Raw genomic sequence first — 288,358 nt, 5'->3', positions numbered from 1 at the left:
GGGAGGGGCTCGTGATTTAAGCCTATTTAAGGGACACCCCTTACCTGGCTCCATACCGTTTGAGGTCAACGTTGAATGACCCTCCCACCACACCATATTATAACATTATTTTCCTTTTTCTTCTTTTCCTTGGTAAACCCTCTTCTTTCTCAGGCCTACCTCATCGTCTGTTCCGGCACACCACAACCGACTTGCCATTTTATACCATCCTACGTTCATTATGGTATTTTACGCTGTACTATCATGAGCCCCTAACACAAATATAAATATATATATATATATGATAGAAAAAAACCATTAGCAGCACCACCCAAAACAGAGTATAAAGGAAAAGACGGGTGCAATGTCCAAGTATGGTAACTGGTGCTTATAAAAAGCAAGAAAATCGGACTGCACTCCAAACGGTTCTTCAGTAAAACAATGTGTTTTTATTCACCCATGTGGTGGCAAAGAGTGACGTTTCGGCTCGTACATGAGCCTTTATATATATATATTAAATTTAAAAAAAATTAAAAGTTGTTGTATGGTTTATATGTTTTGGGACAGGTTCTCGCAAATAACTGGTGAATAGAGGCCGGGTCCCTCCTTAAGAAACTCTCCACGGAAGTTCCTGTTTCCTGTCCTGGATAGAGAATGTCTCTCAAGGGTGCTGTCATGGGCTCATGGAAAAGTGATTACCGGTGAGTGTAATCTTATATTTCCCTTATGCCCATGACAGCACCCTTGAGAGAAGACTAGAATAGGAGTAGTCTAGGGAGGGATTACAGCCTGCAAAACTTTCCTACCAAAGGAAAGCTGATCTCTGAAGTCTAGATCTAGCTTGTAATGGCGGAAGAAGGTACAAGGGGATTTCTAAGTAGCGGCCCTACAGATCTGCTCTAGGGAAGCTTCAGCTCTTTCTGCCCAGGAAGTGGAAATAGACCTGGTTGAATGTGCCCCAAATCCCAAGGGACAAGGTACCCCTGCCGAGGAATAGGCCAAGGAAATAGCTGCGACAATCCATCTAGTGTTCTGGAAGTGACTCTATCACCCTTGTTTCTTCCAGCATACTGCACAAAAAGCCTAGAGGATCTCCACCAGGGCTCAGTCCTCTCTAGATATTTCATGAGGCATCTTCTGACACCCAGAGAGTGTAATTTCCTTTCTTTTTCATTCTTCGGAGCTTGGCATAATGAAGGAAGGACAATATCCTGAGATCTATGAAAAAATGAAACTACTTTGGGGAGAAAAGAAGGGTCCGGCTTGATTACTCTGTCCTCCAGGATCTTAGTATAGGGAGCTAAGGTGGAAAAAGCTGAAATTTCACTTACACATCTGGCCAAGGTAATAGCCATCATGAAAGCAGTCTTAAAGGAAAGTAATTTAATTGGCACATCTTGTATAGGTTCAAATGGAGGTTCCATCATCCTGGACAATACTAAGTTGAGGTCCCATGGAGGGGCGGATATTCTGATTGGTCTGGTACGACTGACAGCTTTAAAAAAAATCTAGGGAAAAGTCTAAATACGCACTAAGCTGAAATCTGTACCTTAAGTGTACTAATTCTCAGTCTTTTGTCTAGGCCTTTCTGAAGGAAATCTAGGATTATTGGCATAGGAGGGGGACCTAAAGGGTTTATTGGGACCGCAGAAAAAGATAAGAAGTTCTTCCAAATTCTTAGGTATATAGAAGAAGTGACATCTTTCCTACATGACAGGAGGGTATTAATCACATCACTGGAAAGGCCTTTCTTCTCTAGTATAGCCCTCTCAGATACCATGCTGCTAGGTGTAGATTGGTTACCTCTGGATGGTGAAGCGTTCCTTGATACAGCAGGTCTTGTCTGTGCCTGCAGGATCCATGGATCTGATATCGATAGTTTGCGTAGCCAGGTGAACCATGACCTTCTGGGCCAAAACGGGGCGATCAGAATTAGTCTCGTGTTGTCTCAGCTTCTGCAGAACCCTTGGAATTAGTCTTATGGGTGGAAAGAAGATCGTCCGGCCAAGGTAGAGAAAAGGCATCTATGCCAGTTGGAGAATCTTCTGGATTTAGGGAGAAAAAGAGATTACATTTCCGGTTCTGTGAACAAATCTACTAAAGGATTGCCCCAGAGGTGGACTATCTGCTTGAACACTGTCTGATTTAGACACCATTCTCCCTGATCTTGATGATTTCTGCTTAAAAAAATCTGCTTTTTTGCTTTCTGAACCTTTCAAATGCTTTTATGAAGGAGACTGAGGGAATGATTATGGAAAATATTCTTTCTGCCAGAGACATAAGATCCTTTGACCTTGTTCCGCCTTGTCTGTTCAAATAAGACACTACTGTGGTGTTGTCTGAAAAGATCTTTACTATCTTTCCCTTTAATTTTGGAAGCAAGGCTATTAGAGCGAGGAGTACTGCCCTTAATTCTCTTACATTCTGTGAACTCCTTTCTTCTAAAGGGGACCACCTTCCCTGAACCACGTCTTCTTGACAGTATGCCCCCCCCAACCTGTCGGACTTGCATCGGTGGTGATTTGAAATCTGCTCTTGCATACTCCAGGAGAGACCCTGAGACAGGTTTACTGGGTCCAACCACCACTGCATGGACTGAACGGCCGGGGATGGAAGGTGAAGAGGGGCATTCAAAGGGGATAGAGTCCGCTGCCATTCTCTCAGAATCTGCCATTGAAGCTTCCAAGAATGCAGCAAGGCCCATTTGACTGCAGGTATTGTAGATGTCATCCTGCCCAATACCGCCATCCCCTCTCTGATGGTTCTGTGTTTTGATGAAATCAAAGATTGTATTTCTTTCTGAATTTTGAGGATCTTGTTCTGAGGAAGAAAGCAGCATTGTTTCACGGAGTCTAGAATTAGGCCCAAAAATTAACAGCTCTTTGATGGGATTAGATTTGATTTCTCCCAATTTATCCTCCACCCCAACTCCCCCAATATCCTGATTATTTCTGAGAGGTGGGAGGACACTACCAGTATATGGTCCAGGTAGGGTATCGTCAGGATATCCTTTTCTCTCACGTGAGCCATCAGCTCTGCCATTAGCTTTAGTGAAAAGTCTGGGAGCTTGGGATACACCGAATGGGAACTCTCTGTATTGAAAGTGGTGGGTTTGCCCGTCCATGGATACTGCTACCCTTAGAAACCTCTGGGAGTCTGCATAGATTGGGACGTATTAGCTTGCTAATCATAGCTTGCTGCTATTTCAAGTGCTGCTTGTATAAGTGCATTGGAGATATTCAGGAGATACTCAGGAGGTAATCTGGAGGTGAATACAATCTAAGCAAGTAAGATTTGTTTGTTTAAAATCTTTCCCCTCTTTACAATGGCAGACCTGGTTCTGTGCAGGAATTGTTGTGCTTTTATTTCAGGTTCCACTCTTCAAAGGTTTGGATACTGTCTGATCTGTAGACAGCTCTCCATAATGCAGCAGGAAATTACCTTTTTGAAATATGAGATTTTTAAATTAACCACTAAACAAACTCAGGTTGAGAACATTGCAATGCCACTGCCACAGAGGCCCCCTAGAAATGGAAGATGGGTTACTGTAGGTTCTGGTAGACTGAGAGTTGTGGATAGAAGGCATGTCCCACAGTCTGTGGCTCTCCATAATTCATTTGCAGCACTTTCAGAGTGCAAGAGCAACATGGAGGATGGCTCAAGCACAGTGGGTGAGAAACAATCATCTCCCATGCCTAAAGTATGTAAGACTGCAGCCAAAGACAAAAAGGAGAAGGTGAGGATTGATAGTAAGCAGCTGTTGGTGGGCGATTCCATCATAAGAGGTGTGAAGTTTGAAGAGAATGGTGTTGTGAGATGTCTCCCTGGTGCTACCGCTAGCAGGGATAGACGACGGATCCTAAATATTGTTAGGCAAGCAAAGCAGGAAAGGGAAGTGGATGTTATTCTCCATCTTGGGACAAACAATCTGGCTTGTAATGAGGTTTCAAAGGTGAAGGAAGCTTTTCACACACTTGGAAATGATATACGGGAGGTTGCATCAACTGTTTCATTCTCTGCAGTTTTGCCTGTGCAGAACCTTCAGCATGACAGGAAGATGCGCATTAAGGAATTCAATGTATGGCTTGGTGAATGGTGTCTGAACCAAGGGTTTGGCTTTGTGTCTCATGTTAGCTCTTGTTGGAATGGAAAAGAACTGTACAAGAAAGATGGTTTGCATCTTTCTCTCAAGGGAACGAATGTCCTCAGTGAACAGTTCCAAGTATTTGCTAAGCAGCATTTAAACTAGGAAAGGGGGGCAAAAGAGTGATAATCCAGCAGTCCGACTGCCCCCCGGAACAATGCCAGAAGAGGCCAGTAGCACAAAGGTTAAGAAATGACAAGCTTAGAGTCTTGTCTACAAATGCTCGCAGTCTAGGGAATAAGATCAATGAACTTGAGGCTATAATGGCATCTGAGAATATAGATGTAGTGGCTGTTACTGAGACGTGGTTCAAGGGGAGTAATGACTGGGATATAACAATACCAGGGTTCTCTATACAGGAAAGACCGAGAAGGCAAGAAGGGGGAGGGGTGACCCTGTATGTGAAAGATAGCATAAAATCTAATTTGATACAAGTTAGCGAGAACAATTTAGAGTCAGTTTGGGTTACCTTGCAGCTTGATAATCATAAGGTAACTCGTGTAGGTGTGATATATAGACCACCTAGCCAAGTCAAAGAATTAGATGATCTACTAGTTGAGGAAATAGCTAAAATGACATTGAAGGGGGAAGTTATCATTATGGGAGACTTCAATCTTCCAGATGTAAACTGGAAAACCAAAATAGCTAGTTCTGCTGATAGGAGTACAGATATTCTAAATTCCCTACTGGGATTCTCTCTACAGCAAGTAGTGGAGGAGCCAACCCGGAAGGAGGCCATTTTAGATTTAGTATTCACAAATGGGAATTTGGTATCTGATATTACTGTAGGGGAAAGCTTGGGATCTGGTGATCACCAGTCAGTGTGGTTTACTATAAGTACAGTGACTGAGTCACACCACACAAAAACAAAAGTTTTAGATTTTAGAAAAACTGACTTTTCTAAAATTAGATTAGTGGTATACGAGTCCCTATCAGACTGGAACAGTTTCATTGGAGTCCATGAGAAATGGGACTACTTAAAAGTCTCTTTCCTTTTTTGCTTTTACTGACAAGCCTAATGCAATTTTCTGTTGCCTTCAATAGTGCATTGAAGGCAACAGAAAATTGCATTAGGCTTGTCAGTAAAAGCAAAAAAAGGAAGAGACCACTGTGGTACTCAGCAGAAGTGGCCAAAATCATTAAAAACAAAAAGATAGCATTTAGGAATTATAAAAAAAAAAAAAAGAGGATGACAGACAAATTTATAAGATTAGGCAGAGAGAGGCCAAACAAGTTATAAGAGCTTCTAAAGCACAGGCAGAAGAGAAATTAGCTCAGTCAGGAAAAAAAGGCGATAAGGCATTCTTCAGATACATAAATGAAAAAAGGAAACTAAAACAAGGAATTACCAAATTAAAAACTAAAGAAGGAAGGTATATGGAAGAAGATAAAGAACTAGCTGACTGCCTCAATGAATACTTCTGTTCAGTTTTTACAAAGGAAAATGAAGGAGAAGGACCTAAGTTAGGAAAGAAGACTAATGAATCTTTTGACGCATGTGTCTTTACAGAGGAAGAGGTTCTAAGTCAACTGTCTAAAATTAATACAAATAAGTCACAGGGCCTGATGGGATACACCCAAAGCTATTAAAAGAGCTCAGTGGTGAACTAGCAAAACCATTAACAGATTTATTTAACCAATCACTGGCAACAGGAGTCGTCCCAGAATATTGGAAATTAGCAAATGTTGTGCCCATTCACAAGAAAGGTAGTAGGGAGGAATCGGGCAACTATAGGCCAGTAAGCCTGACATCAATAGTGGGGAAATTAATGGAAACCATACTTAAGGAGAGGATTGTGGACCATCTAAAATCCCATGGATTGAAAGATGAAAAACAGCATGGGTTTACTTCAGGGAGATCATGTCAAACTAATCTTATAGATTTTTTTGATTGGGTGACTAAAATAATAGATGGAGGAGGTGCAGTAGACATCGCTTATCTAGACTTTAGTAAGGCTTTTGATACTGTCCCACATAGAAGGCTTATCAATAAAGTGCAGTCATTGGGCTTGGACTCCAATATTGTTGAATTGATTAGGCAGTGGCTGAGGGACAGGCAACAGAGGGTTGTAGTCAATGGAGTATATTCAGACCAAGGTCTTGTTACCAGTTGGGTACCTCAGGGATCTGTTCTGGGACCCATATTGTTTAATATCTTTATCAGCGAAATTGCAGAAGGCCTCAATGGTAAGGTGTGTCTTTCTGCTGATGATACAAAGATTTGTAACAGGGTTGATGTTCCTGGAGGAATACACCAAATGGAAAAGGACTTAGGAAAACTAGAGGAATGGTCAAAAATCTGGCAACTAAAATTGAATGTTAAGTGCAAGATAATGCACCTGGGACGTAAAAACACAAGAGCAGAATATAAAATCAGTGATACAGTCCTAACCTTAGTATCTGAGGAAAGGGATTATTATTTCAGAAGACTTAAAGGTAGGCAGACAATGTCACAGAGCAGCAGGAAATGCTAGCAGAATGCTTGGGTGTATAGCAAGAGGAATTACCAGTAGAAAGAGGGAGGTGCTCATGCCGCTCTACAGAGCACTAGTGAGACCTCATTTGGAGTATTGTGCTCAGTACTGGAGACCATATCTCCAGAAGGATATTGATACTTTGGAGAGAGTTCAGAGAAGAGCTACTAAACTGGTACATGGATTGCAGGATAAAACTTACCAGGAAAGATTAAAGGACCTTAACATGTATAGCTTGGAAGAAAGACGAGACAGAGGGGATATGATAGAAACTTTTAAATACATAAAGGGAATCAACAAGGTAAAAGAGGAAAGAATATTTAAAAGAAGAAAAACTGGTACAAGAGGACATAGTTTTAAATTAGAGGGGCAAAGGTTTAAAAGTAATATCAGGAAGTATTACTTTACTGAGAGAGTAGTGGATGCATGGAATAGCCTTCCTGCAGAAGTGGCAGCTGCAAATACAGTGGAGGAGTTTAAGCATGCATGGGATAGGCATAAGGCCATCCTTCATACAGACGTGGACAAAATTGTTGGTACCCTTTGGTCAATGAAAGAAAAAGTCACAATGGTCACAGAAATAACTTTAATCTGACAAAAGTAATAATAAATAAAAATTCTATAAATGTTAACCAATGAAAGTCAGACATTGTTTTTCAACCATGCTTCAACAGAATTATGTAAAAAAATAAACTCATGAAACAGGCATGGACAAAAATGATGGTACCCCTAGAAAACACAGAACATAATGTGACCAAAGGGACATGTTAATTCAAGGTGTGTCCACTAATTAGCATCACAGGTGTCTACAACCTTGTAATCAGCCATTGGGCCTATATATATGGCTCCAGGTAATCACTGTGTTGTTTGGTGATATGGTGTGTACCACACTCGACATGGACCAGAGGAAGCAAAGGAAAGAGCTGTCTCAAGAGATCAGAAAGAAAATTATAGACAAGCATGTTAAAGGTAAAGGCTATAAGACCATCTCCAAGCAACTAGATGTTCCTGTGAGTACAGTTGCACATATTATTCATAAGTTTAAGATCCATGGGACTGTAGCCAACCTCCCTGGACGTGGCCGCAGGAGGAAAATTGATGACAAATCTAAGAGACGGATAATCCGAATGGTAACAAAAGAGCCTAGAAAGACTTCTAAAGAGATTCAAGGTGAACTTCATGCTCAAGGAACATCAGTGTCAGATCGCACCATCCGTCGTTGTTTGAGCCAAAGTGGACTACATGGGAGACGACCAAGGAGGACACCATTGTTGAAAACGAATCATAAAAAAGCAAGACTGGAATATGCCAAACTACATGTTGACAAGCCACAAAGCTTCTGGGAGAATGTCCTGTGGACAGATGAGACAAAAATCGAAGTTTTTGCCAAGGCACATCAGCTGTATGTTCACAGACGAAAAAATGAAGCATATCAAGAAAAGAACACTGTCCCTACTGTGAAACATGGAGGAGGCTCTGTTATGTTCTGGGGCTGCTTTGCTGCGTCTGGCACAGGGTGTCTTGAATCTGTGCAGGGTACAATGAAATCTCAAGACTATCAAGGAATTCTAGAGAGAAATGTACTAGCCAGTGTCAGAAAGCTTGGTCTCAGTCGCAGGTCATGGGTCTTGCAACAGGACAATGACCCAAAACACACCGCTAAAAACACCCAAGAATGGCTAAGAGGAAAAAATTGGACTATTCTAAAGTGGCCTTCTATGAGCCCTGACCTCAATCCTATTGAGCATCTTTGGAAGGAGCTGAAACATGCAGTCTGGAAAAGGCACCCTTCAAACCGGACACAACTGGAGCAGTTTGCTCATGAGGAGTGGGCCAAAATACCTGCTGAGAGGTGCAGATGTCTCATTGACAGTTACAGGAAGCGTTTGATTGCAGTGATTGCCTCAAAAGGTTGCGCAACAAAATATTAAGTTAGGGGTACCATCATTTTTGTCCATGCCTGTTTCATGAGTTTATTTTTTTACATAATTCTGTTGAAGCATGGTTGAAAAACAATGTCTGACTTTCATTGGTTAACATTTATAGAATTTTAATTTATTATTACTTTTGTCAGATTAAAGTTATTTCTGTGACCATTGTGACTTTTTCTTTCATTGACCAAAGGGTACCAACAATTTTGTCCACGTCTGTATAAGATAGGGCCAGGGGCTATCCATAGTATTTAGTATATTGGGCAGACTAGATGGGCCAAATGGTTCTTATCTGCCGACACATTCTATGTTTCTATGATAATATGCGTCTTTTATGTCTAGGGTTGACATTACGCATTGCGGAAACAACTGATTTATTGCTGACTGTGTTGATTTCCATCTTGAATTTCTTGTACTTCAGGAATTGGTTTAGGTATTTCAGGTTTATTATCATTCTAAAAGTCCCATCCGGTTTAGGAACCAGAAAAAGGGAAGAATAAAATCCCCTCCCTCTCTCTGACTCCGGAACCTCTATTAATACTTTTTTCTCTAGGAAGATAAGCAACTCCTGTTTTAAGGCGTGTTTTTTATAGATTTCTGATCCAGGTTTGTAACTATCATCCTGTCCGGTGGGAGAGAGGCGAACTCTAGCCAGAAGCCGTCTCTTATGACGCCCAGGATCCAAGGACTTGCAGAGATCTTCTCCCAAGCCTGAAGGTAAAGAGACAACCTTCCTCCCACCGGAATGGAACCGTCATTGCTGACTGTTTTTAGAACGGCTACTGGACTGCGAGCTGAAAAGGAAACCTTTTTCTTTCCTAGCTTTATTTCTCCAGAATTTCTGCCTTTTATCTTTGATATAATCCCTCTTGTTTTTACGAAAAAACTGACGCTTTTTCGCCGGTTTGGAGGATGGAAAGCCTTTTTTGTCGCCTGCGGCTTTTTCTAATAAATCGTCCAAAACTGATCCAAATAAGAAATCCCCCTGGCAGGGAATGGCGCATAGTTTATTTTTGGATCCTGTATCTCCTGACCACCCCTTCAACCATATAGCCCTTCTAGCAGAATTAGCTAAGGCCGCGGACCTAGCACTCATCTTCAAGGCATCTGCAGAGGCATCTGATATAAAGTCGACAGCCTTCATGATGGTAGGGAAAACCTCTAGTAACTGTTCTCTTGGGGTTTTGTTTTCTATGTGGGATTCCAGGTCCTGTAACCATAACTTAAGAGATCTTGCTGTGGAAGTAGCTGCAATGTTAGGTTTAAATGCCTGAGTAGAGGCTTCCCAGGCGTTCTTGGTAATTAGATTCCAGCTCACCCGCCTTGTCTTGCAAGGTGCACGGATATAAAGGATGAAGCCTTGTTATAATAGGTTGAAAGGAAGGAAATCCGGCACTCAAAATTGATGAAGTCGTTGGTTCCTTTATTTGGTCATGCGATATATCAGGTACAGAATGATTTATAACCAGTGATGCCCTTGTCAGTCTACGCGTTTCAAACGACAAGGTTCTTATTCATGACTGAGGAGTGTTCTAGAGTTACCACTTATGTAAGAAAAAATGAAAAGGAGAAACCTCCTCCTCTGGCCACTCCCCTGGAAGTGGGGGTGATTTCAAATCATTACTAGTGGTAGCAGACTGAAAACTTCCAGGTCCTAATTTAACCCCATACAATAAAATTTTATTTATTTGACTGTTATAGTAAAAATCCAGATAAAAAAAAAAAATTGCTTGTGTGTAATAAAAAAAATGTATATATGGACTAGCAGGCAGAATCCTAGCCATTCCGTTTATCTGAGCATCATAAGAAAAGACCTCTATATGCCCAATAAAATAATGAAGAAATTCCAAAAAGAGAAACAAAAAGAACCATATGCATTACACAGCTTCATGTATATTTTGATTTACATGGTTAAAAACCTGCTTGGTCTGCCTAGCCGTCCATATACACAAGTTTTTTTTTTTTTTAAACCAAGTAATGGCAGAAATTTGGCAATATAGAGACACTATTTCAATTAGCTGGAGATCTTAAATTAACAGAGATCTCCTTCCTTCCCTCCTCATCCTCTCCCTATTTTAAATAAGAATGGTAACTGTATAAACATGTACAATCCTAAGCATGTAATATGCAATAAGAAGCTTCATGATAATGTGTTTAGTACACATGCATTATTTATTTTCTAACATTAAGTCCTGCCGGGCTTCTGGTCTTCAGGCGTAAGATCCAGTAAGCCTCTCTGCACACAATGCGTTTTTTCAGGTCTCCACCCCGAACATGTGATTGTATTTTTTCAATGCCGAAGGCAGTGAAAAAACTCAAGCTTCTCGCGTGCTTTGAAATAAAGTGTTTGGCTGCACTTGAGATGTTGGTATAGTTGGGATTAGTAATGTAATTCATGTGTTCCATTAATCTAGTTTTTAGCTTTCTTGTAGTATTCCCTACGTAGAGTAGATCACATTCTTTACATTTTACAACATATATGATGCCTACTGTGTTGCAATTAATGTAGGACTTTATCATAAATTGTGGAATGGTCACTATCATTAAATATTTTTGTGGGGGGTTACATAGTAGCAGGTTCTGCAGGGACTATATCCACATCTACTGGAGCCTGTATATTTAAGCCATGTATTTTGCTCTTTCTTAGATGTGGATGTGAATAAGGAAGGTGACAAAGAGGTCGCCACGGTTGGTGATCTTCTGGCGACCACCCTGTAAGCCTCCTTCCAACAATTTGTAGAGAGGCGTCTATCTTAGGAGGCCTATCCCAGAAAGAACATTCCCCCTCGTCAAAAGGATATTTCCTTTTAACATTTTTTGGAACAAATAACTTTTGGTCTGGTCTTTTCCATTCCTTTTGAATTAGGGATCCTTATGTTTTTATTTATAGGAAAAACCCTAGACTTTTTATGACCCAGGTCACCAAACATAATCTGCTGGATTGTTTTTGGCTCCTTGGGTTCGTCCACCTTCATTGTAGCCCTAATGGCTTTAAGCAGGGAGTCCGTGTCCTCATGAGAAAATTGTGGATTACTCACTGATTCCCCTTCTGAAGAAGAATCTGAAGTACCGCAGATCTCGCCCTGCTCCGCTTTAGCCCCAGAAGAATCTGAGAAGCAACTAGAATGAGCCTGCTTGCCTGTGGGGACGATGGAAGAAATTTCCTAAATTCCTTCATAGAATCCGCGATTTCGGATTTTACCATGTTCTTAATATTTTGCATAAATGATGGGGACTCCTCTTCCAGTATATTATTAATGCAGTGCTGGCAAAGCAATTTTGGCCAGGAGGGGGTTAACTTTTTCCTACAGGTTGAACATTCCTTCCCCCGTGTTTTAGCAGTCGCCTTCCTAGGGCTCTTTTTAGGATTCAAAAAAATAAACAGAATGGACCCCCTTAAAATAAGGAAACTGTAAGGATAATAGTTAGTATTAACCCCCTTACCCCACCAGGAATACCGATCTCGTATCGAGGTTGTCCTGTTCACCAGTGCGCTGACCACTATCCTCTTCCATAGTATAGTGTAGAGATGGAGGGTCTTCCATAAACTAGGTCTGTAAATATCCTTGCTGGCTGGCTGGCACCCTCCCACCTGTGCACTGACAGGGTAAAAATACCCCAGGTAAGGTCCCCTGGAGAAATCCACCTGCAGCCTCTATTCTCACTTCCGGAACGCCATGCTTTCCAAATACTGGAAGTGGTCGAGCGTCACTTCCGGTCCGCGCCAACCATCGTGAGAACAAGAACCCTGCTCCGCCCCCTGCCTCTGAAATGGCACAAGGGAAGCGGCCTGCGGAAGAAGAGACCCCGGACCTCCTGAACACTGCCAGGAGGTGACAGCGGTACCTCCCGGTACCACCGGCCTGCCTTTGGATGTCCACTCTGCTTCAGCCAGGACCGGGAAGGGCGGAATCCAGACTTTAGGCAGCTCCCAGTGGAGACTTGCGCCATACCAGGTAACCCTATGTTTCAAACAAACACCGGTGGGGCCCTGCAACCTTGTAGCTCTCCACAGAAGTGTCCTATCCATAGGACAGAAACTGGTGGATAGAGGCCGGGTCCCTCCTTAAAAAGCTCTCCACGGAAGTTCCTGTTTCCTGTCCTGGATAGAGACTGACTCTCAAGGGTGCTGTCATGGGCATAAGGGAAAATGTTTGTAGGGCATTTTACAACTTCCTATTGCCTAGCACAGGGGTCAGCAACCTCCGGCACTTCAGGTGTTGTGAAACTACATCTCCCATCATGCACACTTGCTTGGCTGCTCTCTAAACTCCCACACAAGTGGAAAGAGCATGCTGGGAGTTGTAGTTTCACAACAGCTGGAGTGCCGAAGATTGCTGATCCCTGGCCTAGCATGTAACATTTGGCTGCTGTGGGTTTTTGCGCAAAAGAAACAAAAGTACAAAACTTTATTTTATTTTTTTATTAAAAGATGTAGTGTAAAACCACCCTGATGGGGATATCGTGTAGCAACAAAGATTTCTTCTTCAGCCAGAGTTTAATAGTCTGGTAACGGCAGTGTTATCTTCTTCACAAAGTCTTCATACTTCACCATTCCATCAGGTCCTACCTCAACATCTCGAAAGAGATCATCCACTGAAAACAGAAAAGTGTTGTAGTCTGTGAGCTCCTTTTAGAGAAAATATACAGTGTTCTGCATTGTCTACTTTTAATGTGGTCATACACTTTGGTCTTTTGTCAGCTGAACCCACAGTGTATGGGGAGCTCGTGACTCTCCCCTAACATGATGTTGGGGATTGGGTCGGAGACAAGGATCGGGAGATAAGCCAACACCAGAGGTGTCTGGCAGTGGCTTCCTCAGCTCTCCCCATAGAATACACGTTCGGCCCACTGGCGGATCCGGGGGGGGGAAGCGCTCATCTCCATAGTCATCTGTATCACCGTCTACAGGACAGCAATACAAATGCCTGTGCTGCGGCAGGGGAGGGAGAGGAGGTGTCCCTTCCCCTTCCTCTGATAGGCTGCCGGCCTAGTGCCTGCAGCCTATCAGAGGCCGGCGCAGGCGGCACGATAACGTCATCGCGCTGCCTGAGCCGTACAGCACGGGACACAGGCCGGAAGAGGTCTGCATCGCATCGCTGACATGGAGGTAAGTATAGTGGACTTTTTTTTTTTATATATATGTACAATAGTTTTACTGGCACATTAGGGGAGGGCCTCTTGTTACTGGCACATGATGGGGGGGGGGTGCTCTTGTTACTGACATGATTGGGGACATCTATGGGGGCACATTTTACTGGCACATTATTGGGGGCACTTCTTACTGGCACATTATTGGTGGGCACTATAGGGGCATCTACTGAGGCCACAAAGAAGGGGTATTTTATATGGGGGGCTCTGTACAGTAGCATTTTATACTGGGACACATTATGGTGGGTACTATGGGGAAGGGGGGAGAGGAGCACTATAGGGTCATCTATGGGGGGCACTAAGAAGGGGTATTTTATACTTGCAAATTATGAGGGACACTGAGGGAATCTACTGGGGCACTATATATGGGGCATTTTATACTGGTACATTATGGGGGCACTATATAGAGGTATTTTATACTGGCACATTATGGGGGCACTATGGGGACATTAGCGCAACTGGGGGAATTACAAGGGGGTATTTTTTGCACTGTCTATTATAAGGAGAATTATTACTATTGGGGGGGGGGGGCATTATGGTGAGCCCCTAGTAGCAGCACCAGACTCTCCCTGCTTTGCTATCCCTCGGCCCCTTCTCCAAATCCTTATTATGAAATCTTTCTCATTAGGATAAAACACAACATTAGCTCCGCCGAGCCCCCCAGCCAAAGTGTTGAAGTGGCGTCCGAGATCCCCAAGGGGCCAAGCAAAGTAACTGTAAGTTTTCATGTGAAATATGTTTGTTATACACATATAGCCTACACTGTGCCAGACAATATACAGTATACCGCTACACTGTGTAGTCTTGTGGCGGCGGACAGAAAATAATCTGGAAGTGCCCCTCCCGAGACCAAGCTCTCGATCCGCCACTGGTTCGGCCAAACGAAACGTGTGTATGGGGAAGTCAGAAGAGATCACTGTCAGACAAATAATTGTTTGGCTGACAACTATTGAATGGGTATGAGTGCCTTTAGACTTTTCGGGCCTGTGAATATGCAAATACAATAGTAACACTAGGCATCTCACACAACGTAGACTTGTTTCTATTATCTCTATTAGTCTTGCCTTCTTCAGGTGTTAACTTTTCTCCTATTCTGGTTAGTTTAGCCTTGAGCTCGTCCAGAGGGATCACTCCTTTCTTTTGCCTGTCTGTCATCAGCATGGCCACAAGGATCTCATTCTCTGGGTCTTCCTGCTTCTGCTGACGGTACATAATGGTCAAGAAGGTTGAAAAATCCAATTCTCCATCTTTACCTGCAGAGTAGAGACAAGTGTTACTAACGGCGGGCCCCTATCTCAGATACAACACTTATCAGGCGACCACAGATAATGGGGGCCTCTTCTGTTTACGCTGCTCAATTGAGCGGACAATTGTTTACCTGACAATTGGCAGCACCTTTAACAAGCAGATCATCGCTAACGAGCGATCCTACGAATGCTTCTTAGGGCTCATTCACACGAACGTTTTTTGCGTTCCGTATATGGAACCATTCATTTCAATGGTTCCGCAAAAAAAAAGGAATGCATTCCGTTTCCGTATTTCCGTTTTGTTGAAAGATAGAACATGTCCTATTACTGCCCGCAAATCAAGTTCCGTGGCTCCATTCAAGTCATGGGGTCCGCAAAAAAAAACGGGACACATACGGAATTTACTCCATATGTCTTCCATATCCATTCAGTTTTTGCGGAACCATCTATTGAAAATGTTATGCCCAGCCCAATTTTTTCTTTGTAATTACTGTATATGCCATACAGAAAAACAGAACCGGAAACACTACTGGAAAAAAAAAACGGATCTAGGAAAAACGCCCCGCAAAACACTGAAAAACACATACGGATGTGTGAACGAGCCCTTAAAGGGAACCTGTCACCGGGATTTTGTGTATAGAGCTGAGGACATGGGTTGCTAGATGGCCGCTAGCACATCCGCAATACCTAGTCCCCATAGCTCTGTGTGCTTTTATTGTGTAAAAAAAACAATTTGATACATATGCAAATTAACCTGAGATGAGTCCTGTATGTGAGATGAGTCAGGGACAGGACTCATCTCAGGTTAATTTGCATATGTATCAAATCAGGTTTTTTTACACAATAAAAGCACACAGAGCTATGGGGACTGGATATTGCAGATGTGCTAGCGGCCATCTAGCAACCCATGTCCTCAGCTCTATACACAAAATCCAGGCGACGGGTTCCCTTTAAGGGCCCTTTACACAGGCTAAGAATCCACCAGATAATTCCTAACTAGCATTCATAGGAACTCTCATTACCGATTATCTGGCAGTATAAAGGTTCCGTCAAGGAGGAGGGGAAGGGGCCTGACATCTAGGACCCCCACTGATCACAAGACTGAAGGCTGTGGGGACCCCCAAAATGGAGTAGCAGGTTAGGTACAGCACTCTGGAAGAAAGCAGCTATGCGTTTCTAATTGTGTACAACCCCTTTTAAGAGGAGCGCTATGAATAAAACTGATCGACTCTTACACCTAGTGCAAGGCCTGAAGTGGCAGCATGCGACTTCTCTGTTTGGTGTGCATTGTGTCCTAGGCATCGGTTTCACAGAGTATCAGTTCTGTGCAGTTTAATGACAGGTTTTACATGGCGCTAAAACTGTCCTTGTAACATTGTAAAAACAGAGCAACACAAGTAGGCAGGGCCAGCAATACCATAGTGCAGCACAAACTACCACCCCAGCAGAACCGAAGACCACAGTGCAGCACAAACTACTGCCGCTCTCCTGCTGCAGTATTCAACTGTGTCACTGTCCTGAGCACGGCCATACAGTTGAAATCAGGAGGGCCGCTGGACAGGTACATACCTAATGCTCCTAGAATTGTTCAGGAATGAATAATGATGACTTATCCTCAAGAGAGGTCATAATTATCACTAGGGAAGAGCGAATCGACTTCGGATAAAACTTTGTTTCAGTACTGTACGGCGCACTTGAATTTATTGGCTCTCATGAGCTGAAGTTATCACTTCACAAAGTCTCGTGAGACTTTGTGTAATAACTTCATAAATTGATTTCTACTGTAAAAAAAAACATTTCCCAAACTCAGGTTCGGCTCCAAGTGGTACCTTGGAACCAAACCCGAGTTCGGGAAATGTTTTTTTACAGTAGAAATCAATTTATAAAGTTATTATATTCACTCATCCCTAATTATCACATCGGCAGGGGTCTGAGTCCCCCCGACACTCAGCTGTTTCAGGTAGCCACCACGCTCACCTGAGCTCTGGTGAGCGATGCAGGCTCCTGGTAGCCTTCCAAACACAGCACTGTACATTGGATAGCGGCTGTGCTTGGTATTGCAGCTCAGCCCCATTGACTTGATATCACATGGCCTAGGAAGAGGCTGTGGCACTCAATGAGGGCCAGTCTCTTCTAACAGCTGATCGGTGGTAGCCCTGGGTGTCAGACTCCACTGATCTGATATTGATGACATGGCAAGCGGCTATGAGGAGGGCTCATGTGGCCCCTCTGAAATTTCCCTGTAGGGTCTATGGCCAGTCCACACCTGACTCAATGTATACATGAATCAAATAATATAGTTCTATGATTTTTCCTGGAAATTTTTTACTAATTCATACCAATTTTATGCACTTGGAGGTGACAGGCAACTTCTACAGGGGTAGGACAAGCGCCCAAGCAACGCATGACAGTCAGAAGGTCTGGAGCAGGAATCTTGCCCTTTCCCTTTTTATCATATAGAGTAAAACATTCCTTGAACTCTGTGAGAAAATGAGAAATGACAATATAATACAACCTGCGAAACAAAAGGTTACATTTATAGTTTTCACAGTGGAGTCATACAGGACATAATGAAAGGAAAGCAGAAATCAACATAAGTTCTGCTTAGTGCTCGTTTCTGCCCCTATCCAGTCACAGCGATTACCCTAAGGATTATTTATCCATCACGATGACCCCACTCATGCAGAAGATCGGGGCTGGGATGACGGCTAGGTGCTACCCATAATGGGGGGTGGTTGGCTTAATCACGGGTGCATTTGCGGCCGCTCAGCCTCATAGGACTCTAAGCCTGAAGCTTATGAAGCAGTAGAATGGCACAAGTGGTCATGATGACATCACTGTGACCTCCTGCATAGGGACTTGTGTGATCACATCATTGCCCAACAGTAGTGATGTCATGAGGACCATCTGCAATGGGACACGGCAACACGGGCCACAGCTCAGGCAGGGGAGCGGGAGTGAGGTTTATTTTTTTACAGTAAAAATCACCGCTACCAAGGGGAGGAACATCGTATATACAAGGCACTACAGAGAGGGGCACCAACGAGGGGGAGCATTATATATACCTAGCACTAAAGACGGGGATACATCTACTGGGAGCACCAAGGGGGAGAGCATTGTGCGTGTGTATATATATATATATATACAGTATATATTAGCGCTACAGAGTGGGGCACCGAGGGGGAGCATTATATATACACCTAGCACTAAAGATGGGGGTCTACTGGGAGCACCAAGGGGGAGAGCATTGTGCGTGTTTATATATATATATATATATATATATATATACAGTATATATTAGCGCTACAGAGTGGGGCACCGAGGGGGAGCATTATATATACACCTAGCACTAAAGACGGGGGAATCATCTACTGGGAGCACCAAGGGGGAGAGCATTGTGTGTGTGTGTGTGTGTGTGTGTATGTATATATATATATATATATATAGCGCTACAGAGTGGGGCACCAAGGAGAAGTAGCATTATATATATCTGGCACTAAAGAGGGGGCATCATCTACCTGGGGGCATCATTAATACACCTGGCACTACAGAGGGGGGCATTATATATATATATATATATATATATATATATGTATATACTAGAACTACAGGGGATGAGGTCGGAGGAGCATTATAGATATAAATATATATATTGGAACTACAATGGGGCAGTATAATATAGGGCACATTAAAGGGGAGTTATAACTGCAGAGGGGCAGTAGAAGTACACAGGCATTGCAAGAAGGGTTTTGTAAATACTTGGGGCACTAGGTTTATACAGTCCTACTCAAAAAATGTTTTGTCTCACTCCCATTTCTTCTTGTTGCATGTTGAAGCTCTACTTGAAACCTTGTTAAGATCCAGCCATGCTAAATATGATTTTTTTTTTTGCCATTTTTCAAGTGGTCTTAAACTTTTGATCAGGACTGTATCATTAATACTGGAGGTACTATAGGGGCATTATTATTATTATTAAGCACAATATGTAGGCATTGCTACTAATGAAGGCAGTCTGGGAGCACTATTACTATGGGGGGGGGGGGGGACGACGACTATCTATGCCACTGTTATTTCTGACAGTATAGTGTTTGTGGGCACGGGGGAGAACAATGGGCACAGTATTGGGAGGAGCCATAGGATCACACAGTGGTCTGTATACATTTGGTGGACGATCTTGGGCCTATATAAATGGGTCTTAGGTGAAAATCTGTAACTGTCCCCCATCTAACATATGCCACATAGTTATACTGGTGTTGTTTTATGTGGCAGAGGGGGCTGCACACCCCTAACCCCAAAGACGTCTGCCTGTGATGTTCTGAACCAAATGGAGAAGAAAATGGAAGTGAAGAAATCAAATCTGTGGAGACGTCACCTGTAAGTCCTTGACTTTTTTCAAATGTGTTTTAATATGTTTATTAGGAAGAAAGGCTACTTTAAATAGATTTTTTTGGGGGTGCGCAATTTGCTTGTTCCACCTAGGGCACCAAAATAAATTGTTGTTGAGGTAACCATGAGCTAGGATCTCTTTCCAAGGGTTCCACAGCAAACTCACTGCTTGACACCAGGCTACATCGACTCTTGAGGTAAGTCTGGATGTGATATTATATGTCCAACACCAATTCTGCTAAGAATCCATGACGATCTTCCGGGTCCGGCGCTGGTATGGAGTGACACGCAGGAGATAAGCTCCGTGCACCTCCGCAGCTTTTCCAGTCTCCTCAGACTGCCGCAAGGCTCACTTTCTTCGCACAGTGTGGGGAACCGATCCGGAATTGGTATACACTGCAGATGGAGAGGTATCTGCTTAGGAGCGGGAAGACCATGGGGGAAGGAGAGGACGCGGGCCCCGAGCCCAGCACACCTAACAAGATGGCGACAGAAACACTCATCGCGTCAGAGGAGCAGCCGGTGAGATCGCCAGAAAAAAATGCTACACTCCTCCTAAGAGGACTTATTTAATACAAATGCCCTCTCACCCCAAGACCTAAAAAAGCTAGCCCTGGAAGTGGCAAGTCATTTGGCCCCTGACCTTAAAGCCTCGCTATCAACAAATTTAGTGCAGACGGCACTAAACGACGTGCAGGAATCTTTCAACTTGCAGAAACACAGGCTAGATGAGCTAGAGCAGCGCACAACATGTGCAGAAGAAGATATCGACAGCACCAAATCATCTATTTCTGCGCTGAAACGCACAATTGGAGAACTCACTGAAAAAATTGATCTGGAGAACCGCTCCAGGCGCAGCAATGTGCACATGGTGGGGCTGCCAGAGGAAAAAAGGGCCCTGAACTGCGACACATTTGTGAATCAGAGCTGCCCAGAGCTCTGGGTTTATCTTTCCCACGCAGAGTGGAACGAGTACACAGATTGGGGCCGCTCAAAGGGGGAGAGGAGGGCCAACCAGAACATATGCCTAAGACGGGACAAGTAATTATGAAGTTCTTAGACTTCACAGATAAGGAAGAAATTATGCGGGCGTTCCGGGCTCGGAAAGAAGTGCTCACCTTTCAGGGATCCATGGTTATATTGTTCAATGATTACTCAGCAGCCGTAACGAAGAAAAGGAGGGCATTTAGTGATGTCTGCACTTCTCTCTTTCGTCGCAATATCAGTTTCCAACTGCTCTATCCCGCATTGCTTCGGGCCCAATGTGCTGATGGATCTTATAAAACTTTCAACTCTTCTAAGGAGGCCGAAGCCTTCTTTGCTCAAGGCCCCTATATCCGGGACAGTGAGGAAGCTGCATCGACGACCACTGGGGGATCCAGAATGTCACAAAGACCCCCAAATGCTACTACATCATCACAAGGGCAGCAGGACAAAGACACCTCCAAGACGCCGGCAAAAGAACAACAGAGACTGCGTCGCTGAGTACTTATGTTCCTATATGTCTTGGGACTTCTACCTGAAGGGTAATATGTTTAGTGGTTCCACCCCTGGAGGACCATTGTTTTTCTCTCTCTTAGGTCTTTTTATACCAATTTAGAGGAGGTAGCGGAGTGCCGTTAGGTACCAGAAAAACGTGAAGTTCATAATGCAGAAAATGCTGAATTTTGGTTTAATTAACCCGATTTATAACACCAGTTTTACAGGGTCCTGGTTTTGTAGTCCCCTGATACATGTTATATGGTTATTATATTTTATTGCTGTCTATGTGGGGTACGCGATCAAGGGTTCATTGTATGTGGATATCATATCATGCTTAATTTAATAACTTGGAATGTTAAAGGCCTACGTTCCCCGCAGAAGCGCATGATGATTCTACGTCATCTGAAGCGCTTAGGCGCTAATATAGCGCTTTTGCAGGAAACCCATCTAGAAGGGACAGATTTTCATAGAATGGCTAAATTGTGGGTAGGTGAGGTGTATGGGTCCTCTGCTGTTCAGGGGAAGGCGGGAGTCCTTACTTTGATACATAAGAACCTATCACAGAGGACCCAGGCCCTCTTTAATGATGATGCGGGAAGAATATCTGCTTTTACATTATCTTGTTCTGGGGGAGATATGGCTACATATAACATTTATGCCCCTAATGTATCCCAGGGCCCCTTTTACGCTCAGCTGAGCGCTAGGATACTGCAAGACCCCATAGGGGACAAACTTTTGGGTGGAGACTTAAATGCGGTGGTGAGAAGGTTAGAGGACCGACAGAGGGTGACACGAACAGGGCAGACGGATAAACCGGACGCAGAAATAGTGAGTCATTTTCTTTCAGACTCCGGCATGTTAGATTCCTGGAGGGTTCTTCATCCTGACGAACGACATTTTACACACTACTCGCATGTACATGACTCATGGTCACGTATTGACTACTGGCTATTGAGCCCCCATTTATTACACAGGGTACAAGATGTTTCTATAGGTGACTTGGTGCTATCCGACCACTCCCCGGTGGTGCTGACTATGACCGACTCCATCCCACATGGCACAGATTTTTTGTGGAAATTCCTGTCTTTCATGGCAAAAGATGACTCCTTTGTGGAACTGGTAAAAGGTTGGTGGCTAGAATACAGCTCTTTGAAACAGGAACATGCCTCAGATCTCCAGCTTTTCTGGGAGGCAGGTAAAGCGGTCATGAGGGGTCGACTGAAAAAGCATTCAATAACCTTCATTGGGAGTGGCTGGAGCGGGTGCTAGACAGAATGGGTTTCTGGGGACCCTTTTGAACATATCTCGAGAAATTATATGACAAACCTCAAGCTCGAATTGGCAAACCTGGAAATCTGTCTGCCCCCTTTGAGCTTCATAGAGGCACCAGACAGGGGTGTCCTTTGTCCCCCCCCCCTCCTGTTCAATATAGCGGTGGAACCCCTGGTACGTTACCTTAATAGACAAGGGCAGTTTACTGGTATCCGAGTGGGACTTAAAGGCAATATTCTTTGCGGATGATATCCTACTTTTCGTAGGGAAACCCACTGAGAAATTTCAGATATTAGACAAAAACTCATGTACCTCGGCTGGGGAAACAACTCTGAAAATCAAGGGTCGCACTTATGTGGCATACCAGTAGCTAGACACACTATCAAGTATCTAGGAATCAAACTAGGACACACGGCAGATTCATTGTATAGACTAAATAATACCCCTTTGTTCCATAAAATCTCGCAGGAACTACAAAGGTGGCAGGGTCTCCCTTTATCCAGGGGCGGACTGGGCCGGGGGGCAGGGGGGCAATTGCCCCCCGGACCTCCCTGGCTTGCTGTCCCGGCCGGCCGGCCGGGCCGGAATAAACAGCCACTTTATGCCAGGGAGACGGGGAGCAGGGGAGGCGTGTTGCCGGCAGCCTATCAGACAGGCCGCCGGACCGGCGCAGGCGGCGCGATGACGTCATCGCGCCACCTGCGCCGGTCCTGCGGCCTAACTGAGCCGCTGCGCTGCCATAAAGTGATTGCATCTGTGCTGGCTGGAGGCGGGACCGGAGTATTCCAGAGAAGCAGGGAGGTAAGTATAAGTCTGACTGACATTTTTTCTTTTTTTTTCTTTATTTCTGTCCCTATCTGGCTACTACTGGGCTGGCACTTTATGAGGGGGGTGGGGGGCAGGGGGGCACAATCTGGCTAGTGGCTACTCCTGGCACATTATAGGGGGGCCCCCCCTAATCTGGCTACTGGGCTGGCACTTTATGAGGGGGGGCAGGGGGGCACAATCTGGCTAGTGGCTACTCCTGGCACATTATAGGCCCCCCCCTAATCTGGCTACTACTGGGCTGGCACTTTATGAGGGGGGTGGGGGGCAGGGGGGCACAATCTGGCTAGTGGCTACTCCTGGCACATTATAGGGGCCCCCCCCCTATCTGGCTACTGGGCTGGCACTTTATGAGGGGGGTGGGGGGCCGGGGGGCACAATCTGGCTAGTGGCTACTGGTACATTATGGCACATTATGGGGGACCTATGGCTACTGGCACATTATGGGGGACCTATGGCTACTGGCAGATTATAGGGGGGGGCTATGGCTACTGGCAGATTATAGGGGGGGCTATGGCTACTGGCAGATTATAGGGGGGGCTATGGCTACTGGCAGATTATAGGGGGGCCTATGGCTACTGGCAGATTATAGGGGGGCCTATGGCTACTGGCACATTATGGGGAACCTATGGCTACTGGCACATTATGGGGAACCTATGGCTACTGGCACATTATGGGGAACCTATGGCTACTGGCACATTATGGGGGACCTATGGCTACTGGCAGATTATAGGGGGGGCTATGGCTACTGGCAGATTATAGGGGGGGCTATGGCTACTGGCAGATTATAGGGGGGCTATGGCTACTGGCAGATTATAGGGGGGCCTATGGCTACTGGCAGATTATAGGGGGGCACTATCTGGCTACTGGCACATTATATGGTGGGCTATGGCTACTGGCACATTATAGGGGGGCCTATGGCTACTGGCACATTATAGGGGGCCTATGGCTACTGGCACATTATAGGGGGGCACTATCTGGCTACTGGCACATTATAGGGGGGCACTATCTGGCTACTGGCACATTATAGTGCTGGGCCTATGGCTACTGGCACATTATAGGGGGGCCTATAGCTACTGGCACATTATAGGGGGGCTATTGGCTACTGGCACATTATAGGGGGCACTATGGGGACATTAGCTCAATTGGGGACATTACAAGGGGGTATTTTTTGCACTATTATAAGGAGAATTATTTCTACTGGGGGGGGGGGGCATTATGGTGGGCTTTATTACTCCCCCATGGTCTGAGTCCCCTAGTAGCAGCACCATCCTCTCTCTGCTCTGCTATCCCTCTGCCTCTTCTCCAAATCCTTATTATGAAATTTTTCTCATTAGGATAAAACACATCAGCTCCGCCGAACCCCCGGCCAAAGTGTGGAGGTGTCTGAGATCCCCAAGGGTCAAGCCAAGTAATTGTAAGTTTTCATATGAAATATGTTTGTTATACACATATAGCCTACACTGTGTCCCACAATATACAGTTTCTCCTGCAAAAGTCATCAAGTGTCATGGCGGGGGGGACACAGAGCAGCGCCTAGCGGGGAGGAGAGAATACACGGATGCAACACTGTATCAGCCAGAAAATGACACTTTCGGCATTATACCAAAAATTCCATTTTCGGCTGATATGTTTCGGCGACCGATATATCGGAGCATTCCTAGTTTATTTTGTTTTCCTGTGTTGGAATTTACATGGCTGACGAAAGTGGCAAGGGGAAATGGGAAAGCAGGAGGGGGGCTCAGTGGGCCTCTGGGTGTTACTTGCCCCCTGGGCCAAAAGTTGCCAGTCAGCCCCTGCCTTTATCCCTTTTAGGGAGAGTACATTTAATCAAAATGATCAGTTTTTCCAAACTTTTATACCCGATGCAAACGCTGCCTCTATAAATTAAACATACTGATATCACCACGCTTCACAGCGAAATGGCCCACTTCTCGTGGAAAGGTAGACGCCCTCGGATAGGAATCAGAAAGCTCATGGCACTTAAAATCAAAGGTGGCATGAATTTGCCGGATGTTAGGTTATACAACCTATCTGGCTTATTTAGACATATAATAGATTGGGTAAGGGAGACCAGCCATTGATCTGACTTTGACTTGGAGAAAACCCTGGTGGCACCTTTTGCTCCTTGTACCCTGTTACATACAAGTATCAGGGACAGAAAAGAAAAAAGAGGGGGTTAATCACCTGACTTCTCTGAAAGAGGATCAGGAAACTTAACTCGCAGGGCGCCAATAGGTATGGATACGACAAACTTTTACTAGAACTATAAAAAAAATGTTAAAACATAAGGTAGTAAAATACAATGACCACCAGAATCTAAGTGATTTAGAATCTATGCAATTTAAAAAGAAGGCTGCCGACGGGATATAACTAGCTAGGAAAGTGTACCTAGACAAGAATAGGCAGTTTGAGGAAAAAGATTTTTATCCCATAGGGAGGCGCCACTCTTCCGTTAGTAGTCAGCAGAAATTGTATATTTATAAAAATTCTTTATAAATGGTGATATTCATAGCATGATTTTATCAGACTATAGATAAAATATATTGTAAATATTTAGCCAGTAGTATGTAAACCAAATCTATAATATAAAACTTGGTTTATACTCACTTCACCCAGGAGGAGAGATGGGGGATAAACTCAAAACACCCCCAAACCCTTCCTCCTGCGCCTGGCTCGCTTCTAGAAAGTCAGGAAATAAACGGCAGTCCTTCAACTGGAACTTCTTGTTAATTCCTTTTATTGAGTAGTCAGGGTGGGGTGAGGAGAAGGCTCAACGCGTTTCGGGGATATATAAGTCCCCTTCATCAGGAGCATGTCTAATGGTGAACAAACTAGCTTATTTAAATCAAATGTGGCGCAAAAAAAAAAAAAAGGTTTGGCGCCACATTTGATTTAAATAAGCTAGTTTGTTCACCATTAGACATGCTCCTGATGAAGGGGACTTATATATCCCCGAAACGCGTTGAGCCTTCTCCTCACCCCACCCTGACTACTCAATAAAAGGAATTAACAAGAAGTTCCAGTTGAAGGACTGCCGTTTATTCTCTTCATCTTCAGGCACACTTTGGTCGCCTGGAAGGCTATCAGGAAACTCTTTCGCCTTAGTCAGAGAATGTCCAAATATCTGTCTTTATGAGAAACAATAAACTATTCAGAGTGGAGAGATAAGGGGATACTGACAGCAGCACATCTGATGCACCAAACGGACAACAGATGGCTAACACGCCAAGAAATCACAGACACATATGGGTTAAACCCCTTTCAAAGCGTACAATATGCGAAGGTCCACCATTTCCTTTCCAGTTGTTTGTTGAACCCTTCAGAGGAGACCAGACAGAATGCTTTCGATAAAATAGTGCGCAGAGGAACAGGACCGCAGTCAATCTCCTTTTTGTACTCCCAAGTTAGGGAGGTTCTGGGAGATGGGCTACCTAAACAGACTTTCAAGACCTGGGCTAGATTGTTAGAGGATCAGGAGGTGGAAGAGAAAATATTGAAAGGTTGGTGGGCAATGAGAAACCACATCATAAATGAGAATTGGAGGGACACGCATTTTAGGATCATGCACAATGCCATTTATGCTTTTAATCTTCCCCCAACAATAAATAAACCTGACAGATTGACACACTGCCCGAAATGTCAGATGCAAAGGTCCGACTTATTTCATGGGCTGTGGACCTGCCCGAAATCTGCAGAATTATGGGGACAGGTTGTAACTCTCGTTGAGGATGTCTAGAAATTAGACATACCTCTTACGCCCATAACTTATCTCTTCCACTTTTGGGAGACGGAGGGGAATGGTGGCCAGTTGGAACAGGAATTACCAGTCCTATTCCATGCAATATGTCTGGTAACTAAGAGGTTACCAGACATTCGTTACAACCCTCATGCCCCACCAAGGATAATATACTTAGAAGGGAGGAACAGAAAGTGGGGAAATTTGTTAAAAAATGGCGTGGCTTTTTAACGCATATTTTCTCTGATGGGAAAATAGAAAACATAATGAGGCCTTTTACTTTGACGAAATGGTATCTAATGGAGCAATTAAAAGGTTCCTTAGGCAGACTACAACAGGGACCTTAAAGAGTTTTCTTGTCCTTAACGGGAGCCTTATGACATATTTGGAGTATTATGTAGAACATACCCTTATCGACGGTCAGGGTTTTAAAACCTAGGGTTTTTGAAGGTGATGTATCCCGTGGAGACAGTTCTGTTTCTGTTGTGTTTTATGTTTTTTGACAAAAAAAAGGGGGGAAACAGAAGGCAAAAGATCACTCTCACGAATTCGAGTACTAAGGAGGCTGTAACTGTACATTTTGAGAAATGTGAAAAAGTGACAATAGTGTAATTTTCAACTATGTTGGTAAATGTGAACTTATTGTCAACATGTATGCCTGTACTTAATAGGTATGCCTGTACTTAATAGGTATGCCTGTACTTTCCCGTAATAAAAATGTTTTAAAAAATAAATATAAAGAATCCATGACAATTTTACAGCAAAATCTGCGTGCGTCGGGATTTTGCTGTGAGTTCACCGTGGATTCTACCCCTATACATTGAAGGGACACAGAACCAGCATGCTGCCACTTCTGGATTTCCTCTTATTTTGTGACATAACAGTTCTGACTACAATAAACATGCAAGAATTGCACTTAGTAGTTTTCTTCTTAGTACATTAAAGGGGTCGTCTAATCTACAGATATTGATGGCCTATTCTAAGGATAGGTAATCAATATCAGATTGTGGGGGTCTGCCGGCTCCAGAAACTAGACAGTGTATGGAACTGGAAGCAGACAGCTTTATACTTTATGTAGTGAGTAGTGCATCTTAGCTACCATTTAAAGGAAATGTGTCACCAAAACTTTTATCTGCCATTTAAAACCAAACAAATACTTTTTTCTAATCTGTTTTTATTTTCTGATTGTAGATTTTTTTAAATGTATTTTATCTCCTGAACATGATTCTTAACATCAGCAGTACGGCAGCCCCATGGGCCATAGTGACAATGGTCACTAACTTCTATGGGAGAGTTTTCTAGGCATGCCCTGTGACCTGTGCAGAGGTCATTGTACAAGGGAAGACTAGATAAGCTCTGACAATCCCCTATTGTGAATGGTGGATCCTGTCTTATCTGTACACAGAGGTGATATCATTACAGGCAGGATTAGAATGAGTTAAATGCAGTGTTCTCTATAGACCAACAAGTTGCGCCAATTATTAGATAGTGACCAGAGCAAAAACTGCAGGATTTTTGGTTTTAGTTTAAATATAAAAAGTTGAAAATTAAAAATAACAATTAAAAATTATTTAAAAATATATTAAACATAAAAAGTGATGTAAAGAGTAGGTTATTTTCTGATAACACATTCCCTTTAAGTGAATGGGCGTTAAGCTGCAGTACATCAGTTTCTGAAACTACATAGTGTACAGAACCTTCTGCTTCCATGTGAGACCACCACCGATCTGATATGGATGACCAATCCTTTCAGAGGACATTTTGTATTCCAGTGAAAGGGGCTGAGCTGCAATATCAGTCACACCCTAAGGACAAGTGTGCCGTTTCTGAAATATAGCAGCCATATTTTTCTAATCAAAAGAACCCCTTTAAATGTATAAACTGTATAGTGTAAGCTCACATTCTCCCAGTGGTGGCTGAAGCCAGCCGAATTGCATAATTTAATAATATATCAATACAGAAATTTAGAGGTATGTACCAGAAAAATGGAGTTACTACCACTATAAAGATATAAGAACTTAGGTACTGTACTTTCAACAAACTTTGCATAAATCAATAGTCTAGGTGAACTTAAGAACATTTGTAATGTATCTGATTAGAGAAAGATTTCCCCACTTATCAGCCACTTCCTTGTCTGCCTACAGAACTGATTATTCATTATTAATGCACAGCTAAAACCAATCTTGAGAGGCAAGGCCAACTATCAGCTCACTGAGGCATGCTACACATACAAGTCTATAGAGAGCTGCTGGAGGAAGACAGAGCCACATATACACTGCTGTGAACGGATCCGATTATGTACATGGCCGGTGGCTGCGAGGAGGGCTCAGGCAGCCTCTCCTTAAGTTTTCTATCTCACTCCAGTACTGGACTCACAGCTACACTTCTCAATACTGTATTGTATAATGTCATCCATGCTGCTTCTTCTGAGATAGTGCTACAGAGAGATGGTGGAGCAGGATCTCCTTTTCTCTATGTGCTGTGTATGGAAGACATCATAGCAACCAGTATAGCCATTAGCTCTGGGAAAGTTAACAAGTCAGCAGGATACAAGTCATATAATGCCAAATATAGTGTAAGGCTCTTTTTACGCTGCGTTCGCAGGTTCGGTCCAAGGTTTCTATTGGGAGGATTTCCTGGTGGAAAACCTTGGATGCAACTGAGTGGCATTCATCACCCATAGGCGCCCACGTTTATAAAAAATGTGTACTGGGCGGTATAGAAAAGTGCAACCTGCTGTACTATTTCATGTAGTCCAAACACAGAAATCTTAACCAAGACCAAAAAAATACACTTTTTTTTTTTTTTTTACTCCATTGGTGTAATGGGTACCTATGGGTCCATTTAAGGGTACATTCACACAGGTGCGCACTGCATCATGCTGCAGACCCATTGACTTCAGTGGGTTTGTGGTCCACATGTTGCAGTGAAGTATAGGAAATGTCCTATCTTTTGCAATGTAGCAGCACGGAAGCGTGAATGCCTCCTAAGGGTAAAGAGAATATCTCACAACTGGACCATTGTTGTAACAGAAAGTAAATTATAAAAGTAACTGGTTTTTCATGCTGAATCATATTCAAATATTTAATCTTGGCACAACCCCATTAGTTTCTGTAGACCAGTCCTCCCAGGCTCCCCAAAAACTTACTTTGGATGTCATCTTGAGACAGGAACTTTGTCTGCAGAAAATACAATATCAGTTACCTAACAGTACGATAATGGCAGCAACACATGCAAACATGTAGAAAATAAAAATGATGAGGTCCAGAGGAATACAGCTAAAAAGGTCATCAGGCTTAGAAGAATAATTGTGGTCATCTACCCTCAATGAACTGGGAACGGATGTACAGGTGTGCCGTCTGATAATAACCTACCATCTCTGGTCTCTGTGCTGTTCCTGCTTCCTGCTGTGTGCAAGATGTTAAAGTCCACAAAGGAAGAAGAACGTCCGGCCGCAGTAATGCTATTGTCATAGAGACCAGGGGTCAGATTCCAGCATGATCCACCAGGTAACAGGTCCTATTACCCTCATAAAACAGCTGTCACACAAGACTCCAATTCCCATGAAGTATTTATGGCGTGTACGCAGAATGCGGCCTCTTGGACAATTCCCATACTTTTGTCTTACAGAGCATAAAATGTGTATCAAGCAAATTAACTCTTTATTTTCTGCATGTGCATATAACTCTAACGTTGCCCCAAGGACATCATGTCCTCACATTACCTCTGCTGGCTCAGTAAGCTTGGGTAAGTGTAAGGAATATGTCTTTTTATGCCTGCCTCTGATGATTCTCTCAGGGGATATAGGTCCATTTGTATAGAGCAAGCCATTTTCATCCTTCATTAGAAATACGCCCGGAAACCAATGTTAATATGCATTTTTAAAAGCATTCAAAATAAACATATTAACATTAGGCTGGTTCCTTATTTGGAGGGTCCTAATTATGGAGGTAAGCTGCTAATGCAGCATGTTCTACCATATGTATTGGTACCATATTTGACTATAGAAGTGAATACAGCCTACAAATACTTGCGTCTTAGGCCTCATGCACACGACCGTGGTGTGTTTTGCAGTCCGCAAATCGTGGATCCGCAAAACACGGATGGCGTCCGTGCGCAAATTGCGGGACGGCACGGACAGCCTTTACTATAAATGCCTATTCTTGTCCGCAAAGCGTGGACAAGAATAGGACATGTTGGGGGTTTTTTTCGGCGGGGCCACGGAACGGAGCAACGGATGCGGAGAGCACACGGGGTGCTGCCCCATTGAAATGGCGGCTCAGATGTGGACCAAAACGAAGGCCTTATTATGTCCTTTCAACGCATTAAGAGTCAAGCTAGTGTTTGCTACAGCTACATCTGCTTGTCAGAAGCAGCAGGACAGCCAGCTATGCACTTACTCTACATTAACAACATTTTTAATGAAGACTACTTAGAAAGTTTTTAAAATGGGTTCTCGCATCTATGGCATCTTGCAACGGTATGCCATATACGGTGCATTCGGAAAGTTTTCAGACCCTTTCCCTTTTTTCACATTTTGTTATGTTCCCCATCATTCTGCACCCCATTATGACAAATGAAAACAGAGCTAGAAGGAGCTACAGGTCCTTCTCAAAAAATTAGCATATTGTGATAAAGTTCATTATTTTCTGTAATGTACTGATAAACATTAGACTTTCATATATTTTAGATTCATTACACACCAACGGAAGTAGTTCAAGCCTTTTATTGTTTTAATATTGATGATTTTGGCATACAGCTCATGAAAACCCAAATTTCCTATCTCAAAAAAATTAGCATATTTCATCCGACCAATAAAAGAAAAGTGTTTTTAATACAAAAGAAGTCAACCTTCAAATAATTATGTTCAGTTATGCACTCAATACTTAGTCGGGAATCCTTTTGCAGAAATGACTGCTTTAATGCGGCGTGGCATGGAGGCAATCAGCCTGTGGCACTGCTGAGGTGTTATGGAGGCCCAGGATGCTTCGATAGCGGCCTTAAGCTCATCCAGAGTGTTGGGTCTTGCATCTCTCAACTTTCTCTTCCCAATATCCAACAGATTCTCTATGGGGTTCAGGTCAGGAGAGTTGGCAGGCCAATTGAGCACAGTAATACCATGGTCAGTAAACCATTTACCAGTGGTTTTGGCACTGTGAGCAGGTGCCAGGTCGTGCTGAAAAATGAAATCTTCATCTCTATAAAGCTTTTCAGCAGATGGAAGCATGAAGTGCTCCAAAATCTCCTGATAGCTAGCTGCATTGACCCTGCCCTTGATAAAACACAGTGGACCAACACCAGCAGCTGACATGGCACCCCAGACCGTCACTGACTGTGGGTACTTGACACTGGACTTCAGGCATTTTGGCATTTCCCTCTCCCCAGTCTTCCTCCAGACTCTGGCACCTTGATTTCCGAATGACATGCAACAGTCCAGTGCTGCTTCTCTGTAGCCCAGGTCAGGCGCTTCTGCCGCTGTTTCTGGGGAATGCGGCACCTGTAGCCCATTTCCTGCACACGCCTGTACACGGTGGCTCTGGATGTTTCTACTCCAGACTCAGTCCACTGCTTCCTCAGGTCCCCAAGGTCTGGAATCGGTCCTTCTCCACAATCTTCCTCAGGGTCCGGTCACCTCTTCTCGTTGTGCAGCGTTTTCTGCCACACATTTTCCTTCCCACAGACTTCCCACTGAGGTGCCTTGATACAGCACTCTGGGAACAGCCTATTCGTTCAGAAATTTCTTTCTGTGTCTTACCCTCTTGCTTGAGGGTGTCAATGATGGCCTTCTGGACAGCAGTCAGGTCGGCAGTCTTACCCATGATTGCGGTTTTGAGTAATGAACCAGGCTGGGAGTTTTTAAAAGCCTCAGGAATCTTTTGCAGGTGTTTAGAGTTAATTAGTTGATTCAGATGATTAGGTTAATAGCTTGTTTAGAGAACCTTTTCATGATATGCTAATTTTTTTAGATAGGAATTTGGGGTTTTCATGAGCTGTATTAATCATCAATATTAAAACAATAAAAGGCTTGAACTACTTCAGTTGGTGTGTAATGAATCTAAAATATATGAAAGTCTAATGTTTATCAGTACATTACAGAAAATAATGAACTTTATCACAATATGCTAATTTTTTTAGAAGGTAGAAGGACCTGTATATATTAAATGATGATTTATATCACCAGACTTTTTAATTTAGGTATATGGAGTGGAAATGGTGATTTATAATTAAAATTTAACTTTTATTGGTTATATATAGAATAGGGTCCCTATGTGTTTAATTTAGATATAGAGAAAGTGATGATAACAATCAGGATACACGAATAAAGAAAGAGGTGTACAGCCGCACCTTACCTATGGAGTGGTTGGTGTTCGGCAGCACCTAAAGTAACCGGTAGTCCCACCGTATATGGGTTAAGGTCCTCTGGTTACTGTTGATGTTCGAATAGCGATTGATAAGCTACAAAATAATGCAATTAGGGCTGGGCGGGGATATTGGTGCATAAGAGGTACCTAGACAGCCCTGAATTATGGGTACTATCACGGCCCTTACGTCCTAACCACGGAGCACCCGTTCTAATAAGAACGACCCCGTCCGGAACCTTGCCCTTTTTGCTACTTGGCCCTATTGTGCCCTAGTGTAGCTAATCCCTACATGCATGTTTCGTAAAACTGGGAATCCCTGTGGTTATGCTTGAAGATGTCCGACTATTAGATAGTCTATCCGATACTAACATCCAGGATGAGGGTAAAGGACCGTTCACCTCCCTAAGGGCAAAAAGCAAAAAAATGCCCCCGGTAGGAGACATCTCATGTCTGGATGTGTTCCTGCAACTAGTCACCACAGACTTGGGTGAACTAGCAGCATCCGGACCATCCAGCAATCTCTCAAGTAGAGAACAGAAAATCATGTCAAATTTAAAAAAAGATGAGACAGTTACGATTAAACCCTCAGATAAAGGGGGTAACATCGTCATTATGGATACGGGGGACTACTGTAAGATGTGTCTACAGTTGTTGAAAGACAAAAAAAACTATGGCATTCTCACCTGCAACCCAACAAATACTTTCTTGACAGAGCTACGTACCATCCTAATAGAGGCCAAACTGAATAAAATCATCTCAGAGGCCGAATTCGATTTCCTGTTCCCCATTTCCTGTTTCCACTCCATATACCTAAATTAAAAAGTCTGGTGATATAAATCATCATTTAATATATAGCTCCTTCTAGCTCTAATTAATCCTCCTCGTGGCATGGCAGGGTTTCTGGCGGGAGGTTTGGACACGGAGGCATGGCTTGCAGAGGCCAAGGAAGTATTTTCAGATAGAACATATACTCAAAAAATTTTACACCATCATACAAATCGGCCTTTAAGGAATTAAACAAATTATATCGTGAACACATCTCAAGCTGGTGGGAGGTACAAAGTCTGGACAACTATATTATACATGGAATTGTCCCAAGAGGCCTAAGAATCCCCATGGTCCCAGTACCCAAACAAAGGAGCGCAGGATTTAACGGCAGATGGGAAGAACTAGCGACATCCAGCTCTCTGAAATTCATGGCATTACTGCTCGAGGAAGAAAAAATCCAATTGGAAAACCTTAGTGAGAAACTAAAAGCACAAATAGAAATCACAAAAACGTTTGCCCAAGACCCGGAATTTAACAACGCAGAAAAATTACTGCAAACATCGGTAGAAAAATTCCAATTCTTCCTACGAGACAGAAAACATCGACAATTCAATCACGATCTGTCAGAATTTAAAGAAAACAAGGCATATTGCGTACTTAGTGAAAAACCGACAGCGAGAGAAGTAGCGTCAGATCTATCTGCTACAGAAACGGACATTTCAGACAGTGATCGGGAACAACCCAATAGAAATAAAACCAGAAACTCCTATAGAAGAGGAAGAGGTAGGGGCAATAGGGGAAGAGGCCAATCTGGTGGGGTCCCACCGAATTTTTTAGATCAAAGCATCCCCTACCCGTTGAGAACTCGCTCCAAACAACGGGAGCCACAGGGCCCGAAGTAATTAATCTGTCAAAAAGGCCGCTATCATCTCTCGAAATGGCGGTATTAAGTAAGGGACTCTCATTTGTGCCGACACAGCGCTTTAATGAGTTCTCATGGGTAAAAGACTTAAATTTATTTATCCGGAAACTCAGATGGCATAAATGTTTTAAAACAGGCGACAAACGCCAATGCCGGGAACTGGGAATCCCTGTGGATATGCTTGAAGATGTCCGACTATTAGATAACATCCAGGATGAGGGTAAAGGACCGTTCACCTCTCTAAGGGCAAAAAGCAAAAAAATGCCCCCGGTAGGAGACATCTCATGTCTGGATGTGTTCCTGCAACTAGTCACCACAGACTTGGGTGAACTAGCAGCATCCGGACCATCCAGCAATCTCTCAAGTAGAGAACAGAAAATTTAAAAAAAGATGAGACAGTTACGATTAAACCCTCAGATAAAGGGGGTAACATCGTCATTATGGATACGGGGGACTACTGTAAGATGTGTCTACAGTTGTTGAAAGACAAAAAAACTATGGCATCCTCACCTGCAACCCAACAAATACTTTCTTGACAGAGCTACGTACCATCCTAATAGAGGCCAAACTGAATAAAATCATCTCAGAGGTCGAATTCGATTTCCTGTTCCCCAATTTCCCAGTGACAGCAACGTTTTATAGTCTCCCCAAAATACACAAAGGGACAAACCCCCTGAAAGGACGACCTATAGTCTCAGGGATAGGGAGTATATGCCAAAATCTAGGCAAATATATTGATCAGATACTCCTACCCTTTGTTACAGCGCTGCCCTCCTACACACGGGACAGTATGGACCTCCTCAAAAGAATAGAGGGGGTTACACTGGAAAAACAATCGATCTTAGCCAGTATAGATGTGGAGGCTCTGTACTCATCGATACCCCATGAGGCAGGACTTAGAGCAGTGGAATACTATCTTAGCATGAGGGGTCAACAGTTTGGGGAGCACAATCGTTTTGTCCTGAGACTCCTTGAATTCATCCTGACACACAATGTTTTTCTGTTTGAAGGTCGGTGGTACCACCAGCTCAGGGGCACCGCGATGGGATGCTCCTGTGCACCATCGTATGCAAATCTGCTCCTGGGCTGGTGGGAGACCAATAATGTCTTCAGTGAAGGGATGTCGTCATGGACCGGGCCCATTGCATTATGGGTCAGGTACATTGACGACATATTCATTATTTGGAACGCATCCGTACCAACCTTCACAACGTTTGTGGGCAAACTTAATGAAAATATGCTGGGTCTACACTTCACCTACGAAGACAAATAAAAATACATTACCATTTCTGGATATACTAATCCAGAGAAGTGCCTCTGATGAAGTGGCAACGACTATATTTAGGAAACCCACGGCAACAAATTCAGTCTTACATTGGAGCAGTAGTCACCCTCTACCCCTCAAGAGGGGCATACCACGAGGGCAATATCTACACCTAAGATGGAACTGCTCCGAAAAAACTGAATTTGTCAAACAGGCAAAGATTTTGAGGGATAGATTCCTCTCAAGGGGTTATCCCGACTCAGTATTGAGGTCGGCATACCAACAGGCACTAGCGGCATCCCGTACCGAATTACTGGTTCCCAAAACCAAACCTCCTGATACTAGACAGAAGATCAGAGTAATAGGTACTTTTGATGAGGCAGCCAGTGATGTCAGAAACATCTTTCAGAAACACTGGCCCATCCTAATGATGGACCCAGATATCAAGGAGAGGATCTTTGACTATCCCCAGATCACTTTTAGGAGGGGTAACAGCCTCAAAGACATTTTGGTACACAGCCATCACAGTCCAACTGTTAAAGGTACTTGGCTGGATCGCAGACCACTAGGGTGTTTCAGGTGTAGTGGCTGCATAGCTTGCAATACGGTACAAACAGGCAAAGAGTTTGTCAGCATCAATCTACAAAGGTCTTTTAAGATCAATGACTTCATAAATTGCCGCACTAAGGGAGTCATCTACAGAATTACCTGTGAATGCCCATTGGAATACATCGGCAAGACAAAGCGTGAATTACGCAGACGTATTGTCGAACATCTGGGGGACATTAACAACAAAAGAGATACAGCCGTATCACGCCATGTACATGAACACCATCATGGAGACCCCCGGAGTATTAAAGCTATGGGCATCGAGGTAGTCGCCCCCCCATTGAGGGGAGGAGACTGGGATCGCATGCTTTTACAACACGAAGCACGATGGATCCATACTCTACGCACCGCAGCCCCTAAAGGGCTAAATGAGCAACTTTGCTTTGGATGCTTTATATGACAGCCATTGGATAAGTTTATAACACAAGAAGGGGAATGCACCCCCATATATTAATCTGAGAAGCTCATTTAAATCCCAAATACACGCTACTAAAAACAAACATATTATATGTAGGACAAACCATACTAATAATTATGCTAATTTAACCCCCAAATACATACTATTAAAAAGTTAAAGATCATCCGTAGGACATGCTGATGTAACCCCGGCAATATGTACATATCTACTAGGTGACAGAAGATCAGGTCATCTGGTATATTTATTGTGCCAAAAAATATTTTATTGTATGCAGTCCTTTTATGTATATACTCCGTTTTGAGATCAAAAACCATCTCCTTAAAAATCAACAAGGATATTAATGACTGTTGTGGATCCTGGATAGGATCTTCTTCCTAATTGCAGGAAATGTTAAAATAGGTACTGCTGCTCCTGCATACGTGTCTGAACAAAACCGACCAGAATATCTTTATTTTTACCATACTGCATCAAATGCCACCTTTAAATACACTGCATTTGCTATAGACGGTGTTATTACAATGGTTGCCTCATAATGTCCCGGTTACCAGGCAACCCACAAAACACTGGCCGTAGGAATGTATCTGTCTCGGGCCGATGACGTAATTCCAGGCCAGGAGGAATGACGTACCTCTTCCTGAACATGCTGGTATGTGTGCTCTTCACTTCCAGCATAGACAGCGCATGCGTGGCGGCGTCGGAAAGGTCCGCTGACGTCACCGCGCTGCGCTCCAAGCCTCTATCTGAGAGGACACTAGTTGTATAACGTACATTGTCAGCGCATGCGTGAGCACGTCAAATGCATCACGATGTCATCACGCTGCGCTCCAAGCCTCCTTCTGAGGCGAAACGATGTTCAAATAGAAGCGCCCGGCGTCCGGCAAGTAGGCTACATCACGGCCTCAGGAGACACCGCGGCGGTTCATGAGAAGGACGTGACCATCTATAGGCTATCCTTTCAACATTGCCTCGATATCATGAAGCGAGCACGGCGCCCAGATACATAAGTGGAGCCTGGATAAGAGGCTACCCTAAGGTATCAATTGTGTCAATCATTGCCAAGTACAACTGTGTTGATTATTATATCAAAACCGACACTATATGCTTGTATACTGTATTGCCCCTTTATGTGTGCCTATATGCCCCTGATGAGTTTTTTACGAAACATGCATGTAGGGATTAGCTACACTAGGGCACAATAGGGCCAAGTAGCAATAAGGGCCGGGTTCTTATTAGAACGGGTGCTCCGTGGTTAGGACGTAAGGGCCGTGATAGTACCCATAATTCAGGGCTGTCTAGGTACCTCTTATGCACCAATATCCCCGCCCAGCCCTAATTGCATTATTTTGTAGCTTATCAATCGCTATTCGAACATCAACAGTAACCAGAGGACCTTAACCCATATACGGTGGGACTACCGGTTACTTTAGGTGCTGTCGAACACCAACCACTCCATAGGTAAGGTGTGGCTGTACACCTCTTTCTTTATTCGTGTATCCTGAGTGTTATCATCACTTTCTCTATATCTAAATTAAACACATAGGGACCCTATTCTATATATAACCAATAAAAGTTAAATTTTAATTATAAATCACCATTTCCACTCCATATACCCAAATGAAAACAGAATATTAGAAATCTGTTGATTTATTGAAAAGGAAAAACTAAACATTGACAAGTACTATTACTCAGGATTTAGTTGATGCACCTTTGGCAACGATTATGGCCTCCAGTCTTCTTGGGTATGATGCCACAAGATTTACACACCAGGATTTAGAAACATAGAATGTGTCGGCAGATAAGAACCATTTGGCCCATCTAGTCTGCCCAATATACTGAATACTATGGATAGCCCCTGGCCCTATCTTATATGAAGGATGGCCTTATGCCGATCCCATGCATGCTTAAACTCCTTCCCTGTATTTGCCAGGCTATGAGCTGTACGCTGCGATTGGCCAGCACTGCAGCAAGGGACACGCCTCCTACAAAAAATCAGTCAGAGGGAGCGCAGACACCGGAGCCTATACCGGGCGAACGGAGCGGCGCCCAGGCATACTAGTAAGTGCAGGGGGACCCCAGGGCGCCGCTCTGCCTACTGATCTAGTTAGTTTTTAGTTTGTACAGTAGTGAAAGGTCCTCTTTAAGTATGGTTACCATTAATTTCCCAATATTGATGTCAGGCTTACTGGCCTATAGTTGCCCGATTCCTCCCTACTACCTTTCTGGTGAATGGGCACAACATTTGCTAATTTCCAATCTTTTGGGACGACGCCTGTTACCAGTGATTGGTTAAATAAATCTGTTAATGGTTTTGCTAGTTCACCGCTAAACTATTTTAATAGCTCTGGGTGTATTAATTTTAGACAGCTGACTTAGAACCTCTTCCGCTGTAAAGACACATGCATCAAAAGATTCATTAGTCTTCTTTCCTAACTGAGGTCCTTTTCCTTCATTTTCCTTTGTAAAAACTGAACAGAAGTATTCATTGAGGCAGTCAGCTAGTTCTTTATCTTCTTCCATATACCTTACTTCTTTTGTTTTTAATTTGGTAACTCCTTGTTTTAGTTTCCTTTTTTTTATTTATATATCTGAAGAATGCCTTATCGCCTTTTTTCACTGACTGAGCCAATTTCTCTTCTGCCTGTCCTTTAGAAGCTCTTATAACTTCTATAATTACTAAATGTTATCTTTTAGTTTTTAATGATTTTGGCCACTTCTGCTGAGTACCACAGTGGTCTCTTCCTTTTTTTTTTGCTTTTACTGACAAGCCTAATGCAATAATCTGTTGCCTTTAGAAGAGCCACTTTTAAGTAGTCCCCTTTCTCCTGGACTCAATTGAAACTGTTCCAATCTGATAGGGACTCGTATACCACTAATATAATTTTAGAAAAGTAAGTTTTTCTAAAATCTAAAACTTTTGTTCTTGTGTGGTGTGACTCAGTCACTGTACTTATAGTAAACCGCATTGACTGGTGATCACTAGATCCCAAGCTTTCCCCTACAGTAATATCAGATAGCAAATTCCCATTTGTAAATACTAACTCTAAAATGGCCTCCTTCCGGGTTGGCTCCTGAACTACTTTCTCTAGAGATAATCCCAGTAGGGAATTTAGAATATCTGTACTCTTGGCAGAACTAGCTATTTTGGTTTTCCAGTTTACATCAGGAAGATTAAGATCTTCCATAATAACTTCCCCTTTCAATGTCATTTTAGCTATTTTCTCAACTAGTAGTTTATCTAATTCATTGACTTGGCCAGGTGGTCTATATATCACACCTACACGAGTTAACTTATGATTATCAAGCTGCAACGTAACCCAAACTGACTCTAAATTGGTCTCGGACACCTCTCCCCCTTTCTTGCCTCTGTCTTTCCTATATAGAGAGAACTCCCTATAACACTTGTTATATCCCAGTCATTACTCCCATTGAACCATGTCTCAGCAACAGCCACTAAATCTATATTCTCAGCTGCCATTATAGACTCAAGTTAATTGATCTTATTCCCTAAACTGCGAGCATTTGTAGACAAGACTCTGAGCTGTTCATTTCTTAACCTATATGCTACTGGCATTGTTCCGGGGGGCAGCCAGACTGCTGGATTATCACTCTTTTGCTCCCCTTTCCTAGTTTAAATGCTCCCTAGCAAATACTGTGAGCTTGTTACCTTGAGAGAAAGATGCAAACCATCTTTCTTGTACAGTTCTTTTCCATTCCAATGAGAGCTAACATCAGACACAAAGCCAAACCCTTGGTTCAGACACCATTCACCAAACCATACATTGAATTCCTTAATGCGCATCTGCCTGTCATGCTGAAGGTTATGCACAGGCAAAACTGCAGAGAATGAAACAGTCGATGCACCCTCCCATATATTATTACCAAGTGTGTGAAAAGCTTCCTTCACCTTTGAAACCTCATTGCAAGCCAGATCATTTGTCCCAAGATGGACAATAACATCCACCTCCCTTTCCTGCTTTGCTTGCCTAACAATATTAAGGATACGTTGTCTGTCCCTGCTAGTGGTAGCACCAGGGAGACCTCTCACAAAACCAATTTACTCAAACGTCACACCTCTTATGATAGAATCGCCCACCAACAGCTGCTTACTATCAGTCCTCACCTTATCCTTTTTTGTCTTTGGCTGCAGTCTTGCATACTTTAGGCATGGAAGATGATTGTTCCTCACCCACTGTGCCTGAGCCATCCTCCATGTTGCTCTTGCGCTCTGAAAGTGCTGCAAATGAATTATGGAGAGCCACAGACTGTGGGACATGTCTTCTATCGACAACTCTCAGTCTACCAGAACCTGCAGTAACCCATCTTCCATTTCTAGGGGGCCTCTGTAGCAGTGGCATTGCAACGTTCCCAGACTAAGTTTAATTTACAAATCGCAGATTTAAAAAAAAAAAGCTATTTCCTGATGCATTATGGAGAGCTGTATACAGATCAGACAGCATCCAAACCTCCGAACCTGAAATAAAAGCACAATTCCTGCACAGAACTAGGTCTGCCATTTTGAAGAGGGGAAAGATTTTAAACAAACAAATCTTACTTTTTTAGATTGTATCCACCTCCAGATTACCTCCTGAATATCTCCAATGCACGTAGAAATGCTGCACTTTGAGAATGATGCGAGCTATAATTAGGCAAGCTAATACTATGTTTCTATATACACACACACTCCGACAAAAGCTCCTCCCCAACAACCAATTTGACACCTTAATCACCCTATGCTCATTTGCAATCAGACAAAAGCAAGAAAAATGTCTAACAAATTCCTTACCTGTTCTGAAGCAGAGTGTCTGAGTAGCCACCAAAAACACAGCTGAAGTTCTGCTACAGTGTAAAAGCTCTGTTAGTCTCCTGAATATCTAAATGCACTTATAAATGCTGCGCTTTGAGAATGATGCAAGCTATAATTTTGAGGATTTTCTTCCATTTTTTTCTCTGGAAATCCTTTCCAGCTCTGTCAGGTTGGATGGGGACCTTTGGTAGACAGCCATTTTAAGGTTCCACCAGAGATGTTCAATTGGGTTCAGGTCAGGGCTCTGGCTGGGCCCTCAAAGACGTTCTCAGAGTTGTCTCTAAACTGCTCCTGTATTGTCTTGGCTGTGTGCTTAAGGTCATTGTCACTTAAAAAAAACCTCACAGGATGATGCTGTCAACACCATGCTTCACTATATGGATGATATTGGGCCTGGTTTCCTCCAGACTCTTAGAACTGAGACCAAAAAGTTCAATCTTGGTTTCATCAGACCAAATAATTTTGTTTCTCACAGTTTGAGAGACTGAGGAAAGGTTTCTTTCTGGCCACTCTGATGTTTCACCTTCTGGAAGTTTCTCCCTTCAACATACAGGATCTTAGGAGCTCAGCCACAGAGACCATTGGGTTCTTTGTCACCTCTCTTACCAAGGCCCTTCGGTTTTGATTACTTAGTTTGGTGGGGCGGTCCGATATAGGAGGAGTCCTGGTTCTTCCAAACTTCTTCCATTTAAGAGTTATGAAGGCCACTGTGATCTTGGGAACTGTCAGTGCAGCAGAATTTTTTTTGTATTCTTCTCCAGACCTGTGCCTCCACACAATCTTGTCTCTGAGCTCTACAGGCAGTTCTTTCCTCCTCATAACTTTGTTTTTGCTATGACATGCATTGTCAGCTGTGAGACCTTATATAGACAGTGCTGTGTCTTTTCAAATCATGTCCAATCAACTGAATTTACCATGGGTAAATGATCAAGAGAAATGGGAGGCTCCTAGACTTAAAGGGGTTATCCCACTTTGCGTTTTTAAAAACTTACCTGCTGCCACCGCGCGTTCACTTCCTGGATTCTGGCTGGGGGCGGGCTTCATCTTGATTGAAGTCTTCTCCCGGCCGTGCCGCGCGCTGGACTGAACGCGCATGCCGCCGCGCATGCGCAATGGTGACTTATTTCTGCCCAGTATAGTACAGAGCCGGCATGTGTGTTCGCGGCTCTGTACTATTCTGGCCGGGAAGAAGTCACCGTCGCGCATGCGCAGCAGCGTGCACGTTCAGAACAGCAAGCGGCCCGGCCGGGAGAAAAGAAGGAGTCTTCTGGGCAAGCGCGACCGGGATTTTGGAGAAGAGCGGTGGTCGTAACCAGGGGAGACCGAGTCACAACAATAAGGTAAGTGGGGATGAATTTTATCCTAATCGGTGGGAATTTGTTAATAAAGTATATTTACAAAAATGATTACTGTCAAATCATTAACAGATTTAACAGTGATCATTATGATGGGATAACCCCTTTAAATGTCAAGTGTCATTTACAAAAGGGTCTAAATACATATATCCATGTTTAGTTTTTCCCTTTTTACTAAATTTCCAAACATTTCTAAACTTATGTTTTCACTTTTTATTAAGGGGCGAAAAAGTGATTTTAATTTTTATTTTAACATAAGGCCTTAACAAAATTTAAAAAATAGAAAGTGAAATGGTGTGAAGACTTTCTGAATGTTTTGTATGTCTAACAGGTGCAGGTCCCAGAAAATGACCCTGAAGGCATGTATGTAGAGTTGTGAAAATACCTGAGAAGTCTCATAGTGGTAAATGGAGTGATGCTCTCCCTTCACTTTGGGATCCTGTAGTGGTGAATAGAGAGATGCCTTACTTCCAGGGCTTGCTCTCCTTTCACTACTATGGGACTTCTGAAAATAGCTGAGCTGGCTGTCCCAGTCCCATAGCAGTGAATGGAGAGGATGCAGTGCATTTGGGGTGTACCCTGGTCTTTTCAGGGGCCCCATTCTGGAGACAGATGTGGTTTCCAACTCTGGGTCCGGCTCCTCTCAAACATTTATGCCATATATGTCCCAGGGAATGTGCCTTTAATTTCACAACTTGGAGGCAAATAAACAATAAAATAAGTTTAGTGTAAATGTGTCCACAGTCTAACTTATTGCCCCCATATAATGATTGATTTCTGTGGATGACACTTTGGCATGTTTTCCAGCTTTGTGCACTTTAAATTTCTGCTGGGTCATGTGCCATTTGCGGACATATCACCGCTGAGGCCAGTCACTGACTGAAGTGGCGTTCGTGACCCCGTCCAGTTGGAAGATTATAGGACTGGGACTGAAAGACCGCAAAAGGGACCTACAGAGCCTGAACTAGTGTTGGGCGATATAAAAAATATTCAGACGATAACAATATATATTGCGATAAATACCCATTTAAACGAAAAAAAAAAAAAAAAACACAAGGAGACCTTATACTGTACGGGGCAGCCAAAAAGAGACGTTATACTGTACGGGGCAGCCACAAGGAGACGTTATACTGTACGGGGCAGCCACAAGGAGACGTTATACTGTACGGGGCAGCCACAAGGAGACGTTATACTGTACGGGGCAGCCACAAGGAGACGTTATACTGTACGGGGCAGCCACAAGGAGATGTTATACTGAATAGGGCCAACCACAAGGAGACGTTATACTGTATGGGGCAGCCACAAGGAGACGTTATACTGTACGGGGCAGCCACAAGGAGACGTTATACTGTACGGGGCAGCCACAAGGAGACGTTATACTGTACGGGGCAGCCACAAGGAGACGTTATACTGTACGGGGCAGCCACAAGGAGACGTTATACTGTACGGGGCAGCCACAAGGAGACGTTATACTGTACGGGGCAGCCACAAGGAGACGTTATACTGTATGGGGGCAGCCACAAGGAGACATTGTTTTCTAGGACAGGACAGGTCATCAATATCTGATTGGTGGGGTCCAACTCCTGGGACCCCTTCTGATCAACTGTTTGTGGGGGCTGTGGTCTGTGACAACATGACCTCTGTCCCATTCAAGTGAATGGGATTGAACTGCAATACCAAGCACAGCCGCTATATAATTTATGATGCTGTGATTCTTATACTATGGAAGAGGTGACAGTGCCTGTCCAAATGTTGTGACCTCTTCAAACAGCTGATCAGTGGGGATGCTGGGAGTCTGCCCAGCACTGATCAGATATTGATGATCTTATCCTAGGGATAGGTCATCAATATGCAAGTCCTGGAAAACCACTTTTAATACCACAGAGAATACCTCCTGGTCTTATTCTTAATTTAGTAACAATCAGTTGTAATAAACTACAAGCAGAAATTGAGGTTATGTCTATCATGTGGTTGAAAAAAAAACTCCACAGTTCTCCTAACTTCCTTTAGCCACATTCGTATGTCTAAAAATGGCAGCCTGCAGCATTAAAAAGTAACTAAACTTTTATACAAGTTGCTTTTAAACTCTTGTAAATAGCCCCAAGATAAAGTATACTACAAAAATTATTATTGAATTACAGTCATGTGAAAAAATTAGGACACCCTTTGAAAGCATGTGGTTTTTTGTAACATTTTTAATAAAAGGTTATTTCATCTCCGTTTCAACAATACAGAGAGATTAAAGTAATCCGACTAAACAAAGAAAACTGAAGAAAAGTCTTTTCAAGATCTTCTGTAAATGTCATTCTACAAAAATGCCTATTCTAACTGAGGAAAAAGATAGGACACCCTTGCCCCTAATAGCGAGTGTTACCTCCTTTGGCTGAAATAACTGCAGTGAGACGGTTCTTGTAGCCATCTACCAGTCTTCGACATCGGTCTGAGGAAATTTTACCCCACTCCTCAATGCAGAACTTTTTCAGCTGTGAGATGTTTGAGGGGTTTCTTGCACGTACAGCCCTTTTCAAGTCACCCCACAGCATCTCAATGGGATTCAAATCTGGACTTTGACTTGGCCATTCCAGGACTCTCCATTTCTTCTTTTTCAGCCAATCTTTGGTTGATTTACTAGTATGTTTTGGGTCATTGTCATGTTGCATGGTCCAGTTCCGCTTCAGCTTTAATTTTCTAACTGATGGTCTCACATGTTCTTCAAGCACCTTCTGATACACAGTAGAATTCATCGTGGATTCTATGATGGTGAGCTGACCAGGTCCTGCTGCAGCAAAGCAGCCCCAAACCATGACACTTCCACCTCCATGCTTCACAGTTGGTATGAGGTTCTTTTCTTGGAATGCTGTGTTTGGTTTACGCCAAACATGTCCTCTGCTGTTGTGTCCAAATAATTCAATTTTGGACTCATCTGTCCAAAGAACATTATTCCAGAAGTCCTGGTCTTTGTCAACTTTATCTCTGGCAAATGTCAGTCTGGCCTCGATGTTTCTCTTGGAAAGCAAAGGTTTCCTCCTTGCACACCTCCCATGCAAGTTAAACTTGTACAGTCTCTTTCTGATTGTAGAGGCATGTACTTCTACATCAACAGTAGCCAGAGCCTGCTGTAGTTCTCGAGATGACACTTTAGGGTTTTTGGAGACCTCTTTTAGCATCTTGCGGTCTGCTCTTGGGGTGAACTTGCTGGGGCGACCAGTCCTGGGCATGTTGGCAGTTGTTTTGAAAGCCCTCCACTTGTAGACTATCTTCCGGACAGTGGAATGGCTGATTTCAAAATCTTTTGAGATCTTTTTAAATCCCTTCCCAGACTCATAGGCTGCTACAATCTTTTTTCTGAAGTCCTCTGACAGCTCTTTTGCTCTCACCATGGTGCTCACTCTCACTTCAACAGTCAGGAGCACACCAAACTAAATGTCTGAGGTTTAAATAGGGCAAGCCTCATTCAACATGCAGAGTAACGATCTACTAATTATGTGCACCTGGTGTGATATACCTGTGTGAGATCTGAGCCAATTTAAGAGGGAATACATGTGAGGGTGTCCTATCTTTTTCCTCAGTTAGAATAGGCATTTTTGTAGAATGACATTTACAGAAGATCTTGAAAAGACTTTTCTTCAGTTTTCTTTGTTTAGTTGGATTACTTTAATCTCTCTGTATTGTTGAAACGGAGATGAAATAACCTTTTATTAAAAATGTTACAAAAAACCACATGCTTTCAAAGGGTGTCCTAATTTTTTCACATGACTGTATGTTGCTTTGCAACTTAAAAAGGTACCCAAAGTTCATGACAGTACTGCTTCTTACAATTATCATTCCCATAGAGCGCTGGCTTATCAACTCTGCACGGTGTATGGACCTCTGCTGTGGAGAACTTTGCACAGGAGGGAGCACAGATCGCTGTCCTGCCTGCGCTCCCCCAAAGCTAATTCTGGCACAGCACATCGGTACCCTGCGCCCTGCCAGATTTCCGCTGATCGGAGGCTGTGCAGGTGGTCTTCTTAGCTCAAGGCTCTCTTACCGATGTGGTGTGCCAGAATTAGCTTGGGGGGAGCTCATGCAGAACAGCGATCTGTGCTCCCTCCTGTGTAGTGTTCTCCACATCAGCAGAAATCCGTACAGCTCTGACAAGCCAATGCTGTACAGGAATGATGATTTTAAGAAGCACTACTATCATGAACTTTGGGTACACTTTTAAATTTTACGCAAAACAGCATAATTCATTAAAGTATATTACAAATATTATTTTGGCGCTATTTAGAAGAGTTTAAAAGCAACATGTATTAAAGTTTAGTTACTCGTAGGCCTCATGCACACGGCCGTGTTCCGCGGCCGAGAGCGGACCGTGGAAACCCGGCCGGGATTCCTCCTGACAGCATGAGCGCACGGCGTCATTGGTTGCTATGACGCCGTGCGCTTCATGCAGCCGCTGCTGTACAGTAATACACTATACTAGTGTATTACTATACAGCAGTGGCTGCATGAAGCGCACGGCGTCATAGCAACCAATGACGCCGTGCGCTCATGCTGTCAGGAGGAATCCCGGCCGGGTTTCCACGGTCCTCTCTCGGCGGCGGAACGCGGCAGTGTGCATGAGGCCTTAGTCTTTAGAACTAACTTGGACTTAACAGTGATGGCCACTCAGTGCCTTGCCTGAAATCAATGGGGCTCGTAAAGTATTAGTATGGAATGAAAATCAATTTGAAATAGTATTAGGCCTCATGCACACGACCGTTGTTTGGGTCCGCATCCGAGCCGCCGTTTTGGTGGCTCGGATGCTGACCCATTCACTTCAATGGGGCTGCAAAAGATGCGGACAGCGGACAAGAATAGGCATTTATATTGCCGGCGCCAGTTCTGTTCCGCAAATTGCGGAAGGCAACACGGGCGGCTTCAGTTTTTTTGCGGATCCGCGGACCGCAAAAAAACGGCACGGCAGTGTGCATATATATACAGTACAGACCAAAAGTTTGGACACACCTTCTCATTCAAAGAGTTTTCTTTATTTTCATGACTATGAAAATTGTAGATTCACACTGAAGGCATCAAAACTATGAATTAACACATGTGGAATTATATATGTCATATTCTAGGTTCTTCAAAGTAGCCACTTTTTGCTTTGATTACTGCTTTGCACACTCTTGGCATTCTCTTGATGAGCTTCAAGAGGTAGTCACCTCAAATGGTTTTCACTTCACAGGTGTGCCCTGTCAAGTGGGATTTCTTGCCTTATAAATGGGGTTGGGACCATCAGTTGCGTTGTGGGGTTGTGGACCATCATTTATTTTTCAACAGGACAATGACCCCAAACACACCTCCAGGCTGTGTAAGGGCTATTTGACCATGAAGGAGAGTGATGGGGTGCTGCGCCAGATGACCTGGCCTCCACAGTCACCGGACCTGAACCCAATCGAGATGGTTTGGGGTGAGCTGGACCGCAAAGTGAAGGCAAAAGGGCCAACAAGTGCTAAGCATCTCTGGGAACTCCTTCAAGACTGTTGGAAGACCATTTCAGGTGACTACCTCTTGAAGCTCATCAAGAGAATGCCAAGAGTGTGCAAAGCAGTAATCAAAGCAAAAGGTGGCTACTTTGAAGAACCTAGAATATGACATATTTTCAGTTGTTTCACACTTTTTTGTTATGTATATAATTCCACGTGTTAATTCATAGTTTTGACGCCTTCAGTGTGAATCTACAATTTTCATAGTCATGAAAATAAAGAAAACTGTTTGAATGAGAAGATGTGTCCAAACTTTTGGTCTGTACTGTGTATATATATATAATATTATTCATTTTCTTTTTTATACTTTACTTTTCTCTGGTACCACTCCCTGCTGTTTATCCTTCTAGCCCTCCTGTTGGTGGTAGACTAACCTGATCAGTAGCTTGCTCACTCTCTTCCTCCCCTCAGTGCTGGCATAGTGATCTCATAGTGAAGCATGTGATGATGCCCAGACACCCATCATTCATTCTAAATTCATAGAAATATATAGCTATATCTCTCTCTTTAGGACACACGGAGAAGGAAATTGTCTGAGTATTACATACATGTGCATCTGTGGGACTATTTCCTGTGTAGGGGTTAACAAGAGCTAACTGCAACATCCTGGGAGATTCGGGTGCTTGACTGTCTCATGTGAGCTGCTGCCCTCCCACAGAAAGGGAAGTAAGATCTCCAGATGAGTAAAAAAAATAAAATAATTGGTTACCACACAACCAAAGACTCATAATGAAAGTAATACTTCACAATAAAAAGAAAACATAACTTTTATTCTAAAATACCCAACCACATAATAGCAGACATTTCGGAGCTCTCTTATTGCACAATCTACCGTCATGTCAAATGGGTAACAATTCCTCGCTCTGCAGCATATCGCAACTGATTGTCTGAATTTAAAATCCAAATCTACTGGACCAGGGCAGATTGCAGTCTAATATAGGAGTGACATATCTTGCCCTGCGAAGGGTATTTTGCTCTATACCACCATTCTTGTAAAAGTCTAGTACTGTATTAGAGAACACAGTGGCTGAATAAAGCAGTTGCCATATACTAAAATAGAATTATTCTGCATTAAAAACAGCCAAGTCTACTGTGGTAAGAAGAAAATCCCACTCTATTCAGGAAACATAGGGTAAAGTGATGGAAGTCTATGGCAAGTTCCATTCCTACAAGTGACTACAAAAGGAAGAGCAGATTTCAGTTCCTTGCCAGCTCCAACCTCAGTGCAAGCTGTTGACGTGCAGCGTATAGAAGGCCCAGGGCTCGGGAATGTATATTACTCCAGGGTATTTCTTGCGCAGAATTTTGTCGTTCCATAGCCATACGATCCAGACTGCTATGAGGAAGAGTGTGACGGAAAATGAGAGTAGTAGGAAAAGGCCATTACTGTCCAGACGCAGCCCTTTACGTTTCTGGTGCAAGATGAGAGCAAGCATTGCAAAGAAAGTGAATATGAAGATGATAAATATTTGACCCTCAGTCACCAGGTACCTGCAAGAAAGGGTGACGTGTAAGACAACAGCTCGTTTTCTTCAGATTTATTTCACTGCTCAATGGTAGATCTCTTGGTGTGAACAACTGTCAGCATACTCCAACATATCAGAAAATGCTACTGGTGGGAGTTTGGGTCTTAGACTTACTTCTTCCATGGATTATATACTTGTTCCACTAGTCAACCATGATTTCATTTGGTGTAGATCCACCATCTCCACAAAATAGGAAAGACATTAACCCTTTCAGGGCCCTGCCATATTTCACCTTAAGGACCAGGCTGCTTTTTGGAAGTTTGATGTGTCACTTTATGTGGTAATAACTTCGGAACGCTTTTACTTATTTAAGCCATTCTGAGACAGTTTTATCGTGACACATTGTACTTCATGACAGTGGTAAATTTCAGTCAATATTTTTTATTTTATTAATTTTTTATCCCAAATTTACAAAACTATTTACAAATTCGCAACTTTCCAAATTTCTATTTCTCTGCTTTTTAAACAGAAATTGATATAGAATTTAAATAATACTGGCTGGGGAGTAATAACTTTTTAAATCAGAAATTGAGACTCCTGATTCCATTTATGGTTGAATGTTGTATACTGAGGGATCTCTCTAAGGTAAATTGCCATAAGTATAGGAAGATTATTTTGAACAGAATATTGTTCTTAGCTTGATTAGTCGAGTTTGGTTCTCACGCGATGTTCCCAATTTGAATACTTGGATAAATCTGGTTAATAGGGTTAAAAATTATGAGAATGTCCTATAGAGGCAAAAAAAATTGTCAGGAGAAGTGGACTAAGATATGGGAGGCTTGGAAGCCTTAATCCTTCTCGTCTCCAATTGTATGTTTCTACTATTTTTGGTTTGAGTGGGATCATGGAGGGTCTTTTGAGACTCATCGCAAGGGTAGGGTGGGTTGGGAAATGGGTGATTATGGGGAATTGAAAATAATAATAACTCAATATTGTAATTTTGAATAAAAAATATGGTTTGTATGGGGTTTTTTTTACCAATAAAAAAATAAAATAAAGAGATACCTCATAAAATAGTTATTACTTTACATTTCCCATATGTCAACTTTATGTTTGGATCAATTTGTCATTTTGTGAATGCAATTTTATTTTTCGGGGATGTTAGAAGCAAATCTTGAAATTTTACGGAAAATTTCCAAAACACATTTTTTAAGGACTGAAGCCACTTTGTAAGGCTTACATAATAGAAACCACCCATAAATGGCCCCATTTTAGAAACTACACCCCTTCTTAAGGTATTCAAAATGATTTTTACAAACTTTTTTAACCCTTTAGATGCTCCACAAGGATGTGGAGTGGCTTATGTAGTGGCTATTTTTTTTCAGGATGAGATAAAGGTTTGATTGGTACTATTTTAAGGTGCGTATGGCTTTTTGATCGCTTGGTATTACACTTTCTGTGATGTTGTCGTGCCTTTTCATAGGTAAATACATTGATATCCAATTCATTTTTAGTCAAGATGGATGTTCATTACCTTTAAGAGCCATGCTCCACTATAGTTACAATTTTGTATGTCTTGAGAAGGCCAAAGTAAGGTCACACGAAGGTTTCTACTTTTTAGTGTTATTCTTCTCATGAATGTACCAGTCTGAGAAGAGGCCTTCTTATCTACTGATAAATTTATGACGGGAGTTAAAGATGAGCTCTATGCAGCTGGTGATAATTACCTATACAATTAGGCATTTATCAATGAAGCAAATATATAGTATTCATGTATTCATTTAATGAGCCTGAGTCCTTAGCATGAGACAATCAGTAGGACATATAATATATATTATACTGTTATATGTTATGAAGACAACATGTATCCAGTATATTATATATATTTCTCATTAGGAGAATCTTTGTCTCTAAAAGAGTGTCTGTGAAGATGTGTGTTTTGTAACAATTATTCACTTCTTTGGTATGAGAGGAGGTACTGATATCTCTGAGAAAACAAAGACAGTAAAGTTATTTACGATGTACAAATAAACAATGGAAGAAACACTCAGAGAGACGCCTAGAGGTCTGTCTCTAATTGCTACAAGTGTCAAATCTAATCCCTATAGCCTTGAATTAAAGCTTTTAAGGTCAAAATGTATATTATACCTTTATTCAGACTTACAGAAGTTAACCCTTTATACTATGATGCAAATAGCTTACACAGCAGTGCCACCTAGGTATGAGTAGGTGACATTACAACAGTAGCAAAAGTGCATTCTGGGTAAGGTTATGATGTCATTTCTTATCAATGATCACACCCATCCGACAATGATTGGAAAGCTCCAAATTAGGAAGGTGTGTCTAACTGATAAGTTTGTGATCATAAACCATACACAGGGGGGAGAAAAGGACAGAAAAAGACATGAGAAAGAGAAGAGAGACACACACAAGAAAGAGAGGAAAGAGAAGTAAAGCTGTCTAGAGGGGTCTATCAAGATGGAAGCCATGGTGAGATGTGCTATGATGGACCACCCAGCTTTCCTAGGAGCAGAAGTGAGATTCCTACTAGAACTTGGTAAGAGACACAGAAAATGATATTTCATCTTATTAAGACTAATTTGATAGTGTGGGTGAAATTATACCATCTAGATTGGCGAATAAATACATAATTAAATTAATTGATCATCTCCATATTGAGATGTAGTTTTAGGATATTGTGAGACTTCATTCTACCTGCAGAAGAATCAAGACTCATAATCTAGCAGAGCATTAAATAATTGCTTATATATATATATATATATATATTGATAGAACATTCTTCGCCAAGCTAAGTGATGGTTTCCCACAGGAAAGACTTATTTCAAGTCCTTTCCAATTAAGATATGGTCTAGCAAAGATCATATATCCCTGTCATTTGTCTTAATAGTCTTACCAAAGTTATATATGAAAAAATAGTCCAGGATGGGGCGGAAGGATACAGTTATCTCTTCTAAGTTATATCCTTGAATGGATTTGCCCATGCCTGAAGTCATGTGATGTGTAGTTGGTTAGAGGGGGGAAGAATGTATTTAGCATTCCATATTGATGTCTAGGATTAGACATGCCCATCCTGATATCATGAGGTTTTCTCTGAACAAAAGTAATGTATATACGTTTAACTTATGTTCCTACTTTGATATCCTAACCTAATAATAGCTTGGTTATAATGTGACAAGTTATTTCCACTCACATGTATTGTTAAGCTTGTAATGTTTTATATTAACGCTATATATATTCATTTGCATGTATCATTGTGTTTATCTACTTATATATGTTTATAATCTTATAACCAATAAATCTGCATATTTTTATAAACCTGTGTATTATTGTATAATGCAGAACTACATGTTTTATCATTAACGTCATCTCACGTCAAAAAGAACTTATTTATCTGAGGAAATAGTCGGCCTCAGATGTGAATTGTATCGATTTGGTTGTCTACAATTCACCAGGTCATGATTTTAAGAATTTATGAAAATTTTTATAAATTTAATTTTTTTATGATTAATAATTTTTATGACCATAATTAATAATTCTTAATTGAATTATTACAACCCGACAATGTAAGGTGACAAAAAATGGCTTTTTGACACAATTTTTTGTGGGATGAGATGACTGTTTGATTGGTACTATTTTGGGGGCATACGCCTTTTTGATCGCTTGGTGTTGCACTTTTTGTGATGTAAGGTGACAAAAAAAATTGTTGTTTTAGCACAGTTTTTTTTTTTTCTACAGCGTTCAGATGAGGGGGTAGATCATGTGATATTTTTATAGAGCCGGTCGTTACGGTCGCGGCAATACCCAATATGTCTGTTTTTCGTTGTTTTTTTTTACAATTTTGGGCAAAGGGCTTTTTTTATTTTTAACTTTTTTATTTTTGTCCCACTCTGGGACTTCAACCTCTGGAGTCTGATCCCCTCTGCAATGCATTACAATACATCCTGTATTGTAATGCATTGCCTGTCAGCTTTAATGCTGACAGCCTGCCTGTGAGACCCAGCCTAAGGGGCTGGATCTCACAGGCTTCTGTAGAAGGCAAGCCCTGATGCCTATGGAAGGCTGCCTTCTCTGCCATCGGGTACCCATCACTGCAGCACGGGGACCCAACGGAGATGTGGAGGGCACCCATACCCTACGCAAACCCTCTGCATGCTGCGGTCAGCTTTGACCGTCGTATACAAGGGGTTAATACGCCGGCATCAGTGTTTTCATAGATGCCGGCATATGCAGCAGGGGCCTGGCTGTCAGTGACTGCCGGGTCTCTGCCGCTGATTGGGTGGGCGCAGCGCATGTACGGCACTGGTCCTTAAGTCACGTCCACCAGCACCATACATGTACGGCGAAGGTCCTCAATGGGTTTGAGGTTTTCTGAGAGTTTAATACTGAGGACCTATTCTTAAGACAGGTCATCAGTATCTGATTGATGGGGATCCGAAACACCCGCTGCCAGGTGTTTGAGGAAGCTGTGGCGCTCACCTCCTTGCGGTTCCATCCATTGGTATTGCAGTGGAGGCCAATTCCCTTGAATAGGATTGAACTGCGCCTTTGCCAAGTGAACGATGAACGAGACATCACTGGCTCTAAGAAGAGGCTGCAGCGAGCAATTTGCGGCCCCCAATGCATGGGCCCCATCCGTGCGGCAGCCGTGACAGATCCAGACCCATTCAACTTCAATGGGTCCGTGATCTGTCCGCACCGTAAAAAAATAGAACAAGTTCTATTTTTTTTGTGGTGCGGAGGCACAGTGAGAAAACCCAAGGAAGCACTCTATAGTGCTTCTGTGTGCTTTCAATCCGTGCCTCCGTTCCGCACCTCCCGGATTGCAGACCTATTCAAGTGCACACGGCTATTGCTCGTGTATTGCGGACCCGCCACGGCAGGGATAGGGCCATGTGTGTGAGGCCTAAATATGCATTCCAAAGCCAACATTCTCTCTCATACATTTTGAACCCTGTGTGTAGTGATAGCAGGGGGTTTTTCTCGCAGCAAATGTAAGTACTTAATCCTGAGGATACTGGAAAGGCCAAAGCCAAAATTCTTCCTATCCACTCCTAGTATTTTGGAAAACCCGGTTTGGTAACAAGACCATATAATAATCAAAATATAGTCAATAATAATAATAATAATAATAATAATCTATTCATTTCCAATGTATCCAAACTCAGGATCCAGAACATTGTCATGAGAAGCGCTTTAGACTAATCACCCCCCCTTAAGGGCCCGTTAACTCTGTCAATCCCAGTTATTCCTAAACTATCAACAGCTCCAAGGTGGACCTCAAATGGTGGGACGAAATGGCCCATTTTGTTTGTGTTTCACTGGGCTGATGACATATTCTGAGTGTGTTTTTGGGTTGTGCAACCAAGTATTGAAGTTGACAGACCATATATTACATGGGTAGTATTACAGTTTATAAACGGTCTAACATGATATGTGTAATTCACATGTATACAGCTAGCTCCATACATATATAGCATGCCCTATTAAATCATTTAGATGCTACTCATCGCTGCGCCACCCACAAAATTAAAGAAGATAAGCTTTTTGAATTCTGAATTTGGAAACATGGACACCTAATGAACGGAATCTTAGAACAAATCTTATGCATCTTTATTCTTGTATTGTTTTATTATTATTTAAACAGATGAGGGGAGTTTTGGCTCTGGCCTTTCTGGTATCTTTGGGTTACACAGTCACTGCTTTTTCACACGACTGCATACATCAATAGCACAGGTGGATATAAGAAACTTTGTAATATGTTTTGACAGAGAAAAAAAGGTTCCAGTTATCTGTTGCCTCTGCCCCTTTCTAAAACTAACTTTCTCTCTGAAATTTGTGATAAATCCAGGGGTCGAGTCGAGGGGGAACGCGTGGGAATGGCGTTCCTGCACTTTTTTCATGGCAGGAACGCCGTTCTCTTTCATCATGGTCTGTGTGCAGGGCAGGCAGTGTACGGCGGCGGCAGGCACTGAGATGAGCGCTTCCATTGTGGAAATGAAGCGCTCATCTCCATGGTGATCTGTTTCTGTTTATATCGCTGTCCTCAGGAGAGAAATACAAACAGAAGGCTGCGGAGGAGCAGGGCAGGGGGAGGTGTGTCCCTTTCCTGTTCCTCTGATAGGCTGCTGGCACTACTAGGCCGGCAGCCTATCAGAGGCCGGCGTAGGCGGCGCGATGACGTCATCGCGCCGCCGGCCTGAGCCGTACAGCGCTGGAGTCAGGACACAGGCTGGAAGAGGCCTGCATCGCTCCAAAGAGGTAAGTATAAGTGTTCATTTTTTTATTTTTTTAACTATATTATACTGGCACATGATTGGGGAATTTGGGGGGGCCCTGGTATTATACTGGGCTAGCACATGATTGGGGAATTTGGGGGGGCCCTGGTATTATACTGGGCTGGCACATGATTGGGGAATTTGGGGGGGCCCTGGAATTACTGGCACAGATGGGGGGGGGGGGGTCTGGTATTACTGCCATATGATTGGGGGGTCTGTCTGGTATTACTGGCACATGATTAGGGGGTCTGTCTGGTATTACTGGCACATGATTGGGGGGTCTGTCTGGTATTACTGGCACATGATTGGGGGGGGGGGCCTGGTATAGTGGCACATGATTGGGGGGTCTGGTCTGGTATTACAATACTGCCACATGATTGGGTGGGTCTGGTATTACTGCCACATGATTGGGGGGGGGGGGTCTGGTATTATACTGGCACATGATTGGCGGGGTCTGGTATTATACTGGCACATGATTGGGGGGGGGTCTGGTATTATACTGGCACATGATTGGGGGGTTCTGGTATTATACTGGCACATGATTGGGGGGGTCTGGTATTATACTGGCACATGATTGGGGGGGGGTCTGGTATTATACTGGCACATGATTGGGGGGTCTGGTATTATACTGGCACATGATTGGGGGGTCTGGTATTATACTGGCACATGATTGGGGGGTCTGGTATTATACTGGCACATGATTGGGGAATTTGGGGGGTCTGGTATTACTGGCACATGATTGGGGGGGGTCTGGTATTACTGGCACATGATGCAGTGAATCTTGGGTGAGTTCCCACACTTTTTTTCCCAGGACTTGACCCCTGGATAAATCCATCTTGCTAAAACCAAGTGGACTGCCAGCTTAATGAAGGATCAGATTACATCATCTCAGAGGTCTATGGAGAGGAGCAATTACTAGCACAGAAGCAAGCATGATTCCACAGCTAATAGTAAGTGTTATATCTCCATTCACATCTTTGCTGCTCAGTACTTCTCTATGTCCTATAAGGTGCCTCTGTGCTTCCGAGTGAGTAAGGCTACATGATACAATGGATCGCCAAAAAAAGGATGCCATACGGACATCATCAGTTTTTTTTGCGGATCCACAATTTGCGGACCGCAAAACACATATGGTCGTGTGCATCTAGCCTAAGGCCACATGCACACAACCGTGGTGTGTTTTGCGGTCCGCAAAACACGGATGGCGTCTGTGCGCGTTCCACAATTTGCAGAACGGCAAAGCGCAGACAAAAATAGAGGACATGTTATATTTTTTTTGCGGGGCTGCGGAACGGAGCAACGGATGCGGACAGCACACGGAGTGCTGTCCGCATCTTTTGCGGCCCCATTGAAGTGAATGGGTCCGCATCCAAGCCGCCAAAACAACGGCCGTGTGCATAAGGCCTAAGAGAGAGATAGGAAGCAGAACGTCCTGTCTCAATTTGTACTTAATGGGCAGATAGCATTACAGAATGGGTCCGCATCCAAGCCGCCAAAACAACGGCCGTGTGCATAAGGCCTAAGAGAGAGATAGGAAGCAGAACGTCCTGTCTCAATTTGTACTTAATGGGCAGATAGCATTACAGCCAGTCTTCACCCACCAGCTGAGAGACAACAGCAGAGAAAAATGCTAAACAAATGCCTGATATAAGTCATAAAATGATTAGTGTTATTACTCATGTATACACATGTGGCAGCTTATTCTGAAAAGTCATATGAAATTACAGGTACACTTTAAGTACTCACATTTGCTGTGTAAAAACTGCTATGATAAGAACCTGTGACGGGTCTGAAATGTGTAAGCAAGGATCTTGGTTTTGGGATGCACATTTTAAAGGGCATCTGTCAGCAGATCTGTCCCTATGACACTGGCTGACCTGTTACATGTGCGCTTGGCAGCTGAAGACATGTGTTGGTCCCATGTTCATATGTTCCTACATTGCTGAGAAACTGCGCTGCCATTACACCTAGAGGCTCTGCTCTCTCTGCAACTTCCGCACTTTAATCGAAAGGGCCAGGCAGTGAAAACCTCATCACGCCACGCCCTGTCATTCAAAGTTGGGATGGCACTGTGGTTGCAGAGAGAGCAGAGCCTCTAGGTGTAACGGTAACACCCTCATTGCTCCTAGAGGCTCATTTGCATATATTAAAACACAATTTTTATCAGCAATGCGGGCACATATGAACATGGGACCAACACAGATGTCTTCATCTGCCAAGTGCAAATGTAACAGGTCAGCCAGTGTCATAGGGACAGATCTGCTGACAGATGCCCTTTAATGTTTCAAGGATTGTAATGTACTTGCCAGTAATAGAGGCTACTTGGGAGCAGCAATGACCAGGCGGATAAAGGCATCTCACTTTCCCGCTTCAGAGTTGTAAAGCAACCAGAGAAGTAGATGAACAAGATGAGAAAAAATGGAATGTACCTGAGAAAATAATAATAAAAAATATATATATATATATATTAGAATGACGTTTATACACTTTTAGAAGGTGAAGGTTCTGAGCACAATTGTGATATAAGGGAAGCCAACCCTGCTGTAAAATATTCATTTTGCCATAAATGTCGTAGCATCAATGCATGTACATTAAGGCTACATTCACACAAATGTATTTTGTTTCCGTGTCCGTTCCGTTTTGCGGATTGGATGAAGATCCATTCATTTCAATAGGTCCACATCCGTAATGTCCATTCCGTAGCCCCGCAAAAAAATATAGAGCACATCCTATTCTTGTCCGTTCTGCGGACAAGGAAAGGCATTGTTACAATGGATCTGCAAAAAAATCGGATGCTACATCGATGTCATCCGTATTTTTAGCAGACCGCAAAATACATACGGTCGTGTGAATGTAGCCTAGAAGTGAAATTTTACAAAAGTAGTGTCATTTTAGCACAGCAGGGAAAAATGGTGAGCATGGCTCCAAGTGGAGCTAAGAGATTTTAAGTTTACTACAAAAATATAAGATGAATTATCTGGTTTCCTTCATTTAAAGGGGGGTATATGAGTAGAAAACCATGTCTGATTCCTTCTAGTAAATGGGGCTGAGGTGTAATACCAGACACAATCCGTGGAATAGCAGGGTATGGTTTCTAGAATAAAACAGCCATGTTTTTCTCTTGTATAACTTTGTTAAAGCAGTTTTCTGCCAATCAACTGTGCAGCGGCCTCCTCACAGCTTACCAAGCACAGCGCCGTCCACTGTATAGCGGCTGTCATTTGATATTGCAGCTCAGCCCCACTCATTTGAATGGGGCCTTGTGACCGATGAACGTGACATGACTGACCTAGGGTAAGTTGTGGGGGCGCTGCAGTCTCTTCAGGCAGCTGAGGGTGGGGGTGCTGGGAGTCTGACCCCACCGAAGAGAGACTTATGACCTATCCCTAGAATAAATCATCAGTATTAGGGCTCATGCCGTAGCCATTTTTGCGGTACACAAATTGCAGATCCGTGAAACACATACCAGCCGTGTGCACTCTGCATGTTGTGTAACGGAACGTCCTGGACTCTATAGAACAGTCCTATCCTTGTCCGTAAGGCTACTTTCCCACTAGTGTTTTCAATTCCGGTATTGAGATCAGTCATAGGATCTCAATACTGGATGAATACTGGAGACTAAACTGAACTGAGTGAAACGGAATGCTCCAAAATGCATTCTGTTCGGTTGCGCTCCCATTGTGGACAGAATACCGCTGCAAGCAGCGTTTTCTGTCCGCGATATGGTGCGGAGCAAGACGGATCCGTCCTGATCCGCATTTCGCGGACCGCACATCGCCGGCACTATAATAGAAAATGCCTTTTCTTGTCTGCAGTTAAGGACAAGAATAGGACATATTTTATTTTTGGGGGGGAACGGAAGTGCAGATCTGGACAACACATAGCATCTGTTCCGGCCCCATTGAAAATGAACAGGCCCCCAAAATCCAGAACGGATCCGGAAAAAAAATGTGGATGTGTAAATGGACCCTTAGCCCAAGATAAACAGGAGATATCACTGTTAGAAATCGAGACGGGAATAATCACAGGTAAAACCTGCTTTTATGTTCACTTTCAGCTGAATTCACTGCATCCTGATTTCTAACAGTAATATCTTCCCCTGTACTAAAGATAATGGCTGGTATTCTGGTATTGTTTGAAATCTTAGAATGCCAGCTTCCAAACCAGAGATATAGGCAGCTAAAGTAGCCCCCCCCCCCCTCCCCTTAGGCTGAAGGAGGATGAGGGAGCAGTTGCAGAGCTGACAGCCTGCAGGAGGAAAGAAAAATAGTAAAAAATAAATTGAAATGCGGCATTATCATCATTGTGGTGATCCACATAATAAAATTATGTTATTTTTACCACACAGTGAACACTGTAAAAAAATTCCACAAAATAATGTTAAAATTGCATTTTTTTATCCCCCCCCCCCTAAAAATAAAAGAATACAATTTTATTTACAACACTATATATACCTCAAAATAGTTCCTAAGAATAACTACAACTAATCCTGCAAAATAAAAAATTTAGAAGAAAAAATTTAAAAGTTATGACTGCTAAAACACAAAGGGGGAAAATATTATTGGTCTTTGAGTCTAAAATTAATTATATCACTAAGGGGTTAAAAAAATCCAATCGTGTCCCCCGAGTTGTGCGCCAACAAGATTTACTGCAGACACACATTAAAAATCTACAATAAAAAAAGTGACATTTTTGGGAGGGTTTTTCCAATTTTAATGTGACTGTTAGGAGGTTAAAGAGCATTTGTCGCCAGATGAATACCTTTCAAATAGGGGTGATCTTCAAATTGCAGAAGGTGGGAAATTACCTCTGCTATTTAAAACTGTGGGCATGTGAGCTTCTCTCAGCACTTCTTATTGACCCGCTCATATGGGTGTCTATATGGGCTGCACACTAGGAAAATAATGACATTCAAAGTCCTCTGCTACATATATGAATGAGTTCTGCAGCTGCTCTGTATTCCCCAACGAACATACACCGTCTTGGGAACATGGCACATGCTATGGTGTAAAAACATACTGGTCTGCCACTTGCCGGTAAGAGTACTTTCACACTAGCGTTTTTCTTTTCCGGCATAGAGTTCCGTCCTAGGGGCTCTATACCGGAAAAGAACTGATCAAGCATATCCCCATGCATTCTGAATGGAGAGTAATCCGTTCAAGGTGCATCAGGATGTCTTCAGTTCAGTCGTTTTGACTGATCACGCAAAAGAGAAAACCGTAGCATGCTACGGTTTTGTCTCCGGCCAAAATAACTGAAGACTTGCCTGAATGCCGGATCCGTCCTTGCGGCCTGCGCATGCGCAGACCGGTAAAAATGTGAAAAAAATATACAAGACGGATCCGTCTGTCCGCATGACAAGCGAAGAGACGGATCTGTCCTTGCAATGCATTTGTGAGACGGATCCGTATCCGGATCAGTCTCACAAATGCTTTCAGTCAGCGGCAGATCGGCGGATCCGGCGGCCAGTTCCTACGACGGAACTGCCCGCCGGATCACACTGCCGCAAGTGTGAAAGTAGCCTAAGCCAGTATTAATAAAGGAGCTCTAGTATATTTAGTGACACGAACATTATTTAAATTCTTACCACATGGAATGACCCAAGTACTCATCATAGTAGTACAACAACTCAAAGGAGTCGACCTGTAACAGGAAAGAAGCAAGTATGAGGCAAGACGCACTAAAGACAATAGACTAAAGCAAAGGCTGACGGGCCTGATCCCATTATGTAATGAATGCATCCCAGACATCAAGTGGGCGATACCTACAGTGAGCTTAAAATGGCTAAAGGGGCTGTGCCAAGTCTTAAAGTTATCCCCTAGCCATAGGAGGCTCGGTGCACATACATCCGGTGCGTCCGGACAGTTTTATTTTTGTGGAACTGGACACAACTGATATGTGTGTATGAGCACTTGTCGGGCGACTAGACTGACCGCAACGGACAGAAGAGAAAAAAAAGCATGCATCATTTTTCTGTCTGGTTCTATTTTACACCTGGCATCACAAAGTACAGGAAACTACAGGATTAGTTCCATCTTTGCCTCTGGCATTTTCTGCACCACGCCCAAGGGAAATTAAACTGGATCACCAGATGTAAAGAGGACCTAAATGATCAGTGGAAGTCCGACTGCCTTCCCTGTCAAGGTGGAGTGACAGGTTGAGCATGCGCCCTGATGCTCTATTTATTCTTGGCATAACCCCTTAGGTTAGAATAGTGGGCGAAGAATATAAGCACTGCAAATCATACTTATTGATGCCAGGTAAAATAGCCGCCAAAAGTTATTTTTTGGAGAATTAATAGTAAGGGCGAATACAAGAGACTTTGTAATATATGTCATCAAAGACACATACTTTCTTCGCCTCTTATCGCGCTCCTCTCCTGCTCCCCCTCCTCTTCACTAACACTCAATTCACTGCTCAGATTAGTCTTCACTAGACAGGCTGCCTGCTCACTGAAGGATCAAATTACATAGAAGTCTATACAGCGGAAGAAGGGAGGGGCTACTCGAGATAGGCAGAGGGACAGACGGAGACTTAGAGACTGCTGCTGATTTATATTCATTCGCTGTCTCAATTACTTAACAATTGGATTTACATCTAAACTGTGCAGTACTGCTGTATAATGTCTTCTACTCCAGCTGCTACTTCTGAGGGTGTGCTACAGAGAGGTAGGAAGCAGGATCCCCTGTTGCTCCATGTATTGTGTGTGGGCAGACATGATCCCAGCTAGTCTACACCCACCAGCGCAGGATTATTATTATTTTTTTTTTTTATTAGAGTGTTATTCCTCACATATACCGACATGGCAGCTTATTCTGAGATACTACCTGAAGCGACAGTTCCATTTTAAAGGTTATGTACACCTTTAGGGGCAATTCTTTATTATTGCATTTTACTCATTTTGAGCCAAAATTTATATTTTTTAACTGATCTTTATTAAAAATATGGTTTCTATTTTTCTGTACAGAGCTGACATGCTCTTGTAGCAGCGTTTGGATTTTCTGTCTTTTCCATCAGTCCAGGAGAAGACGGGCTCCTTATCTCTGCTCTCTGACATTATAAACACTCATTAGAGCTCAGTTCTTATCTCACTGATAAGAATGAGGCTTAAATAAGTGTTTATGACCTCTTAGTAGTTTAGAGATGAGGTTTATTAGATGACTAGCACAAAGTAAAAGTAACAGTCACACAGCTAGAAAAATAGTTAACCCTTTGTGACAGGACAGCTCAATATTTTTAAAAAAGGCCAATTGAAAAAAATATTTTATCCAAAAATGCAATCAAAAAAAATTGCCTTTAAGTGTTTCGTCACCTCCCATATGAGTGCTGCGAAATCCCACTCCCATTTTACCCCCACTACCTTCTCACCAGGGTGGGGGGCTGTAGATTCTGCATAATTGGGTTGTCCCGCACAGACAGGTGAAGCTGGTATCCGCTGAAGATCAATCTGTGATTGACAGAGTCTCCCACCAGGTGGATACTTGCCCCCATGACAAACGTCATAATGCTGATGTATACCACAGAGTTAGGGAGGGTCTTCGGAGATCTTTCTATCAACTGGAAAAGACACAAGAAAAGCTGGAGTATTATATTTCATTTCAAGTCCCTCAAGATATTCTTCAATCTCACCTACCACTGAATCATGTGATATGAAAGCGGTTTTCCAGGATTAGAATACCGATGACCTATCCTCAGGGTATGACATCAATGTCTGATCTGTGGGGGTCCGACACCCGTCACAGCCACCGACCAGCTGTTTGGAGAGGCACTGCAGCCTCCTCACAACATACCAAGAACAGCACCATACATTGTATAGTGGATGTGCTTGGTACTGCAGCCCAGGTCCATTCACTTGAATGGGACTGGGTTGCACATAGGCCATGTGACCGTCGAATGTGATGTCACTGGCCTAAGAGGAGGCCGCAGTGCTCATGATGTGAAGAGTCCCTTCAAACAGCTGATCGGCGGGGGTCCTGAGGATAGGTCACCATTATGTTCTGTAACCCCAGATGCGCAATATGGACACCTTCTGTGTACAATACGCATTTTTCTCACTCCCATTACTAGAAATGACTATTCTTGTCCGCAATACAGACATGTTCTATTATTTGTGGAACAGACACAACGATGCAGACAGCACACGGATGACATCCATGTGCCGCCTGGTTTTTTTTTGTTTGTATTTTGGGTGTCGGCCCCCCGCTGATCTGATACTGATGACCTATCCTGAGGACAGGTCATCAATATTAAAATCCCGGAAGACCGCTTTAAGAGAAAGCTGTATTCTGAGGACGCCTGAATTCCCCACTGCCCTTTTTGTTACTTTTCGTGTAGTGATTTAGGGTACTTTCACACTAGCGTTAGAAGAATCTGGCAGGCAGTTCCGTTGCTGGAACTGCCTGCCGGATCCGGAAATCCGTATGCAAACGGATATCATCCATTTCCGGATCCAGATCCGTCTGGCAAATGCATTGAAATACTGGATCTGTCTCTCCGGTATAATCCGGGAAAAACGGATCCAATATTTATTTATTTTTCACATTTTTAAAGGTCTGCACATTCAATGCGGCAATTTTAATGAACACTTGATACCAGATCCGACATTAATACATTTCAATGGCCTTTCAGACACAGGCTAAATCCGTGACGTTGAAATGCACTATGGTCCCGCTGTTTCAGCAACTTCTCACAACCGGTTCCTTGAGCGGTCTGATAGCCTCTACCTACAGGAACTTGGATGTGAAATCACTGAAACAGGAGGTTTTAGCAGTCAAATCTAAATGGGAGAAGGAGGTCGGGCCAATCTCAGAAGTCGCTTTTAGCGCTCACTCCGCAGCTGTCAGTTTGTGAGGGGCAGCGTATGTCCCAGCTGTTTTTAATACACCGGGTGTATAGGACTCCAGAGTTTCTATGCCGGATAGGTGTTCGGGAAGATGCGGATTGTCCTAGATGTGGCAGGGGCCCTGCATCCTTGTTACATATGTTCTGGGATTGTGCGGAGCTCCGGAACTTTTGGTCCGCCGTTCTGACCCTAATAAAAGACGCATATAATATTGCGGTTCCGCCTGGACCGAGAGCATGTGTGGTCGGGATATTAGACATCAGAAATCGTCATCACCGTCTGGGAGTACAGCGTCTGCTATTTCAAGCTAGGAAACTAATATGGGCTAACTGGGAGAAATATAGGATACAGTGCCCGGTTTAGCCTCTCCTCGCAGTTGGACTAGTGGGTAGGTAGAGACACTGCTCTTGTGTAGGTGTGCTTTTTATCTCCTCTATCCTATTTAGCTCTGGACGTATGCCGTATGACGGTGTGTAGTGCTACGTAGGTCAAGTGTGAAGAGGTCTGCTAAACAGATAGGAGGAGTACACCAATGGCTATGCCTTTGATATGTTAATAGGACGACCAATTTTGGAGTTCGGATCCACTCCATCGCTCGGGTAGTGCGCTTTAGTTGGGTAGGGAGGGAGGGTCCTATGTTTATACATTATTAGATGGGAGATGCGGTTCTGTACCAGGTATACTCTGTAACTAGATTACGTGATTTTATCTACTTCTTGCACCATGGTTGATGTTACTTGGGATACTCATGAAAGTAACTATTTGTCTGATCCTGTAATGCTATGGTATTTTTGTCATCAACAGTTGCATGTATATTGTGCAGACTCTTTTCCTTTGTATTTTGGGGATTTTCTGAAAAATCTAATAAAAATTATCCGATAAAAAAAAAAAAATACATTTCAATGGAAATTAATGCCGGATCCGGCAAATGTTTAACAAAATTTTTGCCGGAGAAAATACCGCAGCATGCTGCAGTATTTTTCCACTCAGAATGCATTAGCATAAAACTGATGTGTTTTTTTTTTTTTTTTTACAGTATTGAGCCCCTATGACGGAACTCAATACTGGAAAACTTTAACGCTAGTCTGAAAGTAGCCTTATGTATATTTCATGTATTTCTCTTTCTACATTTAATGTGGCTGCAAGGATGGCGCGTCACCATTTAATATTTCGCCTTTCCCTCTAGTCCTGAGTATGATTAATCCAATTTCACCTTCAGCAGCAACAGCGGAGTTATAATGTTATAAGCCATATGGAAATAGTCGCCTGCACTGGGTTTATTCAATGGGAACCAATCCAAGGGAAGGATTATCTGCAGAGAGAACAGAAAAACGTGACTTCGCAAATAAATCACTTGATCTCTGGTTGCAAAGAAAGGATCCATCTGGGGGGGAAAAAAAAAAAAAAGTGAAACACCAAGCATTTCCTATAATTTGTGATCACTAAGCTTAACCTACATATGGCTAGCAGCAGATGTCATATGGTACAATGCATCAAAGTAAAAAAACAACTAGATAACCTGAAATACACCAAAAGGTTATAAGTAAGTATCAAGAGACAGGGCAAGTTGTCTTCAGACATCGTGCAAAGTGTCAGGCCCCTACCGGACACCTATGTGACCTAGGTCCGTAGTGAGGCCAAGGGATCACTTGGTCTCTCTCCTTTTAAAGGGAAGGTGTCATCAAAAATGACCCATTGTTTAAATCACATTTTTATGTTAAACATTATTTTTTAGAATTGTTGGTAATTTTTTTTTTCTATGTCACTAAAATCATGCAGTTTTCAAACTGGTCACTAGTCCTAAAATATATAAATACTTTCTGTTCTCGGACATCGGCCACAATGGACAGGAGCCGACTCACTGACTTCTTTAGGAGAGTGTTCTAGATATGCACTGATTATGGCTGCACCAGTAGACTGTATTGATTACTATTTGAATTTTGATACCCGTATGGTGTCCGCCTCTAAAGCGGAATGGAGTCGGAACGGAGGCAAACTGATGCATTCTGAGCGGATCCTTTTCTGTTCAGAATGCGTTAGGGCAAAACAGATCCGTTTTGGACCGCTTGTGAGAGCCCTGAACGGATCTCGGAAACGGAAACCAAAACGCCAGTGTGAAAGTAGCCTTACTCACTTGGTAGTCCGAGTTGTTTCCCCTACAGTAATTCCTGGTTCTGGTCACTTTATCTAATATTGGATGCACTTTACTGGCCAAGTGGCGTCTCTATCCCAGTACTCATCCGCAGGGTTTTACATATGTGTTTATTGTCATTGTTACATTGTGTTTCAATAAAGTGACGTTTTGTTATATTACATGTGTGGTCTATGTGATTTGGTAGAGAGGCTTTTATGTGTCCACACATGAGTGATAGGGTTATGCTCCTTTTTTGGTTTTCTAGTTTCAGTAACTAATTACATTTACAATGTCATGACAATTCAGGAGCATTTATTCTTATGACTATGTTGTGCTGTTCCTGTATTATTCCTGTAAGAAGTTTACAAATAAACTCCCATCAGTCGGCAGTTAAGGTACAGCTGGGTGTTACCAGTAGCACTGTCTAATCAGTGCTGCTGGTATCCAACTGTGCTGGAACGCACCCTCAACTGGTAACACCAATCTGTACCTATACGGCAAGATGCTGGTAATTCAGTCATGACTTCTAGTAGGAGTAATAGAGGAATGGCACAACATAAAAATAGATGCTCCAGAATTGTCATTATATGATGAATGCAAGTAGTTACTAAAACAGACATGGCAGGACAGGTGACAGCTCCTCTGTAAACAATAGGACGTTTTCGGATGACACATCCGTTAAGGACATCTTTGACAAGCCGTGTTTTAACTAACATCTGGCTGATGACAGGTGCCCTTTAAATTAATTAGCACCATTGAGGTATCATGCACCGATTGACCCCTTACCCCGAGCCTCATGTTACCGTACAGGATAATGTGACATAGCAGCAGACCTGTCGCAGCTCAAGCTCCCTACTGATGTCCCCTTTCAATTGTAACGTCTTAACACAGGTAAGAGCGTGTCTTCACCTAATTCCTCATACCGCTCTATGTCCGTCCTTGAACTTAGGACAACTGGCGACGAGATCAATTGCACCTGATACGTACTGGTAGAAAACAGAGCAAAAATACTGCGGCTGCAACATTGCAGGGGGTTTTTACGCCAGAAAGTGCCCAAAAAAGAAACACCATAAAAATCGTGTTTTTTACAAGCCATTTTTTGGATGATGTTTTATTTGCATTTTTTTTTCTAAATAGAAGTTTGTGGAGAGAAAAAAGCTACAACCAGAGCATGCAGCAATTTAAAAAAAATGACAGAAAATTGTCTTAAATTAACAATACACAATACTCAGTGTTTGTAGGGCATTTTATGATTTCCTACAGGCTAGCATGTAACACCTGGCCGCAGTGTATTTTTGGGGAAAAAAGTAGCGTGAAACTTCTCAAAAGGTGTTGTCCAGGCCCTTACAAACACCCTTTAGGGAACTCAGAGATAATAGGGGGAGGCCGTTTTAAACCCTAATCTATTACCCAAACAAAAGAGCCACTGAAGATTGTTCCTTGCTCTGGAGGACCAAACAATCAGATCTGTGTAATGCTTCACTTCTCCTGTGGGGGCGCTGTGCAGTGACTGAACACTTCTGCAGAGTTGCTCCATACATTCCAGGGGATCCTTTCTAACAAAAAGGGAATTCCAAAGCTTAGAACTTGTTTAAATGGGCAAATTAAAGAGTTACTCTAGGCTATTTAAAAACCCATGCTATCCTGTAACCATTGGAAGGAAGATTTTTTAGTTGGTACCTACCTGTCCATCGCTATGTTGCCGCCGTCTCCGCTGCACTCATGCAAACTGTGGGCTCTTCCGCCTGGGCCCGGACCGGAAATTTTCCGCTGCTTCCTGTTCAGCTATATAATAGTAAATGCAATTTAACAGGAACAGAAGGGCACACGTCAGGTCTGGACCTAGGTGGAAGAGACCGCAGCCTGTGTAAGTGCAGAGGAGACCGCAGCATCAGTGGAGCGAGGGACAACTAAAAAACCTTCCTTTCATCGGTTTCAAAAAAGACCGGGGAACTAAAGCAAGGGACAAGTAGAAATGGGAATTTTATGCGATTGCGATTAGGGCCCTAAAAATTGCGATAACGATATGCGATGCAATATTTTAAGGGAATTGTGCTAGAGGTCTATTTGCTTGGAATTTCCCATATGAGCCGCTGACGCGGCTGGGTATGACATAGTTATGGGGGATCTGTGGATGGCGCTGTGTTGTGGGGATCTGTGAATGGCGCTGTGTTGTGGGGGATCTGTTAATGGCGCTGTGTTGTGGGGGATCTGTGAATGGCGCTGTGTTGTGGGGGATCTGTGAATGGCGCTGTGTTGTGGGGGATCTGTGAATGGCGCTGTGTTGTGGGGGATCTGTGAATGGCGCTGTGTTGTGGGGGATCTGTGGATGGCGCTGTGTTGTGGGGGATCTGTGGAGGGCGCTGTGTTGTGGGGGATCTGTGGAGGGCGCTGTGTTGTGGGGGATCTGTGGAGGGCGCTGTGTTGTGGGGGATCTGTGGAGGGCGCTGTGTTGTGGGGGATCTGTGGAGGGCGCTGTGTTGTGGGGGATCTGTGGATGGCGCTGTGTTGTGGGGGATCTGTGGAGGGCGCTGTGTTGTGGGGGATCTGTGGAGGGCGCTGTGTTGTGGGGGATCTGTGGAGGGCGCTGTGTTGTGGGGGATCTGTGGAGGGCGCTGTGTTGTGGGGGATCTGTGGAGGGCGCTGTGTTGTGGGGGATCTGTGGAGGGCGCTGTGTTGTGGGGGATCTGTGGAGGGCGCTGTGTTGTGGGGGATCTGTGGAGGGCGCTGTGTTGTGGGGGATCTGTGGAGGGCGCTGTGTTGTGGGGGATCTGTGGAGGGCGCCGTGTTGTGGGGGATCTGTGGAGGGCGCCGTGTTGTGGGGGATCTGTGGAGGGCGCCGTGTTGTGGGGGATCTGTGGAGGGCGCCGTGTTGTGGGGGATCTGTGGATGGCGCCGTGTTGTGGGGGATCTGTGGATGGCGCCGTGTTGTGGGGGATCTGTGGATGGCGCCGTGTTGTGGGGGATCTGTGGATGGCGCCGTGTTGTGGGGGATCTGTGGATGGCGCCGTGATGTGGGGGATCTGTGGATGGCGCCGTGTTGTGGGGGATCTGTGGATGGCGCCGTGTTGTGGGGGATCTGTGGATGGCGCCGTGTTGTGGGGGATCTGTGGATGGCGCTGTGTTGTGGGGGATATGTGGAGGGCGCTGTTATGGGGGATCTGTGGAGGGCGCTGTTATGTGGGGGATCTGTGGAGGGCGCTGTTATGTGGGGGATCTGTGGAGGGCGCTGTTATGGGGGATCTGTGGAGGACAGTGTTATGGGGGATCTGTGGAGGACAGTGTTATGGGGGATCTGTGGAGGACAGTGTTATGGGGGACCTGTGGATGGCACTGTTATGGGGTGGATCTGTTGATTACGCTGTTATAGGAGATGTGTGCTATGACACATAGGGCCATGAGGGGGGCCAGCATAAGACATATAGCATCTTATGCTGGTCCCCCTCATGGCCCTATGTGTCCCCTCATGTGTCCTAAACCGCGCACATAACTGCCTTTGCGTGTAAAGTATTTTACTAGTGTGTGTGTGAAACAATCTCTCTCCTATTGATAACAGGTCCGGCCTCTGTACTCACTGTCACGATGAATGCACTGCAGCGAGCGGCAGCGAGCTGGCCGGCCGGCGCGTGACTGACATCACTTAGTAACGCTCCTCCCACTTCAGGAAGCAGGAGCGTTACTAAGTGACGTCACGCGCCGGCCGGCCAGCTCGCTGCCGTTCGCTGCAGTGCATTCATCGTGACAGTGAGTACAGAGGCCGGACCTGTTATCAATAGGAGAGAGATTGTTTCACACACACACACACACACACACTAGTAAAATACTTTACACGCAAAGGCAGTTATGTGCGCGGGGCCCCTTTATATATAATCGCGGCATTTTCGGGTCGGAAAAATATCGCATTTGCCGATTCGATTATTTTTTCGATTTATCGTGCAGCCCTAATTACAACCAATCAGATTCTACCTCTCATTTTTCAGGGGTCAGTTGGAAATAACTGGGGCATCCTGATTGGTTGCTGCAATGGAGGTTTCATTTTTTCCTTGCACTAATATTCATAAATCTTCCCCTTCAGTTATCCATCACACCTAGAATATAGGGAAAAAAGGGATGCAAATGAGCTCTTAAAAGCTTTGCCTCGAATGCCACCAGATGTAAGGCAGCTATCCTGTAAGTCAATGGTCGACCCTTTAAATAGGCCTTGAGACATGACTCTGATATTAAATAAGCCAGCGCCTCTACTGCAGACAGCTGTTTCGGAGTGATTGCCCCTCATCAGTGCAGAGCAGAGAGTACTGGCTGAACTGGGCGAGAGGCCTAATTCAGGATTTGGGGGGTACTATGTTGGGGAGAGAGCACCTAATCAGCTTGTTAAGAGCTCATTTGCATCCCTTTCTTCCTATAATTCCAGATGAGCATGTATGGCCTATAAATCTTCTCACGCCGACTAAGGCGCTCTCTCCCCAAGGAGAGATGGTACCCCCCAAATCCTGACCTGGCCTCTCACCCAATTAAGCCAGTACTCTCTGTTCTGAGTACGGGATATCACCCCGAAACAGGTGCCTGCAGATGAGATGCTGGCTTATTTAATATCAGAGTCATTTGTCTAGGCCTATTTAAAGGGTCTACCATTGACTTATAGGATAGCTGCCTTATATCTGGTGGCATCAGAGGCAGAGCTTGTTAAGAGCTCATCTCTTTCTTCCCAGAATTCCAGAGGAGCATGTATAGCCTATAAGTCTCCTCACTCCGACTGACACGCTCTCCCCAAGGAGAAATAGTACCCCCCAAACCCAGAATATAATTTTCATTCCAAAGTTGCATATTTGCCAACAGTTCCAATTTTGCCTGGACAATCCTGTGAACTGGACAGTTGTGTTTATACAGACACTAGCCTAGTTGTTGAAGTTCCGTGCCGACGCCTTGGTTGGCAGCCCAGGTGAAACCCGGAGCACAGACTTGGCGTACCCTCGGCTTCGGCTGAGAGTTGCCTGTTTTGTCTCGGTCCCTTGCAGGAGCCTTCTTATGGAGAGGGCCTGCGATGGACCATAACCTTGTGCACGTTTTTGTGTGGCATGCTGCACGATTTGCACAGGTGTAGAAAGAACACTCCTCTGGCTTAAAAAAAAAAAAAAAAGTTGTATTTATACATACCCTGCCCAAAAGTAGGAATACAGGGGGCTTTCCCAGTCCCCTCCGCTCTCTGTGTTTTTATTGTGTCAAAAAAACGATTTGATAGATATTCAAATTAACCTGAGATGATTCCAGCGTGAAGGAGCCCAGCAGCGCCCCGCATCCTCCAAATCTCCTCCTTGCTCCCCGACATCACAAAGCTAGAGCGCCGTAAACTTGCGATGCGCGAGCTAGCGCATGCGCAGTGTCGGCATAGTGTTCCTTCCCTGTGCTGGCATCGGCCCCAGGGAACGAACTGTGCATGCGCTAGCTCGCGCATCGCAAGATTACGGCGCTCTAGCTTTGTGACGTCGGGGAGCAAGGAGGAGATTTGGAGGATGCGGCGCGGTGCTGGGCTCCTTCACGCTGGAATCATCTCAGGTTAATTTGAATATCTATCAAATTGTTGTTGTTTTTTTACACAATAAAAACAGAGCTATGGGGACTGGATATTGCAGACGTGCTAGCGGCGATCTAGCAGCTCATGTGCTCAGCTCCATTCCCAAAATCCAGATGACAGGTTCCCTTTAAGTTCCAACCCCAGCCTGTTGTACCCATGGAAAAACTCATACTCACCTGCACCCCACACTGGTCTTCTGGTCCCCACCTGTAAACTTCCGGATGGATGGGGTCACGTGCACGGCTGTAGCCAATGACTGGCCACAGTGGTGACGAGCCCAGCATTATGCTACTTGGGGACACATCACTGCTGAGGCCAGTCATTGGCTGCAGCGGTGCACGTGATCCAGTCTGCCCGGTACTTTACAGACAGGGACCAGAAGGCCAGTGATGGCAGTGCCGGAGAGTAGGTGGGTATGGCTTTCTCCATAATATCTGAAAGGCTTGTATAGATTATTCATTCACAGGCAAAGAATCACATTCTTCGGCAGAACTATGGAGGTAAGTTACTTCCTATGGAGAGCTCTCCCTACCCCAGAACACGAGGCTTACGGACATTACACACACTCACCATGACAATCGGACGTCCAAAGTCCAGAAGCCAGTTCTGCAAGGTGAAATAGAACCACAGGTCCAGGTGAAAGCGGTTATTTCTTGATTCGTCATTGGGCTGAGCTGCGCCAAATCTGAGGAACCATTCAAAATACTGCTTGTTAAAATCAACGAGATGAAGCTTCTCTGTGATAACAGTAATAATGGGGTACTCAAGGCTCTCTGCTATTCCCACCTTCCATCCATTATTCTCTACACACAATCTTGTGATGGACAGATGCAAGGACTGTTTCGGGGGGGGGGGGGGGGGGGAGACACATTTATTGCTGCAAAGTTTCTCATAAATCCACTGTAAAATCCAGAAAGAACTGAATTTAAAATCCACGAGTAGAAATGTCTATAAATCTAGAGCATGTGTGAACATACCCTTAGAGCTATGCATCTGGGTGAGCATTACCTGACAAGGACTCCTGCTCCCTATGTAAGGGCAGCATAGTATAGGGACAGGTGCGCTCTCCAAAGGTGCAGACTGCCAAAGGATGCGTGTGCGCCTTGTCATAAATGAAGGCCTCCTCCAGCTGCACACGGGATATCAAGATCAATGTAGAAAACATGGAACCCAGAAACTATGGACCACATTTAAACTCACTGACAAAAACAATTGGCGGATATCTACGGAAATCAGCACGCATTTTCTTTTTTCCTCAGGCAGATATGTAACTGATTACAGGTGTGGTCTGACTAGACGCTGGGTCTTGCCACAAGTGGGCATAAAAGGGTTTCCCCTGCTGCCCTTTAAATAGGCTCTCAGAGGCTACTTTTGGATAGTGTACCTCTTGGTGAAGGATCATTGACTGCTAGGCATGCCTCTACTCTTTAAGAGAGGGTGCACTGCAGCATTGGACTGAGAAGCAGGATGCTCGTTTTGACAAATTACCCACCACCCACAGTTGGCACCTTCATTACAAACCCAGTCTCTGCCCGGACCATTTCCAGGTGCTTAGTAGAAGTAAGTTTGGTGTCATGGTGCCCATTATGTGTCCTGCCACTGACAGTCAGCCACGGTCGCTTCAGTTGCACTGGTGTCATGAATGAAAAACCTGGACTGCCATGGACTGGAAAAATAGCGTAAAATAAGCCCCAGTTTATGCCATCTATAGGATTAGTAAATCTCCCCCTATGTGTCCAAATGAGTTCATAGATTACATCCCATTATAGTCTATGGGCATTCTCTTTGTCATTTCATAGAAACCAATGATAATCCCACTTAATCTCAATTTTAATAATCCCACTGAACTTGAAGAGTAAGCCTGCTAAAGATTTACTTGATATGTTAAATGGTTCAGACATAAAGTCACATTTTACTACCCATTATAGTCTATGGGCATTCCATTATGTCATTCACCTTTGCTTTCATTAGAAAACAGTTATAATCCAAAGTAATTTTCATTTTACAATCTGCTACTCTACCCAGGGAACACTTGCGGTAAAGGTTAATGTCCTACATAGCACAGATTTACCTGCAACTGAGCTCATATTTTACTTTCCATTATAGTCTATGGGCATTCCTTTGTGTCATTCATCCTAGTCATTCTGCAGAAAACAGTGATAATTCCACTTAATCTGAATATTAAATAATCCCGCTGAATTTGGAGAGTAAGCCTGCTAAATAATTATTAGATATGTCAAATGGTTTTGTCTCTAATTCAAATATTACATTTCCATTATTCTCTATGGGCACTCCACTCTGGTCCATTATTCTCTATGGGCATTCCAATCGGGTCCATTATTCTCTATGGGCACTCCACTCTGGTCCATTATTCTCTATGGGCACTCCACTCTGGTCCATTATTCTCTATGGGCACTCCACTCTGGTCCATTATTCTCTCATTCCACTCTGGTCCATTATTCTCTATGGGCATTCCACTCGGGTCCATTATTCTCTATGGGCATTCCACTCGGGTCCATTATTCTCTATGGGCATTCCACTCGGGTCCATTATTCTCTATGGGCATTCCACTCTGGTCCATCATTCTCTATGGCCACTCCACTCTGGTCCATCATTCTCTATGGGCATTCCACTCTGGTCCATTATTCTCTATGGGCATTCCACTTTCCTGGTAAAGTCTATGGGCATTCCATTCTGTCATTCCTCTTAGTATGCCCCGATGGTATCCATAGTCACGGCGGGGCACTATAGCCTAGGGATGCCCACACACATTACCGCCACCCAGTGTCAATCATTCTGATGGTATGGAAGTTTTATGGAAACCCATCTGATGGACCACCATGTGCACACCACTGGGCAGTGAGGGGGACCCATGGGCAATCGGGTGCATCAGGTCTGCTCCATATGAAGTCATGTAAGTCACGGACATGTACCCGTGGAGGAGCAGAGAATAGTGAGAAAAGTTCCCTCAGATCCCACGGTAAGTGTAGGCCGGGCAGTGTGCACGGTGCTGTACCTGGCTGGGGATCCCGCAGACTGGAGCTGTCGCCGGCGCACCGAGCTCTGCATCCCGAAGCCGCGCTGGTCTCCTGTGTGAACAGCTACAGCCCCGGCTGAGCCACGGGACCCCAGCGCAGCAGCCAATCAGCGCGCACCTGGGGGGCGGGGCCACGCGAGAGAAGAGCGACTGCTAGAACCACAATCATGTGACTCGGGGTTCTGGTTACCCTGGTTACAGAGCGGAGTTGTGGCCCAGGTAATTACGGTAATGCGAGAGCCGGTACCATGGCTCCCAGGGGGGCAGAACCGAGCAGCCGTTTCGGCCCGTCTGCCCGCCCCGCGCCCTGTAAACACACCCTTCTGCTCAGGTTTCAGTGTTTGTACCCGGAACTCCAGTGACGTCCGCGTCTGTTTTCTGCAGGGCAGACCGGAAGTGAGCTCCCGCGGACTTCCTGCTGCTGCTTCCCCGGGATGGCCCTGGAGGGGCTGTCAGTGTATGTGTATAAGGCGGCGGCTGAGGGGCGCGTGCTGACGCTGGCGGCTCTGCTGCTCAACCGAACGGAATCGGAGGTCCGGAGCCTGCTCAGCTCGGTCACCCAGCATGGCGGACAGCGCTCGACTCCTCTTATTATCGCTGCTCGCAACGGGCACAGCAAGGTGGTGCGCCTCCTGCTCGAGCACTACGGGGTGGACACCCAGCAGACTGGCACCGTGCGCTTTGACGGGTGAGGATGTGATGAGGGGAGCAGGGGGCAGCTCAGTCCCGAGGTGGAGGTCACACCTGAGGGACATGCAGGCTGCTTAGAGTGTGACAGCAGTATAGAGCAGGGAGGCTGGGCGACTAGTTCTGCTGGACCTGGTCAAAATAGTTGCATACCATAGAAGTCAATGGCTGTCGTGAAGGGGGTGAGACCCTCACTGATCAGATATTAATGACCTATTCTGAGAACAGATCATCAATATCAGTAACCTGGAAACCCCCCTTTAACCCATGTGCTGAAAATCTTAAAGGGGATTTTCAGGAGCCTCGAACCCTTAGGGCTTATCCAGGAAAAGATATTTGTGACTTAGGGCCTCATGCACACGACCGTTGTTCTGGTCCGCATCCGAGCTGCAGTTTAGGCGGCTCGGGTGCGGACCCAGTCACTACAATGGAGTTGCAAAAGATGCGGACAGCACTGCGTGTGAGCTGTCAGCATCCGTTGCTCCGTTCCGTGGGCCGCAAAAAAATAGAACATCTCCTATTCTTGTCCGTTTTGCGGACAAGAATAGGCATTTCTACAATGGGCCGCCCGTTCCGTTCTGCAGATCGCGGAAGGCACACGGGCGGCTTCCGTGTTTTGCGCACCGCAAAAAACGGAACGGTCGTGTGCATGAGGCCTTATCCTCGGGATTGGTCATCAGTATCAGATCTGCGAGGGTGCGACACCTGAGACCCCCGCCGATTAGCTGCAGCCTCTTCCTAGACCAGTGACATCACTGTACATCGGTCACATGGCCTCGTTCTAGCTCAGCTCCATTCAAGTCAATGGGGCTGAGCTGCAATACCAAGCACTGCCACTAGGCTTGAGTGAACCGACCTTCGGATCATAGATCTGAAGTTGATTCGTTCAAATACTTTGATCTATGATCCGAAGGTCGGTTTGCTCAAACCTGACTGCCGCTATACAATGTACGGCGCTGTCACCAGAGCTTCGGTGAGCAAAGGGCTCCCTGAAACAGCTGATCGGCGGGGATCCCACTAATGTGATGATGATGACCTATCCTCAGGATAAAGGTTACACCGCACAGTGTTACAGCCGACAGTCAGCTGCTCTTTCACTGAAGGAGACCGCTGCATTTACATGTGTCAATTCAATATCAGGTCGGCAGGGGTCCGACACCCCGGACCGATCGGCTGTTAGAGGAGGCCGGCACTCCCTGATCTCTGCCTCCTAGGTCATGTGACATCACTGCTATGCTATGTACGACTTTGTCCTTGGAGTGCTGCCGGATGTCGGCTGCGCTCGCCAGAGCTCTGGTGAGCACAGGGCTCCCTGTAACAGCTAATCGGCGGGGGTGCTAGGACTCGGATCCCCACTAATATGATAATGATAGACTATCCTGGGTAAACCCTTTAACAGTGAAGCTGGTGCAGGGCTCATCTGAACCAAGCGCACCCTTTAGTCATTTGAGTTGGACCACCAGAGAGAGACTGTAATGCAGTTCCAGATGTCCAGCTAGCTGCTGTGTGACCGGTCTACTTCAATAGAAGTCTGTGCATCTCTAGATGATTTGCATTATCATTTTATGTCTTGAAATGGGACTCGATATCCTCCTCTTCCCTTCGGAGTCCTGTTACACGACATTATTGAGGTGAACATTGACAGTCATGGTATTCGGAATACAAGAAAGTTGTGCCATGCCTCTTGGCGCTTCATGGAAGAAGTAGTTGTAGCCATGTACGTGGAGATGTATAAGTTTCTCACCACCCAAAAAGGCCATCTTCATTGTATCCTGACTTCTAAAGCCCCCATTGAAGACCTCATAGAGGGGGATGATGTCAAATAGATGTAGGTGGTTATGATGCTCATTTCTGTTATTTCTTCTCCGTTCTCCAGATATGTGATCGATGGAGCGACCGCCCTGTGGTGTGCAGCTGGTGCCGGACATTATGAAGTGGTGAAGCTGCTCGTCGGCCACGGAGCCAATGTGAATCATACAACTGTAACCAATTCCACTCCACTAAGGGCGGCCTGCTTTGATGGGAGACTTGACATTGTCCGCTTCCTTGTGGAGAATAATGCGAACATTGGTATTGCCAACAAGTACGACAACACGTGCCTAATGATTGCTGCTTATAAGGGCCATACGGATGTCGTTCGTTACCTCCTGGGGCAGCGTGCTGATCCAAATGCCAGGGCTCATTGTGGAGCTACAGCTTTGCACTTTGCCGCTGAAGCTGGACACTTAGATATTGTGCGCGAACTGGTTACGTGGAAAGCTGCGATGGTTGTCAATGGTCACGGGATGACCCCATTAAAAGTAGCAGCTGAGAGTTGCAAGGCGGAGGTGGTGGAACTGCTTCTTGCGCACTCGGATGTTGATCTCCAAAGTAGGGTAGAAGCGCTAGAGTTGTTAGGCGCATCCTTTGCCAATGATCGTGAAAATTACAATATTACCAAGACTTATCAGTACTTGTACCTGGCCATGCTGGAACGCTTCAGAGATCCCGACAACATCCTTCACAAGGAGGTCCTTCCCCCAATTTCAGCCTATGGCATGAGAACTGAATGTCGCACTCCGCGCGAGCTGGATGCTATTCGCCATGATACAGACGCATTACACATGGAGGGCTTGATTGTGCGGGAAAGGATTCTTGGGTCTGATAATATTGATGTGTCACATCCGATAATCTACCGAGGTGCCGTGTACGCAGACAACATGGAGTTTGAGCAGTGCATTAAGCTTTGGTTACATGCGCTGCAGCTACGGCAAAAGGGAAACCGAAACACGCACAAAGACCTGTTGAGGTTTGCTCAGGTATTCTCACAAATGATCCATCTGAATGAGCCGGTGAAGGCACACGACGTGGAGAATGTCTTGCGATGCAGTGTCTTGGAGATCGAACGTGGTATGACTCGGGTTCAGAATCCACAAGAGCCTGATGCTCATTCTGCACTGGAAAACCATGAATGCAATCTGTACACTTTTCTCTACCTCGTCTGCATCTCCACCAAGACCCAGTGCTCAGAAGAGGAGCAGTCGCGCGTCAACAAACAGATCTATCGGTTGGTGCACCTAGACCCTCGCACCCGGGAAGGTTGCAGCCTCTTACATTTAGCAGTTGACTCTAGCACTCCGGTAGATGATTTCCACACTAATGACGTTTGCAGCTTCCCCAGTGCCTCTGTAGCCAAATTGCTTATAGACTGTGGTGCGAATGTCAACGCTACGGACAATGTAGGCAACACCCCGCTTCATCTGATTGTCCAATACAACCGTCCCATAAGTGACTTTCTTACGTTGCACTCCATCATTATCAGCTTGGTGGAGGCCGGTGCTCATACAGATATGACAAACAAAGAAAAGAAGACCCCGCTGGACCGGAGCACTACTGGGGTGTCTGAGATCCTTCTAAAAACACAGATGAAGCTGAGCTTGAAGTGCCTGGCTGCCCGGGCCGTGCGTCTACACAACATTAAATACCAGAACCAGATCCCACGAACACTTGAGGAGTTTGTAGAGTTTCACTAAATGCCTGGGTAGCCTAAGCCCATTTAATATGCATGTCACTGTGTCCAGGATGGGGTCCACACCATTCCCGAAGATCCATTTGCCTAATCTGACAGAGCAAGGGGCTGATCCAGTGCCAAGTCCCCTCATGTGTGTTGGTCTTCCGACATTGTACAGAAATTTAACTTGGGGGGGGGGGGGGGGGGGGAAATGAAACATTTGGAACGGGCATGTCATATTTCAGGGGACTTCTGTCCTCGCTAGATAGAGGACCCGAGATAAGGTGCTGAATTAAGTGTGTTGAGATCCTGTCTGGACAGGACATCTCATGGGGGACCAGAGCCCCCACTTTCTTTTTAATTCCATACAATGAGGCTTTGCACAATTTTACGTTGAATAGAGTAGTGAATAATTTCATGAACCGAGCAGCAGCTTTTTAATTTTGCTTTAAAAGATGTTAATGCCTTATGGGGGAGTACATTGTGACTCTTCGTGTCTCCTGGGTCTTCACATCTTGTGTGACAGATTATGTGAGGCTTTTGAGAAATGTAACATCATTGAATGTGTGCCATTTTCCAGTACTGGACGTATTCCAGGTAGCCATATGTTGAATCGATTTTTTTGCTGGCTTTTTATATGGTCAGTGTCTGGATTCTCACCTTTTCTGTCTGAAATAAAATCTCAGGCTGGTTCCTAAAAACTTGTATCTGATGTTAATCTGGAGTCTGTCATCCTCCAGCCATGTCTTGTATACAGGTGAATCAAGGCATCAGAAATCATTAAAGGTCTTCTCAGTTTGGGAAATCCTAAAGGCCCTGGCTGATGGCTCTGTGTGCAGTACTTCCACCCACTGCCTGATGGTCAGCCATGCTGTCATGAGGTGGTCACTTTCTCTTGCTGGGTAGTGAGTACACATAGGCACAGATTTACTAATGTGTCTGCACCTACAATCTATATAAATTTTTTATTTTTTTTTGGCACAGCTAGAATTTCTTAAATTTTTATGACTCTCGAAAAGAGAGGAGCCTACGAGGTCATGTGTTGAATCTCAATTCTGGAGTAAAATTCAGTCTTGGACTGTGCCATTTTATAGCTGGTATAGAGTCAAAGAAAAGTGTCTATCCCTGCCCCAGATTCATCATCCAGCCTGAGCCCCTGGGATATATCTGGTGCAGATCTAGACGGCCTCCGTCTACAGGATTAGTAAATCTGCCCAATAGTATCTAGGAGATGACCAGTGGCAGTCATTACCACCACGCAAATCACGTGGTTTCATGGGGGCCCCGTGACCGGTTCTCTGACGGGGGTCACACAGTGCCGTAACCTTGCTGTGGACAGGCAGGGAACTACCAACAGGCACCGTGATTCTCGGCTGTCATGTGACAGGACAGGCAGCCAGGAATCAATGTTCCTGACGGTGGTCTCTTTAACTGGCTGGGGGGGACCACTGTGTCGGTGCAGCACATGACTCTGTGCGCAAAGGCCTGGGAGCGGCGAAACTGTTCAATGCTGTGTGTCGGCCACTCTCAGGCCTCTTTACACGCTGCAGCCCACCAGTCAAAACGCGTGGAGTGGAAGTGTCCTGGAGGGGCGGTTAGGTGCAGGGGTTCTTGTGACGTGAGTGTCTGTGGGCTGAGACTGCGCTACAGAAAGTGCAGTGTGGATTCTGAATATGAATGGGGCAATACAATAGTGATCTGCTAGTGGTATGACGTCACATGGCCTCGCGCTACATTGGGGTACTTTAACACTAGCGTTATTCTTTTCCGGCATTGACTTCCGTCCTAGGGGCTCAATACCTGAAAAGAACTGATCAGTTTTATCCTAATGCTTCTCAAAGGAGAGCAATCAGTTCAGGATGCATCAGTTCAGTCACTGTATGGTTTTTGGACTGAGAAAATACCGCAGTATGTTGTGGTTTTATCTCCGACCAAAATTCCGGAATGCCGATGCCTGATCCAGCATTTTTTCACATTGAAATGCATTAATCCAGCGTGTTCCGGCAAAACGGATCAGTTTTTGTGGTCTGCGCATGCTCAGAAAGCAAAAAATGTGAAAAAAATAAATAAATGCCGGATCTGTTTTTCCGGATGACACCGAAGAGAGGGATCCGGCATTTGTCAGACGGATCAGGATTCTGATCCGTCTGACAAATGCTATCAGTTTGCATACGTTTTGGCAGAATCCTCTACCGCCAGTGTGAAAGTACCCTAAGTCATAATATGTGATGTAATGCTGATAAAACTGACTGTGATGTAATAGCCTGTTATTAGTAATATATGTCATGTTAGGGTATTAACCCACAGACAGCATTATATCATGGATTATTAATAGGATATAATGGCGTACAAATTATGTTTTTGATTAGGGCCCCTGGAGATAACTACTGTCTTCTGACTTGTCATGAGGCTCATCTCTAACAAGTGCCGTGACCGCTGTGGAGAGATGGGGGTACAAGTTGAGACGAGATTCCCCCTGAAATGAGGTCCATTACTTTCAGTTTCTTGTAAAACTTTCTTCTTTTTGGGATTAGATATGAGTTTTGGGGGGGAGGGGGCGAGACAAAGCTGTGACTGCCAAGAACTGCAGACATCTACCATAGATATTGTTTGTAGTGCACCTCAAGCAGTAAAGTCCGGTGCATATGATTCAAGTCTCCTTGTCTTACCAGCAGTAGCACAGTAGTGTTTTCTCCCCTGATCTTAAAGGACATCTGTCAGCAGATTTGTCCCTATGACACTGGCTGACCTGTTACATGTGCACTTGGCAGCTGGAGACATCTGTGTTGGTCCCATAACCATATGTCCCACCATTGCTGAGAAAAATGAAGTATATGCAAATGAGCTCTAGGAGCAACGGGGGCGTTACCATTACACCTAGAGGGTCTGCTTTCTCTACAACTGCTGCGCCCTCTGTAGTTGCAGTGAAAACTACTAGACAGAAGAGGAAGACGGCACTAAAGGGGTTGTCCTGGGAGATAACTACCTTTTCACAGGAGTCCACCGCCTGACTTCGCTATAGAAGGGATCATACTTGCCTGCTTCCTGACGCCTCCAGTGTGTCCATCTTCTGGGACATGATCTGCTGGCTTCAGCGGTGATGTGTCCCCTGTGGACACTAGTCATAGGCTGCAGCGGAGCAGATGATCTTGTCGGAGAGGAAGTAAACAAGCCACGGACCTGAAGATGGACACATGGAGCCAGCGGCCAGGACCGGAGCTGTGTATAGCAAGGGAGGTGGGAAGCTTTCCATAGCGGAGGCTGCAGGCACCTGTGAGAAGTTATTCCCAGACAACTCCTCCATGACAGCACTGAATATAGCGCCTCCACTTTTTACCTTTCTTTTCTTTCCATTTAGACTTGCACATGATTCTCTGCATTTCCAGGACACACATTTATAGTTTTTTTTTTTTTTTAACTTTTTCTGGGGACAAATTCCTAGATTTCTTACAGTTACTAATTGTATAAAACCTCCTGCAGACGTCCGTGGAGCACGGTCCGTGAGATACTGGACTGGCATTGCAGGAGCACATAGGGCTATAGCAACCAATGACGCCGTGCACTCCTGCAATGCCAGTCCGGTATCTCACGGACTGTGTTCCACGGACGTCTGCAGGAGGATTAACAGTGTTCTCCAGTTATTACCTTTTATAGGGCATTAAATAGGCACTTACAGGAATTTAGAAAATGTCAGGAATTTCAGAACTTGTTTTCCAATAAATATGGTTTAAGTTCTAAGTAGCCGATTACTGACATGATGGTGAGAAAAAGCCGATGTTACCATTTTACTACAGGAAATTTGCCATTTATGAAGCCGTCGGAGTGAGAACCTTTGGCTGACCCCACAGAGGAGACCAGTGTGCTGTGTCTGGGGCTTTTGTATGTTCTTACTTCACTCTATTGTGTGGTCACCACAATGTGGTTGTATTGTTTTATGTGTAGCGCTGTGTGGATGTTAGTACTGTGCTGACGTTGTTTGTACTGTACATCCATAGAGTCGCACGCCTGTGCCGGACATGTTATACGGACGGAGCAGTTCTAAGCTTCAGGGTGATATTACATCTCACAAGCAGCGGTGGGAGATCTGTGTGGCAACTTTAGTTTTTTAACCCACTGTGAGTGATATTTAAAAAACGAATCCCTAAAAATTGTATCTGCCCGTTACAACCAGATAGCGACACATCTCCTTTTTTACATTTTTTTCTAATCATTTTTTTCTTTTTACAGATTTTTAATTTTTTTATTCTATTTACTGAATGATTATGGGGGCGGCAATCTTCCCTGAGCTGTTCTTAAAGGGTTTCTATCATCAAAAAACTAGCATCAAGCTGGCTGACATTGGCGATGTGCTAATGTCAGCTGAACACAACTGTATTACTTGCACCTCCCTGCGTGCCTTGCTCCTGCTCCTAGAGGCTCCGTTCTCTCACCGCTTGACACTCCCTGGTAAACCTGATTGACATCCTTAGTCTCCACCAGCCCCACAAATCCCGCGCCTGCGTTGTCCCTTTTAGTATTCGGCGCAGTGAGTGAAGGCCATTCGCCGAATGGTCTCCTCCAGCCTCGGAACACTAAACTGGACGGCGTGGGGCTGGAGGAGACCAAGGATGTCAATCAAGTTTACTAGGGCGTGTCAAGTGGTGAGAGAACGGAGCCTCTAGGAGCAGGACCAATGCCCCCCCTGCTCCTAGAGGCTAATTTACATATTATAAAAGTAATTATTTTGCAAATAACGGCGGCACGCAGGGAGGTGTAAGTAATACAGTTGTGTTCATCGCTAATGTCAGCCAGCTTGATACAGAGTTTTTTTATATAGAAACCCTTTAACAGCATTTACGAAGCATTAAAAAATTGCTTTACGGCAGCCCCATGGGCCACAGACACAATGGTCAGCAGGGGACTTCAGACTTCTATGGGAGAGTTTTCTAGACATGTTCTGTGACCTGTGCAGAGGTCATTGTACAAGGGAAGAATAGATAAGATGTGATAATCGCCTATTGTGAATGGTGGATCCTGTCTTATCTATACACAGAGGTGACCTCATTACAGGCAGGATTAGAATGACAGATAAGCAGATAACTGCAATAAAGAGATCTGTGCAGACCAGAAGTGGGGCCAATTAGTCTTAGCGCCAGCGAGAAAACTGCAGGATTTTAAACCTCAGTTTTTTCCTGTCCTATCAGAGGAAGTCAGTCTCAGGATGTGCTGTCCTGGAGATGTATATTTATTTTATATATTTTTATTTATTTGTTACATGAAAAATAAAAAAAGTGATTTAAACGATAGGTCATTTTCTGATGACTCATCTTGCCTTTAGGGCTCATGCTCATAGCCATTGCTTGGTCGTTCCGTGCATTGGGAATCGCAATTTGCGGTCCCCAATGCATGGGAAACATCTGTGCTGATTCCGCAGACGGATCCAGACCCATTCAACTTGAATAGGTCCGTGGTCCGTCCGCGCCACAAAAAAGTAGTAAATGGGTCTGCATTCGTAATGCAGGGTGGACATGGCCGTTTCCTGCTGTTTGCGGGCTGCAATACGGGCACAGCCGGGCAACGGTCATGTGTATGAGTCATTACTTAAAGGGCTTTTCTGGGTTCTGCATATTGATGACCCAGGACTGGTGGAGATCCTTTACCCATTGGAGTGAATGAGGCAACGCTGTATTTCTAGCATAGGAAATACCTTACTGATTGTCACCATGGAAATGTGATTGTTGTCCTGACTTATTGTCTGAATAGGTTGTATTATTGTCGCCTTCTATCCGATCATTTAAAGAAACGCCATTATTTCCCCCGTTACATTCATTACATTGTAGCCTTTGATTTCTTTTTAGGTATTTTGTGCACAACTCAATCACATAAGATTAATCATTTACAAAAAAAAACCTCTGCGACTTTGCCGTACTTCATGTGATTAATCTCAAAAGATTAATCCTTCCAACTCTCGTCCTAAAAAGGGACATCCTCTTCTACTTATACCAGGATTTACTGCACTGATTGACCGGAATTAGTGACTTAAGTAACCATGATTGCCAGTCATGCATACAATAATAGAACTGGTAAATGACAAAAAAAAATTGCCTGAAATTTGCCATTGGCAAGTAAATAAAAGATGAAAAGAGATTGAGATTCCTCAGTGGTTGAACTTTTAATGGCTAACTCAGGGAATTCTGTATGGATTTCACTTTGCATTGCATTTTTTTCCTGCAGCACGTGAATGAGTGTTTTTCAGACTCCATGTATATGCATAAGGGTTGTCACTATATCAAAATTTTGATTTCAATACCATAAAAAAGTATTGCGATACTCAATACCATTTGATACTACGTGAAAAAAATAAAACGCAAAAAAATCTGTGTGCATTCCACATTTTATTATGGGATGTCCGGCCCATAATAGAGCAGTCCTATCTTATTTTTTGGGGGGGACAAGGTGACAAAAAAAAATGGTGAATCGCACGTTTGTTTTTCACCGTATAGGAGATTTTTATTTATTTTTTTGGCGATATGTAATGTTTATTTATATTTTTTAGATGTAAAATTGGGAAAGGGCGTGATTTAAACTTAATATTTTGTATTTTTGTTTTAAACTTTTTCTTTATTTTTATTTAATAACTATTTCCCCCCTTAGGGGCTAGAACCTGGGATCTTTTCATCCCTTGTCCTATTCACCCTGATAGAGCTCTATTACCCTAAGTTCACACCTGAGCGTTTTACAGCGCGTTCCTACGCGCTGTAAAACGCTCAACAAGGAGAAACCAATGCTTCCCTATGGGAATGGTTCTCACCTGGGCGTTTTACAGCGCGTACGATCGCGCTGTAAAACGCCCGACGCTCAAACAAGTTCTTGAGCTTTTTTGGGGGCGTTTTGTCGCGCGTTCCCGTACTTAGATATTCGGGAACGCGCGACAATGTGTGTTCGCCTGTCTCTGTATGTGCGATTCTAAACGCTGGTTCAATCGCGCATACAGAGCGCTCCTTTCAGGTGTGAACCCAGGGTTTGGGTGAATAGGACTTCACACTCTCCCTGCTGCGCTGAGCTCTGTGCACACAGCAGCAGGGAGGTTACCATGGCTTCAGTAGTGTCCTGGCTGCCATGGTAACCGATCGGAGACCCGCAATTACACTGCTGGGGCTCCGATCACAACTGCCACTGCACCACCAATGAAGATAACTAACCCATTAATTCAAATATAGGCGGCAGAATCACATACCTGACACCCGACCTCTATGACGAGGAGTCGCGATCCAGTCAATTAAACCCTCAGGTGTGGCACCTGAGGGGTTAATTGCCACGGATCTCAGCACCCTGTCATAGAGGTCAGGTGTGTGATTCTGCCGCTGACACCCGCTGCCTATATTTGAATTAATGGGTTATCTTCATTGGTGGCACAGTGGTCACAGCCCCTCTTCTCACTGGTGACAGCAGGGAGGGAGAGACTGCCTTCTTCTCCACTGTGCTGCTGAGAACATGGTGTACGCTGAGAGGAGCCTGCGCCATGTTCTCTGATACTACTGTGCAGTAGCGCAGTCTAGTATCGTTAAATAAATGAATGGCAAATCCAGGTATCGTATTGATTCAGGTACAAAGGTATCGATTGGGTATCAATAATTTGATACTCGGTGCAACCCTAATGTGCGTTGTGTTGTACTTTGCAGGATGTCACCCGCTATTCCCTACAAAATCTGCTGTTATAGAGTATATCCGGCACAGACGTTGTAGTGTAGTGGATGTTGCTGGTTACTGAAGTACTGCTCCCATTCATTTAAATGGAAGCATATGTAACGTATTAATGAATTTTATCTTTCTTTATGGAATATCAAGTGGATTTATGAATCAAGGAACTGTTTAATCCACTTTAGTCAGTGGAATACAGGTGTGGAATTGGCGGCTGTTGGTGCTGCGGTGTATGAGGACCACGTTTTCTATTTTTTGGATAGCATCACTTCAGCTTCCAGCTCCACCCACTACACAGTGGACAGAACTGTGGGTTTTCTGCCCTGAGCCACCCTGAAACAGCTGATCGGTCAGGGGGTGGGGTGTTTAACCCCTGCCAATCAGATATTGACTGCCTAGTCTATGGATAATCCATACCCTTTAAATTTGCTTCTCATTCCATGTTGGGCTACTTTTACATATTCGAGTTCCTTTCCAGTTTTGAGATCTGGCAGAGGATCTCAAAACCAGAGGAAAATGCTTCAGTTTGATTTTAATACAACCGTCTGAATCCATTCCGTTCGGATGTGGTTGTATTAAATGGGTTGTCTCACTTCAGCAAATGGCATTTATCATTTATCATGCCAAAACCAAGAAACAATACTCTGTCCTCCTTCTCCTTGACCTGTCCTCTGCCTTCGACACTGTTGACCACTCCCTTCTGTTGCAAACTCTCTCATGTCTTGGCATCACTGACCTGGCCCTCTCCTGGATCACGTCATGCCTCACAGACCGGACTTTTAGCGTCTCCCACTCTAGCACCACCTCCTCGTCTCATTCCCTCTCTGTTGGTGTTCTGCAAGGCTCTGTCCTAGGACCCCCGCTCTTCTCTATCTACACTTGTGGCCTGGGACAGCTCATAGAGTCCCATGGCTTTCAGTATCACTTCTACGCTGACAACACACAAATCTACCTGGTCCAGACATTACCACCTTACTATCAAGAATCCCACAATGTCTATCTTCTATATCATCCTTCTTCGCCTCTTGCTTTCTAAAACTTAACATGGATAAGACAGAATTCATAATCTTTCCCCCATCTTGTTCAACCCTCCCCAACAGACCTATCTATCATGATCAATGGCTGCACACTCTCCCCAGTCAACAAAGCCTGCTGCCTTGGAGTGACCTTGGATTCTGCCCTTTCCTTCCGACCGCACATCCAAGCCCTTTCCACACCTTCCGCCTCCAACTCAAAAACATCTCCCACATCCGCGCTTTCCTTAACTTTGAATCTGCAAAAATGCTCGTACATGCCCTCATTATCTCCCGCTTAGACTACTGCAACATTCTCCTCCGTGGCCTTCCATCTAGCACTCTCGCACCCCTCCAATCTATCCTCAACTCTGCTGCCCGACTAATCCACCTCTCACCCCATTACTCCTCTGCCTCTCCCCTCTGCCAATCCCTTCACTGGCTCCCCATTGCCCAACGAATTCACTTCAAAGTACTAACAAATACATACAAGGCCGTCCATAACCTGTCCCCTCCCTACATCTCTGAGCTACTTTCCCGATACATCCCCACACGCACTCTCCGATCCTCACAAGACCTCCTTCTCTCCTCTCCTCTCCTCTTATCACCTCTTCCCACAATCGACTCCAAGATTTCTCCCGTGCATCCCCCATACTCTGGAACTCGCTACTCCAGCATATCAGACTCTCACCTACAGTGAGATCCTTCAAAAGAAACCTGAAAACCCACCTCTTCAGACAAGCCTACAACCAGTGACCCTGCTGCCTCTATACCGCCATCACCAACTTCACCCGCACCTACTGTGTCCTTCTCCCATACCATGTAGACTGTAAGCCCTCACGGGCAGGGCCCTCTCTCCTTCTGTACCAGTTTGTAACTCATCTTGTTTATGATTAGTGCAATTGTCTGTATTATGTATGTACCCTATATCCCTTTTCATATGTAAAGTGATATGGAATGAATGGAGCTTTAATAATAAATAATAATGTAGAGAAAGTTACTACAAGCCACTTACTAATGTATTGTGATTGTCCATACTGCTTCCTTTGCTGGCTGGATTAATTTTTCCATCCCATTATACACTGCTTGTATCCATTGTTACGACCACCCTGCAATCCATCAGTGTGGCCGTGCTTGCATACTATAAAAAAAAAAAAGCACCAGCCTGTGTGCTCTCCCATGGTCCCGGCCACCAGAGAGGTCGACATTATTTCTTAGGGCTCATGTACACAACAGTATTGCTTTTTCAGTGTTTTGCGGTCCGTTTTTACAGATCCGTTCAGTTTTTTTGTTTCCGTTCCGTTTTTCCTTTCTGTTTTTCCGTATGCCGTATACAGTAATTACATAGAAAAAATTGGGCTGGGCATGACATTTTCAATAGATGGTTCAGCAAAAACGGAACTGATACGGAAGACATACGGATGCATTTTTTTTTTTTTTTGCCGACCCATTGACCCATTTGCGGACAAGAATAGGACATGTTCTATCTTTCAGCGGAACGGAAATACTGAAACGAAATGCACACGGAGACACTTTAGTATTTTTTGCTGAACCATTGAAATGAATGGTTCAGTATATGTTCCGCATACTGAACTCAAAAAAACGTCCAGTATACTGAACGCAAAATACTGTCGTGTGCATGAGCCCTTATAGTGTGCAAGCACGACCGCCACTGATGGATTATATTAACTTTCTCTACATAATAAATGCCATTTGAAGTGACAAACCCCTTTTTAAATCGAAAGTGAACACTAAGTCAATAGGCGACGGAGCTTTTTTTTTTTTCCTGTTTGAAAAAAACTGATCCGGTACTATTGACTTACATTGTTTTTAGTGCCATAACCGGACACACACACCTGCAGTTTGCAACGGTTTAGCGTCCGGTCACAAAACGCAACAAACTGGAACAGAAAGCATTCTGGTGCACTTTGTTCCAGTTTGCTCAGTTTTGTCCCCATTGATGAATGGGGACAAAATTGAAGAGCTTTCCTCTTGAGATCCTTTACCGCAGGGATGCCCAACCTGCGGCCTTCCAGCTGTTGCAAAACTACAACTCTCAGCATGCCCAGACCACCTACAGCAGGGCATGGTGGGAGTTGTAGTTTTACAACAGCTGGAGGGCTGCAGGTTGGGCATTCTTTCTTTACCAGATCTCAAAACCAGAAAGCAAATTGCATATGTGAAAGTAGCCTTAGGCCTCATGCACACAAACGTTTGTTTCCGTGTCCATTCCGTTTTTGTTTTTTTTGTGGATAGGATGCGGACCCATTGATTACAATGGGTTCGCAAAAAATGCGGATAGCATACTGTGTGCTGTCCGCATCAGTATGTCCGTTTCATTAGCCCCGCAAAAAAAAAATAGAACATGTCCTATTCTTGTCCGTTTTAGGCATTGTTACAATGGATCCGCAAAAATTTGCGGACCGCAAAACGCATACGGTCAGGTGCATGTAGCCTTAGGCAGAAGGTTACACAGTTAAGAGTTTTCCCCTTCACCTTGCAACGTTCCAACTTTTCCTTTAGGTATCAAGGACTAGAAGGTCCCTGGTTATGAAAAGGTTTGCGTTCTGCGCAGCCCCTAGCTTCAGGTGAGGTATTTTCCAGTATGCAGTCATTCTCACCTTTGTACAGAGTGCTAGCCATGTCCTCACTGAATAGTCATGGTGCTAAGCAAAAGGGCCTCCCCCTAGGGCTGGAGTGGTTCCTGCAAGCTATGGATGTTACCGCAATGTCATTAGTCTTAAGGGGCAAAAACATGGCAAGAGTTCTTCAGCATTTAACCTCTTAAAGAGGTTATCCGATATCTAAAATATCCCCCCAACGCCCTGGATCTTTGTATACATTATACTTGCCTTCACCCCGGCACCCTCATCGCTCTGGATCCCCGCACGGCCGCTGCTGCATCTCCCCGTCGCTCGGATTAAAACATCCGGCGATGGGGACGAGCCCCCTTGAGGCTGGTCACCATCGCAGCCTGCTATTGACTGCTCCCCTGTTGCCGGATGTTTTGATCCGAGCGACGGGGAGATGCGGCGGCCGTGCAGGGATCCAGAGTGACGCAGGTAATTTCTTTAAAAATCTTACTTTTATAATATGCTAATTACTTAATTACCAGCAACTTGGGCGGTTACTTGCTGGTAGCTCCCGCATCCTCGGACTATAAACACTCCCCCTCCTCCACTTGATAGACAGGGCCAGCGAGCGCTCTCCTCCTCCGGTCCTCATTCGGCTCAGGCGCTCTGAGAAGGACGCTTACTTGCCTGCTCCTTCCTCGTCAGCCTACACCCGGAAAAGGAGGAGAGCGCTCGGTGGCCCTGTCTATCAAGTGGAGGAGGGGGCGTGTTTATAGTCCGAGGATGCGGCGGCTACCAGCAAGTAACCGCCCAAGTTGCTGGTAATTAAGTAATTGGCATATTATAAAAGTAAGATTTTTAAAGAAATTACAGCACAGAGAGAGGTAAGAGTGATATATAATATATATATGGACTCAGCTGACATTAGCAAATAGCTAATGTCCGATACTGAAAATTGCTAAATGGGGGGTGACAGAAGCCCTTTAAGCAGCTGTAAAGTTTGTTTTACATTTTTAATTTTTATTTTTATTGGCGTGACTGTTTAAAGCCTAGTTTTGTGGGGGGGGTTTTGTGGTGTGTGAGTACTTTTTTTTTTTTTTTGCATCGGAAATAAAGAAAAGCAATTTTTAATATCTTGTTTTTACTGTGCGGATTTAACACTAAACTTGTTAGGTGAGTTATAAAGGTTATTTTGGTTGTGTGGATACCTAATAAGCGTAGTTCTTTTGCTTTTATGTCATGTGCGTGCAATAAAATGTATTTCTGGAAAATCTACATTTTTTTTTTTTTCTTTTTAAGCTTTTTTTTTTTTAATTACAGTTCTATTACATTTTTTTAATCCCATTAAGGAATTCCTGTCTTATAAATTATTTTATGCTTATACAGTGTTTGCGTACTTCTGTATGCTAATACACAGGCTGTGATTAGAACAATACTATTGGGGTACCTGCTTACTATGTGGACCGCTAACCACATGGACAGGCCATGTGCACTCCGCATTGAATTGTTCTGATAGATGGTGTCTAAAAATGAATGCAAACTAAAACTTGGTGCATTTTGTTTTTCAAGTAAAAATCTATTTTTCTATTTTTATTTTTTTTCCATGTAAAGGGTGTCCATAGCCTTCAATAGGCATTTACAATAGGATAGAGATGCTATGGAAAGCCATGATAATTTTTTTATATATACTCTAGAAAGTACATTGTCTGGTCACATACTCTGCATTATGTAGCTTCTCTACCAAGTTCAGTGCATTATTGGAGCTCGGCAAGGCGGAGATGTGGGCAGACATGCTATAAATGTGACTTGTAAACTATATACATAGTTACATATGCAAACGTGCAGGTAATTCCAAATGTAATAGAGAATAAAGGCATACACTGCTTTTGATATTTTAAATAGTATTTAATATTCATTTTTAAATAGCACAACATACAAAAGAACATGTGTCGTACCGCGTTCCGCATCGCCAGAACAGGTAAGCAGCAGTCATAGAAAGAGCGGCCTGATTGTCCATGCTTCATGTAGTGGCTCCACTGTATTACAACACTGACATCAGAGACTGAGACACCGGACAGCGCTCTGTCCCACTCTTCATCATGCGTTCAAGGACTGGTGACTGTCCCGTATGTCCTGCCTGGTCACAATCATGCGCCATGAAGGGGGGTTTGCAGATAACCTACAGCGACTGAGGGTAGGTGCAATCATTTTACAGGGACGGTTGGCTTTTCTGTTCTTAAAGGGAACCTGTCAAGTTGTACAGGCAGCATGCTATAGCCAAAGAAAAAACTTGTGGTCCAGCTTCCCATAAAAATTTGCAGCTTTATTAATAACAATAAAAAACTGTTATCCAAACACGAATCGCATACAAGATCCGCGATGTCTACATGTTTCGGACTCCACAATCTCGGTCTCATGACATGCAGGCAGCATGCTATAGAGCAGGAAGACCTGAGCTCATGATATATAGTTTAGTGGTTAAAGCATAATGTGCATTATTATTTTTTTTTAATTAATTTTTTTAGATCTCTGCTCCTTCTATACTCGGGAGTCCAGTGGGCGGTCCTACTGATTGACAACTCTCTCTGTGTGCAGGCTAGGCTGTAAATCACTAGATCTCTTCCCACAGAACTATATAGCAGTCTGTTTGGCTTCTGCTCTATAATATGCTGCCTACAGATTAGACACCATGGTTCCCTTTAAGGCTACTTTCACACCTGCGTTTAGGTGCGGATCCGTCTGGTATCTGCACAGACGGATCCGCACCTATAATGTAAACGCTTAGATCCGTTCAGAACGGATCCGTTTGCATTACCATGAACAAAAAAAAAATATTTTTTTTGTTCATGATAATGCAAACGGATCCGTTTTGACTTGAAAAGTCAATGGGGGACGGATCCGTTTGAAAATTGAGCCATATTGTGTCAACTTAAACGGATCCGTCCCCATTGATTTACATTGTAAATCTGGACGGATCTGTTTGCCTCCGCACGGCTAGGCGGACACCCAAACGCTGCAAGCAGCGTTCAGGTGTCCGCCAGTGGAGCGGAGGACAAACGGTGCCAGACTGATGCATTCTGAGCGGATCCGCATCCACTCAGAATGCATTAGGGCTGGACGGATCCGTTCGGGGCCGCTTGTGAGAGCCTTCAAACGGAAACTCACAAGCGGAGCCCCGAACGCTAGTGTGAAAGTAGCCTAAGGCGACCTGCACATGGGTTGGAGTTGTCAGACATAATTTCTACTTTTCTGTACCAGAATCCGCAAGGGTTTCTCCGATCTCGCCCCATCTGCATTGCAAAGAGTGAAATCCACGCACAAAATTTGCACACGCAACTCGCGCTGTGGATTTCAGAATATTATTCACTTTGCTGGTACTGTATTATGCTGCGGCTTTCCACACAAAAATCCATGCAAAATGAATACACGTAATCAACAACGTGCAGGTATCCTAAAGGGGTCCCCCCCCCCCCTCCCTTTTTAGATTTTGAAGACCTACCGTGCAGTAGTCGTGCTGGCGTACTGCAACTCGGCTCCCATTAAATGATGGCCTAATAATGCTGAACTAGCGGGTCCAATTACAGTCACTAAAAGGCCTATCAGTTGTACCCAGTTGTGGAAAACTTGTATTCAATTAGTAAAAAAGCAAAAAAATAAAATTTGGAGCATTTTTAGTTGCAGAATCCGCATGGAGATTCCACAACACATTACAGTACAATGTAAGAGAATGAGGTTTTAACAAACCCACTTATATGGTAAATTACCCACGACGAGTTCTAGACTTGGATCTGTGGATTTTGAAATGCGTGGTAAATGATGCTGAAATGCCGCTGATATTTATCCATTGGTGTCGATTTCTAGGGTGGTTGGACAGCATAGTACTGCACTGTGTATATGTGATGTGTGAACCTGGCCTTAGCGATTCAGCCGAATTGAGGGAGGAGACCTAAAGGGGGATTTAGACTCCAAGATCATCGGGAAGGAAGGTTCTTGTGAATGCTCGATCCTGACAAATCACCCGATGAAGGAGCAAAACTCTCGTTCATCCCATGAAATGATCATTGGTGCGGGCACCTATGTTATTGTTTCTGGGCAGCAGATCGTGCCCAGAAACAATGCAGCTGTATGAGGATGAGCGGTCGCAATAAGTGATCACTGCATGTTAATGCAGAGCTTCTCCACTGAACGAGCAGCCGACTGTTGGGAAGGAACGCCTCGTTCCTGACGATCTGTGCTCATCTGCCAGTGTAAATCCCCTATAACTTCCCAGCAGCCCTGAAGAAGCAAATGATTCCTCTTTCTAAGGTCTTATGCACAGGATCGTGTAATAATCCGGTACAACCTTACAGAGCTGCAATGTGATACCCATAGAACTCTATGTGGCCGCACTGTACTCTAAGGGGCCATACAAAGGCACATGGAGTACCTGTGGCTTCTCAGTACGGCGTTAGGACTCTTAATTGGAATTTAGGGGATGCAGTCATGCCCACTTATCAGCTTAAAGGGAACCTGTCATCAACTTTATGCTGACCTCACTGAGGGTAGTATAAAATAGTGACAGAAATGCTGATGTCAGCGGTGTGTCAGTCATGAGCTAAAAGTAAGTGGTTGCTGAGAACCAGGGTCATAATCATTGCAGCCCAGGCCTGGAGAGAGTCAAATCTACCTGAGAAGAGTCATGTTTATTCATGATCTCCTGCTCTCTCACCCATCTGCTGATGACTGGCAGTTCTCTCCTAGAGAGAAAGAGAGAAAACTAGGTAGAAGACTGTCAGCCATCAGCAGGTGGAATTCATGAATAACCAGGACTCTTCTCAGGTAGACTTGACTCTTTCCAGGCCTGGGCTGCAGTGATTATGACCCTGGTTCTCGGCAACCACTTACTATTAGCTCATGACTGACACACCGCTGAAATCAGCATTTCTGTCAGTACTTTATACTGCCCTCAGTGAGGTCAGCATAAAGTTGATGACTGGTTCCCTTTTAAAAAACATAATTTTGATGTCCTGTGCTAAAAATCTAAATGTTATGCCAAGTTCTTATTTTACCGGGACAAATTGTAACCGTGTATCAGACAATATGGTTTGACACGACTGGTCACTGTGCTGCGGGGGGTTGTTTTTGGTGAAAAGGGAATTTTTTTTTTTACTCTCTTTGCACTTAAAGTTTTGTAAAAATTCAGTAAACCTTATTTGTAGGGATGAGCGAATTTCATATTTTGAAGTTCGTGTTGTGGTATTTACTGAATTGCACTATGGATTTCGTTACCACGGACCATAACGCAATTCCATGACGGAATGCCTTTGAGGCAGTCCGTTATTCATTGCGTCATAATAGAAGTCTATGGGCTGCAAAACGGATCCGTCCCATTTCTGTTATGCTGGAGTCCTCTTCTGCATAACGTAAACCGGACGAATCCGTTTTGCAGCCCATAGACTTCTATTATGACAGAATGAATAACGGACTGCCTCAAAGGCATTCCGTCATGGAATTGCGTTATGGTCCATGGTAACGAAATCCATAGCGCAATTCAGTAAATACCACAACACGAACTTCAAAATATGAAATTTGCTCATTCCTAATTATTTGAAAAAAAATATCTAAATGTTACAAAATAACCAGTTTTTTCAATAATAACCAACATAATATTACCACCTGCTCAACACTACTGAAAAAAACTTTTAAAATTGACTCTATCATTTAATGCAAAATGGTGAATAAAAAGGTCAACGAATTAACCTATTCAATTGCTGTAATTGCTGAATATATGATGCAAGTAGTAGAAACTTGGGGAAAATCAAGTCTAAAATATAAAAAATGCAGACAAAATATCAGTTTATAGAGCTTAAAGGGAACCTGTCATCGGGATTTTGTGTATAGAGCTGAGGACATGGGTTGCTAGATGGCCGCTAGCACATCCGCAATACCCAGTCCCCATAGCTCTGTGTGCTTTTATGGTGTAAAAAAACCGATTTGATACATATGCAAATTGAAATAAAAGAGTCATATCTTACTTGTGTGACCAGAGTAGAGTCATATTTTCAAGCTCTGACTCATCTCAGGTTAATTTGCATTTGTATCAAATCGTTTTTTATACGCAATAAAAGCACACAGAGCTATGGGGACTGGGTATTGCGGATGAGCTAGTGGCCATCTAGCAACCCATGTCCTCGGCTCTAGACCCAAAATCCAGGTGACAGGTTCCCTTTAAAAAATATCCGAAAATAGATCCTTAATTTTCTAACCTGTAACCAGGAAGGCTTGTATTCTATGGAGAAGGGACTCTAATTTCTATCATTTATAGTAAGTGATGCATACTGTATGTGCTCCAGCTCTGAGGTTGGGAATGTTCTCCTCAGCCAGTTTAATATTTCTGACAAATGTACCAAGGAAGGTGATCAGTGCACGATTGTAAACTAAGGCCGGGCTCAGATGAGCCCATACTATGGCCACAAGTCCTGGCCAGTCTGTGGGTCTAAAGAACTAATAGAATCCTATGGGTCTAATGTATATTGCTGATAGTTTACATCATTAGCCTCTTAGTTGGACCAGGATTCAAAGCTATGATGTGGATGCAAAAAAAGTACCTATTTTAAAGGTTTTTTTCAGTTTGCATCAATATACTTTACAATAATTAATGTGGGCAGCTGTGATTTTGTAATGTATTTCTTTTACTTTTATTTTTCCTATATTCCGTTCTGGGCTGTGGTCACATGATCATGTCCATGCAGCTCCTTCTTGTTTTCTGTGATGTCCATAGGCGTGTCAAAGCAGGGGCAGTGATAGGGGAGTGTCTATGTAACTAGCTGATGGGAGGAGCTATAAACTAGCTGGGTAATAGGGGAGTGTCTATGTAACTAGCTGGTGGGAGATGCTATAAACTAGCAGGATGTTAGGGGCAGTGATAGGGGAGTGTCTATGGAACTAGCTGATGGGAGGAGCTATAAACTAGCTGGGTAATAGGGGAGTGTCTATGTAACTAGCTGATGGGAGGAGCTATAAACTAGCTGGGTAATAGGGGAGTGTCTATGTAACTAGCTGATAGGAGGAGCTATAAACTAGCTGGGTAATAGGGGAGTGTCTATGTAACTAGCTGGTGGGAGATGCTATAAACTAGCAGGATGTTAGGGGCAGTGATAGGGGAGTGTCTAACTAGCTCAGTGGGAGAAGCTATAAAATGGGTGGGAGGAGCTATAAAATAGCTGGGTGTTAGGGGAAGTGATAGGGGAGTGTCTATCTAGCTCAGTGGGAGAAGCTATAAAATTGGGTGGGAGGAGCTATAAAATAGCTGGGTGTTAAGGGCAGTGATAGGGGAGTGTCTATGTAACTGGTGGGAGGAGCTATAAACTAGCTGGGTGTTAGGGGTGTGTATGTAACTGGTGGGAGGAGCAATACACTAGCTGGGTGTTAAGGGCAGTGATAGGGGTGTGTCTATGTAACTAGCTGGTGGGAGGGAGGAGCTATAAACTAGCTGGGTGTTAGGGGCAGTGATAGCGGAGTGTCTATGTAACTAGCTGGTGGGAGGAGCTATAAACTAGCTGGGTGGTGTTAGGGGCAGTGCTGACCCTATGGCAGAGAAAGGAGAAGTGCATCATGGGTTTGGTTGGATACAGCAACAGGAAGTGCTACATACAGGATGGAAACAAACCAGAGGGATTTGGTACATGGTAATAAAAAGGTCAGGGGAAATTAATTTAAAAAAAATGTACGATGTACATGAACGCTTATCTGTTAATTACCATAGTAATCCTGGAAAACCCCTTTAAGCTTGTCTGAAACCAAGCTTAAACACTATTTCTCAAGAAGATTAATCTCAAAATTGACAATTTACGGTAAATTCACACGCAACAGATTTACGCAAAACATTTCTATGACTGTTCTGTTCATCTGAATTGGGCTTGCAGAAATTAATGTGCTGTCTGCAGAAAAAATCGCATTCTGATGAATGGAGCTGATTTTTTTGTTGCAGAAATTTCTGCAGCAAGTTTCTCCGTCTCTGTTCCCTGGCCACCCTTTACTTAGTGGTCTTTTAATAGCAATAGAAAAAAAACTAGAAAATGGGAGTAATAATAGTAATACCAGAGATAGAGTATGATGAGAGACTTCCAGGGAAGCAGGCAGTGGTCTCTACCTTTTTGGTAGTGACTGGTAGGTTTATCCCTGAGCAGAACCTGTCAGAGTTTGCAAGTTCAGTCTTTGGCTGTTCCTTAAATTTCAGGTCAGTAAAGAAATAAATAGAGGCCAAAAAGGACGCAGGAGCTCTTACACACTACTCCCAGAGGCAGTAATTGGTGGTAATATTCAAGTTACCATCTCGTCTTCAGCCCTGTGCAAGTTGGCCTTTCTGAGATAATTGCAACTGTCCATTTGTTTTCAGTCCTCAGAGTTGCAGCCAGCTTCTCCCTCTGGCCCCCTTGGGTTGGTATATATATATCTATTTATTGGCAGAGGCAAAGGGCCAAGAGTTTCTTGGTCTGGTGTTGCAGCCTCACTGAAAATCTTTATCGTCTTCCTCTCTCTCATGGTGACTACGTTTAAAAAATCCCAGCTGAACAGGAAAAATAAGCATGTTATTCATGACCATATCCACTCCCTTCCAAAAGATAATTGCAAATCCTGTATAGACTAGGATTATATAATAACTTCTGTAGTGCCGTAGCCAAAACTGCACTAGGTGGGGACTGGGGAGAGCAGGACACAGAGAGCTTTTACTGTATCAGGAGTAGTGTGAATATGAACTTTTTTGCCACCAGATTATTTTTCCTGCAAGTGCCCTGAAAAAGAAGCTTCACTGTGAAGTGCTGTCTACATTGAGCTCATTCACAGCCCCTCATCTCTGCTCCGGGTGACAGCTGTAGCATCCAACCAGGAGACCACTACAGATGTCCCTTAGAGCAGAGGCTGGGAAGCTGCCCAATGCAGAGAACATTTCACAATGAAGCCCCACATTTGCAGGAGTAGAATCTGACAGAATAAAATTTCATATTCGCAAGAGTCCTGATGATGAAAGCTTCTTCTTCTAGGTATTTAAACTGCTGTCCTCATCTCCTACCTATTACTGTCAACAGTTTGGCATGATTAAAACTGCTGACAGACTTCCTTAATGTAGCCTAATGAAGATAATCTAGTCTGATTTCTCTAATGATGGATGATACAGTGTATCACCACAGCACATCCGTTGGTGAAATAGTGGATCTTTATTCACCCAATCGACGTTTCAGTCCGCTTACTGGGAGCTTTCTTGAGAAAGGTCCCAGTAGGTCCCAGTAAGCGGACTGAAACGTCGCTTGGGTGAATAAAGATCCACTATTTCACCAACGGATGGTATTGCACACCTTGGTCAGGTGTTTTCATCACTGGCACCCGATCCTTTATTACCAGGAGTGCTGACCTGAATTTTCGTATATATATATATATATATATATATATATATACAGTACAGACCAAAATTTTAGACACACCTTCTCATTCAAAGAGTTTTCTTTATTTTCATGACTATGAAAATTGTAGATTCACAGTGAAGGCATCAAAACTATGAATTAACACATGTGAAATTATATACATAACAAAAAAGTGTGAAACAACTGAAAATATGTCATATTCTAGGTTCTTCAAAGTAGCCACCTTTTGCTTTGATTACTGCTTTGCACACTCTTGGCATTCTCTTGATGAGCTTCAAGAGGTAGTCACCTGAAATGGTTTTCACTTCACAGGTGTGCCCTGTCGGGTTTAATAAGTGCGATTTCTTGCCTTATAAATGGGGTTGGGACCATCAGTTGCGTTGTGGAGAAGTCAGGTGGATACACAGCTGATAGTCCTACTGAATAGACTGTTAGAATTTGTATTATGGCAAGAAAAAAGCAGCTAAGTAAAGAAAAACGAGTGGCCATCATTACTTTAAGAAATGAAGGTCAGTCAGTCCGAAAAATTGGGAAAACTTTTAAAGTGTCCCCAAGTGCAGTCACAAAAACCATCAAGCGCTACAAAGAAACTGGCTCACATGCGGACCGCCCCAGGAAAGGAAGACCAAGAGTCACCTCTGCTGCGGAGGATAAGTTCATCCGAGTCACCAGCCTCAGAAATCGCAGGTTAACAGCAGCTCAGATTAGAGACCAGGTCAATGCCACACAGAGTTCTAGCAGCAGACATATCTCTAGAACAACTGTTAAGAGGAGACTGTGTGAATCAGGCCTTCATGGTAGAATATTTGCTAGGAAACCACTGCTAAGGACAGGCAACAAGCAGAAGAGACTTGTTTGGGCTAAAGAACACAAGGAATGGACATTAGACCAGTGGAAATCTGTGCTTTGGTCTGATGAGTCCAAATTTGAGATCTTTGGTTCCAACCACCGTGTCTTTTGTGCGATGCAGAAAAGGTGAACGGATGGACTCTACATGCCTGGTTCCCACCGTGAAGCATGGAGAAGGAGGTGTGATGGTGTGGGGGTGCTTTGCTGGTGACACTGTTGGGGATTTATTCAAAATTGAAGGCATGCTGAACCAGCATGGCTACCACAGCATCTTGCAGCGGCATGCTATTCCATCCGGTTTGCGTTTAGTTGGACCATCATTTATTTTTCAACAGGACAATGACCCCAAACACACCTCCAGGCTGTGTAGGGGCTATTTGACCATGAAGGAGAGTGATGGGGTGCTGCGCCAGATGACCTGGCCTCCACAGTCACTGGACCTGAACCCAATCGAGATGGTTTGGAGTGAGCTGGACCGCAGAGTGAAGGCAAAAGGGCCAACAAGTGCTAAGCATCTCTGGGAACTCCTTCAAGACTGTTGGAAGAACATTTCAGGTGACTACCTCTTGAAGCTTATCAAGAGAATGCCAAGAGTGTGCAAAGCAGTAATCAAAGCAAAAGGTGGCTACTTTGAAGAACCTAGAATATGACATATTTTCAGTTGTTTCACACTTTTTTGTTATGTATATAATTCCACATGTGTTAATTCATAGTTTTGATGCCTTCAGTGTGAATCTACAATTATCATAGTCATGAAAATAAAGAAAACTCTTTGAATATAAAGGTGTGTCCAAACTTTTGGTCTGTACTGTGTGTGTGTATATATATATATATATATATATATATACACACACATACACATCCACCCATTTCATGCTCCGAAACCCAATGGAGAAACCACTAGTGTTGATATACAGGGGCTCAAGTAGTATTCATCTTCATTGGATCATGCAGACTTTATGAAGTTTGAAAAGAGTTGCCCGGGATTAGAAAAATATGGCTGCCTTCTTCCAGAAATAATATCCATGGTTTAAGTCTGATATTGCACCTTGTTGGCAATGTTGCCACTCTTTTTGATGTAGTGATATAATTATCATTTTTTTCTGCATCTTATTATATATGAAAACCAAATATTCCCTTACGTCCTACCAGCAGCACAGATGGGGTTAACTATCCCCCTTGGACTGGTAGGACCGGCGAAATTTTAATGAGCCCAAGCACCAATAATAAAGATTTACACCCCTACAAAAGGAGGGGACACCCCCCAGCCCACAGTTTTTTTTCTGTCCTCCAGACAGGTGGACTGGCGGTTCCCCCTCCTGGGGGGGGGGGAGGGGGGGATTTATGTATATACATGGATACAATAAGATTCATGTATTGTTGAAATTCAGGATCGAAGATCAAGATCCTCCTGGGGGCGGGATCTCTGCCCATGGGGCGGAGCTCCGCCTATTTAAAGAGCCACTTTGCTCTCAGTCTTCCGAGAGCTAGCTTCCAACACGCTTGTTGTAAGCTAGCTCTCGGAGCCCATTAGTACTCTGTACTTTGACTGTCTGGTTCCATTACGTTTTTTTTTCTTTTTTCTGCTGCGCTACTTCGGTGGGCCTCTGCTTACGCCTTTTTCTTTGCTGTTTGTCAGCTTGTCAGAATTTACTAATTCTTTGTTCTTTGCAGCCAATGGCTTCACCTATGGACCTGGAGACCCATAAATCGGTCTCAAAGAGGAAGCACCTGGCCTGCTTTGACTGCAGCGCGCTTCTGGACGACAATTGTCCCTACTCAAGATGAGAGGGTTGCCGTAGATCCCAATCGGCCACAGAACTCACCATGCAAGAGATGCACGCGTGGGTCAAGGGATATGTGGACGAATCCATCAAAGGCGTGGCTAACCTGCTGGATGAGAGGCTTCCTGCTCCTACTCGGGCTACAATGGATACCTCCGCGCCCGTTGAGAGGCCCGCTGCGATTTCCTTGGTCTCTTCCTCTTCAGATGAAGAGGAGTTAACATCATGTTTTTTTCCCCCCAGAAAAAACACAGAAATTGTTAAAGTCCATTAGGTCGGGGGACCATGATGTTGACCCTGGGGAGTCCTCCGATCCCGCCGGTCGGGCACAGCGTGTCTTTTAAGGCGGATGAGACCATTCTTTCCGTTATGCGGATGGAATGGAAGAAGCCGGAGAAGGGTCCGGTCTTGACTTAGAAATTCAGGATCATGTTTCCCATGGCAAGCTCCTTGGTGGAATCGTGCGGTTCCATTCCCAAGGTGGACATGGCTATCACCAAATTGTCCAGACGCACTCTGGTCCCAGCGGACGATGGGTCTAGTCTGCAAGACCCCCTTGATAGGAGGGCAGAGTGCATATTAAGAAGAGGTTGCTGAAGCTTGCTGATTTTATAAGTGCATTGGAGATATTCAGGAGGTAATCTGGAGGTGGATACAATCTAAACAAGTAAGATTTGTTTGTTTAAAATCTTAATCTTTCCCCTCTTTAAAATGGCAGACCTGGTTCTGTGCAGGAATTGCTTTTATTTCAGGTTCCACTCTTTGGAGGTTTGGATGCTGTCTGATCTGTAGACAGCTCTCCAAAATTTAGCAGGAAATTGCATTTTTGAAATATGAGATTTGTAAATTAACCGTTAAACTCAGGCTGAGAACCTTGCAATTCCACTGCCACAAAGGTCTCCTAGAAATGGAAGATGGGTTACTGCAGGTTCTGGTAGACTGAGAGTTGTGGATAGAAGACATGTCCCACAGTCTGTGGCTCTCCAAAATTCATTTGCAGCACTTTCAGAGTGCAAGAGCAACATGGAGGATGGCTCAAGCACAGTGGGTGAAGAACAATCATCTCCCATGCCTAAAGTATGCAAGACGGCAGCCAAAGACAAAAAGGAGAAGGTGAGGACTGATAGTAATCAGCTGTTGGTGGGCGATTCCATCATAAGAGGTGTGAAGTTTGAGGAAAATGGTGTTGTGAGATGTCTCCCTGGTGCTACCGCTAGCAGGGATAGACGACGGATCCTAAATATTGTTAGGCAAGCAAAGCAGGAAAGGGAGGTGGGTGTTATTGTCCATCTTGGGACAAATGATCTGGCTTGCAATGAGGTTTCAAAGGTGAAAGAAGCTTTTCACACGCCTGGAAAGGATATACGGGAGGTTGCATCAACCGTTTCAGTCTCTGCAGTTTTGCCTGTGCATAACCTTCAGCATGACAGGAAGATGCGCATTAAGGAATTCAATGTATGGCTTGGTGAATGGTGGCTTTGTGTCTCATGTTAGCTCTCGTTGGAATGGAAAAGAACTGTACAAGAAAGATGGTTTGCATCTTTCTCTCAAGGGAATGAATGTCCTCAGTAAACAGTTCCAAGTATTTGCTACGGAGCATTTAAACTAGGAAAGAGGGGCAAAAGAGTGATAATCCAGCAGTCCAACTGCCCCCCGGAACAATGCCAGAAGATGCCAGTAGCAAAAAGGTTAAGAAATGACAAGCTCAGATTCTTGTCTACAAATGGTTGCAGTTTAGGGAATAAGATCAATGAACTTGAGTCTATAATGGCATCTGAGAATATAGATTTAGTGGCTGTTACTGAGACGTGGTTCAATAGGAGTAATGACTGGGATATAACAATACCAGGGTTCTCTCTATACAGGAAAGACAGAAGGCAAGAAGGGGGGAGGGGTGGCCCTGTATGTGAAAGATAGCATAAAATCTAATTTGATACAAGTTAGCGAGATCGATTTAGAGTCAGTTTGGGTTACCTTGCAGCTTGATAATCATAAGGTAACTTGTGTAGGTGTGATATATAGACCACCTAGCCAAGTCAAAGAATTAGATGATCTACTAGTTGAGGAAATGGCTAAAATGACATTGAAGGGGGAAGTTATCATTATGGGAGACTTCAATCTTCCTGATGTAAACTGGAAAACCAAAATGGCTAGTTCTGCCAGGAGTACAGATATTCTAAATTCCCTACTGGGATTATCTCTTCAGCAAGTAGTTGAGGAGCCAACCCGGAAGGAGGCCACTTTAGATTTAGTATTCACAAATGGGAATTTGGTATCTGATATTACTGTAGGGGAAAGCTTGGGATCTAGTGATCACCAGTCAGTGTGGTTTACTATAAGTACAGTGACAGTCACACCACACCAAAACTAAAGTTTTAGAAAAACTGACTTTTTCTAAAATTAGATTAGCGGTATACGGTTCTCTATCAGATTGGAACAGTTTCAATGGAGTCCAGGAGAAATTAGGACTACTTAAAAGTGGCACTATTGAAGGCAACTGAAAATTGCATTAGGCTTGTCAGTAAAAGGAAGAGACCACTATGGTACTCGGCATAAGTGGCCAAAATCATTAAAAAACAAGATAGCATTTAGTAATGATAAAAAATAACAAAACGAGGATGACAGGCAAATTTATAAGATTAGGCAGAGAGAGGCCAAACAAGTTATAAGAGCTTCTAAAGCACAGGCAGAAGAGAAATTGGCTCAGTCAGTGAAAAAAGGCGATAAGACATTCTTCAGATATATCTAAATGAAAAAAGAAAACTAAAACAAGGAATTACCAAATTAAAAACAAAATAAGGAAGGTATATGGAAGAAGAACTAGCTGACTGCCTCAATGAATACTACTGTTCAGTTTTTACAAAGGAAAATGAAGGAAAAGGACCTCAGGAAAGAAGACTAATGAATCTTTTGATGCATGGCTTTACAGAGGAAGAGGTTCTAAGTCAGCTGTCTAAAATTAATACAAATAAGTCACAGGGGCCTGATGGGATACACTCAAAGCTATTAAAAGAGCTCAGAGGTGAACTAGCAAAACCATTACCAGATTTATTTAACCAATCACTGGCAACAGGAGTCGTCCCAGAAGATTGGAAATTAGCAAATGTTGTGCCCATTCACAAGAAAGGTAGTAGGGAGGAATCGGGCAACTATAGGCCAGTAAGCCTGACATCAATAATGGGGAAATTAATGGAAACCATACTTAAGGAGAGGATTGTGGAAAATCTAAAATCACATGGATTGAAAGATGAAAAACAGCATGGGTTTACTTCAGGGAGATCGTGTCAAATTAATCTTATTGATTTTTTTTGATTGGGTGACTAAAATAATAGATGGCGGAGGTGCAGTAGACATCGCTTATCTAGACTTTAGTAAGGCTTTTGATACTGTCCCACATAGAAGGCTTATCAATAAATTGCAGTCTTTGTGCGTGGACTCCTATATTGTTGAATGGATTAGGCAGTGGCTGAGGGACAGACAACAGAGGGTTGTAGTCAATGGAGTATATTCAGACCATAGTCTTGTTACCAGTGGGGTACCTCAGGGATCTGTTCTGGGACCCATATTGTTTAATATCTTTATCAGCGAAATTGCAAAAGGCCTCGATGGTAAGGTGTGTCTTTTTGCTGATGACACAAAGATTTGTAACAGGGTTGATGTTCCTGGAGGGATACACCAAATGGAAAAGTATTTAGGAAAACTAGAGGAATGGTCAAAAATCTGGCAACTAAAATTTTATGTTGATAAGTGCAAGATAATGCACCTGGGGCGTAAAAACCGAAGAGCAGAATATAAAATCAGTGATACAGTCCTAACCTCAGTATCTGAGGAAAGGGATTTAGGAGTCATTATTTCAGAGGACTTAAAGGTAGGGAGATAATGTCATAGAGCAGCAGGAAATGCTAGCAGAATGCTTGGGTGTATAGGGTGAGGCATTACCAGTAGAAAGAGGGAGGTGCTCATGCCGCTCTACAGAGCACTAGTGAGACCTCATTTGGAGTATTGTGCTCAGTACTGGAGACCATATCTCCGGAAGGATATTGATACTTTTGGAGAGAGTTCAGAGAAGAGCTACTAAACTAGTACATGGATTGCAGGACAAAACTTACCAGGAAAGATTAAAAGACCTTAACATGTATAGCTTGGAAGAAAGACGAGACAGAGGGGATATGATAGAAACATTTAAATACATAAAGGGAATCAACAAGGTAAAAGAGGAGAGAATATTTAAAAGAAGAAAAACTGCTACAAAGGACATAGTTTTAAATTAGAGGGGCAAAGGTTTAAAAGTAATATCAGGAAGTATTACTTTACTGAGAGAGTAGTGGATGCATGGAATAGCCTTCCTGCAGAAGTGGTAGCTGCAAATACAGTGGAGGAGTTTAAGCATGCATGGGATAAGCATAAGGCCATCCTTCATATAAGATAGGGCCAGGGGCTATTCATAGTATTCAGTATATTGGGCAGAATAGATGGGCCAAATGGTTCTTATCTGCCGACACTTTCTAGGTTACTCGGCAGCTGCAGCCTCCGCGTCTACTGCTATTGCGGCCACGGAAGTTTCGTCCTTCCTACGTTCCCGCCTAAATCAAATTCAGGCGGACGTTGATTAGAGGATTTCTCGGGACGACATCCTGGCCGTATTCAACACCGTCAACCTAGCGACTGACATTCTGTGTGACACTGCACAATTACAGCTGAAGTTCGCAGCCAAGTCCATGGCCCTGGTCTCTGCAGCCCGCAGGCCCTTATGGCTTAAACCATGGGTCGTGGATAACGCATCAAAGTACAACCTGTGCAGTCTCCCCATTGAGCCGGACCGCTTGTTCGGCTCAGAGTTAGACAGAATCATGGAGGGCCTCTCTGATAAGAAGGGGAAGAGTCTTCCCCAGCAGCCCTTTCGGGCACGGGGCAGACAAGATCGTGGCGGTAGATCTGGCCAACAAGCTAGAGCCCGTAGAGACTGGGGGGAGCAGCGAAGAAATTCGAAGCGCCCTCGCAGAGGAGCTAGGGAGGCTAGGCCCTCCTGACTATGGGCCTCCCGGAGGCTCTTGGTTAACCCCCGCTACTCCTGCCATCCTTCCGGAAGATTTTCAAATACCTTGTGCCTGTCGGGGGCGTCTCGTCCATTTCAAGGAAGTCTGGGACCAGGAAATTCCGGACCCTTGGGTCCTAAAAGTCATATCCAAGGGCTACCTAATAAATCTCAAATCTCCTCCCCCAGGCAGATTTATCATCAATCAGCGCTTACTGCCTGCCAAACAGGCGATTCTGGAGGCCTACATCCAGGACTACATCCTCAAGGGCGCTCTGGAGGAGGCTCTGGCAGGAGAGCGGGGCTTAGGGATCTATTCTACGTTTTTTCTAGTTCCCCAAAAAACTGGAGATCTGCGGATGATTATCGATTTTGAGACTTTTCAATCGATTTTATAAGGAAAGCAAAGTTTTGTATGGAAACTATCAGGTCAGTGATCCACGTTCTCAACCCCGGGAGATGTGATGGCTACCCTGGACCTCAAGGATGTGTATCTTCACATCCCCATCCATCCTGCTTCCCGGAGGTATCTCTTGATCGCGGTCCAGGACTCGGGGGTCCCCAGGCACCTTCAGTTCGTCGCCTTACCCTTCGGGATTTCCTCTGCTCCTATCACCTTCATCAAGGTGGTGGTTTCGGTGGTGGCAGCTTTGAGGCTTCAAGGGCTGACCATAATTCCTTACCTGGACGATTGGCTCCTAAAAGCCTCTTCGGTTCCAGTCCTTTACCCGCCATCTTCATATAGCTATCTCCTTTCTGCTCCGCTTAGGGTGGATCATCAACTGGCAGAAGTCGAATGTGAGCCCGTCAACTTCGGTAACCTATCTAGGCCTCATAGTCGACTCCGTTGGGATATCCCTCCAGTTGACTCCAGAAAGAAGAGCTCGGATTCTGGACCTGGCAAGGTTCCTATCTGTTCCTCGTCGAGTTCCCATTCAAACTCTCATGAAGATGTTGGGGCTCATGTCAGCGGCTGCGGATGCAGTCCCTTGGGCTTTGTGGCACCTTTGGCCCTCTACAATAGGAGGTCCTTGCCAAATGGGATGGCAGCCCCGCCGGGCTAAATTACCTGTGTTCCCTGTCTTGTCAGACTCGAAACTCCCTGTGAGGGTGGCTCCATCTCCCGGGGGGGGGGGGGGGGGGAGTCTATAACCCAGCCATCCTGGGTCATATTGACAACGGATGCGTCCCAAGTAGGCTTGGGCGCTCACCTAGACGATTCCCCAGTCCAGGGGACTTGGTCTCCTCAGGAGTGGCTACTTTCTTCCAATCTCTGCGAGATTCGAGCCATCCGGCTAGCCCTCCTTCACTTCGCCCCCCGAATCCGGGGCTTGGCGGTGAAGGTACAGTCAGACAACATGACTGCGGTCCTGTACATCAACAAGCAGGGAGACACAAGATCTCTACCCCTCCTTTCGGAGATCGGGGTAATTCTTTGGTGGGCAGAGTCGAACCTTTCCCACCTGTCTGCCACCCACATCCGAGACATCCGAGGTTCCTGCAATATAATCGCGGATCGCCTGAGTCGCGGTCTGCTGACGTTGGAATGGTCCCTGCATCCGGAGATAGTCAGGCAGATAGTCCTCAGGTGGGGTTTGCCAGAGGTAGATCTCATGGCAACAAGGTTCAACGCCAAGGTGGAGAGGTTCTGCTCCCTTTACAGGGAGGACAACCCCCTGGCGATAGATGCTCTGCCGATACCGTGGAGGTGCAGGCTGGCTTACATCTTCCCTCAGATTTTCATCTATACCCTCGGTATCATGGAAAACAGTCAGGATCAGGCCTCGGTGATAACCATCATACCGTTTTGGCCCAAGAGATCCTGGTTGACCCAGCTCATTCAGATGAGTCAGGGACATTATTGGAGGCTCCCCCCACAGCAGACTCTGGTGTTATGGGACACTCATCTCTGCCCAGATCTGCACAGGTTTAACCTGACAGCCTGGAGGTTGATCAGTCCCTTCCCAGAATAGAAGGGCTTTCAGAGTCGGTCCTGAGAACATTGTCGCATTCAAGAGCAGAATCTACCAAGAAAGCCTACTCCAGGATCATGAGAATCTTCTCGTCGTGGTGTGCTTCGAACCAGGTGGCGTTTGCAGATCCGCCCCTCTCTGCGATATTTCAATTCCTACAGTATGGCCTTGACAGAGGCTTTGCTCCATCTACGGTACTTTGAAGGTCCAAATTTCTGCCATCTCTGCCTGTCTCAACAGACCCTATTCTCGGGACCCGCTCATCAAACGCTTCCTTAAAGGAGCCGAAAGATTGAAGCCTACAGTACTGAGGCCCATTCCTCAGTGGGACTTATCAGTCGTGCTCAGTGGGCTAGCATCTCCCCCTTTTGAGCCTTTGGAGGAGGTAGACTTGAAATTTGTGACGCTGAAGTTGGTCTTCTTACTGGCGGTAACCTCGGCCAAGAGAGTCTCGGAGCTTCAAGCTTTCTCGGCCTTAGAACCCTATACCATCTTTCTTCAAGACTGGGTTCTCCTGAGGTTACTTCCATATTTCAGGCCTAAGGTTCCATCATTTCAGAACATTAACCAGGTGATTTTCTTTGCCAGTCTTATTCTCTCCTTCTACCTCCTCCAGGGATCCTGTCAAACATTCTTTGGATATCTCGAGATGTCTCCAGATCTATATGGATAGATCCAGGGAGTTCAGGATAGATGAGAACCTCTTTATCCTGTTTGCCGGTAAGTCTAAAGGCCGCAAGGCGTCCAAGGCTTCGATTAGTCGCTGGATTAAGGAGGCCATCAGAGAATCTTTCGTTTCCCAGTCTTTGGATCCTCCAGAGTTTGTGAAGGCCCATTCCACAAGCGCCATCTCTACTTCCTTTGCAAAAAGAAGTCTCCTTCCTCTGGACATGATTTGTAAAGCTGCCTCCTGGAGCTCTGAATCCACTTTCATCTCCCACTACAGACTAGACGCCAGGGTAGCAGAGTTTTTGGCCTTTGGGCAGGCTATTCTTAGCTCTGCCAGGCATGAAGGCCCTCCCTAGGGGTTTCTTCTTGCTATCTCCCCATCTGTGCTGCTGGTAGGACGTAAGGGAATCGTTAATTTCTAATAATTTGTTTTACCTTAGTCCTAACAGCAGCACACAAATATCCCACCCTAGTAAGTTATTCTTGCTATAGACACAGTGGGCTGGGGGGTGTCCCCTCCTTTTGTAGGGGTGTAAATCTTTATTATTGGTGCTTGGGCTCATTAAAATTCCTCCGGCCCTACCAGTCCACGGTAGTTAACCCCATCTGTGCTGCTGTTAGGACTAAGAGAAAACAAATTATCGTTAGAAATTAATGAAAGATTGCTAAAAAAATAAAAAAAAGTCTGGTATTGCAGCTCATCCGGAGGACAGTTGTGGCACTGTTTTTTGAAGACTGCAGCCATGTTTTTCCAATCCAGGACAAGCCTTTCATTTTATCTCTGGTTAGTATACCTACGGTTAGGGAACATAGGTGGCAAAAACCCAGTCACCTACAGTCCAAATGGATGTATTGTGCAGGTAAAGTTAATGCACCACCTGCAAATAGCGTGGCCCTGCATGTGAGCAGGGTTTCAACCAACCTAAGATGCCTTAACGCGTGTAAATACCCTAAGGGGTTTTTCACACGAGCATGTGCAGTGCGGAAATTACACATAGCGATCCTCCGTTCTGGACACTACTTGTCTTGCAGGAGCGCATGGCATTATACTGATTTATAATTGGGGATCAGTGAACTTGCATTTTTCAAGTTTGGGTTCGGTGTTTGGGTATTTGTGCAATTCCGTTATGGATTCTGTTATCACAGAATTTAACGGAATGCTATAACATAATGCACCGTGGAAGCGCATTCCGTTTTGCATTCCATCATAATGAAAGTCAATGGGCAGCATAACGGAAATCGGACTGCTCCGTTATGCTGCCCATTGACTTCTATTATGACTGAATGCCTCCTAAAGGCTTCCGTGGTGCATTCAGTTATATTCCATGATAAACAGAATCCATAACGTAATTTCACAAATACCCGAACACCGAACTCGAACTTGAAAAATGCAAGTTCGTTCATCCCTATTTATAATGCTATGTGCCTCTGCATGACCTTACTCCTGCAAAATCATAGTGACAGCTTTAAGTTACTATAATTCTGTAGCAATGAGGTCATGCAGAGGCACATAGCATTATAAATCAGTATAATGCCCTGCGTTCTTGCATGACTAGCAGTGTCCATAACTGAGGATCATGCTCACACACAGAGCGTGATTTTCGGACTGCACACACTCGTCTGAAACAGACCTAAGACATATATGTATTAATAAAGTGACCAATCCAAGAGTGATAAAAAGATCTCTGTTCAATGTGGTCTTATTATACCTGTGTAAAGTGCTTTTGAACTACAGTAAATTTCTGTTCGTACAGACAATGGCAATACATTCTCCATGGTTTTCATCAGCATTAAATTGATAAGACCCTAAATAAGCCAGTCTTTCATTACCTCCAAGGAGCAAATAATTCATATACATAATATAAAGAACAATAAACACAATTTTTATATAGTGTTTTTGCTGTACATACTGTAGCTGTAACCATAAAGTAAAGGTAAAGCCTAAACTTAATGTTGGGTGACAGGCCAGCTTCAGCACAATGCTTACCTTCCATAGAGCCAGGACTAAGAGAGCCAGCAGCAGGAGCCCACCTATTGTACTGCTGATTATAACCCATATTGGAACCTCCCACTCCTCCCTCTTGGAAATGTCAAAAGTGATCTAAAAATAAATAAAATGGCACGGTACAGGCCATGTTACTTGATAAGAAAATGTAAAAACTGTACAATAAAAAAAGCACACAAGTCAATAAATGTATACTGAAGTTTTTTCCAGTTGGAGGCAGTAGAATCCTATATGAAGAGTTCTTCAGTCTCAATTGATTATATTGTTTCTTGTGCTGTGTGGTTTAACTAAGTATACTGGAGATTTAGATGCATTCTGCAGATTTATACAAGATATAAATTTCATCAGTTAGTTAGTTTTTCAGTAAAAACATTAGACAGAGCTGGTTTTCAACCAACCGCGGATGTCACAACCCTAATGTTTTTTTTATAGGATCTGAAACTCGGCATACTTCCATGTTCTGCTTCATACATACCTTCACAAACCCTAATCACACCCTATCCACAGGACCTGTACCTCTCTCCAGAACTTGGCCTGGTGTCACGCCCTCGAGAATGGAGAGGTAGTGACGCATGCACTGCTCTCTCCATTTACTTCTATGGAAATTTTGTAAATAGATAAGCCGTACTTCAGATACTAAACCGTTCTCGAGATAGGTGTGATTCCCAGAGGCCCACATCTGAGGAATGTTTATGGCATAACCTGTGGATATGCCAGAAATGTCCAGATAGGAATACCCTTTTAAAAGGTACTTTAATGGGAATGATTTTTCTTGCTGCACAAGGTATGGTCAAAGGGTTTAATCACTAATGAGAGTGACCAACAACCTCCTTTAGCTGGAATCTATTGTTTTACTTTTATACATACAAGTACAACATCTCCAGAGGACCACCGGCTTGCCAAACTGGATTTCCTGTGACACATTTTAGGGATACTGATCATCTTTCTTTGTAAAGACTACCCACCTTGAAGACAACTTTTCAATGTGACTTGTCTCAAAAAGGTTTCACTGTGTAATGATTGTCATTAACTATTGTATTTTATGGCCAGTGCATTAAACATTATTATTCTGACTATAGCCAGCTTTCGTACTAGTTACTTAGTGGCATCATAACGTAAACTTTACCCATAAGACTGATAACAGCAGTATGAAGTAAAAAATTATCACCTGGCGGCTGGGTTCCTCCTCTCGAAAAATAAAAGGACTGTGGAATTTTCGTTGTAAGGAAGCAAAACTAACCAGACTAACAGAGCGGAAATTCATCTGCAAAAGAAATTCTAAAAACATTCAGAATATGCATTTTCTATTGCTACTATCATTTATACAGTATATGTAATCATATTCCAACACAGGGGTGGGCTAGGAACTTAAAGTGGCTATGAAAAAAAACCTAAAAGTCTCCCTATGTTGTAGGCGGGCTCAAATTGACTGAAGAAGAGCCAACACAAGTAGGCAGGGATAACAATAAAAGCAGGAGGGGCAGCAATACCATAGTACAGCACAAGATACCGCCCCTGAGGAACCAAATACCACAGTGCAGCCCAAAATGCTGCCTCAGTAAAAATCAAATATCACAGTGCAGCACATAATACTGCCGCCCTTACTGCAGTATTCAACTGTATCACCATCCAGAGATAACGGATTTAGGAAGGCATCTGCAGCCACTGGTCAGGTACATAAGTGTTGTGTAGCCAGCAGTGGCCATGAGTAGGGCTTGGGCAGCCCCCTGGGCATGGTCCCAAGGGAAATTTCCCTGTAGGGTCAATGGTCAGTTCGCTTTTGTTCCAGCGCTATCCTGTTGTATCTCTTATTACTTCTCCCCATTCCACCACTAGCATTAGGTTCTTACCACTTTGAAAGATCTTCTCCACAGATATCCATACAGAGTCAGTGTTCCCTCCTGATTAGAAGCAAGACTCATAGTGCACTCAATGGTCACCACATCTGAGTTCGTGTGATTCTGAAAAAGACAGAAACTCGCCAGTCATGCCTGATGATGGTAACGTGTGTAATGTGATGTCAGACTCATCTACTTCTTCATCTAGATCTTCTGCTGCACAGGTATGTAGGTGTCGTGTTGGATTGGAGTAATGTGGGTTCACCAGAGAAGCTAAGTTGGAGCTCACTCTTCTGCTGTCTAATCATGCCTCAATCCACTTGTCTGTTGTCATGAACCCATTTGCAGCTAGGCCCCATTATTATGTTTGACCCTGGTCCTCTGGTAGGCCCCTACAACTGTGAGTTTTCTCTGGTCCAAGTGTCTTCCAAGTGTTCCTGTTTTGGCAAAATTGTGCCTACATTTGATCAAAATCCCTCTGTATCTCATATTTTTGGAATCTTTGGACAATTAACCATAAATGTTCTGCTGCCTTCCAAAATGTTAGAAAATTTGTTAATGAATTGTTTAATAAAGCTGATGATGGATTACAGCTATATACGGGAGGACTATAAAGAGGCGCATGGAGTCCCAGAGGCTATGTACTGCAAGGTATGGGCCTGATTCTTTATGGTGCTATATTACACAGATATTCTGTTCTAAAAGCAACGCTTTAAAGTAGCTCTCCCACAAAAAAAAGTATTCTCTGACCTGTTAGAAAGGTCCATGATGTAACGTAGTGAAGGTAATCTTCTTACCAGTGACTGTATTTGTGAGTTATAACCTTCCTTCTGGTCCTCAGCTGTGTCATGTGACCAGAACTCTGATCTCCAATTGACACAGGACAGAAAGTCGGTTACTTCTCTATTCATTCCTATGAGACTGACATTGAGGGCTCGCTTAGTAATAAATAGAGAAACTGGCTTCCTGTCCACACATAAGGAGCTGCGTTATTTGGAAAGTGTTGGTCACATGACACAGCTGAGGATCAGGAGGGAGGGGATAACTCACAAATAGTCACTGGTAAGAAGATTGCATTTACTACAGTTTATATCTAGTACCTTTCTAACAGATCAAAGAATAAAAAGAATTGTGGGAGTGCTTTTTCAAAGAGCAAAAAGCCTTATTAATACAGCATTGAAATGACATGCCATTTTATGTGCTTAGGGTGTTCTGTACAGAGGATATCCATTTGAAAAAATGACAATTTGGGGAATGTTCGTTTATAAATATTAAAGGGGTTGTCCATTATATTTATTTTGATGGCTTGTCCTCAGGATAAGCCATTAATTTCAGATCACTGGGGGACTGATAGACTACACCCCCGCCGATCAGCTGTTCCAGAATAGTTCTGGTGCCGAAACTCACAGCTCTGTTCATTGTTTAGTAGACTGAGCAGGTTTCTGCAACATTCACTTCAATGAGGGCAGTGCTGTAGGTACCAGCTCCGTCCACTACACAATAGACAGAATTGTGCAGTTACGGTGCTACCCCCGAACAACTGATCGGAGGGAGTGAGGGTTGTACTGTAGGTCCACCGATGATATGATATTAATAGCCTATCCTGAGGATAGGCCATCAATATAAAAATACTGGACAACCCCTTTAAAATAAAATGTATACTATCCAATATAGCTTTTTTTGTTGTGGTCAACTGTATAGGAAACTGAAGTATACTGCGTTTTCCTATGCAGTTAAGAAACACTTATCCTGCTGTATACCAGGTCGACGGCGAATGGAAGCCTATGGATACATTTCAGCTACGGTATGTGACAGAAGCTTTCCTGTTGCATATGCAGAACGCAAAAAAAAATAAACTGAACAACATAACTGCTTTGTAGACATTACCAGCTGTGGGATGTGAGTAAGGTCCTCCTCAGAAGGCTTCTTTCGGTAATCTGTACTATTACCCCAGACATTGCATGTTTCATTCCCCTATGGCAAAAAAACACCATGCTGTAGAATTTACAGACAATTCGTATGTGATGTCATGACTATTAAGAAGCTCTGCCATACCTGGTCGCTGACTAGCTCTTGTAAAAGAAGCAAACGGTTACCAACACGAGTAGCAACTGGGACCATGATTCTAATGGTGACATCATCGGGAAAAAAGCCCAAATTTTGGATCTACAATACAACGCACTTGAGTTTAGAGTTCTGTTTTTTTTTTAAGGAGTATGGTCATCAATGGTACTAAACTGAATCTACATCTCAACTTCAGTCACTTTGTAAATCCATATTTTGTACGAATTCTGGTGGATATTAACTTTAAAGTGACCCTCTGAGAGAAAAGATAGAAATGCAGCTTTTCTCCAGAGGTAAGGCCCACCCCACAGTGGAGGTGTCTGCACATGCTAAAAGTTATTTCCTGTACAGGATCCCAGGCAGCTGATGGCGACATCGATGCACCCATGGTGAAGGCTCCTATTGTTCTCTAGACCAGTAGGGACCAAATTGGTATAACTATTCAAGAAAAAAAAAAGCTGCATTTTTAGCTTTTTCCAGGGGGCCACTTTAAGGATCCAAGCATTAAATGCACCCAATGGGTCCGATCAGACAACCCTAAAACATAATTTAAAGGGGTTTTCCCCATCAAAAATATTTTTCTGGCATAAAAAAAAGTCTCAGACCCTGTGTTTGCGACTTTTTAAATGCAACTTTTTTAGGTGGCATTTCTACACCGCCCTCACCACTTTCCCAGAAAAGGGGCGTGATGAGGGAGGGGGCTGGGGCATCAGGCTCCGCACATTTATCTTCATTTATGCCAGTTGTGTTGTTTGTTGTCAGAGCTGCCATAGATTTCTGTTTGGGCACACGGATTGCCGAATATGGGCCTAAAATATGATGAGGCCTGTGTCTCTTCATAAATTAGTCTCCCATTGTTTGTAGTTAAATCCAACCCATTATTCTAAACCGTTTTATATTAACACTTATTAAAACTTAAGCTCGTATCCCAAGATATTCCAGAAATAATGTTAGAATAGCGCCACCTGCTGTTTCTACTGAACAGTCTTTCTTTGTCCACCTCACCATGTACAGTAACACTGTCTCACTCTCTTCTCTCTTGCTCAGAATTTGTATTCTAAATGCAGAAGCAGCAAGCTCACCCTATCAGGGATCCCTCCATCTACCCAAAGGAGCAAGACTGAGCATGTACGTCCACCGTGGCACATTTACTGAAGTGGACACCGAAAGGCTGTTCATTAGAAACAGCAGGTGGCGCTATTATGACGTTTACAGTAAGTGTAAAAATGTTCATGATGATGGACTGGATTTGACAATAAAATAATATGTTTCATGAGACAACCCCTTTTTTATTTTACCTTTTAATTTTCTACGAATGCTGTTGATAAATTGAGCAAAGTAGCTGATCTCAGCTCCTTTTATTCCAGTAACTTGCCTTAAAGGTGCAGTTGAATGGAGGTCCAATTGCATTGTATCGGTCAGCTGACCCTTGAGAGGTGATCTCATACTGGTCCAGGCTGGAATATCTGTGATAGAAGAAAAACTATGAGATCTGTGTAATGACAACCAAAGAGGTTGTCCAGGATTAGAAAAACATGGCAGCTGTCTTCCAGGAACAGCACCACACCTGTCCACAGGTTGTGTCTGGTATTGCAGCTCAGCTCCATTTAAATTAATAGGGCTGAGCTGCAATACCCCACACAACCTATGAACAGGCGTGGTGCTATTTTTGGAAGACATGTTTTTTTAATTCTGTACCATCCCTTTAAATGAACGCTCCTAAGCAAGTGATGGGAGGCAGTGAGAGAGGAACGGGGATTGTTTCCATTATTCTGTTTCCTGAATAGATTTTCATTATAAACATATGTCACAATAAAAGAGTCATTCTCTCACAAAAGGGATTCTGTATCAACTGACTATAAAGAAGCTCCGCAGCGCCCACACATGTCCCAGTCTGAAATGTGCGCAAGCAATGACAGTCTTAATATGACAAGTGTGTGACACAGCCAGCCACCTCACACAGAATGCTCCTCCTGGCTCCCGACTAAAGCGCCTATCACTTCTGCACAGGGCACATTCCAAGTGTTTTTTGGGGTCACCCAAAGGTTGTGGAATTTTTGTGTCTCTACATAATAACTGGGAACAAAATGAGTTGAAATCGGCACCGAGATCAAGTGACACATAAGTCTGGAGCATTGTCCTATGTCTGTGTATGAAGCTGCGGTGGCGACAACACACGAGGTGGTGGTGTCGAAAATGTCACCAAGTCTTGTATAATGAGATAATTACTTTACCGTTACATCTCAAGTATCAAAACTATCTCACACAAAAAGTTTTCTTCTTGTACCTATATTTAATTTTTAAAACTGCACTGACTGCGATCAGTGACTCTGATGATTCTGTCACCAGAAAACCTCTATCAAGGCCTATCTGCCACAATTGTGGCGTAAAAAGTCACACATTATGGCGCACGGCATGTGTGCACTTTAATTTGCGACTTTTTGAACTTCTCAGTACTTTTCAGAAGTGCCGAGAAAAGAGGGCATAGCTTCGTGCCGCTGCGACATTTACTATAACTTTCAGCGGATAGCTGGCGTAGACTTCAATTTCGGGCGTTCAGCAGGGCAGAGATGCACCTGATTTGTTAAGAGGCTTCTGCCTCTTCGGCCCAGCGCAGTGAGATCCGCCAGTCTTGATATATCTCCCCGGAATGACTTGTAGGGCTAGCTCATCTCAATGTAATGATTCACTTTTACTTAGCTATCAATTGCTTCATTCTGGAGAAAAAGTACTTTTAAGGCCTCATGCACACAACAGTATTTTTTTCACGGTTCGCAAAACGGGGTTCCGTTGTTCCGTGTCCGTTTTTTCTTCCGTGTGTCTTCCTTGATTTTTGGAGGATCACCAGACCAGAAAAGTGAAAAAAAAATCTAAGTCAAAGTTTGCCTTGAAAATGATAGGAAAAAAATGGACACGGATCACGGACACGGATGATAATCTTGTGTGCCTCCGTGTTTTTTCAGTAACCCATTGACTTGAATGGGTCGGCGAACCGTTGTCCGTCAAAAAAATAGGACAGGTCTTATTTTTTGGATGGACAGGAAACACGAATCACGGACGCGGATGACAAACGGTGCATTTTCTGAGTTTTCAACGGACCCATTGAAAGTCAATGGGTCTGCAGAAAATCACGGAAAACGGAACAACGGATACGGATGCACATAACGGTCGTATGCATGAGGTCTAATCCATATGCAAACGGGAAGTTTAGTGCAGGCCCAAGCCACTCTGTGCACTCTCCTCCTCCTTCCTCTGACAGCTCGTCCCTCTTCTTCCTGATTGACAGGGTCAGGTTCCTGCATAGTCATCAAACCTGGCCCTGTCAATTAAGGAGACAGAGGGGGTTAGCAGATACACAGAGTAGCTTGGGCCCACCCTTGGTGGTACTTTGAGGGACAATACTGGATGGCACTGTAGGGGACATTACTACGGGGAACAGCTTTAATAGTATAAGAGGCATTACTGGAGTCACCCGGAGGTTTTAATAGTGTGGTACTTTATGGGCATCACTGGAAGCAATGACATTTTAATACTGGTGCATTCCTGGGGGGCATTACTGGAGTAGTGTTGAGAGCGAATATTCGAATTACGAATTTTAATCGCAAATATTGGCTTTTCGAGAATTCGCAAATATTTCGAATATAGTGCTATATACTGTTTTTTTTTTTTTTTTTGAATATTCTTCATTTTTTTCATCTGAACATATAATTTCTCCCTGCTTCTTGCTTGTGGGCCAAGTCATTGACCCACAAGCAACTTAAGCAGGGAGGAATCATGACTTCAGATGGAGAAAATGACGCGTATTCTAAAAAACGTATATATATAGCACTATATCGAATATACTGCTATATATTCGTTTTTTTTTTATATTTGTCATTTTTCATCATCCATCTGAAGTGAACAGTACACATGATTCCTCCCTGCTCAGGGTGTCTGGTTCCCCAAAAAACTGTTCTTATCTGTCCGGGCTCCGTAGGATTTCAGCCCGCTCCAGTCAGTGCCGTTGCCATGCGCATGGAGTGTCCCCATCACCATGGGAACACCTTGGGTGTACTGTTCACTTCAGATGGATGATGAAAAATGACGAATATTCTAAAAACAATATATTAAATATATTGCTATATATTAGTTTTTTTCGAATATTCGCAAATATATGACAAATATTCTACAAAATGTTTGTCAAATAGCGCGAATTCGAATATAGCCCCTGCCGCTCATCACTATACTGGAGGGACTGGGGTCATTTTAATACTGGGGCACTATAAGAAAACCCACGCAAACACGGGGAGAACATACAAACTCCATGCAGATGTTGTCCTTGGTCAGATTGAAACCTAGGACTCCAGCGCTGCAAGGCACCAGTGCTAACCACTGAGCCACCGTGCTGCCCATTATTATTGCTGAGGCCACTATATAGGCATCATTATTAATGGAGGCATTTTAGGGGACATTATTACTACTGGGGGCACTATTTTTACAGCAATATAGTATTTGGGGGAATTAGGGAGCACAGCTGGAACAGTTTTGGTTGCAGGGTGACACTGCAGTGGCATTAGGATGATGAATTTTAGTTGAGAAGATGGATAGGAAGATGAAAAAGTGAGGAATCTAAGGCCTCATTAAATGTCCGTGTCCATGATGAAATCAGTGATAAAATGTTCAGCGATTCATCTGTAAGGCTACTTTCACACTTGCGGCAGGACGGATCCGACAGGCTGTTCACCATGTCGGATCCGTCCTGCGGCTATTTCGCCGTGCCCGCGGACCGCCGCTCTGTCCCCATTGACTATAATGGGGACGGAGCTCCGGTGCAGCGCGGCGGTGCACGGAGAAAGCCGTCGGACTAAAAAGCCTGACATGCAGTAATTTTAGTCCGGCGGGCTTTCTCCGTGCTGCGCCGGAGCTCCGCCCCCGTCCCCATTATAGTCAATGGGGACGGAGCGGCGGTCCGCGGGCACGGCGAAATAGCCGCAGGACGGATCCGACATGGTGAACAGCCTGTCGGATCCGTCCTGCCGCAAGTGTGAAAGTAGCCTAAAGATTTCTGTGAAGAATCTGTGTTTGGTCCATGAGTCCTTTTTCTGCTCTCCGTGTCTCATCTGTGTCCACGGACACTGCACAGCTGAAAATTTATTTGCAGAATATCTCCTCTTAGGCCTCATGCACACGACAGTTTTTTTTCACGGTCCGCAAAAACGGGGTCCGTGGGTCCGTGATCTGTGACCGGTTTTTCGTCCGTGGGTCTTCCTTGATTTTTGGAGGATCCACGGACATGAAAAAAAAGTCGTTTTGGTGTCCGCCTGGCCGTGCGGAGCCAAACAGATCCGTCCTGAATTACAATGCAAGTCAATGGGGATGGATCCGTTTGATGTTGACACAATATGGTGCCATTTCAAACGGATCCGTCCCCATTGACTTTCAATGTAAAGTCTGGAGTTCTTTTATACCATCGGATTGGAGTTTTCTCCAATCCGATGGTATATTTTAACTTGAAGCGTCCCCATCACCATGGGAACGCCTCTATGTTAGGCTAGTTTCACACTAGCGTTCGTCGGTCCGCTCGTGAGCTCCGTTTGAAGGAGCTCACGAGCGGACCCGAACGCCTCCGTCCAGCCCTGATGCAGTCTGAATGGAGCGGATCCGCTCAGACTGCATCAGTCTGGCGGCGTTCAGCCTCCGCTCCGCTCGCCTCCGCACGGACAGGCGGACAGCTGAAAGCTGCTTGCAGCGTTCAGCTGTCCGCCTGGCCGTGCGGAGGCTAGCGGATCCGTTCAGACTTACAATGTAAGTCAATGGGAACGGATCCGCTTGAAGATGTCACCCTATGGCTCAATCTTCAAGCGGATCCGTCCCCCATTGACTTTACATTGAAAGTCTGAACGGATCTGCTCAGGCTGCTTTCACACTTAGAATTTTTTCTAAGTTATTAATGCAGACGGATCCGTACTGAACGGAGCCTCCGTCTGCATTAATATGATCGGATCCGTTCAGAACGGATCCGATCGAACGCTAGTGTGAAAGTAGCCTTAGAATATACTGTCGGATATGAGCTACTTCGTGAACCTCAGATCCGACAGTATATTCTAACACAGAGGCGTTCCCATGGTGATGGGGACGCTTCAGGTTAGAATACACTACAAACTTTGTACAAGACTGCCCCCTGCTGCCTGGCAGCACCCGATCTCTTACAGGGGGATATGATAGCACAATTAACCCCTTCAGGTGTGGCACCTAAAGGGGTTAATTGTACTATCATATTCCCCTGTAAGAGATCAGGGCTGCCAGGCAGCAGGGGGCAGACCCCCCCCCCCTCCCCAGTTTGAATATCGTTGGTGGCACAGTGTGCGCCCCCCATCGGGCCCCCCCTTCCTCCCTCTAATGTTAGAAATCGTTGGTGGCACAGTGTGCGCCCACCATCGCCCCCCCCTCCCTCCCTCTATTGTAATAAATCGTTGGTGGCACAGTGTGCGCCCACCATCGCCCCCCCTCCCTCTATAGCAGTAACAACATTGGTGGCAGTGAGCGGCCTCCCATTCCCCCCCCCCATCATTGGTGGCAGCGGAGTTCCGATCGGAGTCCCAGTTTAATCGCTGGGGCTCCGATCGGTAACCATGGCAACCAGGACGCTACTGCAGTCCTGGTTGCCATGGTTACTTAGCAATAGTACAACAGTAGAAGATTCATACTTACCTGCTTGCTGCTGCGATGTCTGTGTCCGGCCGGGAGCTCCTCCTACTGGTAAGTGAAAGGTCTGTGCGGCGCATTGCTAAAGAACTGTCACTTACCAGTAGGAGGAGCTCCCGGCCGTTCACAGACATCGCAGCAGCAAGCAGGTAAGTATGAATCTTCTACTGTTGTACTATTGCTAAGTAACCATGGCAACCAGGGCTGCAGTAGCTTCCTGGTTGCCATGGTTACCGATCGGAGCCCCAGCGATTAAACTGGGACTCCGATCGGAACTCCGCTGCCACCAATGATGGGGGGGGGGGAATGGGAGGCCGCACCAATGTTGTTACTGCTATAGAGGGAGGGGGGGCCGATGGTGGTTGGCACACTGTGCCACCAACGATTTATTACAATAGAGGGAGGGAGGGGGGCGATGGTGGGGGCACACTGTGCCACCAACGATTTATTACAATAGAGGGAGGGAGGGGGGGCGATGGTGGGCGCACACTGTGCCACCAACGATTTCTAACATTAGAGGGAGGAAGGGGGGGCCCGATGGTGGGCGCACACTGTGCCACCGGAACGATATTCAAACTGGGGAGGGGGGGGGGGGGTCTGCCCCCTGCTGCCTGGCAGCCCTGATCTCTTACAGGGGAATATGATAGTACAATTAACCCCTTTAGGTGCCGCACCTGTACAAATTTTGCAGTGTATTCTAACTAGAAGCGTCCCCATCACCATGGGAACGCTTCTGTGTTAGAATATACTGTCGGATATGAGTTTTCACGAAGTGAAAACTTAGATCAGAAAAAGCTTTTATGCAGACGGATCTTCGGATCCGTCTGTATGAAAGCAACCTACGGCCACGGATCACGGACACGGATGCCAATCTTGTGTGCATCAGTGTTCTTTCACGGACCCATTGACTTGAATAGGTCCGTGAACCGTTGTCCGTCAAAAAAATAGGACAGGTCCTATTTTTTTGACGGACAGGATACACGGATCACGGCCTCGGCTGCAAAACGGTGCATTTTCCGATTTTTCCACGGACCCATTGAAAGTCAATGGGTCCGCGAAAAAAACGGAAAACGGCACAACGGCCACGGATGCACACAATGGTCGTGTGCATGAGGCCGAAGGCCTCATGCACACAACAGTTTTTTTTCACGGTCCGCAAAAACGGGGTCTGTGGGTCCGTGATCCATGACCGTTTTTTCGTCCGTGGGTCTTCCTTGATTTTTGGAGGATCCACGGACATGAAAAAAAAGTCGTTTTGGCGTCCGCCTGGCCGTGCGGAGCCAAACGGATCCGTCCTGAATTACAATGCAAGTCAATGGGGACGGATCCGTTTGACGTTGACACAATATGGTGCAATTGCAAACGGATCCGTCCCCATTGACTTTCAATGTAAAGTCAGGAGTCCCTTTACTTTCACACTTGTGTTCATAATGCAGACGGTGGCTCCGTTCAGAGCGGATCCGTCTGCATTATATTGGTAAAAAATATCTAAAGTGTGAAAATAGCCTCAGACGGATCCATGGGGACGGATTACATTGAAAGTCAATGGGGGACGGATCCGTTTGAAAATTGAGCCACAGTGTGTCATCTTCAAACGGATCCGTCCCCATTGACTTACATTATAAGTCTGGACGGATCCGCTTGCCTCCGCACGGCCAGGCGGACACCCGAACATAACTTGAAGCGTCCCCATCACCATGGGAACGCCTCTACGTTAGAATATACTGTCGGATATGAGCTACATTGTGAAACTCATTTCCGACAGTATATTCTAACACAGAGGCGTTCCCATGGTGATGGGGACGCTTCAGGTTAGAATACACTGAAAAACTGTGTACATGACTGCCCCCTGCTGCCTGGCAGCACCCGATCTCTTACAGGGGGCCGTGATCAGCACAATTAACTCCTCAGGTGCCGCACCTGAAGGGGTTAATTGTACTATCATATCCCCCTATAAGAGATCAGGGCTGCCAGGCAGCAGGGGGCAGACCCCCCCCCCCTCCTCCCCAGTTTGAATATCGTTGGTGGCACAGTGTGCGCCCACCATCGCACCCCCCCCTTCCTCCCTCTATAGTTAAAAATCGTTGGTGGCACAGTGTGCGCCCACCATCGCCCCCCCCTTCCTCCCTCTATAGTTAAAAATCGTTGGTGGCACAGTGTGCGCCCACCATCGGCCCCCCTCTCCCTATAGTAGTAACAACCATTGGTGGCAGTATGCGGCCTCCCATCTCCTCCCCCCCCCCCCCCCCCCCGATCATTGGTGGCAGCGGAGTTCCGATCGGAGTCCCAGTTTAATCGCTGGGGCTCCGATCGGTAACCATGGCAACCAGGAAGCTACTGCATCCCTGGTTGCCATGGTTACTTAGCAATAGTACAATTGTAGAAGATTCATACTTACCTGCTTGCTGCTGCGATGTCTGTGACCGGCCGGGAGCTCCACCTACTGGTAAGTGACAGGTCTGTGCGGCGCATTGCTAAAGAACTGTCACTTACCAGTAGGAGGAGCTCCCGGCCGGTCACAGACATCGCAGCAGCAAGCAGGTAAGTATGAATCTTCTACTGTGGGGGGGTGGGGGGAATGGGAGGCCGCACACTGCCACCAATGGTTGTTACTACTATAGAGAGAGGGGGGCCGATGGTGGGCGCACACTGTGCCACCAACGATTTTTAACTATAGAGGGAGGAAGGGGGGGGGCGATGGTGGGCGCACACTGTGCCACCACCGATTTTTAACTATAGAGGGAGGACGGGGGGGGCGATGGTGGGCGCACACTGTGCCACCAACGATTTATTACAATAGAGGGAGGGAAGGGGGGGCGATGGTGGGCGCACACTGTGCCACCAACGATATTCAAACTGGGGAGGGGGGGGGGTCTGCCCCCTGCTGCCTGGCAGCCCTGATCTCTTACAGGGGAATATGATAGTACAATTAACCCCTTTAGGTGCCGCACCTGAAGGGGTTAATTGTGCTATCATATCCCCCTGTAAGAGATCGGGTGGTGCCAGGCAGCAGGGGGCAGTCTTGTTCAAAGTTTGCAGTGTATTCTAACTAGAAGCGTCCCCATCACCATGGGAACGCTTCTGTGTTAGAATATACTGTCGGAAATGAGTTTTCACGAAGTGAAAACTTAGATCAGAAAAAGCTTTTATGCAGACGGATCTTCGGATCCGTCTGTATGAAAGCAACCTACGGCCACGGATCACGGACACGGATGCCAATCTTGTGTGCATCCGTGTTCTTTCACGGACCCATTGACTTGAATGGGTCCGTGAACCGTTGTCCATCAAAAAAATAGGACAGGTCGTATTTTTTTGACGGACAGGATACACGGATCACGGCCTCGGCTGCAAAACTGGTGCATTTTCCGATTTTTCCACGGACCCATTGAAAGTCAATGGGTCCGCGAAAAAAAACGGAAAACGGCACAACGGCCACGGATGCACACAACGGTCATGTGCATGAGGCCTAAAATGAATAGTTACGTGGAGAAAACAGACAGCACAATCTGTGAATCACTGACTTATGATGGAGGCCTAAGATGTCTGTGTGGAAAATTCTGCAGAGAAAATATCTGGCTGAAAGGATTTGTCATGGTAGTGTGGGCTAAACGGAGAAGATGAGGAAAGAGCACGTCTAATAACTTGGTGCCCCAGTACATCAGACTCTCCCCCAACATCCATTCCAAACCTTCAAAAAGTAACCTGAAAACCCACCTCTTCAGGAAAGCCCACCACCTGTAATAAGCATACTGCCACCACACAGCCAGATCAGCAGCCTTTACCCTCACCTACCGTGTTCTTCCTCCATTGCCTTGTAGATTGTAAGCTCTTGTGAGCAGGGTCCTCTCCCCCTCTGTACCAGTCTGTTATCAGTTTCTTGTTTCTTGTATTTGTATTTTTATATTATGTATGTGTAACCCCCTTTTGATGTACAGCGCCATGGAATTAGTGACACTTTCAAATAATAATAATAAGTATTATAATAATAATAGCAATAATTAGAGGCTTTCCTACAGAAACAGTGTCACAGCTGTGCATGGGTTGCATTACGGTTAGCAGTTAGCAATATAAAGATAGATAGATAGATAGGTTAATCACTTTAATGGAAGGCTTTTTGGAGTCACGTATGGAATGTATAACTGAACATCAGAAATACCTAGTAAACAGGAGATCGGATTCATACTTCAATTTAAAGTCCAATAAAACTTCATTGTCAGAAATTGTACCTTCCAGTTCTTCACTGTCGCTGTAGAAACAAATAGCATTCTGTAATAAGATAATGTAATAGCATAGCGGGGAGTGTAATATGTCCTGGAAATAATATATGAGTGAGATATATAACCACAGAACTCACATAGCATACAAGTGTATTACAGACATAGTACTCACATAGCACTCACATAGCGTACAGGTGTATTACAGACATAGTACTAACATAGTGTACAGGTGTATTACAGACATAGTACTCACATAGCATACAGGTGTATTACAGACATAGTACTCACATGGCATACAGGTGTATTACAGACATAGTACTCACATAGCGTACAGGTGTATTACAGACATAGTACTCACATAGCGTACAGGTGTATTACAGACATAGTACTAACATAGCGTACAGGTGTATTACAGACATAGTACTAACATAGCGTACAGGTGTATTACAGACATAGTACTAACATAGCGTACAGGTGTATTACAGACATGGTGCTCTCATAGTGTACAGGCGTATTACAGACATGGTGCTCACATAGCGTACCGGTGTATTACAGACATAGTGCTCACATAGCGTACAGGTGTATTACAGACATAGTGCTCACATGGCGTACAGGTGTATTACAGGCATAGTGCTCCCATGGCGTACAGGTGTATTACAGACATAGTGCTCACATGGCGTACAGGTGTATTACAGACATAGTGCTCACATGGCGTACAGGTGTATTACAGACATAGTGCTCACATGGCATACAGGTGTATTGCAGACATGGTACTCACATAGCGTACAGGTGTATTACAGACATAGTGCTCACATGGCGTACAGGTGTATTACAGACATAGTGCTCACATGGCATACAGGTGTATTGCAGACATGGTACTCACATAGTGTACAGGTGTATTACAGACATGGTGCTCACATAGCGTACAGGTGTATTACAGACATAGTGCTCACATGGCGTACAGGTGTATTACAGACATAGTGCTCACATGGCGTACAGGTGTATTGCAGACATAGTGCTCACATGGCGTACCGGTGTATTACAGACATGGTGCTCTCATAGTGTACAGGTGTATTACAGACATGGTACTCACATAGCGTACAGGTGTATTACAGACATAGTGCTCACATAGCGTACAGGTGTATTACTGACATAGTACTCACATAGCGTACAGGTGTATTACTGACATAGTACTCACATAGCGTACAGGTGTATTACTGACATAGTACAATTATATAGGGTACTGATAACTCGGATCACTTGTGATAGTCAAGTTACTGAATAGTAAACTAATCACTTTTTATAATATACTGAGTTTTATAGGAAAAAGATGCCGTTTTATATTGTGTAGCCCTCATTTTTTATGTTTAAAAATACTCTATTTCTTTTAGTAAGGGACCTTCTAATTGGCAGATTATCAAATATTCAGGATTATCATGCATCAGATGAGCCTGATTTGCTCTATGCTCAGACCTTTGCTTTTGGGCTGGGGAGATTCTGGAGTATTTTGATGACTACTAGTTTTGAGCGAACTTGTGTTTTCAAGTTCGGCGTACAAGGTTCGGGTTATCTAACAATTACTTTATGGATTCCGCTACCACTGACCATAACTTATGGTCTGTGGTAGCGGAATCCATAACGGAATTCTTAGATAACCCAAACCTTGTACGCCGAACTTGAAAACACAAGTTTGCTCATCCCTAATGACTACTAGATGGTGATTTATAGAACTCGTTTTAATTGCCCTGCGTGTTCCACACATACTAAATATGATTCTAATGTATTATAATATTTTGACAACTTCTTCATTTTCATTAAACCTATATGTGTAGTTCTCAGTTGAGGGTGCTGACCGGCCACCCTAGTACTACTTTAGGAGGGTCCACTGACTTTCTGTAGCTTCTCTTCTGGCTCCATTCTTTAGTGCCCCATTCTTGCTCTCTTCATATGTCCCCTCAATGTGCCTCCAACTATTCCTACCCCTAAGCACATCCTCCTTGTCCTAGACCATTTTAAAGACTATAGACATCACAAAACGTACCTGCTTGCTACAAGGTGTATTTGCAGAGATGGAAGAAAAACATATTTGCTGAATTCAAAGTCCAGCCGGAAGGCCACCTGTTAGGAATATATACCCTGGGATCAGTAACACATATTGACAGCCCACCTCACACATTCCATGCACCTCTTGAGCTAGAACTTAGTTCTTCTGAACGATCTTTGTTTTATTTCCCCAAATGAACAAAGCTTTTTAGAAGAGATTTGTGCAGTCCTTTAACATAGCTGACTAATGAAGGGGCTAGGCAAAGGATTCCATTTGATGCTACTTGCCTCAGGAGAATCATAGTCTTTAGGGAATATAATGATTTCTCCCATTCTAAGAGGTTGTCTCTTCATTGAAAGCCAAAAATATAATTGAAGTTGACCCCAGACCAACTGGGGGTCTTCATCTTCAGTAACCACCAATGATCAGCTGGTATAACCAGTGGAAACTGAAGTGGTCACTGCATGAGGAATGTAGCATTGTGCTCATCTAAATTATTGACCGACCATATGATACAGGAGCAAGTCCATCACATAGAGAGATGGTTATGGTGAGTCTCTTTGATTTCCACATGCCCCAATAAGACATGGAAAATGGTTTGTTTCATTAAAAAACAACCCTTTAAAGGGGTTGTCCCCTCTTGGACATTGGGGACATATTGCTAGGATATGCCTCCAATGTCTGATAGGTTTGGGGCCCACCTCTGGAACCCACACCTATCCTTAGAACGGAACCCGCAAAGTGACAGATGGGCACAACACACATGCACTGCTGCCTTCCATTCATTTCTATGGGAGTAGCAAAATTTTCGAAAGTCCCATAGAAATGAACCGGAGGCGCACGACGCAAACGTGGCCGTGACTCCAGTCACTTCTATGGGGCTTATGGAAATAGCTGAGCCAGCGCTCAATTATTTTTTATCAGACCCACAGAAATGAATGGAGGGCTTCAGCGCATGTACAGTGCACCCTCCAGCTCTTTGCAGGTTCCAAGAGGTGGTACCCACACCTATCAGACGTTGTGGGCACCCAATGTCCAAGATGTGACAACCACTATAAGCAAAATAAATATAGCCATTTCATGTGAAATCTTGTGGACCATGAAAATTGAATATTTTTGGATTTTCTATAGTCTTTTTTTAAAAAAAAATAGAGCTCCCCATACAATGGTTCAGTTGTCAATATCCATGTGTATGGGAGCCGTTAGCTAAACTCATTCCAGAACTGAACTTTAGAATAGGGAACTGTCCGGAACTGACTATAGTTATGTCTAGAGTGAGGAGATAATAAAGAACCAAAGTTCTTCAAAAACAGCTACTATAAGCAGCCTTCTCTATCTTTTCTCCATGCATCCCATAATCTGAAATTATAAAACTAAGAGTGAACTGAGCAATTCCCTGGACCACCCAAATCCACAGGCTTGGCATTCACACGACTGTAAGTGTTTTGCGGTCCGCGAATTGCATATCCGCAAAGCACAGATACCGGCTGTGTGCATTCCGCAATTTGCAGACCGCACATGGCCAGCGCTATATAGAGAATGCCTAAGTTTGTCTGCGGTTGCGGACAAGAATAGGACATGCTCTATCTTTTTTTGCGGGGCCACGGAATGGGACAACGGATGCGGACAGCACACGGTGTGCTGTCCTCATCTTTTGTGGCCCCATTGAAATGAATGGGTCCGCACCTGTTCCACAAATTTGCAGAACGGATGTGGATCTATTTATACGGTCGTGTGAATGCACCCTAACGAGCTGCCCTCATTATCTGCAGGTACATATTCATCTTCGGTCAACTGTGTTCGTCTCACCATGTGAGAACTGTAACTGTTCTGCAGAAATTGAAGGATGGAGTTTGTGCTAAACATGTTAAATATCTAAAATGTCTTATTCTTCAAACTAAAAAGATAGATTTTCATTATAATAGTACCTAAACTGTGCTCAGAGTGACAATTTAGAACAGTAAGGCTGCTTTCACAGAGTCAGTGTTTGGTCAGTGTTTGATCAGTGATTTCCATCAGTGATTGTGAGACAAAACCACGCTACATAGAGTTTGTGGAGGCTACACAAAGATAAGGTAAAATTAAAAAACTAGCACCTGTTATATGTTTTTGACACGCACCTGGTTTTGTCTCACAATCACTGATGAAAATCACTGAACAAACACTGACCAAATGCTGACTGTGTGAAAGCGGCCTAAGTATAACATGCCAATCTAGATCAGTCATTCCAGACAACGACAATTCTATACCTACCTTGGCCTTGGCTCTGAAAAACGGGAAACTAACATTGCAGATCTTGCTATTAGGCATATGTTCACTATTTTTGCATTCAATCTTAATGTCTGATTCTTCCTGCGGAAAAAAAAGACACAAAAGTGAATTTACAGTCATTATGATGAGGGACGCCCTGTGTGACCATATAGCATATGGTCATACACTCTACAAAAAATTGTCCATATAAGCACTGTCAGGATCATGACTTAAGCGCCTTTCACACGGGCGAGAATTCCACGCAGGTGTAATGCGTGAGGTGAATGCATTGCACCCGCACTGAATCCTGACCCATTCACTTCAATGGGGCTGTTCAGATCAGCGGTGATTTTCACGCATCACTTGTGCGTTGCGTGAAAATCTCAGCATGTTCTATATTCTGCGTTTTTCACGCAAAGCAGGCCCCATAGAAATCAATGGGGCTGCGTGAATATCGCAAGCATCCGCAAGCAAGTGCGGATGCAGTGCGATTTTCACGCATGGTTGCTAGGAGATGATGTAAGTAAATTGATATAAGTGCATTTAATGTATTATTTTCCCTTATAACATGGTTATAAGGGAAAATAATAGCATTCTGAATACAGAATGCTCACTAAAATGTGGCTTGAGGGGTTTAAAAAAATAAATAAAAATTAACTCACCTCATCCTCTTGTTCGCGCAGCCGACATGTCTTCTTTCTTCTTCTTTCAGGACCTGCAAAAGGACCTTTGATGATGTAATCGCGATAACCACATGGTGAGCTTGGTGACGTCAACGCAGGTCCTTCTGAATGAAGATAGAAGATCCTTCTATCTTCATTCAGCAGGACCTGTGCTGACGTCACCACGCTCACCAAGTGGTGAACGCGATTACGTCATCAAAGGTCCTTTTGCAGGTCCTGAAAGAAGAAGAAAGAAGACATGCCGGCTGCGCGAACAAGAGGATGAGGTGAGTTAATTTTTATTTATTTTTTTAAACCCCTCAAGCCACATTTTAGTGAGCATTCTGTATTCAGAATGCTATTATCTTCCCTTATAACCATGTTATAAGGGAAAATAATACATTAAATTGACTTATATCAATCTATAGAACACCTAACCCAAACCTGAACTTCAGTGAAGAAGTCTGGGTACCACATTCAGTTTTTTATCACGCACATGCAAAACGCATTGCACCCGCGTGATAAAAACTGAACATCGGAACGCAATCGCAGTCAAAACTGAATGCCCGTGTGAAAGGGGCCTTAGAGTCAAGATTGAAGCTGGCAGGGTCACGCTAGGCCTTCCTCTGTCAGCATTCTGTCATCCAAATCTAAGCAATTTTAGTTGCCACCACTCGTCCTATCAGGCTGACGAGACACCTTGCATTAGACAACACACAAGTACACTCTTAGCCTCGCTATGCTCTCCAGCATTTCCAGGGTCAGTACCCCAATATTGGGAAGAAAGGGAGGCAAATGAGCTTTTAACAAGCTCTGCCTCTAATGCCACCAGATGTAAGGCAGCTATACTGTAAGTCAATGTTCAGGACAACTTTAAATAGGCCTTGAGACATGACTCGGATATTAAATAAGCCAGCACCTCATCTGTAGACTGCTGTTTCGGGGTGATTGCCCTCATCAGTGCAGTGCAGAGAGTACTGGCTGAACAGGGTGAGAGGCCAAGTCAGTATTGGGGCGGTACTCTTCTTGACTTATAGGATAGCTGCCTTACATCTGGTGGCATTAGAGGCAGAGTTTTTAAGAGCTAATTTGCATCCTTTTTTTCCCATAATTCCAGAGGAACATGTATGGCGGATAGGTCTCCTCATGCCGACTAAGGCGCTCTCTCCCCAAGGAGAAATAGTACCCCCCAAATACACCAATATTGGTAACGCTTCTCCTAAGGTCATCGCTTCATTAGAACACAAGAAGGACACACTGTGTTTTTGGCCCATGGTGGCTTATCTCTAAATGTTGTTAACAACAGCTAAGGGAAGATGGCCGCCCCCAAAATAAAGTTTAGGAAATTAAATAATCTACAATCAGAATACAAAACAGATTAGGAAAAAGTATATGTGTCGCTAACAGATTTTAACTTGCAGAATAAATTATAGGTGACACATTTCCTTTAATATGAACCTTCCTGTCTTCTGCAAGCATTATCTCACAGCTTGTCAATTATCTATGGGTCTGTTAATAAAATCCACCACCTATAAGAGAATCTATAAAAATGTCAGTATGCGTTCACCTTGGTGATCAGACTGGCAAACTGGAGGTTCCGAGAGTAGGAAATGTTGAGTACAGTGCTATATGCATTCTCCCCTCGGTTTTCTAAGGTGACTTCCAGGGCCACTCGCCTTCTATTTCCTTCAATGATGAAGACAGAGTTGTCGAAAGAACGAGAAAAAAAGGTGCAGTCTGAAGGAGATCTTCTGAGAGAGCGCTGGCAGAACTCCCTGAGCATGAAAAATAGAAATGTCAGAAATACAACAAGCTGATAAACTCCAAAAGACCATAATCTGGACTACTCACCGAGATCAGCATGACCTTTCATATAGCTTAGCATTACCACAATTCCAAAATAAGCTTGACATTATTACTCTGCTGTACAGTCTGTCTTCCGTTAATTATTTAAGTGGAACAGAATATGCCTATTTACGGTTTTCCAGTCTCTTAATATTTAGAAAATGTAATTCTTGGAAAAGAACGGGCGTCCTGAGCTACATTACACATTGAGTGTTTGTAAGAAAGCTAGCATTTGGTGAGATGTAGATAAATCAGATTTGCCAGATTATGTTCTAGGTGCCTATAAACATGGATGTCATATCAGGAAACTGGCCCAGACTCTATGGACTCAAAACAAGCCCTATAAATGTCTGTTCAAAAGGGCATCATACTAGGATATAATACATAAAATATAGAATTGTATTGCATGAAGAGGTGTAATCTATAGTGTGGTCTCCAACATGTGGTCCAGATCTTACTAAAATTCTCAGCATGCCCTAGGAACCAAGCTATTATGATATGTTCAGAGTTAGTTTTGCAGCAGCTGGACCACAGGTTGGAGAGTATTGACCTAGATCTTGCAAAGAGGTATCTCTCAAGTTAGAGAACCATCTCACCAGCCCCACCTCTTGGAAGTGACTCCCTTTATGGCTCCAGTTTCCAACAAGCCTTGGTATTTGACAAAGGAATATAGCCAATCCAGATGTCTGCAATGCCTTAAATGTGGCTTAGGCAGGGTGTTGAATCTCCTTAAAGAGATTAGTCCTGTATAGAGACTTACTGTAAGTGCTCCATGGAAAACAAATATGCTAAGAGGTATCTCCCAAGAAAGAAAACCATCTCACCACCAGTGCCACCTCTTGGAAGTGGCTCCCTATGAGTCAAAATCTGGCTTTCCAACAAGCTTTGAGAATTGACAAGGGAATATAGCCAAGCAAGGTATTCATCCATAGACAGTACAGAGTAAGATTCTGGCTGGGTGCAATGCCTTAAATGTGACTTAGGCAGGGTGCTGAATCTCCTTAACCTCTTTTTTGGAAATTTGACATTTGTCACTTTATGTGGTAATAACTTTGGAACGCTTTTACTTACCCAAACCATTCTGAGATTGTTTTCTCGTGACACATTGTACTTCATGATAGTGGTAAATTTCAGCCAATTTTTTTCATTTTTATTTAAAAAAATCCCAAATTTACCAAGAAATTGGAAAAATTCGCAACTTTCCAAATTTCAATGCTGCTTTTAAAACAGATAGTGATACCTCATATAATAGTTATTACTTTACATTTCCCATATGTCTACTTTATGTTTGGATCATTTTGTGAATGACATTAAATTTTTGGGGGGATGTTAGAAGGCTTCGAAGTTTAGAAGCATTTTTCTTTAGCAAAAAATTTCTAAAACCCACTTTTTTAAGGACCAGTTCAGGTCTGAAGTCACTTTGTAAGTCTTACATATTAGAAACCACCCATAAATGACCCCTCAAGGTATTCAAAACTGATTTTACAAACTTTGTTAACCCTTTAGGTGTTTCTCAAGAATAAAAGGAAAATGTAGATAAAATTTCATAATTTCTGCCAAAAAATAACTTTTTGGGCAGTTTTTCCATTTTAATCCATTTTCCCCGGTAACAAAGCAAGGGTTAACAGCCAAAAAAAAACTCAATATTTATTACCCTGATGCTGTAGTTTACATAAACTGTTGTATGGGCACATGCCGGGGTGCAGAAGGAAAGGAGCGCCATATGTTTTTTGATAGGCAGATTTGACTAGGATAATTTTAAGTTGCCATGTCACATTTGAAGACCCCCCTGATGCACCCCTAGAGCAGAACCCTAGAGCAGAAACTCCAAAAAAGTGACCCCATTTTGGAAACTACGGGACAGGGTGGCAGTTTTGTTGGTACTATTTTAGGGTACATATGATTTTTGGTTGCTCTACAGGTCCTTCTAAAATAATTTGCATATTGTGTTAAAGTTTATTATTTTCTGTAATGTACTGATAAACATTAGACTTTCATATATTTTAGATTCATTACACACCAACTGAAGTAGTTCAAGCCTTTTATTGTTTTAATATTGATGATTTTGGCATACAGCTCATGAAAACCTAAATTTCCTATCTCAAAAAATTTGCATATTTCATCTGACCAATAAAAGAAAAGTGTTTTTAATACAAAAAAATTCAACCTTCAAATAATTATGTTCAGTTATGCACTCAATACTTGGTCGGGAATCCTTTTGCAGAAATGACTGCTTCAATGCGGCATGGCATGGAGGCAATCAGCCTGTGGCACTGCTGAGGTGTTATGGAGGCCCAGGATGCTTTGATAGCGGCCTAAAGCTCATCCAGAGTGTTGGGTCTTGCGTCTCTCAACTTTCTCTTCCCAATATCCCACAGATTCTCTATGGGGTTCAGGTCAGGAGAGTTGGCAGGCCAATTGAGCATAGTAATACCATGGTCAGTAAATCATTTACCAGTGGTTTTGGCACTGTGAGCAGGTGCCAGGTCGTGCTGAAAAATGAAATCTTCATCTCCATAAAGCTTTTCAGCAGATGGAAGCATGAAGTGCTCCAAAATCTCCTGATAGCTAGCTGCATTGACCCTGCCTTTGATAAAACACAGTGGACCAACACCAGCAGCTGACATGGCACCCCAGACCATCACTGACTGTGGGTACTTGACACTGGACTTCAGGCATTTTGGCATTTCCCTCTCCCCAGTCTTCCTCCAGACTCTGGCACCTTGATTTCCGAATGACGGGCAAAATTTGCTTTCATCCGAAAAAAGTACTTTGGACCACTGAGCAACAGTCCAGTGCTGCTTCTCTGTAGCCCAGGTCAGGCGCTTCTGCCGCTGTTTCTGGTTCAAAAGGGGCTTGACCTGGGGAATGCGGCACCTGTAGCCCATTTCCTGCACACGCCGGTACACGGTGGCTCTGGATGTTTCTACTCCAGACTCAGTCCACTGCTTCCGCAGGTCCCCCAAGGTCTGGAATCGGTCCTTCTCCACAATCTTCCTCAGGGTCCGGTCACCTCTTCTCGTTGTGCAGCGTTTTCTGCCACACTTTTTACTTCCCACAGACTTCCCACTGAGGTGCCTTGATACAGCACTCTGGGAACAGCCTATTCGTTCAGAAATTTCTTTCTGTGTCTTACCCTCTTGCTTGAGGGTGTCAATGATGGCCTTCTGGACAGCAGTCAGGTCGGCAGTCTTACCCATGATTGCGGTTTTGAGTAATGAACCAGGCTGGGAGTTTTTAAAAGCCTCAGGAATCTTTTGCAGGTGTTTCGAGTTAATTAGTTGATTCAGATGATTAGGTTAATAGCTTGTTTAGAGAACCTTTTCATTATATGCTAATTTTTTTAGATAGGAATTTTGGGTTTTCATGAGCTGTATGTCACGGCCACGGTTATGGCCGTGACTCCTTGGGAGCCGCATACAGTTGCCCGCGGTTTGGGTTGTTGTTTCAACCGCAGCTTGAGGCATGATGTTGTTTGCCTCAAGTGCGGTTGCCGCGGACAACAGTGATGTGTGCGGTTCCCTTGGAGTTGTGTGCGTGTGTGTATGCACTTTTGTATGTCTGGTGTGCACTGTGTTTTATGTTTGCTGCGCACGGACATTTTCCTTTCACTGTGGCTGCCCGTGGCAACGTTTGGTATGATGTACATGTGGTGGCAGTGTCCCGGCCTTCGGGCTGACTCCCAGGACATGAGTGCCACCCATGTCGTTGCCTGCGGCAACAGCCACAGTGTGTGTTAGTGAGTTGGACACTTTCCCTTTAATGTGTGTTTCCCTTCTCTGGTGCTGGAAGGGTTAACTCCCTTCCCAGTGTGTGTGTGTCACTGGGTGTGTCCGACTGTGGGGTGTGGCTTCTTGGCCTATAAAGCCTCACTGTTTTCCCAGGTCTGGAGGTTGCTTCAGCCATGCTTTGCTGGAGCAGCCTCCTGTATTTTCTACCTGCCAGTGAGAGCCACCTCTGTGGTCATAACCATTATGTCACGTTTAAGTTTATGTCTAGTTATGTGTGAAGTCTATTTGATGTTTCCTTGTGATTTTGTGCAGCTATGGATCTGGGTCCCTGTATGTGGATGCGTTGTGATCTTCCCCTTGCCAGCACAGGGATCCAGTCAGCAAGGCGGTGGCAGGTAGGTGGAACTCCTTGTTCACCTGCCATATCCATAGAGCTGTTTATGTTCCCCCTTTTCCAGCAGCTTGGCCATTGAGACTCCTGCTCCTCCGTGCCTAGGAGGAGTAGGTTGTCTTACCCTGACTCCTAGCTAGGGACCGGACAGGGGGTAAGTCAGGGCTCCTAGGTTCCTGCGCATGGGTCCTCCTACCTTTAAGGTCGGCCCATGCAGATAGGAGTTAGGGTCAGGTTAGGGACGCTGTAGGAGATGACCTGCTCCCTATCCTGTTGTCCTGGCCGAGCAGCCATAACATCATCTGGCATCACACGGCTGAGGGTTTCCCCCATCCTCAGCCGTAACACTGTATGCCAAAATCATCAATATTAAAACAATAAAAGGCTTGAACTACTTCAGTTGTGTGTAATGAATCTAAAATATATGAAAGTCTAATGTTTATCAGTACATTACAGAAAATAATGAACTTTATCACAATATGCTAATTTTTTGAGAAGGACCTGTATATTGCACTTTTTGTGAGGCAGGGTAACAAAATAGCTGTTTTGGCACCGTTTTAATTTTTTGTTTTTTTACAATGTTCATCTGACAGGTTAGATCATGTGCTATTTTTATAGAGCTGGTTTATTTGGACGCGACATTTTTGAAAAAATTATTTTTTAGTGTCTCCATATTCTGAGAGCCATTGTTTTTTTATTATGTAGGGGCTTATATTTTATGTAGGGGCTAATTTTTTTCGGGATGGGATGACTGTTTAATTGGTACTATTTTGGGGTGGGTATGACTTTTTGATAGCTTGGTATTACTTTTTTGTGTCTTTTTGACACCGTTTTTTTTTTCACTTTTAACACAATAAAAGCATTTTTGAAACAAAACAAAAAAAATAATGTTTTAGTGTCTCCATATTCTGAGAGCCATAGTTATTTTTAATTTTTTGGGCGACTGTCATAGGTAGGGTCTAATTTTTTGCAGGATGATGGTTTGATTGGTACTATTTTAGGGTGCGTATGACTTTTTGATCACTTTTTGTGATGTAAGCTGACAAAAAATTTTTTAGCATAGTTTTTATTTAATTTTTCTACGGCGTTCAGGTTAGGGAGTGAATCATTTGATATTTTTATAGAACCAGTCGTTACGGACAAGACAATGCCCCATATGTCTGTTTTTCTTTTCTTTTTTCTATTTTTCTTTACAGTTTTATGTGTTTTATTTTGGGAAAGGGGCTTTTACTTGAAACTTTATTTTTTTTATTATGATTTCCTTTCTTTTTACTTTTTTTTTTTTTGTCCCACTCTGGGAATTCAACTTCTGGGGTCTGATCCCCTCTGCAATGCAATACAATACATCCTGTATTGTAATGCATTGACTGTCAGCTTGTATGCTGACAGCCTGCCTGTGAGACCCAGCCTATGGGAATGGATCTCATAGGCTTCCTTAGAAAGCACAGCCTTGATGCCTATGGAAGGCATCAGGCTGCCTTCTCTGCCATCGGGTCCCCATCACTGCAGCGCTGTCACCTGATGGAGATAGTCTCCGCAAACCCTCTGCATGCTGCGGTCAGCTTTGACCGCGGCATACAAGGGGTTAATACGCTGGCATCTGTGTTTTCACTGATGCCGGCGTATGCAGCAGGGGCCCGACTGTCAGTGACTGCCGGGTCCGTGCTGCTGATCGGGCGGGCACAGCTCCTGCACCTGCCCGATCAACTCCTGCACTTGCCCGATCAGCTGGTCTTTATGTCACGTCCACCAGCGCCGTACATGTACTGTGGGGGTCCTTAAGGGGTTAAAGAGACCAATCCTGTATGGAGACTTTTTAGCAAAGATCCATGGGAAATGAATATTCAAAGGGATATCTCCCGAGAAAGATAACCATACAGCTGTCTACAGATGGATATCTGGCTTGACTATATTCTTTTGTCAATTCCTAAGGTTTGTTGGAAAATCGGATTTTGGCTAATAGGGAGCGATTTCTAAGAGGTGGCGCTAGTGATATACCTCTTTCCATATTCATCAGCATCCTGAGTCAGCATCCTGCCTAAGGGTAATTTCACACTTGCGTTGTTCGATTCCGGCAGGCAGTTCCGTCGTCTGAACTGCCTGCCGGATCCGGAAAGCCGTATGCAAACAGATAGCATTTGTAGACGGATCCGGATGCGGATCCATCTCACAAATGCATTGCAATACCGGATCCGTCTCTCGGGTGTCATCTGGAAAAACGGATCCGGTATATATTTTTTTTTTACATTTTTAAAGGTCTGGGAAATCGGATCCGTTTTTCCAGAACACTTGGTGCCGGATCCAGCATTAATGCATTTCAATGGAAAAATAATGCCGGAACCGGAATTCCGGCAAGTGTTCCGGAATTTTGGATGGAGAAAATACCACAGCATGCTGCCGTATTTTCTCCGGCCAAATACCGTAAGAGGGACTGAACTGATGCATCCTGATGCATACTGAACGGATTGCTCTCCATTTAGAATGCATTAGGATAAAACTGATCCGTTTTTTTCCCGGTATTGAGCTCCTAGGACGGAACTCAATGCCGGAAAAGATTAACGCTAGTGTGAAAGTACCCTAAGCCGCATTTAATGCATTTCACCCACCAACCAGAATTCTACTCCACATTGATGAGAGGAAGCACCCCAAATCCGCTGTCTATGCATGGATATTTGGCTTGGCTATATTCCTTTGTCGGGGGTAGAAAATGCCCCATTATTGTACTGCTGGTAAGGGGGTAACCAGAGATATCAGAGAGAATAGTTTTACATAGATACACTTGTTCTTTTGGCTTACTGGCCCTTTAATATCCGCCTGCTTCGCCACCGGTGAGACCTGTTGTGAAATAGTCCCTCTCCAGACAGACGGGTCATGTAACAGTATACTTTAAACAGTTGAGCGTGCGCTACTGTGTCTTTTTGTTAGCGTGCAGAAGAACTGATGGAAACATTTACATTACAGAAACATGTGTTCTCAATAAACCTCCACCTCATTGTGCGCATAACTGAAACAATATGGATTAGAAGATTCGTGGAAGAAAAGGGAATTTCATTTTGTGTTATTAAAGCATATAGATATCCGTAGAAGTGCACTTTCTAAGTCGCTATTTTGGGTGCACCACATCATCTGAAAAAGTGACCTCTGTGTGCCATGTCCGCTGACTTCACAAAACCTGAAATACCATGAAACAGTGTGACTGCTCCTCCTTAATCATAGGTGTCTATGAGACGTCTGGTTTAATAAAAGGGTTGTCCAGTCTCATGATTTTGCAACACTATAGACCACGGATCAGCAACCTCCGGCACGCCAGCTTTTCAGAAACTACAACTCCCAGAATGCTTCATTTACTTCTTTGGGAGTTAAGAGAACAGCCAAACATGCTTGAATGCTGGGAGTTGTAGTTTCACAGCAGCTGGAGTGCCGAAGCGTGCCGATCCCTGCTCTAGACTAACCAAAAGCAGTGCTATGAGTATATATTATATCATGGCATACTTATTCAAGCAAGGCTAAACTTATAAGGCAATTTTGCCTCTGGAAAACCAATAACTGAACCTTTTTTTTTTCCAGAGGACATTTATGAAAAATATGCTTTTTCCATCTGCACTGGAAATACACTGGTGTAATCCTAGACATTCTGTCTAGACCTTCACCAGATTTATCGCACCGGCTCAGGCTGGATGATATATGTGGTGCACGGAGATCCAATAGACAAACTTGTCTAACTTTATACCAACTATTGTTTCACGCCACAACTGTGATGCATTGTTGCATCTTAGGGCACTCCCCATTTCCCGCTAGGCAATGTCCGGTTTCTGTTAAGTCGTGCCCACTTGGCGATCTAGGTGGATTTTTTCTAAAGCTAGATGTGCACAACTGAGCCTATTGGCATCAAATGTTGCCACAATTTGCCTCGACATGTAGGGGCACTCAAGTTAACATGGGCCAATGAGCTGTGTGCCATTATATTCAGCAAAGTTATGGTTACTATAGATATGGCTGCGGGTGAGAGGTTGACTGCGGACAGTGACCAGGAATAACAAACCTGAAGACCCAAAGAAATCATATTCATCAAGGACACGTCCGTGGGGTTGGCAGACTCTCACCGGATGGTGGACATCAGGGGAAACTGAGAGTATGGCCACATGTGCAGGATGTTTGATGCGAAAACCGGGAGTGGATCCTTAAAAGGGAAGTTTTATCTGTTTCTAATATTTTCTCTCCTTTTAAGATCCATTTTTTGATTTTGGTTTCAAAAACTGCATCAGGAAACCTGACTTTTAAAGGCAAGTTCATTGAGGAATCAATTATTTTAATAAATTAAGGCTGAAGAGTATTTGTTCACACTTCATTTGGTGGTAAAAGGTGAATTGCGTTATCGATTCCGTTATAACGCAATTCTATGACGGAATGCATAAACGGGAAACGGGACGGATCCGTTTTGCAGCCCATAGACTTCTATTATGACGGAATGAATAACGGAATGCCTCTAAAGGAATTCCGTTATGCATTCCGTCATAGAATTGCGTTATGGTCCGTGGTAACGGAATCCATAACGCAATTCACCTTTTACCACCAAACGAAGCGTGAATGAATTTCAAAATATGAAATTCGCTCATCTCTACTGAAGAGCTATGCAGGTGTTCTTATATTTAACTGTTGTAGCCAAGACTAAAGCGCAGCCATTTGACATTTGCCCCAAAAAATTTCACAGTTCTCCAGTTTTTATCGAAATATCAATAATTTCAGATATATCAAGTTTATACATAAATTTTCTAAAATAGCTCCTCAGTATAAAGCCTGTGCTCAAATCTGTCAAAAGGTGGTCAGTGATGCCTCTGTAAAGATGTACATGAAGGATCCGTGTGCGGTCCGTGTGTCATCCGTGTTTCACTGACATTGTGCAGCTGAAAATGATTTTCAAAATATCTCTCCCTAGTGATCCGTGAAACACTGATGACTTTGAGTTGCATTTGTGGTTTTCACAGACCCGTAGACTATAATGGACGTGATGGATCCGTGAACACCTGATAAAATAGAGCGTGCTAAAAACACGGATATGTGAATACACACATTAAAATGAATGGGTACGTGTGCTGTCCGTGGAGAACATGTACAGTACATGTCCATGGAACGTGTGAATGAGGATTAAGGCAGAGGATCCTTTTTTAGACTAATACACTAATGGTAGGTATATACATGTACAAGGCATAAAAAAGCAGTATCAGAAGAATCAACCCTACAAACCAGGCATTATGCTGGGTAGAGTAGATCCTGCTAAGTAAAAGGATATCTTTTTTTTTAAATCCAGATCTATTGGACCATTAGGAGAAATTAATCGTTCAATGTTTATTCACATGAGGGCTTTAGTGCACTGAGGGGTAGGCCTCCGACCCTTGGTGCACCTTAGCTTCTCCGCTGTGCAGCAATGGCCACTACCACCTCTCCTTGATTATCAGGACCTGACATCATCAACATCCCCTTGCCTGTCCATGTAATATTGGGCCTTCTCTGTACATTATCGGTGTTGTGGCACATGCGCAGTAGTCATCTGTGCTGCCGGACAAGCGATCTTTTTTCTTAAGCATTAAAAGATTAATTTCTCCTTAATGGTGCAATAGATGTGCATAAAACAGGCATGCTTTTACTCAGCAGGATCAACCCTACCAGGCCTTGTGTCTTGTTTAATAGGCTTGATAGTATGAACTTTGTATATGGTGACTGATACATAAGTGTTACACTCACAGTGCAGTCGGGATATCGTGTTTCACATCCAAGGCGAGATCGGGTATGCAGCGCTCGTCCTGATTACACCCATTCCAAAAAGGAACCTGAACCAGCAGAAAAGTTACAATCACACAAGATGTCATGTATAATGCAAAAGAGGAGCTGCAATACAAGAAACCTGCCCAACCCCACACCCTGACAATATTACCGCTCTTCTGGGTGATTGACTGTGAGTATCTACAACAATCTATAAATGGTAGGCAATGGCGAGCTGCTCAATAGGTAACTAAACAAGATGGCCTCATCAGAAATGCATCCTCGGCATCACACAAGAGATTTCCTATAAGCAGAAGTTAGGGGATATTCACACAACGGATTTTGAAAATGCACAGAAAATATCAGTGTGGTTTTTGGTGCTTTTTCTTTCAGCTTCCCATTTTTCCGGCAATTACCGTAAAGGAACGCTTCTCTCCCGACAGTAGCCTGAAAAATCGGGCTGTATAATACAGCCTTAGGTTTCATGCACACGACCGTATGTATTTTGCGGTCCGCAAAAAAATACGGATGACGTCCGTGTGCATTCCTACAAAGATTCAGCTGAAGATCTTATTAAACAGCATTCAGGACCATAATTTCTGACAGTCAGAGCAGAGAGGAGGAAGAGGCAGCTCTTCAGCTCAGAGTTGTGAAGTAACTTGTCCTCCTGTGTGATTAGGACAGGTTTTGTGTGTACTAATAGGACAGCGGCCATTTTAATTCTCCTAATGATTTCTCCCAAGACAAAACAAGCCATTATAACAAATTAAAGTTGTTTGGGAATATATTTATAACAAAGTAATATTTACACTGAACGAAAATATAAACGCAACACTTTTGGTTTTGCTCCCATTTTCCATGAGCGGAACTCAAAGATCTGAAACATTTTCTACATACACAAAAGACCAATTACTTTCAAATATTGTTCACAAATCTGTCTACATCTGTGTTAGTGAGCACTTCTCCTTTGCCGAGATAATCCATCCCACCTCACAGGTGTGGCATATCAAGGCGCTGATTAGACAGCATGAATATTGCACAGGTGTGCCTTAGACTGCCCACAATAAAAGGCCACTCTGAAATGTGCACAGTTTTGCCTTACTGGGGGGTGGGGTCAGAAAACCAGTCAATATCTGGTGTGGCCACCATTTGCCTCATGCAGTGCAACACATCTCCGTCGCATAGAGTTGATCAGGTTGTTGATTGTGGCCTGTGGAATGTTGGTCCACTCCTCTTCAATAGCTGTGCCAAGTTGCAGAATATTAGCAGGAACTGGAACACGCTGTCATATACGGCGATCCAGAGCATCCCAAACATGCTCAATAGGTGACATGTCCGGTGAGTATGCTGGCCATGCAAGAACTGGGATGTTTTCAGCTTCCAGGAATGGTGTACAGATCCTTGCAATATGGAGCCGTGCATTATCATGCTGCAACACGAGGTGATGGTCGTAAATGAATGGCACAACAATAGGCCTCAGGATCTCGTCACGGTATCTCTGTGCATTTAAAATGCACCTGTGTTCGCTGCCCATAACATATGCCTGCCCATACCATAACCCCACCACCACCATGGGCCACTCGATCCACAATGTTGACGTCAGCAAACCGCTCACCCACAGGATGCCACACGCGCTGTCTGCCATCTGCCCTGAACAGTGAAAACCTGGACTCATCCGTGAACAGAACGCCTCGCCAACGTGCCAGACGCCATCGAATGTGAGTATGTGAGTATTTTGCCCACTCAAGTTGGTTACGACGACGAACTGCAGTCAGGTCCAGACCCTGATAAAGATGACGAGCATGAAGATGAGCTTCCCTGAGACGGTTTCTGACAGTTTGTGCATAAATTCTTTGGTTATGCAAACCGATTGTTGCTGCAGCTGTCCGGGTGGCTGGTCTCAGGCGATCATGGAGGTGAACATGCTGGATGTGGAGGTCCTGGGCTGGTGCGGTTACACATGGTCTGCGGTTGTGAGGCCGGTTGGATGTGCTGCCAAATTCTCTGAAAAGCCTTTGGAGATGGCTTATGGTAGAGAAATGAACATTCATTGCATGGGCAACAGTTCTGGTAGACATTCCTGCAGTCAGCATGCCAATTGCACGCTCCCTCAAACATTGCGACATTGTGGCATTGTGCTGTGTGATCAAACTGCAAATTTCAGAGTGGCTTTTATTGTGGGCAGTCTAAGGCACACCTGTGCAATATGTATGCTGTCTAATCAGCACCTTGATATGCCACACCTGTGAGGTGGGATGGATTATCTCGGCAAAGGAGAAGTAATGTGAACAATATTTGAGAGTAATGGGTCTTTTGTGTATGTAGAACATGCTTCAGATCTTTGAGTTCAGCTCATGCAAAGTGGGAGCAAAACCAAAAGTGTTGCGTTTATATTTTTGTTCAGTGTAAGTATTTTAATTTTCATAATTCCCGGAGAACCCCTTTAAAGGGCCTATATACGCTCCTGGCAGGGACATACCATTCTTTACGAAACAAATAACACTGCTTGCCCTCAGAACTGCCCCTCGTCAGGTCTTAGCTTCTGGGGTTTTCTTTTACTTTTCTTTTACTATTACTAGAATTAGGGCTAATTCAGATGGCCGTATGCTGTCCGCAAAAATGCGGATCAGTTTTTTTGCGGATTAGCTGCTGTCCCATTCATTTCTATGGGGCCCTTTTTTTACATTGCATGGATCAGCAAAAAAAAGAAACATGTCCTATACTTGTCAGTGAAAATCAGGACATGGCCCTATTGAAGTCTTTGGATCAGCAAAAAAACGGAATGCAATCCGATTTTTTTGCAGACATGCTGAACTGTCCGCAACAAAAAGGATCCGCATTTTTGCGGACAGCATACGGCCGTCTGAATGAGCCCTTAAAGGGACACTGACAGGCCCAATAACCATAATTAGCTGTACATATGCATGCACAGGTCTTCTAATGTGCATTAAAAACATATAAGTATCCCCCCTGTCCACATTATGAATACAGTAAACTCACGTTTTATAACCTGAACTAATCGCTGTTCTTTCTGCCCAAGGGGCGGGGTTTCAGCTTCTCTTGCGCCCAGCCAGCATCAGCCCAACCGCCGCTTTTGAAGCGCCGCCCAGCTCATCAATATTCACTTAGCTGGGCGGCTTCTGCTGTCCCCGACCTTCCGAGATCCGGCGCATGCCCAATAGAAAGCTATGGGTGCCGGGCGCACCCATAGCTTTCTTTTGGGCATGCGCCGGATCTCGGAAGGTCGGGGACAGCAGAAACCGCCCAGCGAAGTGAATATTGATGAGCTGGGCGGCGCTTCAAAGCGGAGGTTGGGCTGATGCTGGCTGGGCGCAAGTGGAGCTGAAACCCCGCCCCTTGGGCAGAAAGAACAGCGATTAGTTCAGGTTATAAAACGTGAGTTTACTGTATTCATAATGTGGACAGGGGGGATACTTATATGTTTTTAATGCACATTAGAAGACCTGTGCATGCATATGTACAGCTAATTATGGTTATTGGGCCTGTCAGTGTCCCTTTAAAGTTACATTTTACTTATAACCATATGTTCTACTTAACAGTGAATAATTAATTGAGCTAACGAGGGAAACAAATTACTTATAGATCAGTTAAGCATACCTTAGCGCTCCCTGCCTATTCTGCTCCAATGCTTCATGGTCGCCCACCAGTCACTACTTTCCGGAGCCTCTTGACACACAGCTGCTCAGTCAGTCATTGGTCACAGCAGGTCATTTCTTAAGCAGAGATCGTCAGGGGCACCACAAAGCATCAGAACGGGATCGGTAGGGAAAGTATATGGAACCACACAACACAACAGTGTGTTTGGAATATTAGAGGAAACATATAAAATGCAATGGATCTACAGATGTACCTATGTAATGTAATATTATGCATGACTTTGATGCTAGTTTGCCTTGTAGAACTAGAAATTGATTATTGATCGTGGGTATTATTACCCAATGGTTGTCATTACTTTGTCACAGCTGTTGACTGGCGACCTTCCCACTTATACCAAGCACAATGCTAATTTTTTGCAGGATTGTTTTCTATTATTCCTACTCAAGAGTGGAAATATTAACCAACATTAGGCAACAATCTAATAAATAGTAGAAAATTGAATTTGGAAAATAAAATATAATATGTTGCAGACATTGAGGTTTGTATTGAATTCATTTTCCTACAATATGAGTAATATGTGGGGGGGTGTCATGGTCGATTATATAGAAATGTTCTCCCATGAAGACACTTTCCCAGAATTCTCATACAGACATGTATCCTGAAGACTCTGAAGGTTTGTTTGGTAAATCTCATATATCATAGTTTTATATCAACTCTCTAACATTTGCATTACTAAAATAGTTCCCTTTAAGAGCAGTACCAATGTGGGAAGTGACAGTATGGGGAAACTGATTTCCCATTACTGCTCTTTGCATCACTGTCGAGATAAATGCTGCTTTTCTTTTTTACAGATAATCTTTGTAATGGTTCTCTTGACAGAATATAGGTGGCATCACATCTATTTGGCTCACACTGCATGCAGTTTTGGAAGACAAAACCAGGAGTGAATAAAACAAAAAAGAAAAAGAGAAGTCATAGTTTTCCTTTATACTTTCTCTCCTTTTATGATTTTGGCTTCCAAAACTGCATCGGGAACCTGACCATGTGGCCATATCCTTAGTCCATGACGTCTCCGACCCTTACCGGCACCAAATCAGCCCCAAACCATTACATTTTCTTCATCATGCCTAACAGAAGACAACATGCATTACTGCAGGACCTCATTTGCTGTGTATCTTGTACATATACCTTTCCTTCTTTGGTTTGAACCAAAGGCATATCGCTAGGTGTCCATTTGTTTCTATGGGGCTTCTGAAAATGTCTGAGCCTGCTTGCTCGACTAAATGAATAGAGAGTGGTGCACTCTTCTCCACTTTCTAGAGATAGGAACCCGCACCTGTCTGATGTTGGTGACATATCCTAGTGATATGACACCAATGTTTCAGATGTGACAACCCCTTTAATTATCTGATTGTTTGCCATGACTGAAATGTACATTACATTTGGCATACCTTTTTTTTCCCAATTGGCAGGCATACCTTTTTAAGGTACAGTACAGACCAAAAGTTTGGACACACCTTCTCATTCAAAGAGTTTTCTTTATTTTTATGACTATGAAGGCATCAAAACTATGAATTAACACATGTGGAATTATATACATAGCAAACAAGTGTGAAACAACTGAAAATATATCATATTCTAGGTTCTTCAAAGTAGCCACCTTTTGCCTTGATTACTGCTTTGCACACTCTTGGCATTCTCTTGATGAGCTTTAAGAGGTAGTCACCTGAAATGGTCTTCCAACAGTCTTGAAGAAGTTCCCAGAGATGCTTAGCACTTGTTGGCCCTTTTGCCTTCACTCTGCGGTCCAGCTCACCCCAAACCATCTCAATTGGGTTCAGGTCCGTTGACTGTGGAGGCAAGGTCATCTGGCGCAGCACCCCATCACTCTCCTTCATGGTCAAATAGCCCTTACTTTCAAAGTTTTCCCAATTTTTCAGCTGACTGACTGACCTTCATTTCTTAAAGTAATGATGGCCACTCATTTTTCTTTACTTAGCTGCTTTTTTCTTGCCATAATACAAATTCTAACAGTCTATTCAGTAGGACTATCAGCTGTGTATCCACCTGACTTCTCCACAACGCAACTGATGGTCCCAACCCCATTTATAAGGCAAGAAATCCCACTTATTAAACCTGACAGGGCACACCTGTGAAGTGAAAACCATTTCAGGTGACTACCTCTTGAAGCTCATCAAGAGAATGCCAAGAGTGTGCAAAGCAGTAATCAAAGCAAAAGGTGGCTACTTTGAAGAACCTAGAATATGACATATTTTCAGTTGTTTCACATTTGTTTGTTATGTATATAATTCCACATGTGTTAATTCATAGTTTTGATGCCTTCAGTGTGAATCTACAATTTTCATAGTCATGAAAATAAAGAAAACTCTTTGAATGAGAAGGTGTGTCCAAACTTTTGGTCTGTACTGTATATGTTTTTATACAAGGTAAAGTCAGACGTATTCAAATGTAAGGCGTTACATTCAGATTGAAGGTTAGATAATCAAAAATATATTCACTTCCAAAAAAAGAATATAGGGTTCCATCAAAACAATGCCAATTGTATAGAATCTTTTCTGAAGGATACTTTGTAAAAAGTATATAAAGTAACTGGCATACAGTTGCACCCCTCTTAAAAAAAAGGATATAAGGATATATTTCAAAACTCGCCTAAGACTCGTCCATTCATACTGCTCTATTGTAATAATCCGCTGTCCCATGCCTATGTTTTTGTAAAGGCATCATCCTGTTTGGATCCAGTTTTCCTTTTTTTCCTAAGACAGTAGTGGACATCTTTGTAGGACATCTTCAGTCACTTGTCAATATGATGCATAGAACAGTCTGCTCTGAACTTCAGCAGTTCACTACAAGTTTTGTATGGCCACTTGGCCATTCTTGGACCCATAACTGAACCTTAGAAATGCCAGTGCTCTACAAACCTTGAGACCAAAGGAAAAGTTTGCTTGCTTTATTGAGAACTCCCCTCATCATCTGAAATGTGTGTGCACCCCTTACCATGTTGATTTTCTAATTGAAAATACCTTGACACCGATTCTCCAGCTGTAATTTTTTAGCGCCCTGTTACTGCTTATTTGCTGAGTTCATCCTAGTGGAAAAAAATGACCTGATGCCAAAACGTTTGCATATGCCAAATTGTTTCATTTTTTTCCACTAGGTATTTCAGTACATTCCTTTTTTAACTCTTCCGTTGATTTTTATAACATACCGACACTTTGAGAGACGTTGGCCAACCCTCATCCAGTATGGGTCCCTGGTCTGGAAATGCCAGCTCATACTCCAAGGAAAAAGTAATAGGCTTCACATAGTCTGCAGTATCCTGCAGGGAAAAGGGTCAGAGATCAAAATAAGACATGGATTATTATGTAGAAATGTCTTCAAAGTTAGTGAAAAGAGTCCTGCAAAAATGAGTAAAGGGGTGGATTGACTAGGTCTGGGCCACCTCTCTACAAGGAAACCATGGTCTGACCCTATTGTATGTACATCCTTGGTCTGATAAAACTTTTGGTTTGTCTTGTTCCTGAGGAAACTATTTTCTCCATCAAAAAAGGGATATTTTTTTTTTACTGTCCGCCTATCTATACATTTACATGCCTTTCCAGAAAGAAATTGTATATCTAGTTACCAATTCGCTTTTTATGGGGTACTGATCCAAGCATTTCATTATTCACATATATAAAAAGATTTTTTTTTCAGTACAATACAGGCAAACTGTTAACTAAGCTCACAGGAAACTTGTTTTTTGTCTTATTCTGGATCAACACAATGAAAATTTACAATTTCAAGACTGGAATTGTTAGACTTTTCCTGTATCAGTGTATTGTCAGACAGACCTGGGGGAAGACCAGCTGACAATCTAATGTGTTTGGGTAGCTCTAGACTTTTCTCTGACAGGTGATGTTGGGGAAGAGTAGTGGATGAATTAAATTTTTTCACCCGATCCTTTCTCTCCCAGGAGACGTATCTTTCAGTAGCGTTCTCCTCTCTCCCAATTAATAATACATACATGCTCGGCTGTGCCAATCATGTACGTGAGAGCCAAGAGAGACAGCTGTTGGCTGAACGAGGGTTCGGCCAACAGTTATTGAAGGTGTATGGACAACTTTACTTTACCAATAATTTTCATGAGGAAGCTACTGAGATTCAGAGCTGGCTTAAAGGGAATCTGTCACCAGTTGTATGGTGTCCTAACTAAGGGCAACATAAACCAGTGACAAATATTCTTAGCAAAATACTGGGTCATTTTCTTTAATTGACCCATTCGCTTTGCCAAAATCTTGTGCTAAACAGCTCCAGCGCATGCCAAACGAGTCCCCATATTCATGAGCTCCTGGCTCTCCCTGCCACCTTCTGCTGACTCATATGGAAGAAACTGTTAGAGCCTGTTGGGCGGGGAGAGCTTTGTGCTCATGAATATGAGGACTCATTGGCATGCACTGGAGCTGTTAGAAACTGGTGACAGGTCAGTGGGAGGTGCATGCCTCCAACTCTGGACTCCAACTATCTCAGCCACGTATAGTAGAGTGGACCTCTCCACTGAAGTATATGGCAGCTATGGAGGCAGCTGCACCAGATTAGGATTACTGATTAACATCAGGGACCATGGGTGTTGGAGGACCTATTACACTATACATCTTTATTTTCCATTGACTGAATTCTTCCTCATACCATTATGCTATATAGTTTCTCCCTTCAAGTTTGACATGTACTTTTATGCATACAGTGATCAATGATTCAAGTCTTATAGGCAGAAAATAGTCTAGTGCTATTCTCTTTGACGTCAACATTGTTCTTTGGTTCTTGATTTTCTGGGGTCAATGTCTCCCTCCTGAGGCCGAAAATGGGAAAAAACATAGCTGTAGATTTCTATAGATCTCAATGAAAAGTGACTTTCTGACCAGAGCAACCTGCAATGATGCCAAACCCAATGCTGCAGCAAATTCAGAAGTTCACACCCACCAGAACATGGAAATTGAGCTGCTGGCACTGGCTGTGTCCACTTGTGGCTCTGATGGTTTTAATGAAGTGCTTGTCTCCTCCAATGTCATCAATCACAGCACGAGGGGTATATCTCCTCTCATCAATGGTCACATTGTACTTTATGGCTGGGGTTACATACAGAACGTTAGTCGTCTACCCAGTATTAGAAGTCATACAAACACACTTTAATCACATAATAATATAAGTATAATAATAACTGAATATGGACATTGCATTACTGCATTCAGTTCCACAAGAAATACTTGATTTGGATGTGTGTATGATGTTCTTCCAACCTACCATCTACCATGTGGAGGTATGGATTCAGTCAGGCATGCACAGTGAGGTGTATGGGATGGGGAGGATATCTCACAGTGATTGACTGCCCTGGAGAGTTATCTACATACTATCCAAACATGGGAAAGATCTACACATTTCAATTCAAAGTTTCAAAAATATTTCCTATAAATATGAAGAAAAACAACTACTAACCAACACTCTGCCCTTGGAACTGTGGAGCTTTGAAGACCGGGGAGAAGCAGACAAATGCTGACATACATGTTGCCTCCCGTCCATTCCTGCGACATTCTTTGGTAAAAATGTTGATCTTAGGTGGCTCAAACCTGATGGTTGTGTTGATTTGGATAACGCTGCGAGTCCTTAAACCAGAAAATTGAAATTACAAAAGGGAAATGGATTTAATAATAGCTTAGATTACAGTATGGCTTGTAGCATTGTAGTCTCCAGTTCACTTACCAGAGTAGTACTGCATTTCCCATGGAACCTACTGCCAGGTCCACCAGTCCATCCTCATTCATGTCCATCTCACAGTGAATATTACAGCCAAAATATTCAAGTTTGGAAGACAGGTCTGCTGCAGCAATGCGCTAGATTGGAGGAACATAGCAAATGTGAAAAAAGCAATCGTGTTACACAAAACTTACCTTAAAGTCAATTGAGTAAAAGTTGTACACGACTTGTGACCTGTAACAAAAAATCCATCATGTCTGGATTTTTTTTTAAACTGCCGCGTTGCAGTCACCGCATGTTGTGTGTCGCATTGCGACACCATCGACAATAGTAATTTCAAATCTCTTGCTACTTTCATGTCGTGCAAGACACGTCGCCATGTAGCCAAACACAAATGATGACATTATCATGAGACATTAATTATGAATTTAAAGAGCACCTGCCCTCAAGATCAACCCTATAAAACAAGGCATACTGCCTGGTAAGATTGAGTCTGCAGATTAAAATGTCTTGTGAAAATCGGTTCCAGCAATCCAAAAATAAAAATACTTTAATTCTTATGCAAGTAAGGGCTTAAATGCACTGGGGATGGAGGCCTAGTCCCTTGGGGCACTGGAACTTCTCAGCTGCAGGGGGCCCAATCCTACCAGGCAGTATGTTTGATTTAATAGGATTGATCCTACAGACGTGCTCTTCAAGGAATTTTTCACTCATGAGTATTTCCAAGTAGACAGCAGAAGACATCACAAATTTGTAAAGTATTCCTAAATGAGCTTGCTAAGAATACACAAATACCTCATACTGGGAAATGGTGGACATTTATTGGGCTAAAATTTCAACAATTTTGCGGTAGCATTTTGGAAAATGGAGGTAAATTTGTAGGTCTAGGGCACATCCAGTAACTCAGTCTTTTATTGTACCTAGATTACAATAGACTCCTATTACCGTATGTTGCACAAACTGGGGCTGAAGGATTCACAGATGGGTTCTAGGGCCTAGAAAATGTGGTGGAATTAGAACACCTGTTGTGGAACTGTAATAAATTGCAGTGATATTGGTGTACAGTAATCTAGATATGCTTTTATGTGGCATGGACAGCCATAGAGATGAGCGAATTTCATGTTATGAAATTTGTTCACACTTAGTTTGGTGGTAATAGGTGAATTGCGTCATGGATTCCGTTACCACGGACATAACACAATTCTATGACGAAATCCATAACTGAATGCCTTTAGAAGCATTCCATCATTCATTTCATTATAATAGAAGTCTATGGCCTGCAAAACGAATCCGTCCCATTTCCATTATACAATAGAGGACTCCCCTGCATAACGGAAACGGGACGGATCCGTTTTGCAGCCCACAGACTTCTATTATGGCGGAATGAATAACGGAATGCCTCTAAAGGCATTCCGTTATGCATTCCGTCATAGAATTGTCATAACGCAATTCTGCTTTTACCACTAAACGAAGAGTGAACGAATTTCAAAATATGAAATGCGCTCATCTCTAGACAGCCCAAAGACAACCAAAAGACTGACATATGGCACATCAGGCTTAATCAGTACACCTCTGGCACATTCCCTAGTCTAGTAGATCATGTCAGTAAAGTTGGATAAAGCTGCACCTCTAATAAAACTGTCCTGTATCTTTTTGTTCTCACCTGTTTGTATTTTTTCAAAATATTCCTCTTAAATCCATGATATATGTAGATTGCACCTTTGTGATCATCTTCAAGAGGAGCTCCAACCACCACATCATTGAATGAGTCCTGGTTAAGATCTGGCACAGCACTTATGGCATATCCAAAACGTGCGTTCTGTGAGTTGTCAAAGACCCGAAGCATACCATCTGGAACAAACCGCTTCTGTAGCAAGAGCAGAAATCAGACACTTGAATGTGCTACTATGTGAAATGCCATGGAAGAACTATTCAGTAAGTAACCCAGAGCTGAAAGGAGGCCCAGAGCATTTCTTTGCAACTTTAATGGTGCTATTGACAGGGGTGTAACTATAGCCATAGCACTTGATATAATGGGGCCCAGAGGTTGTGTGTGTATCGGGGGAGTTTAGTCAGTTGCAAGAACATTGTATCTTTTTGTGGGAAATAACAATATGGTGGCTTTTTTCTGTAATGTGAATTTTCTGATATAAGGTGCTATTATAAATACCTTTAATTATTACTACTTAGGCCTCATGCACACGACCGTTGTTTGGGTCCGCATCCGTCCCGCCATTTTGACGGCTCAGATGCGGATCCATTCACTTCAATGGGGCCGCAAAAGATGCGGACAGCACTCCATGGCTCCGTTCCGCGGCCCCGCTAAAAAAATATAACATGTCCTATTCTTGTCCCCGCTTTGCGGACAAGAATAGGCATTTATATTGCCGGCGCCCGTTCCGCAAATTGTGGAAGGTAACACGGGCGGCTTCCGTTTTTTTCGGATCCACGGTTTGTGGACCACAAAAAACGGAAAGGTCGTGTGCATGAGGCCTTATGCTGCTATTTTAAATTTCTTACACTAGGTGGTAGAGGCCCCGCTTATTTTACTATGGGGCCCTATGAATTATAGTTACACCCCTGGTTATTGCATAATATGAACTGAGACAGCTGTGTTTCCAGTTGAACTATGTGCATCCTATATATTCTGTTTCAGTGTTTCTTTTTTTGTATTTTGTCAAAACTGAAATGCAACATGTGCTGCTTATTAGTGCAGGTAAAGAAAACTAAGAAATGGCATAAATGTATGCTGTGGTTGCCCCAGAAAACACAATATAATGCACTCACTACTTTATCATATTATTGCACCAACAATTAGAAGGTAAAAAGGGATCCATCATCTAAAACGGCTTTCGCCAACAGTGACCTAAAGTGGTTGGCCCATCTCGCACTTTGGTGGAATATCGCTAGGATATTCGCTAGGACCTTTGGGATCTGCACCTATGTCTAGAACGGTGCCCCTAAAGTGAACAAGAGGGCACTGCACAGCGCAACCACCCTCCATTCTCTTCTGTGGGAGTTTTTTGCTTTGGAGGTCCCATTCTAAAGATAGGTGTGACCTGCACCTTTAGGATATATGGTTGTCTTCTGCTGTATCTTTAGGGCCCAGTACTGTGTCCAAACCTGGAGGATCTTCTAGTCCTCTGGTGGGCCAGTCCGACTTTGTCTAGTCCAACTACACTCATTGCCAAAAAAAGCACTAAGAAGGAGTTATTGGAATGGAATAAACCTTCATGTGTGTGAATGTAATGATGATATACGTAAGTGATCACAATATTGAAAGGAGACTCTAGGACCCTGTTGGGCCAGCTCTAGACCAGATAGAAGATGAGATACAGTTGTACATGGAAGCATACAGGTTCTGTATAGTATCCTGTGGCACATTTACCCACAGATGTTGCAGGTGGACCTGTAGATCCAGCACAGTGTATTGCTACACAGCAAAGGCAGGATTGAAGTGCTCAGCCCAAGGTCTCTATATTTCAACCAGACATTCTCAACATCACTGCAAAACTGTAAATAAAGGTTGCAGTGGCTGGCTGGCAATGGCAGGACACACAACGGGCTCAGCCTGTGACATCAAATTTCTGCTATGCACTTGGAAATTATCCAGGCAAAGACAGACGTGTGTAATGAAGGTGCCACCTGTGTCTGGATGGTAGACAACAAAACGTTTGTCATATAGACATTTCGAAAGTTTAGATCGGTTAGAGGCTAAGTATTCAGACTAGTGATGAGCGAATTTATGAAAAGTTTACCCAAAAATTCGCTTTGTGACGAATTACTTAGTCACGAAGTGCATTTTTTCAAAAGTAGCGGGTGCAATGACACGGAACTGCGATAGCGCCGCCCCCCGTCATTGTACATAAATCACTGAGGGCAACTTCCTAAAACTTAACTTTTAATCTACATACAATTAAAATACAAAAGATAAATGTAGTCCAAACTGGACCATGATAACTATAGTACAAAAAGCTGTCAAATGCAATGGACGGTTAACAAAAAATGAGGACAATAAAATAGATCTGGGACAGAGAATCAAGATATAATACGTCTGTCCCTGGTCATGCCCTTACAAATACTGCTCAGCCCAGAGATGCACCTTAAAGGTAGCAGCACTCTGTCCACATACCTGGGCTAACCTGTCCTTATACAGCCCTATCACTTTCTGACACAACATGCAATGTCCCAACGCGTTTCCCCTTCTAGATAATCAAAGGTTCATCAGGGGACCAACGGTATCAGTATGGTAATAGGATGCCATATGTAGAGATAAATAAATCATAAATTACTGGAGCGCCCTGATCAGCATACATCTGTGACGAGGTGAAGGACATAAGCCTCTGAGATAGAGCACTTTTAACAGTGTATAAACACTAAAATATACTTGATATGAATCCAATACAGATTAAATGGTATAGTATCACTGTATTAAGAAAGATAACAACTTAGCTGATTCAGGTAGATTTAGGAATACATCCAGTTCTCTCACAGATGCAGGATGCACAGCTGGGGGGCTCCAGGGGGCCAAGAAAAACTGCTCAATTTTGCCAGAGACATGGGCTCTCATTTAAATGATAAAGTACTGGGCGGGCTCCTACTCGATTGGTCAGCTCATTCCTCAACTGCGCCCCTCACAGTCCCATGACCAGAGCTAACCACCATTATTGGGTGGCAGCATAAAATATCCTTATATTCAGTGATTCCCCCGTCATTGTACCCCTCAGATGCTGCGTTCATACATGAGTGTGAAATTAACATTAACAAAAAAATTAAATCAAACTTACCGCCTCCATTTGCTCGCGACGGGCCGGCTGCCGCCATCTTGCTTGAAGATCTGGAGTGAAATCTCACGTGGTGCGAGATAACGTCATCAAGCCGGACGGCATGGTGAAGTCATACATCACCACTCATGGGATTTTGACCGAGATCTTCAATCGAGATGGCGGCTGGCGGCCCGTCGCAAGCAAATGGATGAGGTAAGTATGACATTTTTAGTTTTTTACACAACTTCAGGTTGAATCGATGCGCTAACACGAAGCACAAGGAAATTCGGCTTCGAGGCAAATTGAATTTATCCTGAAATTCGGATCGAATTCCACTTCGTAGGATTGGATTTGCTCATCTCTAATTGAGACCTTATCCCTAGAACAAGGGGAGAGAAGCATGTGCATAGTGCTCTCTCCTTGTTGCAGATGATGGGCTCGTCTCGATTCTGTCCTCAGCAGCGAGAAGAGAGAGTGCGATATGGGTACTTCTCTCCTCTTGTTCTAGGGATTGGTGGGGATCTCAGTGCTCTCTCTCTGACATATCAAAAGTTTTGTGATAAGTTAGTGACCCTTTAAGATTGCTTTTATTTCATGTTATACCTTTGTGTTGTCCAGGATTTTTATATTGATCGTCCATCCTCAGCATAGACCATCAATATATGACTGGCACAGGTTTTGACACCCCACCCCCTGCCAATCAGCTGTTCCCAAGTAGCTCTGGCTCCAGAAGGGAATTGAATTGAATGAAGGCAGATCTGCAGTAATCAGCTCTGTCCACTACACAGTTGGTACCAGAGTATTTCGGGAACAGCTGACCATTGAAGGTGGACGTGTCAGACCCCTGCCAATCAGACATTGATCATAACCATAAAAATCTTTAACAATCCATTGAATGTTTCCTGTTGAAATATACATTTGCTCTGCATACTAGTCAAAGGACTAAACATCATACAATTCAACTCAAAGACCAGAGCACTCATGGACGCCAGATGACATCATGTAGAGTTCACAAAAATGTCTCCTTGTCCTTCTAAGAGCATGAGAAATATGTACATGGAGAAGGTCCAGGAAGTGGGGACATAAGCCCTGTCTGGTTCAAAGCAGATCTGTCAACAATTTATACAAATCATATAGATTAATTAATAAAAAACTGTTGGAAATACAATATTTTTTTTTTGTACATGCAATTGTAGGGAGCAATGCTTCTTTTTCTTCTGATTTTATAACACCCATGGTTGAAACTGTTGTGCAGTTTTGACAATCTATTTCTAACAGTTCAGCTATTGGTGGGCTTGTGGCTGTGAGGTGGAGGATTACGAGGTGGATTAAGTCACAATTATTAATGAGTACAATATGAACAGCTGCTTGGAAGTATATTTTCTTGGCAGTTAATAAAAAAGCTATACAGGAAGCTGCTCATAAGAGGTGTTTGTCCAGTTAGCTTATGTATATGACCTTTAAGCTGGCCATACACATTATACTTTGGTCGGCAGAACCTGCTAAGGACGGCGGGTTTGGCCAACACACTAATGAGTGTGGGACGCTCCTGACTCTCCTTTCCTAGGGGAGACTAGGATTGGGGGAAATGAACATTTTTGCCCAATCCTTTTGTTGTCCCAGGATATAAGCCACCACCTGAAGTGCCTGGCATAGGTTTTCTCCACTTTCCACATAGCATACAAAGACACAAACGTGTAGATGGAAGAGATAGCTGTCGGTCGAACAACTGCTCGGCCAGACAGCTATTGAATGTGTATGGCCAGTTTTAAGGCCCCTTTACATGGGACGACAGAGCAGCAGATGGTTGGGAAGGAAGGGTTCCTTCCTGACAATCTGCTGCTTGCTAGTGGAGGAGACCTGTCCATTTACATGCAGTGATCTCCTCCAGAGTATTGGGAGGTCATCGCTCTTCCCCATACTGACTCGTTGTTTGCCAGCATCAAATCATGATTACACTGCACAATCTGCTACCAGCAAACGATTTTTGTGTGTGCACAAAAGATCGAAACGCTTGTACATCGGATAATTGGCTGTACATTCACACCGCCAGATAATCGCTGACGAGTGTTCCTATGAACTCTGGATAGAGATTGTCTTTGCGATTCTCAGCCCATGTAAAGGACCCTTTACCCTAAGTTCACACCTGAGCGTTTTACAGCGCGTTCAAACGCGCTGTAAAACGCTCAACGCGTGAAAACCAATGCTTCCCTATGGCCCTGGTTCACACTTGAGCGTTTTACAGCGCGTTTGAACGCGCTGTAAAACGCCCGACGCATAAACAAGTTCTTGAGCTTTTTTTGGGGCGTTTGTCGCGCGTTTTGGCCCATAGACTCATTGGACAACACTGCAGTCAATCACACAAACGCGCGTTAAACGCGCGTTTACTATTTAAAAAAATGCGCATAAAAACGCGCGACAAATACGCGCGTAAAACGCGCGTCTCAGAAACGCTCAGGTGTGAACCCAGGGTTAGAGTACAGTCTCTATCCAAAAACTTCCCAATGTCAAATAAGAAGGAAGTGGACTGTCACCATTACAGTAAGTCACCATTAAGTGGCTAATGGATCTAAATAGCTTTTCCCAGAAACCCCCATGATCACTAAAATGGTGCAAGGGGGGTATGGGTGTTGCCTGTACTTCTTTACTTCTTGACCATGGTGTAGAGGAGTTTGAATGGAGGAGCGGTCAGACATGTGTCCTGCCAATCCATTGGAAGTCTATGGGACTGGCGGACACAGCCAAACACAGCAATTAGTTGTCATAACTATTGGAATTTTTTTTTTTTATCCTGCAGCGGTCACTGTAGTATACAATACTGCTCATTCCAGGGGACGACAAGGTGACCATGTAATAGATGGTCACTTTAAAGACCTGCTTTTTGCAGCAGTTCGATTGCTCTGGTTCATAAAGCGGAGTCCAGAGCACCGGACCCCACTCTATGACAGGGATGCACAACTTGTGGCCCTCCAGCTGTTGCAACACTACAACTCTTAGCATTCTTATACAGCCTACAGCTATTAGGGCTTTCTGGGAGTTGTAGTTTTGCAACAGCTGGAGGGCCGCAGGTTGAGCCTCTCTGCTCTATGACATCCATAATGGAAAATTGTTGTCCAGACACTTACTTCTCTCATGACGTATACAGACACACGACCACGCTCCCGTCCATCACTGAAGAACATTGGTGCTCCAACCAAAAGGACATCAGTTACTCCATCGCCATCCACGTCTACAGAGCCAATTTCACTGCCAAAATATGATCCAATCTACCAAGGACAGAAGAAAATCATAAAAAGTCATAATCATCCATTGTACTATGGTAGAAAAGAAATGGGGATGTCAGAACACAATGTACCAGTCCCCCGATTACAGGTCTGTTATCATGTCATGAGATTACCTGATCCCCTACGAGAGACTGGTGGATGATGAGATTGTTGTCCATTCCCTGCATGCTGAAGATGATGACTTTTCCTGTGTGGTTGAACCGTGGGGCTCCAGCAACATACAATCTGGCTCGCTGTGGTGTCATAACAGATGTCACCGTGTAACCTGCCCAAGATAGAGATTATGATCAACCTAAGAAATATCAGGCACTGACGACATAGTGAGACCTACAGTATATAATAATCGAGCGACTAGCGGTTCCCAAATCTAAAATTGTATGGTATTAAATGAGATCAATAAGGCTATCAGAGAAAGTAAATGGATTCTATGGTCTATAAACCAGGGGGAGATTTATAAAATATGGTGTAAAGGAAAACCGGCTTAGTTGCCCAAAGCAACCAATCAGATTCCACCTTTCATTTTACAAAGAAAATCTGAAAAATGAAATCTGATTGGTCGCTATGGGCAACTAAGCCAGTTTTCCTTTACACCAGTTCTGATAAATCTACGCAACATTTAACATTTGTGCTGTTTACTTGTTTTAAAAAGGTTGGCTGCTTAGTCGAAATTTCAAGGGTTGGAGGTGTATAGAGAGCGAGTTTATAATTCGGCACACACCAGCCCATTCAGCTTAGCCCAAGTTTACACCACATTTTGTCAATACATCAGGTGTACAGGTGAAACTCGAAAAATCTGAATATCGTGCAAAGTTCATTTATTTCAGTAATGCAACTTAAAAGGTGAAACTAATATATGATAGACTCCTTACATGCAAAGCGAGCTATGCCAAGCCTTTATTTGTTGTAATTTGGATGATTATGGCTTACAGCTTATGAAACCCCAAAGTCACAATCTCAGGTCCCCTTTGCTCAGGGGGTATGGATTAATTAGCTGACTAGAGTGTGACACTTTGAGCCTAGAATATTGAACCTTTTCACAAAATTCTAATTTTAAGTTGCATTAATGCAATTCCTTTTAATTTGCATTACTGAAATAAATGGACTTTTGCACAATATTCTAATTTTTCGAGTTTCACCTATATATATATATATTTTTTTTTTATGCCAAAAACCTACCCAGATCTATCTATCTAATATCTATCTATCTATCTATCTATCTATCTATCTATCTATCTATCTATTCTACATAGCTATCTATATATTCTACATATCTAATTATCTATCTATCTATCTATCTATTCTACATAGCTATCTATATATTCTACATATCTAATTATCTATCTATCTATCTATCTAACCCAAAACCCACTGATTTATCGCAAAGTGCCAACACAATGTAACCTGAATACTACAGTCCAATACAGTATATCTTCCATGTACTTTATTATTTAGCTATAATAGCCTACATTCAGTGCGCTGCCTGTGCTGTTCATAGTGCGCCCTGCGCTGATGAATGGCAGGAAAGGTCTAAGGCGTACCAATATGCACATTTTTCCAGGGCGTGGTGCCCACAGAGAGGGCCCGGAGTGCCACCTCTGGCACCCATGCCACAGGTTTGCCACCACTGATCTAGGTGTTACCAGTTGGTGGTGTGTCCATGCACAGTCCGATACTGGCAACACTGATGGTGAATGCAAATAGTTACTAAGGCCCCATGCACAATGCCATTTTGTGGCATGCAAATCACAGATTCGCAAAATCTGGATGCAGCCCATGCAGACCCATTGGCTTCAATGGGTACATGGTTTGCATTTTTTGTGGAACAGACATACAGATGCAGAAAGCACACGGATGATCCATGTGCTTTGCACATCTAAATGTCCATTACACAAGAAGATAGAAGATGTCCTATACTTGCCTGCAAAATGCAGACCACGGACCCATTGAAGTCAATGGGCCCGCAAAAAATGCAGATGCATGGACAAAATCTGTAATTTGCGGACTGCAAAATACATACAGTCGTGTGCATGAGGCCTAAAACAGACATGTCATGAGGGGTGACAGCATTTCCTGACAATAAAAGTCAATAACAGGATAGGACTGCAGAGGTATACAGTTGCATATGTTTTCAACCCTGTGCACAGAGATGAGCCTTACTTGAGAAGATTATATATAGATCCAGTGGCGCACCTACAGGGGGGGTCCAGCGGGTCTGGACCCCCCCTAGACAACCAGTCATAAAAATTTTTTTTAATCCTTCAGGGCCGCACCGCCGATCACCACAGGCGGCGCGGCCCTGGATGTAATTGCGGCTGCAGTGGTGGTGGGGCGGGGGGGCAGTAGGAGATGAGCGCTTCCATTGTGCAAGCGCTCATCTCCATATCTGTGCTGCGGCAGGGGAGGGAGAGGTGTGTCCCTCCCCTGTTCTTCTGATAGGCCGCAGGCACTAATGCCTGCAGCCTATCAGAGGCCGGCTCTGGCGGCGCGATGACATCATCATCGCGCCGCCTGAGCCGGGCAGCACACAGCAGGGACACGGGCCGGAAGAGGCTGCATCGCATCGCTGTTGGTAAGTATCGGTGTATTTATTTATTTATTTATTTTTTTTGAGGGGGGGGGGAGCTGGCACTATGGGGGCACTAAAGGGGAGAACTGCACTATGGGGGCACTAAAGGGGAGAACTGCACTATGGGGGCACTAAAGGGGAGAACTGCACTATGGGGGCACTAAAGGGGAGAACTGCACTATGGGGGCACTAAAGGGGAGAACTGCACTATGGGGGCACTAAAGGGGAGAACTGCACTATGGGGGCACTAAAGGGGAGAACTGCACTATGGGAGCACTAAAGGGGAGAACTGCACTATGGGGGCACTAAAGGGGAGAACGGCACTACGGGGGCACTAAAGGGGCACTAAAGGAGAGAACGGCACTATGGGGGCACTAAAGGGGAGAACGGCACTATGGGGGCACTAAAGGGGAGAACGGCACTATGGGGGCACTAAAGGGGAGAACGGCACTATGGGGGGCAGTAAAGGGGAGAATGGCACTATGGGGGCATTAAAGGGGAGAACGGCACTATAGGGGGCAGTATAAGGGAGAACGGCACTATCGGGGGCAGTAAACGGGAGAACGGCACTATGGGGGGCAGTAAAGGGGAGAACGGCACTATGGGGGGCAGTAAAGGGGAGAATGGCACTATGGGGGGCAGTAAAGGGGAGAACGGCACTATGGGGGGCAGTAAAGGGGAGAACGGCACTATGGGGGCATTATTTGGGGGGCACCATGGGGGAGAGGAGCACTATGGGGGCTCTAAAGGGGCTTTTTTTTTTACACATTATGGGGGGCACTATAGGGGAGAACGGCACTATGGGGCATCTGGTGGCACTATAGGGGCATTATTTGGGGCACTAAGGGGAAGTGGGGGCTCTAAAGGGGCCTTTATTCTTATTGGCACATTATGGGAGCATTATTGCATCTGGTGGCACTAAGGGGGCATTTTTTTACTGGCACATTATGGTGAGCACTATTGGGGCATATGGTGGCACTTAGAAGGGGCATTTTTTACTGGCATATTATGGGCGACACTATGGGGAAGGGGAGAGGAGCACTATGAGGGCATTTACTGGGGCACTATATAGGGGTATTTTATACTGGCATACATTATGGGGACATTAGCTCAACAGCGGGTACTAGGCGGGGGTACAATAATTTTTGGGGGACATTATCTTTATACTAGTAGTGTCTGGGCGCAGTTATTTTTCTAGAGCACTGTGTGCCAATAATTGTTGAAGGGGGCACTATCTGTGTGGTAGCAGTATTTCCAGGGGGACTGTTTCTGCAGTATAGTATTGGGGGCACAGTGGGCACAGTATTGGGGCACTATCTGTGTGGTAGCAGTATTTCCAGGGGGACTGTTTCTGCAGTATAGTATTGGGGGCACAGTGGGCACAGTATTGGGGCACTATCTGTGTGGTAGCAGTATTTCCAGGGGGACTGTTTCTGCAGTATAGTATTGGGGGCACAGCGGGCACAGTATTGGGGCACTATCTGTGTGGTAGCAGTATTTCCAGGGGGACTGTTTCTGCAGTATAGTATTGGGGGCACAGCGGGCACAGTATTGGGGCACTATCTGTGTGGTAGCAGTATTTCCAGGAGGACTGTTTCTGCAGTATAGTATTGGGGGCACAGCGGGCACAGTATTGGGGCACTATCTGTGTGGCAGCAGTATTTCCAGGGGGACTGTTTCTGCAGTATAGTATTGGGGGCACAGCGGGCACAGTATTGGGGGTGGCAGGAAAGGGTGTTCAGAAGATGTGAAGATGATGGAAATGTGGGAAACTAATGTCTGTTTGTTAATCTCTGCAGAGATGGGAGATGGCTTAAAAATCATCATGGCGGTCTGGTCTGAATGGAGAAGACGAGGAAAGAGAACGTCTACAACAGACATCACTGGATGTAAGAGGTATGGGGCGTTATGTAGATGCGCTGGCTCCTCCTCCTGCCATTTGCAGAAGGAGGATTCAGAGCTGGGTGAGGACAGCCAAAGGGGGCAGCAGGCAGATGGTGGGGGGAACCACAGGCCTTGAGCAGGATCTGGGGAAGGAGGAGAGCGGAGGAGCTTCCTGGCTGCAGACTGCTTTCTATTGTATGATGTGAAGCAGGCAGTGCAGCCAGGACAGACCCCCCCTCTCCGTATGATGTGTAGAGACAGGCCGCAACTATAGAATGTCAGCTGTACAGTGTTTGTTGGGAGTGGCCTATTATATGTAGGAGGGGCTTTCAATAATGGGCAGCCCAAAAAATGTGTTATTGTTATTTTCCTGCAGAGCTTTTAGAATAGCCAAGTAAAAGAATCAGCGCAACACGCTACACCCCCGTCCCTGCCGTTTTAAATATAAAGGGGGCTTTGAAAAATTGAATTAGCACAGCACACTACACATGCCACATTTTTTTGCCTTTCGGACCCCCCTAGACAAAATTCCTGGGTGCTCCCCTGTATAGATCTAGGTACATGTCTCATCCATGACGTATGCTATATGGCCTGGTCTATAGCATGATCTTTGAGGATACATTTCTGTAAGAAGTCTAATGCAATATGCTTTAAAATTTCTCAGTTATTTAAATGATTCTGTGAAATTGCTGAGTCAAAACCACTAGAAGTGAGAAGAGTTAACATTAAAGGTGAGGAATACTTTGAAGATTCTGCCCGGGCAGAGGACTTTTGTTTTTTGCAAAGCTTGGTTTGAGACTACTGGCTCGGTGCCTTCCATAACATTATTGTACAAGCCTGAGGTATGGGGGTAAAACAATACTAATGCAGGAGCAGCTCTCACACATTCCCCCTGCAGCAAATGTGGTGGTGAGCAACTCCAGGCAGGAGGCCAGACGTCTTTTCCACAGGACCCAAAGCAATAAGATCCATCCTGGACATTGCGGATATAAAACACTTATATTTCCCCCTCAATTTTTCCAAGTGATGTTCCAAGACATAGATCAAAATTCAGTGCGGGGAATTAACTCGTGAGGCCCATAATCCTCTGTTTTTAACATGGGGTAATTTACTGATAGGCGAAATCCCGCCATAAAAGTTAACTGTTTCAGCCAAATATTATTAGGAAGCATTTAGAATTAATGATCTATATCTCCTAGAAGTGTCTTACAACAAATAGATACATAGTTCATGTGAAGGTATAGACTGTGCCCATCAGATGAGATGTAAGGGGTCGCTAAAAAATCAGAGAGAAATTGGGGAAAAATGTGTTTTGAGCCAATAGAGGTTTTAAGGGATCTAGGCAAGTAAAGCTGAAGATTAATTTTCTATATTAGCAGAATTCACCTTGAGGCATTTAAGTTTGTAAACTCCATTATGGGTAACTATGACTTGCCAAGATTGAATACATTTGATATTATACGCCTCATTGGTTTCTAATTGTATAAGCAGACAGGTTTGTCCAGGTCTATATGCTGCCAGGTGACACATTTGGCTGGAGCCGATAACTTATTATATTCAAAATGAAAAATGTAAGACCTGCTGTAAAAAGGCCAACCGTCTCAGCTCATTTAGTGAACATTATCACAATCAGATGACTATGAGGTAGCTTTCAATCCCTCAGTAAACTCGAGTCCTACTGTAGATCAGTAACCTCCAACCTATGCCCAAACTACAATTCCTATCTGGGAGAAGGTGTCCTTCTTGGTTAAGCAAAGACCTCCAATTTCCTCAACCCAATATCTTCAGAAATGAGAGGCTTTCCAGCATTACACACAGACCAGGCAACCAAGAAATGCTCCCTTTTCCAAGCGCTGTTTTTAGCATTTGAGCAAAATGTGGACGAGCGGTCCCACTCCCCACCTGCTCTTGGCAGGCTTCATAGCAATGGCTTCTTGGAGGCCATCTAATATAAAAGCAGCCAGAGACAAATGAGAGGGCCCATGTGTAAAACATCATATACTACTTTTTCATTTTCTAATTTGGTCATAAAGAAGTGTAGTAAGCAAAGTTTAAAAAAATTACCATGATATAATTCCTTCTTTTTTTTTAACATCTAACCTAGTTGGACAACACAACGAGTGTTCAGAATACAGAGAAAAGTTATCTATGGTCACAATCTGTTGACTTTCTATCTACCAGGATTACCAAGATAAGCTCCATGGTTCTTTAGCTCATCAGGAAACTCTTTGAGGTAAGATTCTCTTCGAGGTATCACCTTCCCACTACTGGTCTCTTTCAGAACAGCCCCATTCCAGTCATATGCACCAACAGCTCCAAGCAAAATCCCATCCTAGAAAGAAAGTGCATGCCACAAATTTGTCACATATAAATAACTGGTGAATGCAAGTCTTACATTTGATATGCGCAGAACACTGGTCCACAAAGTTGTACATGAGCATAGAATTGTACATGAGTCCCGTCCATCACAAAATGATTGTTGGCTATGGTAATTCCCTTTTTCTTAGATGGCTCCAAGTTATGTTAACCTGCTCATAGGTTTTCTCACTGTTGGGATCCTAGTGATCAGCTGTAATTTGCAGGAGAACCTAAAAGCAATTTTCCTGCAGTGCCACCACAGCTCAAATGAAGCATTACATGGTGTCTATTGAAAGAAATGGATTGTCTATATAAGACATAGACATGCTGTATCCTCCAGTGAGACCTTCTCTGTAGCTGCTGTTCACTTTGGCAAATTGATGGAGGTTCTCTTCTCTCTCAATCCACACATCTCTAATAAGTTATTTAAAATGGTTCTTCTGGCATTTTAGGTAATCAGTCCTTTGTACTATCCTGTGGAACAAAGATTATTTAGTTTGTACTTACCTGTCCCTCACTCCGGCAATCCAGTTGGGTGCCTATTCTCTTCCTGTTCAGCTGCATTTACTATTATGCAGCTGAACAGTAAGAAAAGGGCACACATCTGCTCAGGACCCAGAGGGAAGAGCCTGCAGCCCATGTGAGTGCAGTGGAGGATAGTACAAAGGACTGATTACCTAAAATGTATCGGAAAGCCCCTTTAAAAATGTGTTTTCTAAAGGAGACAACTCCTTTAACTCATCATTATGAAGATCACTACATCAGTGGTGGTGTTTATCCCAATGTATAGCAGATTCTAACATCACGTGGAAGATAATTTTGCCATTTTACAAAGTTTTTTAATCCCTTACATATAATTTATACTGTGACACAGTGAGGGGAAAGGTCTGGGAAATAAGATATTTTCCTCCCAGCGTGTGCTTCTGGGCTGATTTGCAGCCAGGTGGGGTCAAATACCGGACTGGATTTTAATTGCCTGTCCGGATTTTTGGCAGCACCTGGCAGTCCTTAAATAGGCAGCTGGGCTCAGCAGCAGGATCTTTGTGTTGGGATCTGAGGCTTGGTGCCAGGTTGGAGGGCTGAGACCTATGGGCTGAGGAAACAGGCCCACTAAAGCCTGCCATGGACTTCTGGAGGCAGAACTGACATCAAGGTGACTTGTCTTATATGAACTTTCCAATTCGTGTGAAGTAACACCAAGACTGCAAAGTAACGCAATGTTTTGTGCATTTGCCTCAAGTGTGAATAAACACTAAAGTTTTGCGTTAAGAACTTGTCTTTTGCCTCTGTACTGCATCCGCTTACCCTATCGACCAGAGCGAAACCCTACAATACAATAATTTCTATTCCAAACCACAAAGAAGCCAAGAAAGGGAGAACATTTCTACAGAAATAGGGAACATTTAATTCATCCACTTATGAAATGGATTTGTGGCTTGAGGACTTGGACCTTACGTTCAGGTTATTATGAGGTCATTTTGTGAGGCCCAGGCCTGAGTAAAGGGCTGACTGTGTCTGAGATATCACTCAACCAGCATTTAGGAAAGGTAAGCTTATATAGTTATATAAGAAGCATTTTTCAACAGTGAACGTCAACTTTGTATTGTCTATCCCATAGTTAATTGTATCAATTTCTCATGGTTTTAAAGATCTTTTCTTGCTTTTGCGCCCAAATTGCGCAACAATTCTGGCATAGATTTCTGTCTCAAAGGAAGCCAACCAAAAGTTGGTATAGAGTGAGAGAAAAGTGTCTAGTGCTGTGATGGCTAACCTCCGGCACTCCAGCTGTGGCAAAACTACAACTGCCAAGATGTATACACTTGCTTCGCTGTTCTCAGAACTCCATAGAAATGAATGGAGCATGCTGGGAGTCATAGTTTCACCACAGCTGGAGTGCCAGAGGTTAGCCATAAACCTAGCACTAGGATGTCATAAACCTAGCACTAGGTTTATGACATCTGCAGGATCAGTAAATCTGGGCTAATTGTTGCATCTAGGCATATTTGACATGAATGATTTATGATTTCATTGCTTTGAAACAACCACCTAATCAATAGTTAATAGGTTTTTATCTTCATATTTGGAATATGATTTGACTGATATGGGGCACTCTTCTTATTTTCAATATTTTCCATTTCCTCTCTGTATATAACCTTACAAACCTCTATACTCACCTCCACTACATGCAAGGAAAACCCAGCCTGGGACATTTCAAGCCCAAACGATGTCTCATTTTTATTGGTTCCTGCAATTAAAATATAATTATAACTTGAGGAACTGAAACATTTCTGTAAATTCTTGCAAATGAAGTGTGGCAAAAGATGTGTTTAAAATGGATACAGATTTAAAATATAATTTAATATAACTATAGTTAGAGAAATGTAAAGCGATATGATTAGAAAAACAGATAATGATATAAGAGAACATTTAGGGGAACATTTCAGATTTTAAATACATTAAAATATTTTTCAATTTTAAAATTTCTACCCCAATGGTCCTTATTTGACTACTCCAGCTCAACAATGTACACTGCTATCACATCATCGTGGTTCTTTATCTTGGCAGGGCACTCTAGAGCACCTACTTCCTACATTCCAACGTCTCCACATCCAGAACAATCCTTCTCTCTTCTTCTCAAATATACTGATCTACATAGATCATACATGAAACAAAATATCCTATTTTCCATTGACCCCCAAATACTCTTTTCCTGCCCTACAGATATAAATGCCCAAATTATCCTACACAAGACTTAGTTTGTGCCGGCGAAGTACATCCTGTATCTTTGAACTACTAACAGCTCATAATAGCCACCTTGACCTTTTGGATCTATTTCATCGACATTAAAGAGTAACATCGTTTGTAAGGCTGAAAAAGACATATGTCCATCCAGTTCAGCCTGCAAAGTTGACCCACATGAAGGCAAAAACCCAGATAAGGTGAAAGACAATTTTCCTCATCTTAGGGAAAAATTCTTTCTGATTCCAAATGTGAATAACTCCCTGGATCAAAGACCATCTCTAGAAATCTAGTACTTATAACTTTGAATATTTTTGCACTCAGGACTAGTTGTACATCATGATGAGTTAGAACTTAGGCTACTTTCACACTAGCGTTCATGGGTCCGTTCGTGAGCTCCGTTTGAAGGAGCTCACGAGCGGACCCAAACGCCTCCGTCCAGCCCTGATGCAGTCTGAATGGAGCGGATCCGCTCAGACTGCATCAGTCTGGCGGCGTTCAGCCTCCGCTCCGCTCGCCTCCGCACGGACAGGCGGACAGCTGAACGCTGCTTGCAGCGTTCAGCTGTCCGCCTGGCCGTGCGGAGGCGAGCGGATCCGTTCAGACTTACAATGTAAGTCAATGGGAACGGATCCGCTTGAAGATGTCACCCTATGGCTCAATCTTCAAGCGGATCCGTCCTCCATTGACTTTACATTGAAAGTCTGAACGGATCCGCTCAGGCTGCTTTCACACTTAGAATTTTTTCTAAGTTATTAATGCAGACGGATCCGTACTGAACGGAGCCTCCGTCTGCATTAATATGATCGGATCCGTTCAGAACGGATCCGATCAAGCGCAAGTGTGAAAGTAGCCTTAGTGGGCTTATTGCATATGTACATAATAATATTTGTGTAATACATGCATTGTACAGAAAAGAACTGAAAATTACTCGTCAGGGAAATCCGTGCAGATAAATATACCTCCTTCTAGATTGAATATTCTTTCACCGAGTGCATCCACAATGTCCTTCAGAGCAGCTTCATCTGTCACTTTAAAGAAATGTTTGTCATCAGGATCACTGGCAATGAACTTGATCTCATTGAGAAAAGCTTCAGGATTAATCTTTCTCCTATTATAATAGCCCAAAACCTGAGAATAAAGAAAAGCATATTATACTCTGTCCACTGTACTAGTATTGGATTGAATGGTGATCAGCACCATTCAAGTAAAAGAGTTTTATCCACAATACCAGAGGCTGACCATGGAAAAGAGTCGTTCTGTTTCATACAACCCTTTTAAGATAAGGTTCCATAAGTAGAGACATCTACTTACTGCCACTGCATAACGTGTTATGTTGTCTCTTTCGCTTCTCTCTATTACTCTCTTCAGATCTGGGCTGTCGTGAGACTCTCCATCTGTAATAACGATCATCACTTTCTTGGCTCCCTTTCGCCCACCATGCTGGAAAGCTTCAGTACTATGCAAGATCAGAAGTATCAATGCTTATTCTCATACATTTCTGAGACATACATAGAGGTTCAGAACTGAAGATGAAATGCATATCATTACTCCATATACACAAGTCCATATATCCTCACCAGGCTTTCTCAATCCCCAAAGCAGTTCGAGTCTCTTCTCCTCCCCTTTGCTCAATACGTTTAGCAGCATCCACTACCTCATTCACTGAGCGAAAGTCTTTTAAGAAAAATTCATGGACCACCTTCTCTCCGTACTGCAGCACTCCAACCTATCACACAACACAAGAAAGTATTAGGGTAGGTTCACACTTGCATCAAACAGATCGGGCAGGCTGCTCCGGGGGAGAACAGCCTGCTGGAGCTCACCGGGTCCAACGTAGCCGGATACTACGGTTCACCACCGGACCTCATTGGCTATAATGGGATCTGGTTAGGATCCGGCCACATTCTAGCATGAATGCTGGGTTATGGTGAACAAAAACTATTGTATGCAATGTTTTTTTCCCCCGCCACATTCTCCGCCGGATCTTATTATAGTCAATTAGGCTAGGCTGGATCCGTTGGGGAACTGGCCACTTTCTGGCATAATGTTTTGGCAAGAGAAAAAGCATTGCATGCAATAGTTTTTATCTGGTCAAAACCCAGCACTCATGCCAAAAAGTGGCTGGATCCCTGCCGGACCCGATTATAGTCAACGGCAGTATCCGGGTAAGTCAGACACAGTGAGCTCTGGCACTATCCGACTAGGCTGGATCCGGTGAGCTCAAGCTGTTCTTTGCTGAGACATCCTACCAGATCAGTTTAAAGTAAGTGTGAACCTACCCTTAGGCTTAATGCAGCTTTGATACATTAGAGGATTTCCCTTTTAACATTTATACCTGTATCTGCCCAGGAGCGATGTAGAATTTCTGTAGGATGCTGATGAGGAAGCCTTGCACTTCTTCCCAAGGGTAGATGCTGTTGGATCCATCCAGAACAATGACAATATCCATGAAAGTTGGACATTCTAATGAAAGAGAGTGTGCTAGTAAGTTTTGTAGCTCCATGGCATCTGTACTACAGTTATTTAAAATGTTGAGTTAAGAACTAGCCACTAGCCAGGTATATTGTACCGTGCTAAGAGCAGATCAATGAGCCTTCACCTCTCTAAAGGATGTATCCACCTCACATGTGATAAAACAAATCATATTTATGGTAGGAAAATTAGCACTGCTTATAATAAAGAGTATTTCTCATGTATTTCATGTTTATTAACTGCATATATAGCTGGCCATACATGTTAGATTATGTCAGCGATCACTCTGATCAGTCAACCATCTAATGTGTATGGGACCCCCTGACTTGGATATGAACATGCCTGATCAGATAAGCAGCTGCAATAGCTCATTCATTCTCTCATTCACAACACGTACAGTTGCAAGAAAATGTATGTGAACCCTTTGGAATGATATGGATTTCTGCACAAATTGGTCATAAAATGTGATCTGATCTTCATCTAAGTCATAACAATAGACAATCACAGTCTGCTTAAACTAATAACACACAAAGAATTAAATGTTACCATGCTTTTATTGAACACACCATGTAAACATTCACAGTGCAGGTGGAAAAAGTATGTGAACCCCTAGACTAATGACATATCCAAGAGCTAATTGGAGTGCAAGCTGGAAAGGGTTATATAAGTATTTCCAAAAGCCTTGCTGTTCATCAGTCCACAGTAAGACAAATTGTCTATAAATGGAGAAAGTTCAGCACTGCTGCTACTCTCCCTAGAAGTGGCCGTCCTGTAAAAATGACTGCAAGAGCACAGCGCAGACTGCTAAATGAGGTGAAGAAGAATCCTAGAGTGTCAGCTAAAGACTTACAAAAGTCTCTGGCATATGCTAACACCCTGTTAGCGAATCTATGATATGAAAAACACTAAACAAAAATGGATTTCATGGGAGGACACCACAGAGGAAGCCACTGCTGTCCAAAAAAAACATTGCTGCACGTTTACAGTTTGCACAAGAGCACCTGGATATTCCACAGCAGTACTGGCAAAATATTCTGTGGACAGATAAAACAAAAGTTGAGTTGTTTAGAAGAAACACACAACACTATGTGTGGAGAAAAAGAGGCACAGCACACCAACATCAAAACCTCATCCCAACTGTGAAGTATGGTGGGGGGGCATCATGGTTTGGGGCTGCTTTGCTGAGTCAGAGCCTGGACGGACTGCTATCATCAAAGGAAAAATGAATTCCCAAGTTTATCAAGACATTTTGCAGGAGAACTTAAGGCCATCTGTCCACCAGCTGAAGCTCAACAGAAGATGGGTGTTGCAACAGGACAACGACCCAAAGCATAGACGTAAATCAACAACAGAATAGCTTAAACAGAAGAAAATACGCCTTCTGGAGTGGCCCAGTCAGAGTCCTGACCTCAACCCGATTGAGATGCTGTGGCATGACCTCAAGAAAGCGATTTACACCAGACATCCCAAGAATATTGCTGAACTGAAGCAGTTCTGTAAAGAGGAATGGTCAAGAATTACTCCTGACCATCTGATCTGCAACTACAGGAAACATTTGGTTTAAGTTATTGCTGCCAAAGGAGGTTCAACCAGTTATTAAATCCAAGGGTTCACATACTTTTTCCACCTGCACTGTGAATGTTTACATGGTGTGTTCAATAAAAACATGGTAACGTTTAAGTATTTGTGTGTTATTTAAGCAGACTGATTGTCTATTGTTGTGACTTAGATGAAGATCTAATCACATTTTATGACCAGTTTGTGCAGAAATCATTCCAAAGGGTTCACATACTTTTTCTTGCAACTGTACATGCTTAGATGAACATTTTTTTAAAGAGCATCTGTCACCATGATCAACCCTATTAAACTAGGTATGCTGCCTGGTAGGGTTGTAATATGGTGAGTGAAGTCAATCTCCTCCAGGCAAACTTTGGCCACAGCAATAACCTACCCTCCTTACATAACGTGACCAATTGACATGACAAAAGGGTCACCAATATAGCCAGCCATTGGTTGCAGCGGTGTGCAAGCAGATGTTGACAGTGGGGGACCCGAGCGAGGCGGCTGAGACTGGGGAGGAAAGGAGCCAAGACCCAGGCCCGGGGAGCAGGTAAGTATGCCTCCCTTTGCAGGTCTATACAAAAAGAATACAACCTCTTAAGCTTACTTTGAAGAGCAGGAGCCACAATCCTGGAGAAACGAAAATTGGCATTGACCCTGGAGCACATCCCTGTAGTATAATAGGAACTTCCACATTCATGGGACCAGAGTGGGCTGCAAGCCTGCAACATAAAATATATCAGCACTTTGACTGTCCATTTAAAACATACTGTATATAAAATATATAGAACAATATAGCGCTTTTAGAATGCAAGGCTGAATCCTAAAATAATTCCAACAAGAGCTACTAAATGCAGTGCCAAGGCAAGAGAAGTCACAAGTCAGCCTTGCATATCGGTCACACATGCAAGGAGGGTTAAGGGGAAGGGGATTATAGCAAAATATCCTAACCATGGTAGAGAGGCCCAGATATGGCATGCGGCAATGCATTATACAGCATAAGTCTGATAGACAGCTAAAAGCATTAGTACAGCACAGTCACACTATATAACATAACATGACATTACCACAAAACTATTATCTTTTGGATTTGTGACTAGGCTCATTCCCAAGCGCATGTTGTCCTTTCGCTCCGAGACGTTGGACAGCGTCACCCTGCCTGAGAGACCTCCAGTTACCAGAGACACAGACTTCTGAGACCTCCACAGAGACCTGAGAAACCTCTGAGTTACCACAGAGACCTTACAGACAACCAAGCTACCACACAGACCTCATTGCTAATGTATGTTTCTGACAAAGACAGCATCCTGTGTGCTAGTAGACTGTGTGAATAAGAATGCATTCAATATTTTGTGATGCTCCGATGCCCTATAAAAGTGATTCAGCATTTAGTGAGGTGCCAGCAAAAGAGTTGTAGAGTTTCAAAGGAATTTGGGAAGCAGAGAAATGTGTCACATTCCCCCTCTCAGCTGTGCTTAAAGCATATGGCCATCTTTTTAACATTATTATTCTTTTTTTTTGCTTTAATACATTTAAAATGAAAAGTGAAGCAACTCTGTAAATAATCTTTATTAAAAATGTTCTACAGTTTTGTGTCTAAAGCCATGTAAACTTGTGTGTTTCCATGGTAACCGACTACAAACAAACTGGGTGTTATCTAATTCTACGGTGAAGCTCTGATTCATTTCTTTTTTAACTCCTGCTACCTTGCATTAGGTACTTGGCAACATTTTAATTCCAAATGGCAGGGCCTGTAAACCCAGGAACCCACACAGGGTTTGTTTGTAGTTTGCAACTAAGAAGACACATTGGTCTGCATATCAATTTTACATACTTCACTTTTTATTTAGGTGCATTGATCACAAAAATATATTAATGCATATTTTTAAAAGGGTTTTCCAAGCTGATAGAAATACCATAGTTAGATTATTCACTATTGTGCCCATATCTGTACAGCACCTTTGTTTTAATGCTGCCAGGGCTTGCTGTGGGTGGGATCACCATGTAAAAAACTACAATTCCCATGATTCCTCTCCCCTCTTATAGCCATTGCTTATATTTACAGCTGCCTGTGTGCCCCTGTATTAATAGGTGTAAAGTAATGATATAATTACTCACTGCCTTCTCACACGATACATATCTGGTACTGAGAGAAGGCTTTGCTCATCTACTATTCGTTAATGTCACACACACCATAGATCTGCTACTAACAGACTTCAGTGCTGTTCTATGGCTAGTTTAATCTACCTTATCTGCTGCCCAGCATGTGAAACATGTTCCCTCCTGAAACAGGTAGAGAAAAGGAGAGCCAGGAAACAGTGGAGCATGTGATATGTAACTTCCCTATACTACAGGAAGAAGTGTGATTACCAATTTTTGCAGAGTACTAGACATCATAAAAGCAGGATATGAACACCAGAAGCACTGACATGTGACTGCATGTGAAACTGGTTTACAAAGGAATCTCAGCTATGGACAGTAGATTAGTAATATATATTACTGCATGTAATCCACTTACACATAACTTTTAAAGGAGTAATCCCACACAGAGTAATACTAAGCAATTAATGGAGCATTTCAAAAGAAATATTATTGCAATATATATGCAATAAAAATATAGTCCTTTTTTATCTGTATCACAATTCTGTCTTTGGTAGCGCCCACTGCTGTTTATTCTCCTGATCCACCTTCCACCATTTTGTATGCAGAGGAGGAGAAATCAACAAGAACTAATTGAAGTGCATCACTAGGATATACAGGTGCTTGACTTTCTCATGTGAGCTGCTGCCCACCTACAGAAAAGGAAGAAAGTCCTCCAGATAAACAAATAAGTGAGTAAGAAAAGTTTTAAATTCATGTGACATTTCCTTTAAATGTCAGAAAACCACTTTGTAGTTGAGAGGGTCTAAAGGAAGGGACAATTATACGGCTTACAGAAGATAACTCAGTGGGTGCAATCGCACCATGAAGTAATAAATGTTTTATATGTCTATAATAAATTAAAGAGAACTGTATATCATATTTAATATGTGTAACCTGTAAGTCTGAGGTAGAACGCAAAAAATGATGGTATGTCACCTACCGATTCCAAGCTTGCTGCAGTCAGTAGATGTATCATTGTTGACTGAACATCTGTAGATGTCCCCTGTTTTCTGGGCTCCATTTTGATCAAAGGGGGCACCAACCACCAACCTGCAAGAAGTAAGAGAATAATAAAAATCCTGTAAATATCAGACATTTGGTAGAAACCTGCTTTTCCATACTACATATGTGGAGAACAATGTATTACACAAATGCTGTATACAATCATCATTTAGTGAAATACAGCTAAAAGTAACATGGGATTATAAATCATACTAATAACAAAAATACTAAAATCAAACTTATCTATGTCATAATTTATCTATGAATAAGATAAGTCCAACTTACTTCTAATAAAAATGCCGTCACAGAAAAGGAAAGGGAGGGAGCTGTACAGGGAAAGGGGGTTAAAATATACAATGCAATAATGGTAAAAAATTGCCCCCAAAGGTGTACATAACTGTGAAAGCCTGACCTAGTCACTGCTAGTTGCACTGACCCAGTCTGGCCCTAGTTAACCTATTTTTACTCTACAGAACAACAGTTTTGGCGGGAATTTTTCGACTAAAATGATCACATTAAGACCCACAGGGATGAGGGACCCGACATGCTCCTGATAGATTGCAGGCTCAGGAGCACCACACAAGTACGGCGCTTAGGGATTAAAGCCCATCACCAAGCGCCATACTTGGACAGTGCTTGATTTCTAACTTAGACAAGGTAGTCTTGGAAATGTAATCTTTACACCAGATACGGTATAGTAATCTGATGGAAGAAAACTCTGCTTAGCCGTTACAAATGTATACTGCTTCCAATAGCAAGCACCAGAATTGTGAAAGTAGCTCTGGTCTATAATACACGCCCTACAACTCTGAACCATTGCAAGATACATTTCTCCACAGGATAGGTGATAAGTATCTGGTGGAGAACTGACTGCTGGGACCCACACAGATCACGAGAATGGCGGTCTTGTGTCCCTCTCATAAATGGAACGGTGTTTGATCATGTGAACTACCCCTTTCATCTCTATGGGACTGCTGAAGAAAAGCTGAGTACAGTGCTTGATGGTCCCCAGCAGTCCCAAAGATAGGAATGAAGCACCAGAGCGCATGATCGACCACTGCTCCATTGAGAATATGGGACATGGGACCCCCATCGCTCACTGATACACAGGACAAAAATGACAATGGTTAAAAACACATTCTCAAGGACATGTCCTCATGTGCTAAAGAGCAAAGCTGAGGAAGGACATATCTATTTATTTGTAACTGTAAAGACATGACCAAGAGACTTGTAAGATCCAGGAGGTTTCATGAAAACCACAAGTGACATGCTGAAGCAGCTTGTGGGTTACACAGAAGTTTGAGGTTAGTAGCTCCACTCACACCCAACCGGTATCAGATTTCTAGACAGGATTTACAGAGTATGACTAACGTTGACAACAGTTTACATGTTAGTTGGAACGTATCATTCCAAGCTTAAAAGGTGCAGGATAATAAGAAAGATCACATTCTGAAAAGACAGTTGCCATGTATGCAATTCCATCCTCCCTCCAGTAGAGGAAAGGAGGATGAATCTGCTGATTTCGGAGCAGTTTATGGGAGTAAAACACATAGCAGAACTGAAGCTAATCCGTACTGAGGAATGGGCTAGAATTCCTCCAAGACTAATCACCAATTAACAGATACATTTAGTCGCCGTTATTGCTGCACAAAGGGGTCACACCAGATACTGAAAGTAAAGGTTCATATACTTTTGCCACTCACAGACGTGATATACAGGGTGGGCCATTTATATGGATACACCTTAATAAAATGGGAATGGTTGGTGATTTTGAAGTCGGCCATTTTGAATCCAACTTTTGTTTTTTCAATAGGAAGAGGGTCATGTGACACATCAAACTTATTGGGAATTTCACAAGAAAAACAATGGTGTGCTTGGTTTTAATGTAACTTTATTCTTTCATGAGTTATTTACAAGTTTGTGACCACTTATAAAATGTGTTCAATGTGCTGCCCATTGTGTTGGATTGTCAATGCAACCCTCTTCTCCCACTCTTCACACACTGATAGCAACACTGCAGGAGAAATGCTAGCACAGGCTTCCAGTATCCGTAGTTTCAGGTGCTGCACATCTTGTATCTTCACAGCATAGACAATTGCCTTCAGATGACCCCAAAGATAAAAGTCTAAGGGGGTCAGATCGGAAGACCTTGGGGGCCATTCAACTGGCCCACGACGACCAATCCACTTTCCAGAAAAACTGTTCATCTAGGAATGCTCGGACCTGACACCCATAATGTGGTGGTGCACCATCTTGCTGGAAAAACTCAGGGAACGTGCCAGCTTTAGTGCATAAAGAGGGAAACACATCATCAGTGTGTGAAGAGTGGGAAAAGAGGGTTGCATTGACAATCCAACACAATGGGCAGCACATTGAACACATTTTATAAGTGGTCAGAAACTTGCAAATAACTCATGAAAGAATAAAGTTAAGTTAAAACCAAACACAGCATTGTTTTTCTTGTGAAATTCCCAATAAGTTTGATGTGTCACATGACCCTCTTCCTATTGAAAAAACAAAAGTTGGATTCAAAATGGCCGACTTCAAAATGGCCGCCATGGTCACCACCCATCTTGAAAAGTTTCCCCCCCCCTCACATATACTAATGTGCCACATACAGGAAGTTAATATCACCAACCATTCCCATTTTATTAAGGTGTATCCATATCAATGGCCCACCCTGTATATCAACGGGCAGCATGGTGGCTCAGTGGTTAGCAGTAGTGCCTTGCAGCGCTGGGGTTCTAGGTTTGAATCCGACCAAGGGCAACACCTGCTTGGAGTTTGTATGTTCTCCCCATGTTTGTGTGTGTTTCCTCCGGGAACTCCAGTTTCCTCCCACACTCCAAAGACATACTGGTAGGGAATCTAGACTGTGAGCCCCATTGGGGACACTTGGATGCTAATGTCTGTAAAGTGCTGCGGAATATGGTAGCGCTATATAAGTGAATAAAATAAAAAATATAATTGTCAAGAAATAAATGATAAAATCTAATATTATTGACTGATTTGGTTATCTTTCTCTACTTTTAAATGATGTCGTTTTTTTGCACTTGGATTCCACAAAGGCATTTTTATTTTCCATACCAATGATGGCAGCCCTCTTCTGCATGGATATATGTAAGGCAGCATTTTCAGCAAAAATAAGTAAGACTGCCCTAGCAGTGTTTCACTGCTGTTTTCTAGGGTCTCTTGATATTCAGCTGTATCGCCATACTTTGGACATCAATATAGTTGTATGCTGTGGCAGGGCACTGAAGCCAATGTCTCCCTGCCTCACCACTCACTTCCATAGGCACTAGGCCTGAAGTCTATTAAAGTCCAGCACAGGCGGCGCAATGAAACCATCATCATCATCGCGCAGCCTGAGCCGGAAGAGGCCTATGTCCTGCACTGCATCGCTGGCAGCAGTTTGTGTTTGTTATTTCCTTTTGTAGCATGCTTTAGGGCAACTATAAAAGGAAGAGGTCATTACTATAACAAGGTGGCGCTATGAGTGGTCATATTTTTCTACTGGCGGCACGATAAATGGAAATTATTGCTACTGGGGGCACTATAGGGGAAATTTTTTTCTACTGGCACACATTAGGGGGCACTATTACTACTGGGGGCACTATAAGTGGACAATTCTTTCTACTGGCAGACATTAGTGGGCATTAGTACTACTGGGGGCACTATGAGAGGGACATTTTTTCTACTGGCACACATTAGGGGGCATAAGTTCTACTGGGGCCACTATAGGGGCATTTTTGTTCTACTAGCACACATTATGGGGGCTTTATTACAACTGGGGACACTATAGGCAGGTATTATTACTTCTGGGCCATACTGTGGTGGGCATCATTACTACTGAGAGCATTAGTATTACTGAGGGCCCTATAGGGGGCATATATTTACTACTTGGGGTTTTAATACTACTGAGGGCATTAAGGTGGGCTAAAGAGCACTGTGGTGGGCTTTATTACTACTCAATTGTCATCCCATTGACTGAAACTACTTGACTCTAATTTAACCTTTAAAATATCTAATAATCCTGAGGTTCACATACTTTTGCCAATCACAGAGACATGTAATATTGGACCAATTTCCTTAATAAGAAATTACAAAGTCTGAGAGTCTAATGTTGTTTTAGTAGTTTAGCTTCTTTTTTTTTTTTTTTTCATGAATGCAACTTGAATGAAACTTTCAGCTTTCAGTCCAATTTCTGTATGTGCTGGGGTAACATTCGCGTTCACATAAACCTCCATAGAGCAAGCTGCCAGTCTTATATTAACTTGGCTGCCACCAGTGGAAATTACTCAGCTCTCTACCTCTCTGCCGTAGGAAGTAACATGAACCCTGCAAGCACTGCTTCTTAATATTACAGACACTATGACATATCCATACTGGCACACACGGCCCAGTAAGGATTGCACCCAGACGTGCTTGATTCCGATGTGACTCCTCGTCACTGGTCATCTCGTACATTCTGATTAGCTATGTAATATGTTTCACTACCTGTTAGTCCTGGTTTGCAGTACAAGTGTTCCCTTCCATGGCCCGTGTATAGTGAGGTACAGTATAGTAGTATGTTGGCAAGAACAAACTGACAATCAGCAATGAGCAGGTACCTCACCACAATGGCAGCCCGGGGTGCGTGGCTCACATAGTCACCGGAGCCATAAAGAAACAACTTATATGTGTCAGTCCACTTCACTAGGGCTATGTAGATGCAATTACGGGTATATCTCATGCTATTGCAACCATGGAGCAACCCCACAATGTTTCCCTATGGCAGGAAAAAAAATCATGTTATCGTTGCAACTTTTTTGCTCCATAGCCAACACTTCAACACTAAATCAGCACAAAGTACACGATAACTATGATCTGAATGCATTTACTGCACAATCTAAAATTGCCCCCATATACATATCTATGTTGGTTAAATAAGTACCCTTAAAAGAAAATTAGGAATATTTATACTGAATAGTAATCCTTGCAAGTCGGTTATAATTTAAATGTTATAATGACTTGGACGGATTCTCAAATCCTGTCTAACTTTCAGACAGTGTAAAGTTAGACTAGACAGTCAAAAAATGTGACAGATTTATCAAAGTGGCTGATGCTGGATGTTAAATCAGACACAATTTTAAAAGAGTTATCCCACTGATTGATGTAAAAAATTTAAATCAGACATCATATAGTACATAGCAGTCTCTAAGAAAGCTAGAACCAGCCCTGTACCTCACATGGGTCCGGAGATCTCCGCATTCATTGCTCCAATTGCTCTGCTAGATTGCCTCAATGCTGACAGTTCAGTGTGCTTTCTAAAGAGGCATGTCCTTTCTGCTGCAGCTATCTCCCTGTGACTGCCCCAGCTTTTAACAGTAGGTACAGCTGGTGGCAGTTGAAGGATGGAACTGAACATGTGTGACCACCTCAGTAGGTGGACATGCCCATTACTACACAGTTAAACACCAGGTGGTGCCATTATAATTAAATAATGTGAATATCTCACAACTAAAGCATTTTTGTAACAGAAACTAAATTACAAAAACTGAATTACAAAAGTAACTTGTTTTTCATTCTGAATTATATTTAAAAAAAACAAACATTTAATGGTGGCACAACCCCTTTATAGCTCATGCACATGAGTTATTTTTACGTGCGGTTGCCATCTGTGTTTAAAACACACCTGCAGTGAAAATTGACCCATTAGAGTAAGGCCGAACTCACACGGCCGTGTTCCGTGGCCGAGAGCGGTCCGTGGTATGCCAGGCTGAATTCCTGTTCAGAGCAGGAGCACACGGCGTCATTGACATTGGTTGCTATGACGCCGTGCGCTTCATGCCGCCGCTGCAGTACAGTAATACACTGGTAGTATTACTGTACTGCAGCGGCGACTTGAAGCGCACTGTGTCATAGCAACCAATGACGCCGTGCGCTCCTGCTCTGAACAGGAATCCAGCCTGGCATACCACGGACCGCTCTCGGCCACGGAACACGGCCGTGTGAGTTCGGCCTAAATGAGTTTATGCCCATTGGTGTTTTTAATCTCACACACAATATGTGTGAATAAAAGCTGCACTTTCAATTTTTTGCAGCACTTTTCACGCCCATTCAAGTCAGTGGTACAGCGAAGCACACAGTTTTTCATTGATGATCTCTAGTAGATGCAGTGTGCTATTCTTTCATTTTTTTCACATGTGAAAAACACATGAAAACTGATGACGCACATCTGTGTGGAAAACAAATGCACGAATTTAACAGATTAGCAGAAAACACTGAAGCAAACTGAAGGAAAAACATCAGCTTTTCACCGACAGAACTTGCACAAGTTCAAAATTGTTTGTGTCCATGAGACCTTAGATTGGCTAGTCGACATTCACATTTGGCTTACTTCACACCCGAATTGTGCGCCAAAATTTGAGTTCATTTTTTGGGACTCATCTTAAGCTCCCTTGTTGGACACGTCCAAAAAGTGTCTGAAATAATAAATGTGGTGCAAAGCATGTACACCAATATTTGTCTCAAATTACGCCAGAATAACATTTGCTTACATAGTATGTCGCCACCTGCTGGTCAAAGTGTACAGCATTGTGAACTACCATCCACTGAGCTGGTGGACACGCATGCTCAGCTACTCGCTCCCACATCCAGGTCTGTACATAGTGATCGCCTGCAGAGCAGCCAATAGAAATAGCTTTCAGCCTTCAGGGAAGGACCAGAGCCTGTACAATAGCTCGGCAGTATAATTCAGATGACCCATTCTGCAAAGGGAGTAAGAAGGCAGTGTACTGTCAGCGGCAGACCGATTCTGTCTAGAATCATCCGAAACACATATTAGCAGCAGAACCAATGGGAAACATTGAAGCAGAGAATAATTATAAATGTATTTTTATTATGGAAATATAAATTACTTTAAAACAGCTGTCAACAGCCTTTCAGGACTTGTGGTATGAGAATGATTTATGAAATTACTCCTTCAATGGTTTGTAATGGCTAGTCTTTTATTACACTACTGTACTACTATATACTTAGTAGATGGTGTAATGAAATTTAAAGGGATTTTCTGAGAGTAATATTGATGACCTATCCCAAGGAAAGATCACTAATATCAGATTTATTGGGGACTGACTCCCAGCACTCCCATCAATTAATGTCTGATAGAATTGACAAAAACTGATACCAACTGATCAGACCAGATACCCAAAATTATGGATCTGTTTTAAAAAAAAATATTCTATTCTTCAGATGGATCAGAAGAAAGGAAAGCTAACAGTAATGTGAACTCGACCTAAATAACATATGCATACCTAATGATTTATATCCTCAAGGCATGTAGCCATACTGCAAAGAACATATACTGCAAAACTACAGGTCAGCTCTTAATGCTGGGCAAAATGTATACACTGAATCATGCATAGTGTGGTGGCTTAGGGCACCATGTATGAAAGAAGGATGTGTTCTTCGGTAGAATACAGTGGCATGCAAATGTTTAGGAAAAATTACTGTTAATGTGAACTGTTAAGCAAGTTTAAGATGAAATGATTTCCAAAAGGCATAACGTTAAAGATGAAACAAACTTTTTAAGCAATATCAGTGTATTATTTTGGTGTTGTACAATTTTAGAGCGAAAAAAGGAAAGGGGTACCTTGCAAAAGTACAGGAACCCAAGGAGATTTGAGCTCTCAGATAACTTTGATCGAGGTCTCAGACCTTAAATAGCATGTTAGGGTTAAGGCTTGTTCACAATCATAGTTAGGAAAGGCCATTTGATGCAAATTTCAAAGCTTTAGAAATACCCAGACTCTAACCTTGTCCTAAAAAACAGCAGCCATAGGTTCTTCTAAGCAGCTGCCTAAAACTCTGAACATGAAAATGGTTGAGGCCCACAAAGCAGGAGAAGGCTATAAGAATACAGCAAAGCGCTTTCAGGTTTTTCAGTTTGAAATGTAATTAAGAAATGGCAGTTAACAGGAACAGTGGAGGTCAAGAGAAGGTCTGGAAAACCAAGAAAAATGTCAAAAACAGCTGCTTATATGGTTGCTAGAAAGGCAAATCAGAACTCCCGCTTGACTGCAAAAGACCTTCAGGAAGGTTTAGCAGACACTGGAGTTGTGGTACACTTTTCTACTTTTCAGTGACACTTGCACAAATATGGCATTTATAGAAGAGTCAGGAGAAGAAAACCTCTCCTGAGTCCTCCCCACAAAATTCAGCATCAGAAGTTTGCAAAAGAGCATCTAAATAAACCTGATGCATTTTGGAAACAAGTCCCGTGGACCGATGGGGTGAAAATAGGACTCTTTGGCCACAATGAGCAAACGGTATGTTTGGAGAAACAAAGGACACAGAATTTTATGAAAAAACACATCTAAAACCATTAAGCTTGGGGGTCGATCAATCATGCTTTGGGGTTGTGTTGCAGCAAATGGCACAGGAAACGTTTTACAGGTAGAGGCAAGAATGGATTCAATGAAATTCCATCAAATTCTGGAAGCAAACATAACTAAAAAAGCTGATGGCTTCTAAACATACTTCAAATTCACAATATACTACCTCAAAAGGCACAAGCTGAAGGTTTTACCACAGCCATCACAGTTCCCTGATCTGAACATCATTGAGAATCTGTGGATAGACCTCAAAATAGCAGTGCATGCAAGATGGCCCAGGTATCTCACAGAACTGGAACTCCTATGCAAGAAAGAATGGATGAAAATCCCTCAAACAAGAACTGAAAGACTCTTGGCTGGCTGCAAAAAGCATTTACGAGCTGTGATAATTGCCAAATGGGGTGCTACCAGGTACTAACCATGCAGAGTGCCCAAAGTTTTGCTTTGTGCTCTTTTCCTTTTTGTTATTTTGAAAATGTAAAAGCCTTAAATAAAAAATAGTTTTTGCTTAAAATATGTGTTATCTTTAACTTTATGCCCTTTGGAGATCATTCATGTTCAATGTGCTGAACTGTTTACAGTAACAGTAATTTTGACCAGGGGTGCCCAAACTTTTGTCACTACTTATCACTGTATACTGCCCCCTCAGGTCATGGACCAAGACATATCAGTTTTGCTTGTAGTGTTCAGAAGAAGGCCAATCTCTTTAACCTATAGAAAAATGACTAACAAAGTATACAAATTATAATTTGTGCAGGGGTACTTATCCCACCATGATTGTAATACTGCAATTAATTAACATTTTCATGAAGTTTACATTCAGGGAATGCTTCCAATATTGTATGGTTACAATAGGAGAATGTTATCCATTAAGTATACGCTTCCCTAGTATGGCTTATTGGTTCCATAATAGCGGCATGAATCCGCTGCACGTTCACAGTTGCAGGTTGGTAGCAGATGATATGTCATTTCATTTAATAGGTTTTGGATCATTTTTAACAGACAAAAAGTTTTGGGAGTCCATCCATGATACTGGAAGCAGCAGCCAAAGACTGCTCACAAAACCAGATGTGCTGGGAGTGTGTGTATTGGCTCACTGGGCAACAATGAACTTAGCAGGAAATGTAACCCTATGAACGGTGGAAATATACACTGCTAAACACATCAAATATGCTTTTGCACCCAAAGATGCCCTCATATCTACTGGTCCCCATTATGAGTAGCAGTTGATGACTTGTCACACGCAGTCAGGACTGCATGCTGCGCACATGTGGCCACGCTGGTGATGGGGACATTCCAAAGGGACAGACATAAAGGAGGAACCTTCAAACATCTGGTCAAAGGGAGCAGAGCCAGGAAAATATAAACAGCAGAAATGTAACCCAGCGACAGGGCAGACTCACAAAACTGCGATGTGAGAGCTGCTCAGAGCATCTAACTGTACCCCTGAATCTGCAGAAATGGCGCCCAAAAAAATATTGGCTTCATTCTACATACTGTAGTTCTGTAAGATCTTCATTAAAGCCTAGTATACCAGTAACTGGCATGAGTAGTCACTGCTAGGATAAGACCTCGACTGTTAACTGTTGTGGTATTCAATGTGACAACATACAATAACCATAATAAAAATAATGAGAATACTGGATAAGTCACTTGCTATCAGGAGTGAATGTATTCTTGGTGCTTAAAGGGAACCTGTCACATAGAAAAATGAGGTCAGCTTGCAAGCATCGTGTTATAGAGCAGGAGAAGCTGAGCAGATTGATATATAATGTTATGGGAAAAGATTGGGTATAACTTATAATTCATTCATTTAATTCTATGCTCATTCTAGATTTAGGAGTCCGGTGGGCGGTCCTGTTCAGATACAGCTATTTCTGTATGCACAATCGTTCAGGCAAGGCCGCCATTCACAGATAAGATTGTCTACTGGACTTCTAAGCACAGAATTAGCAGAATAAATATATTGTTATTTTATTATATTTAAAGAGTTGTTCCACTGTTGGGCTTATGTAGTATATCAACAGGGGTCCAATACATACAGGGATCAGTGATTGGCTGTGGTAGTCACATGCTGGCTCATTCTAAGCAAAGTTCTAGGGACTGCCAAGGCAGATCAGTGAAGGATTGGAGAGCTAAGTAGTATTTTATTTATTTATTATTTTATAACATGAGAGGCAACTTTTCAGTTGGATAACCCCTTTAACCCTTTCCCAACCAGCACCCTGGCCAGGTCTTTAAAGATGGCGCCATAGCTGTGGGGTGCCTGTTGTTTCATAAAGCAGACACCCACGACTAATGTACGCGACCATCAGTAATGCCTGAGCAGGGCCGGTGCTACCATAAGGCAGACCAAGCGGTCGCCTTAGGGCGCACCCTGGGGGAGGGCGGAAAAATGTGACATGGAGGGGGAGAAATGTGACATGGGGGTCTGATGGCTGACATTGGGGGCTGATGGCTGAGGGATGATGTCTGACATGGGGTTCTGATCTGAGGTCTGATTAACATTGGGGGTCTGATTGGGGCTGTGAGCTGAGGTCTGATTAACATTGGGGGGCTGATTGCTGGTCTGACCTGAGGTGTAATGGAAAAGATTTTTTTCTTATTATCCTCCTCTAAAACCTAGGTGCATCTTATAGGGCGAAAAATATGGTTCTTAAACCAGCCATTGTCCGAAGCAGAGAGAAAATACCAGGACCACAGAGAGGAGAAGCGTGGGGGGGTGGAGGGGGGGGGGGGGGGCGCCAAAATGTAGCTTCGCTTGTGTTGGCAAAAATCCTTGCACCGGCCCTGTGCCTGAGCGCTGTAAATACCGCAAACAATCGCTTCCGGCGATCAGAGGAGCTAATTACTGATTTTTTGTGTGCAGCAGCCCCTGCTCACTATTTCCTATGGAGCCCTTACCTGCAGCAGGGCTCCATAGGAAACTAGTAATTTTCTCATAGTCTAATGACTGCTTGTTATGGGAACTATAAAAAAAATTGTAAAAAAAAGATATAAATTAATAAAGTTTTTAAAGATAAAAAAATAAAAAAAACAATTCAAATCACCCCCCTTTCCCCCCCAAAAAAATATAAGAACTAAAAAAAAAAAAAAAAATACACATCATGGATATCGCTATGTGCGAAAATGCCCTTACTATAAAAATATAAAAATATCTTCCCTATACGGCAAAACGGAAAAAAGCGTCAAATGGCCGATTTGGCATTTTTGGTTGCTTTATTTCCCACGAAAAGAAAAAGTGATCAAAAAGTCATACACCCCAGAATCAATGAAAAGTACAGATTGCCCCGCACAGATTGCTCCGGGGTCAAAATATGGTGACAAAAAAAGAAAACGGATTTTTCCATGTTTTTTATTATTTTATCAGTATCAAGAAAAAGTATACATATAAGGTATCATCGGATTCTTACTCACCTGTAGAATGAAGGTAACTGGTCAGTTTTGTCACACATTGACCATAAATAAATAAAAAACTGTAAAACTGTAGCGGAATTTTTTTCCCAATTTCAACCCATTTGAAAAAAATTTACCACTTCCCACTACATCATATGCAATATTAAATGGTGACAAGTACAACTTGTCCTGCAAAAAACAAGCCCTCATATGGCTATGTGAAGGGAAAAATAACAAAGTTATGGCTCTGGAAATGCAGGGAGTGCAAAACAAAAAATGCAAAAACAAAACGGACTCCAAAATAGAAGGGGTTGAAGAATGGTATAAAATATCTACTATTTATACTAACCTACCCTTCAATGCTGTTACTGCCCTCATTCAGGATGCTCATCTATTAGCCAGAGTAGAACACCTGATGCCAGGTTTGCTCCTAAAATACAGCTGATCTCAATAGCGTAGACCCTGTAATCAGCTTATTGTTGGAGGACCTTTCAAACTACGCCTTTAGGCCACATGTGCAACACCGTATTTTCGGTCTGTGGCCGATCCACATTTATCATTTCTATGGGGTCAAAAAATATGGACAGTACACAGATATTATCAGCTCACGTTTCTCCTTGTTTTATTGACATGTGGTTTGCAGATCACAAAACTGATATGATTTTGTGTGCATGAGGCCTTAAAGGGGTTCTCCAGAAATTACAAAAATGAAAATACTCACAAATACCTTTTATTACTTAGAATGGCTTGTTTTGTCTATGGAGCAATCATTAGGAGAAATAAAATGGCCTCTGTCCTATCAGTACACAAAAAACCTGTCCTAATCACACAGGAAGACAAGTTACTTCACCACAATCAGCTATAGTGCTGCCTCATCCTCCTCTCTGCTCTCCTTGTCAGGAATCATGATCCTGAATACAGGTGAATCTCTGTGGGAATGGAGATGATGAGGAGACATGAGACGTGGGTGAGGGTGGCTAATGAGTAGCAACACTTGTTTACAGTCTCCATTACCACAGCAACACATTACCACAGCCTGTCCTGTCCGTCTGCTTTGTACTTCATGTCTCCTCATGAACTAAATTCCCCAGAGATTCAGCTAAAGTTCTTATCATCTGTATTCAGGATCAAAATTCCTGACAAGTAGAGAGGCGGAGTATGAGGCAGCTCTTTACCTCAGTGTTGTAAAGTAACTTGTCCTCATGTGTAATCAGGACAGGTTTTGTGTGAACTAATGGGACAGTGGCCATTTTGTTTCCCCTGATGATTGCTCCCTAGACAAAATGAGCCATTATAAATAATGAAATGTATTTGAGAATATTTTTAGAATAAAGTAATATTTAAGTATTTTCATAATTCCCGGAGAACCCCTTGAAGAATCCATCACTTAGCTTACACAGGGCACCTACAAAGTATACCAAACCACAAGGTGTACACTTACAGGTGAAACTCGAAAAATTAGAATATTGTACAAAGTTCAATAATTTCAGTAATGCACCTTAAAAGGTGAAACTAATACATGAGATAGACTCATCAAATGCAAAGCGAGATATTTCAAGCCTTTATTTGTTATAATTTGGATGATTATGGCTTACAGCTTATGAAAACCCCAACGTCAAAATTTTGAGGTACCCCGTAGCCTATAATATTGAACCTTTTTCACAATATTCTAATTTTAAGTTGCATTACTGAAATAAATGAACCTTTGCACGATATTCTAGGTTTTCGAGTTTAACCTGTAGTGCACATAGTACACATAGCACAGAACTCACACACTATAACCTGACATCTTAAATGAACCAAATTCTGGAATCTTTTCCAAACAGTGTGTGAATTTCCGGGCCCTGGCCTTCACACAATCGCCATGTGTGGAGGGAACACACCATGGTTTGTAATGTCAAGAGAAAAGTGAAGAGCTGGCAGATTACATTTAGTATAATAGTGCCAGTATCAAGACAAGGTCCAGGCCGTCACCAGAAAGAAGAATAACATCCATTCTGCCTCCATCTCCTATTTTATCTTTCATGATGTGGTGCCTGTGCCTGTGCCAAATCACATTGCAATGACTCTGAATAGCATCACTTGAACTATATCTGTTGTATTTCTTCTCCCCCATGAAAACTGCGTCCAAGCTGTTGTTTACCAAGAATTACTCTGACATCACTTCTGTGTCCTGAAGGCAGAGTAGAGTTGGCACATCTCATACACTTTACGCCTCCTGATCTAGGAAACTTACACATCGAATGAACTCAGGCCATATTCCTTCCATTTAATTAGTAATTTCGCTTGGGACAACTTCAGTTTACCCTAAACCCTAGGCTCAGGAACACTTGTTACTTAATAGGCATGGTATCTCAGCATCTGTACTCTGTACACTTGAGCAAGAGTCTCCATTACTTGCCCAGCGGGGACATGACTAATTCCTGCACGCACTGACCAAACACCAGATGATTAGATTACATAACTCTATCCTTCAGATTAGCTCATATATCATGCATATGTACTGTACATGAGGACTGGAGAGATAACAATTACCACCATGGGTATTATGGCCACACATATAAATAACCAACATCATAGCTGCAGATTCCTTGTTGGTCATCCATTGTAAACCCAAAATGCAAAAATTTGACTGCTCGGATATTATGTTTCAGGAGCACTGGACTTTTTTTTTTAGAATGGTGGCAAACAATTTCCATTTTCACCCTGCTGATTATATTGAGCATTGCTCATAGGAACCACATGTAGTGCCTTGGGTTCTTTGGACTATGGATGTTTGTGGACATTTTCTCCTATTGCTAGTATGCAAAGTCATCAACTCCATACTTTAGTGCACTTGGAAGGGTTAACTTGCACTATGATTTATGCCATTGTTTACACTTTATGCCTTTTTATATTGTTAAACTTGCTTTCATATAGTTATTGTACTACATCCTGTTCATTTACATTGTTATTGCACTACAAAAAATTTTAATATCGTGCAAAAGTCCATTTATTTCAATAATGCAAATTAAAAGGAATTGCATTAATGCAGCTTAAAATTAGCATTTTATGAAAAGGTTCAGTATTCTAGGCTCAAAGTGTCACACTGTAGTCTGCTAATTAATCTATACCCCCTGAGCAAAGGGTACCTCAAAATTGAGACTTTGGGGTTTTCATAAGCTATAAGCCATAATCATCCAAATTATAACAAATAAAGGCTTGAAATAGCTCCCTTTGCATGTGATGAGTCTATCTCATATATTAGTTTCACCTTTTGAGGCCTCATGCACACGACCGTTTTTTTTTAAGGTCCGCAAAAACGGCGTCCGTAGGTCCGTGATCCGTGACCGTTTTTTCGTCCATGGGTCTTCCTTGTTTTTTGGAGGATCCACGGACATGAAAAATGAAAAAAAAATCTAAGTCAAGTTTGCCATTGAAATGATAGGAAAAAACGGACACGGATCACGGACACGGATCACGGACACGGATCACAATCTTGTGTGCATCCGTGATTTTTCACAGACCCATTGACTTGAATGGGTCCGTGAACCGTTGGCCGTGAAAAAAATAGGACAGGTCATATTTTTTTCACGGCCAGGAAACACGGATCACGGATGCGGCTGCCAAACGGTGCATTTTCCGATTTTTCCACGGACCCATTGAAAGTCAATGGGTCCGTGAAAAAAAACGGAAAACGGCACAACGGCCACGGATGCACACAACGGTCGTGTGCATGAGGCCTAAGTTGCATTACTGAAATAAATGAACTTTGCACAATATTCAAATTTTTCGAGTTTCACCTGTATATATATCTGCACTGCACTGTGGAAATGGTTAGTGCACAGTCAGCTAATAATGAGAGACTTTGGGACTTTCTAACTATACACTGAGAAGATAGAAATCTTCCCTAGTAGGGACTAAAAGGGGAAATTTTGGAGGGAAAAACAGACACACTGGCCTTTTGACTGTATGGTTTCTGTTTAGGGTTTGATTCTCCACTCCACCCCTCCCACTAGAAGAAAAGCAGACTCTGCCAGACTGCACGCGTGACCAGAAGAAGAAGACACTAAGATGGGTATACTCTGCCACAGACCCTGTGCCACCAGCCCTTTGGCCAGGGTAGCAGCCTTTTGAGAGGGACCTCTAGTTCAGGCATTTCCTCAGCACAAAACCTTCTTCTGCCTGGGAGGAGACTGCAGAAGCTAGCTCAGTGCCTTGCCTGTATTGTTTTGCATTTGTGTTCCTCCAGTAAAGAAGCACACTGGTTAAAGGGGTTGTCTGGTCATATATATTGATCGTCAGAATAGGTCATAAATTTCTGATTGGTGGGGGTCCAACATTCAGGACCCCCACTTTCATAGCTGTTTGAGGAGGTGGAGCTCTATGTGAGCGCCACTTCCTGGTCATTACACCGAACACCATCTAGTCTATAGTGATGGTGTACTGTAATTACAAGTACTTGCTCCACTTAAGTGCAGCAGCTTCAAGGGTGGTTACAGCACTCAACAGGAATCTGGCTGTTATGGGTGCTCGTCTGGAAATGTTCCTGACTCCACCCAAGGAGCAACACTTTGAGACTTAGTACAATCAGACAGCACTCCAAATGATGTGATGAAATAAGTCGTGAATTTTATGCAGCCGGACATGATGCACAACAAATTATGTCAACGTTTCGGGCTAAACAGTAGCCCTTCTTTAGGCCTAGTTATGCCCACATTAGAGGAACGCTGACAGTTCCTCTTATGTGGGCTTAACTAGGCCTGATGATGGGCTACTGTTTAGCCCAAAATGTTGCCATAATTTGTTGTGCATCATGTCCAGTTGAATAAAATTCACTAATTATTTAATTACATAATTTGCAGTGCTGTCTGATTGTACTAAGTCCACAAAAGTGGAGCGCCGCCTACTCTTTAGCGACGGTGTACTGTAATTACAAGTACTTGCTCCACTAAAGTAGAGTGCCGCCTCCTCTTTAAACAACTGATCAGTGCGGTTGCCAGGTGTCAGACCCCCGCCAACCAGATATTGGCAGATATTGGCAGATATTGGCAACATATATGGCCAGACAACCCCTTAAACTGCAAATCCTTGACTACCCGGACTTATTTTCCATTGGGGTGCACCACGCCTTACCATTGCCTCCAGAGAGCAGCAACAGTGTTCAGGAGACCCGACGAAACGTTTGGGCCACCCCAAAATCTACCACTGGACATGGTTTGCCACTGATAAATACATCTTCTCCCAGTGCTGGTAAAATGCTGGGGCAGGGTACCTCATTCTAGGGGGTCAAAACCCCACCAGTCCAGCTTTTATTACTCCTCCTATAGAAAGGTAATGGATGGAAGCATACAGAGGTAAAGAGGAGGCCCCATGTACCTCTATGGGAGCCCTGTTATGTCTCCAGTAAAGAAGTACATTGGTTTACTGTAAACCCTGGCTCTCTGCATGTATTTTCCATTGGGTTGCCTTATCTTCCCCTCCTGATAATGACAACTCGACGGTGTCCGGGGGACCCAACATAGTGTTGGGAGCACCCCTTACCCACCCACTGGACATATACTGTACAGTTACATCTGGGCCACGATGTTGAAATTATTTTTTAGAATATTCCACAATAGTTTACAGCATACTGCTTTTGTTTAAAAATTCTTAAGAAGTCTGAAAATGTTGTGTTGACATTACTAACCACGTCTGCTACCCTCACCATAGTCGCTTATGAACTTTTTTTCCCCTCTGGCTAACAATGTAATAACATTCAACTCGGCGGCTGACGTGATGATGTAGTCACGCTACGTTGTGCCTCCCGCTCCTCCTCGCCACGCCGTACAAACTATGATCTGCCCTCGTTGATCCGTGGGTATTGCCGCCTCTGAGCCCTCGACCTCCCCAGCATCTTGCCTGTTTTCCTGCAGTGATTGTCGTGGCTGCCTGCTCCCACTAGGTGTTTGTGAATGGTCCCTGCTTCTGGTGCCCGTTTGCTTCTTTCTATAGACGGCCCGCCTGCCTCTCTTTACAGATCTGCGCCGTAACTACCTGTTTCCACCTAACACTCGTGGATGGTCTCTGCCTCCGGTCTCAGTCTGCCTCACCTTACCTCTCCGCTTCTTGACCCTCCGCTCTTGCGCTCCTTGCTTCCAGCCGACTTGGGATTGAGGTTTGATTAGATGTTGCCCTGCGTCCTCTTTGGTCCGTATGTTTGATCCACCCCTCCTTTCGTCTCCTGTGTATACCCTTCGATCTTCCTGTGCTTGCCTTGTTACACCAAAAGGTTTGCTCTATCTGCTGAATATACTACTGAATGGGTACTCTCCGTATATTGGATGAACTACCTTGATGAACTGTTTTTGTTCCTTTTTGTTTTTCTGGTTTCTTCTTTTTCCTTCCTTTTTTTTATTATAGAAAGTTTTGACTAGATTGAATATACTATCTTCCTCAGTGGTAATCAACATAAGAAGGAAAGGGAGGGAAGGAAGGGAAGGAAATAAGAGAAAGAGGAGGGAAGAAGGAAAAAAGGGAAAAACAGAGCGAGAGGAAAGGGGGACAAGAGAGAAGAGGGGAAAAAGGAGAAAAAAAAATGGCCCCTAAGCAAAATAGGCATTCTGCTGAGTATACATCTGCCAAAATTGGTCAGAAACTCACAGAAACTGACAAAATTTAAACAATTTTAAATCTCCAAAGGTTGTTACTACAAGAGCGGGACAAAAAGGCTGCATGATTCGGATGTAGAAAAAAAAAAAATGGATCTAGAATGGAAGAAGTATTGGATCATGATATTCAGAAGGTGGGGGTGTCTTGACCAAAGATGAAACCTCACCACTCAATGAAATCTTGAGTGCGGTTAAAAAAATGGAGAGTTAATAAAAGATATTTCAACTCAACTTGGGGTAATTCAGACCGATGTGCTTCTTATAAGAGATGATGTCTCTAAAATACAAGACAGAGTAACTACCATAGAAAAAACTGTGGTGGTCCTGGAGAAGGAAGTTAAAATGTTTAAAACAGAAATCCCCACGTTGATTCTAATACTTATTAGAAAGTAGAAAATCCCCTAAGGGATGCTGGGACCTGCACCTATAACGAGAGCAGTGCGGGGAGAGCTGTGGCTGGAGGGCCCCATATTTCCCAGGGTCTGTTCACCACCAAGCGCTGCTCCCATAGAAGTGAATGGGAGCCTACAGCGCATGTGCGGCCCAGGCTCCCATTCTCCTGATGCAGATTATTTACATATGTTTTGGACTTGCCCAGAACTATAAGAATATTGGAGGGCAATTTATAACTGCATTACCCAAAAACTGAAAGTGGTGATTCCAATTGCGGTGGAGTGTTGGATTTTGAGTGATCTTTCCAAGGTTGGGAACCATAAATATAAAAGGATTTTTTGGGTTAAAATAATGTTTTTGGCAAGGCTCTTGATTGCACGGACTTGGTTTTCATCTAATACTCCAAGTATAAATATATGGCTAAATCTCGTTTATAAGTTCAAAAGGTATAAATATGTTCTATATAAACAAAGAAACTCAGAGGATAAATAGCTCTCCCTTCATTATTCCTTTTTTTTTTTGGGGGGGGGGGGGGGCAGACGCATCGCAAAGGGGTGGAATTTTGGGAGGGTATTATGGGGGTAAGGTTTAAGAAATGGAAATAACAATTTGAATATTTTACTTTGTATGGTTATACCATTGTTTAAAAAATAAAATGTAATAAAAAAAACATTGTAATAACTTTGCAGAGTTAAAAATGTTATGCTGTGACCAAACTGTGACCACAGTTTAAGCAAATTACCACTTTGTTTTTTTACATCTCCAGTGAACGTTTCCAGCTGACTGTTCCGGGAGAGAACGTTCACCGGATCAACAGATCACCACTGGATCCCTATTGACTATAATGGGATCTGTTGGTGAGCTGACTTCTTTCCGGGTTTTGGCAGGACAAATACCACTGCATGCAGTGGTTTTTGTCCAGCCGACAGCCAGCATTTTTGCCAGATCAGTCTGCTGAATCATCTCTAAAGCCTCATTCACACGTCAGTGTTTTGGTCAGTGATTTCCATCAGTGATTGTGAGCCAAAACCAGGATTATAGGCAACACAGAGATAAGGTATAAGGGAAAGATCTGCACCTGTTCTGTTTTTAGAGCCAAACCTGGTTTTGGCTCACAATCACTGATGGAAATAACTGACCAAACACTGATGTGTGAATAAGGCTTTAGTTTTATCGTCAGACGTCGGAACAGTCCTTTAGTGCAAGAACTTTGCAATCAATAACATGGATCTCAGTTTCCTGAACCCCTCTAATTGACATTAGGGTGTTGGAGAGGATAAGGAAGATTGCGCATTAGAGTGTTGGAGAGGATAAGGAAGATTGCGCATTAGGGTGTTGGAGAGGATAAGGAAGATTGCGCTTAAACACTTAAGATTATACTGAATTATTAGATTATTAAAGAAAGAATAACCATCTCTTATATACATGGTGAAAGAAACAAACCAAACTTGATGAACATGCCTAAAGCTATTTTTATTTAGTACAGTCAGTAGCTCCAAATTTTCCCAGAAATCCCAGTGATCATCTGTTTTCATCATCTCTTTAGACTTTGAATGGAATGTCAGCCCACATGCTCGACCATCCTGTGGACAGGTGATAAATGCATTTTCTGAGAAAATCCATTTAAGTGAACTCATAAACCAAAAGGTAGAAAGGTACCACATTCAGGGTTCTTGTACTCCTACCGTACTTTGACAAATCTCAGGGAGGTGTTCGACAATTGTTGGTGCAGTCTATGGTGGTCTAGAGACAGTGAGTGGCCTAATAGTAAACTACTAGGTGGTTTATAGCAGGTGAGGGTGAAAGGGTCCATCATATTGGCCAGAAGTGTGTTTATAACTATTCAGGATATCTGGGTGGCACTTAAGTGGGAGCTGCAATGGCAGCCAATAGTAGTACTCTTAAATTCAGATGTTACAAAGAAATGGTTGAAGAGGGTTTTTAGATTTCATTGGGAAAGTTCTTTGAACTTAATATGATTCACAGACAGCCCAAGATACAGACCACCTGGTGCAATGTTGGATTATAGCTCCAGAAAATGACTGTGACTAAGCATTTCTTTGGAGGAAGAGTTATTTAAAGATAAATGAAATCTGATCATTTTCAGATCTCGTGGTCTTTAATGAGCTATTAAATGAAGTTGTCATCAAAAAGAATCCTGTGGTGAAGCAAACCTCAAGGGACGTACATAAATAATTTCAGATACTACATTGTGGGAGCAGGAACGGCAACCTTAGTCCAGCTCATCTCTAAAGGGTATGCACAGCTACAGAAGATACAGCTGCAATGTAACACTAGACTGTATAGCTGGTCCTATATGTGCGGAGCTAAATCCATGTCTGAATGCCGAGGAGAGAGCTGGGTCTTGTGCTGTAAAAATGTCAAAACACCCCTAAAAAATATAACAAGAACCATACTAATCGAATTATCTCTAAGGCTACTTTCACACTAGCGTTTTTGCTGGATACGGCAGGGTTCAGCAAAAACGCTTCCGTCTGCATCCGTTATGAACGGATCCGGTTGTATTATCTTTAACATTGCAAGGACGATTCCATCATGGATTCCATTGAAAGTCAATGGGGGACGGATCCGTTTTCTATTGTGTCAGATAGTGTCAGAGAAAACAGATCTGTCCCCATTGACTTGCATTGTGGGTCATGACGGATCCGTCTTGAACCGCATCCCATGAAGGAGAGAAAACCACAGCATGTTGCAGTTTGCTCTCCGGTATGAGAACGGAACGGAATGCATTTTGGAGCATTCTGTTCTGTCCAGTTATGTTTTGTCCCCATTGACAATGATTGGGGACAAAACGGAAGCGTTTTTCTCCAGTATTGAGACTCTATGACAGATCTCAATACTGGAAAATAGAAATGCTAGTGTGAAAGTAGCCTAACTAACATATGAGGAGCCCACATCACAGTAGTAGAGTGGCTTCTGTGTGTTTTTTGTGGGATTGAATAGATTCCAAAGGGAAAGGAAACATAATAGAAAAAGCATGCACCAACCATACTGCAACCAAAATATGTGAACTGGGCCTAATCATTTTACACTGTTCAATATTGCTTATAAATTCAGGTTCACATAGGACAGTTTTCGATGCATCATTTCTGATCCGGTTATGGAATGGATATAAAAAAAAAGGAGATGAACAAATCTTTCTTGTATGTTTTTCCTCCCTTTAGGATCAATTCCTGGCTTTGCCTCAAAACAAGGCATCTAAACTGTACCAAACGGCTCTGTGTGATTGTGGCCTTAGAGCCCGAACAGAAGCACTATCATCAGATTTACTAGGAGGAACTAACCTACCTGAGACAATAAGACAAAGAAGAGAAAGCCCATTGAGGACATCTCAGTATCTACCATAATCAGCAATATCACTGATAAAAAATAAACACCTCATTTATGAACTAGAACAGAACCACATGCCATTCTGGGAGCTGGCTCATTTGAACAAGGTACTTGGTATTAGGAGAAGGCACCATTAGTTTATAGGCTCACATTATCTATCTTTTCAGCTCATATGGAATCGTGGCCAGAATCTAAGGCTCTAAAATGTATTTCCTTCAGATACGATTTAGCTCCTCAGATTCCTTCTGATCCCAAATGAGATACAAACACACCACAAATATGCAAACATATGGAGGACTTTTTGGCCTTTTCTTGTTCTTATGAACTTAACCCTTTCACTGCATTGATTTAGCAATGCTCAATATCCTGCTATGGTCAGTGTTGCATACACAGTGGCTAAAGTATCGTGTACATTTTAGTGGCACAACTTAAAAAAGAAGAGCATCTGCCACCATTTTATTATGTAGATTTAATATTATCTCATATCCGGTATATTGTCTCATTAAACCAACCCCTTCTGAGATTGAAGCTGAGTCGGCTTTCTTGTGGCCAGCCATACATGTTCCGAACTACAGTAAATGATGTGCTGTTACAGGCCAGCTTTGAAATGAATTTACAACTATGTAATACATGGATGGACTAGGTCCACTAGGGTAGGAGAAGCTCTGTAGTGGCTCTCTGTTCTGGCAAATACAGAATGATCCTAAGGGAGGACCCCCATCCCCCCAACAGGGGCGAAATGGGAACCTAAAGTGACCCTGGAAAAAAATACCTAAAAGTGGACCAATATTATGGTAAAAGGGTCTAAATTGACAGAAGGCGTGGCAACAAAAGTAGGAGGGTCAGCAATACCATAGAGCAAAATACCACATACCACAGAGCTGCACAATATCTTGCCCCAAACGCTATCCCTCCAAGTTGGCCATCAAGAGCAGTCATTTTCTCTCCTCCTCTTCCAGTTGTCTCTGATTAAGATATGGAGCAGGGGGCTTAGGAGGGGAAATGCAGGACATAGTTGAATCAGAAGGGCATCTTGGTGGCCGGGTACAGAGCACCTGATTCTCACCGAGTTATTTACCACTGATAGCTTATTCTGTACCCAGCCAGCAGCAGAGATGGGGGTTTGGGTGGGCCCCTGGGAATCGGCCCACTGGGAAATTTCCCTGTGAGGTCTACGGCCAATCCGCCCCTCGATGACCTTCATCTTCCATAACTGAACATACTGAAAGGTGTTGGATTGATGAGACAATCTCTGAACAAGCCTATGGTATGAACCTTGTGTATTAAGTAAATGTGACTAAAATTCCACTTGTCCGGCAATAACGAGCCAGTTAGCCATCAATACAACACAGCCTACTGTTATCTTTATTTTCTTCATTAGAAAAGGGGGGCTTTTTAATGTACCCCAGGCCAAATAGGAAGGGTCCCCTTTTAAAATGTGCAAAAATGTAATGACTTTTAGGGAGAAAGACTATCCTTCATATGTTGTCATTGTCCACTCCTACCTCCTCCAGAAATGATGTGGTGGATACAGCTAAATAAGACGATGTCCTATACATAATAGTCCTAGCACCCTTATATACTCTTGTAAAAGGGTGGTTGCTGTGTGATCAGTACTTACCATTTCTTGCCTCCCACCAGATGCTGCTGTACTCTATAGCCAAAGAATGCATCTTTGGATCCTTGGATGATCCTTGGTTTCTTGTCATCAATGTTAAATGTGTCAGTCAGACCTAAAAAAAAAAAAAAAAGATGGAGTACATAGAGAACAATGTGCTTGCAGTAGTTAAGGCTACATAGAAAACCTGAGCATATCATTGGACCGATCCTGATACTTTTGCCTCCATCAACCAAAATATCCGTCCAGTAAAGTGGGTGCCGGATGCAGCTACTTAGTGATTTTCACCTCTGTTGTTCTGAGATGACAGCATCTAGCTCCTGGGTCCCAGTGCAAAACCTGTAACAGGACCCCCATGAACTGTTTATACTGGTGTCTTCTTTGTGGGACAAGAGTCATTAGGCCCACTAAGTCCTACTAAGCAGGGCCCAGGTGTGACTGCTACTTCTGTAATCCTATATAACAGGGATGGCCAACCTGAGGCTCTCCAGCTGTTGCAAAACTACAACTCCCAGCATGCACACACTGCCTACAGCTTTCAGACTACAGAAGGGCATGGTGGGAGTTGTAGTTTTACAACAGCTGGAGAGCCGCAGGTTGGCAGTCGCTGATATATAAACTGAACAAAAATATAAACACAACACTTTCGGTTTTCTCCCATTTTGCATGAGCTGAACTCAAAGATCTGAAACATTTTCTACATACACAAAAGACCCATTACTCTCAAATATTGTTCACAAATCTGTCAAAATCTGTGTTAGTGAGCACTTCTCCTTTGCCGAGATAATCCATCCCACCTCACAAGTGTGGCATATCAAGGTGCTGATTAGACAGCATGAATATTGCACAGGTGTGTCTTAGACTGCCCACAATAAAAGACCACTCTGAAATGTGCACAGTTTTGCCTTACTGGGGGATCAGAAAATCAGTCAGTATCTGTTGTGGCCACCATTTGCCTCACGCAGTGCAACACATCTCCATCGCATAGAGTTGATCAGGTTGTTGATTGTGGCCTGTGGAATGTTGGTCCACTCCTCTTCAATAGCTGTGCGAAGTTGCAGAATATTGGCAGGAACTGGAACACGCTGTCGCATACGCGGATCCAGAGCATCCCAAACATGCTCAATGGGTGACATGTCCGGTGAGTATGCTGGCCATGCAAGAACTGGGATGTTTTCAGCTTCCAGGAATTGTGTACAGATCCTTGCAGTATGGGGCCGTGCATTATCATGCTGCAACATGAGGTGATGGTTGTGGATGAATGGCACAACAATGGGCCTCAGGATCTCGTCACGGTATGTCTGTGCATTTAAAATGCCATCAATAAAATGCACCCGTGTTCGTTGTCCATAACATACGCCTGCCCATACCATAACCCCACCGCTACCATGGGCCACTCGATCCACAATGTTGACATCAGCAAACTGCTCACCCACACAACGCCACACATGCTGTCTGCCATCTGCCCTGAACAGTGAAAACCGGGACTCATCCGTGAACAGAACGCCTCTCCAACGTGCCAGACGCCATCGAATGTGAGCATTTGCCCACTCAAGTCGGTTATGACGACGAACTGCAGTCAGGTCCAGACCCCGATGAGGACGACCAGCATGCCGATGAGCTTCCCTGAGACGGTTTCTAACAGTTTGTGCAGAAATTATTTGGTTATGCAAACCGATTGTGGCTGCAGCTGTCCGGGTGGCTGGTCTCAGACGATCATGGAGGTGAACATGCTGGATGTGAAGGTCCTGGGCTGGTGTGGTTACACGTGGTCTGCGGTTGTGAGGCCGGTTGGATGTACGGCCAAATTCTCTGAAACGCCTTTAGAGACGGCTTATAGTAGAGAAATGAACATTCATTGCTCGGACAACAGCTCTGGTAGACATTCCTGCAGTCAGCATGCCAATTGCACGCTCCCTTAAACGTTGCGACATCTATGGCATTGTGCTGTGTGATCAAACTGCACATTTCAGAGTGGTCTTTTATTGTGGGCAGTCTAAGGCACACCTGTGCAATATTCATGCTGTCTAATCAGCACCTTGATATGCCACACCTGTGAGGTGGGATGGATTATCTCGGCAAAGGAGAAGTGCTCACTAACACAGATTATCCTTAGGATAGGTCAATAATATGAGAGGTGTGGGGGTATACAGGCAGAAACAATACAGACACTTAAGTACGGAGCAATTTAGTAGATTTATTAATGCACATTTATTCATTAGTTCTCCAGGTCAAAAAGAGGAACATTTACAGGTAGGAACAAAGATGGACAGAGGGTCTTGGGTTAAAAAGAGGGACTGTCCCTCCAAAAGAGGGACACTTGAGAGGTCTGCAACCCCTGTCACCCGCATTGACTAGCTGTTGATCCAGAAGTAATCAGTGCTGCAGCTGCTACTCCTGTTCAACTTCATGAGAGCTCAGATGCAGTACCTGAGAATGACCACTACACAGTGTACAGCGCTGTGATGTTCTAGCTCCATACATTGCTTCCGGAAACTGTGACTACCACAGCTGATCAGTATGGGTGTTGGGTCTCTGACCATCACTGATCTCATATTGATGATGTATCCTAGGCATCTATTGGTCAATATGTTGGTCATGGATAGGTCATCAATGTGTTAGACCTGGAAAGCACCTTTAATTTTCTTTAAAAATAACTTTTGCCATTAACACCAGACATTTCTTCCCCTGTCCACGGAACATTCCCTAAATAGCCGTTTGGGTTACTAACATGCCTTGTGGCAAATCTGAGACAAGTGACAAGGTTTCTCTTAGGCTTTACCAGAGTGACATACCAGAGGGGGGTCAATGTCAAAAATTCCCACAAAAAATATGTATTTTAATCAGGGGCCATTTCTATGCGTCTTAAAGGGAAACTCTGAAAAATGTGCCCTGCTGGAGCCTAACATTTTTTTATTTAAGGCCACAGGAGTACAGGCCCCAAACATTAGGCATTCACCGGACAGAAAACATCAAATGATTATATGGCTGGAGGTATATTAGACGGTCATTGGATATCAATTTTACTTCAGGCCAGTGGAGTACAGGCCCCAAAAAGTATTCAGTCACTGTACAGAAAAGAACAATTGATAATGTGGCTGGAGGTACATTAGGCGGTCACCATATAACAATTTTACTGTTGGCAAGTTAGATTACAGGCCCCAAAAATGATGCATTCACTGTACATAAAATATCAAGTAATTATGTGGCCGGAGGTATATTAGACGGTCAATGGATATAAATTTTAATGCACGCCAGTGGACTACAGGCCATAAAAATTATTAATTCACTGTACAGAAAAGAACAATTGATAATGTGGCTGGAGGTACTTTAGGCGTTTACCGTATAACAATTTTACTGTTGGCCAGTTAGATTACAGGCCCCAAAAATTATGCATTAACAGTACATAAAAGATCAAGTGATTATGTGGCCGGAGTTATATTAGACGGTCAATGGATATCAATTTTAATGCAGGCCAGTACAAATACATGTCAAGTACATATGTTTAAAAGAACAAAAAATATAAAATTGGATTAAAAACATGACTAATGAAATCCCCCCTCTTGAAAACCCCCCAAATAATAATAGTTGAAATTCGATAACACGTGGTCATCACAGGTGTTGAATTCCTCTGAGGTCCCAAACATTAGGCATTCACTGGACAGAAAAGACCTTTTATGCCGCTGTATTTACATAAGAAAGGGACCATTCTTTGTTCTGGGTGGTGGCGCCGTTCTCTTAAAATAAAGACTTTCAAATATGCTAATGAGCCACTAGGTGCTATTAGGGAATTGCTTCAGCACCTAGAGGCTCGGCCTACGCACCCCCAGGTCCAGTTGATTGACTATCGAGTTCTCCTCAGTGTCCCGTAAATCCCGCGCCTGCGCCGTCCTGTTTAGTATTCAGCGCAGGCACAGTGAGTGAAGTACGCGCTCCTGCTGCCGGCTTTCTTCCTTCGGCGCAGACGCAATGAGGAAGCCGGCAGCAGGAGCGCGTCCATCACTCACTGCGCCCACGCCAAATACTAAACAGGACGGCTCAGGCGCGGGATTTGCAGGACGATGAGGAGAACTCGAAAGTCAATCAACTGGACCTGGGCCTGCCAAAGGGTGCGTAGGCCGAGCCTCTAGGCCCTAATAGCACCTAGAGGCTCATTAGCATATTTTAAAATCTTTATTTTAAGAGAACGGCGGCAGGCAGGGAGTTATAAAGCATACTGTTATGTACTGCTGACATTAGCACATCGCTAATGTCAGTCAGCTACGTAATGTTATTTCACATGACAGAAACCCTTTAACCCGATGTAGTCGGACACCGGTCGGTCTAGGCGTTCCCTGAGGCTGGATCTGGAGGTCAGCTTTCAATGGGTTGGCTGCAAGAATGATCTCATATCCGAAGTGACCAACACATCTTCAAACCACCCTCTGCTTGCATGCACTGTAGGATTGGTATTTGCAACTGTTTCTCTGTGGGTGGAAATTCCTCTGCCAGCGCCCGCAACAGCAGAATGCAACATCTCTCGAAGCAAGGCCTAGAAATGCTGCATTCTAAAGGCCCTCTGTGATGCTGGTAACATGTCCGCCATTTTGTGTTTGTACCAGGGATCTAAGTACGTTGCCACCCAGTACTGGTCCTTGCCCTTTATGCTTTTCATACGGGGGTCCCTCTTCAAACACTGGAGCATGAAGGCCCCTGATTTGCACTAAATTGGAAGCGGTGGAGCGGCCTGGCTCCTGCTCATCGCCCAGGAGAATGTCGTCCTCGGTCTCCTCTACGGACAACACCAGGGATCCCAGAAAAGTTTAAAGACTGCTCTTCTTGATCCTCCTTCTCCTCCCCCCAGGCACTATCCTCCTCTGACTCCTCTTCAGACTCCTGCTGACTTGTCTGAGATGGAGTTGCTCCCCCAGGGAATTCATGCAGCATTGCGACTTCCTCATCTTCCAGCTCCTGCTCCTCGACGGCTTGATCAATGACACAACGCAATGCATGCTCCAGAAAGAAGGCTTAAGGTACGATGTCACTGATGGTGCCCTGGCTGCTACTGACCAGTTTGGTGATCTCATTAAATGGCCGCAGAAGTCTGCATGCGTCGCGCATGAGCAGCCACTGGCCCAGTGAAAAAAAAAAACAAGCTCCCCAGAACCTGTCCTGCCGCAGAGTTCGTACTGGTAGTCGTTAACGGCACATTTCTGCTGGAGCAGCCTATCAAGCATATACAAGGTGGAGTTCCAGCACGTCGAGCAGTCACAAATCAGACGTCTGATGGGCAAGTGGTGTCACCGCTAAACATCAGCAAGGCGAGCCATGGCCATGTAAGATCTTCTAAAATGGCCAGAGATTTTCCTGGCCTGCCGCAAGACGTCCTGGATCGCGGGGTATTTGGCAAAGAATCGCTGCACGACTAAGTTCAGGACGTGTGCCATGCACGGCACCGTGTGTCATTTTGCCTTGTTTCAGCTCGCTCAGCAGATTGGCACCGTTGTCACACACCACTTTACCAACTGTCAAATTGAGCGGGGTCAGCCACTGATCGGTCTGTGACCGCAGAGCTGAAAGGAGTGCAGGACCGGTGTGGCTCTTGGCTTCCAGGCACAACAGCCACAGCACAGCATAGTTGTTCCAATAGTGTTTGTCCCTCTGTATAGCTGCGGTATCTAGGGAGAACCACACACAAATGCTGCACAATACAAATGCACTATATAGAAATTATATTATAGGTATATCACACCCCTGCCTCAGTTAGTTTTTTGGGGGGCAACTGGTATATTACAACAGTTGCAATTAGTTGTTCCAATAACATTTGTCCCTCTGTATAGCTGCGGTATCTCAGCAGAACCGCACGCAAATGCTGTACAAGCACTATATATAAATTATATTATAGGTATATCACACCCCTGCCTAAATCAGCTTTTTTGGGGGACAACTAATATATCACACCAGTTGCAATTAGTTGTTTCAATAGCGTTTGGTCCTCTGTATAGCTGCGGTATCTAAGCAGAACCGCACACAAATGCTGCACAAGCACTATATATAAATTATATTATAGGTATATCACACCCCTGCCTAAATCAGCTTTTTTGGGGGACAACTAATATATCACACCAGTTGCAATTAGTTGTTTCAATAGCGTTTAGTCCTCTGTATAGCTGCGGTATCTAAGCAGAACCGCACACAAATGCTGCACAATACAAATGCACTATATAGAAATCATATTAGAGGTATATCAAATCCTTGCCTCAATCAGTTTTTTTGGGGGAAACTGGTATATCACACCAGTTGCAATTAGTTGTTCCAATAGCGCTTGTCCCTCTGTATAGCTGCGGTATCGCAGCAGAACCACACACAACTGCTGCACAATACAAATGCACTATAATATACTGTCTATGTTAGAAAGTATATTATAAGTATATCACACCCCTCAGTAAGTCACACCTATCGATAGCACACCTATACCAGTCCTTAAAAGGACTTTTGTGGCCCTATTAGCTGGCGTTTGGTGTCCCTAACAGTCTGTCCCTGCTCCACACAGCAACCTCTCCCTACACTGGCAAAACACTGAATGTAAAATGGCGGCCAGAACAGGTTTATTTATAGGGTAGGGGGTATGTCCATGTGCTGAAACGTCTCAATTGGCTGTCCTGTACCACCTGATGGATGAGTCATGGGTCAAAATTCGGCACATTACAAAAGAATATGGCGCCAGTGGACATCGCCATATGTTCGCCTTTTCAGCGAACCGCGAACAAGCAAAATTTGCCGCGAAACGACCGACGGGCGAACCGCAAGGCCATCTCTACATGGCAATGTATGACCAATGAGAATATACCACATTCACAATCACTATGCAGAGATATGAAGGTATATATAGCCGGGGTTAATCTACTGTTCACATTGTGTGGGTGCTACTGTTGGTGTACGGTATATTTCAGAATATTCACTTGTGCTCCAAAGCATTGCATGAACCTAGATAAAGACTTGCTGTTATTAAATCTCGTTCTGGAGCTGTCATTGACCTGCATAGATAAGCCTTAGGCCTAGTTCACACGACCGTATGGCTTCTTCAGTGTTTTGCGGTCCGTTTTTCACGGATCCGTTTTTCCATTTTTTGTTTCCGTTGTGTTTCCGTTTCTGTTCTGTTTTTCCGTTCCGTTTTAACGTATGCCATGTACAGTATACAGTAATTACATAGAAAAAATTGGGCTGGGCATAACATTTTCAATAGATGGCCCAGAAAAAAACGGAACGGATATGGAAGACATACGGATGCATTTCCGTATGTGTTCCTTTTTTTGCGTACCCATTGACTTGAATGGAGCCATGGAACGTGATTTGCGGGCAATAATAGGACATGTTCTATCTTTCAACGGAATGGAAAAACGGAAATACGGAAACGCAATGCATACGGAGTACATTCAGGTTTTTTTTTGCGGAACCATTGAAATTAATTGTTCCGTATACGGACCGTACACTCGCAAAAAAAGTTCGTGTGAACTAGGCCTTAGTGTACTCCAGAAACTGCCCTACATCTGCTTTTCTTTTGTGCTCAGACTCATGGCACTTCTAATGGTGTCTGGAGCAAAGATTTTGCCAACACATTTTCCTCAGCGACAGAACAATAAATTCAATAAAGTCTCTTTATGAGCAAAAGAAAGCAGAAAAATCTCTGGAAATAATTCTGGCTATTAAAACCAAAGCTGCATTCAACCATCATGGTGAACATATGGTCAGAAACGTAATTGTATGCACTGTCATTAACACTTTTTTGACTATTAAATTCTATAGGCACATTGCAATATATGTTATATATCAAGCTGTTCTTGTTTTTAGTGCAACGTATACCTAGTATATCGCCTGAGGAAGCGGTGCATGGCATAGTGATTTTCAAGCACTAGGCATAAAACAGTATATTAGTTTTTTTATAAAAACTCACTGGAACATGGATTGATAAGATTAGACTCCAACATGTAGTAGAATAGATTTGTTTTCTGTAGTTGATCAAATTTAGAAGAATTATAGAGTTTTTTGGGAAGACTCTTTAAAGGGGTGAAATCACCATTAAATTTTATTTGAACAAAATTCAACATGAAAAACTAGTTACTATTGTGATTTATTTTTTTGTTATAAAAATGCTCCAAATATGAGATATTCTCTTTATTAAATTATAATGGTACCCCCTAGTGTTTAATTTGTATAGTAATGTGCACGTCTGCCTACTGAGGTGGTCACACATGCTCAGTTCCATCCTTCAACTGCCACCAGCTGTATCTACTGTTAGAAACTGTGAAAGTTAAAGTGTAACTGCCATTTTATTTTTATTTGTGTAATGTATAGGAGCAATGATGCTGACATTTTTGTAATATACTTCAACTACTGAAATTGAACATTATTATTAGAAAAATAGCTCTATAGTGGCCCATTTTGAGCCTTAGCAACGCTGTGAAGACCTTCTCAACACTGACCGTTATATAAACAGAAGACAGAGGAGCATTGCTAAGTCTCAAAATGGGCCACTTTAGAGCTATTTTTCTAATAGAAATGTATGATTTCAGTAATTAAAGTATATTACAAAAATGGTCAGTATCACTGAGTCATACACTAACAAGTTGCCTAAGAGACCCAGCCTGAGGCTGGATCTCCTCGGCACCCATAGAAGGCAGTTCCCAATGCCGTGCTAGGGCATCGGGCTGCCTTGTGTCGCATCGGTTCCCTGCCACAGCAGCGTGGGGACTCAATGCGATCACTCACCCAACCCAAACCCCTTCTATGTCGCGGTCAGCGCGGACCGCAGCATAGAAGGGGTTAATCTGCCGCCATCGGCTTTTACAGCGATGCCGGCGGATACAGCAGAGGCCAACATTACACCAATAAAAATAAAATAGAAATTACACTTTACCCCTTCCCGACCTATGACGTACTATGACGTACGTTAATAGTACGTCATAGGGATCGCGCGGGCACCGGAGCTGTGCGTGCGTGATCACTGCAGGGGCCCGGCAGTCCATGGTAGCCGGGCCCCTGCTGTATCCATCGGCATCTCTGTAAAAGCCGATGCCAGCGGATTAACCCCTTCTATGCCGCGGTCCGCGCTGACCGCGACATAGAAGGGGTTTGTGTCGGGTGAGTGATCGCATCGAGTCCCTGCGCTGCTGTGGCAGGGAACCGATGCGACACAAGGCAGCCCGATGCTGTGCAATGGCTGCCCAATGCCTTGCACGGCATCAGGAACTGCCTTCTACGGGTGCAGAGGAGATCCATCCTCAGGCCCGGTCTCCTAGGCAACCTGTTAGTGTATGACTCAGTGTCATGCACTAACAGGCAATGCATTACAATACAGATGTATTGTAATGCATTGCAGACGGGATCAAAACCCCAAAAGTGAACATCATAAATAAAGTAAAGAAAAAAAGTAATAAAAAAGTGTTTTTAATAAAATTAATAAAGTAAAAAAGAAAAAAACGCCCCTTTCCCCTTATTTTATAATAAAAAACAGAATAAAATAAAAAAGCTATGGCTCTCAGACTATGGAGACACTAAAATATTATTTCGGTTTCAAAAATGCTATTATTGTGTAAAACTTAAATAAATAAGAAAAAGTAGACATATTAGGTATTGCTACGTGCGTAACAATCTGCTCTATAAAAAGTCACATGACCTAATCCCTCAGGTAAACTCTGTAAAAATAAAAAATAAAAAATAAAAACGGTGCCAAAACATTCATTTTTTGGTTACCTTGCCTCACCAAAAACATAATATAGAGCAATTAAAAATCATATGTACCCCAAAATAGTACCAATAAAACTGGCACCTTATCCCCTAGTTTCCAAAATGTGGTCCCTTTTTTGAGTTTCTACTGTAGGGGTGCATCAGGGGGGCTTCAAATGGGACATGGCATCTAAAAACCAGTTCAGCTAAATTTGTCTTCCAAAAACCATATGGTGTTCCTTTCCTATTGCGCCCTGCCGTGTGCCTGTACAGCAGTTTACGACCACATATGGGGTGGTTTCTGTAAACCGCAGAATCAGGGTAATAAATATTGAGTTTTATTTGGCTGTTAACCCTTGCTTTGCTACTGGAAAAAAATTATTAAAATGTCAAATCTGCCCAAAAAGTGAAATTCTCAAATTTTATCTCCATTTTCCATTAATTCTTGTGTAACACCTAAAGGGTTAACAAAGTTTGTAAAATCAGTTTTGTATACATTGAGGGGTGTAGTTTCTAAAATGGGCTCATTTGTGGGTGGTTTCTATTATGTAAGCATCAAAAGTGACTTCCGACCTGAACTGGTCATTAAAAAATGTCCCCAAAAAATAAAATGTCATTTTCAAAATGATCCAAACATGGAGTAGACATATGGGAAATGTAAATTAATTACTATTTTTGGAGGTATTACTATCTATTATAAAAGTAGATAAATTGAAATTTGCTAATTTTTGCACATTTTTGGTCAATTTGGTATTTTTTTATAAATAAAAATGATATTTTTTTACTCATTTTTACCACTCTCATGAAGTACAATATGTAACGAGAAAACAATCTCAGAATGGCCTGGATAAGTAAAAGCGTTTTAAAGTTATCACCACATAAAGTGACAGTGTCAGATTTGCAAAAAATGGCCTGGGCAGGAAAGTGAAACAGGCCCGGGGTTGAAGGGGTTAAAGGGAGAGATCTGCAGCACTAAGAAAACACCTTCTGATCTGTGATAGGAGAGGGCTGCAGCAGAAAGGACACTCTTCCTCATCTGTGAGAGGGAGAGTGTTGCAGCAGAAAAGACACGTCTCCCTGACCTGTGATCAGAAGAGAGCTGCAGCAGAAAGGAGACACCTCCCTGAGATCTGAACTGAAGAGAGCTGAAGCAGAAAGGACATGCCCCCAAACTGCGATGGCAAGAGAGTTGCAGCAGAACATATACGTTCCCTGAGCTGTTATAGGGAAAGGGCTGCAGCAGAAAGCCCCCTGAGCTGCCAGCTTCAACAGAATCTAGCAGAGAAATTGGAGCAATGAATGGGGAGATTGCTGGATCCATGTGAGGTACAGGGCTGGTTCTAGCGTTATTAGAAAGATATTGTTATATACAATATGAGGTCTGATTTTCATTTTTTACATCAATCATGGGATAATCCCTTTAACTCCTTGCACTAGACAAAGAGATTTTGGACAGTTGATGACTCTGCAGTATTTACTTCTGCGAGGCGTACATATGGAATAGCTGCAAAGTCCACTTAGGCCTACTCCCTCTTTATACTATAATGATCTAATAAAGCAACAATTTAGTAATTGGGGTAGAACTGCAGATTGTAAGCTCAGGCAGACATGAATTCTCTGTTAAAGTTTCCAAATAACCACAAACCAAAACAGCTTGTTTCAGCAATATAAAAGTAATGCTAGATTTAAAACACACTGGAATACCCCTACTATTTCCAGCTCTTTTCCTATGCTCTAGACATAGAATAACATAAGGTTGTCAAAGGCAGTGATAGGGGCAGCTGAATAAATGTTACACGCACCACAATGACGTATGCACAGAGGCATTACCGGAAACATGTTGAGTAATGTTATCAATGTATACTAATATGCAGACAACCCCTTTAAAATGAAAGTCATCGCAGCGTTTATTGCCTGCCGGGCCGGCTAATTATACTGATGGAACATTCAGCTGGCCAGAAATTTCCTCTGTTAGAGAAATGTAGTATTCGAGCCCAAGCCCACGAGAGTGGAGGTCACTCCTTTTCACAACTTTTCACTGTGGTTCATAGAGGGGGGTCTCTCTGGTGGGGGTTCAATCCTTATGACTTCTGTATGCACAAATAGAACATATGAACAGGGGTTGTCCTCAAGATACAACCCCTTTAAAGGGTTGTCTCTCTCGACAGTGCAGAAGGAAATTATGGGGGCATTACATACCAAACTATATGTGAGGGATTATTTTGTATGTAGGGGAGGAAGGGCTTAAGAAGAGTTATTGGAATGCATCCTGGGAGATGCAGGTGCTTGATTGCCTCATATGAGCTGCTGCCCTCCCAGAGAAAGGAAAGAAAGTTCTCCAGATAAGTGAGGAAATAAAAGTTTTACATTTGGAGGAAACCCCCTTTTATGGTATGTTGATGTATGGTATGTGAGTGAGGCTTCTACATGATTTTGCCATGATCAAATTAGATTTAGCCAAGGCCGTCTACAGGTTTATGTGGATCCTTGGGCAGCAGAGTCTCAGTGGGCCTCCTGTCCATCAGACTGAAAGGCATCAGTTGATGGGGTGCTATTTATTGCTTAAAATGATGGACACCACTACACAACCCGACAGACCCCAAGTTAGTGGGGTCCATCAAGCATTGTAGGTTCATTGTGTGACAAATGTTACCTCTTGAATTATGTTTTTCCACTTCTGTGACAGAACAGAAAAATGGAAATCACAACGCAGATGTGAAATCACCCAATCCTAGTCCAAATATCCGCAGCCAGGAGCTCACTTATCCATACCAGGGCCAGATGTGCAGTCTTCCAGGCAGCCAGAGAAAGCTGTAGATTTGCAATGACCTTTACTAAGAACTATGCTCATCCAGACATCTGGGCTCAGGTACATGCACACTCTTCCAGAGACTCAGGTCCACGACTAACATACATTATGCTCACTTACATTATATATGTGCATAAGTATATATAGTGATCACTTATGCATATATAAAGTAAAAATTGTATTTTCTATTATTATGTTTTTTGTGGGTGCATCTTATGGTCCAGTGCATCTTATAGTCTGAAAAATACGGTATTTTCAGTTCCACTCATATATTATACCACCGCCCTGTGTCTGCAGGACGTCGCAGGTACTGGATTACTAGGAGAAATACAGTGGCCACAGAGAGGAGATTCCTTATTAGCATCCGCAGCTGCAGACAGAGGACAGCAAGTAAGGGAGGAGACTGACAAAAAGGCGGTTTAAAATTAAAAACATGCTGTCATCTAAGCAGAGGGACCCCCAGAGTACAGCAGGACCTGGCATCTGCTGTCACGGCTGAGGATGGGGAAAACCCTCAGCCGTGCGATGCCAGAAGATGTTAATTGGTACTCAGCCAGAACAACAGAAATAGGGAGCAGGTCACCTCCTATTGCGTCCCTAATCTGACCCTAAACTCCTAACCGTATGAGCCAACCCTGATGGTAGGAGGGCTCATACACCGGAACCTAATAGTCCCTGCTAGCCCTCAGGGTGGCCATGGACTAGGAGCTGGGTAGACAACCTGTTCCTCCTGGACGCGGAGAAACAGGAGTCTAAAGTGGCCAAGCTACAAAGAAAAGGGAGACATGAACAACTTATGGCAATGGCAGGTAAATGTAACAAATACAACACCTACCTGCCACAGACAAAAAGCCTGGAACCCATGTGCAAGTGCTGCTGTCCACAACACCACAAACAGACACAGCACACACCACACAATCACACAGGAACCCAGGACCATAAGCTGCAAAGAATAAAGACCAAACAAACATCTTCATAACATCATGTGACATAAATCTATGACCACAAGGGTGGCCCCCACTGGCAGATGGTAAATAACAGGAGGATGTCTCCAGCAACCATGGCTGAAGAACCCCTCAGCTAACTGAAACCAGCAGAGGCTTTATAGCCCAAAGTGGCCACACCCACACTCAGACACACCCAGTGCACACACACTGAGGGAGTTAACCCTTCCTTAACCAGGGAGTGTAGTGAAACCACATAAAGGGGAACACACAAACCAACTCTCACTGCAGCTGTTACCGTCGACAACGACATGCGTGGCAAACGTGTCCTGGGAGCCGGCCAGAAGGCCGAGACACTGCCACCACATGTACACAACACCACACATTGCCACGGGCAGCCACAGGCGAAGGGAAAATGTCAGAGTGCACACATAACATAAAACACAGTGCACACCAGACATTCAAAGTGCCTACAAACACACACACATAACCAAAGGCAGCCGCACGCATACCTGTTGTCCGTGGCAACCGCACTTGAGGCAACCTACTAAGTGCCCCCAGCTGCGGCTGACACAACACCAGACCGCGGGCAAGTGCATGCGGCTCCCAAGGAGTCACGACCATGGTCGTGACATCTGCTGACTTTAGCTCCCTATAAGCTGTAGGCAAATCAGGACCGATCATAGGTCCCACTGGGCTTGCGGTGGTGTTCATAGCAAGTTGGACAAATATTCTTTATGCTTGTCAAACCGGTGGTGGTGTGGTCCACTGACAATCAGTTGTCCATGGTCACATGTACTGATAGCTGACCCTGCATCTATCTCACTACAAATAGTACTGGCCTGTAACAGAAAGTTCAAGGACCCTGTAGCAAATAATGGATGGAATCCAACCTTGACTACTGACTGCAAGTAAGTTCAAAAAATGAGAATTATCATCCATACCTTCTGCAATTTTCTTTTTCTTGTTCACTCCAGGTTTCCTTTTTATGCACATTTGACTTCTCAATCTATCATGTAGATTCTTTCTTTTCCAGAGGCCAGAGAAGATATCACTATCTGCCCTTCACTTTAATGCATCCACAACCGTGGAGCTGAACCTCCTCCTATGCTAGGCTCAATTGACCCCTCAGCTGCTTGACCCCTAACTAGTGCTCACAGGGGGCGTAACTAGAATTCATAAGACCCCATAGAAAAATAAGATGGGAGTCCCCTACCACCTAGTGTAAGAAAATTAGACAGGCAATAACTAAATGTACACTACGTGCAGAATTATTAGGCAAATGAGTATTTTGACCACATCATCCTCTTTATGCCTGTTGTCTTACTCCAAGCTGTATAGGCTCGAAAGCCTACTACCAATTAAGCATATTAGGTGATGTGCATCTCTGTAATGAGAAGGGGTGTGGTCTAATGACATCAACACCCTATATCAGGTGTGCATAATTATTAGGCAACTTCCTTTCCTTTGGCAAAATGGGTCAAAAGAAGGACTTGACAGGCTCAGAAAAGTCAAAAATAGTGAGATATCTTGCAGAGGGATGCAGCACTCTTAAAATTGCAAAGCTTCTGAAGCGTGATCATCGAACAATCAAGCGTTTCATTCAAAATAGTCAACAGGGTCGCAAGAAGCGTGTGGAAAAACCAAGGCGCAAAATAATTGCCCATGAACTGAGAAAAGTCAAGCGTGCAGCTGCCAAGATGCCACTTGCCACCAGTTTGGCCATATTTCAGAGCTGCAACATCACTGGAGTGCCCAAAAGCACAAGGTGTGCAATACTCAGAGACATGGCCAAGGTAAGAAAGGCTGAAAGACGACCACCACTGAACAAGACACACAAGCTGAAACGTCAAGACTGGGCCAAGAAATATCTCAAGACTGATTTTTCTAAGGTTTTATGGACTGATGAAATGAGAGTGAGTCTTGATGGGCCAGATGGCTGGATTGGTAAAGGGCAGAGAGCTCCAGTCCGACTCAGACGCCAGCAAGGTGGAGGTGGAGTACTGGTTTGGGCTGGTATCATCAAAGATGAGCTTGTGGGGCCTTTTTGGGTTGGAGATGGAGTCAAGCTCAACTCCCAGTCCTACTGCCAGTTTCTGGAAGACACCTTCTTCAAGCAGTGGTACAGGAAGAAGTCTGCAAGGTAAGAAAAACATGATTTTCATGCAGGACAATGCTCCATCACACGCGTCCAAGTACTCCACAACGTGGCTGGCAAGAAAGGGTATAAAAGAAGAAAATCTAATGACATGGCCTCCTTGTTCACCTGATCTGAACCCCATTGAGAACCTGTGGTCCATCATCAAATGTGAGATTTACAAGGAGGGAAAACAGTACACCTCTCTGAACAGTGTCTGGGAGGCTGTGGTTGCTGCTGCACGCAATGTTGATGGTGAACAGATCAAAACACTGACAGAATCCATGGATGGCAGGCTTTTGAGTGTCCTTGCAAAGAAAGGTGGCTATATTGGTCACTGATTTGTTTTTGTTTTGTTTTTGAATGTCAGAAATTTATATTTGTGAATGTTGAGATGTTATATTGGTTTCACTGGTAAAAATAAATAATTGAAATGGGTATATATTTGTTTTTTGTTAAGTTGCCTAATAATTATGCACAGTAATAGTCACCTGCACACACAGATATCCCCCTAAAATGGCTAAAACTAAAAACAAACTAAAAACTACTTCCAAAAATATTCAGCTTTGATATTAATGAGTTTTTTGGGTTCATTGAGAACATGGTTGTTGTTCAATAATAAAATTAATCCTCAAAAATACAACTTGCCTAATAATTCTGCACTCCCTGTATGTATAATAGCCCCACATATCAGGAAACCAAAATTATAGCGAAAAGCTACTATATTGTTATTCCCCACAAAAAGGTGCAATGTTCTTGAATGTGATTGGGCCCCGCAACCTCTGGGCCTTACACCAAGTACTATGGCTGCTTTGGCTATAGTTACGCCCATTAGTGATCATCCTTCTAACCTGGCAATTACATTCTTGCAAGAGCTTTAGGCTGAGTCTACATCTAGACTTTTTGTAACACTTTTGATTGATTTTAACTATCCAGTAACATGGCAGTATTATTTATGGAGCCATAACAGGGCTCCCATATACAGTAGGTACATTGGGCCTCCTCTTTACCTCTGTATGTTTGCATCCATTACCTTGCTATAGGAGGAGTAATAAAGGATAGACTGGTGGGGATCTGACCCCTAGAATGAGGTATCCTGCACCCTCCTATGCTGGGTCCCCTGGACACCGTTGAAGTGTCACCAAATGTTGCTGCTCTCTGGAGACATGGTGCATCCCAATGGGAAATAGGTCAAGAGAGTCAGGGTTTGCAGTAAAACAGTGTGCTTCTTTACTGGAGGAACCTCAGTGCATAAAAATACAGACAAGTCACTGAGCTGGTTTCTCCAATCTCCTTTCAGGCAGAAAAAGGTTCTATGCTAAAGTAAGGCCTGAGCTAACCGTCCTTCTTTTTCTTAGAAGATTGGCACTGTGGCCCATGGTGGCCCAGAGTCTGTGGCTCAGTCATCTGGCTGGCTCTCTGGTCATAGGGCTGGCTCTGTGGCTCAGCATCCCCATCTCAGCGTCTTTTTCTGGTCACTCATGCAGTCTGACAGAGTCTCTCCTACTAAGCACTGGTCCTGATCTGCAGACAATTAGAGGCTCTGACTACTCTTTTTATACACAGTTTCTGGCTGAACTAGAACCTTCTAGTGGGAGGGGTGCGGTAGATAAACACTGCCTAAACAGAAACATTTTTACAATTTCTGTCTATCATAGACTTGCATAGAGTTTCAATGCAATTCTATGGGAATGAATAAGCAGTTTTTCCAGATATAAATAAGTCTTCAGACATAAACATCAAAGCTAAACCAGACAGTCAGAAAATCTGTATGTCTGCTTTTTCTTTCCAAAACTTTGCATAGGTAGAAAGTCATAAAGTCTTTCAGCATGTGCATTGACCCTTTCCACAGCGCAATGCAGCTATAGTGTAATAACACAGCAAATGAACAGGATATATTATAATAAACATATAAATGCAGTTCAACAATATGAAACAGCATACGTGGACACCGCAGCATAAATCACAGTGCAAGTTAACCCTTCAAAGCGCAACTAGTAGGCAGTGGATACCTTTACATAGTAGCAATAGGGGCAAATATCGACAAATGGACAAATGTCCATAGTCCAAAGTACTCTTGCGGTCCAGTCTGGGATCTTTGTGAGCTGCAGGTCAGTTTCTACAGTTAGTGAAGTCCCATGCACAGATAAATACATTCAGAAAATCATGTATTACGCCTTAGCTAAGAATAGTTGGTTAGTCACAAAATAATGTCCTGAGAAAACCTCCAGACGGAAAGTGCACAACCCACAGGAATGCCGTAAAAAAAATGATCTGAACGGGAGCTGATGTTAAATTAACCCATATGTTTTCTCAGGAAAGGATTCAGGCTGCTCTGCTAGAACTTTAATTAGTCCTTGTAGCTGATGTTACAACAGGACAGTGACATGGCGTGTATGGGGCTATGGCAGGCCTGATGCCAGCACATCAGAAGTCGCTAATGCTGCATCTAGAAGGACATTCCTGGCCATATTCTTTACACTTGTTCTTCTCGGACATTAGTCTGAACTCTAGCAGAGAAGTGATATTTTGCATTAGACCCTGTACTCCATTTCTATGATCCTTTCAGAACTTTATGAAAGACTTGAAAAAGCCAGTGAGATGCAAAAATAAGCCTACAGAACCATGAGGACAGACTGTAAAGTGTTTTGTCCACGTGTAATCTTTCCGCATGTTTCATATTAAATTAAAGCCAGAATCTCCTCTGTGGCTTTCTACATATGTATAGCAGCAGGAGAATTAAAGGGACAGTGATATCATTAGAGTCTAAATAGTGGACACCTGTAGAAAAGCCTTGTTCTAAAGGCAGCAATCCACCTTCAGGTCCCAGATGTTAAATGGGCTTTATGGCGGTATGTAAACATACAATTATTGCAGAGGTTGTCTGGCCGGTAAAAATTTTATTTTTTAAAGTAAAAATGGTCAGAATGGTCCCCACTGGTCTCCAGTGCCTGGTCACACAGAATGCAGCAAACACTGACTACACCATGAGTAGCATTAGGACTTTTCAGTTGTCAGCCCATGGATATTAACAGGAACACTCCTATGGGGAAAAGCAGAAATGTGATGCGTAATGTAACTAACTGTTCTGTCCTACAGATCGCCACATAAGCCTTGCCTTTGCTTTACAAAGCCCTCTATGAAAGTCATGTGTGCATACACTTTCCATATGAATTTTCAATGCTGGTACAACAAAAGGTCACATTCCAGATGAAAAGAATAAAAAGAATACATAAAATAGGAAAAATGTTGTGTAACTAAAATTGCATGTAACTTGCATGATAACAGGGACTGTGTGACACATGTGAACCTGTAACCCATTAGTAGAAAGCAATGGAGAAGTAAAATGACCACTCTGCAAACTCCTTTAAGTAGGCTGGGGTATTTCTTGTCAAAGTATGTATACTAGTAACATATGGTTTAGAAGTTCCCTAGATCATAGTTTCTCAGCCTCTGGTGGGAAGCATATGTGGTGTCGCAAACCATGCTTTTTTCGCCTACTTCAGCGACTGTTGCAAACTGGCTTGCTGGAGCTGGAGCAGAGGATGGGAGTGGTAGTGGCTCTGGCTGCAATAACTGTTCACAGTGGCAATCCTCACACCAATGCTTCCTATGGCCAGGACAATGGGATTAGCTCTCTCTGCAATGGGAATACCCCCTTTTCTCCTAGAGGCTCATTTCCATATATTAAAACTTCATTTTTCTCTTCAATGCGGGCACATATGAACATGGGACCAATACCGATGTTTTCAGCTGCCAAGTGCACATGTAACAGGTCATCCAGTGTCATAGGTACAAATCTGATGACAGGTGCCCTTTAAGTGCAGAATTGGAGTTGTAGTACATTCAACAGCTGCACAGGCTGGTACAGTGGTCATAATGGGAGATTTTAACTTTCCAGGGATTGACTGGGTTCATAGTTCTGTCTCAAACAAAAAGAAAAGAAAATTCCTCAACTTACTGCAGGACCACTTTATGGGCCAGTTTATAGAAGCTCCCACTAGGGGGCGATGCTCTGTCAGACAGGACCTTTGCTGAAAGGGGACTACAGGCATTACATATAAGTCCTTTGTAGCCACTCATACTCATCTAGTATCAGCCTGGTTTCACTTCATCTTCACTCATCTAGCTAGGATATATTCACACAACTCTCCCAGTTCTTTAGAAACTAAATCCACTTAAGCTATGGAATATGTGCCTAATATGGATCTAAAGTAAGCTCAATAACTGAATTGTCCGCTCATCAGGTTCAATTCTACTTATTCAACCTCTATAAGAACACATCGACTTTTCAGGCTGGCTGCAGCGACCACAGCATAAGTAACGGGTGTCAAATTGATGTAACTTCTGGCAAATATGATTTTTATGTCATTCCATTGAGTCAATGCTTTCATTGTGTTATTCAGATCATAAAACAGTATGACTGCAGTATTAAAAACTGTGGCCAGAGGACTTGTTTCATCCTTTTTACATACCTCCCAAAATTGCATATGGCCAAAGAATAATACTTATGCTGTGCTCTTTTTTGTCCAATATTCTATGCTGATTAATTTCTTAATATACGTACATTAAAGGCTGACTGCCTCAATTTTTCTGGAACAGAGCTCCGAATCCCCTGCACTTAGGCCCTTTTCACACGGGCGAGTATTCCGCGCGGGTGCGATGCGTGTTAGTTGACCGCATTGCATCCGCACTGAATCCGGACCCATTCATTTCTATGGGGCTGTGCACATGAGCGGTGATTTTCACGCATCACTTGTGCGTTGCGTGAAAATCGCAGCAAGCTCTATTTTGTGTGTTTTTCACGCAACGCAGGCCCAATAGAAGTGAATGGGGCTGCGTGAAAATCCCAAGCAAGTGCGGAGGCGGTGCGATTTTCACGCACGGTTGCTAGGAGACGATCTGGATAGGGACCCGATCATTATTATTTTCCCTTATAACATGGTTATAAGGGAAAATAATAGCATTCTGAATACAGAATGCATAGTAAAATAGGGCTGGAGGGGTTACATTTAAAAAAAAATAATTTAACTCACCTTAATCCACTTGTTCGCGCAGCCGGCATCTCTTCTGTCTTCATCCTTGAGGAATAGGACCTTTGATGACGTCACTACGCTCATCACATGGTCCATCACATGACCCATCACCATGGAGATGGATCATGTGACGGACCATGTGATGAACGCAGTGATGTCATCAAAGGTCCTATTCCTCACAGATGAAGACAGAAGAGATGCCGTCTGCGTGAACAAGTGGATTAAGGTGAGTAAAACTTTTGTAAAAAATTTTTTAACCCCTCCAGCCCTATTTTACTATCCATTCTGTATTCTATTATTTTCCCTTATAACCATGTTATAAGGGGAAATAATACAATCTACACAACCTTGAACCCAAGCCTGAACTTCTCTGAAGAAGTTCGGGTCTAGGTACCACATACAGTTTTTTATCACGCGCGTGCAAAACACTTTGCACCCGCGCGATAAAAACTGAACAACGGAACACAATCGCAGTCAAAACTGACTGCAATTGCGTACCTACTCGCGCGGGTTTGCCGCAACGCATCCGGACCTTATCCGGACAGGCTCGTGTGAAAGAGGCCTTACAGTTAAATGCTAAAATTCTGCTTGCTTGAAGCCAACACTAGGGGGGTGCATACTGTTACATTGTTGAGTTCAATGTAAAAATTTAAAAATGGTATAGTGTTAGCTCCCCCTAGTAGTTTCTACTGGCAGACAATTTTTTATAAATTGAAAGGATTGTCCTGCTGGTTAAAATTAAATAAAATTATTTAAATGATAAAATCTGTCATCAACCTCATCAATTCCCATTCGTCGCTGGTATTCTACTGATCTCTCTTAACACAGGAGGTTCCGCGGCTCAGCTAGTCACTGGCTGCAGTGGTGACCTTCCTAAACATTAACTTATGTGAAAAGGGATCCAGAAGTAAGGACCAGTGGGATGGGGGCATCTTAGAAGGATTGGCACAGGGTTTAGAGGAGATTCTTTTGAGGTGACTATGACTTAATTTATCTTTTTAAGCCAATCTGTGTTTTTTAAACCTTTCAACAGTTTTATCTCCCTATCTTATTAGGGAATACACATTTTGTAGAGAGGGTCCCCCGCTCTCCACCCCTTTTATATACCAGACCACTTTTATGGACATTCTCCTACAGTGGGCCATGATGACAAGCTTGACCTGCAGTGATCGGCTGATCTGCAGATATTTTTTCTGTCAGACAACTAGAGCTCCGAGAGGTTAAGATATTAATCAGTAAGGAGCACAGATTTAGATTTTAAAAAAAACTAGATTATGTTTTCATGTTGAACATTCACTTTAAAGTTGAGAATAAAAATAAGCAGAAACTGAGCTTTTTATTCCAATGCAAATATCTAGTGCAGCGTGTGGCTTTCTCTACTTAGAAAAATGTACTATAACTTCTTATTGTTCCTGTCACTGGTTGCTGAGAATCCGTAAGATCCCCAGTCAGAAAATCTGCAAAACCATAACCCATAATGCATTTTATAGTATAGTACTAGAGTATCCATGCTGATCCTAGATGCTGCCAAAATGTCCACAAATCAATCATAGAAACCTGTGAAGAACTTCCAGGTTTGGCGAAACCCTAGAAGACGATCTCATAACATAAAAATAAAAAATAAAAAATCTGCATTGCTGTATTTGTATCTGGCTAAAAGGCAGTATACAAATGTCAAGTTTAAAGGGAACCTGTCACCATGATTTTGCGCATAGAGCTGGGGACATGGGCTCCTAGATGGCCACTAGCACATCTGCAGTACCCAGATCCCATAGCTCTCTGCGCTTTTATTGTGTTAAAAAACAGTTTTGATTGATATGCAAATTACCTGATATGAGTCCTGTAGCCGGAGATGAGTCAAGCGGAAAGGAGCCCAGCACCGCCCCGCGTCCTCCGAATCTCCTCCTTGCTGGCTGACGTCACTGAGCTGGAGCACCGAAATCTCGCGATGCGCGAGCTAGCGCATGCGCAGTTCGTTCCCTGTGCTGATGCCAGCACAGGGAATGAACATGATGCCGACACTGCGCATGCGCTAGCTCGCGCATCGCGAGATTTCGGCGCTCCAGCTCAGTGACGTCAGCCAGCAAGGAGGAGATTCGGAGGACGCGGGGCGGTGCTGGGCTCCTTTCCGCTTGACTCATCTCCGGCTACAGGACTCATATCAGGTAATTTGCATATCGATCAAAACTGTTTTTTAACTCAATAAAAGCGCAGAGAGCTATGGGCACTGGGTATTGCAGATGTGCTAGTGGCCATCTAGCAGCTCTTGTCCCCAGCTCTATGCGCAAAATCATGGTGACAGGTTTCCTTTAAAGGGATATTCCCATCTCAGACTCTGATGGCATTTCACTAGGATATGCCATTAATGTCAGATAGGTACAGGTCCCACCTCTGGGAACTGCGCCTATCTCCAGAACAGGGCCCCCAAGGTGAGGACACAACACAAGCATGGCCACACCGTGTTCACTGCTGTGGGAGTTCTGGCTATTTCCAGCAGTCCAGTAGTGGTGAATGGAGAGGACGCCGTGCATTATTTTTGAGGCCCTGTCCTGGAGCTAGGATTGGGTTCCAGAGGAATCGCTAACCCCTTTAATGCCAATCTTTAGCTGTAGATACTGAAAAAACAGAAAAATTATTGGGAGAGATTTATCAAAAGTGGTGTAAAGGAAAACTAGCTTAGTTGCCCATAGCAACCAATCAGATTCCACCTGTCATTTTTCAGAGCTCCTTTGGAAAATGAAAGGTGGAATCTGATTGGCTGCTATGGGCAAGTAAGACAGTTTTCCTTTACACCACTTTTGATGAATGTCCCCCACTGTTTCTGGAAAATCATCTGGACCTATAACCACCACCAGCAAGTCATCTTTCCTGTTGTTGTTTAGCTGCTAAGATTTTAAAGGGGAAGACCTTTGGTCTGGCCTGGTGCTGTTTTCCAACAATTTTTTGTAGCCAGAAAAGTGTGATAAAACTTCAGTAATTGAGTCACGGCACCACAATTTTGAAGCCCCATCCATGTTCATATGTCACAGAATAAGTGGAAAAGGAGACATAAGTATAGCATTTAGCCTGTCAAACACCATGTCTTTCAATCTATTTACACTAAAAAGAGCATTTGTCATCAGGATTAGTCCTACTAAACTAAGCATACTGCCAGGTAGGGTTGATCCTGCTGATGAAAATGATACCTGTCTTGTGAAAATTGGTTGCTGTGTTCTTGAGAGTTATAGTCTTTATATTCAGTGCACCAAGGGTTGGGTCCAAGCCCCTTGGTGCCCTCAGCATCTGTTTTCCCACCCTCAGTGCACTAAAGCCCTCAACTTGCATAAAGAGTAAGGCCTTATTCATACATCAGTGATTGTGAGCCAAAACCCGGATTGGAGCCTCCAGAGAGTTAGGGCTCATGCACACAAACGTATTTTCTTTCCGAGTCCATTCCGTTTTTTTTCGGACCATATGCGGAACCATTCATTTCAATAAGTCCAAAAAAATGGAAGTTACTCTGTGTGCATTCTGTTTCCGTATAGCCTTATTTCCATTCCGCAAAAAAATAGAACATGTCCTATTATTGTCCGCATTACGGACAAGGATAGGACTGTTCTGTTAGGGGCCAGCTCTTCCGTTCCGCAAAATACGGAATGCACACGGACGTCATCCGTATTTTTTGCGGATGTGTTTTTTGCAGACCGCAAAATACAAACGGTCGTGTGCATGAGCCCTTAAGGTATAATGGAAAGATCTGAACCAGTTCTGTGTTTTTGACCCGCACCTGGTTTTGGCTCAAAATCACTGATGGAAAGAACTGATCAAAACACTGATGTGCAAATAAAGCTTAGGCCTCATGCACACGGCTGAGGTTTGGTCCAAAACTGCGGCTCGGGTGTGGACCCATTCACTTACAACTACGATCATTCTCTGTGCTGGGACTATTAAAAGTACACCAGTGCCTCCTAGAACCATATACTCTTTGGGATGTACATATCGCAGGTTAAGAACCAAACCTCTAGTAGATACCCTTCACATAGTCATACATCCTATCATCCAATACATATCATTTATCAATCACATGTAAATAATATGTGAAGCAATCACATAAAGAAGAGGTTGTCCAGGATTAAAATAAAACAAAAACAGCGCCACATCTGTCCATTGGCTGTGTCTGGTACTGAAGTCCATCCTGGTTCAAGCGAATGGTGCTAAGTTGCAATATTAGACACACACAACCCATGGAAAGATGTGGTGCTTCTGGTAAAAAAAAAATAATCATTTTTCTAACTTTGGACAGCTTCTTTAAAATAAGCCAGAACTGATTAAAAACTGGCTAACAGGGGCACAACTGGGGTAATATCAAGATTATAGAGATGAAATAAATCCAGTAGGACATCTCCACCTGTCCATAGTTTGTAAAGCCCATCTAGTACTGGTTTCTATCTATTATTCTAGATCTAAAATGGTGTAGGTTATGTATATTAACCAAGCTCTTTACACCCTAGGTTTCTCTAATATATTTTTCTCATCCTTCCCACCAGGTATCACTCCTCCCATCATTGATAGTCCCTCCACTGTGACATGGGAATGCTCTTCAATCTCCTCATCCCCACTCCTCTTTCCTGACATCTTTGTGAATTGTAAAGTAGCTGAGATGATTTCTGACCTGTCCTCCACTGCCTCCTTTCGGTCCTGAGCTCCCCCAATTCTGCAATCTTCAGAAGATGCCAAACCCAGCACCCCTGCCCCCCTATGTAACTCTGTGCACCACTCTCGTCTTTCATCTTTCTAGCCCCTGCTCCTCACATTTCTGCTATGCTTTGGGATTTTGGACTGACGGCATATTTTGTTTCCAGTTGCTGCCAGATGTTTAATTCTCTCGAAGTGTCCGGCTTCAGCCAAGAAAGAGAAGATTCCTCCTCATTAAAAGGACAAATCGACTCCTATCCCTAATGTCAAACATCTTTAGCTCCAGAAGCACTTACACCTCCTGTCAGCTGTCATTTATATCAGTGCCAGTCTACAAAGCTGGCATATGCCAGTCCTTACAATCACTCTCATTCTGCAGGGCATGCACATAACATAACTCATAAATTGTAAACTTAGAGTTTGTCAGCAACAAAGTGTCTCATAGAAGAGATCTCAACCATCCTGGAAAATGTAATGATCATTAAAATGCGCAAAACACTACAGAGAGCATTGAGTGGCACTTTTCCTGGCATATCTAATCAATGATCAATATAATTTCATCAAATGTCACCCAGTGTACGTGGCCCACAATGAACTATCCTAGTCTTAATAGTTATCAAGCACTGTAACATAATGTCATGCTTTGCTCTGTGTTAGTAAGGGTTAATCAGAAGATGACAAGTCCTCATTATGTCTAATATCAATGGTCCAGATGGTTGTTCATCTCACCTGGCAGGAAGAATAGCGCCCAGGCAGTGACGAGCCCTCTCCTGTGATCCATGCTGCAGACTCCGTCTGTGGGGGTCCCTCTGCCAGACTGGTAGCTGGAGAAGCTGCCACTTTCCCACTTCAGTCTCCGCTATTCCCTGGCTCCCAAACTTAAGAGTTACATAGTAGACTGAGGAAGTGGGAGGACCAGACTCTGGTAGGAGGTGTAAGTGGTACAGGGGACAGGACAAGAGCAGAAAAGCAGGCAGTATGAGGACATTAATCAAAAGGTCATCAATAAAGAAAGACAAAGAATGTGAACCTTGCAGTGTGGCCCCATAAATAGACCCATGAGTCACATCACGGTGGATAAAGTCTGTCAGCTTCTGTGTTGCAATACCTGCTTCTTCTAGTTTTCTAAAAAAATAAAAGTTTTTCTTCTTTTTTTTTAGGGGGGGGGGGGCGATCACAGAAGAATCTGTAGTCACAGATTCAGTGTCCGTTATGAAATGATTTTACATCTGGCCACATCATATTACGCAATAACAGCCCTTCTGGAAGCCAACGCACTACAAATACTTCCAGAGCAGAAAATGTCCATACTGCTAGCAAAGATCCGTTTCAGGAAGTTACATTTTAATGTCTGTATTGTGGCCACAAAACCCAGACCCCTGCGTTTCTACCAAACCAAATTTAGATCACTGTAGAACCCTATACTTAGGGCACATGAAGCATATTATAGCAGTGCACAGTGGATGTACAGCTGAACTGCTTAGTGCTGTGATGGCTAACCTCCGGCACTCCAGCTGTGGTAAAACTACTACTCCCAAGATGTATACACTTGCTTGGCTGTTCTCAGAACTCCATAGAAATCAATAAAGCATTGGCTGGGACGTCGTAGTTTCAACACAGCTGCCGGAGTGCCGGAGGTTAGCCATCACTGGATAGGTATGTCTACAGGCTCTGCGTGCTGCTGTAGAGGCTCCATCAAGTGCTGTAGGTCAGATCCATACCAATCAATGAGGGCATCAACATATGAGATGGTGCCATTTTGATGAATATATAATGTATTAATGTATTGAATAACTTCCACAATAAAAATAAACTTATTTTTTATTTTTTTTGGGAGGGGGGGGGGGGAGGAGACATTCTCTTTTTTGGCACTGGTTTCTACTATGTTCACCAAATTACATGTTAAATTTATGCTAGGGGTCATCACAGTTATAGCAGTACCAAATTGATATATATTTTTTTATATGTTACTACTTTTGCACAACAAATGTTGATTTCTAACATTATTTCGCTTTCCCTTACGCTGGGTTCAGACCTGAGCGTTCGCGATGGAGCGCTCTGTATGCGCGATTCTCCGGGCGTCTCACATACGCGGCTCCGGAACAAGCGAACGCCCATTGTCGCGCGTTCCCGCTGAAGTCTATGTACGGGAACGCGCGACAAGACTCCCCAAAGAAGCTTATGTACTTCTTGGGGCGTCGGGCGTTTTACAGCGCGATCGTACACGCTGTAAAACGCTCAGGTGTGAACCATTCCCATAGGAAATCATTGGTTCTTGCCTGTTGAGCGTTTTACAGCGCGTAGGAACGCGCTGTAAAACGCTCAGGTGTGACCCCAGCCTTAGTCCTAACAATAATACAATAATGGGGAATTTCTGTCCCTATATTCTGGTAGGACAGATGGAATCTTTAATTACATCAACTGATTAGTAGAACACGCCTCCTTCATCGATAAAAGCCAATGAGAGAGAGGTTTGTGCTGCTTTTAGGACTTATGGAACACAGACTAATGTTAGAAATCAGAGCTTCCCTTATGTCCTACCAAAAGCACAATAATAAGGAATTAAAGGGAATCTGCCACCTCCCCTGAGCTCTATGAAGTGCACTGTACTGCCCCTGACTCCAGATTACTTAGTTCCCATGCTGTGTGTCCACAAACTGGAGCTGGAATACATTGAGAGGACTCATCTTGGAGTGTTCTCCATTATGCGTGCATTATGAGTCCTTGCAATTTATTCCAGTGCCAATTTGCAGGTGGACAGCAGACACCCAAAGGGGTGAGTATGGATATATAAATTAGTAATTAAGAGTCCGGGGCAGCAGTACTATTTGTTTAGTATTGTACTTGAAAGGGCTTGGGGAAGGTGATAGACTCCTTTTAACAAGAAGTATTAGGGAGGGTGTTGTTGTATAACGTAATTTAGAATAGACTGCCAAAAGCCATACTTTCTGAAATCAGGGCAGACAAGCTATAATGGTTAATAAAGAGTGAGCTCCAATAAGCTGTACTACAGATCATATCCAGTGGGATTAGACTTTACGTGAGAAATAGAGACTAAAAGACTGGAATGGGTTATAACCAAAACTGGGTCGTGCTAACCCCTGAGACCTGAAAGATAGATTAGCTTTCTTAATCCACCTACTCAAGGTAGGTATGGAGGACTTACTGGCCCTTTTCTGCTGGTTAAAAATATAGACATTCTCATTCTTCCTATCTGCGTATATTTAAACATGTGCCAAGGTTCAAGGAATGAAATTTAAGCTTCTCCTCTAAGGAGGGCTTAGGACAAAACATTTACAAAAGATGGAACCTTAGGAGTGAAGTTTGTTGCCATGAGTTCTGACTCTGGGATTCCTCATCTTTGGGTGATGAAAGATCTTCAGACTCAGTAACCACTGCCCTGGTACAGAATGACGATGACTCAAATGGCCTGCTACAACATTGATGGATCCCCAAATGTGGACTGCAGACAGATGGGTAAGGGACAGATGGGTAAGGGTCTTCCATGACAAGAGTACCCCCACTCCCCTGAGAAAAGGTTGAGATTGAGTGTGTCCCTATTTGTTAATGTATAAGATGGAGCTTGTGTAGTCCAATTGATTTTGACTGCCTTCCCTTCTATCAAAGGGGCTGTTACAGAACAGCAAGTGTAGAACTACTATGCCAACTAACCTTTTAGGCTTAGGACTAACCCTACGTGTATTATTCCAGGGCTCACCTGGTATTCACCCTTTGACCCATGCCCTTTAACATTACATGTTGACCAAGTTAAAGTACCCTACTGATTCTTAGACTACCTTATGTACCTTGCTCTTTCAGTAGCCCGACACACTACCTCTGCTCTTGGATTGGCCAGAGCTGCTGACATTTGTCATTATGTAATGATAATTTTTATGGAGAAATGCAGGTTGCTTTAATGGTATAATGGTCTTCTAGAGTCCAATATTTTAAACATTTTGCAACTACATGTGATCTTCACTTATTTTCACTTAAACCACTGATAAGATCATGTATGTTTGCATTGACATAAGCTGGCCTCAGTAAGGCTACTTTCACACTTGCGTTCGGGGCTCCGCTTGTGAGTTCCATTTGAAGGCTCTCACAAGCGGCCCCGAACGCATTCGTCCAGCCCTAATGCATTCTGAGTGGATGCGGATCCGCTCAGAATGCATCAGTCTGGCACCGTCTGTCCTCAGCTGGCCTGGCCGTGCGGAGGCAAACGGATCCGTCCAGAGTTACAATGGAAGTCAATAGGGGCGGATCCGTTCGAAGGTGACACAATATGGTGCATTTTTCAAACTGATCCGCCCACCATTGACTTTCAATGTAAAGTCTGGACGGATCCGTCTGAATACAAATTGTACTTAGACTTTTTTAGTAAAATATAATGCAAACAGTTCTGTCTGAACAGATACCATCGTTTGCATTATAGGAGCGGATCCGTCTGTACAAATACCAGATGGATCCGCTCTGAACGCAAGTGTGAAAGTAGCCTAAGAAGAGTCATCAAATATCAAGCATGAGCTTAGAGAATCTAGGAAAGCATCAAGGACGAGAGAGGAGTCTAATGGTATTTTAAGCAATTAGGAAAAGTCAAGGATTAACCAGGATCAAGCAAAGGTCATTCAGGAAAAATCAATTGCATCTGAACAGGTTTGGAATCAAAAGTTAAGAAGCTTATGCTGAATGGATCAATGGCATTGGATGCCAGCAGCTAAAGATTTGTTACTTTCAGCAGACAGCATGTAAGAGTTAAACAGGAAAGTGGGCAGTATAGGCAAGTAAGGGCATTGTTTAATACAGGCACTATATCAAAAATGTACTTACCTGACATGTTCTTTTCCTGGAGTCCATAGGGAGGATAGAACATGCCTTCTCCAGCACTCTTTTGCCAAAATTGGAACCCTCTGCCACGAGAATGTCCAGTCGATAGTGCTTCAGGGCTCGTTCACACGAACGTGTGCTGCCCGTTGCTGTATTGCGGACCGCATTTGCGGATCCACGATCCCCATGCGGCTGCCCCACGGACAGTGCCCGTGCATTGCGGACCGCAATTTGCGGTCCACAGCACAGGCACGGGCTTCACGCGAACGTGTGAACGAGCCCTCAGAATGCAGAAAGTGAAGACCAAGTAGTTGTTGAGCAAAGTTGATCCAATGGTACATGTCCAAATTCCGTCCAGCAATCGACAGTAGCCCAGGTAAGATGTGCTTTAACCCTTTCATGACCCTTTCATACAGCTATATATGTGCTATCTGCACATACCCCGTGCAGATAGCACGTATATAAACGTTTTGTCAGCTCTTTAATCCAATCATTGTAAAGCTCTTAAAAACTTCTACCCAGTGGCGTAGCTAGAAATTACTGGGCCCCACAGCAAATTTTTAAATGGGGCTCCCCTCCCACAGTAATTTTTTTGCAACCCCTTCCTCTCATGCCGCCCCCATTCCCGTGGCTAGTAAAGATTGCTCTGGCAGCTGTTTCATCCGTTTTCTACACTATCTATACCGTCACTATATATAATTTCATTGTGTAATACAGTTGAGGGGGCCTTATAAAAATCGTTTAGTCCTCCTCCTCCTAGATGGGCCCCTTCTGGGTCAGGGCCCCAAAAGCAGCTGCTTCCCCTGCTTCCCCTATATTTACGCCCCTGCTTCTACCCCTGCACTGCCGCTGTCACGAACAGCCTACCGCTGTGCCCAACCTGCCCCCCTGTATCTGATGACAGCTGACACTCTGCAGTAACGGGTGAGATCAGTGCTGGCACCAATCTCGCCTGTTTAACCCCTTAGATGCTGCGGTCAGTAGACACCCGCTGGATCCATGGGGTTAATAGAGGGAAGGGGCTACCTCTTTTAACCATCAAGCTCCCGTGATTCGATGGCAGTGGCCCGATGGTTACCATGGCAGCCGAACGCCGTGCAAAGGAATCCAGTGTTGACATGTATCAGTGTAAGGCCTCATGCACATCCATGGCCGTTGTGCCGTTTTCTGTTTTTTTTTCGCGGACCCATTGACTTTCAATGGGTCCGTGGAAAAATCAGAAAATGCACAGTTTTGCAGCCGAGACCGTGATCCGTGTATCCTGTCCATCAAAAAAATATGACCTGTCCTATTTTTTTGACGGACAACGGTTCACGGACCCATTCAAGTCAATGGGTCTCTGAAAGAACACGGATGCACACAAGATTGGCATCCGTGTCCGTGATCCGTGGCCGTAGGTTACTTTCATACAGATGGATCCGAAGATCCGTCTGCACAAAAGCTTTTTCAGAGCTGAGTTTTCACTTCGTAAAAACTCAGATCCGACAGTATATTCTAACACAGAGGCGTTCCCATGGTGATGGGGACGCTTCAGGTTAGAATATAGTAAAAGAACTGTGTACATGACTGCCCCCTGCTGCCTGGCAGGTGCTGCCAGTCAGCAGGGGGCAGACCCCCCCCTCCCCCCTGTAGTTAACACATTGGTGGCCAGTGCGGCCGGCCCCCCTCCCTCCCCTGTAGTTAACTCATTGGTAGCCAGTGGGCCCCCCCCCTCCCTCCCCTGTAGTTAACTCGTTGGTAGCCAGCCCCCCCTCCCTCCCCTGTAGTTAACTCGTTGGTAGCCAGTGGGCCCCCCCTCCCTCCCCTGTAGTTAACTCGTTGGTAGCCAGCCCCCCCTCCCTCCCCTGTAGTTTAACTCATTGGTGTCCAGTGGGCCCCCCCTTCCTCCGCTGTAGTTAACTCGTTGGTGGCCAGTGGGCCCTCCCCCTCCTAATTAAAATCTCCCCCCCTATCATTGGTGGCAGTGGAGAGTACCGATCGGAGTCCCAGTTTAATCGCTGGGGCTCCGATCGGTAACCATGGCAACCGTGACGCTACTGCAGTCCCGGTTGCCATGGTTACTTAGCAATTTGTAGAAGCATCATACTTACCTGCGAGCTGCGATGTCTGTGTCCGGCCGGGAGCTCGTCCTACTGGTAAGTGAAAGGTCTGTGCGGTGCATTGCCTAATGATCTGTCACTTACCAGTAGGAGGAGCTCCCGGCCGGACACAGACATCGCAGCTCGCAGGTAAGTATGAAGCTTCTACAAATTGCTAAGTAACCATGGCAACCGGGACTGCAGTAGCGTCCCGGTTGCCATGGTTACCGATTGGAGCCCTAGCGATTAAACTGGGACTCCGATCGGTACTCTCCACTGCCACCAATGACAGGGGGGGAGATTTTAATTAGGAGGGGGAGGGAGGGGAGAGGGCCCACTGGCCACCAACGAGTTAACTACAGCGGAGGGAGGGGGGGCCCACTGGCCACCAATGAGTTAACTACAGGGGAGGGAGGGGGGGCCGGCCGCACTGGCCACCAATGAGTTAACTACAGGGGAGGGAGGGCCGGCCGCACTGGCCACCAATGAGTTAAAAACAGGGGGCAGGGAGCAGGGGGCAGTCATGTACACAGTTTTTCAGTATATTCTAACCTGAAGCGTCCCCATCACCATGGGAACGCCTCTGTGTTAGAATATACTGTCGGATCTGAGTTTCAGGATCTAGCTTATATGCGACAGTATATTCTAACATAGAGGCGTTCCGATGGTGATGGGGACGCTTCAAGTTAAAATATACCATCGGATTGGAGAAAACTCTGATCCGATGGTATAAAAGGGACTCCTGACTTTACATTAAAAGTCAATGGGGGACGGATCCGTTTGCAATTGCACCATATTGTGTCAACGTCAAACGGATCCGTCCCCATTGACTTGCATTGTAATTCAGGACGGATCCGTTTGGCTCCGCACGGCCAGGCGGACACCAAAACGACTTTTTTTTCATGTCCGTGGATCCTCCAAAAATCAAGGAAGACCCACGGACGAAAAAACGGTCACAGATCACGGACCTACGGACCCTGTTTTTGCGGACCGTAAAAAAAAATACTGTTGTGTGCATGAGGCCTAAGGGTGATTTCACACAGGCGTTGGGGGGGTGTTGTGGGAAAAGATGCGGTTGCGTTGCGGGAATATGCACAATTTTTCCGTGCGAGTGCAAAACATTGTAATGCATTTTGGACACGCGTGAGAAAAATCGGCATGTTTGGTACCAAAACCCGAACTTCTTCACAGAAGTTTGGGTTAGGTGTTGTGTAGATTGTATTATTTTCCCTTATAACATGGTTATAAGGGAAAATAATCGCATTCTGAATACAGAATGCATAGTACAATCGGGCTGGAGGGGTTAAAAAAATAAAATAAAACATTTAACTCACCTTAATCCACTTGTTCGCGCAGCCCGGCTTCTCTTCTGCCTTCATCTGTGAGGAAAAGGACCTGTGGTGACGTCACTGCGCTCATCACATGGTCCATCACATGATCCAGCACAATGGTGATGGTATTGTACTATGCATTCTGTATTAAGAATGCTATTATTTTCCCCTATAACAATGTTATAAGGGAAAATAATAATGATCGGGTCCCCATCCCGATCGTCTCCTAGCAATCCGCACTTGCTTGCGGATGCTTGCGATTTTCACGCAGCCCCATTCACTTTTATGGGGCCTGCGTTGCGTGAAAAACGCACAAAATAGGGCATGCTGCGATTTTCACGCAACGCACAAGTGATGCGTGAAAATCACCGCTCATGTGCGCAACCCCATAGAAATTAATGGGTCCGGATTCAGTGCTGGTGCAATGTGCGGAAATCTCGTCTGTGTGAATGGACCCTAAGACTGATAGTATTATACTTTCCAATACAAGAGCATTGCAAAGTATAGTACAGCTATCAGCCCCACTGGATCTTCAAGATCCAAGTGGGACTTGATAAAAAAAAGTGCAAAAATATAAAGAAGTGAAAAATAAATGTAAAATAAATATATAAAAATGTAAATTAAAAATAAAATAAATAGCCTTTTCCCATATCCATTCATTTATGAGAGATTGAAAAATGAAAAAAAAAATTAACTACACATAATTGGTATTGCCTTCTCCATAATGACCTGATCTATAAAATGACCATGGTACTAACACCTCCTAAAATGTTTTAATATAAAGTGATGAAAAACCATATACATCCCAAAAATGATACCAGTAAAAACTACGGCCCATCCTGCAACAAATAAGCCCTGATACAACTTTGTTGATGGAAAAATAAAAATGGGTCTTAGATTTGGTGATCCAAAAAAAATAGTTTAATAAAAAGTGATTTGTGATATAAAAGTGGTGGAACATTAAAAAAACAATACACATTTGGTATCGCCATATCCATAGCAACCCACAGAATAAAATTATCATTTCAAATATACCACATGGTGAAACTCCATAAAAAATAAAAATAAAAAACACTGACATAATTGCAATATCAGCCCACTTTCCCTCATAAAAAATTTAATAAAAAGCGATAAAAAATTTGTGTGTACCCGAAAATGGTTCCATTAAAAACTTACAGCCCGTCCCGCAAAAATGAGCCCTCACACAGCTCAGGCAACAAATAAACAAAAAAGTTATGGCCATACGAATGCTCGTTAGTGATCAACTTCCAAAAATCGGCAGGTGGAATACAGCTTGTTTTGCGATCCGCAAAAAATACGGATGACATCCTTTTGGAATCCATATTGCATCCGTTTTCTTGCGGATCCATTGTGACAATGCCTATCCTTGTTCGCAAAACGAACAAGAATAGGACATGCTCCATATTTATTGAGGGGCTATGGAACGGAAATATGGATGTGGACATCATGTGCTGTCCACATTTTTTGTGGACCCATTGAAATGAATAGGTCCTCATCCAATCCTCAAAAAAAACTGATCGGACACGGAAAGAAAATATGTTCATGTGAATGTAGCCTTAGGATCATCAGAAAGCCTGTATTCTGTATGGTCACTGTGATGGGATATTCAGTAGCAATTTACCCTTCTGCCTTAGGCTAGACTAACGACTGTATTATTTTGTGATCTGCAAAAAATACGGATGACATCCGTGTGCCTTTCGTATTTTGCTGAACAGAACAGCTGGCCCCTAATAGAACAGTCCTATCCTTGTCCGTAATGCGGACAATAATAGGACATGTTCTATTTTTTTGCGGAATGGAAATACGGACATACGGAAACGGAATGCACACGGAGTAACTTCTGGAGTTTTTTGAGGACCCATTGAAATGAATGGTTCCGCATACGGTCCACAAAAAAACCAGAACGGACATGGAAAGAAAATACGTTCGTGTGCATGAGCCCTTGGGCTGATTTATTTGTCTTTTTGGCAGATGACAGGTGTGCTAAATTTATATAGCGTCGGTTGAATTTTGATTGACTGGTATATGAAACGGAAGTCTTAAAGGAATTGTCCGGGATTTTAATATTGATGGCTTATCCTCTGGACAGGTCATCCATATCTGATTGGTGGTGATCTGAATTCCCGTACCACCAATCAGCTGTTTGAAGTGGCCACAGATCTCAGGTGAGCACAATGGAGCGCAACCACTCCTATAAGCTCCTCCCCTCTTTACCTCCTCTCCTGACGTCATCAAAGTGCTGGAAAGCCCGCACAGGCGTAAATCACAACTGTGTTTGCGCCTGCGCCGTCTGGGCCCATCTGTGGGTATTGTCATCATAACCTGCGCTGCACTGCCTTTCGGCGCATGTTGATGAAGACATTGCCCATAGAAGGGGCCAGAGGGTGCAGACCCCAAAACAGTGGTGAGATCCATCTTCATGAGTTTTCCAGCAGTTGCTTGATGATGTCGGGAGAGGAGGTGAAGAGGGGAGAAGTGGGGCTCTGATTCAGATGGGAGTAACTGGGCTCCGTTTTGATTAGGTACTGTCCCTTGGGCTTTTTTATGCTTATTTGCATACCAATATAAAGATGGTTTTCAGGGGCAAAAAAGAACTAAAAAGGAGCACAAAAGTTATGTGAGCTAGAGGACACCAGGAACAGTTTAAACTGTGTATTGGTGGTGACAGACTCCCTCTAATGGACCTGACCTCCCACCAGCGCTGATATACACAGAGAGATTGTCAGAATATGATCTAGAGCCAAAAGATCATATAGGGTCACAATGTATAAACCAATATGATAGCTGCTTCTAAATCAAATGGAAAGAGTTAGGCCATGTGCTTTCTCTTAGTTGCACCCACTATACTGGGCATGAAAACCCATATGTAATGAGACATTTAACCCAAAAAGTATTAGTGGCTGAGGTGACTTCATGTCTCCACAAGGATAACTTATGTGCCCTCAGACAGGAAGAGTTAATGTGATTAAATCACTGCTCGGGGCGACGTGAGGTTTGGGAAAGAATGTGCACACGGATATTTTATCTGTTTATAGTATACCTTGCGCAATTCAAAGGACAGAAATGTTCTGAAGAGAGATGGAACAGACCTTTGAGGACACATGTGGATCAGAGGAACCAACTATAAATCATCACTAACCCGTGGATGATAAACCCTCGGAATGTCACAATGTGCCATGGTGATGACCTAACCATGAATTAATTCTTCTTCATCGATATTTTTTCCACAAAGTGATGGAATGTTCTGAGCCGCAGCCCACTACTTCCATAAAGCGTACCCTTTAACCCCTCACATGCCAGGTGTAGCCTCCAACATTACCTTAGGAAGAAAGACAGATTTATTTTGTCTTCATAAACCTTACTGCTCACCTACACTGATGTAATCATACGCTATTTCCAGATGTCTATGATTCTAGAACTTATCTTGTCAGCATCACAATGAAAGGCTACATTCACACGGACGAATTTTGTTTCCGTGTCCGTTGCGTTTTTTTGGCGGATAGGATGCAGAACCATTTATTTCAATGGGTCCCCAAAAAATGCGGACAGCACACCGTGTGCTATTCGCATCCGTATGTCCGTTCCGTAGCCTCGCAAAAAATATAGAACATGTCCGATTCTTGTCCGTTTTGCTGACAAGGATAGGCATTGTTACAATCCATCTACAAAAAAACAGATGCCATACGGTACGTCATCCGTTTCTTTTTGCGGACCGTATAAAACATACGGTCGTGTAAATGTAGCCAAATGGAAAAACCGACACTGGCATAAGCGAATAGACTAAATTATTACATTAATACAGTATGTGCATCACTTTTTATTACTAAATCTTTTTACTGTTGAATATAGTTTTAAATGGTTATTCCCATATCATGAAGTGATAGTACATTGCTAGGCTATGCCATCACTTTTCAGGGACTCCCTCTGACAAGCAGCACTGTGTTACCATTGCGTCCCCTTCTACGTTTTTCCTACACAAAGGTGCCCCAGCCATCGGCATCCAAGATGGCTGCACCACTTCTCAGACTATCTGATGCACACTGTGTGTCCAAGACACTTCCTGCTTTTTGGATTGGTGGATACATGAGAAGTGCTGGCCAATCTGAGGACAGCAGGAAGTGTCTTGGGTAGTCTGAGAAGCTGTGCAGCCATCTTGGATGACAGAAGAGGAGGCCCATTTACACCTCTCTGCAAAGTCTGGATCTCTCCTCTTTAGCTCTGCACACTGTTAAATATGACTGATTGTGTTGTCCCAGATAATGGCTCTCACTTAGAATTCATACTAATTGTATTCGGCGTAATATCTGTTAACCACTATACTTGGCTTACTTTGCAGCAATCTAGTGCCCATTGTTAGATTTCGTTTTATGAAATCATCTATGGTTGTAACTCATTATCTCATTGCTCTTGTAACTCTTCATCCTCTGTGTGGTAACATTCTGTAGATTTCACATTCTGTGTTCTGCAGTCTTTTCCGATTTGTTAGACACACATCACAGAGCTGGAGAGAGGATTTTCCTATGACTTCTATCATTTCTCAATTCAATAAATTACCTAAAGGCATATACATTGTATCTCCCTCACTTGTAATTATACATGCAAATGGTGTCACTAGGGGAATGATTATAGCGAGTTCACTATCACTATCTTCCATTGCCTGAGTTCTCACATGTACATCAGTGACAGTTTACTGGTACTTTTTAAAAAGTTAAAGTAGAATTCCCACAAAACTTTTTATTCTCTGACCTACAGTACCCTGAAAGATTATCAAAATTAGGGCTATTCACTTTAGAAAAAAGAGGACTGAGGGGAGATCTAATTACTATGTATAAATATATCAGGGGTCAGTACAGAGATCTTTCCCATCATCTATTTATCCCCAGGACTGTGACTGTGACGAGGGGACATCCTCTGCGTCTGGAGGAAAGAAGGTTTGTACACAAACATAGAAGAGGATTCTTTACGGTAAGAGCAGTGAGACTATGGAACTCTCTGCCTGAGGAGGTGGTGATGGTGAGTTCACTAAAAGAGTTCAAGAGGGGCCTGGATGTATTTCTGGAGTGTAATAATATTACAGGCTATAGCTACTAGAGAGGGGTCGTTGATCCAGGGAGTTATTCTGATTGCCTGATTGGAGTCGGGAAGGAATTTTTAATTCCCCTAAAGTGGGGGAAAATTGGCTTCTACCTCACAGGTTTTTTTTTTTTTTGCCTTCCTCTGGATCAACTTGCAGGATGACAGGCCGAACTGGATGGACAAATGTCTTTTTTCGGCCTTATGTACTATGTTACTATGTTACCTGTTAGAAAGGTGCATGATGTAAACTGCAGTGAAAGAAATCTTCTTACCAGTGATTGGTTCTGAGTGGTGTCATGTGACCAACTCTCTGATCTCCAACTGACACAGGACAGGAAGTCTATTACTTCTCTATTCATTCCTATGATACTGAGGCTCCCGTAGGAATACATAGAGAAACTGGCTTCTTATCCACATATAAGATGCTGTGTTATTTGGAAAGTCTGATTGTTGGTCACATGACACAGCTGAGAACCAGAAGGGAGGGGACAACTCACAAATACAGTCACTGGTGGAGTGCTTCTTTAAATCCACACTGCTGACATAGAATCTATATTGGTACATGAGGGGTTGGAAGTTCTATATAGGTATGTCAAGCCTATATTTGAAGTTTTCCATATATGAAAATACAGAAACATCTAGATGTCTAAGACATGCCTATATCTATACTATATATGACTGACAGGGACAGACATAAGGGCTGTTGGATGTTGTTGGTTGCTGTGGGGTTTGTGGAAGATGACAAGGAAGTCACACAGAGGCCCGAGAAGAGGTCTCTGATGTTCAACATGATACCTTCAGGACAGGCACATTGACATGGACAAGGACAAGTGATGCTACGTATGACCTTTACTATATTATTCAATCAATTATAATCAATCAACTTTTATGAAGTATAGAAATAAATGTCATTATTTTTATAAAAATCCTGGTGAGTCTTTCTGGTATTTTTCTACCTTCAAATATTACCTACACTAAATTATGGTGAGGATATCCTATATTTAACATTTCTTTCAAAATATTTTGCACACACATGCCTCACTCAGGCCCAAATGTGCCTGAACAGGAATAGCTTTCTTCTCTTGCTATGATTTGAGGACCTGCTCAGTTGTGTCATGTGACTACAGGTCCTTTAGCAGCTTCTGCTTACCCCTGTAAATTACAGGATTTTTATTTCATTTTTTACCTATAAGCAATGTATACAGGTACCAGGTACACTAGTGTAGGGGTAAAGATAAGATTTTGTTGTGAATTATCAATTTTTGGTCTAATGTGAATATGAAGTTTATACCAACTGACTTGGGCCAGAGCAAATCTATTATTAAAACCACTAAGGGTGCAGAGGGACTTATCATCTTGAACTGGTTCTCAGCAGCATTTACTGAGGTGGCCTTTTGGGTATTTTAGCTTGCAACCTCCTTTTTCTGCAATGGGATATCCATGTAAGTCTGTTGTCTATGCATGTGGGACTGCAGGTGTGGCCCATTTTTTACCTATTCAGAGATTTATAACCATTAATGTGAACCTGTCCCCTGATTTGTGGCCACTAAACCACCAGTATGCCTTTATGCAGCTAAGATGTATGGTTCCAAACGTGCCCATAGCATACTCACCCATCTCATCAGAAGAAAGTAAATGAAATTTAACATATTGACAAAAGAGTCCGGGACTCTTCTCCAGTGGCATGAGTGCATGTTGTGCCAAAGATGCAAGAAACATTACAACTCGCTTCACTGTGCATGCACTGCACATCAAGCACATAAGCAGTGACCCAAGGTGCAACATGTGGGCAATGTCACTGGAGAAGAGTCCTGGACTCTTCTCCCAGTATGTCTGAATTTTATTTTCATAATAGTTTTTCATTGTGGCGCGGATGGGTTAGCTATGGGCAAGTATGAGTGATTTAGTGGCTCCAAACCAGATGATAGTATCCCTTTAAAAGAAAGAAAAGTGGGTGCATGGACAGCACCATAATGTAAAACTGATGGTGACAGGAGGATAGTGAACCCTTTCTTATCTGTCTACAGATGGAGCAGTTATTCAGCTTGTGGGACAGCATGAAAACTTAATGTTTATTCATCAGGTTTTGAAGTCTCCCAGCTAAAGTAGAGGCTACAGAAGGCAGGCTCATATCTGATTATACTGAGACTTGTGAGTAGAGCATTGTGAAAGGGCCAGGCGGACTGTCCACTGGGAAAGAAAAGGAAGGAAAAGAGGAGCCTGAAGGAGTCTTACAATCTTGAGACAGTTCGACATATAAGGAACCTTTAATGAGAAGGGCTGCTCATTTAGTTAGTACTGTTCAGATTAGTGAGAACTTAAACCGCATTTTCATCTTTGAATAAAATTTAAAACTTAGATATAATTTACAGCAATAGTTTAAAAAAAAGCTGCAGTATTGTCCATCCCTGGACATTTAATAGACTATTGTCTATATGTATTCAATGGAGGATTGAAAAGTAGTCCTTCATCCTCTACAATATAAAATATTGGATGGACAATTGCATGAACAAGGTCTAATAAATGTAATGCATAATGAATCCTAACTGTGCAGAATGTTTCTATGTGATATTTCTTTTTGCGGGTTGTGTACATCTGATCGTTTTTCCACAAATCCTTATAGTTCATTCTATTGAAGCTATTGAAAGAGGTGGTCCACTTTGTACAATCACTTGATTTTAAAGGGGCTTTCCAGAATTAGAATATTGTTGACTTATCCTAAGGATAAGATATCAATATCTGATCATTGGGAACTGACTCCTGGCAACCCCATTGATCAGTTGTTTCAAGGGAAGGGGGTTCCTCAGTGACATCATGTTCACTGGTCATATGGCCTTTGTGCAGCTCAGTCCCATTCAAGTAAAAGGGCTTAGGTTGTAATACCAAGCACAGCCACTATACAATGTGTGGCACTCTGTCTGGAAAGCAATGAGGAGTCCACAGTGCTCATCAGAGCACCGCAGCCTCTTCTAACAGCTATTAAGTGGGGTGCTGGGTATTAGACTCCCACTGATTAAATATTGATAATCTATCCCAGGAGGAAATCAATATTCTACTCCCAGAAAACCCCTTTAAGATGTCCATACATATCAGAACACAGTTGGATGAACCTACTATTTTCAACAGAGCCGGCTGATAATGTAATGTGTATGGGGAGCACCCCCAAAATCATCGTCTGCATTGAGTTTCATCCCGAGAGATAAGACGCCCCCGGAGGTGTCCATCAGCAGCTTTCTCCTCTCTCCCCATCAATAACACATATGAAATGAGAATGTATGTGTATAGGGAAGTCAGGAGAGATAGCTGTCAGCCGACCGTTTTAGAAAGTTACTGTGGCAATTTGATCAGAAATTTAAAGGGGTTGTCCTACAATCAGTCATTTTTGCAAAAAGCACAGTACTCTCATGATTGGTTGTGTAAATAGATTGTGCCATGCCAAAGAAAACCTTACAATGAACTTACTGTGATTTTTATACTTTTTCTCTAGTATTTGCACCTTTCCTCGGCAAACAAACATCACGACTCAGGTTAGGCAGGGAAACTACAGTTCCCAGAAGACCCCTCCAGGTTCTCCTGGCTGCAAACTCCTCCAATATATGATGGACTTACCTCATATTGTATGCAGTGAGGAGGGGCCCAGGCAGCCCCCTGGGAAATTTCTCTGTAGGGTCTATGGCCAATCTGCCCCTGAGTGTCAGACTAACAGTGACTCGTTATATACGCTGCCCAACCCACATTGGTTATTAAGTGGGAGTATGAGAAACAATTACATATGTACGACCCAATGAGATTTTTGGAATATCCCTTTAAAACTATGATGCACACGACTGTATTTACAGCACACTGGGGTTAACGCACATGGGATCCCTTTAAGATGGTATAAGTGTTTGTCGTGACATAAGTTGCATTGCAGCAACTATGGCCCCCTTTTAGTGATATGGTGGTACCCAGGGTAGGAATGCCAGAGTGGTGTAGGGTGGCCTAATGTCCATTATAGGTGTTGAACTTGTCACAGGTGCTCCTACATGGATACACTGGAACCCCAGGCGTGGCCGTCTGCTGCAGCAAAAGGGGAGGTTAGTGAAGGGGATGATGAAATAAATTGAGTCCAGACCTTGTGATGAACTTGATAACAGCTTTACTTGAATAAACTTTCATCAGGAAACAATCTTTCAACTTTATCTTGGTTACCAGCAGGCTTTGGCTTAAATTCTGGCAGGCAAACACAGTCGGCACTGCTACATCTGTTACTCTCTGGCTCTGCTGTGCTGTCAGGATTAAACAGGAACTTTTCCTTTGCTGCATGCTGCAACTTAACTTTGTCATCTGGGTATAAATGTCCAGCTTATTCAATATAGATCAATGAAAAAGGATCTGAAATTCACAGTATAGTGTCCAGCAGTATTGATCCCCTTAAAACATAACTTTTACTAGTCAGGTTATAAAAAAGGTACCACAGTGGTGGTTCACCAGTGCATAAGTGAAAAAGACATACAACGATAATAATAGATGCAGGAATATGTCTGGGAGCTAGTCGTAAAGACTCCACTACGAGAGGGATGAGTGAACACAGGGCAGCAAAATGGGAGCAGTGGGTATGCCTATACTCTCCCTAAGCTCACCCTGGCTATAACCTCAGCCCAGGGACGTCCCCTTGTGGTGGAGACTCCCTGTCCTCGTTCCTGGGCTGACTGCCCTGCGTTTACCCTCCTCTTTACAATAAACAAAAGTTGCTCCACAGACCATAAGTAGGTGTGGTCATGTGTCCCTGGTGAAAAATTCTTACAGGGCCACTGGGATGGATAGGACCAATGAAGACCGATACAGTAAGGGTGAATTAGATCAATATCACCTATACCCTATAGAGCCGAGCCCGGGTGCAACAATCAATGCATTCCCAGGTTGGTTCTAAATGAAGCCCCAACGCGTTTCCCCTATCGCTAGGTTCATCAGGGGGCATATGTGGTCAGAGATACAACCATCACAGAAAGAAATGTATGGTCAAAGATACAACCATCACACAAGATAGGTTAAAGATACTTAAGATAAGGTGAGGCAACAGGACCAGAGACGCAGATGATGTTTAGGCATAGGACCAAGGGACCCATTTGATATGTCCCACCTGTAAGAAATAAAAATGCTCTCAGTTCATGTGCTAGACACAGTACAATGCATTTGTGTCCCCTATATCTCCTTCAAATCAGCACTTACTCAATGTCCCGTGCAGTCAGGAGGAAAGAGAGCCCACATGATACGGGCCAATACGTCACTTAGGGATCTGTGAGCAAGAAGTCAAGCATGGTGTGAAACACATTACATGCTACAGTGATGTAAATTTTCAATAGATGGTCCAGACTTACATTTGAGCTGCGTCCTGGTGTCGTCCTGTTCCTCCTCTCATTCACACACACTCCCGTTCCCCTAAGTAGCCACCCACCAGCTGTGTCTGATTCATGCTGATCAGTATGTGTTACTTCCGGCCTGAGAATCGTGTATACAGATCACGAGTCGTCCCTCATGTAGTTAGGTGTACATACCGGAGCATTCTGAGCCGGCCGGATCACATGGAACGCACTCGGAACTCACATCCGGTTGCGTGGAACGCATAGTTGCGTCACTTCCGGTCCGTACGGCGCCTCATTCAGGTGGAACGCATGGGGCAGTCACATCCTGTTCTATGGAACGCAGACTCACTCCCCATCCGTTCCATCAGGCGAATCGCTTATACTCAGCGCAGATATCGTCACATAAGAGGCAAGGCAGCACGATGCTCACTACATTAAACCAGTCACTTACATATAGCATAGTGCTTATTATTCTGGCGTTCTATTAGGGAAAGGGGGCGGGATCTGGGAGCTATTGATGATGCAGTATTGTACTTTTCACTAAAGGTGTATTACTATCATAAATAAAACACCTAAGGCACATTGGATAAGCAATGTGCAACCTGGATACTTTTAAGTAGTATCCTACTTCTTTTATCATGGCTATTGGTAAAATTACCGAAGTGACGCTATTTTTATAACTTTGTCATCTGGTCTGTCTCTGTCTTTCTTTATCCAGGGAACTATACTTCCTGACTTCTGAGGCTTGTAGCTTGGGCTTCCAGCTTATGGTGCTCTGCTGGCTTAGGCAGGGCTCGTCCGGCAGGGACGAGCTCCTGCAGCACAACTCCCTTGGTAGGGGGTAGAATTCACACTGACTTTCACTAACTAAACTCCCCCCCCCCTCTAGAGAAAGCTAGAATGGAAAGAAAGGCTCCATTCCAGACAAACTAGCTCTTCCAAAGCTGCCGACATCTCCTGGTGAATCAGACACATTACATCAAACATAACAGTTGCATAGAAATAAATATACACAATGTGCAGGACCTGGAATAAATACACATGATAACATATAAAAGAGGATAAAAATAAAATAAAAAATGTATGTATATAAAAAAAAATGATATGATCCTTCAGGCGGGCATAAACACCTCTAAGTTCTTTTATCGAGTATCTTAATTTGATTTTGTGCAAGCAGTGAAACAAAGGGACAATTGTATATGCAGAATTATTGGTTAAAATATGTTGTAAACTAAATATACCATACAGAAATATATATAATATAATTATGAATATATGAATTGGACCTCATACAGCAGGTGTGCCTCAAGGATATGAATTCTTATCTCGTCATGAATTATCCATGAAACAACCTTGTTCCCTTCAGACAGACATGTCTGAGGAAGCTAGTGTACTCCCCATAGATAAACCTATATCTTTAGCAATAACTTATAAAATATAATGTCCGTTCATATTCACAATTATTTTTTTTTATAAACTGAACTTGCCATGAACTCATCTTGGCCTCTTCAGCCACATAACAGAACTTTGGTTCAAGCTGATTTTATTCTTACAGGTAATGAGCATTCATTTTGGCTATAATATCATTAGATAATATTGTTACATATTTTCATCCGTGTACATCGGTGTGGTCAAACAGCGACCCATTAATTTCTATAGGTCCATGAAAACATCCAGATTTTTCTATTGTGGTCCGCATCACGGACAAGAATAGTCATTTCTTTTGATTGGAGTGTAATGAAGGTATGTGTATTTTACGAATCTGTTGCATGCAGACCAAAATATGGACAGGGCCATATGCAAATGGGTACAAAATATCAGTTACAACTGTATATTATCCAGCAGATTAAACATGTCCAAAATGAATTACGTGGTCAAAAATATGAGGTCATTAAAATACATCCCAGTTATGATTAGTGCTCCATTTATGACTTAGTAGCTTCAGTAACATCTACAGTGACGTACCCTCAGTAATTCACTAATAGCTTCTGTACAGAAATGTGCCATGATAAGACAGCCATTGAAATAAATTATGATTTCCTCCAAGAAATACCACAAATATCTTTAAGATTTCCTGTTCTGGACTAAAAATCAGCTCCCAGAGATTTAGGAATAATGTAAGCAGAGGTCTGTGTATCATCCATCATTGAGTTTAATCCAAAATGCATTAATGTCATTTAGTGGTGCAGTCCAGGAAGAGATTCAGATCTTAGTTTATTATATTAATTGAGATCAGTGATCTTCATACAGAGATTGTCCACTACATTCCTGAGCCCTCCATCTGAGATGATTTTCTGGATTTAATAGTCAAGAGTCCAAGACTGCAGTGGATAAGTTCTCTTCTGTCAGAGATTTAGGGCTCATTCAGAGGTCCGTAGTTCTAGGCCCGCATCCGTTCTGCTATTTTGCAGAGCCATTCATTTCAATGGAGCCGCAAAAGATGCGGATAGCACACCGCGCGCTGTCCGCATCTGTAGTTCCGTTCCGCAGCCCCGCGAAAAAGATAGAGCATGTTCTATTCTTGCCCGCAATCCCGGACAAGAATAGGCATTTCTATCATAGTGCCGGCCATGTGCAGACCTCAAAACAGTTACGGACATCTGAATGGACCATTAGCTGTATTTTACCTTCATTGTCATTCCATAGACTGTTGTAGCAGTTGATGGAATGAAAATAAAGGTAAAATACAGCTAAGGGTCCATTCAGACGTCCGTAAGTGTTTTGCGGTCCACACATGGCCGGCACTATGATAGAAATCCCTATTCTTGTCCGGGATTGTGGGCCTTTCATCTAAGCCCTCTTTCACAAGAGCGAGTTTTCAGTCCAGATGCAATGTGTGAAGTGAACGCATAGCATCCAGAATGAATCCTAACTCATTTATTTCATTGGGTCTGTGCACATGAGCCTCGTTTTTCAAGCATAATTTCCGTATTCAGGAAAACTCATTGCATGTTCTATATTGTATGTTTTTCATGCAGCTGTGGCTCCATAGAAGTGAATGGGGCATTGCACCAATCCATCCTCAACTCCACTAACTGGTTAATCCTCCTCTGCCTCTCCCCTCTGTCTGGCCTTTCACTGGTTACCCATTAATTCCCCATGCAGTAACAAATCTGGAGCATCTACTATCTTTTTATTATTATTTATAACTCTATGTTGTGCCATTCCTCTCTTATTCTTGCCAGAAACATATGAATTATCAACAGTCTGCAATAAGTTCCAGTTCACAATGAGTTTTTTCGCCTCAAAATCAGCTAAAAAAACCCTCAAAACAGCCTCCCATTCATTTTAATGAGAAGCAGCACTTGCTTTTTGCATGGACAAAAGAATCATTCATTTCTAACGGTAAATTGTTTTCCCTTAGTCCTAACAGCAGCACAGATGGGGTTAACCACCCCCCGTGGACTGGTAGGACCGGCAGAATTTTTAATGAGCCCAAGTAATAAACCAATAAAACACTTAAAACTCCCCTATAAAGGAGGGAATCACCCCCATCCCACTGTGTTATAGCAAGAAAAAAACTAGACTTACTAGGGTGGGATATTTGTGTGCTGCTGTTAGGACCTAGGGAAAACAAATTATCGTTAGAAATTAACGATTCCCTTACATCCTACCAGCAGCACAGATGGGGAGATAGCAACCGCAAGAAGAACCCCTGGGGAGGGCCATCATGCCTGGCAGAACCAAGTATAGTCTGCCCAAAGACTGAGTATTCAGCTAATCTGGCATCTAGTCTATAATGGGAGATGAATGTTGATTTAGAGCTCCAGGAGGTAGACTTGCAAATCATGTCGAGTGGAAGAAGACTCCTCTCGGAAAAAGAAGTATCTACGGCCCTGGTAGAATGGGCCTTTACAAACCCTGGAGGGTCTAGAGATTGGGAAACAAAGGATTCCCTAATAGCCTCCTTAATCCATCGACTGATGGATGGCTCAGATGCCTTATGGCCTTTAAACTTACCGGCAAACAGGATTAGAAATTTTTTATCTCTCCTGAACTCCTTTGATCTATCCATATAGATCTGGAGGCATCTCGAGACATCCAGAGGATGTCTAACAGGTTCCTCGGAGGAGGTAGAAGGTGTAGAAAGAACTGGGAGGGATATCACCTGGTTGATATTCTGGAACGAAGGAACCTAAAGTACAGGAGAAATCTTAGAAGGACCCGGTCTTGCAAAAAGAAGTTATAGGGCTCGTGCGCTGAGAGAGCCTGAAGCTCAGAGACCCTCTTGGCCAAAGTCACTGCAAGGAGAAAAACAAGTTTCCAAGTGACGAACTTTAAGTCCACCTTCTCCAAAGGCTCAAAGGGGGGAAGATGCTTTAATCTTTCAGCCTCCTTAAGGAACCATTTGATAAGTGGGTCCTGAGAAAAAGACTTGTTGAGGCAAGCTGAAATGGCTGAAACTTAAACCCTCAGAGTAGATAGAGCAAGGCCCTTGTCAAGGCCGTCTTGCAGGAACTGAAGGATGGCGGAGAGGGGCGGATCTGCAGACGCCACCTCCTTTGAGGTACACCAGGATGAGAATATCCTCATAATCCGTGAGTCGACTCTCTTGGTAGAATCCGCTCTTTAATGAGACAGCGTTCTCAGGACCGACTCTGAAAGCCCTTCTATTCTGGGAAGGGACTGATCAACCTCCAGGCTGTCAGGTTGAACCTGTGCAGATCTGAGCAGAGGTGAGTGTCCCACGACACCAGGGTCTGCTGAGGGGGGAGCCTCCAATATTGCCCTCGACTCATTTGGGTAAGCTGGGTAAAGCATGATCTCTTCGGCCAAAATTGTATGATGGCTATCACTGAGGCCTGATCCTGATGGACTTTCATTAATACCCTTGGAATCATGGAAAACGGAGGGAAGATGTAAGCTAGCCTGAACCTCCAGGAGGTTGTCTTCCCTGTAAAGGGAGCAAAACCTCTCCACCTTGGCATTAAACCTTGTTGCCATAGGATCCACCTCTGGCATCCCCCACTTGAGGACTATCTGCTTGAATAGCTCCGGATGTAAAGACCATTCCACTGTTGGAAGACCGCGGCTCAGCCAATCCGCTATCATATTGAGGGAGCCTCGAATGTGGATCGCAGATAAGTAGGAAAGGTTCGACTCTGCCCAATCCAGAATCACCCCTATCTCTGATAGGAGGGGAAGTGATCTTGTGCCTCCCTGCTTGTTGATGTAAAGTACCGCAGTCATATTGTCTGACTGGACTTTCACAGCTTTGCCCCGGATCTGAGGGGCGAAGTGAAGGAGGGCTAGTCGGATAGCTCGAATTTCGCAGAGATTGGATAAGAGAAGCCGCTGCTGAGGAGACCAGGTTCCCTGAACTGGAGAGGTGTCTAGGTGAGCGCCCCATCCTACTTGGGACGCATCTGTTGTCAATATGATTCAGGTTGGCTGGTTCATAGACTTCCCATCTAAAAGATGGAACCACCATCTGAGGGAATGCTGAGTTCGCCAAGGGAGCACAGAGAGTTCAGCCCGGCGGGGCAGCCATTCCATTTGGAGAGGACCTCCGACTGCAGCGGCCGGAGGTGCCATAGAGCCCAAGGGACTGCTTCCGCAGATGCTGACATGAGCCACCAACATCTTCATGAGAGTCCGAACTGGGATTCGCCGAGGAACGGATAGGAACTCTGCCGTGTTCTGTATTCAGGATCTTCTTTCTGGAGTCAACCGGAAAGACATCCCGACGGAGTCGATTATGAAGCCTAGATATCTTGCTGAAGTCGATGGGCTCACGTTCAACTTCTGCCAGTTGATGATCCACCCTAGGCGGAACAGAAAGGAGATCGCTACATGAAGATGGTGGGTCAGGACCGCTAGAGAAGAGGCTTTTAAAAGTCAATCGTCCAGATAAGGAATGATGGTCAGTCCTTGAAGTCTTAGAGCTGCCACCACAGAAACTACCACCTTGGTTAAAGTGTGGGGGGCAGAAGAAATGCCAAAAGAAAGGGTAACAAACTGAAGGTGTCTGATGACTCCCGAAACCTGGACCGTGATTCTGAGATATCTCCTGGAAGCAGGATGAATCGGGATGTGCAGATATGCATCATTGAGGTCCAGGGTTGCCATCACGTTCAGGGGATTGAGAACGTGAACCACTGACCTGATGGTTTCCATAGGAAACCTCACCTTCCTTATATATCGATTGAAATATCTCAGATCGATAATCATCCAAAGATCCCCTGACGCCTTGGGAACCAGAAATACTGTAGAGTAGATCCCTAAGCCCCGTTCCCCTGCCCGAACCTCCTTCAGAGCCCCCTTGTGGATGTAGTCCTGAATGTAAGTCTCCAGAACCAACTGCTTTGCGGCCTGTAAAAGTTTGATCCTGATGAACCTATCTGGAGGAAGAGAAATAAGATTGATTAAATACCCCTCAGAGATGACATTCAGGACCCAGGGATCCGAAATCTCTGGGATCCAAATGTCCTTGAAGTGGGAGAGACGACCCCCGATGGGAAGATGAGGTAGGGGAGTGGGGAAGTCTTCTGGTAGGATGGCAGGAGTAACGGGAATCATCCAAGAGCCTCGAGGAGGCCCGTAGTCAGGAGGTGGATATTTTATCCTTGGCTCCTTTACGAGAACGCCTCGAACCTCTTTGCTCTGCTGCCCAGTCCCTCCGGGCTCTTGACTGCTGGCCAGACCTTCCACCACAGTTCTATCTGCCCCGCCCTCGAAAGGACTGCAGGGGAAGACTCTTCCCCTTCTTAGGCTCAATTTACACGTCCGTGGTGTGTTGCCGGCACCCCTATAGAAATGCCTATTCTTGTCCGCAGCTACGGACAAGAATAGGACATGTTCTATCTTTTGCGGAGCTGCGGACCCGAAGATCGGGGCCGTGCTCCGCAAATGTAGATGCGGACAGCACACTGTGTGCTGTCCGCATCCATTCCGTCCCCATAGAAAATGAATGGGTCCACACCAGTTCCGCAAAATTGCGGACCCATTTGCGGACGTGTAAATGGAGTCTTATCCGACAGGCCTTCCATGATCTTATCTAGCTCCGAGCCGAACAAACGGTTGGGCTCAAAGGGAAGGCCACATAAAATATACTTAGAGGAGTTGTCAGCGACCCAAGGCTTAAAGGGACACTGACAGGGCCAATAAGCATATTGAGGTCTATATATGTCACTACAGGTCTTATAATGGGTATTACAATCATATAAGTATCCCCCCTGTCCACATTATACAAACAGTAAACTTGAAGTTTTATAACCTGCTCCAATGGTCTGCAATCTGCCCAAGGGGCGGCGTTTCACTTCTCTTGCGCCCAGCCAGCCTCCCCAACTGCCGATTTGAAGCGCCGCCCAGCTCATGAATATTCAGTTTGCTGGGCGGCTTCTGCGGTCCCCGCTCTGAAGCGCTGCGCTGAACAGTGCCCTGCGCATGCGCCGGATCTTGTGAAGTCGGGGACAGTAAGCGCCGCCCAGCGAAGTGAATATTGATGAGCTGGGCGGCGCTTAGTGTACCGGACTTCACAAGATCCAGGCACATGCGCCGGGCACTGTTAAGCGAAGCGCTTCAGAGCGGGGACCGCAGAAGCCGCCCAGCAAACTGAATATTCATGAGCTGGGCGACGCTTCAAATCGGCAGTTGGGGAGGCTGGCCGGGCGCAAGAGAAGTGAAACGCCGCCCCTTGGGCAGATTGCAGACCGTTGGAGCAGGTTATAAAACTTAAAGTTTACTGTTTGTATAATGTGGACAGGGGGGATACTTATATGATTGTAATACCCATTATAAGACCTGTAGTGACATATATAGACCTCAATATGCTTATTGGCCCTGTCAGTGTCCCTTTAAGCCACGAGGGCCTACGGGCCGCTGACACCAGGGCCGTGGATTTGGCCGCCAATTTCAGCTGCTGCTGTGTGGTATCACACAGGAAATCCATCGCCAGGTTAACAGTCTTGAAAGCCGCCAGAATCTGGTTTAGGTGAGACCGGAGGAATGTAGAGACTTCTGTAGCAGCAATGACCGTAGAAGCTGCAGCTGCCGTATAACTTCTCCAGAGAGTGCACTCCGCTCTCCTGTCAAGGGGATCCTGCAGACTAGACCCATCGTTTGCTGGAACCAGAGTGCGCTTGGACAATTTGGCAATAGCCAAGTCCACCTTGGGAATGGAACCCCATGATTCCACCAAGGGTTTAGCCATCTGAAACATGGTTCTAAATCTCTTGGTTAGAACCGGACCTTTCTCGGGTTTCTTCCACTCTATAAGCATGACAGAGAGGAGGGTCTCATCCGCTTTAAAGACACGAAGTGCCCGACCAGCGGAATCAGAGGGCTCCCCCCCGGTCAACATCATGGTCCCCCCACCTGATGGACTTAAGTAACTTTTGTGTCTTATCTGGAGGAAAGAAACACAAAGTAAGCTCCTCCTCATCCGAGGAGGAAGAAACTAAGGAGACCATGGAGGGTCTCTCTACCGGAGCCGAGGACTCCATAGGGGTCTGAGCAGGAAGCCTCTCATTCAGCAGGCTTACGACTCCTTTGATAGATCCATATACATAGGTCTTCACCTATTGATACATATCCTGCATCGTAGGTTCACTAGAAGGTTGGACCCCCGGACGGCAGCTGTCACACCTAGACTAGGGACAGCTATTCACCAAAAGAGTGCTACAATCAGGATAACTGTTTCCTCTTGGAACCTACCTTTCTGCCATCCGAATCCCACGGAGAAGACATCACTCTGGGAAAAAGAGACAAGTAAAACATTTGTAAATTACCTTTAAATGTTAAGGAGAAAGTTAAAAAAAAGGCAGGCCGGCGGAAGCTGAAAATGAGGATCCGAAGAATAAGACTCTGGGAGCTAGCTTGAAAAGCATGTGCAGCCAGAGACCGAACTGGTGCACAATGCTTCCTTAAATAGGGGAGGGGGTAGAACAGAAACCCCAGAGACAACAGAAAACTAGGTAAAAGTTTTTCCATCCCACAAGAAAACACTCCAAATCCTCCGGGAGGAGGAAGAACGGCAAGAGCAATGTAAAAATCCTATGCGAACGCGAAAGCGCGTCGCAAGGAAGCCCCGGCAGTGACGTCAGAGCACTCCGACGTCACTTCCGGAAGATGGTGGCACCCAGCGGCCGCAAGAAACCGGACCGAGGACGCCGCCAAATCCACAGCAGCAGCACCCAGCTGCGTGGATCCGGCAGCAGGTAAGCTGCCGGCCAGGTTGTTTAACAAACAAACAAAGGGCAACAGCCAGCAGAAACGAAAAAAAGATCCCCCTTAGAAGAGAAAAAGGGGGGATCACTGCCGAGTCCACCTGTCCGGGAGGACAGTAAAAAACACAGTGGGCTGGGGGTGATTCCCTCCTTTATAGGGGAGTTTTAAGGCCTCTTTCACACAGGCGAGATTTTCACGCGGGTGCAATGCGTGAGGTGAACGCATTGCACCCGCACTGAATCCGGACCTATTCATTTCTATGGGGCTGTGCACATGAGCGGAGATTTTCACGCATCACTTTTGCGTTACGTGAAAATTGCAGCATGTTCTATATTGTGCGTTTTTCACGCAACGCAGGCCCCATAGAAGTGAATGGGGCTGCGTGAAAATCGCAAGCATCCGCAAGCAAGTGCGGATGCGGTGCGATTTTCATGCACGGTTGCTAGGAGACGATCGGGATGGGGACCCGATCTTTATTATTTTCCCTTATAACATGGTTATAAGGGAAAATAATAGCATTCTGAATACAGAATGCTAGTACAATATTGCTGGAGGGGTTAAAAAAAATAAAAAAAATAATAATAATAATTTTACTCACCTTAATCCACTTAATCCGGCATCTCTTCTGTCTTCTTCTTTAAGGAATAAAGAACCTTTGATGACGTCACTGCGCTCATCACATGGTCCATCACACGATCCATCGCCATGGTAAAAGATCATGTGACGGACCATGTGATGAGCGTAGTGATGTCATCAAAGGTCCTATTCCTCAAAGAAGAAGACAGAAGAGATGCCGGCTGCGCGAACAAGTGGATTAAGGTGAGTTAAATTATTATAATTTTTTTTAACCCCTCCAGCCCTATTGTACTATGCATTCTGTATTCAGAATGCTATTATTTTCCTTTATAACGATGTTATAAGGGGAAATAATACAATCTACACATCCTTGAACCCAAACCTGAACTTCTGTGAAGAAGTTCGGGTCTGGGTACCACATTCAGTTTTTTATCACTCGCGTGCAAAACACATTGCACCCGCGTGATAAAAACGGAACAATGGAACTTTGGAAGGGAAGCAGCATGTACCAAGAGGAAGCATTCTGCGAAACGATCGTCGGGCGGCGGTTCCAGACCAGGGTCAGTAGGAATCTTTTTGCATTTGCACTTTAAACAGTCTTTTTTTCCCCCCCTCTTCCCTTGCAGTCTCCGCTTGATGTGGGTGGCATTCAGACTTACACTCCCTTAGATGTTCGGAGTGTTCATGTATGCTCTGGATGCCTTTATTGCTATATGTGCCCCACCTAGCTGATACTGCTTTACTGTGTATGGGGGGATACTAGTCCCTTAGTGGTTTGGAGCCTACTCGGTTTTTATACATTTATTGTAACACCGTTGTGCTCTCAGTATGCACTGTCCTTTGTATATGTTTTTTAACTGATATACCATCTTTTGTGTTGGATATCCAATAAAGAATATTTAATTAGAATTACTCTCTGTGTGGTTGCTCTCTGAGCTATATAGGTGTTAATACGAATAACTCCATGCGAGATATTTATGATAGAGTTGTTTTTGGTGTTTCATGTACTATTTTGGGCAAAGTCTGCAATGAATCTCTTTGGCGAAATGCACCAAAAATGCATTAAAAAAAAACAAGCAGAAAAAAAAACATGCGCAGATTCCAAGCTGAAATTTTTTTTCCGCAGATTTTCAAAATCCATTGCGTGAACATAAACGTTCAACAGAGGTTCATCTGAGTGCTGTCAGTTGGGATAGCACCCTGCACAGTCTGACACAATCCAATCAGTGCTGCCAGAATTAGACTGTGCAGGGACACACCCCAAACTGGTAACTCCCATTTGGACCTTCATTATAGACTACCAGCAATGTATTTATAACTTTCTTGCAGGAATAATAAAGGAGTGGCAGAACACAGTGTCATAAGAATAGATGTTTCAGAATGTTTATTATATAGGAATGCAAGTGGTTACTGAAACAGATATGTCAGAAACGGTGACAGAAACTCTTTAACATATGTCCTAGGGCAGGCATACGAAAAGCCTACAGCTATCAGCCTACAGCAGGGCATTTTGGGAGTTGTAGTTTTACAACAGCTGGAGGGCCACAGGTTGAGCATGCCTGTCCTAGGGGATATAACACTGGGAGAGTCACTTATAGAGATGGATTTGGGTATACTTGTAGATTGTAGATTAACAGCATGCAATGTCAATTAGCTGCTTCTAAGGCCACCAGGATATTGTCATGCATTAAACGAGGCATGGACTCGCAGGGCAGGGATGTAATACTACCACTTTTCAAAGCATTGGTGCGGCCTCATCTGGAATATGAAGGTCAGTTCTGGGCACCAGTCCATAGAAAGAATGCCCTGGAGATGGGAAAAGTACAGAGGAAAGCAACTAAACTGATAAGGGGCATGGAGGGTCTTAGTTATGAAGAAAGATTAAAAGAACTACATTTATTTAGTCTTGAGAAGAGACGTCTAAGGGGGGACATGATTAACCTATACAAATATATAAATGGGCCATACAAAAATTACGGTGAAAAGCTGTTCCATGTAAAATGCTCTCAAAAAGAGAAGGGGGCACTGCCTCCGACTGGAGAAGAAAAAGTTCAGTCTCCAGAAGTGTCAAAACTTCTTTACTATAAGAACTGTGAATCTGTGGAATAGACTACCTCAGGACGTGGTCACAGCAGGAACAGTGGGCAGTTTTAAGAATTCATCTAAACTCTTTTTAAAAGTAAATTACATTAATGCTTATGAAAACGTGTAGAAATCTGGGTCTCGCTTCCTGCTGGGATTCAAGTCCCCACCTATCCCTTGGTTATACTTGATGGACTTTTGTCTTTTTTTCAACCGTATTAACTATGTAACATTGCAGATTGTTTCACATACGCGGTACAGCCTTCTGGACAAAATTCTGTGTCGCAAATGTGAAAGCAGCCTTAGTAATAAAAGTAAGCAAGAATCCTGGTGCACATGCATGCCTTGTACCACATTTATTTTTTCAGACACTTTTTTCCTTCTGGCTTTAGGGCTGCGGCTCAGTGGGAAAGGGCTGTGGTTTATCTGAAAGAGACGTGCTCAAAGTTGCCATAATGTGCACCAACATTTTAAAGCAGAGTAGGTGATGTAAGTTTAGACAAAAGTGCGGAGCCATTTACCAAGTTTATCAACCAGCCTAAAACTACGGTAAGCTTGGCGTATCTTCAGACTGCCTGGTGAATAAATATTACAGAATTCGAAAATCCATTCCAAGAGCTGTCATTTTATGTCATGTATGTAAAGGGAACAGATTTCAAAAATTTTCGGACATGTCCTGAACTAGTGATTGGTGGGCTTTGGGTGATGAGATCCCCACCCACTGCTAAAACAAAGAGGGAGAAGCAGGCATGGGATTCAGCCAGTTCCCTCCAGTTGTCCAGATCCGGTTGTTAAAATTTCAACTGGATCAGTCGTGATCCGGTGCTCTGGCGGCGGCAGGGCAGCTGGAGATATGTGTGTCACGATTGTGACTGATCCAGACAGGTCTGGGAGGAGAAGGTCGCAGCGACTTGCTACTCGCGATAGCTTGTGAGTTTGCTCTGTGGTTCAGGGTATGTCATCAGGGTTTTGCCTTGTGAACCTTTTTGTCCTGACTGGGAGTTTGTAGGCATCCTTCTCAGGTGAGTCCTGTCTGCCACTCCCAGCTACTATATTAGTTTCAGTTTCACTTGCAGTCATTGCCAGATATAGTCCTTACTTCCAGTGTTATTCTGACCTTTGAAGGAGATCGTTTGATGGTATTGCTGTGGAGCTCTTGTCTGGCGTGGACTGTCGTTATTGGGATCACCTTCTCTGCTCGTGACTGGATAAGTCTATTCTCTGTTATAGATTGTTTGTTTGTTGCTGTCTTCCCCTGTTGTTCTCCTAGACATGAGTGATGGTGACTAGTGCTCCCATCTGCCTTTCCCCAGTCTAGTCTTGCTAGGGTGACTGAGGGTTTAGGCATCCTGCTCGCCGCACGGGTTCACACCCCGTCTAGGGTATCAGGGCAGACAGGTGCCAGCTTAGGGTTAGTCAGGGGTGGCCGTTCTATCTCCCATCCATAGATAAGGGTCCCCCTTCCCCTCCGTCTGGTACGACACGACGGCTGCTGGGATAGCGGTCGTGACAGTATATCTGGGCATTTAAAAAAAAAAAAAAAAAAAAAAGTGACATTTCTTTTTGTTTTTTTTGTTTTGCTTTGTATTTTTCTGTTCCACTATGGATCCGGTTACGGTTTTGGCAAAAGAATTACAGGGGTTATCCCTTGAAGTGGCAGGATTAAAAGCAATAGTGCAGCAGCAGCAGCAATCCTTGGGTCCCACCGTTGCTACGGGAAACCAAGGTACTCCTGAGCCAAAAGTGGTTTTACCTGAGGAGGGAGAGACCAATTTGTAACCTTCAGAGAAGCTTGTAAATTGTTCTTCAGGTTACGCCCTAGATCCTCTGGCGGCGAGGAACAACGGGTGGGCATTGTAATTTCTCTCCTGCAAGGAGATCCGCAGGCTTGGGCTTTCTCCCTACCATCAGACTCTCCAGCCTTACGATCAGTGGAGGAGTTTTTTGAAGCCCTGGGTCTTGTATATGATGACCCGGACAGGGTCTCACTGGCTGAGTCTAAGCTACGTGGACTTCGGCAAGAGAACCGGTCTGCTGAACTATATTGTTCCGAATTCCGTAGGTGGGCTACTGATACATTATGGAACGACTCGGCCCTTAGGAGTCAGTTCTGCCAGGGGTTGTCTGAAAAATTAAAAGAAGCGCTGGCGGTATACGAGGTCCCTGGGTCTCTTGAGGCTGCTATGTCTCTGTCTATTAGAGTTGACAGACGACTCAAGGAGAGACTATTAAACTCTACAGAGGCCTCTATAGGGCAGGGATCGGTTTGTTATGATCCAGTCGAACCAATGCAAATAGGCGTCACTAGACGGGTGAATCCTCCGAAGGTCCGCCATAGGTCTGAGGTTTGTTTTCGTTGTGGGGGGAGGGGTCATTTTGTAAAGGTATGTCCCTCAGAACCCAAGAGAACAAACAAAGGAGCCGCGGGAAAACTAGAGTCCCCAGATTGTGCGGAGGATAACAGTCTGGGTGTATTCGTTTCCTCCATACGCATGTCTCAGTTTTTGTTGTCCGCTACCGTTAAGGCTGGCAATAAGACTGAGATCTGTTCCGTCTTTTTGGACAGTGGGGCGGGGGTCAACTTGGTGGATTCACAGTTTGCTCAGGCTCTGGGTTTTACTCCAGAACCGGTACGCAGAACTATTCCTGTTTTTGCCATCGACTCCTCCCCTCTTACTCAGAGAGAGTTAACTCAGATCATCCATAACATCCATCTGCAGGTAGGGGACCTCCATAAAGAGCATATCTCTTGTTATGTCCTGGATGGTCTTCCGGCTCCTATGGTATTGGGGCTTCCCTGGCTGGTGACTCACAATCCAGTGGTGGATTGGCAGGCTGGGGAGATTGTGGAGTGGAGTGATCATTGTAAGGACAACTGCTTGAGTAGTAGGTGCTCTACACTCTCTGTAACATCTCTGCCTGCCTTTCTGTCAGATTTTATGGATGTGTTCTCTGAGAAGGGTTGTCAGGGGTTACCACCTCATCGTCCATATGATTGCCCAATTAACCTAGTACCTGGGGCAAAACTACCTAAAACCCGGTTATATAATCTTTCCGGCCCGGAGAGGAAGGCTATGCAAGATTATATCTCGGAGAGTTTGGCTAAGGGACACATCAGACCCTCTTCTTCACCTGTGGCTGCAGGGTTCTTTTTCGTTAAAAAGAAAGATGGGGGCCTGCGTCCTTGCCTGGATTTCCGGGAGTTAAACCGGATAACTATCCGAGATCCCTATCCTCTTCCTCTCATTCCCGACCTCTTTAATCAGGTTGCTGGTGCTAAATGGTTCTCCAAGATGGATCTCAGAGGAGCCTATAACCTGGTTCGCATCAAAGAGGGGGATGAGTGGAAGACGGCTTTTAATACTCCAGAAGGGCATTATGAAAATCTGGTTATGCCTTTTGGTCTTACTAATGCGCCTGCGGTGTTCCAACATTTTGTCAACGATATTTTTAGTCACCTTATCGGGAGATTTGTTGTGATATATCTTGATGACATCCTGGTTTATTCTCCAGATCTGGATACACATAAGATCCATGTGAGACAAGTGCTGCAGATATTAAGGGCCAACAAATTGTTTGCTAAATTAGAGAAATGTGTGTTCGCCGTAAAAGAACTGCCATTTCTGGGGTATGTGTTGTCAGATTCAGGTTTCCGCATGGATCCAGAGAAAGTCCGGGTGATTATGGACTGGGATCTGCCTGAGAACCTGAAGGCATTGCAACGCTTCCTGGGGTTTGCCAATTTTTATAGAAAGTTTATAAAGAACTATTCTTTGGTGGTCAAACCACTGACGGACATGACCCGAAAGGGATCCGATTTTTCCAAATGGTCACATGCAGCCAAAACTGCCTTTACATCTCTGAAGGAGAGATTCACCTCAGCCCCTATTCTCGTACAGCCAGATGTCTCGCTTCCTTTTATTGTAGAGGTTGACGCATCAGAGGTGGGGGTGGGAGCGGTACTATCTCAGGGCCCGTCCCCTGGTGAATGGCGTCCGTGTGCTTTCTTTTCGAAGAAATTGTCTACTGCAGAAAGGAACTATGATATTGGCAACAGGGAACTTTTGGCTATTAAGTTGGCTTTTGAGGAGTGGCGTCATTTTTTGGAGGGGGCGGTTCATCCCGTCACGGTGATTACTGATCACAAAAACTTATTATATCTGGAGTCTGCTAAACGTCTCACCCCTAGACAGGCTCGGTGGTCGTTATTTTTTACTAGGTTTAATTTTGTAATAACCTATCGCCCGGGGGCAAAAAATACTAAGGCGGATGCATTGTCTCGAAGTTTTCCTGGAGGGGGTGATGTTGATGTACCAGAGCCTATTTTGCAAAAGGGGGTGGTGGTCTCTGCATTACACTCAGGTTTAGAGGGGAGGGTGTTGGAAGCTCAGGGGGACGCCCCGGCCTCCTGCCCCTCGGGTAAACTGTTTGTGCCAGAAAATTTACACCTGGAGATACTAAAAGAACACCATAACTCCACACTGGCAGGACACCCAGGTAGTAGGACAACCTCTGAATTAGTGTCTCGTCGGTTCTGGTGGCCTAAGTGGCGCCAGGAGGTGTTGAATTTTGTGTCTGCATGTGCTACCTGTGCTCGTTCTAAGGTAGATCATACTCGTCCAGCAGGGCGTCTTTTACCTCTGGCCATCCCCAACAGGCCTTGGACGCACCTATCAATGGATTTCATTACGGATCTACCAGTATCAGCGGGGAAGACTGTTATTCTTGTAGTTGTTGACAGGTTCAGTAAAATGGTGCACTTTATTGCTCTTACCGCATTGCCTAATGCTAACACACTGGCTCAGGTTTTTATTGACCACATCGTCAAGCTTCACGGGGTCCCTTCCGATATTGTTTCGGATCGTGGTACCCAATTTGTTTCTAAATTTTGGAAAGCTTTTTGTTCTCGTTTAGGGGTTCATCTGTCGTTTTCTTCATCTTTCCATCCACAGTCCAACGGTCAGACTGAACGTACCAATCAAAACCTAGAGACATATTTGAGATTCTTTGTTTCAGAAAATCAGGAGGAGTGGTCATCTTATTTACCATTAGCCGAGTTTGCCATTAATAATCGTCGTCAAGAATCCACCGATAAGTCACCATTTTTTGGTGCGTATGGTTTCCATCCTCAGTTTTGTACGTTTAGTGAGGGGGGGCCGTCTGGGATTCCCGAGGAGGAACGATTTGCGTCTTCACTTTCATCAGTGTGGCAGAGTGTGCAAGAAAGTTTGAAGAGAATTGGTGGTAGATACAAACGTGTGGCTGATAAGAAGCGCTCTGAAGGTCCGGACCTTGGGGTGAATGACTTGGTGTGGTTGTCTACCAGAAATATCAAGTTGAAGGTTCCCTCGTGGAAATTAGGTCCGAGATTTATTGGTCCTTATAGGGTAATTAAGATCATTAACCCGGTGGCTTTTCGTCTGGAGCTACCTCAGACTCTAAGGATCCATAATGTCTTCCACAGATCTCTGCTTAAGAGATATGTAGAACCTCCTGAACCATTGCCATTACCGCCTCCACCGGTGGTTGTTGATGGCAGTCTGGAGTTTCAGGTAGAAAAGATTGTTGATTCACGATATGTTCGCCGCTCTCTTCAGTACCTGGTGCACTGGAAAGGTTATGGTTCCGAAGAGAGAATGTGGGTGCCAGCATCAGAGATAAAGGCGGACAGACTCATTCGGGCTTTTCATAGGTCCCATCCGGAGAGGCCTGGTCTTGAGGGTCCGGTGGCCCCTCGTAGAAAGGGGGGTACTGTCACGATTGTGACTGATCCAGACAGGTCTGGGAGGAGAAGGTCGCAGCGACTTGCTACTCGCGATAGCTTGTGAGTTTGCTCTGTGGTTCAGGGTATGTCATCAGGGTTTTGCCTTGTGAACATTTTTGTCCTGACTGGGAGTTTGTAGGCATCCTTCTCAGGTGAGTCCTGTCTGCCACTCCCAGCTACTATATTAGTTTCAGTTTCACTTGCAGTCATTGCCAGATATAGTCCTTACTTCCAGTGTTATTCTGACCTTTGAAGGAGATCGTTTGATGGTATTGCTGTGGAGCTCTTGTCTGGCGTGGACTGTCGTTATTGGGATCACCTTCTCTGCCCGTGACTGGATAAGTCTATTCTCTGTTATAGATTGTTTGTTTGTTGCTGTCTTCCCCTGTTGTTCTCCTAGACATGAGTGATGGTGACTAGTGCTCCCATCTGCCTTTCCCCAGTCTAGTCTTGCTAGGGTGACTGAGGGTTTAGGCATCCTGCTCGCCGCACGGGTTCACACCCCGTCTAGGGTATCAGGGCAGACAGGTGCCAGCTTAGGGTTAGTCAGGGGTGGCCGTTCTATCTCCCATCCATAGATAAGGGTCCCCCTTCCCTTCCGTCTGGTACGACACGACTGCTGCTGGGATAGCGGTCGTGACAATGTGCTTCCATTGCTTCATGCGCCGCTGTTTAGTTTAGCTCTTTAGTTGGGTGGTATGTGTGTGTAGTTTATATAGGGTGTATTTATGTATGTGTATCATGTATATGGTGTATTTATGTGTATCTGTGTTGCATATATATGGTGTATGTATATTTAAACAGGTGTTGCGACGCCGCGTGTCCGCCGCTGAGTAGGGAACCTGTTACAAATTTGAATCCCACCTCTGGGCTGAAGGGCTCAGTTCCTCACATGGGATATCGATGGGGGATGCAAGTGCATATGTGTGACACTGTACTGTTATTGCTGCGGCTTACCCCCCAAAAAATCAGCTGATGAGACAAGCCCTTCAAGTTGTTGGGACAATTTGGCTACATTACCCACCCCAAATGAAGAGGCACAGATGTTTTCCTTTTACATGCAAGGAACTGCAAATAATGAACTGCATCACGTACTTCAGAGGGGTAACGTGGTCACAGATCAAAAACAAATTCCTCAAATCAGGTGTACGATCCACTTCAAAGGGCACATGCCGTGTTATGGTGCTCCGGTATATTATAGAGCGCAAGGAATTCATAGTAAAGTACAATAATGTGAAGTATTTTGTGTAAACTGCTGCTACATGTGTAGTCAGTATGTGAATAAGTAATGTGAGGCTCTCTACTGGTCTTCAGGGTGATGCTGTCTGCGCATTTAACCGGTGGCACTGCAGGAGTAAAGTATTAAGAAGCTGTCGCCCTCCATTGTTTATTTGGTGACTTCCAGTACAATCATATGAACGTTATTGGCCAAAAATGAGCCTTCACCAGACACTGGACCATGTAACAAGGTTGGAGAGCATGGAGTCATCTTAATACATTATTGTGTGGGGTGAGTCTCATCTCCTGCACAGTAAGATTTTGGTGTGTCATTAAACTAAGGGGTACTTTCACACTAGCGCTAAAGTTTTCCGGTATTGAGTTCTGTCCTAGGGGCTCAATGCCGGAAAAAAACGCTTCAGTTTTGTCCTAATGCATTCAGAATGGAAAGCAATCCATTCAGTATGCATCAGGATGTCCTCAGTTCAGTCATGTTTACGTTTTTTGGCCAGAGAAAATACCGCAGCATGCTGCGGTATTTTCTCCGGCCAAAATTCCAGAACACTTGCCGGAATGCCGGCATTATTTTCCATTGAAATGTATTAATGCCGGATCCGGTACCAAGTGTTCCGGAAAAACGGATCTGGTTTTCCAGTCTGTGCATGCGCAGACCCTTAAAGCGAACCTTTCACCACATTTTCACTTTATAAACTATCAACAGTACCTTATAGATTATCTTGAGTGTGTAGTTATCCATGTTAGTCCCGCTCTCCTGCGCTGTTTATTCATAAAAAAATCTTCTTATAAAGTTCAAATTTCTTGCTCAAACAGTCAAGCAACAAGTCAAGGGGGTAGCCCTTCCCTCTCCTCTGGCCGTACCGCCCCTGCCCTAACGCCGCCTCTATGCCTTTTAATTGACAGCCGGCTCAGTCGCCGGGACGGCGCTTCTGAATCCTGCGCATGCGCCGTCCGCCTCCGCCGCTCGTTCCCGTCTTTCGGGCGTACACAAGCGCGACCATGTAACAGAATCGCGCATGCGCCGTATGCGATGCCTGCCTGTCTGCTCTCTCACTCCCGTGCGCGCGCTCCACTATCTTCAGGCTCCAAGTGCCCCACGTGATCACTGAAGTCTACAGTGATCACGTGGGGCACTTGGAGCCTGAAGATAGTGGAGCGCGCGCACGGGAGTGAGAGAGCAGACAGGCAGGCATCGCGTACGGCGCATGCGCGATTCTGTTACATGGTCGCGCTTGTGTACGCCCGAAAGACGGGAACGAGCGGCGGAGGCGGACGGCGCATGCGCAGGATTCAGAAGCGCCGTCCCGGCGACTGAGCCGGCTGTCAATTAAAAGGCATAGAGGCGGCGTTAGGGCAGGGGCGGTACGGCCAGAGGAGAGGGAAGGGCTACCCCCTTGACTTGTTGCTTGACTGTTTGAGCAAGAAATTTGAACTTTATAAGAAGATTTTTTATGAATAAACAGCGCAGGAGAGCGGGACTAACATGGATAACTACACACTCAAGATAATCTATAAGGTACTGTTGATAGTTTATAAAGTGAAAATGTGGTGAAAGGTTCGCTTTAAAAATGGGAAAAAATAAATAAATACCAGATCTGTTTTTCCGGATGACACCGGCGAGACGGATCCGGTATTTCAATGTATTTGTCAAAACGGATCCGCATCTGTATCCGGAAACAAATGGTATGCGTTTGCACACGGATTTCCGGATCCGGCAGGATTTCTCTAACGCTAGTGTGAAAGTACCCTTACTCTGAATTACAGGGGTTAACACAAGTAGGGTTTAAAGTAGGGTTCCAAAAGTGTTGGTGCCCCCAACAGAGACATCAAATGCCTCTCCTTCACCCTAAATCATGCTCCCTTGATGAAGGGTTAATATTGATATTGATTATCCATGGTGGTCTAGGATTATTATGGATTAGGCTCTATAATGCTTGCTGGTCTAGGGTGGCTTTTGATAACCTCAGATTTTTGTATCCTTGCTAGTGTTGGGCGCGAATATTCAAATAGCGAATATTAATTGCGAATATCGGCACTTCGAGAATTCGCAAATATTTAGAATATAGTGATATATACCGTATTTTTCGCCATATAAGACGCACTTTCCCCCCCCCCCAAAAGTGGGAGGAAAATAGCAGTGCGTCTTATACGGCGAATGCTACTGATTTTGCCTTGTTTTCAATGATACACCCGCCGCGATGCCGCGCGGCGGGTGTATCAGCTGTGAGGGAGGAGGGGCTGGGGGCCGGCATCTGCTTTTATAATGACAGCGGGGCCCGTGCAGTGACTATTCTACTACACGGGCCCCGCTCACTGTATAATTGTATCTCTAATAGTTAATGGTTACCGTATGTATATAATCGCATAAGGAGCGCTGTGTATTACCGGTACTTACAACTACAAGCGCTCGCCGAGAGGAGGGAGGAGGCAGGCCGGGAGGACGGGCGCTGGCAGTGTGAGTCATACGTCACGAGCCTGCGCCGCCCACTTTATGAATGAAGCAGGTGGCGTGGGCGCATGACAGTATGACTCACGCTGCCAGCGCCTGTCCTCCGGGCCTGCCTCCTCCCTCCTCTCGGCGAGCGCTTGTAGTTGTAAGTACCGGTAATACACAGTGCTCCTTATGCGATTATATACATACGGTAACCATTAACTATTAGAGATACAATTATACAGTGAGCGGGGCCCGTGTAGTAGAATACAGTCACTGCACGGGCCCCGCTGTCATTATAAAAGCAGATGCCGGCCCCCAGCCCGTGTATTGAGGGTCATTCACTACAGGGACACTTATGGAGGGGATCTGTGGATGACACATACCATAAGATGCTATATATGTGTCATCCACAGATCCCCCCCATAACTGTCACACACAGATCCTCATAACAGTGTCACCCACAGATCCCCATAAGTGTCACCCACAGATCCCCCATAAGTGTCACCCACAGATCCCCCATAAGTGTCACCCACAGATCCCCCATAAGTGTCACCCACAGATCCCCCATAAGTGTCACCCACAGATCCCCATAAGTGTCACCCACAGATCCCCCATAAGTGTCACCCACAGATCCCCCATAAGTGTCACCCACAGATCCCCCATAAGTGTCACCCACAGATCCCCCATAAGTGTCACCCACAGATCCCCCATAAGTGTCACCCACAGATCCCCCATAAGTGTCACCCACAGATCCCCCATAAGTGTCACCCACAGATCCCCCATAAGTGTCACCCACAGATCCCCCATAAGTGTCACCCACAGATCCCCCATAAGTGTCACCCACAGATCCCCCATAAGTGTCACCCACAGATCCCCCATAAGTGTCACCCACAGATCCCCCATAAGTGTCACCCACAGATCCCCCATAAGTGTCACCCACAGATCCCCCATAAGTGTCACCCACAGATCCCCCATAAGTGTCACCCACAGATCCCCCATAAGTGTCACCCACAGATCCCCCATAAGTGTCACCCACAGATCCCCCATAAGTGTCACCCACAGATCCCCCATAAGTGTCACCCACAGATCCCCCATAAGTGTCACCCACAGATCCCCCATAACAGTGCCATCCACAGATCCCCCATAACAGTGCCACCCACAGACCACAATTAGTTCAAAACCCACAAAAGCACACCTTTTGGTTCAAAATATTTTTTTTCTTATTTTCCTCCTCAAAAACCTAGGTGCGTCTTATAGGGCGAAAAATACGGTATTTGTCATTGCGAATATTCTAGATTTTTTTCCCATCAGTAACCTCCTTTCTTGCTTGTGGGCCAATGAGAAGGCTGCAATGTCTTTGTCTGAGCTTAGCAACATCCCTAGCAACCAATAGGAACGTTGCCCCTTACTATATAAGAACCTCTCCAGCAGCCATTTTCTGCAGTATTTTGTTTCAGTTCTGAGAGAGACCGCAGTGTCATTGCTGTGCTCTGTGCTTTCCTGTGTCATTGCATTAGTTAGATCGCTTATATATATATAATACAGATAGTCCGTGTAGGTTAGATAGTGATATAGTGTAGCTGATAGGTTCTGCTGTTCATACATACCTGCTACATACATAGTGCTGTATGTATGTATTGTATGTCACAAGTTCACAACAATGCGTAGTGCACCAATCACTCATAAGTAGTCAGACCTGTTAAAATGTGAAGTTGCACGTATTGCGCCAAAATATTCTCATCATTAGTGCCGGTTTTGCAATCGCGAATATATTGGAGCACTCTATCTGCATATAAAGCTATTGTATTGTTCTGCCGTGCCAACCATTTTCCCCAGTCTCAGGAAACTTCTAGCAGCTTGAAAAATTTAGCTATAGTGACCCACGCGAGCATTACGCGAATATTACATTGCCGATTTTTTTGCGATCAAGAAAATAATCTCGGATTCACGAATATATGGTGAATATTCTACCTAATATTTGCGAAATATCGCAAATTCGAATATTGCCCCTGCCGCTCATCACTAATCCTTGCCTGCACGGATCTGTGTGTTCAGTTCAGGGGGTGAAGGGCATAGGACTGAGACTAAGATAGGGCTCTACAGACATCACTGGAGCTTGGAGAAAAAGTAAAACACTGCTGGACATCACATATTAACCCGTGCCCTACCATAGATCACCTGGTACACTGAATTTAACTCCTTCATTGTCCTTGACCACCAGGGAAATGGGAATATACCCTTTTACTGACCTAAAATTACCAGGAAAGTAATCCCTCTACTTCCCTAGAGTAGTAGAGAAGCAGCTATTAATCCTCCACTATCCGCAACCACCAAGGAATCTGGCATGAAACCCTCCATTACCCTAGACCACCAGGGACAATAAGCATTAGTTCCTCCATTTCCCTAGGCCATCAAAAAAACGAAATTACTGTCTCTATTACCTTTTAACACCAGAGTGCTTACTATTAACCATTTAAAAGGAATCTGCCATCCTCTTTAGGCTACTTTGACACTAGCGTTTTCAATTCCGCTATTGAGATCAGTCATAGGATCTCAATAGCGGATGAAAACGCTTCAGTTTTGTCCCCATTCATTGTCAATGTGGACAAAACTGAACTGAACGAAACGGTGAGCACCAGAATTCCGTTCCGTTTGGTTGCGCTCCCATCGTGGACAGAATAACGCTCAAGCAGCGTTTTTCTGTCAGCGATGTGATGCGGAGTAAGACACACAATGCAAATCAATGGTGGCGGATCTGTTTTCTCTGACACAATAGAAAACGGATCCATCCCCCATTGACTTTCAATGGTGTTCAAGACGGATCCGTCATGGCTATATAAGACATAATACAACCTGATCCGTTCATAACGGATGCATGCGGTTGTGTCATTGTAACGGAAGCGTTTTTGCAGCTCCATGACGGATCTGCGAAAAACGCTAGTGAAAGTAACCTTATGCTGTCCTTTCTGTGGGCAGCATAAAGGGTTGACAGGGCGGCTGATATTAGCATTGTGTTACTTATCTCCCTACGCAGAGTAATGAAATCAGCATGTCCGTCACTGCTCTGTGCTCCTCTTAATTGCATGGAAGTTTCATTCATCTAGTATATTGCAGTATAATGTTCCTGATATCAGTACTCCCATCCCCCCCCCCCCCCCATGCCAGCTTTAGTCACTAAACAATGAAGTTTAATAAATTAAGAATTTCTGTAAAAATGTCTCTGTATTAACCCTCATCATAATTTTGCATTCTTAATTGGACACTTTGCTGGACCGGATCATACAGATGTAGTAATCTCTAGGGCACTATGCTATTAAGGGAGCTTTACACTATTTATCTAGTGAGCCTAACACTAACGGTGTGTATAGTGTAGAGCGCTGCATCTGTATGTGATTTTTATGTATTTTTTTGCATTACTCACTAGTACATTCACTGTTAAGAACTGCAACAGCCAGGTGTTCGTTTTTAGTGAATCCAAAAATATAATTTTCCATTTGCAGAGCATTTCTTGAGAAATGTGGTGAAATCACAGTATGCTCTAGAGGTGAAATATTTATGATGTTTCCGTGACTTCAATGGGAAAAACAATAAAGAGGAGCTGTCACCTCTCCTGACAAGTCTGTTTTAGTAACTACTTTATAATATAAGAATTCCGGGGGTTATTTTCTCAGATGTCTGTGTTGTGCTATTCCCCTGTTATTCCTCCTAATAATCAATGACAGATTACATTAGGGCATGTTGAGCGGCCGCCTGGGGCCTGAGGCTCCTGGGGGCTTATTGCTGCCCAAAACATCCATCAATATTCCTGGGCATCTAGAGCTTGGTCCCCGGATGTTTTGTCCGGTGCCCCTCGTTAGAATACTGCAGCTGGCTCCCGCTTTTCACTCTCATGGGCCAAAGGCTGCTATAAATGGGCCTTATTACTACCATGGCTCTATAAGAATGACTTTGTTACTACTGGGGTACTGTGGAGTATTATTAGTGGGCACAATATAGAGGGCACTACTACTAACGGAGCACTCTCGGGGAGCATTATCACTACAGGGGCGCAGTTACTAATGAGGGCACTCTGGGACAAAATTACTATAGGTATGGATTTGGGGAGCACTATTACTATGGTGAGTCTATTCTGTATGGCACTATTATTTTTGCAGTGTAGTATTTCAGACACCAGGAGGGGGAGGATGATTGAAAAAAGAGAAATCTAAGATGTCTGTGTGGCAAACTCTGCAGAGACAAGATGTGGCTGAAAGATGTCATCATAGCAGTCTGCTTCCAACGGAAAAGATGAGAAAAGAGAACATCTACATTCACTGTAGATGTCACTGGATATAATCTGTATGTAGGGCTGTATTCTCTTGTATGTTTGGTAGTGCTGAATGTAATGTCCATCTACATATGTATGTGCACTATTTTGTGCAGTATACTTTACACACTTGCAACTTCTGCTCAAAGGGGATAAAATGGAATGGTGAGTTCCATTCTGTCTAAGGATAATTCTGCCATATATGCTGCCACCTGCTGGCAATCCAGGCACAGTACATGAACATAACAGTTACATAGCAAGATTATAAATGCACCATGTGAAGGACCTGGAAATAAATACACAGAAGGCATTTATGTTAACCATTAGAGACAGTAGTGGAGTGCAGAAATGGTAATACTACTCCGGGGTATTACACACTCTCACACTGTCCAATCAGTACCAGATTGTGTAGGGACAGACCCCTTTGACAAGGGCAATTTAAACATCCAGTTGTCAGTTTTGAGGAGGAATAATAGACGAACAGCACAACACATAGCAATAGAAAAAGGTGTCAATAAAAACTATTTATATTCATATGGATCAGTATGTATGTGTTTCATTCCCCGGCTGTTTTAAAGGGTTTTTTCCAGAATATTATAATGATGGCCTTTCCATAGGTTAGGTCAGAAATATATGATTATTAGGGTTTCCACCACTGACATTCCCACCAATGCTTGCTGTGGCCATGATGAGCACCAGGCATAGCAGTGGCTGGATTAAATTTCCCATCACATTATACTCTGCTTGTTTCCATGGTTACGACCACCTTGCAATCCAGCAGCGGAGGCCATACTTGCATACTATAGGAAAAAGCATTAGCCTATGTGTGCTCCCACTTTTCTGTCATAGTGTGCAAGCATGGCCACCTCTAATGGATTGCAGGGTGGTCTGTAACCATGGAAACGAGCAGTGTGTAATGTGATGGAAAAATGAGTCCAGCCAGCAAAGGAAGCAATATGGATAGTAACAGAGAGGCTTTTTTCTCTCTCAGGCTATGAGCTGAGCGCTGGGATTGGCCAGCGCTACAGCATGGGAGAATGAGCCGACGGCAGGTTCCCCTGGGTGGATCCTAAATATGAAGATACCGGAGGCTATACCGGGAGAACGGAGCGGCGCCCAGGTATAACAGTAAGTGCAAGGGGGTCCCTGGGCGCCGCTCTACATGTCTGTATAGTTAGTTTAGAAGTTTTATTCTGGTGAAAGGTCCTCTTTAAGGCCTCAAGCACATGACGAGGACCCATTCATTTCTAAGGGGCCGCAAAAAATACAGACAGCACATGGATGTCATCCGTGTGCTGTCTGCATCCGTGCGGCTGCTCCACAAGTTACAGAACATATCCTATTCTTGTCGGTTTTGAGGACAAGAATAGGCATTTCTACAAATAAGTTGCAGCATGCACACGGCAGGTATCCGAATTTTGCCGATCTGCGGTTTGTGGACCGCAAAATACATATGGTCGTGTGCCAGAGGCCTAATGTAGGGTAGTTTCACACTTGCGTTTTTCTTTTCCGGCATAGAGTTCCGTCACATGGCCTCTATACCGGAAAAGAACTGATCAGTTTTGTCCCCATGCATTCTGAATGGAGAGTAATCCGTTCAGGATGCATCAGGATGTCTTCAGTTCAGTTGTTTTGACTGATCAGGCAAAAAAGAAAATGAAAAAGGCGAAAAAAACGGAAGACTTGCCTGAATGCCGGATCCGGCATTTTTTCCCATAGGGATGTATTAGTGCCGGATCCGGCATTCAGAATACCGGAATGCCGGATCCGTCGTTCCGTTCTGCGCATGCGCAGACTGAAAAAAAGGTGAAAGACGGATCCGGCATTTCAATGCATTTTTTTGACTGATCAGGCATTTTTAAGACTGATCAGGATCCTGATCAGTCTTACTAATGCCATCAGTTAGCATACATTTTGCCTGATCCGGCAGGCAGTTCCGGCGACGGAACTGCTTGCCGGATCTCTCTGCCGCAAGTGTGAAAGTACCCTTAGTTGTAGCAATTCTCCATGAACTAAATTGTTTTAACTCCAAGATGATGCATTTTACCTAGACTGACACATTGAAGCAAAACAATCAGGACAGAAGAAAGATTTGCCTGAAATAGACACAATTGTAGCAAACTCTCAGCTGTGAGTATTGCCTGTATAGATTTCCAGCCTCCAGATGTAAACATACATTTTTCCATTCACTGGCAGCAAACAGAGTGAAGAATCAAAACTCAAAATGCACTGGAAACTTGCATTATACAATAAGCTGTATTTTATATAGGACTAAAAAACCCAGATGGATCCTCTTGACTGGGTACTTACCGGTCTACAGACAGAGCTAGCCTTGTGACTTCATCAGTGGAATACTAATACAGCATTCCGTATCATGGAGGCAGAGAGAAAGGCCACAGACGCGCTGGACTCCACAACTTCTAGTATGTAGTCAGCAGTGTACAGTCTAGGATTCCTTACAAACAGGTAATTCATTTTTTTTTTTAAATGTAATTGACGATCGCTCCTGATATTTGTAATATTCTGGATTTGCATTGATATTGGTTCAATCACCCAACTGTACAACAATCATTCCAGTCCTAAATCCAATAACATGCGTCACTCCTTTAATTCAGATCATCTCTGATGCTGACAAGGCAATCCAGGATTATGCTGTTCTTCCGCACTTCTCTATCTCTTCTCAATTTACATGCAGTGGGGTGTAATCTACAACCTCCCCCACCCCACCCCGTCTGCTATACTTTGAATTTGGTATAAAGCTTTCTAGAGACGTATGATAACTTCTGATCCAAAGCTACCATGCTTGATTCCATATCTGCTCACCTTGGGTACACATATACAGGTCCTTCTAAAAAAAATTAGCATATTGTGATAAAGTTCATTATTTTCTGTAATGTACTGATAAACATTAGACTTTCATATATTTTAGATTCATTACACACAACTGAAGTAGTTCAAGCCTTTTATTGTTTTAATATTGATGATTTTGGCATACAGCTCATGAAAACCCCAAATTCCTATCTAAAAAAATTTGCATATCATGAAAAGGTTCTCTAAACGAGCTATTAACCTAATCATCTGAATCAACTAATTAACTCTAAACACCTGTAAAAGATTCCTGAGGCTTTTAAAAACTCCCAGCGTGGTTCATTACTCAAAACCGCAATCATGGGTAAGACTGCCGACCTGACTGCTGTCCAGAAGGCCATCATTGACACCCTCAAGCAAGAGGGTAAGACACAGAAAGACATTTCTGAACGAATAGGCTGTTCCCAGAGTGCTGTATCAAGGCACCTCAGTGGGAAGTCTGTGGGAAGGAAAAAGTGTGGCAGAAAACGCTGCACAACGAGAAGAGGTGACCGGACCCTGAGGAAGATTGTGGAGAAGGACCGATTCCAGACCTTGGGGGACCTGCGGAAGCAGTGGACTGAGTCTGGAGTAGAAACATCCAGAGCCACCGTGTACAGGCGTGTGCAGGAAATGGGCTACAGGTGCCGCATTCCCCAGGTCAAGCCACTTTTGAACCAGAAACAGTGGCAGAAGCGCCTGACCTGGGCTACAGAGAAGTAGCACTGGACTGTTGCTCAGTGGTTCAAAGTACTTTTTTCGGATGAAAGCAAATTTTGCATGTCATTCGGAAATCAAGGTGCCAGAGTCTGGAGGAAGACTGGGGAGAGGGAAATGCCAAAATGCCTGAAGTCCAGTGTCAAGTACCCACAGTCCGTGATGGTCTGGGGTGCCATGTCAGCTGCTGGTGTTGGTCCACTGTGTTTTATCAAGGGCAGGGTCAATGCAGCTAGCTATCAGGAGATTTTGGAGCACTTCATGCTTCCATCTGCTGAAAAGCTTTATGGAGATGAAGATTTCATTTTTCAGCACGACCTGGCACCTGCTCACAGTGCCAAAACCACTGGTAAATGGTTTACTGACCATGGTATTACTGTGCTCAATTGGCCTGCCAACTCTCCTGACCTGAACCCCATAGAGAATCTGTGGGATATTGGGAAGAGAAAGTTGAGAGACGCAAGACCCAACACTCTGGATGAGCTTAAGGCCGCTATCGAAGCATCCTGGGCCTCCATAACACCTCAGCACTGCCACAGGCTGATTGCCCCCATGCCACGCCGCATTGAAGCAGTCATTTCTGCAAAAGGATTCCCGACCAAGTATTGAGTGCATAACTGAACATAATTATTTGAAGGTTGACTTTTTTTGTATTAAAAACACTTTTCTTTTATTGGTCGGATGAAATATGCTAATTTTTTTACATAGGAATTTGGGGTTTTCATGAGCTGTATGCCAAAATTATCAATATTAAAACAATAAAAGTCTTGAACTACTTCAGTTGTGTGTAATGAATCTAAAATATATGAAAGTCTAATGTTTATTTATGGTCAGGGCTAGGACAACGTCGGCGTACGCAGAGAAACCTGCCCTGAACATAGTGGCTGAATTGTGCCGGGAGCCACGGACGCGGGTACACCAGTGAAGAAAGGGGGCATACCTGATGGAAGCTTGAGAAAAAGGGCGGGAGGGAGGGGCGTGAGGCTCGGGCGCCTGGCTGAGCGGTAGGTAGGGGAATAAGTAGCCAGACGCCCCTCCCACAAATGCAGGCTGGTAACAGCCTTACTATTTATGGTCAGGGCTAGGACAACGTCGGCGTACACAGAGAAACCTGCCCTGAACATAGTGGCTGAATTGTGCCGGGAGCCACGGGCGCGGGTACACTAGTGAAGAAAGGGGGAAAAACAACAGTTAGGAGCAACACTTTATTACAAAATTACAAAGCCAGAGAACGAAAGGCACGAGATATCTCTACTTGAGGTTTGGGTATATACCTGGTAAAGCAGGAGGACCGCCACCGCCCCATGGACCGAATGACATGGGCTGGCACCTGATGCCGAGAAACAGCGGAGGCCGCCCCTATGCGGAATGAGTGCCCCGAAATTACCTTGGGGTCATAACCTAGACGCTGGGAGAGGGCACGGATATAAGATATAAACTGAGAGGTGCTGAGAGGCTTGCCTGCATGCGGCAGGAGTGTGCTATCTGGCGATGTACCTCGGATAAGCGCTAGCAGTTGATGCAGCACTTGAACTGGGCACCAATTGTTCGAGGTTGGGTAGAATTTAACCTCCGAGGGGGGACCCATCTGATTGGTTTTGGTGGAGGGTAGCAGGAGAGTGTAATGGCCCTGGCCCCATGACAGATGTTGCTTCAAAGGATGGTTTTGACGATTTGGACAGGCCAAAACCTCTCCGGGCCGGAGGAACCCATAGAACCCAAAGGTGAGATACATGGCCGCTTTCAGAGTCAGGCTAGTGGAGGGCCCAAAAGGATTACCATCCAATGACGAGGAGAGATCCCTGAACAATTTGATAAACACTGGTTGCCTATGGCTCACAGACCCCTTCCCCTCCTTTTGAATACCCCGAAGGGTGGCTTTAATAGCTTGAATGGAAAAAAAGGACCTGTGATGAGGAGTGGCCAGCATAGCGTGATGTTGAAATCCAGCTAAATAAAGTCTGATGGTACTATATGACAGAGAAAGATGTGAGTGACAATAGGCCAAGAAGGCCATGATGTAGGAGGTTTCGGAGTGTTGACCCCTCGGATGACTCTTAGAGAATTTATCGAAAGCTCTTAAGCCGGCCTGATAATTCCTCGCCGTATTGCGCGACAATGATTTTGCGACCAGACCCGTGGCCTCCTCTAAGAGCGAATCTAATCCAGAACGAGAGTGCTGAATTGGGGCACCGGCGTGCCTGACTGATCCGCGTCGGGCATTTCCTGAAAGAAAATCGCAAAATTAGCACGGGAAAGAGCGTCCGCGGCCCTATTCTGTTCGCCTGAAATGTGTACGCAGCGCATGTGGAAATTGTGGTGGAGGGATAACCACACTAACTTGCGCAACAAGGCCATGATCCTGGGGGACTGGGCCCTGCCCTTGTTGACAATGTCCACCAAGGTCTGACTATCCGTAATGAAAGTCACAGAAGTGTTAGACCAATGGTGACCCCAGACCTGAGCAGCCGCCACGATGGGATATAATTCCAAAAGGGGGGAGGATTTTAGAGCTGCTGAGTCTGAGGCTAATTCTGGCGGCCATCCGGCAGCCAGCCAATGAGACCTGAAAATGGCAGCGAACCCGGAGGAACCGGCGGCGTCGGAGAAAACCATGGGGGAAGAGGAATCCCACCGCGGAATGAACAAAGAAATGCCATTCCAGTCAGAGAGAAAACTGCTCCACATGTCAAGATCTGCAATGGCCTGGCTGCCCAAATGGACGACAGAATCCTGCTCTGGGGCAGAGGGCAGGAGACATAACAACCTGGAAAAGAAGGCCCTGCCTTGAGGCATAATTCTGGAGGCGAAGTTAAGCATTCCCAGCAAGGATTGGAGCTCCGCCCTGGTCAGAGAGTGAGACTGAACCGCCCGGGAAATGGCTGAGCGGATCCTGAGCAACTTCTCGCTGGGGAGGCTAGCCTCCATTTTGACGGTATCTAAAATGATGCCCAGGAAGGTGACCTTGGTGGCCGGACCCTCAGTCTTGACCGTAGCCACGGGAACCTGCAGATGGGAAAAAATATCCAGAAGTGAATGGGGAATGGAAGGGACCTGACTGGGCCTTTCAATGAGAAGAAAGTCGTCCAAGTAGTGGACGACCATGGATAAGCCACCGTGATGGATGAGAATCCAGTGCAGGGCTTTGGCAAGTTGTTCAAAAAGCCAAGGGCTGCTCTTGGACCCAAAAGTAAGCCGGTTGGCAAAGTAAAATTTATCTGCCCACTTGATGCCATAGTACTTCCAAAGCTGCGGGTGTATTGGAAGCAGCTTGAAAGCATCGGCAATATCTACCTTGGCTAGCCAAGCCCCGACACCTGCTTGAAGAATATACTGGATGGCCTCATCAACTGAGGAATACTGCATGGAATATTCCTCAGAGGGAATGAGTGAATTGAGACTGGGAATGGAGGACATATGAGGCGCGGAGAGGTCATAAATGAGAAGTTTTTTTATTGGACGAAAGTTTTGTGACAAGGCCTATAGGATTGATGCGCCACGACTGGAACGGAATCTTTAGGAAGGGACCAATGACGAACCCCTTGTCGACCTCTGCTTGAATGAGTGTGGTCACCGCCTCAGGGTCACTGGAGGCGGATAGTAGATTTGGGCCCATCCAGCAGCCCTGAGGGCGCGTGACAATGCCGGTGTGGAACCCTTCTCTGCACCCATCCAATAAGAAGGCGACAAAGGGACGATCTGGGTGGCCCTGCAGGAGTGCAGCCAGTAACTACAAGTTGAGGTCGGCTAGTAAGGAGTCCCTGGCTGTCTTCCTGGGACAGGAAGGACGAGGGTGAGCCCGAAAACAAAGAGAGCAAATGTGCAGTGCTCGGCACGCATTGAAGGCACAGCCCTTGGCATTAAAATTGTTGCACACCTGGCTACTACCGAGGTACACAATTGGCCTGCCCAGTTTATCTAAAGAAGAGGAAGACCTGGAGGACCCGGAAGGACCTGGAGTGGGCGCTGATTGCGGATCTTGCACCGGATTGGGGCACCATTCCGTAGAATGAAAAATAGATTGGCAGATGGCACACAGAGGAGCCTTCAGACCCGCAAAGTGTCGGCAGAATAACTCCATGTCCAAGTCTGCCCAGTTGGACATGAACTGAAATTGATTCAGGGCCGCGGCGGCTTTGGCAGAAAACGAACGGTGATAGTCGTAAAATGCAGAGCCGCCGTACTTGTGCCCCAAATCCGTAATCCGGTACAAGTAGGTATCTAACTCTTCCCTGCGATTAGGCTGAGCGGAGCACACCACGTCCCTGTAGAGGCTGAAGGCCAGGACGAACTCGGAAACAGACAACTTCCTATTTAGCCGAGCATCCTTGGCCTTCAAAACCACGGAAACCTCTCCGCAGTTAATCACTCTGTCACGAACTATGGATCCGGTCGCTCCGGATCCCACAGCTGTGACGTAGTGGTCTGTGACGGAGTCTGCGCACACACAGAGACCTCACGTGACCGGGGTATTACCACTCGGCTAACACCCCCCCACTATACTTTGGTAACTGCCACCACGTGGGTTCCCGGTCCACGAGCCGACTATCCGGGTCATTCACTATCACACAGATCAGTGGATGAACCGGATATCACTTACTGACCAACCACAGTCAATCACCCCCAGCTACAATTCCTAAATACAATGTAACTAACTACCTGGTAACGTCTCTTCAAAGGCAAGGTACTTTGTTCAGCAGCTTAGAATATGGAAGACTTGGCTATTTAGATTTTATAATCTTTAATAAGAGGTAAAAAGCAGTGCATACAAGTCTAATGAAAATGACTATAAATCTACAGAATAATAATAACAATATAAATAATCACGACAGTTCAAATGAAAGGGAAAAAGATGAAAGAATACTTAGTTTCTCTGGAGGGTTTCAGATGGTCGTTCATATGTCCTTTTTGAATCCTTGCAAACCCCTTTTCAGTATGTATCAGGGGAGACCCTCAAAGTTCTTCTGATACAGGGATATGCCGTCAATGTCCAATTAAGTGTCTGGTGATGTTCCATGGGTCTCTCTCCTCTGTCCTTGTGCATGGATTTTTACGAACTCTCCCATGGGCAGGAGACTTACTCCTGTCAGCCAATGGCAGCAGAGTGACTGAGAAGCTAAGGGAATGGCCCCCAAGTGTTTTATGACCCCATCAAAGTTCAGTTCCTACAATGAGGATTATACTTAAGCCCGTATCTCCTTGATACATCGGCATATTTTTATACAGAATACATATTTGCGATCCTTATTTATTTACCTACAGAATGAGACCACACACGGTAATGCTGGGACCTGTAGTTCTTCTACCACCCATAGGTCAGCTAAGGAATCACATCCTCTAGTCATATTTGATACCCAATTAACCACAATACTCTGTAGAGCCTGGATCTGGTGTCAGAAAGGGCATAAGTTGATTCATAAATGAAATATGAAAGTGGACTGGTTTTATGCCCAGAGCTAATTAAGGGCTATTAGCTCTCCTCAAACCAGACCTGGAAATTAATGACGTCACGCTCCAGCCAGGCTTGACAGCGAGCTGATCTTGGACAGGATGGGCTGGGCCTGGTGTAGCTTTTATGACCTTTTATTGCTGGCCTTACAGAGTAGTGGTAATAAAAGTGTCCATCTATATCATAGGCGACCCAGGCTTCAGAAAGATGAGAGTTCACAGCTTTTTACATAGGCCAGAAGCATATAAGATGGCTACCCAGAGGAATTATGTATGTATGCCGGCACACCTCCCTCTTTTAAAAGGTTGCCTGGGGAAATGGCCACAAGCCTATTCCACAGCAACCCAGCCATCTCCGGCCGATTCTCCCTGCCGCGACAACCCGTCGGCATTTCCATGTAAACTACCTTTTCTGTGCTGCACGGTGAAGTTGTACTGCTGCAAAATCAGGCTCCATCTCAGCAGTTTCGCATTGTCTCCTGCGAGCCGTGCCAACCAGCTGAGGGGATTGTGATCAGTGATCACTGTGAAATTGCGTCCATACAGGTAGTGTTGTAGCTTTTGCAGGGACCACACAATAGCTAAACACTCCTTCTCTATTGTGGAGTAGCTGGTCTCCCTGGCCAGTAACTTACGGCTCAGGTATAGTATAGGATGCTCCTCCCCGGCCTGGTTCACCTGACTCAGGACTGCACCCAGACCAAAGGCGGAAGCATCCGTGTGGACCACAAACTTCCGAGTGAAATCTGGGGCCTGAAGCACAGGAGCACTGGCTAGTGCATCCTTCAGGGCCTGGAAGCCTTGCTCGCATTCCGGCGTCCATGACACCATCCTGGGCAGCTTCTTCTTGGTCAAGTCTGTCAGAGGCTTGGCCAGGGCGCTATAGTTCGGGATGAACTTCCTATAGTACCCGGCCGTTCCCAAGAAAGACATGACCTGCTTCTTGGTGAGAGGTGTTGGCCATCTCGTAATGGCTTTCACCTTCTCTATTTCAGGCCTCAGTGTGCCTCCTCCTACTCTGTGGCCTAAGTAAGTGACCTCATTCATGCCCAGCTGGCACTTGCTAGGCTTAACAGTTAGTCCAGCCGCAGCAAGTTTGTCCAGTACTTGCGACAGGTGCACCAGATGCTCCTTCCACGTGGGGCTATACACGGCAATGTCGTCTAAATAGGCGACAGCACATTCTTCTAGTCCTTCCAGCAAGTCATTCACAAGCCTTTGAAAGGTGGCTGGCGCATTCTTCATCCCAAACGGCATTACAGTAAATTCGTATAAGCCAAAAGGGGTGATGAAGGCCGACTTCTCCTGAGCCTCCGAGGTCAGGGGAATCTGCCAATACCCCCTGCTCAGGTCCATGATTGTCAGGTAGCTGGCTCCTGCCAACTTATCTAACAGTTCATCAATCCTGGGCATGGGGTAAGCATCCGAGGTTGTGATGGCATTCAGTTTCCGATAATCCACACAGAACCTGGTTGTCTGATCTTTCTTCGGGACCAGAACCACCGGTGAGGCCCAAGCGCTGTGGGATTTCTGAATGACCCCGAGATGCTTCATCTCCTCGATCTCCCTCCTGAGGTCTGCCTGGACCTCCAGTGAGACACGGTAGGCGGACTGCTTTGTGGGAGCATGTGTACCTGTGTCCACATGATGGACTGCAAGGTGTGTTCTCCCGGGTTTCCCTGTAAAAGTGTCACGGTGAGCCGTCAACACTTCTAAGAGCTGAGATCTCTGCTGGGACGAGAGTTGAGGGTTGAGGGTTAAGTCCACATCCAACTCTCGAGTGTCAGCTAGCAGATCTAGTAGGGGGTCGGCCTCCTCCCTTTCGGGCAGGCTGCAAACCGGCATAACATGTGGCGTTCTCTCGTGATGCTCCTTGAGCATGTTGACATGAAACGTCTTCTGTCTCCTACCTCCCTCTCCAAGGCCCACCACATAATTTACCTTACTCAGACATTTGACAATGGGGTACGGCCCTTCCCATGCAGCTTGCAGTTTGTTTTGCCGCATTGGCAGCAGGACATAGACCTTCTGCCCCTCCTGGTAGATTCTCTCTCGGGCAGTGCGGTTATACCACTGCTTCTGTTTGCTTTGGGCCTGCACCATATTCTCCTGTACCAGACCTACCAGCAACTCCATTTTGTCTCGGAACCTGAGGACATAGTCTACTACTGAGACTTCAGTTCCGGCAACCCTGCCTTCCCAAGACTCTCTGATTAGGTCTAGGGGACCTCTTACTCGTCGACCATACAGGAGTTCAAAGGGCGAAAACCCGGTTGACTCCTGGGGAACCTCTCTGTAGGCAAATAGCAGGTGAGGTAGATATCGTTCCCAGTCCTTCCCTTGCGCCTCCACAAACGTCTTCAGCATCTGCTTCAACGTCCCGTTGAAGCGCTCACAGAGGCCGTTTGTTTGTGGGTGGTAAGGGCTGGCTACGATATGGTTCACCTGTATTTTCCTACAGAGCCCCTGCATTAGTTCAGACATGAACTGAGGTCCTTGGTCGCTGAGAAGCTCAGCTGGGAACCCCACTCTCGTGAAGATCCCCAGCAGGGCGTCTGCAACCTTGTCCGCCCTAATGGAGGATAACGCCACTGCTTCCGGGTAGCGCGTCGCGTAATCCACCAGGGTTAATATGAACCGTTTACCCAAACTGCTGGGGATGGCCAGGGGACCAATGATGTCCACGGCCACCCTCCTGAAGGGTTCATCAATTATTGGTAAGGGATTCAATGGAGCTCGGTGACGGTCTCCTGCTTTGCCAACTCGCTGACAGGTGTCGCAGGACCTGCAGTACTTGGCGACATCTGCCCCGAGGCCAGGCCAGAAAAAATTCTGCATCACCCGGGACTTTGTTTTGGTTATTCCCAGGTGACCAGCTAAGGGGATCTCATGAGCCACTTGCAGTAATTGTTCCCTGAACTGCACAGATACAATGAGCTGCCTCTTGAGTGGCCCCACCCTACTGTCACTGTGGGAGATGTCCTCCTTATACAGTTTCCCATTGTCCCAACACACTCGGTATTTGTCTCCCTCAGTGGGAGGGCTGGCAGCTAACCCTCTTAGCTGCTCCAAGGTAGGGTCATCTCGCAGGGCCTGCTCAAAGGCGGCACTACAAGTCCCAGCCAGCTGTCCTGTGGCGAACAGGGACAGTGGCTGAGGCTCTGACGCGGTTAAGTCCACGGGGTCCGAACCGGTGGAAGGGGACACTTCCACTTGCTTTTCCCCAATGGAGCGTTCCGCTGCGGCTTTTGCAGCCCTGCGAGTGACGGGCAACACAGGCACAATACTGTCATCACATTTAACATTTGCACAACTTGAATCAGTTAAACACATGTTTGCTACCTGTGTACATACACCAGCCATCCCCTCTACATCTCCTGTCATAGGAGAACTGCTCCCACACACCCCACCTCCCACCTCCCGCGGTCCATCCCCAAGGTTATCTGATGTTACGCAAACATCCTTGCACAGTACCTCGGGATGTCCAGGGACCTCCATAGGGACGGGTGAGTCCTGTGTGCTTCCAGGGGGCACGTAGCACGAGACCAATCGTCCTAGGTCAGTGCCTAATAAAACATTTGTGGGGATCTCCGCAGAGACTCCCACCTCCCTTACTCCACTCCCAGCCCCCCAATCAAGGAAAACACGAGCTAGGGGAACATTAGGGCTCACCCCCCCAACTCCCATGATGGTGAGGCTTTTGCCGGGAATAAGGTCTGCGTCATCCACTAGTTCAGGCCGAACTAGTGTGACTTCGGCTCCTGTATCGCGGAAGCCTGTGGTGCATCGGTTGCCCACAGTAACCGACTGTAGGTTGTCTGCGGTGTGTCTTGCAGCTCCATTCACTAACAGCACAGATGATGGGTTGCGGGCAAGCTTGCCAGGGGGTGCTATCTTCTTCTCCGGGCACGAGTGGCTGAGGTGTCCTGGCTTGCCGCACGCATAGCACTTGCGCGCGTCTGTCGGTGCTGGCTTGACTCCTTCCGGTCTTTGTGCAGGCCTGTGAAAGGGTCGCTGGACAGGAACCGACAAAGCTGGCCGGGAGGAAGAAGCAGATGAAGAGGTTCCTCCCAGACGGGACAGAGTGTCTTTGAATGCCCGAGTGCTGGGCATGGCGACGTATTCATCGGCTAGCTCAGCCGCCTCTCGCGCACTCTTCGGCTTGTGCTCACATACGTATTTTTGCACATCTGTGGGGCAATTGGAGACAAACTGTTCTCGGACCATCAGATCCGCCAGGGACTGCTTGGTGTCCTCTGTGAGGGGATCAGACCACTGTTGGAAGGTGGTCTGCAACTTGCCCAGATGGTCCATAAAAGTATCTCCGGGCCCTCTCCGCAGGGACCGGAACCGTAAACGGTAAGTCTCTGGAGTCAGCTGGTACTTGACCAGAATAGCCTTTTTGATGACCGTGTAACTGGTACGCTCTGCTAATGGTAGTCCGACCAGGGCCTCCATAGCTTTGCCCTTCAGTGCGGACATTAGATGCCCCGCCCACTGTGGCTCTGGTACCTGGTACTGCTGGCATGAGGTTTCAAAAGCATGCAGGAAAAGATCAATGTCACAGTTCTCAGACTCCATCACAGGCAGTTTTGGCTTGACCATCAGGGATGGGCCTGTGGATGTAGCATGCCGGTCGGACCCCTGAAGCTGTACTCGGGCCAGGTCCAGTTCATGCCTGCGGACAGCTTCCCGTTCTCGTTCTGCAGCCTCGCGCTCAGCCTTGCGCTCTGCAGCCTCGAGCTCAGCCTTACGCTCTGCAGCCTCGAGCTCAGCCTTACGCTCTGCACGACGTGCCTCCAGCAGCCGAAAATATAAGTCCGGGTTACTGAGCATTAGTTGGTCCAGACCATTTTCGGATGGCATAGAGACAGAGTTATGTCCAGCTAGAGGACTGCAAGCCCCAGCAGGCTGTCCTCCTCCCAGTTCATCATCCTCATTCTGGAAGGGGTCACCTGGCTCAGGGGCCCCAGAGTCTCCTCCATTCTCTGAATCCTGCAGGGATGACTCTTGACTCCTCCGTGCACATAACTCCTGGATAAGGACAGTCTTATTTTTCCCATATACTTGAATGCCTTTGTGCTCACACAGAGCTGTGATATCAGCCACGCTCAGGGCGTCATAATTCACGGATTCGGACATTATTGCCAAATAAAAGATAGGACAGAAAACAAGAGAGAGGGGAGGGTACTGTCGTGAATTATTATTCTATCAAAACTAATGCACTGTGCTTCGTCTTCCAGAATTTTTCAATCCTTTAGTACAGAGTTATGGACATAACTTCATGCACTAATATTCTAAGCATACAGAATCCCGTAAGCTGCCACCAGAAAAATGTCACGAACTATGGATCCGGTCGCTCCGGATCCCACAGCTGTGACGTAGTGGTCTGTGACGGAGTCTGCGCACACACAGAGACCTCACGTGACCGGGGTATTACCACTCGGCTAACACCCCCCCACTATACTTGGTAACTGCCACCACGTGGGTTCCCGGTCCACGAGCCGACTATCCGGGTCATTCACTATCACACAGATCAGTGGATGAACCGGATATCACTTACTGACCAACCACAGTCAATCACCCCCAGCTACAATTCCTAAATACAATGTAACTAACTACCTGGTAACGTCTCTTCAAAGGCAAGGTACTTTGTTCAGCAGCTTAGAATATGGAAGACTTGGCTATTTAGATTTTATAATCTTTAATAAGAGGTAAAAAGCAGTGCATACAAGTCTAATGAAAATGACTATAAATCTACAGAATAATAATAACAATATAAATAATCACGACAGTTCAAATGAAAGGGAAAAAGATGAAAGAATACTTAGTTTCTCTGGAGGGTTTCAGATGGTCGTTCATATGTCCTTTTTGAATCCTTGCAAACCCCTTTTCAGTATGTATCAGGGGAGACCCTCAAAGTTCTTCTGATACAGGGATATGCCGTCAATGTCCAATTAAGTGTCTGGTGATGTTCCATGGGTCTCTCTCCTCTGTCCTTGTGCATGGATTTTTACGAACTCTCCCATGGGCAGGAGACTTACTCCTGTCAGCCAATGGCAGCAGAGTGACTGAGAAGCTAAGGGAATGGCCCCCAAGTGTTTTATGACCCCATCAAAGTTCAGTTCCTACAATGAGGATTATACTTAAGCCCGTATCTCCTTGATACATCGGCATATTTTTATACAGAATACATATTTGCGATCCTTATTTATTTACCTACAGAATGAGACCACACACGGTAATGCTGGGACCTGTAGTTCTTCTACCACCCATAGGTCAGCTAAGGAATCACATCCTCTAGTCATATTTGATACCCAATTAACCACAATACTCTGTAGAGCCTGGATCTGGTGTCAGAAAGGGCATAAGTTGATTCATAAATGAAATATGAAAGTGGACTGGTTTTATGCCCAGAGCTAATTAAGGGCTATTAGCTCTCCTCAAACCAGACCTGGAAATTAATGACGTCACGCTCCAGCCAGGCTTGACAGCGAGCTGATCTTGGACAGGATGGGCTGGGCCTGGTGTAGCTTTTATGACCTTTTATTGCTGGCCTTACAGAGTAGTGGTAATAAAAGTGTCCATCTATATCATAGGCGACCCAGGCTTCAGAAAGATGAGAGTTCACAGCTTTTTACATAGGCCAGAAGCATATAAGATGGCTACCCAGAGGAATTATGTATGTATGCCGGCACAACTCGGTTCTCGGAAATATCCTGGGAGGCAATCAAAATGGATGCCAAATTTACGTCCTTGCCTGCCAGGATATCCTTCTTAATATGCTCTGGAACAAAATGGGAAGGAGCAATTTGGGGGGTGGCAGAAGGCCTACCTGCAACGTCCGGAGGAATGGCAGGAATGACTGCCGAACCTGGATATTGCGGTGAGACTGCTGGCCTGGTTTCTAAAACCGCTACCCTAGACTGAATGTCCGTGACTGAGCTAGCGAGTCTGGCGATGGACGACTGGATCTGAGCTAGTGCCAGCCGGATGGAGTCGTTATTGGACTGCTCAGCTGTCGAACCCGGAGTAGTCATCAGGAGACGGTATAATTCGGCCTTGCGGGCAGTCACGGGATGCTGAATCCCCCTGCGATTGAGCTTGGCGATCAACTTTGGCACTGTCCAATTCCTAAAAGATGTGCTGCTATTATGCCCCGAAATGGATGATCCTGGCATGGAGAGATTGTCGACCATATCGGACATGTGAGACATGTTGACCTGGAATGGCCTCGAAATTCCTAGATGAAACGAAGGAGA

The 288,358-nt window shown here is 44.0% G+C and overlaps 4 protein-coding genes and 1 long non-coding RNA gene across 8 annotated transcripts; 1 reads left to right on the top strand and 4 right to left on the bottom strand.

Annotated features, from left to right (window-relative positions):
* Positions 1 to 12,973: 12,973 nt before the first annotated feature.
* CALML4 (calmodulin like 4) lies at positions 12,974 to 30,067 on the bottom strand. 2 transcript variants are annotated; one of them, XM_044283141.1, is made up of 5 exons: positions 30,005 to 30,067; positions 29,779 to 29,809; positions 17,266 to 17,406; positions 14,744 to 14,932; positions 12,974 to 13,124 (listed from the first exon to the last, which is right to left on the bottom strand). In XM_044283141.1, the coding sequence occupies exons 1-5, from the start codon at positions 30,005 to 30,007 to the stop codon at positions 13,027 to 13,029; spliced, it is 462 nt and encodes a 153-aa protein (XP_044139076.1). In that variant the 5' UTR covers positions 30,008 to 30,067; the 3' UTR covers positions 12,974 to 13,026. The 2 variants fall into 2 exon arrangements, with proteins under 2 accessions (XP_044139076.1, XP_044139077.1); XM_044283142.1 differs by lacking the exons at positions 17,266 to 17,406; positions 30,005 to 30,067 and having other exon boundaries at positions 29,779 to 29,804.
* A 19,324-nt stretch (positions 30,068 to 49,391) lies between these two features.
* Positions 49,392 to 76,348, bottom strand: CLN6 (CLN6 transmembrane ER protein). 2 transcript variants are annotated; one of them, XM_044279368.1, is made up of 7 exons: positions 75,969 to 76,348; positions 73,523 to 73,637; positions 66,460 to 66,558; positions 63,773 to 63,961; positions 61,992 to 62,047; positions 58,711 to 58,833; positions 49,392 to 50,133 (listed from the first exon to the last, which is right to left on the bottom strand). In XM_044279368.1, the coding sequence occupies exons 1-7, from the start codon at positions 76,019 to 76,021 to the stop codon at positions 49,863 to 49,865; spliced, it is 906 nt and encodes a 301-aa protein (XP_044135303.1). In that variant the 5' UTR covers positions 76,022 to 76,348; the 3' UTR covers positions 49,392 to 49,862. The 2 variants fall into 2 exon arrangements, with proteins under 2 accessions (XP_044135303.1, XP_044135304.1); XM_044279369.1 differs by lacking the exon at positions 75,969 to 76,348 and adding an exon at positions 75,024 to 75,213.
* A 25-nt stretch (positions 76,349 to 76,373) lies between these two features.
* Positions 76,374 to 80,871, top strand: FEM1B (fem-1 homolog B). The gene is made up of 2 exons (XM_044279367.1): positions 76,374 to 76,677; positions 78,553 to 80,871. The coding sequence occupies exons 1-2, from the start codon at positions 76,424 to 76,426 to the stop codon at positions 80,186 to 80,188; spliced, it is 1,890 nt and encodes a 629-aa protein (XP_044135302.1). The 5' UTR covers positions 76,374 to 76,423; the 3' UTR covers positions 80,189 to 80,871.
* An 18,093-nt stretch (positions 80,872 to 98,964) lies between these two features.
* ITGA11 (integrin subunit alpha 11) lies at positions 98,965 to 228,843 on the bottom strand. 2 transcript variants are annotated; one of them, XM_044283139.1, is made up of 30 exons: positions 228,573 to 228,843; positions 202,542 to 202,653; positions 178,715 to 178,824; positions 176,700 to 176,791; positions 176,240 to 176,354; positions 173,936 to 174,063; positions 173,178 to 173,326; positions 172,912 to 173,056; positions 172,560 to 172,728; positions 171,033 to 171,103; positions 168,688 to 168,832; positions 162,164 to 162,315; positions 161,892 to 162,032; positions 155,664 to 155,867; positions 154,007 to 154,137; positions 153,743 to 153,909; positions 153,230 to 153,375; positions 151,479 to 151,589; positions 144,617 to 144,702; positions 134,475 to 134,682; positions 132,249 to 132,347; positions 129,993 to 130,069; positions 127,891 to 127,980; positions 118,426 to 118,516; positions 117,042 to 117,152; positions 116,874 to 116,960; positions 114,999 to 115,109; positions 114,317 to 114,412; positions 113,131 to 113,244; positions 98,965 to 99,980 (listed from the first exon to the last, which is right to left on the bottom strand). In XM_044283139.1, exons 1-30 carry the CDS (start codon positions 228,622 to 228,624, stop codon positions 99,921 to 99,923), a joined length of 3,570 nt encoding a protein of 1,189 aa, XP_044139074.1. In that variant the 5' UTR covers positions 228,625 to 228,843; the 3' UTR covers positions 98,965 to 99,920. The 2 variants fall into 2 exon arrangements, with proteins under 2 accessions (XP_044139074.1, XP_044139075.1); XM_044283140.1 differs by lacking the exons at positions 202,542 to 202,653; positions 228,573 to 228,843 and having other exon boundaries at positions 176,700 to 176,844; positions 178,715 to 178,820.
* Positions 228,844 to 245,370: 16,527 nt separating this feature from the next.
* Positions 245,371 to 246,578, bottom strand: LOC122929579. The gene is made up of 3 exons (XR_006387982.1): positions 246,534 to 246,578; positions 246,385 to 246,451; positions 245,371 to 246,295 (listed from the first exon to the last, which is right to left on the bottom strand). It is a non-coding gene; the product is annotated as an uncharacterized LOC122929579 (long non-coding RNA).
* Positions 246,579 to 288,358: the final 41,780 nt, after the last annotated feature.

The sequence above is a fragment of the Bufo gargarizans genome, chromosome 2, assembly GCF_014858855.1.
Source record: "Bufo gargarizans isolate SCDJY-AF-19 chromosome 2, ASM1485885v1, whole genome shotgun sequence".
Classification (NCBI taxonomy): domain Eukaryota; kingdom Metazoa; phylum Chordata; class Amphibia; order Anura; family Bufonidae; genus Bufo; species Bufo gargarizans.
The sequence above is the reverse complement of the archived record's forward strand: the minus strand, read 5'-3'. Positions and strand labels throughout refer to the sequence as shown.

Excerpts from the sequence above, each read along its gene's own strand:
- CLN6 (XM_044279368.1), bottom strand. The coding sequence starts at position 76,021 with ATGCAGAGCTCGGTGCGCCGGCGACAGCTCCAGTCTGCGGGATCCCCA. Across the intron at positions 73,638-75,968 it reads TCTGCGGGATCCCCAGCCAG|ATTTGGCGCAGCTCAGCCCA; the intron begins GTACAGCACCGT and ends ATGGTTCCTCAG. Across the intron at positions 62,048-63,772 it reads ATCTACAGCCCCCCACCCTG|GTCGACTCCTTTGAGTTGTT; the intron begins GTGAGAAGGTAG and ends TTCCTGTTACAG.
- CALML4 (XM_044283141.1), bottom strand. Across the intron at positions 17,407-29,778 it reads GTCTCAAGATGACATCCAAA|AGTTCAAGGAATGTTTTACT; the intron begins GTAAGTTTTTGG and ends ATTTTCTCACAG. Across the intron at positions 14,933-17,265 it reads CCTCCAAGTGCATAAAATTG|GTAAAGATGGAGAATTGGAT; the intron begins GTATGAATTAGT and ends TCTACTCTGCAG.
- FEM1B (XM_044279367.1), top strand. The coding sequence starts at position 76,424 with ATGGCCCTGGAGGGGCTGTCAGTGTATGTGTATAAGGCGGCGGCTGAG. Across the intron at positions 76,678-78,552 it reads GGCACCGTGCGCTTTGACGG|ATATGTGATCGATGGAGCGA; the intron begins GTGAGGATGTGA and ends TCCGTTCTCCAG.
- ITGA11 (XM_044283139.1), bottom strand. The coding sequence starts at position 228,624 with ATGGATCACAGGAGAGGGCTCGTCACTGCCTGGGCGCTATTCTTCCTG. Across the intron at positions 173,327-173,935 it reads TCGCTCCTGGGCAGATACAG|GTTGGAGTGCTGCAGTACGG; the intron begins GTATAAATGTTA and ends GTTGTGTGATAG. Across the intron at positions 117,153-118,425 it reads CATTCAACTGCACCTTTAAG|ATCCAAAATTTGGGCTTTTT; the intron begins GCAAGTTACTGG and ends GTTGTATTGTAG.